Source organism: Lissotriton helveticus, chromosome 3_2 (genome assembly GCF_964261635.1).
Source record: "Lissotriton helveticus chromosome 3_2, aLisHel1.1, whole genome shotgun sequence".
In the NCBI taxonomy this organism is placed as follows: domain Eukaryota; kingdom Metazoa; phylum Chordata; class Amphibia; order Caudata; family Salamandridae; genus Lissotriton; species Lissotriton helveticus.
The window spans coordinates 205,316,419-205,604,776 of record NC_136062.1 but is presented as its reverse complement, the minus strand read 5'-3'; positions in this window follow the sequence as shown (position 1 = coordinate 205,604,776).

The window sequence follows — 288,358 nt, the reverse complement described above, 5'->3', positions numbered from 1 at the left end:
CAAGGGGTCAGGGGGGGTCTACCCTGCCCCCTTTTGGTCATTTCCCCCTTTGATTTTTGCCACCTCTTGTGTCTCAATCCTACCGAGACACAAGATGGCGGCCGCTGCGGACTGTTTCGAATGTTTACAGACACCCGAGAACCAATCAGCTTCCCGTGCGCAAGTCGCGTGGCGCGCCGGAGCGCTCCCCGGTGCGCGTACCGGGGCGCGGCCATAGATATATGAATTTTTTTTAACCTAAATTACTCAAAATCCTCTGGAGCACATATCTTGAGACATAGCAAAGGCACATCGGGCTACCAGTCCCTACAATTTTGCCAAGTTTGGTGAAAATCCATTCAGCCATTCGAGCTAAAAGTGCGACAGACCGCCCTATGGAAATGAACATGGGGAAAACACGTTTTGGGACCCCCCTTTTATCTCGGCCCCCGCTTGATGAATCCCCCCCAAACTATCAGGGAAGGACCGGAGCGCCGCGAGGCAAAGTTGCTGAAAAATTCAGGGAGATTCCGCAACCGGCGCCAAAGTTATTCCCAATAGAATGTTGTGATTTCCCTATGGAAATGAATCCTAACTATATATACCAGTAGGTAATATATATATATATATATATATATATACATATATATATCTTCTCAAGTTGCCCTGTGCTTTGAGGATGCAACTCCACAAGGATAAGTTTCACTGAACCTTTATTCTGTAGTAAACAGCATTCCAAACAGAGTCATTTCAAAGAGTCCCTGACGCGTTTCGAGGCAGCATGCCTCTTAATCATAGGGAGAAGCAGTTAATGCGCGGCTGCGCACTACAACCTTTTTAATGTTCCTCATTTGCATACCGCTCACAGGTGAGTGTTCTTATCGGCATGCTGGGTGTTGTAGTGCATGAAACCCTTCAGTCAGACAAGGATTGTCTCTCAATTAAGAAACAGCGTTCAAAACAGAGGCCCACTGGAGGATTTTAATTGAGTTTGGAAAAAGGGATATCAACGTTAGTGCTCGGAAGCCACTGAAGGCATGAATTACCCATATGTATGTATATATATATTACCTACTGGCGGTCGCCAGTAGGTATATATAGTTAGGATTTTTCCTCTATGGGATTTTTGAAAATTCTATGTCTAATAACTTTGGCGTTTGTGGACGGAATTGGCTGAAATTTTCAGGAAAATGGCACATTTTGTTTCTGAGCAGCCCCTGAAAATTTTGGGGGGGTTCGTCAAGGGGGGGCCGAGAAAAAAGGGGGGTCCCAAAACGCGTTTTTCCCATGTTAATTTCCATAGGGCGGTTGGCCTCACTTTTAGCCCGAACGGCTGAATGGATTTGCACGAAACTTGGCAAAATTGTAGGGACTGGTAGCCCGATGTGCCTTTTGTAGGTCTCAATATATGTGCTCCAGTGGATTTTGAGAAATTAACGTTTAAAAAAAGATATATATCTGTAACAGCGGACCGGGCAGCGCTCCAGGACGAGTACTTTTCGCGCAACGGAGCTTTGTGAAGCGAAGCTGATTGGTTCTCCGGCGTCTGTCAACATTCCAAACAGTCCGTAGCGGCCGCCATCTTGTCTCTCGGTAGGATCGAGAGACAAGAGGAGGCCAAAGCGAAGGGGCAAATGACCATAAGGGGGCATAGTACATTGTCGCTGACCCCCTAGGTTTGATGTGGAGGTTTTAAAAGGGCCCCGCGGGGCAAAAAAAAATAAAATAATAATAATCGAACGGCTGAATGGATTTGCACGAAACTTGGCAAAATTGTAGGGACTGGTAGCCCGATGTGCCTTTGCTAGGTCTCAATATATGTGCTCCAGTGGATTTTGAGAAATTAACGTTCAAAAAAAGATATATATCTGTAACAGCGCTCCGCTTCGCGTACTTTTCGCGTTACGGAGGTTTGCGAAGCTGATTGGTTTTTCGGCGTCTGTAAACATTCCAAACAGTCCGTAGCGGCCGCCATCTTGTCTCTCGGTAGGATCGAGAGACAAGAGGAGGCCAAAGCGAAGGGGCAAATGACCATAAGGGGGCATAGTAGATCGTCCCTGACCCCCTAGGTTTGATGTGGAGGCTTTGAAAGGGTCTCGCAGGGCAAAAAAAATATATACCGTTTTTTTTAGTTTTTTTGCGTGGAGTGCGCCCGGTTCGCGAACCGGGAAGCGTTCTGGGGAGCGTACTTTCTTGAAAATTAGTGAAAAAAGTTAGAGTAAAATAATAATTGTGAGTGATCAGATGTAGGGTAGCTCTGAGAAGAGCTTTTGGGTTTATGGTACATTTAGGTACTTATAAGTAGGTACCAATGCACAGTCTTAAATTCAGAGTGAAAACTCTGTTGCCCTCATCTGAGAAGTGAACTCCATCTCCTCTGTAGATATCTTGCATGTAGTAACGCAAGTTATTGTTGTACAGGGAGCCCATTCCATGGTCTCTCATGTAAGCTGAAACAGATTTGTTTACATGCTTCCTCGATTTCTCAATTTGTGGACAAAATTGGTTCGACCACCTCCATTTCTGTCTTTGGCATATATTTGAATATACCAAGGCAGTCTGAGGAAAAAGTGCCATCAATTGCTCAAAGGTGTCCTTTAAAAGCATTTCCAGACCTACCCCAGTCAAAGTGCCCAAATCATTACCTCCACAGTGCACAATTAACAGGTCAGGTTTTGGCAAATGCATAAAGGTTTTCACCAATGGTATCAATTGGTGACATTTTAATCCTCTGTGGCCAAACCACTTAATTTCCACATCTTGTAAATTGAGGTTAGGTAAATTCCTGTTTTCAGCGTACCTTTGAGCCCAATAGATGTAACTATGTCCAACAATCCAGACAGAAAACATGGTGAGAGAAGGTTCTGCTGCAGTCAGATGAAGTGTGGCAATGAAATGGCAGTTGAAAAAATGAGAGTGTAAAATGAAAAAAACTGAGGAGTTTCTGTGTTAATGAAGCAGTAAGAGTGATTGGTGGATTTTGATTGCTGAAAACAGAAAGTTAGTGTGCATGGATGAGTTCGTTGAAAGATGTATTTTGAGTGGCGAAGAAAAAATCATTAAATGAAAGAATGCTCTGGATATGCAGGTGCACTGAGAGTTCAGAGTTCAATTGCAACATTGTTGTGTGAGAGGTCTTGCAAGAGGTGGTTGCTATGCAGAAAAAGCAGAGAGGGGGCAGAGGGGGGAAGGGTTTTGCTTTGAAAAAAAGTGAGGGAAGAGTTTTGATTGGGTGACATGAGAGATATGTGTGAAGAATTACAGCATTTCTGTGCTTTTGATAGCTGCAGACTCTGGAGTGCATACCTTTTGCTCTGCTGAAGACAAATTGGTGTGTTTCTGAGACTGTTTTGAAACTCAAAGTATTTGCTAAGGTGAGAAAAGATTTCTTTAATTTAGATAGAAAATAGTGTGCTTTAAGGAGAAAATTATGAAGAAAGTTGTGTTTTTCAAATGTTGCTTTGTCTCAAGTGTTTCACAAATAGATTTTGTTTCTTTGAGAAATTGTAATTGGAGAAAATGTGAAGTATTAGTACTGACAGGGCTTTTATGTGCATAGGAGCTGTGGAGTGTTTTCAAATTATGACTTGTAAATCGTTTTTGAGAAAAAGCAATGGTTTTAATATTGATGAGAAGGACATAATGGTGTCTGCTTCTTTATAAGGTAATTGAGAGTCTCTGATGTTATTTTTCCCATTTCAATGTAAGAAGTTTGTCTGTGGAGCAAATTGCTTGTAAATATGCTCCCACCTGTGCATGGCAAATTTAGATTTTGAATGTTTCCGTTACATAGGCATGTTAAAGGTGACTGAAACATGCTGCAAAGGCAATCAAAAAATGCTTTTATGTGTCTTAAGGACATTTTAAGTCATTTCCCCATGTGCAGTGTTTTCAAATTATGAGTTGAAAATCGTTTTTGAGGTAAAGGAATGTTTTCAAAATTTATGTGCGCCATATGACCCCAAATTTCTTTTTCAGGGGTGCAGCAGTGAAGGACTGGACTTTTGACAGTACCAGCGGTGCCAGGGAACAACACCTATAACCTTCATGGGATACCTGTTTCGGCGCACAAACTACAGAGACACGGGACACTTCCTTCGGCGTCAAAGATTCAAGGTTTATTACTGCAGGGAACACAGAAGTCACGACAAGTACAACACGTGCAACTTGGGGAGACTGCTTCAAATTGGTTCTGTGGATCGCTCCTTTTATACAAAATTAACTCATAGGACAACATGGTACACAAAAGTTTACAACCTGGTTCCCATAATTATCCCCCAGAGGGGTCGCTTTGGTCACTTTGGTACACATAAGGTCCGGAACATAAGTGCGGAAACATTTGGCGGTTCCCAACTGTAAAAACCCATCTTCCCAACATTAGTGAATTCTAATCGGCAGTAAAACAGATCGAAATAGGGACAAGGACAGGTGCAGAGGAAGATGGAGACAGTGGGGGATTGAAAAGAGTGTGAAAGGGGAGGTATCAGGAAACACGAGATACAGGCATCAAAGGGACGTGCCTAATGAGATGCACGGCTGAGACAATAAACCGGACGGCAAGATGAGCCTCGAGCGGGGCCATCTGCCTTACAGTATCATCCCCCTCATCGTAAAAGATATTTACAAAGTACATGTGTCTTCCACAAATATCCTGAGAGTCCCAGGGTGACGAAGCGGACAGTGTCCGTTCGCTGGCTACTTGAGGGCAAGAGACAAAATGGATGCCGTATCTAAGATGGAACCCGTGGGTACAGATGAAAAACCCACATATCAAACGAACGGTTTAAGTTAGCACAGCGAAACTGCGCACACTTACTAAACTCGTCATTTGCGGTTCTTAGATACCAGACTCGACCATATTCGTGCGAGTCGAAAACATCACTTAAAATTGTCACGGAACCTCAGACGCTCCTTTTGCCCTCATGTAGGCAAGCACTAGTCGGAATCATATTCGATATTCATCAGACCCTCGAGATGTTGCTGTAGCATAGCTCTGTCCAACTGAGACCCTTTGGTAACAGGTGGCTGTCTTATACACGTTGTAGCACAGAGGCCACATAAGGCAGGACCGCACTGCACGCAAAGGCAACACGTGAACAGGAACGCTACAACGACTCCAATGATCGTCAGAATTTTCCAACCCCAAGTCGACATCAGGCCCCAAAACCATCCAAGTAGCGTCCAATCCCCTACATCCACGTGTATGGATTCGGAGATCTTATGCAACTTCGAGATGGCTTGATAGACAGTCGGAGCGTTATCAGGAATGAAAATACAGCAGCTCGAATGGATCACCTTACATACCCCACCTCGATCTGCTAAGATCACATCTAAAACCATACGGTTTTGTAACGTCATAAGTCTATCCGCCTGAAGTTCTGTGGTGATATTACCAAGGGCACTGGCAGTAATATTAGCTGTCGATTCTACCACTCGAGTCAACTGTCTTAGGTTCCTACTATTAACCATAGGTCCCCAAAATGGGAGGAAACCCTTGAAAAAGTCTCCTGCCTCTTGACCGGCAGTATCCTCTTCGCTAATTACGCCCCTCACAACTCTAGTTTTGTGATAATCTGCATCTACAGTAAACGTCGGAGGCAACAAGTTTGCGATAAAACATGAGCCCATGAAGTCAGAGGGCAACCATGCATATGCACGATCATGACAAATAAAGTATGTACCCTTGGCAGCCAAAAACACAGGGGACGAGACCATTGGCAAAATATAATTTTCAGTGCAAGCACTCTCTCCAAGTCGGGCTTTCGATCTACGGCCGCGACCTATTAAACAAAAATTACCAATGTGGGGTACGACCCATATCGGAGGCGAGCTTTTAAGCTGTTTTTCACCAGTGAACACACTATATTCGCCTCTACTTAGGACCCTATAGGCTTGTACCTCTTCTTCAGGGATAAGCGAGGAATCATAGATATCGCTATCTAAATCCTCTATTGCTATAGACAAAGATTTTTGGTACGAGGTAGGACCAGAGTAGGGGGAACGTGGTTCTCGAATGGGGTGGAAACCCAGTGCGCTTCGAAACATTGTTTGAAATGCTCGAGCAGACCCTTGGGAGCTATACGGTAACACCAGATATGGAATTCCCTTATCCGTAGTATGTGGCATCAACCCACACACCCAACAATTAGTAGTGTTAACCACTAACTGATGCTGATGAAGGAGCTGAATAAAGGAATTGTTGCGGAATTCTGCACGTCTAGCCTGCTCGTGTTCAGGTAAGATGTGAAAAGAATGAGGAGAAACAGTGGAGGTGAGTTTAAGGTCAGGGGTAAGAGTAGGTATAGTAGAAGGCAAGAAGTAAGACATTGTGTAATACACTCTACCCGCCAATAACGCAGAAACAGTCACAAACAGTACGAATATTTGGAACACAAAACATTTGGTACGACTGAGTTGCTGCAGCTTGAATCTTTGTGCTTGAGCTCTTTCCAAGTCCATCAGCTTTGAAAATGCCATTTCCTATGACCGTCCGCAACGTTTCTTGACGCACTTCGTTCTGTGTAGCAATAGTCAATTCCTAGGAGTTCCCAGGAACCGACGGTCTTTAACCTAGCGTCAAGACCTACTAACCAGGAGGAAGTACACGCGCGGCCCTACGGTCTTTATTTCACAAATATATATATGAAAACAATGTCTCTCAGCTGTGGAAACAAAAATGTAAGGAACAAAGCTCAATGAATATGTACAAAATAATTACAATAGAATGAGTGTTCAAACTGATCATGGAAAACGGGATAATGCATTTGTCAAGGGACAGAACGGGGTTTTTTATTAGTCTTTAGTGCTGGATCTCAAAAAATATCGGGTTTTCCCAGGACGTGTCTGTTCGTTAAACAAAAGATCCGTTGAAGGGACAACGCCCTGTTGATCAGCTGAATGTTCTGGTCTTGAGTCTTCTGATGACAAGTGTTCAATAATGCCTTTTTGCTGCACTGAGGATTCTCCGACAGGTTGTGCGTCGCTGAAAGGTACAAACGCCGACAATCTTTCGGTTTCAGTTGATGCAATGCCTTTCCTCACCCACGAGTCTGCTGGCAACGGAATGGGGACTTTCTTGGTATGGGTGGCATGCACCCAATTTTTCCGCCCCTCAAGACGAACTGCAGTTCTCGTGGCAAGGAGGACCTGATAGGGTCCAGTGAACCTGGGATCCAAATTGTTCTTGCGCAAAAAATTTCGCGTTACCACCCAATCTCCGGGCTGGAGCTGGTGGCCTGGACCCTCCGTCTGCGTCGGCAATGCTTCGTGAACCTGTTGGTGAATTAACCTCAGTTTAGCAGTCAAGTCATAAAGATAATCGATCAACATTGGATACTCAAGTTCACAAAAGGCACCCGGTCTAGGGACCCCCCAAACATTGGCAGGACGACCGAACACTATTTCATAGGGACTGAGCCCTACTCGGGAGTGTACAGTTGCCCTTGTTGATAGTAATGCTAAGGGTAAAGCGTCAGGCCACGAAAGACCTGTCGTAGCCTGAATTTTTGCTAGTTTTAGTTTAAGGGTGCCATTGTACCCCTCAACCAAACCAGCTGACTGAGGATGATTGGCACTATGGAATTTCTGATTAATTCCAAGGCCCTTGCACACACTCTTCATCACACTTCCCACAAACTCACTTCCGTTGTCTGACCACACAATTCTAGGCATTCCATACCGAGGGAAGTACTCCTTCAGTAGGATTTTCGCAGTGGACAAAGCAGTATTGTCTTTGAGAGGATAGGCCTCAATCCATCGGGAGAATGCGCAAACAACAACTAAAACGTATTTCAGGTTATTGCATCGTTCCATATGGATGAAGTCCAATTGGATCACCTCAAAGGGACATGAAGGGGGAGCAAAACTACCAGGAGGAGTTGGGGTTCCCTTACCAGGATTGTACAACATACATACCATACAATTCTTAACCAAGCGTTCAGCACATTTCGTAATACCATCATTCTTCCACACAGGAAACAGCAATTTACAGATACCTTTCGCGCTAATATGTGCTAACCCATGTGCCATAGTCACAACAGCCAGCACATATGCATCAGGCAACATCCATCTTTTCTGTTCCGATAAATCAGTCCAACAACCATTCGCATCCAACTTTCCCGTACTTTCTTTCCACTTCGCCTTTTCAGTCTCGGTGGCCTCATTCTGAATTGCTTTCACACTCTCGATAGTGTTTTCACACATACTTGATTCTGCAGGCCACCTAACCGAACTCGTCACATACATTCGAGTGCTAAGGTTCCGGGCAGTCTCCTTAGCAGTCTCATCCGCAAACGCATTTCCACGACCCACATCGTCCGTTACTTTCTGATGTGCGCTACATTTGATTATGGCCACCTGTTTAGGCAATGTGAGTGCATCTAAAAGATCATTTACAAGCTGTCCATGTTGAATCTTCGTACCATGTGACGTAAGGAATCCTCTCTCTCTCCACAATCGTCCAAAACTATGTGCCACACCAAACGCATACTGGCTATCTGTAAACACATTCACCCGTTTATCTTTAGACAACACACACGCTCTCGTCAAAGCAATTAACTCAGCAGCCTGAGCCGAATTTTGATTTAATCTTGCACTTTCCACAATCGTTCTCAATGTAACTACAGCATACGCAGTCGTCACATCACCGTTCGGCAACTTGAAACAAGAACCATCCACATACAAAGTACCATCGGGATTTGTCAATGGAGTATTTTTTAGGTCAATGCGACCCTTGGTTTCCTCTTCAGTTTTGAGATAGCAGTCATGTACTGCTTCACCACTTGATTCTGCGTCGATCGGCAGCAATGTTGCTGGATTCAACACATTACATCGTTTTATCCGTATATGACTGGCCAGCAATGTCAACTCATATCCAGACAATCTTGCACTTGTCAGATGTTGAGTTTTCGTTCGGTTCAATAGAGTGTCGACTGCATGCGGAACCATTACCGTGAGCATATTATCCATGACTAGACCTGCGGACTGTCGAATGGACGCCGCAGCTGCCGCTGTTGCCCTTAAGCAACTTGGCAAAGCTCTTGCTACTGGGTCTAAAGTCGAAGAAAAGTAGGCACATGGGCGTTGCTTACCACCAAAAGATTGTGTCAAAACACTCAACGCGCAACCATCCCTCTCGTGAACGTATAGTGTAAACGGCTTACTGTAGTCAGGGGTACCCAACACAGGAGCCGAACACAACGCATCACGCAATTCCGAAAAACTTTTCTGACATTCTTCAGACCAAGGTACTGGGGATGAAACATCTTTGCACGTAAGGGCTATCAATGGTTTCGCTAACAATGAAAAATTTGGAATCCATTGTCTGCAGTAGGACGTAATACCTAAGAAGGCGCGAACATCTCTCTGGGTTTTTGGCACAGTCATTCGGGAAATCGCTGCAATTCTCTCTGGGGTCAACCTTCTCCCTTCTTTTGACAATAAGTGACCTAGATAGGTAACTTCTTGACAACAATACTGTAGCTTTGAAGGCGACACCTTGTGGTGCAAGTCATGTAGATAGTGCAATAATGATACTGTAGCCGTTTTGCAAATGGCCTCCGTATCAGCTGCCACTAAAAGATCGTCAACGTATTGAATCAAAGCTGCACCTTTAGGCAATACAAAGGCATCAAGCTGACCTTTAAGTGCTTGGCTGTAGATTGACGGACTCTCACAGTAGCCCTGTGGAGCGCGTTTTAGCCTAAAACTGCGACCTCCTAATGAAAATCCGAATAGGTCTCTGCTTTCCTCTGCAATCGGGATGCTAAAGAAAGCATTTTTTAAATCGATCACTGTGAACCAGGAGGCAGATGCCGGAATCATTGTTAATAAAGCCGTAATGTCAGGGACCACAGGAAATTGCGGAACCACTATTTTGTTTACCTCTCTCAAATCTATAACAAAACGATACACAGGAGGTTTAGTTGGGTCAGTTCGTTTCAGAATTGGTAATACAGGGCTATTGCACACGTTTCCACGAGTTTCTTCAACAACACCTTTTCCAATGAGATCATGAACGATTGCTAACAGCGCTCGTTCGCCCTCAAGAGAAATACGATATTGAGGTAAACGCGGTAATCGCGCATTTGGTTTCAATTGAATCACATAGGGTGAAATGTCTAACAGGCCCACGTCATTGGGACCTGTGGCCCATAAGGACGCAGGGAGGGAACTCAATTCCGGTGGGAATTTATCAACCGATAAATACATGGGAGAGATCACTCTCCTTCCCAATGTAAGCTCCACTCCTTCGGGGGAACAATACAATGTTGCATAGAATCGTTTCAACAAATCCAGGCCCAAAAGATTTTCACCACAACCTGTAGATAGAATCAGTGGAGCCGTTAGCTCACGAGATCCAATCATAAGAGGCAAAGGGTTAGAGACTGGGTTACTAACAGGGGCGCCAGAGAATCCGACGGAAACATTCGTTAAGCCAGACAAAGGTGCGCCAGGGAGTTTTGAATGCATGATGGAACTTTTCGTCGCACCAGTGTCTAACAGAAAAGGCTCAACTACACCCGATGTAGTCACTGCAACGTAAGGCCCACTCTGATCGACCGGAACTGACACTACTCCCTCTCTTTGTCGTTGGCTGTCCTAGTAGTGGTCATTTACAACAGTCTCGTGGTTTACATAATAATCATCAACATTATACTGTGCGGATCGAACTGACCCCGCATTTCGCTGGTCAAAATAATTATTTGCATCCGATTGATTTTGATGACGATCAATCTGATTGTGGGATGAACCACGACCTCTACCACGTGGTGCCTGCTGAGGACCACCACCACGGTTTCCTCGTGCTGACACACCATTCAGACGGTCCCGTAAAGCAAGACAATCATATTTTAGGTGTCCCTCTTTCCTACAATATGCGCACTGATTATACCCAAGTGAAGATCTGGGATCAAAGTTGTCAGAGTGCGGCTGTGTTCTATCGAGCTGTGCTCGCGGCCGATACTGCTGTTGTGCATCATTTTGGTTTGATCGTGGAGGGTATGCTTGCTGCAACAAAACCTTCGTTTTGAGCTCCTTAGTTTTCTTTTCTACACGATCACTTTCTTCCTTTTCCCTATTCTCATAATACTGGGCCGTTGCTAGTATTTGTGCAGGGGTTGAAACTGCCCACGCACTTTCTGAATTCTTTAGTTTGTTGCTTAGTTCAGGCAACAAATTCGACACGAATTTGTCAACGAATAACCGCTGGCCTCCCTCAGCGCCCATGTCCTGGCCGCTGTGGTCGACAAACGCTTCCTCAAACCTTGTAAAGAAATCTGAGACACTCTCGTCTTTCTTTTGCTTACAAGCTGATAACTTATCCCAGTTCACCTTCATCGCTGGCATGAGAGTTTTCATGAGCGTAATGATTCTCTGAGGTAAATCCAAGATCAACTGTTCAGGTTTAGCCCCACCGACTTGTAATGCATCAGCTGCTAGCAGTGCAGCCCAATCACCCCCTAATTCAACTGCGTGATCGGCTTGACGAATTTTAGCCCAAACTGGTTGCGGTACAACATTGCCAAACAACATGTCGATGTCGGCAATATTCATAATAGAAGCTTCTATTAGTTGTGATAACTCCTTATAATAACCAGCCGGATTTTTACGCGGATCGGGTAAGGATTGCTTCACTTGCAAAACTTCCGATCGTTTCCATGGAAGATGTATCCACACCCTTCGAAAATGCGGTAGCACCACAGGGTTCGCATTAGGATCACCAGGCACCCACAGTGGCGGAACTTCTCTCATGGGATACTGACCAGGAACCGCTTTCCAGTTCTCAGTGGTATCATCTAATGTCACCCGAGAATGTGCTGTGGATCTGAATGCTAATAAGCGTTCCACTGCACGTCGTACATCGTCTCCTATAATCATACCGTTCGAAAAGTGACTTTGAAGTTCAATTATGTCGGACGGTACATCATCTACATCATTATTGTACCATTCTTCCCTCAAAAAGTTACACATTTCCTCAAATACGAATCTCTGCGTTGGCTCATTAAACTGAGAAAACGTATCAAAGACTACACGTGGAGTGTAATTAGCAGGATGTCTTATCCACCTATGTGCCATTGTTACTAACGTCTCTTTCTCCCTACCACTAGGGATCTGACTCCGTCTCTGAGGAGTTTCAGATGAATCAGACGAAAATAACGGACCAGAAAGAGGTGAATAAAGAGTAGCAACAGAGTTAGGAACACGCTTACGAACAGAAGGGGAAAGAAAAACAGGGGCAACAACACTGGAGGTGAAGGAAGGCATAGTAGGAACGGACAAGATAGTCGGAGTAGCAGAAACAACAGTCTGCGAAGGTACAGGTACAGGAGCAGTAGGAACGAGGACAGGTGGTGGAACAAACGTAGGGTTAACAGCGGGCTGGCCCGCAGCCGTTGGAGCAACAAGAGGAACAACAGGAGGAGCTATAGGAGGAGCTACAGGAGCAGTAGCACCCTGTACATAAGGAGGTGGTGATTTCATCAAGTATGATAACAAGGAATCCTCCTTCAAATCTTCTTCTTTCTTTTCTAGATTATTCGGTAAAACTGGGTAACATTTATCTATTTTCATGTGATGCAATCTAGTAGCGATTTCCATATCTTTTTCTTCTTTGTCTTGTCTACATTCTTTTATAGCTTGCATTATCGGAACAAACTCTTGCTTTTTATCCTTTTTAAGTTGTTTGATTTCTTTCTGCTTGGCCTCCTTACGCCATATCCGAAAGGAATCAAACATAGCTGGCCTAGCCTTCTTCAAAAATAATTTAGCCTCAAGATTATCTAAAATCGAAAGTTCAAAAGTTCCGTGTGGTGGCCATCTAAGGTCACCGTCTTTCTTTGTATAGCGGATCCAGTAATCATTATATATTATAGGACCCACCCCATGTCGACTATAAAGATCATGTATCGGAGTTCCAACTGGAGGTATCGGACATGAGTCCTCCAACCGGGAATCCATTGCGCAACTTTTGAAAATACGAAACAAATCACTATGGCTAGGCATCGTGCACACTAACCTAGTATCAAACTTCAAGGATTACCGAAGCAATGAAACTTCGTGTAAGTCAAAAACCCTCGGTTTTTGGCAATTGCAACTGTCAAATAATACTAAGAACCAATACTAAGAACCACAAATGCAATGGAACCATGCAATACAACAAAGCCTTAAGGCTATCACAAAGCTCGGAGAGCTAACCACAAAGCCTGAGGAGGCTATTACAAAGCTCAGTGAGCTATTACCACAAAGCCTTAAAGGCTAACCACAAAGCTTTCGAAAGCTAGAACAACCACTAAGGACTGGGAGCGACCCACAAATACTTAACTCAGAACTTCAATGGCGTCACCAGGAAGGCCCGTCTATCGTCTCGCTTGTACATAAGGTCTACGCCGGGCGTCGAAGACAGGTCGACAGTCAGGGCATCGGTCCGCCGCAGCCGTCAGGAGGCGGGAATCTTCGCAGGGAAAAACTTCGGGCCACTTATTTCGATAACAGGATCGATGAAGCGGGGTGCACCTTCCCTCGGAGATTTCACACGAAGTTCCTCACGATCATCAGGCTTTGGACCGGACCGGTACCGCTGAAGTCGCCCCACGTTGGGCGCCAATTGAAGGACTGGACTTTTGACAGTACCAGCGGTGCCAGGGAACAACACCTATAACCTTCATGGGATACCTGTTTCGGCGCACAAACTACAGAGACACGGGACACTTCCTTCGGCGTCAAAGATTCAAGGTTTATTACTGCAGGGAACACAGAAGTCACGACAAGTACAACACGTGCAACTTGGGGAGACTGCTTCAAATTGGTTCTGTGGATCGCTCCTTTTATACAAAATTAACTCATAGGACAACATGGTACACAAAAGTTTACAACCTGGTTCCCATAATTATCCCCCAGAGGGGTCGCTTTGGTCACTTTGGTACACATAAGGTCCGGAACATAAGTGCGGAAACATTTGGCGGTTCCCAACTGTAAAAACCCATCTTCCCAACATTAGTGAATTCTAATCGGCAGTAAAACAGATCGAAATAGGGACAAGGACAGGTGCAGAGGAAGATGGAGACAGTGGGGGATTGAAAAGAGTGTGAAAGGGGAGGTATCAGGAAACACGAGATACAGGCATCAAAGGGACGTGCCTAATGAGATGCACGGCTGAGACAATAAACCGGACGGCAAGATGAGCCTCGAGCGGGGCCATCTGCCTTACAGTATCATCCCCCTCATCGTAAAAGATATTTACAAAGTACATGTGTCTTCCACAAATATCCTGAGAGTCCCAGGGTGACGAAGCGGACAGTGTCCGTTCGCTGGCTACTTGAGGGCAAGAGACAAAATGGATGCCGTATCTAAGATGGAACCCGTGGGTACAGATGAAAAACCCACATATCAAACGAACGGTTTAAGTTAGCACAGCGAAACTGCGCACACTTACTAAACTCGTCATTTGCGGTTCTTAGATACCAGACTCGACCATATTCGTGCGAGTCGAAAACATCACTTAAAATTGTCACGGAACCTCAGCAGGATGTTCTTGAGACACCCCTGCACCGTCGGAAAAATTCGTAATTTGCGATGAGGTAATTGCTAATCGCAAATTGCACCTTCATTCCTATGGGCCTCCTGCTGCATGGAAATGAATGGGTAATTTGTAATTAGCAAATAGGTCATCGCAAACTAGGAATGGTAAAGAATCGCTATTTATTCCTTAAAGTTCGCTATTTAGGAAATGCAAAAAACTTTGATGATACATATGGCGGTTCATCTCTAACAAGATAAGAAGCATAGGGATAGATTTATGATGACTGGCGCATCACCAGGGATGTGTTAGTCATTCTGTGCCGCTGTTCCGTCACCTATGGTGTGCTGCATTTACAATGCGGCACATTATGGGGCAAAAACAGCACAGAAGCGTGACGTATTTGTGCCGTAAAGTTGGCGCATTGCTGGAGTTGTATCGCAAGTGTGATGAAGCTCCAGTAAGGCTGAGGGGTGCCCCTGTCGCAGGGTTTCTGTTCTCACACAGAACTGTGGACAGAGGATTGGAACCTCGGCGAATTAGGGTGTCCCAAAACTCACCTTAGTAATCAAAACCCCTTAGCAAGCTAGGTACAGTGTCACATTGGATATAACAAACTCTCAATGTTTAGACAATCCAGAATATGAACTTATAGTACCTCAGGATACGTGGAACTCATGAACAGTCGGTCGTTATATATTTCTTAGAAACCAGAACATGGCGTTAAGAAGAACACATATGTATTTGAAATGTTTATTTACTAATGCCGTCTTCTCAGGCGTAGTATCTTAGATTATACAAGTACACATATTATCCTTAGCAAAATTACCAGCATAGTCAGTAGTACATAAAAAGCGAATGGTGACAGTATGTTAACATGCTGTAAATGAATAAGAGTTAGCAACACTTATAAGCAGCCGCGGGCCGTGGAGGGAGTTACGGTGGGGCAGGGAGGCGGGGAGGGGGAGGGGCAGGGTGGAGAGGGCTCCACCCTGCCCCTCCCCCTCCCCGCCTCCCTGCCCCACCGTAACTCCCTCCACGGCCCGCGGCTGCTTATATCTCACCCTCCCTAATACACATAATATATTATTTGCTAAGAAGGTCTCTTTGTGTTGGTTTAGGGCGTGCCGATACTTTAGTGTCTTAGATTTGAAGGAATCACATGAGCATACACCAGCTCTCTCTTCGTGTGAACCGCATCAAGTGTTGTGTATGTGTGTTCGGCAAAGCAATATAAAACCCGCCTCATGCCCAGAATTGGGAGAAGCTGCACTTATGTTATGAGTATGAAGTCGTGGAGATCAGACCTCATAACAATTCTGTATCGTGTTGTTCTTGAAACTTCAGCACTCGCTGTACAGATATAGTTTAAGAAGTAAAGCAGATAGTAGAGCAATAACATATTATTCTCATGTAAATCACGATGAACTATTAGGTTGAAAGCTAAAGCAACAACTAAGTGTTGTGTGCAGAAGTTGCAAAAAAGGAAAAAATGGCGTTTAAACCGGTAATGAGTCCATGCTAACTTAACACGGTGTAAAGATATCCAGGACCTAGATGACACCTCCCCATGATCCGGAAACGAACTGAATAAGATAATAGAAGTGCCATCTCATGAGAGCAGATTGCAACTTTATATGTGGACGGTCCGCAAGGTAAAACATTAAAAACTAGGAAAATTTAATGCTAAAGAAAAATAAAACAGCCAAGTACTTTATCGAGTCTTAAGCCAATAGGCAAGCTAAATAATAAAAACTTGACAAATAAGTCAATGAATTGTCAATGAAATGCTAGTACTCAGCATATCAAACATGAAAAAGGTCTATGACATAACTGTGTATGCAAAATAAGCTGCAACAGCCTCCAATAGGAAGTCACCGTCTTCATCCGAAAAGAGTTCAGCCATCCAATTTAAAAGCGGAAAAGAACATAAGTGCTCTCCCAGCACCGGATCCTCTATCAACATCAGAGGACAGCTCGGTGGGTTTTCAAGAAAGCTCTGTTCCAAGAAAGACTGTGTTGCCGCCAGTAAATTCCAGGGACCAATTAGTCCATGCATCAATGCCACAGCCATAATCCTTTCGCCAGGACAAACCAACTCGTGAGTAATGATAGGAGTCATCAGCTGATTAAAGTCGACGTCAGGAGAAACCGGTCCGCAGAGACACAAATCAATGGCCCAATCGAAATCACAGGTCAGGCAGTGAAATACAGGCTGGACACAGGTGAAGTAGGAGAATCGAAAAGATAATCCATATGCCGTGCTTAATATCGCCAACGGCATTGTGCCATAATATTCTAGCATGCGATTGCGGAACAGTGTCAGCAGCTGCAGGGCGGGAGCTTGCACAGGAGGGACATCCATATTTAAAAATGTAAAAAAGCACAAGAGCGTCCGCTGGTAATGCAAGTAAAAATGGGAATCCACGAAGCAGAGTGGAAAAAATAGAATGAAAGAAAGCAGGGATGACTCCAAAGATTTTCTCAAATGAAGTCACGAGACCACTGGTAACAACTTTAAAAAAGTGCGCCAGGCCCTTTGTGGAGGACGCGTTAGAGATAGTCCGAACCATCTTGCTGAAATGGAAAGGCGAATCTGTATTTAAAAGGGTCTGCACCTCTGTACGGGTGTTGACTATGTGAAGCACGAAAGTTTCACGGGCCGAACTCAAGGCCACCTCTCTCTGAGACAAAAGAGCTCTTATTCTTGCCATGCCGTTGAAATGTGCTCCCAAGGTTGGTATTTGTGGCCAGATTGAAAACTCCCTATGTTCATGTGTGGGAGGAAATAGAACATTTCTGCAGCAAATAACCCGTTCATTTACTGTTACGATAAAATGAATACTTTTAATTAACCCAGAACAATCTTCATTATTGAGCATCAAATAACTACCATTTTCCAAGAACTTGAACGTGGGGATGATAGCAGGAACTGGTGTGCCTTGCAACACGCAAGCCATATTTGGTCGGTGTTTGTTGCATGAACCGTGTAACTGTATGTGCCTACACATTAGTGAATGATCTGGCGTCTCAGTGCATTCCTCTCCATTCAGATAAAGTTCTTGATCATCTTCGAAAATCTGTATGTGTATGGAAGCGACCAGACCTCATGAAGAAAACCACTACCTAAAGGTTAATAACGACCTATTGGTATATATTTCATACAATTTGAAAACTTATATAAAGCAAAAGGCAGCGTTATTAAACCGTGGATAAGGCATGTTGCCAAAGCAGTCAACCTTTTGGATTTATACTGGAAATGTTAAAGGAAGAATTACGGAGTAGGGCCTGTAAATCTTTAATGGACAACGAGTAAAATTACTCCAACCATCATATTCCTCTAACTCCGGGATAGTAGGGGTGTTTAATTTTTTAGAAGTAGCCAATCCAAAGCATTTGGTCTGGGAAATTGATTCATTCACAAACAACATATGATTTGGGATGAGACATGCACGGTGGAAAGCCTCAGTGCCTTGTACCTGCCAGGTTCGTGAACCCCAAACTGATGTAGATCCTGGATATTTTTACTCTGTGTTACGTTAGCATGGTCTCATTACTGGTTTAAACGCCATTTTTCCTTTTTTGTAACTTCTGCACACGACACTTAGTTGTTGCTTTAGCTTTCAGCCTACCTGCGTCAAGATCTATGCCTGCTTCAAGCAGGTGCAGGGTTTTGATGTAGCTTTGTCCTATCTGATTGTAAATGCGGCACACCGTGGGTGGCAGAGCAGCGGTGCACGTTAACTGGTGCATCCCTGGGGATGTGCTAGTTAATATAAATCTGCCCCTTTACATTTAATTATGTGCAGGGGACACAGAGTAGGTGAGGTTTATCCAAGGTTAAGAAGAGATGAGTCCTGTTCAGTGAAAAATTGGAGATAGGCTTCAGTATATTATATACTTAAGTAGTGTGTTAAGTTTTTGATGACTGTTATTAATTTACTGTTGGGTAATAGTGGTTAATAACATTTTTTATTATATTTTACCACAGATTCAACTGCAGATTATTTCAAGATTTTAGGATGCCTAGCAAAGAAAGAGTGAGAAAGGCTGCAAAACGTCAAAGACAGCAGGACCATGGAATAATGCAGCAGTCCTCTAACAAAAAGATTTGTCAAGTCACCAAGAAAGCACCGGGTAAGAGTCCAAAAACAGTCATAAGAAATATGTGTAGTAAAAAAAATATTACTACAGAAAATGTTTCAGTCCAGAAAAGGAGAAAAAATTCAAATGGTAAGGAAAGGCCAATGAGAAATGTTAGTGCTAGAGTAAGAGATAACTCTATGCATGAAAGTAGAAGGAAACAACAGTTTAGGGATATTCGTAAACGAATGTTCCGCAACAGGATAATTGGGAATTTGTTAAAAAATATTAAGAAAGGTCAACAGAAAGTGGTTTTTTATAAGAGAAAAAAAATAGTTGAGAAAGTTATTGATCAGGCATTTGAAATTAAACGTAAGTTATTTATTTTGACAATCAATAGAATTAGGAAGCTAAACAAGGTAATTTATGATTTCAAAAGAAATAGTAGATGGAAGAGAATAGTTAATCGTAGTAATTTTTGTGAAGTTTTTTCTGGAGAATGGATGCATAGTTCAAGCTCTGAGGCATTTTTTAATGAGGAGAGTTATTTCCAGGATAATGATTTGGTGCATGCAGTTGACACCAGTGGTCGAGCTTATGAAGTGAAATATGGTTGTCCAGTTGAAAAAGAAAAAGTTGTGAGAACAGAGATAGAAGAGGTGTTAGGTAATGAGGTTTTAGGGAGACGTCCTAAGGGTCCTGTGTACACCTGGAAGTGTAGTAGTATTTGCAGTGTACGACAGGATTCCATCAATTTGCTTTGTGATTTTATACGGTCATTTAATAAGAAAAGTTTGAAGCAGAAAATGAAGTTGTTGCAAGAATTAGATCCTTGCAGAGTGAGAGAAGTGATAGGTTTGCATGGTCATTCACTGGCTTGTCTTTCCAGGAGAGTATGCCAGAGTGTTTTTCATCATTTCAGGATGCTAGCAGTGCATCATAATAAAGTGAGGAAATTAGTTAGAATGTTGTATTATGCTAAGAGTCCAGCAATTATGCTTAAACAATTATGCGCTGCTCTTTTGCATGGTTCTGAAATAGATGTGAAGAATATATGTGAAGAAATTGAGTTTTGTTACTTTGGAAGTAAAGAGGAGAATGTTGAAATTGACCAAGACGAAGAGAGTAATGTGGAAGATAGTGTACAGGTTTCCAGTACAGATAATTTCCAGAGGGAAATTGCGACGTTTGAGGTGAAATCAAGTGAGAGGCCAAATTTCACTTGTGTGTGTTGTCGACGCACTTATTATAAGAATCAGACTAAGTTAGTGGATTTATATGGAAAAAGTGAAAGGGAAAATAATAGTGAATGGAAGGATTTTACAACATACTTGATGGTAGAAAATTGTTTTGATTTGGGATTGGATCAACGTGTGTGTACTTATTGTTGTAACAAATTAAATCAAAACCAGATGCCTGCTAGAGCAGTTCATAATAATCTGGAATTGGTTGAGATTCCTTCTGAATTGAAGGATTTAAATACTTATGAATCTATTTTGATTCAAAGTATCCATCCCTTTCAGGCTATTGTAAGAATGGAGCCAAAGACAGGGAAATTGCCTCCATCAGATTTACAGAGAGGATTAAAGGGAAGAGTTGTTTATTTGCCTCTAGATTTGAAGAAAAACATTAACACAATTGGAGTAGAAAAAGTGGAAGAGGAACCTCTTGTTATCTTAGTTAATGGGGTTCCGACAAAGAATAAGAAAATATGGCAAGATTTAGTAGATGTTAGGAAAGTCAAAAGGGCAACATTGTATTTGAAAAAAAATAATAAATACTATAAAAATGTATATGTTGCAGAAGAGGAAGTAAGTGAGGAAGAGGATAGCGATTTGTGTGCTGGTCAAATTGAGAAAGTAGGCCACTCACCTGACTGCTGCTACTATTGTGCACTGCGAGGATACCTGACTAACTGTGCTGCTCACCGCGCTGCCAGAAGTAAGGGATTACCAAGCTCTTCGTGTTCCGTTCTGTTGCCTCCCCGGGGACTCGCTGGTGTGAGCGAGAGCTGCTGCCTGCTGCTCTGACCGTCGCTCCCAGCTTGAGTCTCCAGGGTTGAGGCTAGGGCGAAATCAAGTACTACACCTAGCCCGGGGGACTGCGAGGACCAGCAACCCCTGCCTGGAGCAGCTGGTGCCTCTTCCCCCAGGCGACACGCCCACGGACACGCCCACCGGCGAAATCGGTACTTTACTTCGTGACACCCGCTTCGCGGGCGCCACTCACCTGACTGCTGCTACTATTGTGCACTGCGAGGATACCTGACTAACTGTGCTGCTCACCGCGCTGCCAGAAGTAAGGGATTACCAAGCTCTTCGTGTTCCGTTCTGTTGCCTCCCCGGGGACTCGCTGGTGTGAGCGAGAGCTGCTGCCTGCTGCTCTGACCGTCGCTCCCAGCTTGAGTCTCCAGGGTTGAGGCTAGGGCGAAATCAAGTACTACACCTAGCCCGGGGGACTGCGAGGATCAGCAACCCCTGCCTGGAGCAGCTGGTGCCTCTTCCCCCAGGCGACACGCCCACGGACACGCCCACTGGCTACACGCACAAAGCAACAAGTGGACTCACGCGACGCGGGACGCGCGCGGGACAAAGCGCGGAGCTAAGCCCGGGCAAAGGGCGGGCCGTCTGTGGCCGTCCGGGACAACCGAGGACGGGACGGGCCACCCTACCAACACCTGCCGACGAAAAGTAAGGTCTATTTATATTCGATTACATCATCATAGTTCCTTCTGTCTATTAATTACACGAGAAATAAAGCTTGCAAATAACATCACTCGCGTGAAAGGAAATGGGGCTTAAAAAATTACGTTCACGGACCATCTTCATGAAACGTATGGGCACAGAGGATGCTGTACGGAAAACAAAAGATACATCGGTCAAACAAGGTCGCATACTGCGGACCCCTGCCATCAGTGAATATTTCTCTGGTCTCTCAACTAAGGAAGTCACTGACAAAATTATCACAGATCCAGAAGCTACAGATATCTCCGTAGTACCTACAGGGCCCAAAACGCTTTTTGAAATAACACCCGGACCCAACTTGAAGTTTCATCTCAGTAATGTGGCCCTTGACAATAAGCAAAAATCTATCAATTCCTTCAATAAATCAGATATCCGGGATCAAGAAGAGTTTCATCTTGTATCGTCTACTCCAAAAAATAATACTGGAAATAAATGTCAATTACAAGAACTCTGGGCTAATAAATCAAAGATAACAGAAAAACTATCAGAGCCCAAAATATCTAACAGTTTTCCTCAGCTACTAAACCCATCGCAACCTATCCCACTTGAATCATCTGTTGACCCATTTAATATAAAAACTAACTATTCAGCCAACATTGTTACTCCTATGTCAAAAGCCCTCTTTACACTGCAAGAGATACTTGAGTCAGTGCTTTCCTTCTTGGGAAATATACTAGAAAACTCGGACCAAACCTTGGACGTTCAAATTGGGATCCTTAAGCATCTAGTGGAGGAAAAAAAGAGAAGAAAATCATCTGAAATGAAAAACAAACATCCGGAATACAACAACGATCCGCAAAAGAATAATAGTATAAGGAATTGTAACATTGAAAAGGAGACACAAAAACATGATCGTGGTACTCAGACATTAAATGCTACAAAACGAAAGAAAGGAAAGCCGGAAAATCAACCTGAAACATCCATAATCTCTTTAAAAAAACTATTTATGGAAAAACCTCCAAGCGATAAGGAATATCCAATTTTCAAAAAAACTATCAAATCCAATAGACTAAACAACGATCTCTCGAGTGAAAATACCCAAGTAACTAATCCCAATAGTACGTCTGAGAATAAAAAAGGCGGGAAATCCTGTAGTAAGATAGAATCTGAGCAAGCAGAAGGAAAAAAAAAGAGGAAAAAGCCATTAAGACGTTTCCATAAAAGAAAAAATCGCAAGTTGAGATTTCAAAAGTCCACATTTGTCAATGAAATACAAGAAGTACAAGAAGCTGAACCTGTCAAATCAGGATTGATTGAGAATATGGAAACTAGTAACAAAAAAAAGGAAGAGAAATTACAACTACTAGACCCGGTTGCAAAAGAATTTTATCCATACAAGCTCTCTGGAAAATCAGTACACCACGACATTTGTGAAAGAAACTATGAAGGAAAAACGATACTTCAAAATATTACAACTTGAAGAACTTTTTCCAACGGATTCGGTACCGCTCAACAGAAGTAGGGTCGTCAATCTCCTTCACTACATAAAGTCACTAGAAAGTTTAACTAGCAGTGAAATCGATCTAGTAACCTTCCCGCAAAGAGATAATACAAAAAAAGTTATAGTATCGTTTTGGTCATATGTTATCCCTGAAATCATACTCAAAGAAAAAGAGACATTGCATAAACACGGGTATGACGTTATCCCAGTAATAAACCCTAAGGAAGACAGAAACTATACAGGGTACGATGAGCAAATACGATCAATTGCTAATTCCCAAAATGAAAATCAGTTTCGACATACTGATTTGGCTGGAGAGTCGACTTCAGGAATTAATTCCACAGGGAAAGACTTTCTACAAATAAAAATAAAAGTGGAAAATGGAGGAAGGGCAGTATGGTACCATGACTCTAACGGAAGAGATTTTAGCGAAAGTATAAAGTCTTGGTCACGGGTTTCAGGGAATTGTAACAGTAAGAGATTCTCTACATGCCTTGGGCAACTTGTTTAACAACGGCCTAAAAATAACATCGTGGAATATGGCGGGGGAAGATACGATCAAACTAAAGGAGGCCATAAGTAATCATCCAGATATCTTGCTGCTACAAGAGACTTGGGCAACTGACTCTTTTTCTCTGAAAAACTATTATGTCTATGTCACCCCTGCCATACCCACAAATCGGGGCCATGCAAAAGGTGGTTTGGCCACTCTACTGTCAGAGGAATATCTGTGGGGCCAAGAAGTTATTCAAACTAAATCTTACCACCTGCAATGTATAAAGGTCTCATTAAAAATACATAATACGGCAACCGAAAAGGCAATTTTGCTCTTCAACGTATATGCCCCTCCTGGCCAGAATGAAGATCTAACGTTTGTGGAGATAATGGAAACCATTGCGCAGATAGTAGAGGACCAATTACATATTCCTTACATAATAGCAGGTGACTTGAATGGCAAAATTTCTAATCTTGAAATTAGAAAATGGGCTGAATTATATAAAGAGGAATCAGTTGAATTTTCAGCCCCGCGATTCCCTAAAGGTTCGAAATCCGATAAAAGAGGAAAACTACTATTATCAATATTGCCAACTTTAAATGGTGCAATCTTGAATGGCAACCTGGAAGGCGATATCCCGGCATCTTTCACTAGACGGGGTAATGGAAGTCCATCCACTATAGACTATATCATCTGTAGTATGAATCTACTGGAGACTGTTACCCACCTACAAGTAAAGCTAAGCCAAGAGAGTGACCATGCGCTGATGAATTTAACTACGGAATGGAACCCTCAAACTGCATTAGATGCACAATTAATTTTTCATAAAAATTCTGTCCTGATAAATGGAGATCAGAGAAGAATTTTCTGGAGTTCTAAAATTATGGACAGAATATCAACCTTGATTGAGCACACTGACCTCCTAACAACAATTTTCTCGGAGGACCCAATAGAGAATTTTGAACACGTGATTAATGAGCTTAGGAATTTTCTATGGGATAAATTACATCAGGCTCCTTCTGGAGTTAATAGGTGGAAAAATCAAAACTTCAATAAAAACAACCAAAACTCCATTACGAAGAAAAAACTGAACAAACTTATTCGTGGCTATTACATGAATGCCTCTATATCTACTGAGAAAGAAATTAACAAACTAAAAAATAAACTCAGGAGAGAGAAGCTAAGAAATAAAAAAGATATTCAAGACCGTAATTGGATTGACATTCAAGTAGCAGCAAAAGACTCTAATCAACGCAAATATTGGTCCCTCATAGCAAAATTAACAGGGACAAAAAAGAAACTACAATCAATACCTGTCCCCCCAAAGGAGTGGGAAACTTATCTCACTGATTTGTACAAAGCAAATCTGACTATATCAGATGGGAAAAGCCGGGAAAAAAGTAAAAGTAAAGCTAAAGTGGACTTACAATCTCTTACGGCTATTTCAGTGGAAAGGACAATCAAAAAAGCAAGAAAAACAGGTGCCTCTGGCCCAGATCAGATCCCTATAAAGATTTATCAAACAAATCCAAAGGAATGGGGTAAATCATTATCGGATCTATTCAATTTTATCCTCAAAATCGGACAAATACCTAAATCCTGGCAGGGGAGTACGATTATCCCAATATATAAAAAGGGGAGCAGGACAGTTGCCGGAAATTATAGGCAAATTGCGCTAATGGACGCTGCGGGTAAAATCTTTGCAGCAGAAGTTCTACAAAGACTAAAGGACTGGGCTTTTTCACTGGACAAAATTCCGATGTTTCAAGCTGGCTTTAGGCCAAAACATTCGGTTACAGATAACATTGCTGTTATTCAAACGATACTAGATAAATATGTAACAGGAAAATCACAGCCGGTATATGCAGTGTTCGTTGATTACTCGACTGCGTTTGACCGTGTCGATCGACCAACTCTATGGCATAAACTCAGGGAACTTGGAATTCCAGAACAACTACTACAAACCATCGTGAATCTCCACACCAATACCTGGTGTCAGGTGCAAATGGGGGGAGAAAAGGGCCTAACAAAAAGGATACAAACAGCCAATGGTCTAAAGCAAGGGTGCTTATTGGCACCATTATTATTTTCCTTGTATCTCAGCGACCTGCCTAAACAGTTACAGCAGGGTTTATGTTTATCACCTAAAATTGCTAAGCAAAACATACAAGTACTAATGTACGCTGACGACATAGTAATGCTTGACCTAACCCCTTTCGGGTTACAAAACTCTCTGGATATACTTCATGCATATTCAAAAGTAAACTTTTTAACCCCGAATTTAAACAAAACACAAATTGTGGTTTTTTCAAGGAAGAAACTTAGAAATAATTACAGTTGGAATTTAGGTGGAAGAAAAGTAGAAATAGTGAACGAGTATCCCTATCTTGGCAGGATACTATCAAAGAACATCTCCAATGCAAAACATATTGAAAATCTAATTAGGAAATCTGATGTTCACACTGAGGCTCTTTTAAGACTCTATCGTTCCACCGGAAGTCGGCACTTCTCTTCTCTAAATAAAATTTATAAAGTAAAAATTCCACCTGTACTATCATATGCAACAGAGTATATCCCGATAAAACAGTGGACCTACATGGACCGTAAAGAGGGGAAAATTTTAAGAAAATTAATGAAGGTCTCTGATTCTGTACCTGTTCAGGCATTACGGTTGGAGTTCTCGATTACAAGTTCTTTTGCCACAGCAGTAGCCAATGTAATCAGGTGGAGCTATAATCTACTCAAAGCTAAGGAGGGCACATTAAGACACCTATTGAAAAATGAAATCTTCTATAGTGAAACAAAAAATCAGACCTTCTCAAACAATATGAAAATTATATTCCAAATGGCAGAAATCACCTCGGATATTCTATGCAGTTGGTCAGCAGCTCAATTGAAATTGTTTCTAAGATGTTACACCCCGAAACTAAGCTACGAATTAGACTATGAACACTGCAAAAAACTGAAAACATATAAATCCTTCGTGGACTCTTTGGAATATAAGCAAATTCAACCATACATCAGGTATTCCCTGACTCATGGTGTAAGGAGGACAATCACTATGCTAAGACTGGGTATCCTACCAGTATTAACTTACACAGCAAGGTGGTCGACAGGAACATCACTCCTATGCCCCCTGTGTGAAGGGGGAGACCAAGACATTGAGCACTTGCTGTTTGTGTGTCCCAACACAAATGTAACTACTGCACGCACCAGATATCTTGCCCCGATCTATCAAACTTGTAGAATTGTCAAAGTGAGTGAACTTTTGCAGTTATGTAAATATCCGTCAAATGAATTTGTTTGTCATAATTTTTTTAAGTTTCTAAAATCTTTTTTACCATTGTATTGATTATATGCGAAATTTATTTTTTTCTTTATACTTGTAAGTTGTATATTTGTGGTCCTCTATAAGAGTACCAATACAAATAAAATCTTTTTGACTTTTGACTTTGACTTTTTGACTTTTGAGAAAGTAGAACCCTGTACTAGTGAAGAAATATATGAACATTATAGTGTTCATCCTTTGCATTCCAAGGAAGTCATGGGGAATGCTATTGAGTTGTTTCAAATGAAACAAGCGAAAGGGAGTCCCATTAGTGTTTGGGAGGAAAGTTTGGAAGCTCGGTGTTTCCCACAGCTTTTTCCAACAGGTCAGGGAGGAAGATATGATGAGCGACCTCATCAAATTCCTGCTTCTGAATACCGGACTTTGCGATTGTATGCAGGAGATCCTAGGTTTCGACAATGCATTCCTTATTTGTTTCATCTCCTGTTTGAAAGCGATCTGTCTGGACTGTCATATGCAGTGAACCACATCTTGAAAAGTGGTATACACATGCAAAACATCTCGGCAAGTGACTTTATGGATAAAGTCAATGTCCAAGACAGTATTTTGGATTCTCACCTGATTAATCTCATGGCGTGTCAGCGTGGTACTAATGAGTACTGGTACCGTCGTCATGGTGATTTAAAATGTATGCTGAGGAACTTAGGAACTCCCACATGGTTCCTCACTTTGAGCTGTGCTGAGTATGGCTGGGAAGACTTACTTGAATTTCTACGAGAGGCAAATGCTAACGTAGAAAACATCGAATTCAAGACACCCGGAGAACTGTGCTCTTTGGATCCAGTCAATGTATGTAGGTACTTCAATCATAGATTTGAAGGTATGATGTCTTTCATCATGAATAAGAAGAATCCACCTCTTGGAGAGGTGTTGGATTTCTTCTGGTGGAAGGAGTACCAAGCAAGAGGTGCTCCTCATATACATATGTTGCTGTGGATCAAGGATGCACCTAAATTTGGAACGGATGCAGACGACTCAGTGATGAGTTTCATAGAACAGTATTCTACGTGTGCTGTTCCAAACGCAAAGGAGAAAAAAAGCCTAAGAGAAAAAGTTCTACGTTTCCAAAGCCATCGATGTGGAAAGTACTGTCATCGTAAATTCCGGAACAAAGACAAGTTCTACACCAAATGTCGTTTCGGCTTTCCACGATCGGTGATTTCTAAAGGAAGAGTGAACAGTTTGATGTCTTCGCTGCGACATAATGTGATGAAGAAATCACCTAAAAACACATACAATTTGAAGAGGAACGAAGAGTCTAAGTACATCAACGACTACAACCCGGTGATTTTGTCCATGTGGAATGCTAACATGGATATACAGTTTGTGGCTGATAACTGTATGGCTGTGGCTCGGTATGTGACATCTTACATCACCAAAAAAGAGAAGACAGAATTGAAGGATATGTGGGAGGACATTTCCCATGAAAAGAGCCTCAGCAAGAAGTTGTACAGTTTCAGTCTGAAGATGTTGTCGCATCGAGAAATCGGAGCTTACGAATGTTCTGACCGGTTGTCTTCAGCAAGTCTCTATGCCAAGTCCAGGAGTATCGTTTGGGCGAGTGTTGGTCTTGCTGCAACGCGTAATCGAGTTCTGAAACCTGTGCAGGAAATTGAGTATTTGGCGGAAAAGGAGCCAAACAGTACCGACATTTTGAAGAGCAACATGTTGGATACATATTATCCAAATCGAAGCAGTCACCTCGAGAATGTTTGTCTGTATGAGGTTCTGCAAAATTACATATTCAAGAGGAACATCAAAGAAGATACTGAGAAAGGAGTGTATGCTGTAATAGGAAGTGAGGGATGTCTGGTCAAGCAAAGAAAATGCCACTTGATAAACCATCGAAAATTGAGTGGCGAATCTCCTGAAAAAAAGGAGTTTTTCTATTTAGCACTTTTGCAACTTTTTAAGCCTTGGCGTGCAGAAGAGGAACTGCTTGGAGATTTCCTTTGTTACGAAGACTCATTCAATGCTGCCAAGGAGACCATAGAATGTCCTGCTTTTCCCAAATATGTAGAAATGTTGAATGTGGAAATTGAGCAGGAAGCAACGATTGCAGCCGAGATTGCCAGAGACAGTTCTCAGGACAGTCAGAGTTCTGCTTCATTGAGTCAGGATCCACTAGGAGGACCTCTTATCGAAAATGAAGCTGCCACTGCTATGAATGAAGTGGAAAGAGCCATGGCACATGCTCAGGAGGATGCGGTTAACTTAGAAGAGTTGGAAAGACAACTCAACGTTGAGCAGAGGAAAATATATGACGAACTTACCATGCAAATTGATCATGGATTAAGTCATGACAAGAAAGAGTGCTCATGTACGTCGTTGAAGCCTGTCCGACTGTACGTGAGTGGAGAAGCGGGAACTGGAAAAAGTTTCCTTATTAAAGCAATTTCATGTTATTTGCAGGAAAGGACAGAGTCATCGCTGTCTTGTGTTGTCACCGCTCCAACTGGACTGGCAGCACATAACATTAAAGGGATTACTTTACATCGTTTACTGATGCTGCCAGTGGAGCATGACAACAAATTAGAATATCACAAGCTATCTGGAGATGCTTGTTTTGAAGTTTCAAGAGTCTTGAGGAAAATGAAACTTCTTATCATTGACGAAGTAAGCATGGTTTCCAATGTCATGCTTGCCTTTGTGCATTTGAGAATGCAAGAAGTTCTCAAAACAGAGTATGATGTGTTATTTGGTGGCAAACACATCATTGTTTTCGGAGATCTTCTGCAGCTGACACCAGTGAAAGGGCAACCTGTGTTCAAAATGCTCACGCATGAAGATACCAGGAAGTGCTTAGGGAGTATTGGCAACGTCAATATATGGTTAAACTTCAATTATGCTGAACTGCATGAAAATATGCGTCAGGCAAAGGATGAAGTTTACAAGACTATTCTACAAGATGTTAGAATTGGAAAAGTGACCGAGCATGGGAAAGAAGCTTTACATGCACGATTACTGACAAATTTATATCCAGACGAAGATGTTGTGCCTGAGAATATTTTTCAGAAAGTTACTGAGAAAAAATCTGGAATATGTTTGATGCCAACTCTTGCAGAATGTGCCAAATTCAACAACAAAATGTTGCATTTAGAAAAGCAAGAGATTGTGAAATTGGAAGCTATTGACAGAGTAGAGCATATGGGATCAACAATTATTTTGTCTGAGAATCTGAAAACAAAATTGGATTCATTGGAGAAGAGTATATCTAAAACTGCGGGTTTTGAAAAGACTCTGAATGTGTGCTTGAACTGCCGTATAATTTTAAGAAGGAATTTACATGTTGAAAGAGGTCTGGTAAATGGATCAATGGGTAATGTTGTTGATTTTGTGAAATACAGAAATAGAGATGGAATTGAATTTTTAAAAATTAAATTTGATGGCATTGAGGAAGTACAGCTAATTGCTCGTTGTTCTGCTAGATTTTTGCTTGTAAAAGACTTATATGTTCGTCGTAAGCAGTTTCCTGTTTGCTTGGCATATGCGGTGACAATCCATAAATCGCAAGGTTTAAGTGTAGACTGTGCAGTGGTGAATATTGGCAGTTCTGTGTTCAAGGAGGGTATGGCATATGTGGCATTGTCACGAGTTAGGACTTTATCGGGATTGTACTTGATTGAGTGTGATGTCACAAACATTTGTGCGGATCTAGATTGTGTTAAGGAATACAATAGGTTGAGAAGAGAGTATGCGCCACATTTGCCTCAGTATCCTTTGTTTGAGAAACGTGTGGTAGGCCGGAAACGAAGAAATGTGACCAATACTGGGGAGGTTGTAGCAAAAAGACGAAAAGTCGATGAACCTGAAATTATAAGCAGAAACAAAAAGGATTCTGTTGAAGATGTTGTTGGTTTTCAATTTGAAAACAGTTCTGGTGTCAACTGCTATGCTAATGTAGTGGTTAATGTTTTGTTTTCTCTAGAAAATGTAAAAGAAGAGATTGTGGTCAATTCTGATCAAAGATTTTGCAGTTTGTTAAATTCTGTGTTAGAGAAATGTAGCACTGATAGAACAAACATAGAAAGTGTGTCTGAAATTCGAAATCTGTTAGACAGATGTTCAGGCCAAACACAATTCTCTCAAAATAGTCAGCAAGATTGTCAGGAGTTTTTAATGTATATGCTTGATGTATTGCATGATGAAGGTGTAGATGTAGATCACCTGTTTGGGCTTTCTTATCAATGGCAGCATGACTGCGAGAACTGTAGGGTGTCAAGTACTACTAGTGTAGACTGAGAAAGATTTATATATTTAACTTTGCCAGACAGTAAATCAGTCTCTTTTAATAAGCTAGTAAAAGCAGCTGATCACAATATGGAGTGTAGGCAATGTAAATCTGAAATGATGTCCACATTATTTATATGAACATATGGCCAGTATGTCATTTTAATGTTCCAACGATGTAGGCCTGATGGAACAAAATTGACAACTTTAATTAAAAATTTTGTGGCTTCACAGTTGTCAATATCAGGAAGGACTTTTGTAACTGTAGCAATTATATATCATGATGGTCCTTCAATAACATCAGGACATTATACAGCTTATTTAAAGTGTAGAAATGGCTGGTCATTCTGCAATGATTCTGTTTTAATTTTCAAAAAAAAATTGCCATATGACCTTAAAAACTCTTACCTGGTGTTTTTAAAACCAAAATTTTAGGGAAAGAATCTCGGGATGTGCTCTGAGGAATTTCAAGAAGTTCTCATGGCTCCTACACTATTTGGCCTTGAGGATAAGTGTAGTACAGAGACATAACTTTTTACCATAACACTGGACGTCATTGAGAAATACGTGCACTTTGAATGAGTTCAGAAAAACTATTTCTTTTTATAAGCTAATTGAAGCAGCCAATCAAAACATGGAGTAGAGGGAATGTAAGTCTGCAATGCTGTCTACTGTTTTACATTGCTTTGTGATTAAAAGTGATGTAGAGAATTAAATAATTGTACTAGTCATAAAGGTAGTGTAAGTCTGCTTCATAGTAAGCAGTATCAGTGTGATAGGAAATGTAGAACATGATTGAGCAAGAAGGGGAAGATATTACTAGTCCAGGATTGTGTAAATGATCTTCAACATTTTAATTCTGAAAGTTGCGGAAATGCGAAAAGACGGGATTGGCTTACAAGAAATCCAAGAGTTATAAATGGCTTTGACAAGATTTGGCCTTGTGGAAACTTGTGGTAGAGAGCAAGAAGTCATTTATTGTATGTAACATGTTTTTGAAAATGATGGAGGTTTTCTTTCAGAAAGTGGCGGGTTGAAAGTAATAACAGCACAACAGAGTGTAAGCTGTTCATAGGACATCCTTGGCCGTCATGGAAAGTAAGTTAACTTTAAGGAGTTCTGAATTCTGATTTGTTATGTTGTATGGGTTTTTTAAACACAATCATTTTGATTGTGTTTTTTTTTCCCCGCTGTTATATGATGAATACCTTCAAGTCACTGTTTTTAGTGAAATTTGATACATTCTGAGAACAGCAAAAATAAACCATTTAACATGTATAATTAATTCTGTTCTGTTTGCATTTATGATGTACATGTAGAACTGTGTAGGAGGCATGGAGAAGGTGAGGCTTCTGTAAGTGTCAAAGTTGTTGCATACAGTGAACACATTCACACATCGGTCCACTCTTCCTTGGATGTGGTGGAGGTGGTGGGGAAGCACCAGCTGAAGCTACTAAAGAAGCCATTGCTCACTGGTAACAAAGGGTCTTTCTCTCACAATGATGAAAGTCAGAGTGAGGAAAGAAAGAGGGATTTTCATCATTTGGGAAAAACAATAGTTCTCAACCAATGAAAAGTGTTCATTTTAAATTATATGACCTAGTCTTACATCATTAGGAAACCAAAAGTGAAATGAACCAATGAAAAGTGTTATTACCAAGTCACATGACCTGCTGTGTTTATGTTACACGCTTTGCAGGGCCTTCCGGTTTGCTTCCAGAAACCTTTGCTTTGCGACTCGGTAAGCGTACCAGTTCGCTAACGTAGTACGTCATATGACGTATCACGCGACAACGCGAAACGTCATGCGGACGGGAGGCGTCACGATGTTGTTTTCTAACGCGGCAGTTGCGGTAAAGAAACGTTTACTGGCTCGCGGTCTATTTCGCGGCATCAAGGTCAGCTAACGGGAAGCTTCCCGATTCGCGAAGTGGGAACGAAGAAAAAAAAATTTTAAAAAAAAAGTTATTAATAAACATATAAAATATATTTTGGGATTTAAAGAAGAATACATTTTACAGCTATAGATATTTGCTATTAAAAAACCATTGAAATTCACTGAAAAAACCATAGGTTATAGATTATATATAGTTAGGAATTAGCATTTACAAAACCTTGAAAATTCACTGAAAAAACCATAGGTTATAGACCATATATAGTTAGGAATTAGCATTTAAAAAACCTTATTTTACTCACACAAAACCATTGAAATTCCATATATAGTTAGTTGCACTAACTATATATCGCGCACCCGCAATCCACTGCTGATGATGTCACATATTACATCATTCATGACATGGTCAGTGACATCACTGATGACATCTCAAATGACATCACTGATGACAACATCCAGTGATTATGTGTTTCTGTAAAGTTTAAATATGTTTTACATATTGAAGAATGAGTGGATGTATAAGTGTCTGAATGAAGGTTTTAGTAGGTGCGTGATTGACTGTATGAGTGAGTGATTAAATGCGTCTTACTAAATGCACGGGTTAGTGACTAAACTGTCTGAAAGTGTGCATCAGTATGTCTGTTGTTGTGCAAGCTGCTGCATGTGTTGATCAGTAGCTATATAAGTAGCTATATGGGTTATTGATTGGTTGCACAAGTATTTGTATGGGAGACTGAGTGTGTGTATGGCTGGCTGGGAGGTGTGTGACTCTGTGCAGATCAATGTGTACTTGTATCAGTGATTCTATAAGAGAGTAAGTATGTGTTAGTATATGTTTGAAAATGTAAGGTACTCTATGTTTAACTGTGTAGATTAGAAAATGGAAGTGTGATTGATTATTTACAGGACTGACTAGGTGTGTGAGTAACTCCATGGATGAGTGGCAGAGTGTGAGTGTCTGTATAGGTGTATGAGTGCATATGATAGTGTTGTAAAGATGAGTGATTGTATGTATGAATGATTGTATGGGTGAATGAGTGAATGTGTGTGTAGACGTAGGAATCAGTGAGTGCGTATGTAGTAACTAGTATTGGTGTGTCAATGGTTTCAAAAATTATACTCTGTATTTAACACTGGGTTGTAACAGAGGTTATATTAAAGTGTGAGGAGATGCATTGTATTGTCACATTAATGATATCATCATTGATGTGACCATTGATGTCAAATGAGATATCATCAGTGATGTCATTTGAGATATATATATATATATATATATATATATATATATATATATATATATATATATATATATATATATATATATATATATATATATATATAAAATACTTTGGTCCCTGGGGCTGAAGGAATGTTTGTAACGCATACAACTGAACTGTGTCTTAGTCATTCCTTCCTCAACAGATTGATGATTATATGCTGCTTGTCACCTTGATTAATATTGTTGTTGTGCAATGTTTGTCTATGGCACACCTTTCCCCAAATCCCCTTTCTCTGCCATTTATCAAACCCCTAAACCCTCTTCCCCTTGACTGCGTGACTTAATTTTTGGACCATAAATGGATCACACACTTGGTGGGGCGAATGTGGTGAAAGTAACACCAACTCACTGTGTGATTTTCTACTACCTGGACAATAACCCACATAGGCCCCATTTATTCACCCATGCATCATCAGTCAACATCATCATTCAGGCCATGTGTTATGCTGCATAAACGCCTAACCTCATCCACTTCTCCCGACTCAAGGATTTTTATCAGTTTAATTTTAATTAAATGCTAACTCTCCATTACTCAGAAGAAGTAACTATTTCTAGATTTTGTTATGATATCAGGTTTTCTTCGTTGTGTCATGGTTGTAGTCTGATATCAGTCTTTCTAAAGTTATGTTATAAATGATATAACCCACTAACTCTGCTGTGTTTTTCTTCAATCTTGTTGCCTGTGATGAATAATCCTTTGTTCAATCCTAGAGTTGGAGTTCACCTAGGTGGGAGTGGGACATCACTTGTGATTGCTTCCCTGTTAGCGTGCTATCCTGCTACTACTATCACCGCCATAACATGTTACCTTGGGAAATCCTGCAGTATGAATACTGAGAAAGGTATCAGCCTCACTTCATCTATTTAGGTAAGAGAATTATGGAGTGAAGTGAACACATTTAGTTAGTAACTAACTTCTACTGAAGATATTGTTTATCTAGGTTGTTGTGGGTAATATAGGGAATGGCAATCCACCCTGGTGGTCAATATAGTTACAGAGGGTAGTAGAACAAGGGCAAAACTAACTGATAAATAGTTTTTGAAGCAGGTTTAAAAAACAGGCTATGCTAAAAGGCAGCAGTGCAAAGTAAAACAACAAAATTACGATTTGAGGCATAAATAAAGTAAAATAATGATTTCTCTTTTAATTTTTTTAACTACTATAAAACCCACCCTTTCCACCCGCAACAGGCCCTCCCCTCTTCCCAAGCAAATCACCTCATTTCCAACCAATGTTCAAAGAAAATATACTGTCCAAAGTCCAAAACCCAGTCTCAACTCCATTTCTCACCCTCTCCAACAACAACAAAAGTCTTTCCCAACAAAACTTTTAGAAGAGGAATTCTCTATGCGGGTTATGTGGCGGTCAAGTTTCTGCTCCAGCTGGGACATCCTTTCTTCAAGCTACGCTAGATGCTGCAGGACACAGGTCTAGAATTTGTGGTCTGAGCGGAAAGAGGAGCAGCAGTGGTGGTCAATCGGGCACCTGGCAGCTGCCGGCGGCACTGGAGGCGATGTTGGTGCCTAGAGACTATGGATGACTGGTAGAACTGGGGCCGGGGGCAGCAGCAGCTGCTTCAGCCTCTTCCTCCTACAGCACCATCAACCGATGGTACTCCTGCCATGTTGGTACAGGTGATGGACAGGCAGGAGTAGCAATATCAAGCAAAAGAGAAAAAAAGGCAAATTGTAAGCCAAGCTCTAGGCAAACACTTGTTTAAAATTAAATAGTGGGTCAGTAGCAGTACATTGCTGGTCTCCTTAGGCCATTGGAATTTTATGTCATTAGGAGAGTCACAGGGCCATTTTGTACCTACACATGCCTCACATAAAAAAACACTGCCTGGCTGAAAAGAATTAAGGCAGGATAAAACCAGATTAAAAAAAAAGATAGTTTTTTTGTTTTGAAGATGTTTCTAATAAAAAAGTAAACAGACACCTTGCATTGAAAAATAGAAATAAAATACCTCTCATTAATGAGTAAGGAATTATCCACTATGGAGTACACATTTATGTGCTAAATTAATGGAGGCATACAAGCCAGCACTTTGGGTACTTTGCTACTCTCTGCAGTCTGCAGCTGTGATAGCTGTAATGGACAATTATCTTACTTTAATTCATTCCAATGACCCGGCTCTTTTCCAAATGCCTTTTCCATTCTACCCTGACTCCAAAGAGGCAGTTGAATAACAACTGTTACACTATGTCATTTATAAAATGTGAATATCCTGTTTGTTGTAAGTAGACAGTCAGAAAAAAGATGCACAGAAATACAGGGAAAGGAATGGATATTTCTATCATTTTGTATGCTGGGACAAAACTTAGGAAAGAATAAAGGAGTGAAGTACTAGGAGGAGACTAAAAGGGCATGGGGAAGAAGAGAAACACACCATGTTTTCAGTATCGTGTGCATTTAAATATTTGTAAATGCCGATTAACTGAAGCAGATGCACATTGCACAGCAATGGTGAATTGAATAATGCTGCACTTAGGTCATGGATAGTGAAATGCTATGGGTTAGAAGGGAGGTGATGAATGATGATAGGAGGGACATATGTCTGCCTCACTTAACAAATACAGTGAGCAGAGAGAGCAGACAAAAAATTAAAATGCCCCCACTTTGAACCGAAGCTTCGAAAACCAAGCAAGCGAAGAAAGTGAGCATGCCCCTCTCCAGAACAACATCCTTGTTTCTTCATCTAAGCAACTATCCATTCATACATTCATTGTTGTAATCACCCTTTGATACCCACCATTTAAGCTTTACTTTCTCTCATTCAGTCTTTAATCAAAATTTCCAACTCATCCTTCCACATATTCATCCATTCAGTCTCCACCCTTTTAACCATTCTTTCACCTATATGTCCACATTTGCCCACCCATATATCCTTTAACCCACCCATGCATCCTTTCATCAATTTTTTCTTAACCTTCCATCCTTTTCATTTCCCTTTTCCATCAGCACATCATATTTAGCATTCCTTATGAGTTTTTGTCTTCTGAGTTCCAGATAGAAGAGGCCATAAGAACTCAACCACTGGTGTAGCTGCTAAAGCAGGGGGTTCATGAATCATGACACCCTTGTAGTGAGTACAATAGTAATGGTCAATAAGCAAGCGATTTGACTAACTACTGCCTGTCCCTGCTGCCGCTGTGTCTCCCACCCAATCCACCTCTGCACCTGCCAATGGCGGAATGTGCATGTAGAATAAACATAACATATTTTTAGATGTCGGATACTCCTCCTCTTATTTTATTTATTAACAAATTACCAGCTCAATACATCACAACATTTCGATTAGCAGTCTCTTCTATCAAAAATGTAACTTTTGGCATTTTTACTTGGGTGACAGTGTTAGAAAATCCAGACAGTTAAGTCAAACATAAACTTTTTGTAATGGAGGGGCAGGGCTATGATGATTATTAACCCACTGAAGCACAATGAAGGGGTGGAATGATGGTTATCTTAATACATATGGTGTTGGTTGGCAAATGCAATGGGACCTTATATTTTCCTGGCATTTTGCACTGTCATGAAGTTGCTGGTATACTGTTTACATTTATAATTTATGGCATGATGTTGGGGGAGTCCACCATGACTATTGTTTTACCTCTTTGAACATGGGTAAGAAAAAGAAAGCCTTCTCAACAAAAGCTTACTTGGACCTGCAATGTTCACAGTAGACAGTAAAGTACCAAAAATCTGTTCTCTTAGTCCTATTAGACCAGAAGATAAAGAGGGGTGAGGGAAAACTTACTAACAAAGCAGAATAAAACTCCATACTAGTAGAGACAGGAGGACGTCAGCTACAAAAACATGAAATATAAACAAAAAGGATAATGCAGGGATAACAAGAATTTAACAAAAATTCAATAGAGGAGTTAAAAAAGGAGACAGTATAAAAAAAACAAGGTAAAATTAAAATAATTCTAATAGTTGTCAAAGGTCAAATTTAGCCTGCACTCATACTAACCTCGTGGTGCTGTTCGTTCACAGTTTAGAGCGCTGGACCGTGCATTGTCCTACTAGAAGGTCAAAAAAGGAGCGTGAACAGAGCACGTCATGTAGGTCGTCTGCTGGTGGAATTCCGTGGAATTTTGTTGAGGTTTTGGACCACTCCTCAGAATTCCGCGTAGCAGAACTCCAAGAGCTTCGTCCAGGCCTAGGAAAAATCATGATTGCTAGGGCTATGATAAGGCCTATAATGGAATATTATAACTCTCTGCTGATAAGCACTGCCAAAGACAACAGAGGAACTGTTCATATCTATTGGGTGCCTCTTCAGACCGTAGAAAAATGTAGGACTCTACAATGGCTGGGCGAGGCAACATAAGGCATATGTACAAAGAAGGCTACACATCTATGCTATCACCGGCACAGTCCCCATGGAACCAGCTGTTGAAACAATGTAGCAACTGTACCTGTTTACGAAGGTCCTAAAAATAACTTATAAATTCAAGTAGTGGTCCAATTGTGAGCCTCTTGGCACAAATTGTTTTAGCACACTACAATCAGAAATCAAATCCTGTCTATGGCAGGCAAACGCAACATGTGTATAGCTGATGTATGGTATCTGTGTGGAGTCTCTGCCTCAGATGGGGAGAGAAAAAGTTAGTTGGAGAGATTGATTGAGAAGAGAAAGAGCGAGTTGTACCTCTTTCCAGTAGCAGCTACTACCGGACGGGGGTGGTGCGTGGGGGTGGAACAAAAGGAAAAAAAGTTAAAAAATACTTACCGGTGACAGCTGGCCGTGGCATCCCCTCCGCCCTCTTCTTTCTTCCTATCGCCTCCGGCACCAGGAAGCAGCAGGAAGCACCCGGCCTTCCCTTAGCCAATCACAAATCTGCAATGCAGCATTGTGATTGGTCTGAGCACAGTGGGTCAGCACTAAGAAGGAGAATGGGAGGCTGGGCGTGTTCCTCACCAGGCTGTGCATTCCAGCCTGGTGGGAAAGATGCAAAGTGTGCATGACTCTTTGGCTGGCCAGAGAGGGCCAGCAAAGAAATCATGAATACTTAGGGAGTGCAAACCACTCCTCCCCCTGCTCTGGCCCACCCTGTCCCACTCTGAGAGACACTGACTGCAAGAGAAAAAATTGGTGGTGGTCTCCAGGGCCATTTTTGGCTCCAGCAGGGGGGCTGTGCGGCCCTCCTCCCATTTTGAAAATAGCCCTAGGGAGGTGGCGGTGCCTGGGGCAGCAGGGCGGTCATACTCCCCTGCATTTAAGTGCAGTAGCCCCGGGTAGGTGGCAGTCCCCGGGGCTGCGCCACGCATCTTATTTGAATATAGCCCCAGGGAAGTGGCAGTCCATGGCACTGCGGGGGCCGGAGCCCCCACACATCTTATTTGAATATAGACCCACGAGGTGGCGGTCCCCGGGATTGCGGGTGGCCGCATGGCCCCCACATTCCACACAATTTGCCCCGGGGTGGTGGCGGTCCCCGGGGCAGCACGGGGGCACGTGGCCCCCCAGACTTCAAACAATTAGTCAAAGGAAGCTGGCGATCCCAGGAGCTGCAAGGGCCCGGGCGCCCCCCCCCCCGCATTTTTATTCTCTATTGCCCCCTGGACCTGGCCCATCCAGAGACCTAAAGTAAATAAAGCGCAGGAGCCCGAGCTACATTTTATTTTTATTTTTTTTGGCCTGCTTCGCGGATCCACAATGAATCCCGCTGACTTTTTTTTAAATGCTTATATAGATACTCAAATTCATATAAATAAAACATTTTATGAATGCCACCCAATCTAGTGTCTTCTGGCCTCAACATTATTGAAAGAGAGAAGTTCAATTGATTTAAGAACTACAGCGAAATTCTGTGTTTACTCGCTCTCCGTTACAGTAGCAATATCCATCTCCCTGTACTTCCAAAGACTATAAGGTTTGTCCTCCATAAAGACCAGCAATTATGATCTTGGATCCCCAGCTTGAACTGGCTCTCAGTCGAAGCATGGTGTATTTCCAAAACTACTTCTTTAACACACAAGGTGTTACACCAAAATATGCTGCAATACCTTTTGTAAAAAACTGACCATCTCACGAAGACTCGCATGATTATAAGCAAAAGAAACTATCACCCACGGATTTAGGGATTTCAGAAAAGAATCCCCCATCCCACGCACTGGAATGGAGCTATTGAACTCCGTTCAAGGTTGGCTCAGAAAGGTTAAGCACTCCCTGAAGTCTCACCTGCTGCAGAAATACTTTGATACATGATATCGCTCTGTCGCCATTAAAGTACCCCTACGTTTAACTTGCTTACTTAAAAGGACTGAAAGTCCGTCAAAAGTTATTTATTTTGATTTGTAGCTCTATGAATGGACTCTATTTCTGCGCAAGGATACTGCAAGCTCATTTTGCATGTCACCAGTTGTTCTTGTAACAATATCTGTAACTCAACTAAAATATATGCACTATATTATGATCTATAAGAAAAACGCAATGAAGTGCTCTGGAGCCCTCTAGGTCCATGTGTCTGCCTTTCAAAAATAATTTCATAACGGTGAGGCGAGACAGTGGGAGAGTGAGACTAAGAGAATGAGAGAGTGAGAGTGTGTGTGAGAGAGAGAGCCCTGTCTCTGTCCTTGGTGCTGATGGACAGATTTGTCAATCCTCCTCTCCGTGTGGCTGAATTCCAGCACATGTACCCCCCTCCCAGGGCTGGCGCTAGCATGGGCAGTGTGGACAGCTGCCCAGGGCCTCGCGCTCAGCTCAATAACAGGGGGCCCGCTGTCACACTTTCACAGTCAGCTCACCTACTCCCCGATGCCCCCCTCCCCAACCCGAACCTATTGCTAATGTCTTTATGAGCGAGGTGTCTTGAACTCGCAGGTCATGGCCTGGTAGCCTTCCTAGGTGTGAAAGGTGGGGAGAGGGTAAACAAGGGGTAGAGGTCATGTTGTGAGAGCAGCAAAGTCAGCAATTATGTCAGCTCTCCGAGAGTAGGGTGGGGCGACACCTCTGTTTAAAACTTGTGGCAAAGAACTTGTCTGCCCTTTGTGTACTCCGTTTCCAGGCAACAATAGGCTCATTTGTTTCCATGATGAGCCGGACATTAACAGGTAAAGAGGGATTGATGTAGGCAGGAAGGACCATCCAGCTCAGACTGCCACCGTAGGGCAGTGTTTAGTAAAGTGTCTCCCTACCGCTTTGAGGCACAGAGGAGGTGGTCCTTTCCCCCTGGGCCTCGAAGCAGTGAATCAGGCTGTAAAGTTAGGTGTGGGGCCCTTTTCACTGGGACTTGCACCATTATATAGTGCTGTGAAGTCTAGGGCAGGTGGGCCTCACAGCTCACTATCAGGCTGAAAAGGCCAGAAATTGGGCCCCACAGGACAGTGGGGGGGCCTGTGCTCTGCCTCACAGCACTATACTGCTTGATCATTACATTTTATTTCCCAGAGTGACTAGCATGCTTGCTTTCCAGCCTAGGCCACCAGTGATAAACTTTTTTTTCAGTTCAGGAAAGCTTTATTGAATTATATAAAGGTGTCAATAAAAAGTACATCATAACACAATATAAAAGATACAAATAACATATGAAATCTGCATTCTAATGAGATGTAGAAGAAAATAGGAACATTTAGGGGATCAGGGAGGTTTAGGAACTTCTTGCTGTAATGGTTGTGGCTGAGAAAACCTTTGAGCACTAACATCAAGAAATATTGTAACAGGTGACCATAAGTCCAAACGTTTCATTGCTAGTTTTAGAGGATAGAAAAAAGCAGTATCTAATCTATGGTGATGGCTCTATGGGAAATTTTTATGAAGCCTTTCCAGTTTATAGTGATTTGCTGAAAAGCGACAGCTAGTAACAGATCTATAATTTTAACATTAAACGTCATATTTTTCCATACAGGTGAGATGCTCCCTAAGAAGACATTGGTGAAGGAAAAAGGGAGCTTAGTGCCAAAAATTAAGTTGATTTGAGCCCATGCTAACAAAATAACCAGAAAACAACAGGTAAAATAAATCGGCTTTTGGAGATAGACATGTCCAGCATACATCTGAAACAGTTGAAAAACTTTTGCTTAAAATATATGGTGATAATAAAAGTCTATTATAAACAAAAAACTGTGTTTGCTTTATATTTGCTGCCCTAGAAGATTTGCGTAATTTAATCCATAAATTCCTCCATAAGGTGATTGGCCAAGAGGTCTGAAAATCATGTTCCCATGCTTCCTCAATTGTGGATTTTGGTCTGGTAATATCTGTGCCATGTAAAAGATTGTAAATAGTGGAAGCTCTAGGTGAGTTTTTTAGTATGGCATTTAGTTGTGGGAGGGAGTCAGAGTTATTTAATATATCAGGTGTGTTTGATAATTGAGTGTAAGTAGTCATCACAGCTTCTTTTAAGAGATTGTAGTTGGTAGTAAATGAAATGGGCAAGTTAAACATTTGGCTGAGTGAAGAGAAGAATAGAAAGGCCGATTGGGAGAATAGCTGATGAACCCAGATTAGCCCTCTCTGTCTCCAAGTCTTCCAATAAAAAGTTTTATTGTGAATAAGCAAACTTTTATTATGTCAGATGGTGGAATTGAGAAAAGAGTCTACAGTGTGTTGTTGAGGAGAGGATAGTAGCTGGAGAAGGTTAGAAGTCAATTTGATTATGGGGTTTAAGAGGATCTGCGGTTTATGTGAAAAGGAGAGGTACTCTTGAAATGAGAAGGGAGATAAGAAGAGACTTTCAACTGAAGTCCATAAAGGTCGATCGTCCGTGGGTTCAAGTAGCCAAAAGGATGCCTGACATAAAAGAAATGCCTTCTGATATGTTAAAAAATCTAGGAAGTTGACTCCACCTTCATCTTTAGGATGTGTTAGTCTTTTTGAGTTCAAAAGAAAGTTGTATTATGAGGAATAAGGGTGTTAGTACAAAATATAAAACTTAAATACAAATCCTACATAAAGATCATTCAAGAAATTACTACAATAGTATTATGTGAAATGGGCATAAAATAGAACAAAGAAAGCAACATATCTCAATTATGAGAAAAAACAATAGGATACTGAAGAATTAAAGAACGCTCAGGGGATTCAAGGAGGTTTTAAGACTTCTTGCTGGCTGGGATGCAGTTGGAAAGAACGACTAGCACAGATATGTCGTAACAGGTAACCACAAATCTAGGCCATGTGTAAAGGATATACAAAGGAAGTATCCAATCTATGATTATGGCAAACATTGTACCACCAAGCTCTAAAAGAGATTTTAGAAAAGTCTCTCCAATTAGCTGTAATTTGCTGGAAGGCAACTGCTATTAACAAATCAATGATTTTAACATTAGGTGTAACAATTTCACAACAAGAAGAAAGGCTTCCCAAAAAAAATGAGTAAAAGAAATGAAAGTTTACTTCGGAAAATCAAGTTAATTTGGGACCATACTTGTTTTCAGAAATTATGTACAAGAGGACAAGCCAATAACATGTGAAACAAATCTGCATTCGGAGAGGAGCATGTAAAACAGACACATGGTACTGTAGTAAATCTTTTGCTTAAATCAGGTGGTGTGAAAACGAGCCTGTTATATAGAAAAAACAATGTCTGCGTTATATTAGCTGCTCTAGATGAATTACGAATTTTGACCCACACTGACCAAGAAGTAGCAAGGTCGCGTTCCCACAACTCTTCTGTTTTGGATTGTGGCCAAGCAGTGTCAGTATTATGAAGATACCTGTATATGATGGAGGCCTTGGATGTGATTTTCAAGAAGTTATGTAGTTGTGTTGCAGAGTTGAGAGTATTAAGAGATGTATGTGTAGTAGACAACTGGGTGTAGGTAGTCATCACCGCTTCTTTAAGTAAAAGGTACTTGTGAATGAAGGAGGTAGGTAAACTGAATAGTTGACTACGTGATGAGAAGGATATGAAATTTGACTGTGAAAATAATTGATGTATCGAAATTAACCACTTCTGACGCCAAGTCCTCCAATTGAAAAGTTTGTTTTTGATGAGTAAACGTTTGATATGCCAAATGGTGGAATTAAGATAGTCATCTACAGTATTATAAGTAGGAGAGGAGGAAGATAAACATAGTTTAGATGTTAATTTGAGTATGGGTGTGGATAATGCTTGTGGTTCACGTGAAAAAGAGAGGTGTTCAGCGAAGGTAAAAGGGGACAGAAAGAGACGTTCAATTGTAGTCCATAAAGGACAGTCTTCTGTGGGATCTCGTAACCAAAGTGAGCCCTGACGTAAAAGGAATGCCTTCTGATAAGCTGGAAAATCTGGAAAATTAACTCCGCCGTCCGATTTGGGATGCATCAACCTAAGGAAAGACACTCTGGACTTATTATTATTCCATAAAAAGGAAGAAAGAGCGGAGTTAATCCTCTTAAAAAATTTTGTGGGAATGGGAACCGGGATATTAGAAAAAGTATATATGATTATAGGAGATAGCATCATCTTTATGGTGTCAAGGCGACCCCACCAAGATAAATAAAGAGGATGCCATCTGGTGGTCAGATCCTAAATCTTTTGAATGCACTTATTCATGCAAAGCGATACTGTGTCTGAAATGGAAGAGGTTACATGTAAACCCAGACATTTAATGTGAGTAGAACTCCAAGTTAAATTGGAGGCACTGAAATCTGATTTAAAAGTGTATTTAGTTAAAGGTATAGTCTCACATTTGTCATTATTCAATTTATACCCTGAAATTTTGGAGTATTCACGTACCTCAGCTAGAAAGGCGGGGATTGAGTCATTTGGTTTGGATAGGAAGAGTAAGATATCGTCAGCGTATGCTGCAAGTTTGACGTGAGAGTGCAGTGAGTGAAAACCGTGTATGTTAGGATTCTGACGTAATTTAGAAAGAAAAGGTTCCACAGCCAGATTAAACAGGAAGGGGGATAAAGGACATCATTGGCGTACACCTCTTTCCAAGTCAAAAAATGGAGACACTAAGCCATTGGTGCAAACCGGTGCACACGAGGGTTAGAATAAAGAAGGGAAATTAAGGAGATACATTTAGGGCCGAAACCAAACCATTTGAAGGAATACAACAAATACAGCCATTCAACTCTATCAAACACCTTTTCAGCATCCAAAGCAATCGCTGCAGGAGAATGGTTTAAACGTGAGGTTTTAGATAGAATGTTAAAAAGGAGTCTTGTGTTCTCAGTTATAAATCGCCCTTTAACAAACGCAGATTGTTCCTTGCCCAACAAGTCTGGTAAATAGGAGTCCAATCGAATTGCTAATGCTTTGGCAAAAATGGTGTAATCAATATTAAACAAGGAGATGGGCCTGTAATTTTTGCAGTGCTTAGGGTCCTTTCCTTCTTTGGGTATAAGGCATATGTGTGCTTCAGAGAAGCAGCCCGAGGATCTACCTAATGTGGTGAAAGAGTCTAGAAGGGAATATAACTCAGGCAAGATAAGTTTAGAAAAATGGAGGTAAAATTCGACCGTGAAACCATCTGGTCAAAGTGCCTTGTCCTTTTTAAGGTGTTGGAGGGCTGTAATTAGTTCCTGCTGTGTTAAATCCAACTCCAGGGAAGAAAGATCAAGAGGAAAATGTTGGGGTTTATGAATGCTGGAGAAAAAATGTGATACGGATTGGGTAGTGGGTTGAGTTTCAGAGGTATATAGGGTTTTATAGAAGAGAGCAAATTGATTTAAAATATCAGCATCTTTATATTGTAAGTCAGAATTCGCATCGTAAACAGACTCAATATTCAACCTATTATGTTTAACATTTAAATAGTTAGCCAAAATACTTCCAGCTTTATTTTTACCCCCATAGAATTTCGCACTGGATTTTAACAAAAATAAAGAAGCGTCATCTGTAGATTTTTTGTTGAATTGCATTTTGGCATTAATGAGGGATGTTAGGCAGTCTTTAGAATGGGAGGTGTAATAAGAGTGCTCCAATCTCTTAATTTTCTGAAGAAGGTCCCCAGTGAACTTGCTGGCAATTTTTCGTTTTTTTGCAACAAAGCCAATTACAAAGTCTGTAGCTGAGGCATCCCACAAGGTGGAAGAGGGCATGGAGTGGGTATGATTTATCTCAAAGAGCTCATCGAAGAACCTAGGAATCTGTAAACTTCGAATCCAGAAGAAGAGTATTATTAAAAAGCCGTCTTTTAGGACCAGTAACTTTAGGTAAAATATCAATGTTTATTGAGACAGGGGCATGATCCAATAAAAGAATGGGACCAATCTCTGCATTAGTGAGAGTTTGTACAATGTTGTGAGAAACAAAAATATAATCAATCCTTGATTGGGAGTGATGAGATGGGGAGTAAAAGGTAAATTCTTTGGTGGTCGGATTACATAGACGCCATGCATCAATTAGTTTATGTTGTGAGATCGCCTGAACAAAGGACTTATGGGATTTATTAGGAATAAATGAGACTTTAGATAGCCTGTTAATGAAAGGATCGAAAATTTGATTGCAATAACCTGCTAGGATAAAATTATCATCCATAGATTGAGTGATATGTTTGGCGAATGTGGACCAAAAAGAAGGGTCACAGCATGTAGGAGAGTATGCATTCAGAAGAGAGATTGGAACACCCTTGAGAGATAATTTAAGATTTAACCATCTGCCATTCGTATCAGATTCTTGAGATTACAGAGAGTATTATAGGGACTTACGACATATTATCATCACTCCATTATGTTTGCCATCACCTGGAGAATAGAAAACATCACCTACCCAACCTCTCTTCAATTTTAATGATTCAACATCGGAGAGATGAGTTTCTTGTAGGAATGCAAAGTCGACATTTAGTTTGCCTAAATGAGACAGAATTCTTTGTCTCTTAAAGGGGGAATTCAAACCCTTAACGTTCCAAGTAATGATTTTTAATGACATGAAGCATTAGAAACACATCGATCCAGAGAAATAAATAAAAAACAAGAAGAAAGCCTATATCAAGTAAATGACAGTGATAGATGAGAAATGAGGAAGGATGAGGAATAATAGGAAAGCAAATAACATAATATAGATGAATATAAAAGCCAGAGAAGATAGGCAAGTGATAAAGACTATAAGGAAACAAAAGGAAAGCGCTACCCAATAATTTAATAGGAAGAGAAGACAAAAAGGGAGGTAGGAGAACATATGGGAACAAACATATGAGAAGCGAATAAAGGGAAAACATACCTACAAAAAAGGGGAAGTCAAGGAAGCACAATCAGGAGAACAGGAGGAGGGGAGGAACCACTTGGAGCAGGCGTGGCATCCAGGGTCCGCCAGACGTGTGATCGGGAAGACACCACAAAACAAGGGTACATAATCTACGGAGAAAAAAAATTATAAGGGTAAAAGAGATTACTGGAGGAGGCAGTGACACTATTGACGACCAATGACAATAAATATATTCACAATAAGAATCTATAACTTAGTAAGTGTAATAGATACAACAACTATTTGAAAACGAAGAACTTCAGAACATGAAGTAATAATCACATGAAGAAGAACCAAGGTTTGAGAGATCTATACAAGAAAAATAATATGATCTCAAGTATGGAATGAAGAAGAAGGACCAGAAGAATCCATATTGGTTGTTTTGCAAGAGTTTATGAAGCTTTGGAGACGCACAGGATCTTCGTATGTCATTGTCCTATTGTTGTACGTAACTTTGAAGAGGCATGGGTGGAAGAGGCCATAACGGGCCCCTATTGACAGCAGATCAGCTCTCATATCTAAAAAGGCTTTGCGCCGATTTGCAGTGGCCTTGGCGTAGTACTACACAAAGAACAAAGATGAGCCTGACCAGGTGATTTGTGGAGAAGCTTTAACAGTGGATAACACCTTCAGGAGATCCCTATATTCTAGAAAGTACAAAATGACACCTCTTGGTCTCAGCGAAGTTGAAGATGGAGAAGGAACCCAGCCTAATCGATGTGCACGTTGGATATTGAGCATCGTGCCATCCGGTCGATGTAGTAATTTGGGGAGAAAAGATTTGAAAAAAGTGAGAGGGTCATTCCCCTCAATGCCCTCCCCCAGGCTGTAGATGCAAAGATTATTGTGCCTGTTGCGATTCTCAAGATCCTCCACTTGTCTTTGGAGAGAGGAGATCTGTGAATGCAAATGAGAAACTGTGGCACATAGTTCCTTGAGGGATGAAATGCTTTGTTCCACTGATGAGACCCTCGTCTCCAGTTGAGACCAATTATCTGTCAGTATTTGCAATTTGGCGTTGGTTTCCTTCATAAAGGGACGCAGGCCCCTAATTTCCTCCAACTGGAGCTCCAAAGAAACTGGCGACATTGATTTAGGTGGAGATGGAGGGTCTTTTTTTAGCCTTTTGGTGTTCCTTTTCACTGAGGCTGTAGAAGAGGAATCCATCATGGTCTGCAGGTTCTGAGGGGAGGATGCCTGAGAATCCTCAAACTTGGAGAACTCAGAGAAGATGATTTGTTTAGTATTGGATGAATGTACCATTGTTATTCACAGCATTTCCCTCCGACAAAGCACAAAAAGAAACAGTTCCGTGAGGCAAAAGCAATTGAAGAGATTGAGTGCCCGTGAAAGAGAAAAACAAACCAGCAACAGATGAAAAGAGTCTCCTTGTGCAAACACAGTATATAAATGAATTGTCAAGTTTTGCAAATATTGGAGTATGTTGAAGTTACTGACGGAGAGAAAATGCAGAAAAAATTTAAACTGCGCAGTGCAAGGATTTGAGCAACAAAAGCAAAATGTTCATACTGCAAATGAAGAAGAAATAGGTGAAAGAGCGAGAAAATCGTCAATGTGCAGCATTTGATAAGGTAGTTCCAGCGCAGAGGACACAGACCTCTTATTCCTGGTAAAATTGAGGCATTAACAAACAGGCCTTAAAGTATTCAAACTGAGGGACCAGCAGTGTGAGGAAACATCATGGTGGCTTTGGATGAGACTCAAAATGGCTGCCTCACATGAAGGAATGAAAATGCCTCAGCAAACAATTAAATAGGCAGAGTTATTTCAAATGGGGCCAACTCCAGCTTGAAAGTAATAAAAACACAGTCTTGGGCATGTTGCTGGGAACGGGCATGGGAAGCTGCATGAAAGGAGCATATAGGCAGTTGTTGTCAGAAGGGACGCGCGTCGCACCTTAAAACAAAATGGCGGTCGCGGTAGAATCGGAGCAGCGACCGGACTTACTTCCGTATGAAATCCCCTGCAACAGCGGCCCTAGAGTCAGTGAAGACCTCAAAATGTGCCCATGGTCTTCAGACAGCAGAATCCGTCTCCAACGAGTCAAGAGGCAGACGGAAATCGCGGAGCTTGCAAACCGCAAAGGAGCCCTTCACCTCAGTGCCGCCATACTCCCGGGGCACCAAGCCACGCCCCCAGGACGTGTTAGTCTTTTCAGAGACATTCTGGGCTTTTTGTTGAAGGAGGAAAGAATTGTATTGATTTTATTAAAGAATTTAACAGGGATCGGAAGTGGTATATTAGATATAGTATATAAAACTATGGGTGTCAACATAATTTTAATGGTGTCCAAGCATCCTCCCCACCAAGATAGGTAAAGAGGATGCCATTTAGTGGTCAGGTCTACTAGCTTTTGAATACATTTAGTCATACATAATGCTACGGTGTCAGAAATGTTAGAAGTAATATACAATCCTAGATTTAGATTTAGACTCCATGTAAATTGAGAAGCACTGAAATCTACTTTGAAAGTATATTTAGTTAAGGGCAAAATTTCGCACTTATTATTATTTCACTTATAACCAGAAATAAGGGAGTACTCTTAGACTTCAGCTAAGAAGGCAGGAATTTAGTCATCGTCAGCTGCTAGTTTGATATGAGAATAAGCCATCTTAAAACCATGTATAAGTGGGTTCTGGTGGAGTTTGGAGAGGAAAGGTTCCAAAGCCAAATTGCACAAAAAGGGAGATAAGGGGCATCTTTGACGAACTCCTCTACCCAAATCAAAAAAAGAGGGAATCAGACCATTGGCGCACACTGCAGCCCTGGGATTAGAGTAGAGGAGAGAGACCAAAGAAGTGAATTTAGGACCGAAACCAAACCATTTAAGAGTATAAAACAGATAGGTCCACTCAACTCTGTCAAACGCTTTCTCCTCATCTAATGCAATTTCAGCCAGGGGGTACTTAAAGCGAGAATACTTGGACAGGATGTTGCAAAGGAGTCATGTATTATCTGTAATAAGACAGCCTTTAACAAAGCCCGACTTTTCCCTTCCCGATAAATTTGGTAGGAAGGAGTCCAGTCTGATAGCTAATGCTTTTGAAAAAATGTTGTAATCAATGTTGACCAGTGAAATTGGTCTATAGTTCTTACAAAACTTGGAGTCTTTGCCATCCTTGGGAATAAGGCAAAAATGTGCTTCTGAAAAGGATCCAGAAGATTTATTTGAAGAGATGAAAAAAATTGTTAAAAGTGCAGCTTAGGTAAGAGAAATTTGGAAAAGTGTAAATAAAATTAAACTGTGAAGCCGTCCGGACCCGGTGCCTTGTCTTTTTCCAAATGTTGTAACGCAGACATTAATTCTTGTTGTGTAATATCTAATTCTAAAGAGGATAAGTCCAGAGAAGAGAGATGAGGTTTTGGTATATTGGGGAAAAAAAATTGATAGAGAATGTTCAGTGGGTTGTGTTTCGGACGAGTATAGAGATTTGTAAAAGAGGGAAAATTCACTCAGAGTCTTTACATTTTAAGTTCAAATTTTTATCATATATTGATTCTATATTTAGCTTGTTCTGTCTAACCTTTAAGTAATTACCCAGTATTTTGCCAGCTTTATTTTTACCTCTGTAAAACTTAGCACTAGACTTTAACAGGTATAGTGAGGCATCATCAGTCGACTTTCTGTTGAATTGCATCTGAGCATTTATAAGAGCTGTGAGGCAGTCTTTTGAGTGTGAAGTATGATAGGAATGCTCTAGTTTCTTGATGTCTTGGAGAAGATGTTTGGTCTGTAAACGGGCAGATCTGCGTTGTTTAGCAACAAAACTAATGATGAAATCTCTTGTCGAGGCTTTATAAGCATCCCATATGGTAGAAAATAAGATATATTTAGTATGATTTAATTCGAAATATTCATTAGAAAAATTAGTGAAAGAAGTGGTAAATTCTGGGTTCAAAAGGAGAGCATTATTGAAACGCCATCGTTTAGGAATGGAAGTATGAGGTAAAATGTCGATACCAACTGAAACAGGAGCATGGTCTGAAATTAAATTAGGACCAATTTCTGCATGTGTGAGCGTTTGCGATATGGTGTGGGAAACAAAAATGTAATCAATTCTGGATTGGGTATGGTGGGTAGGGGAGTAAAAGGTATATTCCCTGGTATCTGGATTCAGAGTCGCCAAGAATCTAAAAGTTTGTATTGACTAATGGCATGAACAAAGGATTTATACGGTTTATTGGGGATAAAGGGAAATCTAGAATTCCTATCTATGAATGGGTCAAAAACCTGGTTACAGTCACCCGCTAATATGAAATTGTCTTGCGTAGATTGGGCAATCAGGTTGGCTAACGTGGACCAAAAAGAGGGTTCACCACACGTGGGGGCATAAACATTAAGAAGAGAAACTGGAACATCTTTTAATAACAATTTGACAATTAACCATCTACCATCACTGTCAGATTCTTGTGACACAAGTGAAAGCGGAAGTGATTTGCGACAAAGTATTGTTACACCATTACGTTTCCCATCCCCTGGAGATGAGAAAACATTCCCTACCCACCCTCTTTTAAATTTTTGTGATTCAGTCTCTGTTAGATGAATTTCTTGTAAAAACACCAAGTCAGCATTTAGTTTAGCTAAATGAGTAAGGACTCTTTGTCTTTTGAAAGGTAAGTTTAGCCCCCTAACGTTCAATGAAATGAGCTTCAATGCCACGAGTGATCAGAAACAAACTACAACAAAACTGTGAGGCAAAAGTCTGATTCTTTATAACAACATTGTGAAATATTAAGAACGAATGTGGAGAAATGGAGTAAAAATGTAAAGGTGAATAGGAGAAAGATAGAAAATGTGAGAAATAGTGGCCATGAATAAAAGATAAAAATAGTAAGAGAACAAAGAAAAGTAATGATGATAAAATGAAGAGAAAATAGGAAAGAGAAAATGCTGAATAATGGAGTAAAAAATGATAGAATGTTAAGGCAAGAAAAAAGGTGGATGAGACTATAGAAGACACTAGAAGGAAAAATAGAGATCATATGCGAGACAAGACAAAAAACAAAAGACAAAACAAAAAAATTACTTACATTAAGGGAAGAAAAAAGTGGAGCGAGGTGGGACCACATGGAGTGGACGAGACAATCAATGAGGACCAAGTCGGACCTTGGAGGGGACACGCCATAATATAAATCTGGCAATAGAAGCAAGAAAAAAGAAAGAGGGTAAGTTGATAAGATTAACTTTGGCATATATACTAAGCGTAAACAAAAACCTATGATGCTACATGGTAAAAAAATAGATACTACTAGAATGTAAGATCATATAATGGTGTATATATAGCAAAATCAACATGAAAACTGACAACCTAATTAGTAAGCTCAAATAAATCAAGTTCTGTGTGAAGAAGAAGGTCCTGAAGAGTCCATGAAACCTGTGCTCTGCGCATTAATGAAACGTTGTAGATGCACTGGATCATCATATGAAACAGTATTGTTATTATAGGTAACTTTGAACAAACATGGGTGGAAAAGGCCATATCTGGCATATAAGGATCGGAGAGTTGGTCTCATATCGAGAAAGGCTTCACGTCTTGACGCAGTGGCTCTGGAGTAATCCTGTGCAAAAAATATTGTAGCACCAGACCAGGTGATCTTTTGGCAGGCTCAAGCGGCAACAAGGACTTTTAACTAGTCTGTATACTCCAAGAAGTGTAAGATAACTCCTCTTGGTTTCTGTGTGACGTCAAAATATGGGTGGCGCGGCCCAGTCTATGAGCACGTTGTATGTTCAGTCTGGTGTCTTCTGGCATATGAAGAATCTTAGGAAGGAAAGATTGAAAAAAGGCAATAGGATCTGTCCCTTCGACCCCCTCTGCTAGATTGTAGATGGGTAAATTATTTCTCCTGTTTTGATTTTCAAGGTCCTCGACCTGTTTTTGAAGACTTGACACTTGATATTTTAAGGAGGAAACGCAATTGGTGTTATCCTGAAAAGAAGAAACACTCTGTTCCACGGTTGGGAGTCTAGCATCAAGTTGCGACCAATGATCGGACAGAGATTGTAATTTTGCATTTGTTTCCTCCATGAAAGGCCTAAGGGCTCTGATTTCCTGCAATAAGAGATCCATTGATACTGGAGAAGTTGGTTTTGGTGCCGATGTTTTTTTTTCTTTTTAACCTTTACATATTAGATTTTCCTTTAGGTACTGGCGGAGGTTCCATATCTGTGCCGCACTGGTCTAACTCAATCAGACCCAAACTGTCCAAATTAGAAAGTCCTGAGAAGACTTTAGAGTTATTGATAAAGATGTGTTTAGGTTTTGAAGTAGCAGAGCCAGTGCCTTTTGTTCTTCCCATGTAATATAAATTTGGTTAGTCCCCACTCCAGAGCTACAGCTGAGTAGCTTGAGGAAGCACTGTGAGGAAGTTCAAAGTATTTCCAAGGAGCAGCGACCTGCAAAAGAAGAACGGTTTCTGCACAACCTGTCAAATTAATGTAGTGAAGCCAGTACAACACTTATTTATGCTTTAGAAATGTCACCTCATAACTTAAAGTGAAAGAAGAAATGGCGGCTATAACGACATCACCCCAACCTCTAACAAGAGATGAGGAGAAACTGGGCTACTTCGCCACCACCATATTCTTACATAAAGAGAAGTAACATAGATGAAAAATTGAAAGACCAATGCACACAGGAATACCTGTTTGTACATAGGCAAAGAGCGATTGCATTACGCATTGGAATTGGGGGAGAAAAACAGCAAAATAATATTAAGCTAATATTAAGCTGTCGTGTAATTAATCAATGCGCCAACAACAACAGTAGAGAACTGCTAAAGAGAGATATAATGTTTTAAATAAGCGTTAAAGTGAGAGTGCATCAGTAGCATCTCATTGCATCTTCATAATTGCAGCTTGTTGAAGCGTTTATATTTCCCAAAATGGCGGTTGGGAATGTAAGTCCTCATAGCCTGTAGCAAGCAGAGAAAGAACTGAGAGAGTTTTTATGGTGAATTGGAAGGCATTCAAAAGCAAGCCTTGTAGTCAGGTGGTCTGAATAAATTGTATGCTGAATCTGGGGTCAGTACCGCCGAAGACCGCAACCCTGAAGAGCCTGTGCAGCGAGCGTCATTAAAACTAAATGGCGGCTGTCACCTCAAAGACGAGTGCGGCTGCGTTACCTGCAGTAAATTGCACAATGCCGTCGCGGGAAGTCATGAAATGCCTCCCGTTCGTGTCAGAGTTAATTCATAGTTCAGGTTGGCCAAAAAACTCCTCGCTGGAGACGATGCGTGCGCATTACCCCCGCACCGGACCGGAGCCTCACTAAAGCACCGCCATCTCCGTCGGCCGCAAAGCCACGCCCCTCCCCAGTGATAAACTTAGAGGGCTGTAAATGCAACTAAGTGTGTAAAAATTGATTACCACCCAATTTTTCCAGCAGGGGGCTCTGTGGTCCCTCTTATCATGAATGTAGCAGATTGACTGCTTTGTGACACACTAGGAGTCCTGCACTTATCTCTGAGGGGCTGTGAATGTCTTGTCCACTTAATTACTAGTAGGGGATTTCATAGATACTGTTTTGAGCCCATGATTATGCTGCACCTGGGTCTTGTTTAACAGGGCAGGGAAGGTGGGGTGTGGTGGAAGGCAGAAGGAAAGTACTGTAGCTAGACAATGCTTTAACACATAATCATTAAGCACACCTCCAATCGGCCCCACTCTAATCCACACCACCTCATCCCACACCACTCCACCCCCACTTAATCCAATCCACCCTAGACCAATCCAAACCACCAGACTGCACCACAGTCCAATCCTCCCACCCCATATCCCAGTTTGCCCCACTCTAATATGCCCCAAACCAATCCAAAACAATCTGCCCCCAAACAATCTGCCCCACACCAATCCAATCTGCCCCAAAACAATCTGCCCCACACCAATCCAGTCTGCCCCAAAACAATCTGCCCACGCCAATCCAATCTGCCCCAAAACAATCTGCCACACACTAATCCAATCTGCCCCAAAACAATATGCTCCACTCCAAAACAATCTGCCCCACTCGAAAACAATCTGCCCCACACCAAAACAATCCACCCCACTGCCCACACCAAAACAATCTTCCCACTCCAAAACAATCTGCCCTACACCAATCCAATCTGCCACACAGCAAAACAATCTGCCCCACTCCAAAGCAATCTGCCCCACTCCAAAACAATCTTGGCCACACCCCAATCCCCGCCACACCCCAATCCCCACCACACCCCAATCCCCGCCACACCCCATTCCACGCCATACCCCAATCCATGCCACACCCCAATCCACGCCACACCCAATCCACGCCACACCCAATCTATGCCACACTACAATCCACCACTCCATCCCAATTCACCCTGCTCCAATCCACCGCAATCCACTCCAATCCACCCCAAACCAATTTAATCCACCCCAAACCAGCCCAATCCAAATGACCCACTACAATCCAATCGTCCTCACCTCCACAACCCAATCCAATCCATCCCACTCCCTCCCCAATCCACCCCACTCTATTCAAAGCCACCCCACTCCAATCCCCCAAAAATCTGCCCACAACAATCTGCCCCCTCCACTCTAAAACAATCTCACCCACTCAATATAAAACAATTTGCTCCACCTCAATCCAAAACAATCTGCCCCACTCCAATCCAAAACAATCTGCCCCACTCCAATCTGCCCCGCTCCAACCCAAAATAATTTGCCCCTCTCAATCCAAAACAATTTGCCCCACTCCAATCCAAAACACAAAACAATTTCACCCACTCAATCCAAAACAATTTGCCCCACCCCAATCCAAAACATTTTGCCCTATTCCAAACCAAAATAATCTGCCCCACTTCAATCCAAAACAGTTTGCCTGCTTCCACCTACAACAATCTGCCCCATTCCAATCCACTCCGCCTTACCTCCATCCAATCCACCCCACTCCAATCAAATCCATCCCACTTCAATCCAATCCACCCAAATTGAATCAACCCCACTCTAGTCCAAACCTCTGTATTCCAATCCAACCCATCACAATTCAATCCAACCCACTTACCCCAATCAAACTCACCTCACCCAATCCAGTTCACCCCACCCAAATCCAATTCACCCCATTTCAATCCACCCCACTACAATTCTATCTACTTCAATCCACCCCACCCCAATCCAATTCACCCAAATTCAATTCACCCCAATCCATTCCCCATCTCACTACATTCCACCCCACTCTAGTCTACCCAACTCCTGTTCACTCCAATCCACCCCACCCCAATCCAGTCCTCCCTCCCCATTTTAATCCACCCACTCAGTCCACCCCACCCCCCTGCAGTTCAATACGCTCCACTTTACTCCAATCCACTCAACTCTACCCCAATCCAATCCTCCACAGTTCCGACCACCCCACTTAGCCCAATCCCTCCAGTCCACCAAACTCCAATCCACCCCACCCCAAACCAATCTAATACACCCTACTCCAATCCAACTCACCCCATTTCAATCCAATCCACTCCAATCCACCCCACCCACCCAGTCCACCTCACTCCACTCACTCCAACTCTCTCTATCCCAATTCAACCCAATCCACCCCAGTTCACCCACTACCTCAGTCCACCCTACTCCACTCTACGACTCTGCACTTAATAACACTGCACTCTACAACACTCTCTGCCACTGAACCACTGAACTCTGCTCCCCTCTACTCAACTGTATGACACTCTACACCCCCTATTCCACTCTACTCAAGGGCACTCCATGCCACTAAGTTTTAACCATGCTGAACAGCAGCCACACTGGTGTACAACACGGCAACTCAACATCGTCAAAGACAATATTTTTTATAGGCGAGACCTGTTGGCTTTGCCAATGCTTGTTAATGGTGATGTTATTCTGAGCTTTTGCCTATAATATTTAGCATGAAAAGATGCACACAATACATTGGATATTAAAGCAGTGGTGAAACGCACAATACCCATGTGATGGTGTGACAAAGCTATTTTTAGCTGTCATTTGAATTATCACATACATTTAAAGGTGTTTCATTCCACTTTTTCTAAGGAGTTACGATTGTACTATTCAATGACGCTCATATAATAAATCTTGGAAGGTTGATTGTGCCATGACTAGATTCAAACTGTTGGTCTACAGTTATACAGCCAGGGTGCAACTCACAATACTATTCTGCTATCAACTGTAAACAAACTGAGGCCTTTGCTTGCCTCCACTCCAGTCTTTGTTTGTCAACAGATTTACTATCCAATCCTAGGCCCCAATTATTAGTGTCACACACACAGTCAACACACAATGATAAAGGCCCGCCATGTATTTAGCCTTGTTTGTTGCATGTACTGAGCACAAATCCACTTTACAGAGGGATCAGAAAGAAGATGGACATTGTGCAAGGGGTTCCTAGTGTTATGTTATGTTATGTTATGTTAATAAAAATGTATATAGTGCACGTGCACCGAAAGGTTTCTTGGCGGTTAGCTTTGGACCATATCAAAGCAGCAACAGATTACAAATGAGCCGGCTCAAACAGCCGTGTCCTGAGCATTTTTCTGAACCCCAGGAGATTGTTACATGACCGTATCCCTAACGGTAGGGAATTCCAGTTATTGGAACCCAGATAGGAAAACTTGCACCCTCCCTGGCATTTGAACTTAAAGGTGGGGATGGTTAGCAGCTGGAAGTGTGCCGAGCGTAGGTTGCGGGACGGAACATATCTTGATATGAGGCAATTAATAAATGTAGGACTCCTGCAGTGAAGGGCCTTAAAAATTAGGCACCCTGTCTTCAAAGCAGCCCGTTTGTGCGACAGGGAGCCAGTAAAGTTTTACTGCTAGAGGTCTAGCAGATTGCTATTTTGGTTGTTTGTAAATGAGTCTCGCAGCTTGGTTTTGCACCATCTGGAGACGTTTAAGTAGAGATAGTGGCAAACCGAGGTAGAATGTGTTTGAGAAGTCAAGATGGGAGAGTACCAAGGGGATCACCACCTGTATTAGGGCAGAATGGGTGAGCAGGTGGGCGATCATCCTAACTTTGCGTAGCTGGAAAAAGCAAGTAGATACCACTGCCCCACCTGGCCTCTCAGCGTTTATATTAACTCCTAGGCTTTTTACAGACAGGGACGGGATGGGGGGAGGTCCTAGGTCGGTTGGTCAACAGTGTGGGCCCCAGAAAATCTGGGCCTTCGAGACCAGTACTAATTCGGTCTTGCCCGGGTTAAGTTTAAGATGGTTAAGATCCATCAAACGCTGAATATGAAGCATAGTGGCTTGACATTCCTGGATTGAGTCAGGGTCATCATCAATGGTGAAGACCAGCTGAAGGTCGTTCGCGTAATTAAAAAAGGTTACCTTCCTATTTCGTAAGGAGTGAATCAGAGGCAGAAGGTACAGGTTGAACAGGTGGGGAGACAACAATGAACCTTGTGGGACCCCACACATGGTGGCAATTTTTGGAGCAGCAAAAGGGGCAAGAAACTGCTTGGGTGCGGCCATCGAAGAAGGATTTGATCCACTTGAGAGCTGAGCCCTGTATGCCGGCCTGTCTGACACAGTCCAACAAGATTTCATGGTCAACCATGTCAAATGCGGCCGACAAATCTAGAAGCACCAGGGCCTGGGGCATGCCCTTGTCCGCAATTAGCTCGTAAGGCATCCAGCAATGCGAGTATGACCGACTCAGTTGAGTGAGCAGGTCGGAACCCAGTCTGGGGAGAGTTGAAGTGTTCAGAATGTTCAATAAAATTAGACAGACAGCTGGCTAGTGGCCTCGCATGTAAAGGTGCAGCCATAGTATGGCAATGTAACTCACTAACTCATTCCTTAATCCCCATCTTCAGCCTTTAGTTTTGGTACATTGGCAAGATGGCAGCCATTTATAGCTTTCCCTTTCAAAGATTTATCCTCGAGAAACGTCATTTGTAGTGTTGCGAAAAGCATACATTACTGTTACCCAGTTCAAGGATACTGTTAAGTGAGCAATTAAATAGGTACACTTATGAAATTCTACATGAAAGACGAGAAGTCTGAACTTTCATGCCAACCTTATATCAGCTAGACTGCTCGAGGTTGCACTTTGCTCACAACAGAAATGGTGTTACCCCACCAAGCAGCCTTATAGATTCATATTCAATTCTGTGTAACCCACAGCAGCAATTTGGAAGCATTTCTAATTCATTTTAATGGGATTTTAGCTTTTCAAGTGTGTTTTACTTGGATGTGTCCAATTATGATATTGTATGGTATTGTTGCATTTGTTTAGCACTTACTACCCGTACATGAGGCGCTGAAGCACTTACCAACATAGATAGCAAACTATAACATGTAGTTGGAAGTATGTGGTTGGAAGGGTGTTGTGTTGTTTTGAGCACATGTGTAATGTTTTTTATGTCATGTGTGATGGCCAACGAGGTACAGCTTATGTTATGGAAAGCAGCACCAGGGATTGCGATGGGTGAGAGTATGTGAGAGGGAGATTCACAAACTGTAATTATAATAACGAAGTCCCAGCTTAGCCACAGTGATAGTGGAATGGTGTGTGCCTATACCCCAAAAAGGGTGCTAATCAAAGAAGGCACAGAAATCCACATGGTGACATGTGCCTTGTAGCAAATGCTTTCAATGAGTAAAAAGATGCCAAAATCGCTATAATGGTAATTGGTGACATAAGCTGTAGCCACGCACTATTTTATTTATTTAGAGGCAGAGATATGGCCTAATACTAGACAAAATACACCTGATTAAGGAGGAAGGAAGCCGAAGAGAAATCAAGGATGACAACCTCAGCAGAAACAACACAAACTGTAAAACATCCAAATTCCACCTACTTCTATGGAGCCGATGGAAGCCAACATTTTTAGCAGGACTTCAGACAAGCCTCTCTCAAGCTGCAGAAGGCTGTCAAAAGCAGACAATCACCAGTCAGACGGGTCTTATTCGAATTTTGGTTTAGACCTCAGCCTCACTGATACCCTGGACATGGAAAGGTGAGTGACAAAGCGCTTGATAGGTTTTTGGCCTGTGAGCACAAGAGCCAATTGTGCTGCCAAGTGTTGCCTTGCAGGCATCATCCCTCCATGCAAGCCCAATATTTTACTTGGAGTCCCAGGGTCACTTGTTCATACTAGCTAACATGAGGAAACATCCTCATGACCTTTAGGAATTTCCTCCCAGACATGTTCAACTTCATTATTAGTAGTGAATGACCTAACAGGGTAAAAAAGACACAGTTGAAGAAATAAGACTTACCCTGCTTCAATTATTTTGTCTAGGAAAGCATCATGGCACAGATTCATTTTTCTCAATTTTTTCAATCTTGGTACTGCTCTTCTCTGATCCAACAAGAGTATGCAGTTCCTTTTAAAGACGGTGAAATAAGGGTTTTAGGAATCCCGTTTATCAGAGGGGGAATATGCTGCAAAAGGAGCAAGTGCCCTCACACACCTGTATGCGGGTCATGCTTCATCATCGGGCAAGCTCCTTCTCGGGCCAGCACTGCAATGCCCAACGGGCACCCACATGGGGGAACTTTACCGGAGATCTTTTCATAGAACTGTTGGACCCTTATATATAGTAAGGAGCTTATATGCTGGACCGAACGACTCCTGGTCTCCCCATTTGATATAACAGCTCTTCTCTAACCCGAGAGCCTTGTGAAAAACACTCTTTGTGTGTTTCTACAAGTTAACTGTACTTCTGATCTCCAACGTCCTGAGTAATATCCTTATCAGCTCAGAAGATCGTCACCACCTAATCATTGAAGGAGTAGGTAAGTATATCATTCATTTTGTTGCCTTGTATTATTTCCCTGTTAGTTATGGATGAGCTTTCTGATAACCTGTCATATGTATATGTTTGTATTAGGAGGATGGGCGAAACAGGGCACATTCTACCAATAACTTCCAGATGTCTACAGGACATAATACGAAGATGGCAATTTCTTTTATTTTCACATTACTGCCCTACCCCATATTTTTCTCAAATTTGACGACCACTTTAATTTGTGTATATATAGATGAATAGGACAATCTTTTTGGGGCGATTGATGGATTTTCATCAGAGTAATGCCATTCTGCCACTACCACTTTCAACTGGCCTGACACCAAATGAAAAGCCTTGGTATGAAAAACCCCTAAAATCTGCAGGATACCTTTACTTTAAACGCACAGAAACTAAACTTAACGTAATCAATACCTGAGAGACACCCAATGAGAATAACCTAGAACTTTGAAGTTACTCTATTTATGTTTCACTGGAATTGACTTTTTATGTACCTATCAATTTACTTATCTCCTCATTGTCAGAGTGTAATGTTTCCTTTTACCTGCTTTTTATAAGTAATGTATATATTCCTCACATGGCTTACGTCCCCTGTGAGGAGTATATAATCATTCTGAATCCTAAATCTGAAAGCTTTTTTTCTACAGAACTCTGCTGTCCTTTTTTGTTCTAGTCTGATTTATGAAACTCTCAAAAAGAATAAAAAAAGAATTTGTATCTGAATTCAACTTCATCTCGCTATACCCCGTTGCATAATTTTACCTGGGATGCCATTCAATTTATTTTCGGCAATGCTCTCTAATTATTACTATGCACTAATTTGGTAACACACAAGTTACCTAGGAGTTAGACTTGCCATCTTTGTGAGACATGTGTCTAGCTTTCCCATCCAATGTGACTATGTAATCTACTTAATACAGTTTCAAAATAGATAAACATATTTCATTTGGATATTTATCTTTTAACTCATGTTACTGATATCAACACTATGGGGCATATTAGCAAGAACCTTGTTAAAATTATCGCCGTTTTAGCGGCAGGAAACTGCCACTAAAACGGCTATAATAGGCTTGCTAAAATGTGTTATAAAATTCCAATAGAAGCCCAGGTTAGATGTGCAGGACATCTAACCTGGGCTTCTATTGGAAGTCAATAACGCATATTAGCAAGCCCATTATCACTGTTTTAGCGGCAGTTTCCTGCTGCTAAAACGGCAATAATTTTAATGAGGTTCTTGCTAATATGCACCATGTCTCTTAGCAATGACAAAGATCAATAGTCTTGTGATGTTGGTTTTCTATGATGATACTTCTTGTGATGTCACATGAAAATTAGAGGGGCCTCACATCTTCCCTTTCGCACAGGGCCCCACAAGTCCTAGAACAGGCCCTGCCCCCTCCTCAACCACCCCACCTCTACCCGTCACCACCAACCTCCCCCGGTCTACAGTACTGTTACCAGCCTGAGAGTCGACATCCGAACAGAAGCGAGATGGAAAAAGGCGCCCGCTCCTAGAACACCACAGTCGCTTTTATGAGGGAATAGCCCTTCAACCTCTCCAACAAACATCTTATCACAGGCATGTTCAGGAAAGCCTTTCTCGTGCGGTGGTTACTCTGTTCTCCTGCTGACCCCCACCCCACCCCCCGACCATTAAAAACCCAGGCTCTGCCCCCATCTCCTGTCCAAGACCTAACAACTTGTCCCTCATATGGCCAAGCTTTCTACTCACTTGTGCGCCTTGATTTGCAGAACTAAATTCTCTATGTATTTGTTATATATACTGTAGGTACCTTGAATAGCAGAAAGGTCAGAATGGCCAACCCATGCAGCAATGTTCTTGTTTTTTAATGTAAAAATATCTTCAAATACATGAAGGCAGAGATAAAATGGAAGCCCGCGCTCCTAACCATGGTCGTTCACTTAGATATATGATGATGCGTCCACTCTCAGCTCTGGCGCCCTGGCTCCTGAGGTACCCCTAGATTGTACTGTGTTGTATGCCGCTTGTGGGCTTCTCAGCACGCAAGCTTCTTAGAACATAGAATGTTCTATTGGTGTTCTGGGTCAGTTGGGGCTGGACTGTTCCTGTGTGCAGTCGGTGGTTGTTTAAGCTGTTCCATCCTTCTTGGAAATAAAGATTATCCTGGAACATACACTTGCTGTGGACCTTTCATCATTCCAACATATTGGCGACGAGGGTGGGATCGACCTACAGGAATTCAAAAAATTCATGGAGGAACAGCGTTCACTTAGCGCTCCAGTCAAAGTAAGATATTAATTAATTATTACATGTGCCCTGATAGCACCAGCGGCTGTTAAAGTACATGTGCCTTGATAGCACCAGCGGCTGTTAAAAACTTTGCTAAATCGTTAAATTGCGGAATCTTTGTTATTTAAAAAGCAATTTTCGAGTATAAACCCTCCTGCGTAGTGTGTTCTGCGTCTGTTTAAAAATGTGTGCACCTGATGGCACCCGCGGCTGACTAATAATATAGAAACCTCGACTTAAGCTAAAAAAAATAATGAAATATTAATGTGGGAGACCTTGGAAAAACTACATCGCTAAACTTGAAATTAACGGAAGCTTACTGTTTGAGCTCGAGTGTCTTGCATATCTTGATGCGCAATAGGAACAATTGAGGCTCGTCGTTCTCTCATCGCAATCGTCTGGCACATTCTTCCCTTTGTGATCGTCACAGCCGCAGTGTATTGTGGGAGTGACGCGATCACGTTTTTCGGCCATCTTAAGTTGGGAAGGTTTGAAAAGCCGACGAACAGCACGTTTAAAAGAAGATTTCTGTCTGAGAAACGTTTAAAAACTGGAATTTTCTCCATTTCGACAATAGTTTAATAAAAAGAGGAAAAGTAGTTTTTTTTTCCTTTTATATACTTTAAGTAATACAAAAAAGTTTTGTAAAAAGTAAAGTTAGTTTATCAAAAATTAACCTTTACTACTTACTGAAAGAAATTAATATTTTTTGTCAACAGTCATGGCAAACATTATGGTTCCACCACATTTTCTACCAGTAGCAGGTGATCCAAAAATGGATTGGGATTTGTGGTATCCCATGTTCCAGGCTTATGTCAGTGTTTTAGAGGAAGATAGGTGTTCATCAAAAATGAAATTAGATTTATTACGGTTGTCCTTAGGTGGACAAGGCATCAAGGAGTTGACGGATTTGCCACCCTTGGAAGATTCTGACAATGAAACTGATGTTTTTGAGATTGCTGTCAAGCAACTTACCATTAGATTTGGAAAAAAAGTCAACACTGTAATGGAACGTTTTAAATTTTATTCAAGAGCACAAAAAGAGAACGAGTCCATTGAGAATTATATATCTGCGTTACGTGCTTTAGCTGGATCTTGTGCTTTCGACACCATCAACTAGGAACAGGTTCTTAGAGACCAAATCATGATGAAGACAAAGAGCAAGAAGATACAAGAAAGACTGTGGTTAGGAACTGAAACTTCGCTTAAAGCTGTGGTTAACATAGCTAAGGGTATCGAACAATCAGAGAAATTCGTGACTGAAATAAGGAGTCAAAGTCAGGGTTGTTCTGTCAAGATCCAAGAGTCAATACCTGAAGTTTCTATTGTCAGAAGTCAAGCTTTTCAAAAGAAATCTATGGTTCCCACTTTCAAAAAAGAAAGTCTAATGAAAGAAAATAGATTTAATAATAGACGTACATTTATCATATGTTATAGATGTGGAAGTTTTGACCATGTGGGGAATTTTATAAATTGTCCTGCTTTAAATAAGATTTGCGTGAAATGTAAGAAAATTGGTCACTTTGGGAAAATGTGTCGTTCACCTCAGAAAGTTAATTGTATTTCTTTAGACGAAGAAGAGTTGGATGCGGAATTCAGTGAGTTCAACTGTATATCATGTATATCTTCTGATGATTGCAAAAGCTTTCCATCTGCTTTGTTTTACATTGATGGAAGGGAAGTTTCCATGTTAGTGGATTCCTGTGCATGGTATTCGATAATTGGGAAAGATATTTTTGAGGAATTGTGGCCCAACAGAGAATTTACGTGTCCTGATATTAAACCTGGTAGTTATTCGGGACATAAAATCGAATTAATTGGTTTCTTTTGGGCAAAGGTAGAATTTAAGGATAGATTCACTCAAGTTAAAATATATATTGCTAACAAAGGGGAGTCGATTTTAGGTTGGCCTCACCAGAAAGAGATGGGCTTCAAATTAGATCCTAATGCTTCACCTCCTGTATATATTGACCCGAGTATATCATGGCCTGTTTGCATTGTAACCTCTAGTGACAATGAATTTGTTGATAACATTAAGAAAGAATTTCCCAGTGTATTCGAAGATAAATTAGGCGAGTATGCTCAATTTAAACACAAAATCATTCTTAAAGAAAATGCAGTACCTGTAAGACATAGGGTCAGAAATGTGCCTTTGGCATATCGTAACAAATTGAAAGGTATTCTCGATGATTTAGTTAAATCTAATATCATCGAACCCATCGAGTCTTCCCCGTGGGTTTCTCCTATTGTTCTTTCGTTGAAGGCCAATGGCGAGCTCCGCTTATGTGTGGACCTTCGTAGCCTCAATAAGGAGATTTGGACTGACATGCATCCTTTACCGAAGATTAATGAGCTGATTTCCACCCTCTCTGGTGCGAGTGTATTCTCCACATTAGATCTTGCTAGTGCATATCACCAGGTAGTTTTACATGAAGAATCTAGGAATCTAACAGCTTTTGTAACTCCTGAGGGTATGTTCCGCTATTTACGTATGCCGTTCGGTCTTGCGAGTGCCGCATCTGTCTTTCAACGCTTAATGAAAGAAGTGTTGGAGGGCTGTAAGGGTGCCATTGCATTCCAAGACGATATTCTGGTCTTTGGCAGTGATGTTGTGCAACATGATAAGAATCTTAAAGCCGTTTTGGGTGGGATAAAATCAAAAGGTTTGACGTTAAAGTTTTCCAAGTGCAAATTCAGACAGGAGAAGGTAGAATATTTGGGGCATGAGATTTCCAAAGAAGGTATAAAACCTAAATTTGATCATATTGCCAGTATTTCAAGAGCTCCTGCTCCAATCAATAAAGATCAATTGTTTTCTTTTCTAGGTTTAACCGAATATTTTAGCAAATTTGTAAGAAATTATGCTTCTAAAGTGTCTTCTCTGCGAGTTTTACTCAAAAAGAATACAAAGTTTTCATGGGGTAATGAACAGCAACTGCAATTTGATGTCTTAAAAAAGGAAATTTGTTCTGCACCTTTCTTAAAACCATTTGTTGTGGGTAAAGAATGTATTGTTTCAGTTAATGCATGCAATACTGGTTTGGGGGCAGTTCTTATGCAGAAAGGCATTGGTGAAGAGAGTATTATTTCATATGCTTCAAGAACATTGAAAGGAGCTGAGTATAACTATTCAACTATTGAAAAGGAGTTATTAGCTTGTACTTGGGCAGCTCAGCATTTCCGACAATTTTTGTGGGGCACTAAATTTGTGCTCAGAACCGACCACAGGCCATTGGTGTGCATGTTTGCTGCGGGTGGTGGAAGAATTTTGACAGCTCGTTTGGCCAGGTTGGCGGCCAAATTGCAAGAGTATCGCTGCACTGTGGAATATATTCCTGGTAGACTCAATGTGCATGCTGACTGCATGTCCAGGTTAGCCTTACCTCATCAGGATGATGAACATTCAGATGAATGTGATGTAGCCTACACCATGAAAGACATAGATGTTGATGATTTAAAAGTTATCAATGAAGATGTTTGGGTGGAGGCTATGTCAGAGGATAATATTTTGGGTTTAGTTAAAACCTATATGAAGTGTGGGTGGCCTGAAGAAAGGAAGTTGTCAGGCGAATTGGGTTCATTTTTTAAGGTTAAAGATGAACTTATGTGTACCGACAACATTATCACCAGGGGTGACAAAAGTATTCCCCCTGTTTCAGTCAGGGAAAAGTTGATCAGGATTGCTCACGAGGGCCATATGGGCATGTCTACCACCAAGAGGCGGATAAGGGAGTACTATTGGTGGCCCACTATGGATGCCTTGGTGGATAGATGGGTCAGGAATTGTCAACCTTGTTCTAATAGTGACAAAAGTGTTAAACCCTTGTCCTCCTCGATCACTCCCATTGAGTATTCGGAGGGGCCTTGGAGAAGATTAGGGATTGACTGCACCTGGTGAGGAGACTCCACCTGTGAGGAGCTGCCCTCCTTCGGAAGGGACCACAGCTCCACTGCTGCCATGATCCCTCTACTCTACCCCATGCCCTGTCTATGTGCCTGGCTCTGGGTTCAAGGATGCTGCTCTGGTCTCTTCAGTGCTGACGTGGGGCACGATTATCAACATTAGACAGTCTTGGTATTTGGCAGCCTCGACTTTCAGAGCACCTGCGTCTGGCTTCTGAGAAAAACGGTGGACCTAGCACTTACTCTTTTATAAATTAAGCACTACATCTGTATATTGAGGATATGTGTCTAGCGCAAATGTATACCCTAAGCTAGTCGAACACTGTCAAGGATCAACAATACAGTCATTGAGTTATTGGTAGTGGGTAGCTGGGTTCTGAGATGGGAAGTGAGCTGTTGGTGTGCTGTGGTATAGTGCTCTTTAAAGTGGGGTGTAGTCAGCTCTACCCTACATTGTTGTTGGGTAGAGTGGTCCTGATGGATACTGGGCTGTTGTTTGAGGTCTTGGGTACATTGATGAAGAAGGCGTGCTGCCTTGTTTTTCCTTTTGTGTACTTCTTTATTTCTCTTCTGATGATATCCCTGACTGCGGGTGCCATCAGAGCCACAGAATGTGGTGAGCTTGTCAATCAGCAGGGCAGAGGTGAAGGTTGCATTGCCATTGTAGATGCAGTCGGTTTGAAAATAAATTATTTTGCTCACTGGCAGGGGGAGTCACTCACCATCAGGATGTTGGCAATCTGGCCATATTTATGCACACCCTTGAGGCTTGTTGTGGGAAGTAGGTTACCCGTAAGCGGCGCCAGTTTAAAGTCTAGAAGGCGGTGGAGCATTACATTGCTACTATCCAGATGTGAGAGCGCTAGGGCTCGAGCAGCAGCTCTAAAGCCGTTTCCTGGGAGGAGTGGTTTCACTTTCTTGAGCAGAGAGGTTACCAAGCTGTCTTAACCTTTGTTGAATGCTTTTCTTGAGAGTCGATATCCAGGGTGAACCTCAGTGACTTGACAGTGGGAGAAAGTTGGTGTTCAAATCTAATTCTTAGAAGCATGCTGACCCCCAGCCTAAGCGCTGCAGTGAAGAAAAAAAGTAATAAACATCGGAACACCACCGTACCTTGCCACTGAAACCGGGGTTTCACTCAACAGAGACAACACATTCATGCATCATTAGCATGGCTAGCTATAGTGTGTAAACAGTGGCACTAAATGGTGAGACGTGAGTTTAGATGCTGGGCTGCAGACATTTCCAATGGTGATTGGGTCAACGAGTGTTGCGGGGAGGGGAGTGGCTAAAAACAACGAAATGTTCTGTAACTATTTTGTTGACCTTTAACCTTCAGGTAAATACATGCAAAATAAACCACATGCACTTTAAAAGAAAAACAAATGCAAATAAAAATAATGTGTGGGAATTGTACTCTCCTACCTTATGTAGGTTCAATTGGTTAACTCGATCATTGAAGATGACTGTGTGTCTAACTGGACGGCCGCAGAACTAAATCCTGGTTGTCTCAGTGGTGGAGTGACATGTATTTATAGAGTTATGAGATCCCAGGCTGCAACTCAACGAGCTGTGAATATGCAAGTTGTTATTTTAAAATGTTATTACACACAATATAAGATGGGATGTTAAAAATGTGCAAAGATATGTAATATTTAAGAAACAAGTTCCTTATAAAAAGATATATTTTAATGACATGCAGACTGTACCCAGTGTACATTTTTTTTTCAAAGTTTCACATGCTAACACCCATAGGTTACCCCTAAAAAAATACATATTTGTCACCGCAAACTTCAAATAACTCAAACCAATTAAAGCAACGTACTGGCTCCTAATTAGCCATTAGATTTGCTGATTAACTAACTGCACGCATTTACATTTCTTTGAGGTGCAGGCACCCTGTGGAGAAAGCTTGTTTCTTCTTTCTTGCCTCTCCTTTGCTTTGTACAGGAGACGCCTTCCCTTCTCTTTCAGCCGAAGGCACCAATAGGTTGGTATTAACTGTCCAAGGACGTTTTTTTTTTTTTTTTTTAGCACTGAACTGTTTCTGTTAAAAAAAATGTTTTAAAAAAAGCTTGGGGACATCTTTTGCATTAGATCCCGCCCATTTCAGCCGCTGTTGCCAGGCTATTGGTGCCCTGAGCTCAGCTATGAAGATGTGATGTACCTAATGGAGAGATGTTATCCTCTCCCCAAGGCCTCGGAGTACGTTGGAAGCGCCTGAGACAATATCACCTCCAATAACCGTTCTCCAGGGTCCAGGCTGGCCTGCATACTGTGAGAATTGACAAATTGCGTTGTTCCGCCTGACTGACCCGCGCGGTTCGAGGTCAGCCGCAGAGAGCGAGCCAGATGGGTCACAAGAAACAGACCTCTCAGATCACCGCCATAGCTAGGCCTAGTGCCCCGCGAGGGAGCCCAGGGTGACAGACATGTTTCAATTCACTTCCAATTTCCATAAAAGCCATTATTGCTGACAAAAAGACTCGCCCGCGGCTTTTGAAAAGAAAGGGGCTGAGAGGAAGTGAGGCGGCGGGTAGAGAAACCACTGCCATTTGAGACAGGGACCACTGTAGGAAGCGGCAAACCTTCCCAAATCAGCGTGCGTCGCATACATTGCATGTATTACCATATATTTGCATAATGTTGCATATCATTGTGTGGATTTCCAAACGAGGTATGTTGTAGCAAAGATCAGTATTCAATGAATTCGGTGTTCAGTTTTCGACACAGTTAGGAAGAAGGGCCGAGACGATCCTGCCAGGAGTCATTGCTCTGTGTGTGTGTGTGGGGGGGGGGGGAGGCTGGAGGGAAGGTGGTGTAACAAAGAATGATTAACCTTAGGGAACTCATGTGGTTGAGATAGTTTAACTAACGTATGCACCACATGCAGTGCGCCCTTCCGAACAAGGGGGTATATGTAGGTAATTTCCATTTTGCGATTCCCAAATAGCGATTTTTAAGGAATCGCTATTTGAGAATAGCAAAATGGAATGTAGGTAACAATTCGCATTTTTTTGCGACTCTCTAACATTTCTTAACCCCATCGACGCTGATGACGAGCTCAGCTCGTCATGAGGTATACCTCTCGTACGCTCATGACGAGCTGAGCTCGCCATGAACCGCGTTTTTTTTAAAACTTCAGCGCACAGCGGGAAAATGCGCAGTACCGATGTGGTTAATTGCGATTTGCAAATTGCGAATCGTAATTAAGGAATGAGTATCCCATTCATTCCTATGGGCTAAGAGGCCCATAGGAATGAATGGGGATACATTCTCAAATTGCGATTTTCTATGAGAAAATCGCAATTTGAGAATCGCAATTCTAAGGGTGCCAGGGTGTTCAAAGGACATCTGTTGCACCCCTGGAATGTGCCTCTAAGTACATGTGGCGCACATACATGCCCTAAGGGCATGTCTGTGCACCACATGGCACTTTGAATAAAAAAAAAAAAATGCATTTAGAAAGGGAATCTCAAAATACCATCTACTTGGAGTAGGTGGTATTTTGCGATTCCTTAAGCCAAAATCGCATTTTAAAATTCACTCCTACATAGCATTTAAGGAATTGCAAAATTGCGATTCCTTAAATGCTTGAGCAAAATAAGGAATCACAATTTTTGAGATTCCTTATTTTGCTAATGTGCACCTACATACCAAAGCACCGTTTGCGATTCGCAAACGCAGAAATTCGCTGAATTTCAGCGTTTGCGAATCGCAAATGCCTACCTACATATGCCCCAAGGTCATTTTTACATGCATGCAGGAATATTTTTTCAGTGTGTTTCGTCTTTTTGCTCGGATTTAAAGTCCTCATCTATAAAAAGTGCATGTTTTCCGATTCCTAAATAGCAAATAATACTAATTCACTATTCAGAAATCGTAAAATGTTTTGTTACAGAGGGGCACAAGCATCAAGGTAGGCATTTGCAATTCCTTAGATGCGATTATTAGGGAATCGCAATTAAGGAATCTCAAAAGCCTATGCATGTAGGAATCACTAAATAAATTGCGATTCCCAAACATTCCTTAATTGCGACTCGCAAATTGCGAGTCAAAATTAAGGAATAGCTTCACATTCATTCCTATGGGCCTACAGGCCCATAGGAATCAATGGAAATTGCATGCGCAGTTAGCGAGTACCCAATAGAGCACGAAATGCTTGGGTGCGCGCATGCTCAGTTTTCTCAAGCATTAAGAAGAGGAGGAGGGCAGCCCGGGGACTCAGCAGTACAGAGGTAAGTGGTTTTAAGTTTATTTTTAATTAATGTTACCCTACTTCTTAAAAGGGTGGTGGGGGCAGGGGCTGGCCAACTCCGCTCCGCTGCGGAGTGTGCTGAGATTTGCCTTCTCCTCGGAATGCGGAGATGGCAAATCTCCGCACACTCCGCGGGCGGAGAATAGGTCTCCGCCCGTGATTATTCCTAATACCGAGTCGCAGCAGTATGTATGAATGTTTTCTGACCGAATACGGGTCACACAACATTCACAGTTTACCATCAAATTCAATCTGATGGTAACCTGTTCGCAAATGGGAAGCAGCCACGGTCCATGCAGGTAACAGCAGTGGGGCTTTGGGGCCGTGTGGGGGGGTTTTCAATGGATGATGCCGGTAGGAAATAAAATTATTAATTAATTACCCCCCGGCATTGTTCCTCAAAATACCCCCTCAAGCGGCCCCAACGCTGTTACCTGCACGGACCACTGCTGATGGGAAGGGGTCACAAAGGGGCCCCTTCTTCTCTGTGACTGGTGGTGAAAATGTTTTTTAAGAGCAGTCAGTGGTCCCACGGACCACTGCCTGCTCTTAAAAATTTAAAGAAAACGTCATTTTTCTTTTTAAACGCACCCCATTTTCTTTTAAGTAAAACGGGAAGCATTAAAAAAATGATTGCTTTATTTAAAAGCAATCACAGACATGGTGGTCTGCTGACCCCAGTAGGGTACCATCCCTGTGATTTTTGCGATTCCTAATGGGTTGCAAATTGCAACCTACCTCATTAATAGTAATGAGGTAGGGCGATTTGCGACCCCTTGGGAATCTCTAAATTAAACTCATGGAGGTTCATACATTAGAAATAGCAATTACCTCACTACTATTCGCAGAAAATCGCAATTAGGTAATCGCTATTCCTAATGTTGATACATGTGGCCTCAGATCTCTTGTCCGAAGAATGCATTTGGTAAAGAGGGCCACTACTTGCTTACCAAATTTTACTGAGTGCATCACCAAAGGATTGAATGAAATGTCAGAAATGGATAAATGCTAAAACAGTTTCAGTCCATGTTTTGCATTTCCAGTTTGCAACATGAATCAAATATTTTTGGAAACAGGTATATATTTTTTAATACAAGATATACATACTCTATTTTTCCCTTAGCATATGATTTTCTCATTGCACTGCTCATTTTCAATGGTTTCACAAACTCAGTTTATCATAATGCAATGGGATTAGGTCACTCTTTAACTTCCTGTGATTCGGAAGCATTCTCAAGAGAGGAACTGGGAATGAGACACCATGAGATGACTTTCACATCCGATTGCAAGTAAGACTATGCAAATTTTCACTACACAGGCGCGCTAAATTCTTTTTTTGTAGCATAAGGCACACGCTGACAAGTCCTTTTCTGTTTTCACAGAGAGACGCAATGCGATCCGTTTCTGGGCGAACTTTAAAGGAAGTGTTGAAAATGTGATTTCTGGTTGGCTAAGACTGGCGCCAAAGCCAGGCAGAAACCACCACTCTAGTCAGGGGAAAAGAGTTACACACTGATGCTAACCCCTGCTCACCCCCTTGGTAACTTGGCACGAGTAGTCAGGCTTATCCCAAAGGCAATGTGTAAAGTTTTTGCGCAACACACACACACAGCAGCAACACACTAGGCACACCACAAAAGAAACTCCACAAATGGTTATATAAAAAATAGCCTTTGTATTGTCATAAACACATTAGAATCATAATCACACATGTACACTGTGCTAACTGTCACTAGACAATATTCACAGGGGATTATATTCCCGCCAGGACCAATCAGGCCACTGTCAGAACCTTTAGAAATTACAAGTAGCAATTGTAAAAAACAACCAGTGACTACTGGTAAAATAATGACCTCAACATTATTTACGTCAGGCATAGAACACATTCGGCCCAAACCGCCTAAGCATAAACACATTACGCAATAGGCCTCATAATCATAAACCCATTATGAAATCACCTCATGAGCAGAAATCACATTAGGCATAAATCCGGGCGTATAAATAACATTATGGGATAAGCATCTCCAGCATAAACCCAGTATACCCCAATCACACCCTAACATGACCCCAAGCCAACCAGCCTTTTCCTAGGGCTCCAATGCCCTATGTCCAGCAAAGTCAAGGCAGCTGCCAATGCAGCACAATCCACATCGCGCAAATGGGCTTGGGTGTGGGATGCACCTCACCCCTTCCTTAGCAGAAGACAAAAATGCCCCCATCGTAGCAGCTGCCAGCGCTCTCGCAGGGCAGCTGGGAATGGCACTGGCACCTCTGTGTCTGGTGAGCCCCACTCTGAGGCTCTGTAAATAACTTTGCCTCACATTGCAGCTGCCTGCTAAGATGGCACAGCTGAGGGAAGCAAACAAGCCCTGGCACAACGGGGCCCCCAGGGAGTACCGATGCGGCTCCAGGCACCAACAATGTGCCTCGGTGGAGCCCGGATTGCGCCCAACGTAACAGCTGCCCACTGTCAGGCGGAGCAGCTGTGGCAGCAACAGGCACCGGCAATGTGTCCCGAACTGCACCAGCAATGCCTGTGTGAGCCCCAAGGGGCTCATTAACCAAAAACTCTGCCTCCCTATAGGCCCCACTCACTGGGACCTTGCAGGTTCGTCTCTGCTCCTCTTAGGAAAGGGACACCGGCTCTGCACTCAGCTAGGCTGCACCTGGCTGCCAGGGACTCCTCCGACTTCTCCCTTCGGCCAGGGACGCCCTGGAAGCGGGGGAGGCTCCCGTCCTCCCTCCTGCCCACAGCCCAGCTTCTCCTGGCTTCCTGCGGGCTCCTGCTTGCGTCACGCAGCCCCGCCGACCGTCAGGCGGAAGTGCCTGTTTTCCAGGTCGCGCCGGGCTGTAGCGGTGATTTCTGTGATTCGGGGTAGGCACCAGTTTTAAATAAATACAAAAGCGGGGTAGGCATCCGCTATGCGTTTATATAAAATAAAAGGCAAAGATGCTGTTAGACCTGGCACCATTGGTGTGGGTCTCACTTCCATTTTTGCTGTTGCCTCATGTACTTTTGCTGGTGTTGGATGCTTTGGGCACTGTGCCACTGCTATCCAGTGCCACAGTGCAAGAGCTCCCTAATATAAATTGATGAATTAATCAGTGTTTCCATGTTTGGCTATTTGGTTTACTTGTCAGACCCTAGTACAGTGCACTGAGTATGTCCAGGGCGTGTAAATCCAAATGCTGTTGGTGGGCCTGCAGCACTGGTTGTGCCACCCACAGAAGCTGCCTTGTAACATATGTCTAAGGTCTGACACTGCAGAGCCTGCATGCAGTCTGATACTGTCATGCTGACTGGGCAAGTGCACCCACTTGCCAGTCAGTCCCTAAACCTTCTCTTTCATTCATATCAGTCACCCCTATGGTAGGTCCAAGGGCAGGGGGCATTGTAAGTATAAGGTAGGACAAGCCCTGATATGTGTGTCATGTCCTAATAGTGAATTACAGCCATTTTCGTTTTTCACTATTGCAAGGCTTCCTGTTCTCCATAGGCCAGAATGATCTGTTAGAAATATTACATTTTGGGGATATCACAAGCCACGAAGAGCTCTCAGGTGGGATACTTTACCTAGAGACCGGGGGGGTTGGGCATTACCAAACTTTAAACTATATTATTGGGCAACAGTATTGAGATACAGCACATATCTTTTAAAAGAAGATATAGACGTCCATAATATCCCCACCCCACAAGAACTTATTTTGGGTGATGGCTGTGCAGGCTGCTTATGGCGACATTCAAATGATGACTATTTTAAAAAGGTGATATTCAAGACCATTTCTAACACTATTAAAATATGGCGGAATGCTAAAAAACTAGTCGGTTTAGGTCGGTTCTCTTTCTAAACTCCTACAATACACAACTCAGATCTCCCCGAAATATTTCAAGATTTAGTATCGAACAGATGGGCTGAATTGGGGATAAAACAACTGGGGTGCTTTTTTTCTGTGAATGGTATAAAGCCGTTTGAAGAACTAAAAACCGAATTCAAACTACCTAATAGAGATTTCTTCAAATACCTCCAAGTGCGGGATTTTATTTTAAAGAAAGGTGGTGGCCGTATTAAATTTCAACCATGGCAAACTATGGACAAACTAGTATCTATAAAAACCCCTAAAATCGGGGAGATATATGAAGGGTTTAATTTACTTATGTCAGACGATATAGAGAAACATACGATGGCATGGCAGAGTAGACTTGGCATTTCTCCACGAACCTCTTTGGAAGCTTTGGAGATGTCTATATCAACCTTAATGTCTATGAAACTCCAAGCGCAATTTTATAAAACATTTTTTTCACTCTATTATACCCCAGACAAACTAGCAAAATGGTGGAATGGAACCAGGACATATTGTCCGAGGTGTTCCCTGCCATCCGCAGATTCAACTCACATGTTTGCTACTTGCCCTATATTAGGGAATACTATATCGATAATTTCTGACTTTCTTTCCAATCTCGCACACTGCCGTATAAACATTTCAACCGAAGAAATTCTATTAGGTACGTCTAACATCCCACGACCACACTCAATGCATGGGCTTATATTTGTTGCCATGGCTGTTTTCAGACTGTGCATCGCGTCAGCCTGGATAGATCCATTAGCACCATCATTTGTAGAATGGAGAACCAGGCTTCTCGCAACCTGCAACCTAGAAGTAGCAATTTACAGAAAGAAAGGGAGGATAAAGAGGCATAAAGGCATGATGATATGGGCACCTTTGCTCGATTGGATGCATGAGGAATGAACTGCTTGATTTGTTTAGGTCTTATATTAAATTGTCTCTCTTTCTATATATTATTTTATTTTATTTTTTTTATTTTTTTTCTGAACAAATGTGTTTACCTCTCTCCATATCTGTTACAATCAATAAAATGTAAGATTTAGTTAACTGTTCTGCCGGGGTGGGGGTGGGGGGGTGGGGGGGAATGATGTTTATTAAAATTAAATGCAAATAAAAATTGTTTATTACATTTTATAATCCTAACTGTCTCAGAGAACTCAGTAGAAATTCGAGTTTAGTATGCCTGAACTCAGAATAATAAAATATATCTTTTAGTGAAGTTGGTTTTAATATTCTGTGTTTGCAAAGACCACTTTTAGAAAGTAGGTATTTGCTTGTCTAACCATTCAAACCTGCCTCTGCTAGGTTGTGTATTCCTATGTCTGGTTTTGTGAGTGACAGGGCTGGGGAATTCCAGGAGACAAGCTGAGTCACCGGGTGGAGAATAGAGAGATCTGCATCTAGATGGAAGGGAGGAGTTGCACCTGAACCTTGAATAGGGCTGTGCCTGCCTTCCACAATGCTGGCTCCACCCCCTGGGGAGCGGCTGATGTCTCTGCCCTGCACACTGAAAGAAGAGAAGGAGTCCTGTAAACAAAGTGCTCTAGGACTGTACTTGCCTTCCACAATGCTGGCTCCACCTCCTGTGGGGCGTCTGATGTGTGCCCTGCACTGTGAAAGAAGTCTGGTAAACAGAGTGCTTCAGAACTGGTGTGGACTGGGCAAAGGCCCCTCTCCCCTCAGAGAACAAAGGATTTTGGGGTATAAATATGGGGACCCTGATCCCATGAAATTAGATCACTTTTGGACTACAAGAAGAAACCTTTACTGAGGAGAGGAACCTGAAGAAACCGAGGAGAGACTATTCCCATGCTGAGGTGCTGCTTGGGGGATTGGCCTGCAATGGTTGCCTTACTGCCAATGGAAGGAGAAAGAAACTTTGTGTACTTTGCTTTCAACTTGTGAAGGATCTCCAAGGGCTTGGAAAAGAGCTTGCCTCCTGCTGAAGTCTCAGGGACAACAGACTTCGCCCCCCAGCTCCCCAGAGTTCTTTGGAAGTGCCTGCTGCTGTTGTGGGCCTTCTGAGGGACTGTGTGTCGCAAGGAGCTGGAGGCGCCACTCAATGAGAAGAAGCGTGTTGCCGTCGCTGGGCCTGGCATCGCATCTCCAAAGGAGGGTGTCACCTCTGGAACTGTCGCACTGCACCACATCGGAGATAAGCGTGCCGCAACAAAGAGGAAGCATGTCGCCATCGTTGCTGCTGCCGTCACAATTCAGAAGGAGGGTGTTGCTGCTGGAAGAGTCGCATTGTACTGCATCGACCAAGAGCACCTCACATCCCCAAGAAGCGCGCCGCCGTCTGAGCTGCTGCAGTCGCATCTTGAATGTCGCAGCTGTAGTTGTCGTATCAAGCGGAAGCTTCATGCATCGTGAGAGAAGAGCATCGCGGCTGGAGCTGCAGTCCACGCATCGAACCGAGGACTTCGTGCATCCCCGAGAAGCGTGCCGCATTTGGAGATCTTCATGTATTTATTTCTTTGTATCTGAACTTTGCCGCATTCCCCATCGCTGCAACATTGCTTGTCATGGAAGCGCAACGCAACCTAAGGTACATTGACGCAGAGTGGCGCATCTAAGAATTGAACTGAAATAAACTTAAATCTACCATCATAAAGTAATCATAGTGTGTATTTTTGTCATTTATAGTCTTGTGGAAACTCTATATAAAGTCTACTTATTTTTTATATAAAACCTGTGTCGTGACCATTTTTAGTGTTGTCACTGGGTTACTGTATGTGGTCACAACTGCTTAACTTACAACGCCTCTGAAGTAAAGCTCTTCTGCTCGTGCCAAGCTACCTAGGGGGTGAGCAGTGGTTATTTTAGGAGTGTAATCCCCCTTATCCTGACTAGAGGAGAGAGTCCCTATTTGTCACAAGTACCTACCTGTGCTAACTAGAGACCCCCAAATCTAACATTGGTAGTCAGCGGTGAGGATCCTGGATTTGCATTTGTGACTCGTGTTAAGCGTGGGCGTAAAATCTGTTTCGTTCGCGGAATTTGCAGATTTTTGGCAATTTCGCGGTCCACGAATCCTGCAAATTTGCCCAAAAATCCATAAATTCGCAAGCTTGCGGATTTTTTTGCTTGTTCGCCCTTGAAAAATACAATATCGCGCGCGCGGCGGTGACTTACCATGATTCTGAGTCCGCTGAGTTGTTTTTCTCTCGGTTTGCGTGTGCTGCGATATTTTGGATCTTGCTGCGTGATCGCGCGAGAGTTTTTCGACCGCAATTACGTCATCGCGGTCCGCCATCTTGCACAGCGAGTGTTTGACAACGTGTGCACGTCATAAAGGCCTGCGATCAAGCATTGCGGGAGTAAACAATGCCGAACACGTAGATGCGGCGCGCAGCTGACTTCCGGCGGGAGATTTGAACAGCTCGCTTTTCCGAACTTGCAAAAATTGCAATTCTGCTCAAGAAATCCACCGCAGGCAGCATAAACCTTCTGAAAATCATGATTTTGATCAGAATAACTCCTCAGATTGACATTTGACTGCACTTTTTTGTGCAAGGAGTCCGTTTTTTGGGAGGAGGGGGTGGGAGGAAGGAAGTGCCCCAGAGTCTCTAACTTCATGTTCCTGTCCAACAGGCTCCTCCCAGTGCTTTGTCCATGTCCTGGTCACTTTTCATTTGGATCTGGAGCTGGAAGGATTACTTTTTGTGGCTGCTGCTGGATATTTGTGTTTGAGGACTTTTTGTTTGGATCACTTTTGGATTACTTTTGGATTTCAGATTTTACAAGTAAGCTGGTGTTGTTTTCTTGGGGCATTGCAGTTGCGGCAACTACAATTGTTAAACTTTTTCACAACTTTAAAAAAAATATATTGTGGGTAACCACAGTATGTAGTAGGCCCAGGGTTAGTCATGGGTGCATGATACAACTGTTTCTGTGAGTTTTGTTGAATTTAAATATCATTTATGTCATGGAATTGAATAGCTCACTGTTATATGTGGATTTTTTTTTATTAATTTTGGGGTGCGTGTAAAGCCACACTAGCCAGTAGGCCTGGGGTAGTCAGTGGTAAATGGACCAAGTCTTTCTGTGGGGTGTCTTGAATTTAAACATCATTGAGGGCTTGGATGGCATTGGATTGTGGTGATTTTTGTTTGTTTTTCGACTTTTTGGGGTGTTGTTGGGGCCTGGCCATGTGGGTGGGGGCCATTTTGAGGCCTGGTCCAGGCAGGGCCTGGCATTGTGGCTGGGGATCAAGGGGCCATTTTGAAACCAGGCATTGTGCTCAGTCCTGCACCCAGTTTGCCTTGCTTTCATCCATTAGGCCCAGGGGTACTCAGTGGTGCATGGACCATGTCTTTCTGTAGGGTGTCTTGAATTTAAACATCATTGAGGGCATGGATGGCATTGGATTGTGGTGATTTTTGTTTGTTTTTTTACTTTTTGGGGTGTTGTTGGGGCCTGGCCATGTGGGTGGGGGCCATTTTGAGGCCTGGTCCAGGCAGGGCCTGGCCATGTGGCTGGGGATCATTTTGAAGCCAGGCAGTGTGCTCAGGCCTGCACCCAGTTTGCCTTGCTTTCATCCATTAGGCCCAGGGGTACTCAGTGGTGCATGGACCAAGTCTTTCTGTGGGGTGACTTGAATTTAAACATCATTGAGGGCATGGATGGCATTGGAATGTGGTGATTTTTGTGTGTTTTTCGAATTTTTGGGGTGGTGTTGGGGCCTGGCCATGTGGGTGGGGGCCATTTTGAGGCCTGGTCCAGGCAGAGCCTGGCCATGTAGCTGGGGGTAAAGGGCCCATTTTGAAGCCAGGCAGTGTGCTCAGGCCTGCACCCAGTTTGCCTTGCTTTCTTCCATTAGGCCCAGGGGTAGTGAGTGGTGCATGGACCAAGTCTTTCTGTGGGGTGTCTTGAATTTAAACATCATTGAGGGCATGGATGGCATTGCATTGTGGTGATTTTTGTGTGTTATTCGACTTTTCGGGGTGGTGTTGGGGCCTGACCATGTGGGTGGGGGCCATTTTGAGGCCTGGTCCACGCAGGGCCTGGCCATGTAGCTGGGGGTCAAGGGCCCATTTTGAAGCCAGGCAGTGTGCTCAGGCCTGCACCCAGTTTGCCTTGCTTTCTTCCATTAGGCCCAGGGGTAGTGAGTGGTGCGTGGACGAAGACTTTCTGTGGGGTGTCTTGAATTTAAACATCATTGAGGGCATGGATGGCATTGGATTGTGGTGATTTTTGTGTGTTTTTCGACTTTTTGGGGTGGTGTTGGGGTCTGGCCATGTGGGTGGGGGCAATTTTTGAGGCCTGGTCCAGGCAGGGCCTGGCCATGTAGCTGGGGGTCAAGGGCCGATTTTGAAGCCAGGCAGTGTGCTCAGTCCTGCACCCAGTTTGCCTTGCTTTCTTCCATTAGGCCAAGGGGTAGTGAGTGGTGCATGGATCAAGTCTTTCTGTGGGGTGTCTTGAATTTAAACATCAATGAGGGCATGGATGGCATTGGATTGTGGTGATTTTTGTGTGTTTTTTTACTTTTTGGGATGGTGTTGGGGCTTGGCCATGTGGGTGGGGGCCATTTTGAGGCCTGGTCCAGGCAGGGCCTGGCCATGAAGCTGGGGGTCAAGGGCCCATTTTGAAGCCAGACAGTGTGCTCAGGCCTGCACCCAGTTTGCCTTGCTTTCTTCCATTAGGCCCAACGGTAGTGAGTGGTGCATGGACCAAGTCGTTCTGTGGGGTGTCTTGAATTTAAACATCATTGAGGGCATAGATGGCATTGGATTGTGGTAATTTTTGTGTGTTTTTCGACTTTTTGGGGTGTTTAACTGATGTTACTCTGGCTTCAATTGCTTTTAGGTGCACAAGAGAACCACCAGTGCCAGGAAGAAGTCCTGCAGCGGTGTGTGCAGCACAATGCAGCGGTGTCCGCCGGGGACCAAGCTGGAAGCAGCACCTCCGCTTCATTGGGCTCAGTGCCACCACGCCAAGTTAGGTCCAAGACCATGAGTGCTGCTGAGGCAGCCACTTTAGTTTCTCAATCACCATCGACCAGTGATGTTGGCTCATCACAAGAAAGTACGATCCAATCAACGCCGGGTGTAACTCAGCTGACGAGTGTTCAACAACCACAGCCGCAACGACAACCACAGGTGCAACTAGTACAAGCGCAAGTACATGGGCAAGGAGAGGCGCAAGGAGAGGCGCAAGGAGAGGCGCAAGGAGAGGCGCAAGTAGAGGTACAAGTAGAGGGGCAAGGAGAGGCGCATGGAGAGGTGCATGGAGAGGTGCAACTAGAGGTTCATGGAGCGGCACAACTGCCTACAACGCTTGTTCCTCCAGAAGTAGGGGCACATCAGGAAATTGATATTCAAGCGGAGGTATCATCCGAGGAAGCCACTCCTCCTGATGATGATCCATTGTATTCCAGATCCCCAGCAAGAAAAAGGTCAAGGAGGGCTACTACTACTACAAGTTCTTCTTCAAGGCCCCTTCATTCTGATGACCTTGATCTTGATTGGAACCCACCAATGCAGTCTGAGAGTGAGGCATGCTATGAGCCGACAAAGGTAGCTAAGCCTAAAAGGAAGGTTCCCGCAAGGCTTCCACTTATAGGTGATGACGACGAACAAGAAGTGGTGTCTTCTGCTGCTGATGAACAGTCTGACGACGACCCAGCCATCACAGTCATCACTCCAGCCCCAGCGGCCATGCAGCAGACAGACATTTTCACCCTTTCCCAAATGGCTGCTGAGCGGGATGTGAGCGGCGTGGCACTGGTACCACCACCAATGCAGTTAACTACAACACCAACACGACCTACAGCTTCCATATTTTTAGTCAGAAGGGCCAGCAGGGACCTCCATCCAGCTCGACCTCCATTACCTCAAGTAGTGGTGCTGTAAGTGAACAACAGAAACTAATTCAGCCACGCCCATCCTCCACTTCATCAGGCATTGAAAGTCAAAGTAGCACCTCCACCAGCAGCAGACATCTCCAGTCCCCAGTTTGTGACTTCTTTTTTACTGTTAGCCAAAAGGTGGAAAACATGGTCGTTTTTTCGATTTGTAAAATATTAGTTAGTCGGGGTAAGCTTGGTACCATCTATGGTACCGGAGGCCAGAGAGGTCATCTCAAAAAACACCACACTATCAAGTGGGAGGCGCACCTAAGGAACATCCCGGATGCCAAAAGTAGAACTGATCCAAATGTATCCATTCACATTGCATCTGATTCTGACGAGGGGCTGATTGTGCAGGGGGAAGTCAAGCACCGACCAACGTTTTTTCTGGTACACCCAGTACCCCTGGCAGCAGCACTGCAGTGGTAGCGCCCACACCCTCTACCCCTGCAACAGGTTAAAGGCACACTAAGAGTCTGGGAGAGACATCAATGCGAAAAAGTACATCAATGAGCCTAACTGGTTTGAAGAAGTCTGCATCATCATCATTACGTAAAACGGTCCAGACCACCATTAGCAGAATGTTTTGGTCGGATGCGCCATTTGAACGCAACCACCAAGTGGCACGTCTGTATAACGCAAAGCTGGCTAAAATGCTAGCGCCGGACCTTCTCCCTTTTTCTTTCGTGGAAGGGGTAGGTTTTCTAGAATTTGTGGCAACAGTCTGCCCTAAATGGATGGTTCCTAGCTGGTCCTATTTTGCCAGGTTTGCTGTTCCAGCACTACATCAAGATGTGCTGGAGGTGATTGGCGCAGTTATTCTGAAGAGTACTGTTCACACTATCCACCTGACAACAGACATGTGGACCAGTTGCCAAGCCCTTGATTACATGTGCATCACTGCACACTGGGTCTCTTTTGCAGGGGTTAAAGACCAGTTAAAAGCAGGTGTTTACACAGACACAGTTATTCAAGCTACTCGGAAACATGCAACAGTAGCCATGTTTGCCATGGAGAAAACTCATACTGCACCTAACCTTTTGGACGAGTTTGATAGGAAGGTCTATGAATGGCTGCATCCAAGAAATCGCATAGTTGGTTATGTTTCCATGGAAAATGGCAGTAATATAGTTAAGGTCATGCAGGATTGTGAGTACTTCAGAGTGCCGTGTTTGGCGCACAGTATTAACATCGTGGTGCAAGATTTCTTGAAAAAAGAAAACACAGTCAGCACCTGCCGAAGAATCTGCACACATTTCAGCCATTCTTTTAAGGCCCGGAAGCAGCTGAGGAGCATTCAATATGAACGTAGACTGCCAGTCAAAGGACTCATCCAGGAGGTGGCAACACGTTGGAACTCAACCTTTTACATGCTTGAGCGTCTGTCTGAGCAGTGGGCGGTGATAAATGATTATGTCTATAAACTGGGTTCTACTATGAAAGACATGAGGCTAGAGTTGGAGGAATGGAAGCTAGTTGCAAGCCTGACAGACATGCTTCGTCCTTTTGAGGTCTTCACGTGTGAAGTCAGCAGGGAGGACTGTTCTTTGGGCAAAGCTATCCCATTGTTGGTCATGCTAGAGCACCAACTGAAGGCGGTGTCTTCAATGTTCCGAGATGATGCTGAAAAGCAAGACGCATATCAGTTGGCGGAGAGGTTATTAAGCCGCCTAGTTGACAATGAAAGGCTTAAAAACATACATACAGAACAACATTACATTTGTGCCACTATTTTGGATCCACGGTACAAAAAGGCAGTGGCCAGCAAAGCATTAATTCCTTTTGATGAAGCAGATGTTTCAAAGTACAAACATTGGCTAGCTGTGTCAGCCACTCGGTTCGAAAAAGAGCGGCAGAAAATTCAAGGAGCTGGCAGAAGTACAACTGAATCAGCAGGCTATCCGGCGTCAAGTTCTACTTCTGAATCTGTGGCGGAACGGAGTGAGTTTCCCTCACTGCCGTTAACGACACCAGCAACCGTAGCATCATCCTCACCTGCACCAGGCCCAGCCATAATATTGTCGGAAGCGGATTGACTAACTCATCAAGAGTGCTGCAAAGGCCACAGATGGTACGCAAAGTGGAGCAACCCTCGAGAACCTTGAGTCGATGGTGCAGGCCTATCTGGATGACCCAACAGAGATCTTTGTTAATCAGAACCCATTGCTGTATTGGTATAGGAAAAGGCCTCTATGGCCACTGATCACCAACCTGGCTCTAAATTATTTGTCTTGACCACTCACAAGCGTGTCTTCTGAACTTATTTTCAGTGCTGCAGGTGCCATTGTAACTTCAAAAAGGACCCGCCTCTCCCCAAAAATGTGGAGAGGTTAACACTGATCAAGATGAATCAGCACTTCATACCACCAGATTACAAAATACGTGAATGCACGCAGGAAGAAGAGGACACCGACTTAGGTGACGGAAGTTCTTCTCTGTTAGCTGACCTACTCCCGTCTCAATTCATAGAGTTTGAGGACGAGTTCTACTTCCATGACACCGAGGCCTGAAAATGAGTTCTTTTTTTTCGTCCTTATTCACTTTTATTCTTGTGTGTCTTTCTTTGTTTTGCAACTTGTACCACAACAAAACTCTAATCACCTAATCACAACAAGTCTATCAGTCTTCATCTTATTTTCCTTATTGATTTGAAGGTGCCGCAGTCTGAATTCCTGAGGTTCACAAGTTCACAACTCAATCATGCTCCTCTATCCTCCTCCTCCAGACTCCCCCTATCCATTTCCCTCAAAGCAGATGGATGGATTACGAAGAATAAAGAAACTTGGTCTTCGTAGACGAGTCAAGTGGGACTGAAATTACTGACTGACTACATGCTTGCTGATTGCTGACAGAGTTACTTCTGAAATTGACAGGAGAGGCTGCCCTGTGAGCCCTCACTTTCCGAAGAAGATGCAGACAAAAAGTAGAATAGGTAATGAACAATGAGAAGATGGCATGCAGTGGAGAGCAATGGCTGTCTGGCTCTGATGAAACCAATTGCTGTTTTTTTTTGTGCATGAAATGAATCATATGTCTTGTCTAAGTTATTATTTAATCTTTTACACAGTAATTGTAACTCATGTCTACTACTCTGTTTTTTTTACCTTGTTTAATTCAAATTGTACTTCAACTTCAGGGGCCACTATGTTGCATTTTCCAATATGCAAAATGTCCTTGGAGTGGACTCACTTGCCAATATACCATGATGATTGATTAAATAATATATCTTTTTTCTTTACAGTCACTCACTGGGATGGATGGATCATCAGCGTCGGTTTACGAAAGAACTATGGCCAATTCGTGCGTGGCAAACAGGCAAACCAGTCTACAACAACTTCTACAGCAGAACGACATGTCTGTCTATTCATGGTATGTAGTGGTCGAGGGCGAGGCAGTGTACTGTTGTTGTTATGCCAGGCAGAGTCCACTCCACTCCAGACAGCAGTTCATGTAAAATTGTGGCTATGTGGCTTGCTGCATACAATTAGATATGCTTTGTCTGTCTGCCTAGGTATGCTACATCAGGTTGCTTCACTCAGTGGTGCCTGCCTTGACCGTCTGCATGGCCCTGCCCTGCCTCAAGCTTGGGCCAAACATCCGTTATGTTTGCGACATTTGCTGTTTTTCGCGAATCTCGCGAAATTACCAAAAATTTGCAAATTCTTGAGTGGAACGGATTTTTGGCCCATGCTTGCGGCAGGGCCACGCAGACGGTCAAGGCAGGCACCACTGATTGAAGCATCCTGATGTAGCATACCTAGGCTCTTTGACACAGACAGACAAAGCATATCTAGGGTTTAGGGTTCAGTGCGATTTACTCGGGTTTTTGGGTTTAAGGTGGTAGGGTTCCCGCTGAGTCTAGGGCTCAGGGCCCGATGCAGGCTTGTTCATAATGATGTTGGCAAGGTTTTAGGGGGGTATGGCGTTCTTTGGTCCAGAATTGGCAGAATTTTGGCCTTTTTTGGTGTTTTGTGGGCGCGCGTGTTTGGGTGAAAAGTGAAAACTAGTCGTAGACCTTCTTCTTCTTCTTCTTCTTCTTCCTCTTCTTCTTCTTCTTCTTCAAAGAGCGCAGTGGTTCGATTTTGTTCTGCCTTGCTGAGATTCTTGGGAATGGCTGGAACAAGTGTCCAGGTAAGTTTCAAGAGGATCGAAGTAGTGGAAATGCTGAAAACAGCAATTTTTTGTGAACAGCGCAATTTGCCATGTTTTGGATATACCAGTATTGCATGTTTTTGGTGGGCTGTTTGGGGGTGTTTTAGATTTGTGGGGGTAGGTTGGGGGGTCTTGGAGCACTGCTGGGAAGGTCTAATTTTGATTGCAAGTGGTTTTAAGAAAGTCCATGGTGGAAAAGGGGGCTTTGGGCCTAGTTGCAGACAGCGTTTTGGCACAATTTAAACTGAGGCCTAGCAGTATTGCATGTTTTTGGGGGGCTGTTTGGGGGGTTCTAGGTTTTTGGGGGTGGGTTTGGGGGTCTGGGAGCACTGCTGGGAAGGTCTAATTGTGATTGCAATTGGTTTGAAGAAACTCCATGGTGGAAAAGGGGAGTTAGGGCCTAGCTGCAGAGCGCGTTTGGAGTCATTTTGAGGTAGGCCTCAAATTTTCTGTGTGACATTTTCCATTTTTGCTTTTGTCCTGTTTGGGGGTGTTCTACTTTTTTGTGGGTGGATTGAGGGGTCTGGGGGCAATGCTGGGAAGGTTTAATATCGAATGCAAGTATTTTGGAGAATATCCATGGTGAAAAAGTTTTTCCTTTTTAGCTCACTTGCGTGTTTTTGGGGGGCTGTTTGGGGGGGTTCTAGGTTTTTGGGGGTGGGTTTGGGGGTCTAGGAGCACTGCTTGGAAGGTCTAATTTTGATTGCAAGTATTTTGAAAAAAATCCATCTTGGAAAAGGGGATTTAGGGCCTAGCTGCAGAGCGCGATTGGAGTGATTTTGAGGTAGGCCTCAAATTTTCTGTGTGACATTTTCCATTTTTGCTTTTGGCCTGTTTGGTGGTGTTCTACGTTTTTGTGGGTGGGTGTAGGTGTCTGGGGGCAATGCTGGGAAGGTCTAATATCGGATGCAAGTGCTTTGGAGAAAATCCATGGTGAAAAAGTTTTTCTTTTTAGCTCACTTGCGTGTTTTTGGGTGGCTGTTTGGGGGGTTCTAGGTTTTTCGGGGTGGATTTGGGGGTCTGGGAGCACTTCTGGGAAGGTCTAATTTTGATTGCAAGTGGTTTGAAGAAAATCCAATGTGGAAAAGGGGAGTTAGGGCCTAGCTGCAGAGCACGTTTGGAGTGATTTTGAGGTAGGCCTCAAATTTTCTTAGTGTGACATTTTCCATTTTTGCTTTTGGCCTGTTTGGGGGTGTTCTACTTTTTTGCGGGTGGGTTGAGGGGTCTGGGGGCAATGCTGGGAAGGTCTAATATCGGATGCAAGTGGTTTGAAGAAAATCCATGGTGGAAAAGGGGAGTTAGGGCCTAGCTGCAGAATGCGTTTGGAGTGATTTTGAGGTAGGCCTCAAATTTTCTGTGTGACATTTTCTATTTTTGCTTTAGGCCTGTTTGTGGGTGTTCTACTTTTTTGCGGGTGAGTTGAGGGGACTGGGGGCAATGCTGGGAAGGCCTAATATTGGATGCAAGTGGGTTGGAGAAAATCCATGGTGAAAAAGTTTTTCTTTTTAGCTCACTTGCGTGTTTTTGGGGGGCTGTTTGGGGGGGTTCTAGGTTTTTGGGGGTGGGTTTGGGGGTCTAGGAGCACTGCTGGGAAGGTCTAATTTTGATTGCAAGTATTTTGAAAAAAATCCATCTTGGAAAAGGGGAGTTAGGGCCTAGCTGCAGAGCGCGATTGGAGTGATTTTGAGGTAGGCCTCAAATTTTCTGTGTGACAAGTTCCATTTTTGCTTTTGGCCTGTTTGGTGGTGTGCTACATTTTTGTGGGTGGGTTGAGGTGTCTGGGGGCAATGCTGGGAAGGTCTAATATCGGATGCCAGTGCTTTGGAGAAAATCCACGGTGAAAAGGTTTTTCCTTTTTAGCTCACTTGCGTGTTTTTGGGTGGCTATTTGGGGGGTTCTAGGTTTTTGGGGGTGGGGTTGGGGGTCTGGGAGCACTGCTGGGAAGGTCTAATTTTGATTGCAAGTGGTTTGAAGAAAATCCAATGTGGAAAAGGGGAGTTAGGGCCTAGCTGCAGAGCACGTTTGGAGTGATTTTGAGGTAGGCCTCAAATTTTCTTAGTGTGACATTTTCCATTTTTGCTTTTGGCCTGTTTGGGGGTGTTCTACTTTTTTGCGGGTGGGTTGAGGGGTCTGGGGGCAATGCTGGGAAGGTCTAATATCGGATGCAAGTGGTTTGAAGAAAATCCATGGTGGAAAAGGGGAGTTAGGGCCTAGCTGCAGAGCGCGTTTGGAGTGATTTTGAGGTAGGCCTCAAATTTTCTGTGTGACATTTTCCATTTTTGCTTTAGGCCTGTTTGTGGGTGTTCTACTTTTTTGCGCATGAGTTGAGGGGACTGGGGGCAATGCTGGGAAGGCCTAATATTGGATGCAAGTGGGTTGGAGAAAATCCATGGTGAAAAAGTTTTTCTTTTTAGCTCACTTGCGTGTTTTTGGGGGGCTGTTTGGGGGGTTCTAGGTTTTTGGGGGTGGGTTTGGGGGTCTAGGAGCACTGCTGGGAAGGTCTAATTTTGATTGCAAGTATTTTGAAAAAAATCCATCTTGGAAAAGGGGAGTTAGGGCCTAGCTGCAGAGCGCGATTGGAGTGATTTTGAGGTAGGCCTCAAATGTTCTGTGTGACATTTTCCATTTTTGCTTTTGGCCTGTTTGGTGGTGTTCTACATTTTTGTGGGTGGGTTGAGGTGTCTTGGGGCCATGCTGGGAAGGTCTAATATCGGATGCAAGTGCTTTGGAGAAAATCCACGGTGAAAAGGTTTTTCCTTTTTAGCTCACTTGCGTGTTTTTGGGTGGCTGTTTGGGGGGTTCTAGGTTTTTGGGGGTGGGTTTGGGGGTCTGGGAGCACTGCTGGGAAGGTCTAATTTTGATTGCAAGTGGTTTGAAGAAAATCCAATGTGGAAAAGGGGAGTTAGGGCCTAGCTGCAGAGCACGTTTGGAGTGATTTTGAGGTAGGCCTCAAATTTTCTAAGTGTGACATTTTCCATTTTTGCTTTTGGCCTGTTCTGGGGTGTTCTACTTTTTTGCGGGTGGGTTGAGGGGTCTGGGGGCAATGCTGGGAAGGTCTAATATCGGATGCAAGTGGTTTGAAGAAAATCCATGGTGGAAAAGGGGAGTTAAGGCCTAGCTGCAGAGCGCGTTTGGAGTGATTTTGAGGTAGGCCTCAAATTTTCTGTGTGACATTTTCCATTTTTGCTTTAGGCCTGTTTGTGGGTGTTCTACTTTTTTGCGGGTGAATTGAGGGGACTGGGGGCAATGCTGGGAAGGCCTAATATTGGATGCAAGTGGGTTGGAGAAAATCCATGGTGAAAAAGTTTTTCATTTTAGCTCACTTGCGTGTTTTTGGGGGGCTGTTTGGATGGTTCTAGGTTTTTTGGGGGTGAGTTTGGGGGTCTGGGAGCACTGATGGGAAGGTATAATTTGGATTGCAAGTAGTTTGCAGAAAATCCATGGTGGAAAAGGGGAATTATGGCCTAGTTGCAGACAGCCTTTTTGCACTATTTAAACTGAGGCCTAGCAGTATTGCATGTTTTTGGGGGGCTGTTTGGGGGTTCTACATTTTTGGGGCTGGGTCGAGGGGTCTGGGAGCACTGCTGGGAAGGTCTAATTTTGATTGCAAGTGGTTTGAAGAAAATCCACGGTGGAAAAGGGGGGTTAGAGCCTAGCTGCAGAGCGCGTTTGGAGCGATTTTCAGGTAGGCCTCTAGATTTTCCAAGTGTGGCATTTCCCATTTTTGCTTTTGGCCTGTTTGGGGGTGTTCTACTTTTTGGGGGGTGAGTTGAGGGGTCTGGGGGCACTGCTGGGAAGTTCTAATTTTGTTCTAAAATCGCAGTTTACACTTTACACCTAGCTTGAGGGGAAAGATCCGCAAATTTCGCCCACACTTATTTATCCTTGAAAAGGAGACTCAGAGTACGCACTTTCGAAATGATGCTTGTATGTATTCTAATACTGTCTACTCTGAAACTGAAAGTGTTATTTTTGCACTACACAGCGTACCTTATACTTTTTTTCTCCGTGGTTTTTTAATATCACTTCCTGCTTTTCCATCAACAATTACAGGCCGTATTTTACCCTGTGCAATGGGGAAAAAAATGAACTCAGGCTTACCATTAGTGAGCCGCAATTCAGCATCCGCCAGGCAGGCAGTGGACAAAGTGTCTTCTGGTCCCCAACATTGATCGACAGAGCGTCAGATAAAATGGAGGAGTACCGCGAAGAAGAGGAATGGCTGGATGCATGCAACTTCCCAAATTCAACACGACAACTACAACAACATACAGTTACAGTATCCATCTTAATTTCTACTCATCTTTTAAGTAATGTTATTGCTGTGAACTTCATTGTATACTTTTTTCTTTGCGATTTTTTAAACTAATTTAATGTACTATGTGGTTCTTCTCTCTGAGGGCAGATAGGAAAGTGAAATTGCGTAATTACTGCAGCCCTGTACTGTCACATTGTTTCTTCATAGTTAGTACATTGTGGAAAGTACTACTTACTTTTCAGTAACCTATCCATTTAGCAAACAACTTCATGCATGCAGTAGTGCATGCACTTCCTTTATATCCCTTAAAAGATTTATGGATAGCTTCGTATCCAAAGATTTGTTTATCTTCATTTGTTGTTTGTCCATGCTGTGTTGTTTTTCCTCTCTCCACAAAACTTTCCCCACAAACCCCATTCCCATCCAAGTTTCAAACCCTAACCCTCTTTCCCCGGGCTGTGTGGATTTCATTGAGGTGTGAGTAAATTACAACAATAATTCCATACACTTGCTGGGGAGGATAAGGTACAAGCAACCTCTTCAAATCAATTTTAACACCTTGGCTGCTAAGGCTTTTCCCCTCCTGTGCTGATTTATTGAAAACCCCATTGTTCATTACAAGGTCAGCTCGTCATTAGCACAGGATCAGTGCACTGCATGACGAGCTGACCTTGTTATGAGCATGGAACAGGTTAAGGCAGCTAGATGAATCCTAGGATATTGTAATTCTGGTTAAAAAAACAACAATGAGTATTTTAAAATAAATTCTGAATTTCAGGCCCACCATCGATTGGATCCATCGTCAACATCATCTTCCGACATGTCAAGAAGACTTGTTGTTACGCTGCTGTGTCACTGTTCTTGTTATAGCCATAATCATCCATGCAATTCGTTTTTCCCCATACTCATCTTCAGCATTGCTTAGGCTACTGTTCCTTCTAATACTCCTCTCAGGCCACTCAATGTCTAATTTTTTTACTTTGTTTTTCCTATGCTGATACTGCTAGTGTGGTACCACTCCTACTAACACCACAACAACGGAATTTCAGTCCGGGATGGCGTAATCGCAATTAGCCATGCAGCCAGCGCTGTGCCTAGCTCTATTCTCAAACATGAATCACAGGTAAGATAAGCATTTTGGGGAGGTAGAATAATGGGCTAGTACTCGGAGGAGAGACTGACAGTAGTACTAGTAAAGTACTAGTAGGCCAATTGAATTCACTAACTCTGTTAGTAGCACTTTTGAACATTTTTGGACGTTTTAGATAATTCATGCTGGTAAGTTTGAGGAAACCAAACGTGCCGTAACCCCCGCCCACCACCGCACAAAATAAGAGCAACGCGTACACTATGTTGAAGTATGTAAAATGAATAATTATATATTTCCCATAACAAAAATAAACTAGTCCCAGCCCTTCCTAACCCAAACAATTGTCCATTTCAAATAGTCCACTAGTCCCAAATAATCCCCAACTCCCGATTCCCACCCCCCAACAGTCTTTAAAAAAGGGGCAAGGGACACAGTCACTTCCGGCGGTGTCTGGACAGGCAGTCCTTGCAGAGGTCCCGAAGCTGTTTTTCAAGGTTGTCCACCTTCCGCTCCAGGTAGTCCACTCTTAGGCTTAGGCGGCGCATGCGTGCCTTCCAGGCTCTGGGGGGGCCACCTGCTGGTGTTCTTGCAGCTGAGCGCCGACGGGGGGCTGTCCAAGCACGGCGCCGTGCTGGAGACCTGCTGGCTGGTGGACACGGGGGCAGTGCTGGAGAAGGTTGTTGACGTCCCCTCCTCCTGTTCCCGAGCCCACAGCCGGCAACATTCCAGCCGAATGGCCTCCAGCTTCCGGGCCCTGGCCCCTTCTGGTGAGCTTTTTGGGAGCATCTATATGAAGAAAGAAAGAAAAATAATGTAACCAATACTCTTTAACAATAACACAAAATAATTCAAAAGAAAGTTGTCTCACAGTAACACTAGCAATTTGCAAGCACAGTATAACATTTTGGCATGTATCTTTCCGCCGTCTTTGTAGGCCTGTAACAGTGGGAGTTTCAGGAATTCTACTACCAGGCAGCACTATAGACTCAATACATAGTCAGAGATTCAGAGAGTACACCAGTATTCTTCTTTTTTTCTCTAGTTTTGCAAAAGAAATTACTTGGTCGTGAACTTGTGGTAGCCGGCATAATGCCAGCTCAGTCAGCTTGCACCCAAGAAAAAGAGACACAAGCCATGATGACGCAGACTTGCATGCATTACTTTAAGCAGTACATGCAGGTGGGGATAGGGAAGCTCTTACTTTTGTATAGGGGTGGCACTGGCCATACTCAGTTACATAAAGGGCTACTGCTCAATGTAATTTATATTTCCCACAGCCCCCCTGGGTCTTCAGTGCTACAAAAGGAAAATGAAGATTATTCATTTCTGATCATGTATCCAGCCGATCACATGATCTCTTTGCTTATATGATGGATGACTTTAGGTGCTTTGTTGTGATTGAGTGAACAGCAGCGATAGTCCACCCATGATTAACACAGCAGAAAGAAAATTATGAACATAGGGAGTGAGTGTGGTAACCATAATTGCCGGAGGAAGGGACTTGACTTGATATAATTGTCAACTATACAATACATACACAATATATGCTGTGCTTGCAAAGTAAACTACTGTACTGTTACTTTAGGCAAGGGAGAGTTTCTGAACAATCACAACTTGTAGTATTTGGATTTCCTCTGCTTTGCTACTTTGGCACGGACATGCTGTTCGAACAAAGTAACACTCTTCATGCACTGAGCGTCTGCTCTACATACACGTCTGCTATGTATGAGGTAGAAGATACCATCCAGGCTTCCAAAGTAAACGTCTATCATTCTTCTTAATGTCTCGACTGTAACAACTTTACTTTTTCTCAGCAACCAAATAACACCCTTTTCATTTTATTTGGTAAACCACCGTCTTGACTTGCATTTGAGTTTCACCAAAATGATATATTGCAATGCACACCACTCATGAATTTTCTGATTGACCCACACAGGCAGTCATTTTCCCTTTCTCCTCCAACTATCCTTGCTTCAAGCAGCCATGCATCTGATTCCTTCCTATCAGCCACCTCTGCCTGCATTCAAAAACACGCATCATTCTTTAATCATAAATGTTACGACTCGCTCGTCCTTCCATTGACCCTAAGTTCTTTCCCTTTTCGTTCATCACATCCCTCAAGTTCATCTGATATGACTTGGCTTCATGATAAAAGTTTCCCAGCTGATTTGAAGTCAAATAGAGGGGGCCATTGCTTACTCGTGAACTACCACCGCTAATGCTATTGCTAAGTCAAGGGTGACTGTCTTCTCCGTGATTGGCTAAAAAAATTTAGTTCTAAATCAGTAAGGAGTATAATAATAACTTACCACCGTCCGCCGCTGCTGAGCCATCCCCCTCAGCTCCTCCTGGTGGCGCCGCCGCATCCGCCGCTTGAGTGGACCCCTCCGCGCTGCTGGCCCCGGCACTGGTGGTGGCAAGTGCTGCATCCGATGTTGTGATGCCTAGAAAAAAACATGTCATATTTTTAGATGCCATACACCACTCCCTACTTCGTCTCGTAATGGAAGAGAACATATTAAACAATTTTTAATTATTGGGACTGAAAAGAAGTCACGGTTTTGGGGAGGGTGTTAACTTATATGCTTAGCCATAACATGCAACTCTTTTTGGCACAACTGATGAATTCTTGCTCTTTAACGTGCAACATTTTTATAATTACAGACAGAACCAACTACTCCTCATCACCACCAGGAGGACTTGAAGGTCCAACAAGGTGAGGGCTCCCGAGTCCCGCACAGTTACTTCTTACTGAGGTATGTGGAAAGTCGAACTGCACCTATCATCAACAATGTCCTATTTCTCTTGTCCATACTTCTGTATGTGCAGAATAGTCCCTGAAACACTAGCGGTATGGTATGTGCTAACATCAAATCAAAAAGCCAACTACTAGCTTATTCTTGGTGGACATTGACATTTTGTTGTTGGAAATTGTCAAAGCACTAACATTAAGAAGACTGGAATAGACAGCAAGGGCAACCCAGAGGACTGCACTGAGTGCCTCTAGAGCTATTGCTGGATCAGAGTTTTGTTTAACACTGTTTGCCGACTGGGCAAGCTTAGCTACCTACACAGACCGACTCATAAATAATAGTAAATAGTAGTAGCACAGAGAGTGATGGTAGAGAGGCAGGATAAGAAAGTAGAAACAGTCTACAAGAAGATCAAAGACTATTTTATAAAAAATAGAATTAGTAAACAGTTTGGAATGAATAGGAGCTGTAAAAGTTATGGAAGTATAATTATATTAAAAACAGAACAACTTACTGGGGCCAGCAGAAGAGCCTGCAGAGGACCGTTCCTGCCCACTCTGTTCCGCCGGAGTCTGGGATGTTGCTGCCTTGCCCCTGGGAGGTGCTGATGATCATGAAATAAACACAAACATGGATGATTGTTTTTTGGAAATATTTGATTTCTTTGACCACAATCTAAAATTATCTCAGGGAAACAAATTAGCAGCAATTGCACTACATTTATTGACCTATCTGATCTGGTCAACTAGGAGGATACTAGTACAGTATTGCTGGATTTGCAGACCGTCTACTTGGAAAGTTATGTAAATCACTAACTAAACCAACAACAAAAAGGTTCTACTACGACTGCCTGCACTCAGCAGCATGCGACGTGACAGACACAGTCCGTCATCATGATTGCAGAGCACTAAAAAATGTCCTACTACTAATAACAAGTCATAATATACTCAATCTACCAATCCATCACTATGTCTTCTTCTTAGTGGCAGCAGGAGTACAAAGGAAGGACTAGACTTGAGTCTCTAGTCTCTCTATCATTACGCAGTTCTGTAAAGTACTACACTCATACATATTCAGGCCAAATGAGCCCAAAGTTGCAAACAAGTAAGCATAGTAGCAACGCCACTGAGGAGGTGAGCACCTGTAGCCCAGAAGCTATTTAAACACTATTTTACCTGCAATGTAATCGAATAGACAGCATTCTTGCTCTTCGGGAAAAACATATATTAGCAATATAACACAGAGCAGAAGAATACAAAGTAGTTATTAAATAGCTACTCACCAAGGCCAGGGATCTTCACGCCTAGCAGGTGGAGCTGGTCCTGCTCCCGGTCGAGGACGTCGGCCCACCGGTGCGTCCCTTGGTCATAGGTGGGCCGGACCACCGACTCCCTCCGCATGGCCCGGCACACCTTATCCCACCACTGACGATGCTCCCGGAGGCCATACCCTTGACCGGGCCTGCCCCCTTCTGCCATGGTCTTAGGGAGGTGGCGCAGAACAAAAAATATAAGAGCGCCCACCTCCACCGCGGTAAAAACCTCCCTGGCCACTACATCCTCCCCCCTCAATGGGAGCCGGGTACGGGGTGCGGTACCCTTCCCTTTGCCATGGTCCTGGGAGAAAGAAGAAAAGAATAGGGGGAAAAAATAAATAAAATAAAAGAGAGAGCTAAATAAAAAAGTAGTTAATAAAGTAACACAAAGTTGAAAAAAACACAAAATATAGATCTAGACAAATATAGAGATAGATAATGAATGAATGAATGAATGAATGAAGGGAGTCTTTTACCGCGCAACTTAGCCCAAGGGCATCAAGGCACCAACCGGTCGTCCAGACTGTAAACCGCTAATGTGTACTATTACAGATAAGCCTCAGAGAAAAGCCAGGTCTTTAAAGCTTTACGAAATAGGGCAAGGGAAGATTGCCCTGCAAGTTCACGAGGGAGCGAGTTCCATAACCTGGGTGCAAACCAGGAGAAAGCTCTACCTCCCCATGATGCTCTTACAAATCTGGGAACCACAAGATTTTTATTGGAGGAGCGAAGAGCTCGACTGGGGGAGTAAGGTTGAACAAGCGATCTAATCCCCTCTTGGCCCGTCCCATGAACAGCCCCATGGGCAAGACAAAGAATCTTGAAGGAGATCCTGGACTGGATGGGAAGCCAGTGTAAATTACTTTTAGCTAAAGAGGCAGAGGTAAGGGGAGGTCAAGAACCATCTTTGCGGCCGCGTTCTGGACCATTTGCAAACAATGGATAAAGCTCTTATTTATATCCACATAGAGGGCGTTGCAATAGTCCAGTTTTAAGGAAACTAATGCCACAGTGGCTTGTTTCCGAGCATCATGGGAAAGATAATGAGCAATCTTTCTAAGAACCCTGATGATGCCGCAGCAAGTAGAGACCGTCCTGCTGACCTGACGATCAAATGAAAGCGTGGTTTTTATTAGCACCCCTAGGTTCCTAGCGAACTGGTGGGGGGGGGCAATCCAAAAGCGAGGGTGGCCACCAGCCATTTGACCAGATATCCTGGTTATCCCCAAAGATCAAAGAAAAACCAAAGGTGATGATGGACGGAGCGTTGACAATACAAACACTCACCCCCAGTCAACTGATCTGGGTTTAATCCATCACCGTTCTTTAGCTCACTCCGCCACCCCAGTTCAGACATGGCCATATGCAAATCAGTCTGACCCTGTGCCTCATCGGAACAGTCCAGCCCGAACTGCCAAGCCATGTCTTCCCTGGACCGGAATCAAGCTTCCCAGGACCGGTTTCTGGCATTACAGCCGTCTTCAGCCGGGCTTGCTTGACTCCAGTGTATCCCCAAAGATCAACACCTCCATTTTCTCCCCATTTAACTTCAGGAAATTCCGTATCATCCATTGAGACACCGACTCCATACAGTCCCTGAAGTTAAGGGCAGAATCCGTCATGGGCTGCGTAAGGGAGACCATTATTTGAGTGTCGTCAGCATACGACAACACCTCAAGCCCGAAGGATCTGACTACTCTGGCAAGTTGGGCCACATAGATGTTAAACAATGTGGGGCTTAACGAGGAGCCCTGGGGGACCCCACAATACACAGGCTTAGGGGGAGAAAGAAATTGGCCCAGCTTCACCCTTTGTTCCCTTTGGTTAAAAAAGGAAGCCAAGAGGCTCAGAGCAGGGCCTCCGACCCCTATCTCCGTAAGACGGGTAACCAAAAAAGAGGGAGACAGGGTATCGAAGGCCGCCGTAAGGTCAAGTAAGACTAAAAGGGTAGTGTAGCCCTTATCGACCTGGGAGCGGATGTTATCAACAACTACAGTAAGGGCGGATTCGGTGCTGTGGAATCTCCTAAAGCCATGTTGTGAAACATCTAAGAGGCCGGAATCATCAAGAAAATTGCTGAGGTGTCGATTAAGATGTGATTCTAACATTTTTGCAGGGGCAGAAAGAAGTGAGATGGGTCGAAATTTTTTCAAAACCCCTGGGTCCAAAGTGGGCTTCTTAAGAAGTGGCTTAACAACCGCCATCTTCCATGAGAGAGGAAAAAAATCCCTCCGAGATTGCAGCATTCATAATCTCCAATGGGGGGGAATAACTACTTCCGGACATGCGTTTAAGACCTTAAGCGGGCAAGGGTCCAAGGGGGGGCCCGATTTGGTGTTATCAAGGAGCTGATTAATCCGTTCGTGGGTAAGGAGGGGGAAGTAGAGGTGACTTGTAGAAGGTCCATCAGACAAACACCCCACTGGAGGGAGAGCGGGAGTAGTTGAAGATCCCATCTCCAGATTCAGAGATTCGAGGGTGTCGTAGATCTCCACAATTTTTAAGTGGAAAAAAGACAAAAAAAATTCACACAGCTCCTGGGTTTCCACTATGGGATCCACTATGGGATCAGCTGACTGGGGGGAGGAGAGGGAGTCTATGATCTTAAAAAGATTTCTAGGAGATCTAAGGGTTGCAGTCATATCAGCAAAATTAGCCCTTTTTTCCTCCATGATGACTAGCTTATACTCTTTTAGGAGAAGTTTATGTTGTTCCTTCTCCAAAGGATCCAACCGGGCCCACCTGAGCCTCTCCTATTTACGGCACCCTTTGTCTCAACAGCCTAAGTCTGTCCGAGAACCAGGGGGCTGAAGGACTCTTTCTCGCAGAATAGTGCTGTTTAGAGGGGGCCAAGATGTCCAACGCCCCAGAGATGGTACTAGCAAATTCAAGAGCAGCAGAGTTAACGTCCTGTATTTTGGCGGGCCTCAGTTTATTCATAAAAGGAAGAAGAGCTACGTTGTTAATAGTCTTAAGGTTCCTTCTGAATTACCATTTCCTAGCATCCAGAGCGGGAGGGACTGCCTGCTGATATGACAGTTCTAACGGGACGGCCAGATGGTCGGACCAGGCAAGTGGGATCGGAGGTCCCGTCTTCAGCCTATGATCATTGGTGAGGACTCCATCGAGAGTGTGGCCAGCTAGGTGGGTGGGGTCTGCCACCAGCTGTGCCAAGCCACAGGAGTCCAGAGTTTCCACCAGAGTGAGGGTATCTCTAGAGTCCATATTTTCTAGATGGAAGTTAAAGTTTCCCAAGAGAGTGAAATTGGGCCTCTCAATAAAAGGCTCTAGCAACTTAATTACATCCTGACTAAAGGCGGATTTAGGGCCCGGAGGCCTATATAGCAGTAGACCAGAGAAAGAAACAGAGGGAGTGGAATTAATGGAAAAGTACATAGACCTGAGCAAAAAAGAGCAAAAAAAAGTTCAAAGAAACAAAGGATTGCAAAGATTGAAAGAGGATAGAAAAACCATGCCCAGAACCATAGCAATGAATGAAAAACAAGATGGCCGTGCCCATTGAGGACCGCGTGGGTAAGTTCGCGTGATATTTCCCCCACGAGCACGCAAACTCGTAATAGCGTGCCACACACAACACGAGTTTGCCTATAGTGCCCGGAAATGGAAATACGCAACGCGCACAAGCTGGCCGCACCCATGTACGACCACATGGGTAACTTCGCGGTCGGTGCGCTGCAAGCGGCCTGCGAATACGCAAAAAACCCCGCGAACACGCAGAAAAAAATCCGCAAATTCACACGAATTTGCGGATTATGCGGATCGCGAATTAAATTTCGCGCGAATTCGCGGACCGTGAATTCGCAAATTTCGCCCATACAGTGACTGGTGAACACTACTTAGGGAGTGCAGACCATAACAATACCACATACTTTTCGGTAGATTCCTTTTTGAATTTTTGTTCTATATTTGAAAGATGCCTGATTCAGTTGTCATGGGAGATACAGAATCCATAGCCTCCATTGAGTGTGAATGGGAAGAAGAATGGCTGGAAAGCTAAAAAGTAAAGCAGCTGAAGTAGTTTTGCAAGGTATTCAAGGTTTACACTGTTGGGTGCACCAAGAAAGAAGAATTCTACAAGGCACTGAGGGCCTGGGTAGAAGCAAGGAAAACCCCTGAAATTGAGGAGGGGGATGACCATGCAGTAGTACAACAGGAATAGCCATTGGGCTCAAGAGGAAGAAAAGTACCTTCCCCTGCAGGTATCATTGGTTCTAACAAAAGTTTGTCTCCAGAGGAGTTGGAGGACAGAGAGAGATCAAGAAGGCATGAAATGGAGACGACCAAGTTCAAAGTGAATTTGCAGCTGGAAATAGAAAATAGAAGGTTAGATCTTGAGGAAAATAAAATGCAGTTTGAGCATGAAAAAGTTTTGAGGGAGTTGGAGTTTAAAACCAAAAGTTTAGAAGTCACTCCCTCTGGTGTCAGCATACCATACAGTCAGTACATACAGAAAGTAGAGTGTATATTCCCAAGGATGTGGTGAAAGAGTTTCACAAAAATAATGATATTGGTCAGTGGTACAGAGCCTATGAGGTAGCCATGTCTTCCCACCGGGTCCCTGAGAGAGATTGGGGAGCAGGGTTTTGGGGACGGTTCCTTAGTGAGCGGCGGGATACATTGTTAGACTTGCCTTCTGAAGTCCACAATTCATACAGCCACATGAAAGAAGCATTGATGTCTAGATATGGTTTGACACCTGAGCTCTATAGGCAGAGGTTCAGGAAATGCAAAAAGTTAGAAAACAGTACTTGGGTTGAATATGTCACTTTCTTTTGCAGAGCATTGGATGGTTGGGTAAAGGGCAGCAAGGTTAATGATTTTCAAGGTCTCTTTAATTTGATTGCATGGGAGCACTTGTCTGATAATTGTTTTCCAGAGCTGCCCCATAATCTGATAGATAGCAAGCTGACTAACCCCAGGAAGCTTGCTGAGGAGACGGATCGCTGGGTGAGCACCCGGGTCCATAAGGGTCATGTGGGAGACTCAGCCTGAGGGGGGGAAGGTCCCTAGCAGAAGACTGGGGGGACAAGGGTAAACAGAAGGAGTTCTGCAAAGGGCCCCAAAGTAGTCCCCAAGGGAACCCCATGAAAGGTTCCCAGCCTCCCCCTGAGAGAAAGCAAGGAGCCCCCACAGGTAGTCCTGTTCCCCAAGGGGCCCCTGAAGTGTTACAAGTATGGTGACCTGGGTCATAAGGCGAATGATACCAGGTGCCGCCTGTTTGTTAAACCAGCATCCACTGGTGCTCCGCCCCGGCAGATGGCTAGTGTAGCCTTGGGGGAGAAGATTGATGTCCAAGGTGGGTGGGATCCCGCACAGATGACCTTAGTCTCTTTAGGAGACAGTGCGATGGTCTCAGAAGCTCAGCTGCCCAGGAACACTAAGAAATATGGGCAGCAAGTGACCGTCAATGGCCAAAAGGTGGAGGCTCTTAGAGATACTGGAGCCAGTGTGACAGCTGTCAGGTGTCACCTGGTGTCTCAAGAGCAGATTGTCCCTCATGCATTTTGCTGAGTTGTTAATGCCGACAATACAGAGAGTCATTGTCCAATGGCTCAGGTTCTCTTTGAGTGGGGGGGTCTCTGGTACTCTTCAGGTAGCTGTGAGGCCCACCATGCCTGTTGACTGTTTATTGGGAAATGATTTGGAGAGCTCTCCTTGGGAAAAGATGGAGAAAACAACTCACTTGATGATGGTTGGACTGCCTGACTGGGCGTGCGTGACCACCCATTCAATGTCAGCCAGTAGGGGTTCTCAAAAGGACCTGGAGCCTGAGAGGGAGGCCCAGGAACCCGCCTTAGAGAGAAGTGGTGAGGGGCATGGGAAACCGACCCCCAAAGTTCCCACGGTCCAGGAGGAGGTAGGCCCTGAGGGGGATACCCTAGAGCTAACCGGGGAGCAAGTAGCTGAACTGGAGGACCTGCCTGAGCTGACCCATTGGCAGCAAGAAATAGGCCCCTCCAGGGAGGAATTGTGTAAGGAGCAGAGAGAGTGCCCTTTTCTTGTGGGCTTCGGTAACAGGCTGCAAGCCAGGCAGCAGGTGATCAGTCAGGGTCACACTTGATTTACTGGGAGAATGGTCTCCTGTATAGTGAACCTAAGGTTGCTGAACCTGGGTCAGCCAGTGTGCTGGTGGTACCCCAGAGGTTCAGAGCCGTCCTACTGGGGCTGGCTCATGATGTGCCATTAGCAGGACATTTGGGCAGGACAAGACCTTTGAGAGGCTTGTCACCCACTTTCATTGGCCCCAAATGCGCAAGAGTACTGATACTCATTGTAGGACTTGTCAGACTTGCCAGGCAAGTGGAAATAGTGGGAGGAATCACATGGCTCCTCTCCAGCCATTCCCTGTGGTCAGTACCTCCTTTGAGCGGGTGGGGATTGACATTGTGGGGCCACTGGACACCAGGACAGCCATGGGCAACAGGTTCATCCTGGTTTTGGTGGACCATGCCACCCGGTACCCGGAAGCCATACCTCTGAGGACAGTGACGGCCCCCATGGTGGGACGAGCACTGATGGGAATTTTCTCCCGAGTGGGATTCCCTCGTGAGGTAGTGTCTGACTGGGGCACCAACTTCATTTCCAAGTATATGAAGTCCCTGTTGCAGGAGTGTGGTGTAACCTACAAGTTCATCACTCCTTACCACCCCCAAGGAAATGGGTTGGTTGAAAGGTTCAACCGTACCCTGAAGGGCATGATAATGGGTCTTGAGGAACCCATGAGGGGTAAGTGGGACGTCCTCTTACCATGCCTGTTGTTTGCATACCAGGAGGTGCCACAGAAATCGCTAGGGTTCAGCCCCTTTGAGCTTCTCTATGGACACCCGGTCAGAGGACCTCTGAGTCTGGTTAAAGAAGGCTGGGAGCAATCTCCCAGGAAACCTCCCCAGGATGTATATAGCTAGATGCTGGCCTTCAGGAACCAGACTAGGCGTTTCAGGCAACTCGCTGAGGCGAATCTGGAAGCCAGCCAGGAGGAGATGAAGCGCTGGTATGACCAGAATGCCACTCTGGTAGAGCTTCAACCTGGTATGAAAGTGTGGGTCATGGCCCTAGTGGAGCCCTGCGCGCTCGAAGATAAGTGGACCGGACCATTTGAGGTTGTGGAGCGCAAGAGTCCAGTTACCTACTTGGTGGACTTGCGGTCTCCTAGGAACCCATTGAGGGTCCTACATGTCAACCGCCTTAAGCCTCACTTAGAGAGGTCTGAAGTGGGTATGCTCTTGGCAACAGATGCTGGGATGGAGGAGGAGACTTAGCCTATTCCTGACCTCCTGTCAGCCTCAGAGGAAGATGGGTCAGTGGATGGTGTTAACCTCTCTTCCACCCTGACCCATGAGCAACAGAATGACTGCCGCCAGTTGCTGGGACAGTTTTCTGATCTGTTCTCCCTGGTTCCTGGTGTCACAGATTGGTGCGTCCATGATGTGGACACATGAGATAGCTTATCTGTGAAGCACAAGTCTTACAGGGTAACTGACAGGTTAAGGGCTTGCATTAAAGAGGAGGTCTCAAAGATGCTTGCGGTAGGGGTGATTGAGTAATCTAGCAGGCCTTGGGCCAGCCCAGTGGTCTTGGTCTCGAAGGCTGCAGCGCCAGGGTTCACACCCGAACTCCGGTTCTGTGTGGACTACAGAGGGCTTAATTCAGTCACCAAGACTGACGCGCATCCCATCCCCAGAGCTGATGAGCTCATAGATCGGCTAGGGGCTGCACGGTACCTCAGCACGTTTGACTTAACGTCACGGTACTGGCAGATCGCCGTGACTGATTAGCAAAGGAGAGGTCAGCATTCTCCACACCAGATGTGCATTTCCAGTTCCGGGTTATGCCCTTTGGGATGAAGAATGCCCCAGCCACCTCTCAGTGGTTGGTCTACCAGGTGTTGGTTGGACTGGATGAGTACAGTGCCGCCTACCTGGATGACATCGCAGTGTTCAGTGCCAGTTGGGAGGAACATCTGCACCACCTCTGGGAAGTGTTGATGGCGCTGCAGAAAGCAGGCCTCACGATCAAGGTGAATAAGTGCCAGATCAAAGACGGTTCCGTGGTGCACTTGGGACACCGAGTTGGGGGCGGCCAGGTGGCGCCCCTACAACCCAAGATTGAAACCATCCTGGCTTGGGAGCCACCCAAAACCCAGACAGAGGTGAGAGCATTCTTAGGTCTCACAGGGTATTACAGGAGGTTTGTCAAGGGGCATGGCAACATTGTTACACCCATGACAGAGCTGACTTTCAGGAAGCAGCCCAAGAAGGTGATCTGGACTGACACCTGTCAGAATGCTTTTGAAGCCCTGAAAGCTGCCATGTGCATGGCGCCCATGCTCCTGGCACCCAACTTTTCAAGAGAGTTCATCGTCCAAACAGACACATCAGAGCATGGTGTGGGGGCTGTTCTGTCACAGATGAATGAGGAGGACCTAGATCAACCTGTAGCCTTTATCAGTAGAAGGTTACTTCCACAGGAACAGAGATGGAGTGCTATTGAGCATGATGCACTTGCTGTGGTCTTGGCACTGAATAAGCTGAGACCATACCTGTTTGGGACCCACTTCCGGGTTCAGACAGACCACAGGCCCCTCAGATGGTTGATGCAAATGAGGGGTGAGAATCCTAAGCTGTTGAGGTGGTCTATTTCCCTACAGGGTATGGACTTTACGGTGGAACACCGCCCTGGTACAGAACATGCCAACGCTGATGGTCTGTCCAGATTTTTCTGCCTTAGTGAAGAGAACTCCCAGGAGTTAGGGTAGTTCTCCCCACTTTTCAGCTGGAGGGGACACGTGTAAGACCTGGCACCATTGGCGTGGGTCTCCCTTCCATTTTTGCTGTTGCCTCATGTATTTTTGCTGGTGTTGGATGCTTTGGGCACTGTGACACTGCTATCCAGTGCCACAGTGCAAGTGCTCCCTATTGTAAATTGATGTATTTGATGTTTCCATGTTAGCCTATTTGGTTTACTTGTCAGACCCTAGTACAGTGCACTGAGTGTGCCCAGGGTGTGTAAATCCAAATGCTGCTGGTGGGCCTGCAGCACTGGTTGTGCCACCCACAGAAGCTGCCTTGTAACATATGTCTAAGGTCTGCCATTGCAAAACCTGCGTGCAGTCTGGTACTGTCATGCTGACTGGGCAAGTGCACCCACTTGCCAGTCCCTAATCCTTCCCTTTTATTCATAATATTCACCCCTATGGTAGTCCCAAGGGCAGGGTGCATTGTAAGTATAAGGTAGAACAAGCCCTGATATGTGTGGTATGTCCTAATAGTGAATTACAGCCATTTTAGTTTTTCACTATTGCAAGGCTTCCTGTTCTCCATAGGCCAGAAAGGGCTGATAGAATTATTACATTTTATAATCCTTACTGTCTCCGAGAACAGGGTAGAAATTCGAGTTTAGTATGCCTGAACTCAGAATAATAAAATGCATCTTTTAGTGAAGTTGGGTTAATATTCTGTGTTTGCAAATACCACTTTTAGGAAGTAGGTATTTGCTTGTCTAACCATTCAAACCTGCCTCTGCTAGGTTGTGTATTCCTATGTCTGGTTTTGTGAGTGACAAGGCTTGGGAATTCTAGGAGACAGGCTGAGTCACCCGATGGTGAATAGAGAGATCTGCATCTAGATGGGAGGGAGGAGTTGCACCTGAACCTTGAATAGGGCTGTGCCTGCCTTCCACAATGCTGGCTCCACCCCCTGGGGAGCGGCTGATGTCTCTGCCCAGCACACTGAAAGAAGAGGAGTCCTGTAAACAAAGTGCTCCAGGACTGTACTTTCCTTCCACAATGCTGGCTCCACCTCCTGTGGGGCATCTGATGTGCATGCCCTGCACTGTGAAAGGAAAGGAGAAGTCTGGTAAACAGAGTGCAACAGCACTGGTTTGGACTGGGCAAAGGCCCCTCTCGCCCCTCAGAGAACAAAGGATTTTGGGGTATAAATATTGGGACCCTGATCCCATGAAATTAGATCACTATTGGACTACAAGAAGAAACCTTTACTGAGGGAAGGAACCTGAAGACACTGAGGAGAGACTATTCCCAAGCTGACGTGCTGCATGGGGATTGGCCGGCAGTGGTTGCCTTACTGCCAAAGGGAGGAGAAAGGAACTTTGTGTACTTTGCTTTCAACTTGTGAAGGATCTCCAAGGGCTTGGAAAATAGCTTGCCTCCTGCTGAAGTCTCAGGGACAACAGACTTCGCCCCCAGCTCCACAGAGTTCTTTGGAAGTGCCTGCTGCTGTTTTGGGCCTTCTGAAGGACTGCGTGTCGCAAGGAGCTGGAAGCGCGACTCAACGAGAAGAAGCGTGTCGCCGTCGCTGGACCTGCCGTCACAACTCCGAAGGAGGGTGTCACGGCTAGAACTGTTGCACTGTACTGCATCGGAGAGAAGCGTGCCACAACGAAGAGGAAGCGTGTCGCTGCTGCTGCCATCGCAACTCCGAAGGAGGGTGTCGCCGCTGTAGTTGTCGCACTGCACCGCATCAGGAGAAGAATCTCGCAACGAGGTCGGAGCGTGTCGCCGTCGCTGTGCCTGCCGTCGCAACTCCGAAGGAGGGTGTCACCGCTGGAACAGTCGCATTGCACTGCATCGACCAAGAGCACCTTGCATCCCCGAGAAGCGTGCTGCCGTTGGAGCTGCTGCCGTTGCATCTTTGATTCCGCCGCTGTAGTTGTCGCATGGAGCGGAAGCTTCACACATCGTGGGAGAAGAGCGTCGCCTTTGCTTTCAACTTGTGAAGGATCTCCAAGGGCTTGGAAAATAGCTTGCCTCCTGCTGAAATCTCAGGGACAACAGACTTCGCCCCCAGCTCCACAGAGTTCTTTGGAAGTGCCTGCTGCTGTTTTGGGCCTTCTGAGGGACTGCGTGTCGCAAGGAGCTGGAAGCGCGACTCAACGAGAAGAAGCGTGTCGCCGTCGCTGGACCTGCCGTCACAACTCCGAAGGAGGGTGTCACGGCTGGAACTGTTGCACTGTACTGCATCGGAGAGAAGCGTGCCACAACGAAGAGGAAGCGTGTCGCTGCTGCTGCCATCGCAACTCCGAAGGAGGGTGTCGCCGCTGTAGTTGTCGCACTGCACCGCATCAGGAGAAGAATCTCGCAACGAGGTCGGAGCGTGTCGCCGTCGCTGTGCCTGCCGTCGCAACTCCGAAGGAGGGTGTCACCGCTGAAACAGTCGCATTGCACTGCATCGACCAAGAGCACCTTGCATCCCCGAGAAGCGTGCTGCCGTTGGAGCTGCTGCCGTTGCATCTTTGATTCCGCCGCTGTAGTTGTCGCATCGAGCGGAAGCTTCACGCATCGTGGGAGAAGAGCGTCGCCGCTGGAGCTGTTGTTGTCGCATTGTAAGGGTGTCGTTGCTGCAGTCCACGCATCGAACCGAGGACTTCTCGCATCCCCTAGAATCGAGCCGCATCTGGAAGATCTTCACGTCTTTATTTCTTTGTATCCAAACTTTGCCGCATTCCCCACCACTGCAACATTGCTTGTCGTGCAAGTGCAACGCAACCTAAGGTGGATTGACGCAGAGTGTTGCATCTAAGAACTGAATTAAACTAGGTTTAAATCTAATCAGTGTGTATTTTTGTGGTTTATAGTCTTGTAGTAACTCTATATAAAGTCTACTTATTTTTTATATAAAACCTTTGTGGTGTCCATTTGTAGTGTTGTCACTGGGTTACTGTATGTGGTCACAACTGCTTAACTTACTACGCCTCTAAAGTAAAGCTCTTCTGCTCATGCCAAGCTACAAAGGGGTTGAGCAGGGGTTATTTTAGGAGTGTAATCCTCCTTATCTTGACTAGAGGAGAGGGTCCCTATTTGTCACAAGTACCTACCTGTGCCAACTAGAGACCCCCAAATCTAATAGATGCGGGGTGGGCACCTGCTCGGTCCACACTAATGCGGGGTGGGCACCCGCTCCATTGGGCAATGATGTGGGGGAATCCCCACGTCGGGATTTCCTATGAATGAGAGGAAGCTCCTGCCCTTTCCTCTATGGCAAATAAAAATAAAAGGCTTCACGGGGCGCTAGAAAGTAGGCAGGCTCCAGAGTCCTTGGTGCTGGGGAGACCACAGCACAGCGCAGCCAGGCAGGTCAGCATGCAGGCACCCCAGGAGACGGCAGCTGGGTCCCGCAGCGGTTCCTCTTGGCTGATAGTCCCCTTCAAGTAAGCACAAGCACAGAACAGTTTCATGGGGTCAGAGCCCCGACATTTATACCACATTTACCTTTCTCTGGAGTACAGGGCATGGGGGAACCAGATGCAACTGGTTATGGGGGAAATTGGAGCACTTTGTTTTCCAGGCTCCTCTTCCCCTCTGTCAGGTGGGGGCTCGTCATCATCAGACACACCACAGGGGAGCGGAGCCAGCATTTAATAGGGCAGGCACCATCCTATTCAGGGACCAGGGACTTCTCCCACCACTCAAAATGCAAATGTCCCAATCAGCCTAGCGCTGACTCACCCTGCCCCTCCTGGAGCCACACACACCTCACCAGCCCCTGTCACTCAAAACTCAGACATGCAATTCACATCAAGCAGGCAGACACAGAGCATACAGAAATGCCAACTTCTAAAAGTGGTACAAAAGGGGGTGGTGATGGACGGAGCATCTGAATCAATCAAACCCTCACACCCAGTCAACAGATCTGGGTTAAATCCATCACCGTTCTTTAGCCCACTCTGCCACCCCAGTTCAGACATGGCCATATGCAAATCAGTCTGACCCTGTGCCTTATGGGAACAGTGCAGCCCGAACTGCCAAGCCATGCCTTCCCTGGACCGGAATCAAGCTTCCTAGGACCGGTTTCTGGCATTCCAGCCGTCTTCAGCCAGGCTTGCTTGAATCCAGAGGCAAAGTGAGCAAGGGACTCAACGTCTGAGCATACCTTGCCAACTTATGGCGAACAAAGCGGTACAAAAGGGGGTGGTGATGGGCGGAGCATCTGAATCAATCACACCCAGTCAACAGATCTGGGTTTAATCCATCTCTGTACTGGGGTGTTTGTATGACATTGTTCTGCATTCTGTCCATCACCTGTTGTTTTTGCGTTGTTTTTGCAACTTCTAAAAGTGGCATTTCTAAAATAGTTATAATAAATCTGTGCACACCCTTGAGTAGCATTTATTATCACTATTCCAAACACACCAAACTTGACCACGATGCACCTCTCATGTTAGGAATTACCACTGAAACACTTATCAGGGAATCCCCAATGCATTCCCACGGGAGAGCAGCCCCACAGTAGTGAGAAAGTAAAATGGCTGGTTGTCACTACCAAGGCAGTGTTACCCACTTAAGGTACATGTCCTATCTTTTACACACAATGCACCCTGCCCATAGGGCTCGCTAGGGCTTGCCTTAGGGTTGACTGACATGTAGTAAAAGGAAGGTCACAAACATGGCACACAATTTAGGTGCCACATCACAGCAGCTGTAACACTGCGCGCAGAGGCCCTGCAATGGCAGAGACCTGAGATAGGTTTGAAAGGCTACTTGGTGGGTGGCGCAATCAACGCTACAAGCCCACCAGTAGCATTTAATTTACCAGCCCTGGGTATCTGGGATCTACTTTACAAGGGACTGACAGGTAAATTAAATAGGCCAAAAAGGTGTAGACCAATCTTACCATATTTAACACAGAGAGCACACTCACTTTACACTGGACAGCAGTGCTAAAATTCCAAGAGTCCTAAAACCACTAACACCATGTCAGAAAAAAAGGCTAGGAGAAAGGCAAAATGATTAGGGATGACCCTGCAAAAAGGGCCAAGTCCAACAGAAAGCAACTCTTTTACCGATTTCTGAAATTGGCAGCGGTGCGGCACTGTTCAAGCTATATGTTGAACAGACTGAGAGCTGAAAGGAATCATTAAAGAAAACATCGCCGACATGGTGAAAGTAAGTGTTTCATTTAGCTCACAAAGCTACAATATATCTATTTAGATACTCTATTGATGTAGCACTCATTTCTTTTTATAGATTGTCAAACCAAAGTACAACTAGGTATCCATTTAACCCAAGCATTCTTATACGCTTCGTAAAGGCACCACCCGTCTGGCGCAAGTAAGTGTCTTTTCTTGTTCTTCTAGTTACAGAATATTTAGATTTACGAAACCATGTTTATGACTGATGGTGAATCTGTTCTCATATTAGATCGTACTATCCACATTTTAACCTGCCTCTTCTCGCCTGCAACGTGCACATTTAATTCTCTATTCAATTAGGTACTTTTGAGAAAATCACCACTTAACTTGAGTAATTGGGAAGTTTAGAGTCCCTCCTCATGTATAATTCAAACCCCCTTCTTGTTCCTTAGATAAACCAGTCCACGCCCTGAAGAGAATCCCACAAATCACCATGGGAATCGAAATGAGTTGGCTTTACACAACGCCGGTACTTTCGCTTTTAATTAAGTTTTCCCCAGTAGAAATGTTATTTGAATTGTCATACTCCTGGGCCTAATGTTTTTCTTTTCTCCGTGGATAGCAGCTCCTTGAATTTGTTACACAATGTAGATGCTAAAGGTTGTCCTAGTAGCTGCTCCGTTTCTGAACTAAGACTGGTGTTGTAATGTTTAGATAAATGCATCACGCTCCATGTATTGTTTGTTACATCATATTGTTTCATCACAAAGTTTGGATATCTTTGTTTTATTTGTTGCCATAATATCTATAATTTGTTCTTGATTGAAACGTATCCGCACTTACCTGACCCATGATTAAATGTGGAGTAAAGTGCACAGAACGAAGTAGCAAATAAATGGTTATAGTCCATATCAATTGAATTAATGACCTTTAGTCAGTTAAATTGATTTAGCAGCATTTAAATGTGATGGCTAGGACAAACCCCCCTTTCTCTTACTTTCTAAAAGAAGCATTTCTAAAATAGTAGTAAAAAATCCACCAACACCAGTAAGAGTGATTTTTCACAACTATTTCCTAACATGGCAGCGCTAGTCCTTTCAGATCAGAAATTACCACTGAAAATCGTATCAGGTAATTCCCAATGCAAACCTAGAGAGGAACAGGCCTCACAGCCGTGAGAAATAAAATAGGCTGTTTGTCACTACCAAGACATGCTACACAGCTAAGGCGCATGTCCTACCTTTGACCTACACAGCACCCTGCCCAAAGGGCTAGCTAGGGCCTACCTTAAGGGTGACATATATAGTAAAAGGAGAGTTTCAACATGGCAATCAATTTTAATACCACACAGTAAACTGCACAGGCAGGTCTTGCAGTGGCAGAGGTATGAGACCGGTTTGAAAAGCTACTTCTGTGGGTGCCACAAGCAGCACTGCAGGTCCACTGGTAGCATTTAATTTACAGGTCCTGGGTATATGGGATACCACTGTACAAGGGACTTAAATGTAATTTAAATATGCCTAATAAGTGTAAGCCAATTATACCAAGTTTAAAGGAAAGAGAATATGCACGTTAGCACTGCTTAGCAGTGTTAAAGTGCCCAGAGCCAGAAGACCAACAAAAATAGAACAGAAAAAATACAGGAGGAAGTTCTGGGATAACCCTGCAAAAAGGGCCAGGTCTAGCGCAACCCCCTTCCAGCCTTAAGCAAAGAGTAGAGTAATCAATACATTGGTAAGCTTCCAGGGGTCATGGGCAAGGTTCTCCTCCACTCTACCCCTCCTTCTGGTGTTCCGCACCCTCTTCCTAGGGCAAAGGTATCAGCCACCCCACACAATTCCCCCACCCGTTCAGGGGTTCTACCCAGCAACTGGTCTCCCAACCCAGGAACCATACCCCTGGGTTGAACCAGGGCTAGTGAGGGAGTCCTCCCGCTCACTGCACCCACTTACAGAGTTCTGCACCCTCCCATCTGGAGCGGTACCCACAGAAGTCAACATGGTAAGGATACTGCTAGCTATCTTGTATGCTTCAGAGGAAGTCCCCAATCACAAACTTATTTCATTGAACACAGATTATTCTATCCTGATAGCAAACATAGAGCTGACCCTCCAAGATCTATTGCTGGTCATATGCAATGTTATGTTATTTGTATTTGTAATGCGCAGTATCACCCACAAGTTTCTCCTGGCACTGGGCTAGTGTGTGTGCCTTGCCCTGCGTATAGTTGGTTGGTAAATTGAAACGCCTGGTCTTCAGCTTCTTGTGGAATTGAAGTAGACAGGAGGAGGCTCTGATGTGTAGTTGGAGGCCGTTCCTTTCTTTAGGAGCAATGTAATAGAGCAACAGACACACTGATTCTGTGTCTGTGTGGGATATGTGTGAGTAGGAGTCCTGCAAAGTGAAGGTGTTTGAGTTGTTGGCGTACCGAGATGTAACTGTTAAGGTAGTCCCTAAATTGAATAATGCCTTGAATCTTAAATGTGAGGTGTTTGAAATGAGCATGTTTGTTAAGCTCCCTGGGGTATAGTGTGAAGTGGGTTCTGTGTGGGAGGCAGAAAATTAGACTGGCTACCAAGTTCTAGATGGTTTGTAGTCTTCATGTGAGCTGCTTAGTGATCCTCGTGTAGAGGATGTTCCCGTAGTCTGACTTGATGGTGACTAAGGTGTGAGTGACAGTTTCACTAGTGTTGCTTGGGAGCCATTTAAAGACCTTCCACAACATCTCCATAGTGTGGAAACTGGATGTAGTGATGGCATTGACGTGTGCGGTCATGTCCAATTTGCTGTTTATTCCGAGGATCCTGCCATGAGTGCTGGTTGAGGGTCAGTGTTCAGCCGGCCAACATTCGGAGTCCCTTGGTGAGGTTTTCTTGCCGAAGATCACTACTTTTGCCTTGTCGGCATTGAGCTTGTGACAGTTGGATTTCATCCAGTTAGTGACTTCGGTCATGGAGGTGGTAAACTTGTTTCTTGTGCTGGGGGTCTTGTTTGAGAGGCTGAGTATGAGTTGCATATTGGGAGCATAGGAAAGGATGTTTATGTGTGGATGAATGACGCTGGTCAGCCAAATCATATGTACTGTTAAGAGGGTAGAACTAAGCAATGAACCATGAGGCACTCCACAGATGAGTTTACAGGATTCAGAGGTGAAAAGTGCCAGGCTGACAGCTTTTGTACTATCTGTTTAGAAGGAGCAGATCCAGTGGAGAGTGGGTCCTTGCATGCCAGTCGTGTGCAGGTACCTGATGAGGATAGGGTGTGAGATTGTGTTAATGCTGCATAGAGGTCCAGGAGAAGCAGAGCTGCCATGTCTCCTCTGTCAAGAATCATACGGATGTCGCTGTGGTGTTTCTGCACTGTGGTTGGGCCTCAATCTGGACTACATGGTGTTGAGAAGTCTGTGGTTGTTGAGGTGGTCAGTGAGGCATCAGTTGATTACTTTCTCTGAGACTTTTGCTGGGTATAGGAGGAGGGAGATGGGTTTGTAGCTGGAAAGTGTGGCTCGGTCATGGCATGGTTTCTTGAGCAGGGATGTGATTGTTGTTTGTTTCCAGAGAATGTGGCTGACTTGATGAAGGCATTGAGGATGAGTGTTAGAACTTCCTTGATCAGTAAGAGTGCTTTAATGAAGGCGTGGTGGGGCAAGAGTCAGATTGGGCCAGAGTGGATGGTCTTCATGGTAGCAGCAATTTCGACTGTGGTGAAAGCATGCCACGAGGTCAGGGATTGGTCTTCGGCAATAAGGGAAAGTGGAGTTGTGATGGTGATGGGTTCTGGTTGAGGGTCAATGTTGCTATGTATAGGTGATTTTGTTGCAAACAATTCTGAAAGATTGTTGCAAAGTTCTTGTGGGGATACAGGACATCTTAAAAAAAATTGGCAGAAGGAATGAAACCAAGTCTTAGTATGGAACCACAAGAAATCTTCAAGAACTCATCAATCCGGTCATCTCCTAACCATATCCTTTAATAGTCTGAATCTTATTCTTGGGAGTATAGCAAAATACACATGATGTTGCTGGAGGAGGCAGGAGGTGCAGTTAAATCTTTGATGATGACAAAGATTTCCTAGCTGCTGATAATGCTGGTGTCGATGTGCTCTGCAAGTTTTATGCACTTGTTGTTCTGTATCTGTTGCTAGTAGAGTCTTATGGCTGATTTCAAGATGTCTTTATCTGTGGTGTCTTGATTTGTTTTTCATTTGCACTCCAGTTACTTGCAGTGGCATTTCGTTAGTTTGAGTTCCACTGTGTACCAAGTAGTCTGTCATGTAGGGCCAGGGTGTCAGCACATGCGGTGATCCAGCTGTTGAGGTTCTAGATGCCTTCACTTTCTTCTGTAATGCTTTCTAGCTAAAGTGGGCAGTTCCAGTATTGGGACATCTGTGGTGGTGGAGTATGGGTATGCAGACAATGACAAGGGCATGCTTTGTCCATGTCATAGAAGTTGGCTTATCAAATTTGATGATGCTGATTGAGGTGAAAATTGGGTCTAATAAGTGTCCAGCAGTGTAGCTGGGTACGGTAACCTGCTGAGTGAGGCCAAGGTTTCTGAGATTTTCTAGAAGGGCTGTAGAATTTGAGTTGATGTGGTCTTCTAGGTGAAAGCTAAGGTCTCTGAGGAAGATGAAGCTGTTGACGATGATGATGAGGGGTTAGATGAAACCTGTGACGTCGCTGACAAACTTGGTGTGGGGCCCTCGTGTTTTGTATATGAGGGTTCCATCTAGGGAGAAATTGGCTATGTGAATACCTTGAACATAAGGTGCTCTATGTAGCTGACAGGTTGGACGTGAAGGTGGCTCAGCTGACGGTATCTTTGAATATGATGGAATCTCCACCTCCAGGATTGTGCTGATGGTCTTGTTACTGGTGGGTACAACTGTGCAGAGATTGGGTTTAGATGTGCTTCATGAGGAAAAGCAGGTCGGGAGCGTGGTCTTACAGTAGATCCCATACCACTGTGACATGTTTGGTGAGTGAGTGGATGTTGAGGAGCATGCATGTGATTGAGGCATGTTGTGTGGGTGGTGTTTGATCTGTGTGAACATGAGAGGGTGGCTGGTTGCATGTTAGTGTGAGTGAGTAGGGTGCTGGATGATGTTTGTGCGTGAGTGGTGTGTGCAGGGTGTGGGGGAGTGCATGAGAACTTGTAGGAGGTGTGGTGCAGTGTGGCAGCAGTTTGATGAGCAGCAGCGAATGTTGAGAGCACAGTGGAGCGTGTCAGGGTAGAGGTGGGTGGGGAAAACCAGGGATCCTGGTGCAGGACATGGACCAGGCGCAGATGGACACAAACGGAATATGTGATTTGACTACGCCACTTCTAGGACGCAAATGCGTCAAAACCGTACTCCTCCCCCAAGGCAGGCATAAGGGTGACACAGTGCTATATCCATAGCCCTCCCCCTGCATTGTTGGAGTTGCGTCGCACTTCTGACACAACTCCAGCAATGTGTAATTTTTGCGCTGACAGATACATCAGTAAAACTGACGTATCTGTCACTCCTTACTGCATAATTCGTTATACAGTAAATATGACGCATCCATCATGTCGCAAGGAGGGTGCACTGAGAAGTGATGCATCGCTATTTTCACACAGCGATGCGTCACTTCTCATAAATAAGGCCCTCTGTTTCCAGAGCTAGTACTGTTCTGCAGTGTTTTCCATGATTCTTGGGCTGGTGCTATTCAGTGCTTACTGATTCTGTTAACTTTGTCTTTTCTAGTTTCCCTTTTTTCTGTCCTTCTTTTCCTTTCTGCAGTTACTTGTGGCCTGATTTAGACCTTGGCGGATGGGTTACTCTGTCACAATGGATATTCCGTCCACCAAAATATAAATCCCGTTCAATTCTATGGAATTTATATTTCAGCAGATGGGATATCTGTCACCATTGTGACGGACTAATCTGTCCTCCAAGATCAAAATCTGGCTCTTAGTTTCCAGTAGGCTGCCTTCTGCTTTTGTTCTTGGTTTCATATCATGATTTTCTTACTTGATTTTTTTACAACGGTTGCCATTGGTTTCACTTATTTCTTATTAACCAATATCTCTTTGTTTGTCATGCAGCGTATCTTAGTTACACACCTATTATGTTACTTCCTCAGTGATAACAAGGATTTGTGGGCACAGCAGAAAAGTTATATGGTGTTGCTCATCAATTGTGTGTAGTGGCTCACTGGTTAGAGGCGGCAGACCTGAGAGCAGAAGTCAGCCCGGGACCAGGGTTCAATTCCCGACGCGGCAGGGTCGTGGACCTTGGTCAGCGGACTCGATAATTCTCGCTTCGGTGCTTACTCTAATCAGGGGTTCCACTCGGCAACTCTGGGCATTAGCTTGCCTAATCTCCACAACGGCCCCACCAATTCCGGGGATGCCTGGCTCCACCTTGGGGACTCCCAGCAAGGGACCATCCCACAGGGAAAGCCAGGACGGTTTCCCCAGAGTTATACAGCGCCGGGACGCCCCGTTGCTGGGGCAGCTGTGCGCTTTACAAGTATATTACATTTACATTTATGTTTTATAACATCAATGTAGGAATCAGCTCCATAGACCCTGTATTTGCATGTATGTACTACGTTTAAATATTTTGCAGTCAGAATCTGTAACATAATTTATAGGTGAGCAATTTACTGAGAATCAGCCTTAGCAGGTGGTGTTCGGAGTGCTTTATTGTGCATCTCCACTATTACTAATGTTATGTGTATGTATTGCACATCCTGGGTGTTAGTTATTCGGAAGGCTGAATTGCCTGCTGAGTGTGTATTCTTTTTGAGCGTAGACTTTATTTAGTACCTTGAGCAGAGCTTCACCATTGGATCTTATTTCTGCCACCAATCCATGCCAGACCCTTGTCTGGTAAACTGAGAAAAAGGAAGAGAGATAATCATGAGTTAGAGAGTAGCAGATGCAGGTGAGAGAAGGATAGAAAGATGCAAAGTAGAGAGAACGTAATGAGGGACAGAGACGGGCAACATAAGAATAGGTATAGCAAGACAGGTAATATTGAAAGAGTTGCGAGATTGAGAGAAAGGCAGAGGGATGAAAGATAGAAAGAGGTTGCGTACAGACCAAAGATTGTGGGGGAGACAAAGGGAGGGTTCTAAAACAAGAGACTTATGAGGTAGAGAGATGAGTAGAGAAGTAAAGGCAGTCATAGAGAGTGGCAGCAATAGTGGTGAGATCATCAAGGAGAGAGAGAGACACGTAGGGAGAGGTGGGTGAGAGGTGTATTGAGAGTATTGAGAGAGAGGTGAACTAGACATCAGTGAGGTAGCGGGAGGTCAACAATTTAGTCTTGCCGGAATGGCTTTCACTACACCACTGGAAATGCTCTAGGCAAAATGATTCCTGCAGTTTTGTCTGCAATCTCTAAATATGGTAAGCAGTCTGCTGCCACAAAGGCAAGATAAATGGCCTCAGATGGCCTGGCGGACTGGCCACCATTCTCTAAATTAGACTCTTTGTCTATTTATCCATTCTATAATGAGCTCATTCAATTGGAGCTTTCCTTCATTATTCATTGCTTGTGGAGATATGGGGAGATGACCGGGCTCCGTTTGGATGTGCAGCAATTAGCACTTCATAATTTCTTGTTATGGTACTCACAGAGGGAAAACTGTTGTAATATTCTTCCTTGCAATCTTCCTTCCCTGTTTCCCCCTCCCTTCTCCTCGCTTTGGAACATTCCCTATTCCCAACTGTCAACCCGAACATTCTTCTTGGGTGTACTGACAGCTGACTCCGGCTGACTGGACCTGTGATGGTGCATGATAAGTAGTGTTAAAGTTACTCTACTTACTACACCTCGTTTGATTTATCATGTCAACACTGGTGATGAGTGTCAGCCGCTTTGTGTGAATAGCATTACGATCAACCCCCGGCCCCCCAACTAGTACTCCAGTGAGAAGTACCAGTGCTGGTGGTAGAAGCCACAATAAGTTTCACCTAACTAAGGAAGACTCCACGACCTTCAAAGTATTCTGCTAGTCATTTTGCCCAGCCTCTCCCTAAGGTAAAATGTTTATGAGATTGATAAAGCAGGCTGGGCTGATTCCTATTTTTGAACCAGGCTCCAATCACACGTAACTTCTATCTTCCTACTAACTCAAAGCACAGTTTCATTAACAGCTTTGGGCAAAATACGTACTCCACACTGCTGATCAGCGCTCTGATTTATACCTACTGCACTGAATAAACATCATTATTCACCTTGCGTTCAGTACTATACAGTGAACAGTTACCTCGCTGTTCTCTGCAGTGCTCCCAGCACTTTCTAACACTCCGAGGTGCTGAGCAAACGTTGCACTCTGCACTTGGTCTTCAAGCGTGATTGCACAACGCTCTCTTTTCCTAACTATAACAATTACCATTCACTACTTACTGCATTGGAGGAGATGCTACTTACTATGCTGGTCTCTTTGCCCCTCCTCCGTAGGGGATCTCCGAGCACCGCATTCTACTGTCTCCTTACTGCTCCCACACTGAGGAGATTTTGAGCGCTGAACTCTGCTGCCTCCTTGCAGCTTCCATGTTGATGATCTTGCTGCACACTGCTGCTCTCATAGCCGCTTCCGCATGAGGAAACTTTGAGAACCTCACTCTGATCTCCCTGTCGCTCCCGCACTGTGGCGTTTCAACCTCCGCTCTCCATTGCTGTTTCCTTGAGCACACTTCCTCCCATTATTGTAAAGGAGATGGAGCACATCATAGTATTCATCAAATCTTGTAAGCATTATTTGTGAGTTAAACACACCTATACAAATATTAAAAAGAGGACTGTTCAGCCTACAATGCGTATGACTTCTTAAAGATTTAAGACAATAAGGCAGTGACTAGTGTTCTGTCATGGATTCAATCTGCCTGTATTGCATTCCTGTAGAAAAGATATTCTCTTTTAAAGGTTTTAATTTTTTTATCAGCCAATATCATATGTTGTAGAACTCTTTGTGTCATGCCTTTTAGGATAGTCCTGTCATGTATACCATAATTTACATACATTGTCCCATCCACACAACAGTAGAGATTCTAAACAGGTGACCTTTTACCCAGTATCTTGCTCCGCTTTCTTCGACACCATGCTCTCGGTAGTGTATCATAATCCCTGTTTCTGACATACATAAACATGTCCTCAGGCATGGTATAGCATGGTATAATTATTCTGTATGAGGGTCACTACTTTTTTTCACCCTTGGTCAACAGCCAGCTGTGCATGATCACATTTGTTGGGAAAAACAATCATGATTGCCTTCAAAACATTTATGGTTGTTTTCAAAACATATCAATTCTAGAAGAGGTCCTGGAGTGACCACTTTAGAATGAAAGACCCTCACTAGCCCCTACAAATTAGAAGAGAATTCCTTCCAAGCTGACACGGGGTCCTGCATGCTGAATCTTCGACATGCAGTGGTCTGACATCCCTTCCGGGGTGTCATCCTCGTGGCAGAGACGGGGTCCTTCATTCTCAACCATCAGGTGCGGGGATGGTTCTTTCCCAGGGGTGTCTTGGCTAAAAAAATACATATACGCATATACACGCTACACGTATAGATCTATGCTAGGTGCATTTAGGTACATTACTTAGGGTGCCTATTTTAGGAATATGAAAGTGCTACTGTTTTTATATGAACTGCTTATGTTACCCTTATTAGCACTATGATAGAAATGTGACTACTATTTACTATATTTATACTAGCAATCTCTTTCGTATGTTTCTGTCTCCTGATTGTCGCAACAAGACTGACACTGGACCAATACAAACTTATTGAAACGTCTTAATCGCCATCCTGTGTATTTTCAGAGAGAAAGCAAGCATGAGTGTCTGAGCGAAAAATACTGTACTGTTTTCCACAATCCCTGAGGAATCAGGGTTGTCATGTTCAGTGGCTGTCAGAAGCTACCTACACCACTAATGTAAATGTAAATGTAGGGGACACTATTATAGCGCATCTATCACTCCATGGAGTATCTTGGCGCTCAAACCAGATGGAAACGGTTTAAGGAGAGATTGACCAATGGAGGCGCTTACACTTTACACCAGTGCTATGCAGGCTGCATCTGTAAGAGAAAACACCCAGGTCTTTAGCGCTTTCCTAAACTGAGTTTCATGACACAGTGACCTAAGGTGAGGTGGGAGCTTGTTCCATGCTCTAGATCCCAGGACAAAAAGAGATTTTCCTCCTTTGGTGGCCAATCTAAATCTGGGGATGGTTAACAGATTCTGATTAGCAGACCTCAAACAGCGAGTAGGATAGTATCGTTTAAAGCCATTACACAAATATTTAGGCCCTTGCTGATGAAAGGCTCTAGATGTGATCAGCAAGATTTTGAATAGGATCCTTTTGCCAACTGACAACCAATGTAACGCTTTTAACGCAGCTGACGCAGATGATTTTCAAGGCCAACGTAGCACCAGCCGGGCAGCGGCATGTTGGATCATCTGTAGCCTATGGAGTACGGACTTATTAACTCCAGCATATAGGCCGTTACAGTAATCCAGCCTTGAGCTTATTAAGGCTACTGCGACTGATTTCCTGGCTGACAGAGGAAGAAGATCGAAGAACTTCCTCAGAGATTTAATTGTGTGAAAACACATACCGGCTACGGCCACCGCTTGCTGTTTAAAGCACAATTGGTCGTCAAATTTAATGCCCAGATTCCGAGCAGATGAAATAGTCTCAGGGGGGGATTCAGCGTCGTCCGGCCACCAATTTTTTGGAGAAAACAAATTTCGGTTTCCAAACAGCAAGATCTCCGTCTTGCCGGAATTGCATTTAAGATGATTATCAGTCATCCATTTAAATGTAGCTGTTAGGCAATTCTTCAGGTTTTCCTCCGCCCCCAGCAGTTCTCCATCCAGTACCAGAATTAGCTGAGTGTCATCTGCATATGATATTGTACTGATGTTAAATGATGCAATTAGCTCAAGCAGGGGTACCATATATAGGTTAAACAGGACCGGGCTTAACCTCGACCCCTGAGGAACCCCGGAGCTGATGACCTTAGCTTCTGACTGGAATTTGCCCAAGACTGTGATTTGTCGTCTGTTGTTCAAAAAGTTCCTCAGCCAACCCAAAACTGTCCCTCCTATTCCTGCGGCCACCAAACGGTCCACTAAGATGTTGTGTGAGACCGTGTCGAAGGCTGCCGACAGGTCTAATAATATTAAGACAGCCTTCTTACCCTGGTCTACAGCCATTCGTAGGGTCTCTGCCGTGAACAGAAGGGCAGACTCGGTAGAGTGTTTTGACCGGAACCCAGACTGGTTGGGATGTAGGATGTTATTCTCCTCCAGATAGTTCGTAAGTTGGCTATTAACGAACTTTTCAACCAGTTTGAATACCACGGGGAGCAGGGATATAGGTCGCATGTTGGAAAGGATCGTTGGGTCCGCGAGGGTCTTTTTATGGAGGGGCTTAACTGCTGCGAGCTTCCACTCAGTGGGGATTACTGCTGTGGCTAACGATGAATTTATGAGGTCATTAATAATAGGATTAACAACCTCCACCAACGCCTGCAGAACCAGGGGTGGGCATGGATCAAAAGGTGATCCAGATTCTGCATGGAGAAGAAGACGGCAGAGGAAAAGTCTTCACAATGTCGGCAATCTTATTGTCGAAGTACTCGGCAATTGAGTTACAGAGGTCCTGTGAAGGGGGAATCTCTTGTGACAAGGCTGGTGGGTTGGTAAAGTCCTTTACTATTTTAAAAATGTCCTTTTGTCTAGAGCCCACTGTGGATATGGCCTGTAAGTAGTGGGCTTTCTTAGCTAGTTTAATTCCAGCGTGATAGTGCCTTCTGGCTGTTTTATAGATATTACGGGCAGCCCCCTCGTAATTCCTACGCCATCTCCGTTCGAGTGCTCTTACTTCTCCCAGCTCCGACTTCAGGGCTGACGAGAACCACGGGGCGTTCCCTTTGCTCTTGATGGCGGATGGATTTTTCATACCGGCTGGTCCTAATAGATCACCAGCCGCACCTATCCAGTCACAAAATTTCTGATTATCTATTATGGTGTCGCCTGTTAATTCAGGCGTACTTTCTTTTAATATTTCTATCACGTCAAGTCTGCTGGGAAATTTCTTCCAGTTCGGTTTAGGTGTGTTATTACGTGTTTCATTATTCATCATAATAGCAGCAGAAACCTTATTATTTGACACAATATCAAAAGGAATAAGGGAGTGGTCGGACCAGGTTTGAGGGCGCGGCTGCCTAACTACTAACCTAGCAGAGTTAGAGCAAATACAATCCAGCAGGTGGCCGGCTACATGAGTCGGCTCTCGATTTCGGAGGGTAAGACCAAGAATGTCAATGGTATCCATAAAGCTACCTACTCCTGGTTCCTTGAGGGAGTCTAAGTGCAAATTTAGATCTCCTAGCACCATAAAATGTAAATATCTAAGCACTAGATCACCAAATGCATCCCCCACGGTTTCAAGGAACTCAGTGGGAGAGCCAGGGGGGCGGTAAATGAGGGCGCCAGAAAAGGTAAGGGAATCATGGATGCTTAGACAGAAAGCTAGTGCTTCAGCCCCTTTAATGGATGCCAATGCGTGGATGGAGCATTTGAGTGAGTTGTGGTAAATTATGGCCAACCATCCTCCTCGTTTTCGCTCCTATCCAAACGCTGTATCCGATAGTCGTGAGGGAGAGCTATGGCTAAATCCGGATTAGACCACGGTCTCAGCCATGTCTCAGTGACCAGGAGCCAGCCCTATGGAATACAGTGTAGAGCTAGCTGGTCTAACGGCTGACATCTCTTGTGGGGGTGTCCGAAAGCGGTTGGGACACCAAGCCCTCAGTTTAGGTCATCCAAAACGCGCATGTCCTGGGGGGTTACTAGGAACTACACGACATGGACCGTCAACATTGGTTTGGTTCTTATATTAACAGTAAAATCTGTGTAGTTCAGTCCTAGCCCTACTCACACTTTTCAGAGACGTCTGAAGTGGGAAGGAAAATCCGCCTCAGCTGAGCAGATATACTCTGTATAATGCCTGAAGATTTAGCAAGCTTGTAAGGATAAAAGTTCTCACATTGTGCAAAACTCTTGGTTACTAGAACTTTGGTAAATCTCCTGAGAATGACTGAGTCCACAAGTGGTGGTTTAGGCTCGGGGGAAGAAACAATTTGGAAACGCTTTAAACTTCACAGAGAATTGCAGACATGCAGTAACTATAAAGCTGTTGTAACATGGCGTACCCGCAACAGGTGGCTGTGTTACTTTCGTGATTGAGGCACATGATATGTTTGGATCAGAAATATTCTATTCTTGGATTCAGTTCCCACCTGCAGCTCCCCAGACCAAATTGTTCCACACATACATTGTAGTTGAACCAATGGAAGAATACATTCCTTACGAAGACATTGAAGTCCCGTTAACTTAGCAGCAACATAAAAAACTGGTTTAAAGGTGCCCTCCCTCACACAACATCTGTCGGTCCACTCAGTATAGAAGGAGCGACCTGGCCGGTCTTAGCGACTTACACTCCAAATTCAGAGATAGATGCACTACCAGTGGATGAAGTCCGTACAATATATAAAGACATAGGGGCAGATTTATGAAGGCCTTGCGCCGCCGGTGCGTCACTTTTTCCCATGTTAAAAATGACGCACCGGCGGCGCAAGGCCTTCATAAATCTGCCCCATAGTACGGTTATTCTGGCACATTGTCCAGTTCATTATGCAAATATGAACAGTCCAACCTGGGGAAGTGCTCCAGTCGGTCCACATCAGACCACACCTACCATTAACCAGCAGACACTGAAATGAGTACTTGGGACAATTCCATCCAAACAAGAGCATATTCCGTTCTGGATATCACAAAAAGTTGCACAGCTGGAAGTAGTATTTCCTCATACTTGTCTGCAGGAAAAACATAGAATGCTAACCATTTACTTGTCAATGGGGATGGTTCCCTCGATTAAAGATTGTACCACTTGGGAAACAATCTTTGCTACTGTTTTTTATTAGAAGACACGGTACCCCTTCCACAGCAGTCGTTCCAGAAGTATTGAAACAGATACAGAATGAGTTCGGGCAGGACCTACCCTGGACTTGGGAATGAAACTGATGGATAATTTTGCCCAAGTACATAAAGGAGGAGGCAGCAGCAGTGGCCATACACAGCCACCGAAGGGAAATAGCACCTAGAAATAAGGAGCGAGAATTACCAAAATTTTTTGAAGAAACGTATGCAGCATTAGGTAAAGATAATTTGGGAACCAAAGCCGGGAAGCCATAAATGGTGGGTAGTACCAATAAGGACAACTCAAAGCAAGCACCCGCGCCTTCTAAAAAAATCGGAAAATAAAAATTCCCAAAATAACCATTCAGAAAATAATTCGCGATCAAGGGGTCGGTCTCCCCAATGGGAGTACTCTGAAAAGAGGTATAACCTTAGAAATCATGATAAAATTAGGAAACTGAAACACGTTCATTTTGTTCCTTTCAGGGTTCATCAGAAGCTCTGAGAGGGATGGGCGATCAGAACAAAAGCAAGAAAATCAACGAAGGACAAAAAGGGAAACATATTGAAATTCAGATTATATTATCAAAGAGGAAGAGCAACCTAAAACGAAACCTCAATTCAAAAAGAAGAAAGTAGCTGGCTTAAAAATTAGACCTGCCCATGTTACTGAGGACTCAGCTTCTGAAAAGGGAACGGGCTCTGACAATGCTGGACAGCGTGGCAGAAATAACAATAGCTCGCCAGAACTTGAACGATTATCTGGTTGTATTGCATACCTGTAGAAAAGATATGCTCTTTTAATGGTTTTAATTTTTTTATCAGCCAATATCATATGTTGTAGAACTCTTTGTGTCATGCCTTTTAGGATAGTCCTGTCATGTATACCATAATTTGCATACATTGTTCCATCCACACAACAGTAGAGATTCTAAACAGGTGACCTTTTACCCAGTAGCTTGCTCCGCTTTCTTCGACACCAGGCTCTCGGTAGTGTATCATAATCCCTGTTTCTGACATACATAAACATGTCCTCAGGCATGGTATAATTATTCTGTATGAGGGTCACCACTTCTTTTCACCCTTGGTCAACAGCCAGCTGTGCATGATCACATTTGTTGGGAAAAACGATCATGATTGCCTTCAAAACATTTATGGTTGTTTTCAAAACATATCAATTCTAGAAGAGGCCCTGGAGTGACCACTTTAGAATGAAAGACCCTCACTAGCCCCTACAAATTAGAAGAGAATTCCTTCCAAGCTGACACGGGGACCTGCATGCTGAATCTTCGACATGCAGTGGTCTGACATCCCTTCCGGGGTGTCATCCTCGTGGGAGAGACGGGGTCCTTCATTCTCAACCATCAGGTGAGGGGGCTGGTTCTTTCCTAGGGGTGTTTTGGCTTAAAAAATACATATACGCATATACACGCTGCACGTATATATCTATGCTAGGTGCATTTAGGTAAATTACTTAGGGTGCGCATTTTAGGAATATGAAAGTGCTACTGTTTTTATATGAACTGCTTATGTTACCCTTATTAGCACTATGATAGAAATGTGTCTACTATTTACTATATTTATACTAGCAATCTCTTTCGTATGTTTCTGTCTCCTGATTGTCGCAACAAGACTGACACTGGACCAATACAAACTTATTGAAACGTCCTAATCGCCATCCTGTGTATTTTCAGAGAGAAAGCAAGCATGAGTGTCTGAGCGAAAAATACTGTACTGTTTTCCACAATCCCTGAGGAATCAGGGTTGTCATGTTCAGTGGCTGTCAGAAGCTACCTACACCACTATGGAATACAGTGTAGAGCTAGCTGGTCTAACGGCTGACATCTCTTGTGGGGGTGTCCGAAAGCGGTTGGGACACCAAGCCCTCAGTTTAGGTCATCCAAAACGCGCATGTCCTGGGGGGTTACTAGGAACTACACGACATGGCACCGTCAACATTGGTTTGGTTCTTATATTAACAGTAAAATCTGAGTAGTTCAGTCCTAGCCCTACTCACACTTTTCAGAGACGTCTGAAGTGGGAAGGAAAATCCGCCTCAGCTGAGCAGATATACTCTGTATAATGCCTGAAGGTTTAGCAAGCTTGTAAGGATAAAAGTTCTCACATTGTGCAAAACTCTTGGTTACTAGAACTTTGGTAAATCTCCTGAGAATGACTGAGTCCACAAGTGGTGGTTTAGGCTCGGGGGAAGAAGAATTTGGAAACGCTTTAAACATCACAGAGAATTGCAGACATGCAGTAACTATAAAGGTGTTGGAACATGGCGTACCCGCAACAGGTGGCGGTGTTACTTTCGTGATTGAGGCACATGATATGTTTGGATCAGAAATATTCTATTCTTGGATTCAGTTCCCATCTGCAGCTCCCCAGACCAAATTGTTCCACACATACATTGTAGTTGAACCAACGGAAGAATACATTCCTTACGAAGACATTGAAGTCCTGTTAACTTAGCAGCAACATAAAAAACTGGTTTAAAGGTGCCCTCCCTCACACAACATCTGTCGGTCCACTCAGTATAGAAGGAGCGTCCTGGCCGGTCTTAGCGACTTATACTCCAAATTCAGAGATAGATGCACTACCAGTGGATGAAGTCCGTACAATATATAAAGACATAGTACGGTTATTCTGGCACATTGTCCAGTTCATTATTCAAACATGAACAGTCCAACCTGCGGGAAGTGCTCCAGTCGGTCCACATCAGACCACACCTACCATTAACCAGCAGACACTGAAATGAGTACTAGGGACAATTCCATCCAAACAAGAGCATATTCCGTTCTGGATATCACAAAAAATTGCACAGCTGGAAGTAGTATTTCCTCATACTTGTCTGCAGGAAAAACATAGAATGCTAACCATTTACTTGTCAATGGGGATGGTTCCCTCGATTAAAGATTGTACCACTTGGGAAACAATCTTTGCTACTGTTTTTTTATCAGAAGACACGGTACCCCTTCCACAGCAGTCATTCCAGAAGTATTGAAACAGATACAGAATGAGTTCGGGCAGGACCTACCCTGGACGTGGGAATGAAACTGATGGATAATTTTGCCCAAGTACATAAAGGGGGAGGCAGCAGCAGTGGCCATACACAGCCACCTAAGGGAAATAGCACCTAGAAATAAGGAGCGAGAATTACCAAAAATTATTGAAGAAACGTATGCAGCATTAGGTAAAGATAATTTGGGAACCAAAGCCGGGAAGCCATAAATGGTGGGTAGTCCCAATAAGGACAACTCAAAGCAAGCACCCGCTCCTTCTAAAAAAATGGGAAAATAAAAATTCCCAAAATAACCATTCAGAAAAGAATTCGCGATCAAGGGGTCGGTCTCCCCAATGGGAGTACTCTGAAAAGAGGTATAACCTTAGAAATCATGATAAAATTAGGAAACTGAAACACGTTCCTTTTGTTCCTTTCAGGGTTCATCAGAAGCTCTGAGAGGGATGGGCGATCAGAACAAAAGCAAGAAAATCAACGAAAGACAAAAAGGGAAACATATTGAAATTCAGATTATATTATCAAAGAGGAAGAGCAACCTAAAACGAAACCTCAATTCAAAAAGAAGAAAGTAGCTGGCTTAAAAATTAGACCTGCCCATGTTACCGAGGACTCATCTTCTGAACAGGGAACGGGCTCTGACAATGCTGGACAGCGTGGCAGAAATAACAATAGCTCGCCAGAACTTGAAGGATTATCTGGTGACAGCAGTATTAAATCAACATATCACGGTGGAAACACCTGATACAAGAGTAAATGTCCCACATAGACTATGCTAAATGACACTTCAAATAGAGGGGGACATCTCAAGAAAGGTAAAGGTTTCTTTTGGGAGAACTTAGCTTATGGATCTGACATACTGCTAGCAGAAAGAGATTGTCCGCCCTAGGTTGTGATGGATTACCCAATAGGGGAAAGCACATTTTGCCCGCTTTCTCTGATCTCATTTCAGAATCTTTAAAAGTGAATACGTGCAGGAGTGGACGCTAGAACTAGCTCCAGTATTATACTGCAACCATGTAGGGTGGGACATGGAGTCTACTCACCATGAAATCCTTTTAAAATCTACTCCGAATCCACAGAAACAGTACCCTATAAAAAAACGAGTCAAAAAGACAGGTCAAAGAAATCTTAGGCCAACTTGAATATCAAGGTGAAATTAAGACTTGCACCTCCACGATGAATAATCTTTTGTTTCCAGTAATGAAACCTGACAACACATATCATCTAGTTTTAGATTACCGACATTTAAACACATGCACATGAACATTTGCAGTTCAAAATGCAAAACAGTGCTGCATTAATGAATAACATTGTGCAGAAGAAATACAAAACATTAGATATCTCAAATGGATTCTTCTGCCAAAATTTAGCTCCAGAAACAAATATTTGACAGCTTTCTCTGCCTTAGGCACTCAGCGAAATCTTTGTCATTTGCGTCCGGGGTATGAAAACAGCCTGGCACTATTCTCGGCAAGAGTGTCAACATTATTACAAACATGCGACAAGGAGGCAGTGTCCGATGTAGATAACATATATCTGATGGACTATGAATTACTTGAACATTTGAGCAGGGTGAACAACATAATTGTGGGATTGGACAATTTGGGCTACAAATTTAATTTCAAGAAATCAAAAATTGCCCATCACAATGTCCTATTTTTGGGATATGAGCTCTCAAGTGAAGGCAAGAGCCTGGCGGCCAACGTTTTAGAAAAGTGTGCACTGCTCCAACCTCCAAAGACTTACATAGGCTTGCAATCCATTTTATGAGCTCTGAAGGTTGGTAGAACAGAACATACATTCTAGATTATGCAGAAAGAATAAAACCTTTCTACGACTTAATCATACCTGATTTCACACCATACCGGTGGACACAGCAACACACAGATATTCTCCGTTCATTTCAGGCTGACATGATAGCATCAAAACATTTGCACACATGTGTGAATACCACCAACTTGGTTATCCGGGTGGTCCTGGGTTTATCAGGATATACATATCTCACTTTCAATGAAGGTGAGACAGTCCCGATTGATTATATACAAATGCTGAAGTGCGATTTGCGACCACAGAAAAGATATTGACCGTGGTACAGACTGCTGTGGTGAGAGAAAGAGCACTAGAACAGGGGAAATGTGTTATTGTTGTAACCACGGTACCAACTTTAGAAAATGTTACCAAAGCAAGCATTCCAAATGCAAAAGCACTGTATCTGTGATGGATAAAATGGGCCAATTCTTTCACTGCAACAGATGTAGATTAGAAATACAATTCTACACTGAAAACACAAGCGTTCTGAGGAAAATTGAATTTTGCCTTGTCGTGTGTGCCTACGTGTTCCCCATTATATGTTATATGTGCATGATTAATATGCATATGTTCCCTATGACCGAATAAAGACGCACTTATAGTTGTGTCCAACGTTTAGTATGTCAGTTATCCAGTCCTCCTGAAAGCAACGAGTATTAGGCCTATGTTGCCAACGTTTTACATTGTGCACGTTAATTCATCGAATTGTCCCCGTTTCTAGGCCTCATGAGGGCCCGGACACCAGATTCAAGCTCCAGTCTCCTGAACCTGCTCCGAGGAGCGATGCAGCCCCTCCCGCATCCCTGACCCTTCACTTACTTCCTGACAAGCAGCGCGGTGCCCGGCCTGGCTCTGCCTGCCTGTCTGCCAAGAATATGTTATGCATACAGTTATCAGTATAGCTCTCCGTCTTTGCATTCCTAAGCTAACGAACCGCATAAACATCTTCAGCTATAGTCTAGTCTTTCTGTCTCCATGCAAGTGAATTACTGTATTAATATCCATAGAAGATTCCTAGCACACGCAATACATGAAGAATATATGCATGCACCAGTCTTAGTGTCAAGTAGCCTCTGCCCTGATGACATTTAGATTCTATCAACATGTACTCCAAACACGAGATATCAGATATGCTATAGGTACATGTCGTCTTGACCTCCCAGACTTTAGTCTCCTCTTCTAGTGCAAGAGTCAGAGCCCCCAGCTCTCCCCAGATACACGTCATGGCCCGTTTGCGCGCACCACTAGGTTAAAGGTTCCAGCTGCCCAGGTAGCCCCCTCCATGTATCCACCCATTCATGACACTTCTGTGACGTTCTCATCACATGTCTTCGTGCACGCCCTGTGCACGCCTTCTTTTTACGCCCATGTGTTCTTATCTTCCGTTTGGTCACTTGTTACGCCTACTGTATTCAATGTAATTATAATGTTTTACTATATATACCATGTACTGTTGATGAGACGTTGCAGCTGCCGTCCATTTCATGCCAGGCTATTCCGATCCTGTCCCTTCCCTTGTGCCTGATTAAAGCCTGTTCAACTCAGATACCCCGGATCCTGCCTCTTATTTATTGAGCTATCTGTTTTATTTAATATATAGAAAAATAGTACCGGTAATTATTTATTTATTTACCACATAATGGCGCCCGAATAGGGACGAGCCCTTTCCCCACGCGCCGGCGATGTAACGCAGGCCCCCTGACCCTTCTACAGCCGTGACGGAACCCTATGCGCATCTGCAGATATTTCTGCTTCAAGTCTCCCTCAGGCCCACGGAGGAGACGGAGACTGCGGTCCGGCATCCAGACGAGGCGGTGAGGAATGCGGTTCGTCCCGACCAGAGCCCAAGCCGAGAGAGCAAGGTCCGAGGTATCCGGAGGCCCACCTGTAACCGAAGCCCGAAGTTCAAAGCGCATGCGTAGTAACCAGACGTCGTAGCAGTCCAGTCCAGTCCGAGGCCTTCAGTTTCTGCTTCCCGGTGAGTACCGTTGCGGGGGAAGTATCTAGACAGGTTCATTAATTTGTCCCTGGTCCGATGGGTTTGGGTACACAGATCCAGTCCGAAGTGTTCATCTAGGTGGATACGGTATGACGTGTCTCTTTATGAGACCGGTATGTTCTGTACTGTTTTAACAGTGCATCCAGTATTTCTATTAAGTCTGTTCTCGAGAAATTCAAGTATTATGTTTTCAGTGTATCAGGTCGTATTCTGTTCGAACTGTTATTCATGTATTTTTATGTCGTGGTATGAGTGATTTGTTTGCCATTTCATTACTGTGTTTATCGTGTATTGTGTTTAAATTCAAGTACAAGTTCAAGATGCCGCTGTTTACTAAGTTACGTCAGATCAAAACCAGAAAAGGGTTACTCGAAGAATCAGTTCCTGTCCCTCCTAGGGATAGTCCTGGTCACTTTATGTACCACAAGCATGGCTTAGATGCCATATTATATCTAGACTTATGGGTGGATTATACAAAGAATCTAGAAGAGAAATATAGATGGCCTGTATCAGGTACATGGGATGCCGAGTGCATCATGCGAGTAGAAGAAGCATTATGGAAAAAGAAAGCCCGACAATCCCAGAAAGATGCCATAGAATTATGGCGTAAAGAATCGCATAGGAGATCAGAAAAAGAATTCAGAAAAGCAGAATTAAGTAGAGAATCCTCAGAAAAAGCCCAAGAAAGGGAACTTCTAGAAGAAGGTGAACGAGTTAGAGCAGAACAGTCAGACAGACAGAGAAATGCCCTTATTAAAGGTATGTATCCTCTTCTTGCCGAGGGCTTGCCGAAGGCAACCCCGGAAGCACCCTGTAATTTACTGCCACCCTTGGTCCCGACTAAGCTACGTCATAAACCGACTGCAGCTGAAATTTTTCTCTCGTCCTATTTGGACGATACAGTCCCAGAATATGCAAATCCTATTCCGCCTGCTCAACCTCAGCCCCCTGTTCATAATGTAATTCCTGTTCCTCCAGTCACTGGTCCCGGGAACCCTGTCCATGTGCCAGTACCCCCGGACCAGTCCATACCACGTGTCTTGCCAGCCACTTTACCAGCCCATTCAGTATTAATTGACGATTCTAGTTCAGGAGGAGCGGGAGGAGGTGCTCCTACCACCCCGCCTCAAGTAAAGCGACTGACGCTGAGAGACGCAGCGTTACAGCGCACTCCAAAGGTGACTACATACGCAGACCTCAAGCGACACCTTACTGATTGCATATATGATTCAGTTCCAGGCGAAGATCACATGATAATATATTCCATACGTTTACGACGAGTTGCCAACTATTTGGCCACCTTGCCCGATATGAAGGAACATTTAGACAGAATATATTGTTTTATCCGTACAGGGGAGAATTCAGAAAGTATTCACGAAGCTATGGCACATAGAAAAGTCGAGAATCAAAGTATGATTTTACAGTTCTTGATTAACTGTTTAATAAGAGAACAAGATCAACCTGATAAAGACAAAGATGAGATGAAGGCCTTGACAAGATGGAGTGACAATATAGCCGAGGGAAAACACAAGACACAGAACAGTATAGAAAGTATGTACAGGAAAATTCGTAAAGAAATTCTAAGTATACACGAGAAAGAGAAAGCAATAAGAGCAACCGAGAAAGAGAATGATTCTTCAGATGAAGATGTAGACAGCGAGAATCCCGAAAGAATAGCGTATGTAGGTAGAACTAGACTTTCCGACAGACATTCACATCTAGATTACAAGAAAGCTTTTCCTCCTCCCGTACCAGAACAGTGCTCCCTGGAGCAAGTATTCCAGGCTACAGATAAAATTCTGAAATTACGAATAGGTTATAGTGAGCTTAGTACCATGCATGAACAAGAACTAGCCCGATCAGCAGTCCGATGGACTAGTGATTCTACCACGTTTTCAGATGAAATAGTGGCCCAAATGTTTCTGAAGCTGCCCCCAGCCGAGCAGCGTCTGGTGGGTATGTACATGATCCAGCACCTCATCATACTGTATGAGGATCAGCATTCTGATCCAGGTCCTTTGTATGATGTACTGAACGAGTTACTCCTAAACAGATGGAAAGGTCTAGGTACCGATTTAATTAGTGTCATTCTAGAACAGCGCCACAAATACAGAACGTTCCTGAATCCGCATTTTGTTCCTGTTCCACCCCCAGTAAGAAAATCATTCTACATAGACAGACAGAATCCGTTACGAGAAGTACACCCAGTTAAGGGAGGGGGGGGTGATCTAGAACGAGTATTTGTTTACACCCCTATCACGAAAATAGAACTCTTGGAAATGAAAAAGTTAATACCCTGTCACGATAAAGATCCAGCAGGGTTCCATCGTGAATTAAAAGACATGCTCCGTATGGGAGAATACACGTATCCTGATATTATTAAAATGTTAAAGGTCCTGTTGCCTGCGGGCATATATGAAAAACTCAAAGAAAAAGAATGGGAGGTGGGAGAGAAGAAGATAGATTGGACTGCATTAGAGACTGAAGATAACACACGAGTTCCAGGTACCGGTCTTGGGGAAAAAGCTAAAGCATTGCCCGAGTTGTTAATACAAGTCTTGCCAAGATTACTAGCCACGAAAAAGGAAGACTGGGATGCTATCTCAGCCTGTAAACAGAAACAGGATGAAGACACTAGTGATTTTTATTCTAGATTTGAGAAATGTTTCATTATTAATAGCGGTCTGAAAACAAGTAGTGAGTCATATCCACATCTTTTTGTTACCAAACTAGTTGAGAATTCTTTACCACAAGTGAAAAATCGAGTATTAAAGGTCGAGAGTACCTGGCAAGCTAATACTCCGTCACAAATGCTCCAGATGCTCCAGTACCACCAGAACAGAATTAGGGAAGAGCAGGAACACGAAAGGAGACGTATGAAAGACACGAAAATGAAAGTACTAGTTGCACAGTCTGTTCCACAAGAGAGTCAGAAGAGGGGTACGAATCAGACTAGTCATTCTGCAGCTCCTGTTAAAGGGACATGCAATTATTGTAAACAGCCAGGTCATTATATAAACGAATGTGCAGTTCTGAAACATAACATAGCTACTGGTAAGACGAAAGAGAGACCACGTCCGCCTAGACCAGAACATGGTCCGCAGAACACGCAAGCATCGCAGAACGCACAACAGACAGTTACAGTACCGCAGCCTATAGCTGCCACACAACACGTTACACAGCAGATGTACCAGTATGCACAGTCAGAGTATCCAGAATATCAGCAGTATTCATGAAACAGCCTAGAGAGGGAGGTTGGCTTGCCTCTCATCGAGATTCCTGTAGATCAAGAGGGTCCCTATGTACACAGTCAAGTATTAGGGAAAGACAGAAAGTTTCTGATTGATACAGGGGCAAGTAGGACTACCATCAGTCATGACGAGGTTCCAGGGGCTCCGCTCTCAGGCTCTAGAAATGTTTCCCTTGGATTTTCAGGAAAGCCTATTGTTAATGAAATATCGAAACCAGTTTCCCTAGAAGTTGGTCCATTGTCCCGAACTACAGACTTGTTACTTACGAAATCCTGTCCAGAAAATTTATTGGGTATCAAGACACTGAAAGAATTAGGAGCAGTTATCTGCTGCTCCCCAGAAGGAGTGAGATTGTTCCTACGTGATTTTAAAGGTCATTATGTATTATATGATTTTGATCCTAGATTATTGAATGTACCTCAGCATTTATGGGCGCAAGGTCCAACTGATGTAGGTTGTATGCACATTACACCCTATCGTGTCACTCTGAAACAAGGTGTTGTATTACCACGAATCCGACAGTATAAATTGCCACCCGAGGCTGTAGCAGCCTTATCCAAAATTATTGACGAGCTCATTGCTCAAGGAGTGGTTGTAGAAACTGACTCCAATGTATGTAATTCTCCTATCATTCCGATTCTTAAACGTACTGATCCTAATGCACCCCCAGTTTATCGATTAGTGATTGACCTTCGAGAACTCAATAAATGTATCATTCCTCAGTACCCAGTGGTCCCAGATATCTCTTCCCTATTGACAGCCATTGATTCCGAAGCTACGTTCTTTACTGTTATTGATCTCAAGAACGCATTCTTTAGTGTTCCCATTCATCCAGACAGCCAGTTTCTTTTCGGTTTCTGTTTAAATGGAAGAAGCTATAAATTCACACGAGCTCCTCAAGGTTTCACAGAAAGTCCTAGTATTTACAGTCAAGCACTTAAGAGACAACTAGACAATATCCACATGCCAACTGACACTGTCCTGATCCAGTATGTCGATGATCTATTGATCACAGCCCGTTCTGAACGTGACTGCGAACGTGCGTCACTGACAGTCCTGTATTTCCTGGCCGAGATGGGGCACAAGGTGTCCCCTTAGAAACTGCAATTTTGTGTCCAACAAGTGGTATACCTTGGACACTTGTTGTCCAAGAGGGGTAGACAGTTGACACCAGACCGTATCCAGTTAATAGCACATCTTCCGCAGCCCAAGACTCAGAAGGAGGTGCGAGCTTTTATCGGCCTCACTTCTTACTGCAGACAATGGATCCCTCAGTACGCATACCTAGCCAAGCCACTGATACAGTTAACGACACAGGAGGCAGCTACATCGACTGTCCTCCCTTGGACCCAAGAACATACACTTGTTTTCAATGAGTTAAAGAAAGCCTTATGCCAAGCACCTGTTCTAGCAACACCGAACTACAGTAAGCCTTTTACACTTTTTGTTACTAAACACGAAGGTACTGCATTATCTGTTCTCACACAAGATCAAGCAGGACAGTACAAGCCATGTGCTTATTTTTCTAGCACATTAGATCCGGTGGCCCAGGCTTTGCCTGCGTGCCTCAAGTCAGTTGCAGCCACAGCTCTAGCTATCAGACAAAGTGATTCCATAGTGTTAGGACATTCCCTGACAGTACAAGTTCCACACTCCGTGGAAGTTCTTTTAAACCGAACACAGACTCAGCACTTGACAATTGCACGTTTAACAGGTTATGAACTGACACTGTTCCAGCCACACATAGAAATCAGACGCTGCAACATTTTAAATCCCGCTACACTGTTACCCTCGACTGTTCCAGATCCTGCCACGCATGATTGTGTGGAAGTTGTTAACACCATGACAAAGCCAAGACAAGACTTGACAGACATTGCATTACCTGATCCCGACCTGACACTCTATGTGGATGGTTCATGTATGAGAACAAGTACAGGAGAACTAGTAGCCGCGTATGCAGTGACTACTGAAACCGAAGTTATAGAAACACATCGTATTGGCACCCTGTCTGCTCAAGCAGCAGAGCTCGTCGCTCTGACCCAAGCCTGCATACGAGCCAAGAACCTGAAAGTAAACATATACACAGATTCACGTTATGCATTCGGAGTCGTACACGACTTCGGAGTACTCTGGCAAGAGAGAGGTTTCATGACTTCTCATGGAACCAAGATTCAGCATGGCCCCCTCATTCAAGCTCTGTTAGATGCAATCCATTTACCGACAGCTATCGCTATCATGAAGTGCAAGGCACATACGAAAGTCACTGACATCATTTCCCAGGGTAACGACCTGGCAGATCGAACAGCCAAGCTTACAGCTCAGACCCCGGACATTCCAGTTAACACGACACAGACAGACGTTCCAGTTCAGATTATTTGTATGACAGTTAAGGACCCTACACAGGACGTACTGGATATACAGTCACATGCTACCCCCGACGAAATCAAGAAATGGTCTGAACAAGGAGGGGTCCAGACAGATCAGGGATGGTTGACGAAGGGAAAAGCCACATGGTTTCTCCCCGACTCCATGGTTCAAGTCATTATTAACACCGCACATAGTCCAGCACATTTAGGAGAAAAAGCCATGTTAGACAGTATTCAGAACCTCTGGTTCAACAAGCATTTACGAGCAGCAGCCAAGCAGAAAGTACGTACCTGCATGATCTGTTGTCAGTTCAATCCAGGTAAAGGAGTCCCGGTGGAACAAGGTGGGTTCCATCCTCCTGACCACCCTTTTGAAGTCCTCCAGATGGATTATATTCAGATGGAGCGATGTCGAGGTTTCAAGTATGTCCTCGTAGTTGTATGCGCTTTGTCCAGATGGACAGAAGCATATCCAGTTCCAGATTACACTGCCGCGACCACTGCCAGGCAGTTGGTTCGTGAGTATTTCCCCCGCTATGGATTGCCCAGGGTCGTGTATTCAGACAACGGCCAGCCATTCTCATCTGAACTTATGAAACAAGTATCCCTTCTGTTAGGGTACCAGTGGAAGTTCCACTGTGTACGACATCCCGAAGCAGCAGGTCTCGTCGAGAGACATAATCAGACTTTAAAAATCCGCATTGCCAAGGTTTGCGCAGAAAAAGGCGTAGATTGGATGGTAGCACTGCCAGTCGCCCTTTTTTACATGAGAATGGTCGCTCACTCCCGTTCAGGTCTGTCACCTTTTGAGGTAGTTTTCGGTCGTCCCCCAAACATGTGGGGTACACCTAGGCCACGTAAAATACCTGATGTTGACAGTAATATGCTGACAGATTACCTGGCTTCCTTGATGTCTGCACTACTCTCTTGTCGTTCACAGGTTGCCGCCGCTTTTCCAGACAACACCCAGGTGAAACCGCACGAGGTCGTTCCTGGGGATCTTGTTTTGATCCGAAATTTTGATCGTTCAAGTCTGCTGGAGCCCCGTTGGAAGGAGCCAAAACTCGTCTTGATGACCACAAGGACCGCAATCAAGATTGAGGGCAGGAAAGGCTGGGTGCATTCCAGTCACGTGAAGCGATTTCATGGACTCCATCCAAGGACCTTTTTCAAAGACTGCCCTGTTCTCAAGGACTGCCCAGACACTGACTCTAAATTTCCCCTGTTAGAGAAAACTCCGCAGCAGGAGTATAAAGAAAAATTAAGGTCTAGTAAGTCAGCCAGTTTAATTGTCTAAGTCCCTCTCGGGTGAAGCGGTTAGACAGGTTCCTGACATGTATGAGATAGACCCACATAGTGAGAGAGTTAGTCAAAACTCTAAGAAAATACGTTATCACAAAGCCCTCCGAAGCCGATGCATTGTTACTCTGTCAATTTTATTATTTCTGAGTTTTATGATTACAGGCATAAGTTATGTTTTATACATATGTTTTCCTCCTCTTGATTCACATGTACATTTTTCCTCTAATGATACAGTAGAGCACACTTTTAGTGAACTGCCTCCTCACGAATTATCCTCTCGATTTGCCATGCGCAACAATTCTTTCATCCGTATGTTACACTATTCACACCAGACCAGCAATGCCACTAATTGCTGGGTGTGTGGTCGACTCCCCCCTTTCCAGACACCAAAGGGAGTTCTGCCACTTTTTCCCTATCCGTTTTCACACAATGGTTCGTGTGGAGCATGGTCCACGTTAACGTCATCCTCAAACGATATGTCCCTTTTGAATAGAACATGTTTCCCAGACAAGGAGGGTCTTTCCCATAGAACAGGGTTAGATCTAGAAAATGAAGTATATGATCTAGGTAATTATTCCTCGAATTTCATGGTTCTGAATGTTCAGTCCGAGACTACTCCAGATTTGTCTGCTATTTCAGTTTTACCAGTGAAAGGCGAATTATGTGTCAGAAAGAATGGTTCAGTACATCTAGGACACAGTGATTGCACTACTGTGGTCGAGTATAGTGACAATGGGAAATCTAATTTTAAAGCCTCACGTCATTCGTATTTTGTATGTGGTCAGACCGCATATGTACGTCTGCCCCTTGATTGGGATGGAACATGTTATATTGCCTTCCTACTGCCACCAGTTTTTCTAGCCCCATCCGATTATCACAGAAACACCCATCTAGTACACATTAGACATAGAAGGGAGATTGAGTCCCCAATTGTCGATCAAACTGAAACTGCCTTAGAACAGTATCAAGACTTCAATAAAGGTTTCTTTTTCTTCATAGGTCCTGTCCAGAATAGTAAGCTAATACGTAGGTTAACCAGAACCCTTGAAGCAGTAGTGAATGAGACTACTTCCGCTCTAGGTAACTTAACCGAAGAACAATCTGCTATGAGATTTGTCGTACTTCAAAATCGCCTCGTCCTTGACGTCATACTGGCCGATAGGGGCGGAGCTTGTAGAGTCATCGGATCTAGTTGCTGCATTTTCATTCCTAATAACGCACCGTCTGTTTATTCAGCTATAACCAGACTTCATAAAATTGCCCATCAGTTGCACCAGAATCCAGGCACCTGGACATGGTCCGGTTGGCTCTGGAGTATTATATCTGCCTGGGGATGGAAAGTATTGTCATTGCTGGGTATAGCAGTAATGATCATATTCAGTTGCTGTCTCTGTTTACAATGTGGCCCTGCGATTTGCGGTTTGTGCGCTACCTCTTGTATTCCTAGTCCAAAGTCCCGTTCCAAGAAGATTCGAGACGAGCAAATGATGCTATATGAAATGATAGATGGTATCATGAATATTGATGTTTCCTGAGGGAAACGTAGGGCACAAGGAGGGAATGAGGAAAATTGAATTTTGCCTTGTCGTGTGTGCCTACGTGTTCCCCATTATATGTTATATGTGCATGATTAATATGCATATGTTCCCTATGACCGAATAAAGACGCACTTATAGTTGTGTCCAACGTTTAGTATGTCAGTTATCCAGTCCTCCTGAAAGCAACGAGTATTAGGCCTATGTTGCCAACGTTTTACATTGTGCACGTTAATTCATCGAATTGTCCCCGTTTCTAGGCCTCATGAGGGCCCGGACACCAGATTCAAGCTCCAGTCTCCTGAACCTGCTCCGAGGAGCGATGCAGCCCCTCCCGCATCCCTGACCCTTCACCTACTTCCTGACAAGCAGCGCGGTGCCCGGCCTGGCTCTGCCTGCCTGTCTGCCAAGAATATGTTATGCATACAGTTATCAGTATAGCTCTCCGTCTTCGCATTCCTAAGCTAACGAACCACATAAACATCTTCAGCTATAGTCTAGTCTTTCTGTCTCCATGCAAGTGAATTACTGTATTAATATCCATAGAAGATTCCTAGCACACGCAATACATGAAGAATATATGCATGCACCAGTCTTAGTGTCAAGTAGCCTCTGCCCTGATGACATTTAGATTCTATCAACATGTACTCCAAACACGAGATATCAGATATGCTATAGGTACATGTCGTCTTGACCTCCCAGACTTTAGTCTCCTCTTCTAGTGCAAGAGTCAGAGCCCCCAGCTCTCCCCAGATACACGTCATGGCCCGTTTGCGCGCACCACTAGGTTAAAGGTTCCAGCTGCCCAGGTAGCCCCCTCCATGTATCCACCCATTCATGACACTTCTGTGACGTTCTCTTCACATGTCTTCGTGCACGCCCTGTGCACGCCTTCTTTTTACGCCCATGTGTTCTTATCTTCCGTTTGGTCACTTGTTACGCCTACTGTATTCAATGTAATTATAATGTTTTACTATATATACCATGTACTGTTGATGAGACGTTGCAGCTGCCGTCCATTTCATGCCAGGCTATTCCGATCCTGTCCCTTCCCTTGTGCCTGATTAAAGCCTGTTCAACTCAGATACCCCGGATCCTGCCTCTTATTTATTGAGCTATCTGTTTTATTTAATATATAGAAAAATAGTACCGGTAATTATTTATTTATTTACCACAGTTCCTGCAGTATGAACAAAAATACCCTCTCCCGAATGAAATCTTGCCTCTAGAAAAATATGCGTACATCATTTACACTGATGTTTCTGTTCAGCTTGCCATTGGAAGTAAACAACAGTATAGTGCAGCACGTGCTATAGAGAAAGGACGTATGTAGGAGGGTAAGTTCCATTCCAGCACACAGTACATCTGATAGAGCTGGAAGCCATGATACTAGCACTACAATATACGGATCAGGAATTCCCTATACTGATAGTATGCAATTTGTTTAACTGTGTGCATGAATATCTTCATTACTATGGCCAGAATGGATTATCAGCCTGATTCATCATTCTCCCGTTTTGCGAGCCCCTAATAGCGATTCATAAGGAATCGCTATTAAGGACTTGCAAAACGGGATTCATGTAGAAATTGCATAAAGAAATGCGATTCCTACACATTCCTTATTTGCGATTAGCAAATTGCTAATCGCAAATAAGGAATAACTCCCCATTCATTCCTATGGGCCTAAAGGCTCATAGGAATGAATGGGGAGTTATTCCTTATTTGCGAATAGCAATTTGCTAATCGCAAATAAGATAGCGATTTCAAGGGTGCCAGGGGTGCCCAAAGGACACCCTGTAGCACCCCTGAAATGTAATCTACATTGGTGTTGCACACACACATGTCCAAAGGACATGTGTGTGTGTGTGTAACATGCAACTTAGAAAAATGCATTTAAATGCATTTTTCTAAGTTTTCGCTATTTACCACGAGGTTTGACCTCGCGGTGTATAGCCGCCCAAAATAGCGATTTCGGTATTTTAAAATGGTTCATGAATTGCATTTAAGGAATCTCAAATAGAGATTCCTTAAATGCAATTACTCGCAAATATGCGAATTCTTTAATAGCGAATTTTGCATTTGGGATGTTTAATCCCAAATGCAAAAATTGCACTCGCAAAGGGCCAGATTCTCAGAATCTGTCCCTTTGCAATCGCAATTAAGCTTGATGAATCAGGCTGTTAGACATTCCAAGGGTTGCACAATTAAGCATAAATTGTTACAGGAACACGGGCAAAGCTGAAGGAATGCCTGCCATAGGATCAAGTTATTCATGCCTTGAGTCATCAACGTGTTGGCGTATACAGGCGTACACATTGTAGCAAATTCACTGGCTGATGAAGCCACCAAGGCGACAGTATGAACTGCTGCCATTGCTACAATCACTCGTTCTAGCATGAGAATGGATGGAGACATACTGATAGCTGTCAATGCCTCAAAGAATGGCTCTACTGGCCCGAAAGGCTCTCCTCTAAGATTTTCCTATAAATTAGATGTGCAGCACATACCATAAGCTCGAATTCCAGGAGTGGGGGATAGAGTTATACCAAACATGGATCGCAGATTAAGTTTAATTCTAGCTGCACATGAGGGTCTAGGCTCTGTACACGCAGGAGTCACTGCTACAGTTTTGTTACTGAAGCAACGCGTCTGGTGGCCAAGTTTGTCTAAGCAAACAAAGGCTTATGTCTTAATGTGCAATATCTGTCAGCAGATGAAAGGTGCCACCACAAACACTTTTATTCATTTCAGACAGACCTCTCACATGTGTCTACTTGGATCATTGTGGCCCCTTAAATTCAGACAGGGCTTACAAGTACATCTTGATGGCTGTGGATTCATGCTCTAGATTTCTATGGGTTTATTTCAGCGCTCAGCTGACACTCAAACTGTTATAAAGGATTTGCAAGTCTTCATCAGGACATACGCAACTGGCACAAGACATTCCGACCGTGGCCCTGTGTTTAGCTCTCGGGCTTACAAGAAAGCCATGGAAAGTATGGGTGTGACCTTGCGGTACTCCTCCACTTACAATCCTGATGGAATTTCAGGGGCGGAGAGGAAAAACCGGGACCTCAAGTAATCCTTAACTGCAAGGGTATTAGGTGCGGGCAGTTGTTTGGTCAATCACCTATATGGGGTCCAGAGGGCACTAAACAATATGCCAAGAAAATCCTTGGGAGGACGTACCCGCTATGAGATCCTGTTTGGGACAAGAATCTGGGTACCTGACCTCGATTGTGCCAGCGCAGTGGCGGGTATAAAACCATTTGAATTCAATGATCATTTGGCTGTGTTAGAGGAACTCAATGAATTCCGGGTATTACAAAGCAATATTCAAGTGAAACGCACCGCCACTGGGGAAGTTAAACCGGTTCCAGCAAGTCCTGCCTGGGTCCTGAAGATTGGGGACCTGGTCAGAGAAAAGATTGTGGACAAGAAGGAGTTTGGGCCATACTACAGAATATTTGTACCTGTCCTGGTGGTTCAAGGAACAAGAATAGTACTTCTTCCTCCTCTTGCCGGCAAAGAAGAAAAAAGATTTGTCTCCATTGATCTGATCGGACCACACTATGTGGCCAATTCTCAACAGTAGGGCGTGCGGAATCCTGGGTAAGCCTGGGCGGAGTTCATGGGGTTGCGCTACGAGGAACGCCGCGAAGTGCCTAAAAAACTCCGCCGTGCTCTGCGGTGCTCCGCAAGCGTCTGTGTTCCATTGAGAAATGCAGTTCGCGGTAATTGCACAGTGCGGATGCTTCTCCGCACTGTGCAATCATCGTGAATGGCACCTTGCACATCGCAAGCGTTCCCTTCTTTCCCTTTTTTGCCACTCGAGTAGATTTTTACTCGAGCAGCACCTTTCTCAACGCGAACAAGCAGTTTCTCATCGCAAGTGGTCATGAGAAACCTGACCACCCCGCGTTGAGAAATCTCGCCGGGATGTTTATTTTCCACGTTCTCGCTCGCCAACTTGATGTTGACGATCGCGAACGAGGAAAAATCTCACCGGGACATTGTTTTTCCGTGGTCGCCAACTTGATGTTGAAAATGGCAAGCGAGGAAAAAAACTCTGCGTAACACGGAATGCGGGAAACTCCGTAAACTCCACGAGCGGAATGTAGTACACCGTCCAGGATTACTCCTGGGTAGCCGCAGATCTCCTCTTGCTACTATACAGGAAGTTGAGATGGAAAGACAAATAACGTTTCAAGACTCCTCTGTGCAGGGTGCCGGAGTAGTACGAATTACAACTGTTAAATTAGAACAAAATCCAAATGAAACAGAAAAGCAAATTGCAATTCGGCTAAATAATGAAATTTACATCAATGTGCCTTCACAACTAGCAACTGCCAGTTCTACAAACACTGCTGAGCTCCCAAAATAGATTGAACTGTGTCTGCCTACTTCATCAACTTCGATTACTTTTCTTCAGCTCCAAGTAAACCTGAGCAAACGTCACCCATTTACAAAAAGAAAGTTTGGCACAGGGGAAAGGACACCAAGGAGACAAGGACTGAGTTAGAAGCAGAAGGCTTTTTATTTCTTTTATACGTTTTCTCCGGAGACAGACCATAGATCAAAACAGTAGGAACATGTGAAGTCTTGACTGCAGTCTTCACTCTCTTATTTCAGAGTGTATGGGGTACTTAAAAAGTTCTTGTGGATGTCCTTCACCAATGAGGAATAAGTGTTCCGGTAACGTTCAACAGTTTGTGGTTCAATCAAACACCCAAAAAAAGAAAAGAGAAAGAAAAAGAACTGGTAAGGGAATCGTCGGTTTCTAACACGTAAAACCCGGGAGGAGGGAGTGGAGGGAAGTCAATACCCGACTGCCACCAGTGACGCGCTAACTTTCTAGTACTAAGACTTGTGTGAAATGCAGCGCCGCTTGTAGCGGTTTAGCAGGTGTCCCGCCCTTTTCTCCTGCCTTCCCTCTCAGCCATGCGGCGCTCAGTTGGTCTACTACCTTGGTTGGCCACGACCCTCCAGGGCCGTGGCGGCTCTCAGCGTATTGCCGGAGCGGGTCTGGCTCCCTCTTTCCTGGGGCTTCCTTCGGTGGTCCTTCCCTCTGTTCAACTGCCGCTCCTGGTTCCACCGTCGACTCCGCAGGCCTCCTCATTCCTCCCAATCTGGGTGTAACAAAGAAGGTCTGTATTTCGGATTCCGGTTTCTCCCACGTAGCTGGATCCTTCCACGCCAAAGACGCCAATTCCTTGGTCTCTTCCTCTTTGTAGGAGGGACCATCAGCTGACCTAGTCACGTGATCGTCCCAGGCGACTGGGGAAAGCGAGGTCTTAAAGGGACAGCTTGCCGCAGACTTAGAAGTCTGAAAAGGAATGAGGGGACACGGTAACAGGTAAGGCGGCATCTGGTCGGCAGCTAGCAGTTCGTTACACCCCCCACCCCAGCCTGTTCATGATCGGGGAACAGGGAGAGCTGGGACAGAAAGTCTGCATTACTATTGGCCGACCCTTTTTGATGATGTACCTCAAAGGAGAAGGGCTGCAGAGCTAAAAACCAACGAAGGACCCTCTGGTTGTTACCCTTGTTCCGGCTCATCCAGAGGAGTGGGGCATGATCCGTATATAGGAAGAAGTGGGTACCTTCAAGGTAGTACCGTAATTTGTCCACCGCCCATTTAATAGCAAGGCACACCTTCTCTATGGTGGGGTAACCCCGTTCTCTGGGGAATAGTGTACGGCTTAGAAAGAGGATAGGGTGTTCTACTCCCTCAGATGACACTTGTGAGAGAACTGCCCCCAACCCATTTTCAGAAGCATCAGTTTGGAGCAAAAGGGGTTTATAGAAGTTTGGAGACTTGAGAATGGGACCTGGTGTAAGGGCTGTTTTTAGTTTGTGGAAGGCTTGCAGGGCTTGGGGGGGTGGCTGTGGAAGGTCTTTGGGTTCAACGCTCTTTCTGAGGAGATCTATAAGAGGAGAGGATAGCTCAGAATACTGGGGAATGAAAGAGCGATAGTACCTGAGGAGCCAGAGGAAAGCCCTTACTTCCTTCTTAGTGGTTGGGAAAGGGGCCTGGGATATCGCTTTCACTTTTTCTGCCTGGGGCTCGATATAGCCACTCCCTAAAACATACCCCAGATACTTAACTTTCTGAAACCCCGCCCTTAATTGTTTTGCATTGACGTGTAATACTGCGTCTCGGAGAGCCTGGAAGATGAGCTGACAATGCTGTAGGTGGGACTCCCATGTGGGACTCTAGATGACGATATCATCAAGATACGCAAAAGAATAGGCATGGTGTGCTGATAGGTCCTTATTCATGAGTCTCTGAAATGTGGCAGGTGCCAGTGTAACCCAAAGGGTAAGATAGTAAACTGATCCTCGGATTTTAGGGGCACCTGCCAGTACCCCTTTGTGAGATCCAGGGTTCTGATGTATTGAGCATCACCAAGCCTTTTCGATCAGCTCGTCCACAGATGGGAGGGGATAGGAGTCGCATTTGGAAACAGCGTTAACAGCTCAGAAGTCAATGCAAAACCGGACAGAACTGTCCGGCTTCAGTACTAATACAATCGGCGAGGGCCACTCGGTCTGGGACGGTTGTATGACTCCTAAGCCAAGCATGGTACTGACTTCTTTTTCAATGGCCTCTCTTCTAGCGTCATGGATGCGGTACGGCTTTTGTTTAATGATCTTACCGGGTTGAGTCTGTATAGAATGTTCGACCATAGTGGTACGGCCCAGAAGGTCAGAAAACAAAGAGGCGTATGGTAAGAGGGTCTCTTGCAGTGTTCTTTTTTGCTCTTTGGTGAGATCTTGGTTGTCTATGAGTTGGGATAGGGTGCTTTCTTCCTCGGTTTTGGGCTTCGCAATCTGGCCATCTTTGGGGAGGGGCCCTAACCACTTCTTTAAGAGGTTTATACGGTACAACTGGGTTCTTTTTGGTTTAACCTGCTAGGATGTGAGTCTGACCTTCTGTACGATTTGGAAGGGGCGCTGCCAACCTGATCATATCTGTGGTATACTGGAGGGGTTGAGGACCAATACCCAGTCACCCTCTTTTAATTGTCGAAATTTTTTACTTTGTTGTACAATGTCTGTTCTTTGGTTTGAGCCTTCTCTAGATTTGCGTCAGCGAATTCTCTAAAAAAAATTTAAGCTGGAATGTAGGTCATGGGTGTTTCTTCCTCCTTTTCCTGTTCCCAATACTCCTTGATTATTTCCAGTAGACAATGTGGTTTTCTACCATATAGGAGTTGAAAAGGAGAACAGACTGAGTCTGGCTTCTTACCACATATAATGCTACGGAGGAGTTTATCCCAGTATTTTCCAGCCTGCCTCTGCTAGCTTGTGTATTAACTGTCTGGTTTGTGAGTGACAGTGGCTGGGGGAGACTCCAGGAGACTGCAGGAGACAGGGTGAGTAAGCCCAGGACTGAATAGGCACATCTACACATAGATGGGTGGGAGGAGTCTCACCTGGGGCTGAATAGGGCTGTGCTCGCCTTCCACAATGCTGGCTCCACCTCCTGTGATGCGTCTGATGACCTTGGCCCACACTGACAAAGGAAGAAGGTGCACACTGGCAGAATGCACCCAAAACTGGTTTGAACTAGGTTCAGACCCCTCTGCCTTCAGAAGACAAAGGATTTGCTGGTATAAATATTGTGGCCCAGACCCCAGATATTTAGATTACTTCTGAACTAAGGAACATGTCAGGAAGAAGGACTGAGAAAGCTGAAAAAGGAGTACTGCCCCTATGCTGCATGTTGAGGGGTTGGCCTGCAGTGGTTGATTCTGTCTGGAGCAGGGAAAGGACTGGACTGTGCTTTCATCACCCTGCTGTTGGAATTTTCTCCTGTTGGAAGTCTCAGGCATAGAAATGACTTCAGAGAACTCGCTGGAATCAAGGAACCTGCAAAGAAGGAGAGCTGGAAGAGCTGCCAGGAGGAGTACTGTCCCTTTGCTGTGTTGTTGCTTTGTTGGGTTGGCCTGCAGCTGCTGCTTTTGCCTTGGGCAGTGGAATGACCGGACTGGACTGACCTTTCTCTGCTTGTGCTGAGTATCTCCAATGGACTGAAACTGAGCTGACCTCCTGTTAAGAAGTCTCAGGGACTGGAAAGGCTTCACCAACCTCTGGATACCATTCCTGGAACCGCTGTTTCAGTTGCTACAGAGAAGAGGGAACCAAGACCGACTCCGTCAGCCGACTCCGTCAGCCGACTTCGTCAACCAACTCTGCCGCTTGCCTTGGGCCTGAGGGCACCACAGGCTGCACCGACTCGCCCTGCACCGCACGCCTTGATCTCACCGATGCTGTCTGCACGATCGTCACTGAGCCGTTGCCTGCACCACATCGAGAGGCACCGCAACCAGTGCCGTCTTGCTTCACTTCGCTGGCCTGGTCTCACGGACTCAGTCGCCGCTGGCTCGACACCCGTGAGCACCTCGTCACATACAGCTGTCCGGCTTGGCCAGCACCAATTCCAGCCAACAGGCTGTCGCTGCATTGCAACTTGCCAGCACCGCATCGAGCACCATCTCGCCCTGCACCGCCCGCCTTGGTCTCACCGAAGCCGTCTCGATGATCACCACCGAGCCGCTGCTCGCATCGCATCAAGGGACACAACCTTCCAGCACTGCAACGAGCACCGACTCGCCCTGCACCGCAAGCCTCTGTCTCACCAACGCAGTCTGAACGATCACCACCGAGCCGCTGCTCGCACCCCATCGAGGGACACCGCACCGTGCCACTTTGCATTCCAACAACGACGGATGCCAAGACTGACTCGCACCTCCGTGTGAGTCGCACTAAGAAAGGTACTGTTAACGAGTCTGTCCCACTGTCCCGGACAGACGCAGTCAGCTAGAACTGTGAGACTCTGTTATTTTCAGCTTCGCGGTAGACTCGGACCGAGCTACAGACTCGTAGGAACTGTGTTTTCAACGTCTTTTTTTCCATTTAAAGACATCTGGAGCCCGATGTAGGTAAAAGTCATTTACCAATTTTAAAATACCGATTTTCACCTAATCGGTATTCTGAAATCGGAAAATGAGATGTAGAGAAAAAAAATCTGTAAAATACCGATTCGGTAAAAATCGGTAGCGTGTTTCGATACTTACCGAATCTGTAATTACCGAATCGATAGATACCGAATCGGTAATGACAATACAAGCCTATGGGCCAAAAGGGCCATAGGAATGCATTGGAAAAACCGATTCGCTATTTACCGATTCGGCAAATACCGATTCGGTAAATACCAAATCGGTAAATACGGAATGGGCAAGCAAGTAAAAGTGAAACCAATTCAAACAGCCAATGAAGTGGAACCACCCTCCCCCACCCTACCAGGGAGTGGCTACCCAGGCAGGTGCAACTCATCAGAACTTTCTGGAGAGGCAGCCAGAGCTGAGCAGTGAGAGGGAGCAGCAGAGAGAGTGGTAGCTGATTTTGCAGACAGTGGAAATGGCAAGCAGCTCAGAGAGCTAGAAGGCTGAGAGGAAGCGCAAAGTGAAGTTTAGCAGCATGGAGCTGCAAGTACTGGTGGAGGAGGTGGCGAGGGTCCACAGGCAGCTCTATGGGAGGCTGTCCCTCACAGTCCCAGAGTCTACCAAGAGGAAACTGTGGAGTGCCATAAGTGAGAGGGTCAATGCAGTTGGTGTGACCCCCAGGAGCCTGGAGGACCTCAAGAAGAGGTTTTATGACATCCGGAGCCTCACCAAGAGAAAATTGTCAGAGCTCCACAAGCAGGCAGGTCTGACGGGTGGATGCAGGAACCCCGCGCCCCCCCTGACTGACCTGGAGGAAGTGGTGGCCACGACCATCGAGACGGAGAGTGTGGTGGGAGTAGGGGACATGGACAGCTCAGCCAGAGCTACAGCATAAGGTAAGAAGCATGCAAAGCATGACACACCCAACCAGACACCTCCCCTATAGCCTCAATGTACAGTCAAACCCCAGTCCAGTACTGCTAGCACCATACATGAGCAATGCATAATGGGAAATGTAGTCAGCTAATGTAGGAACATTTGTCAGTGCACATTAATTTGCAAGGCACTTGAAAAAAGAATCAGAGTAATGAAAGTGACATATGCAATGCTTTTATTGTAGTGACTGTAAGACATTTGCACTCAGTTCACAAATGCTTCTTTATACCTAGGGGCAACATCAGGCAGTGGAGGCAGTGGAGCATCAGCTGCACAAGCGACAGCTCCAGCGACGGCGCAGAGTGTGGTGGCAGGGCCAAGCACCATGGATGCCTCGCAGGAGGAGGAGGACAGCAGTGCCATGGTCAATGAGGACGACCCTGTACATGCCCTCGTTTTTCCCCACTCCCCCCAACTATCACAATCCCCCCCATTGGTGTTCTGAGCTGAGAACTCCCCCTCACGGTCCCAGCCAGCACCTGCCACATCACCAGCCAGGATGAGTATTGTGGCCCCATTGACAATCATGGAGGGAGCTGCGGGTCAGGCACCAGCACCCACACCAGCGACACCTGTAGCACAGCAGCCCACCTAGCAGGCCAGCACCAATCGCCGCCCACGCACTCCCAGCAGTGCATGTCCATCAGGAGAGGGCACAGTGTTCCAAGGCCTTGAGGGGAGCATGGTGCGAATCCAGCGCCTGCAGGCAAAATCCATCCTGGCATGCCACCGCCAATTGCGTGCACACAACCTGCAAATGGTAGAAATGGCAAAGGGCTTTGGTGAGTTGGTGGCAAGCAACAAGGAGGTGGCACAAACAAACAGAGACATTGCCACAGGAATGGGACGCATGACAACCGCCATCACACAGCTTTGTGCCAAGATGGAACATACTGAGCACACAAGGCGCAGGGATGCCCGTGTCCAAAACAGGGCAATTAACCGGCTTGCCGCCGCAACGTCCCAGCTATGTCACCGAGGGGTAAATTTGGAAGAGAGCCTGACACAAAACACTGCGGAGGTGACCAGGGGCATGGCCAGGATCACCAGTGCCATGGAGGCCCTCATCATATCTAATACAGTGGTCAATCCTGCCCTGGACGTGGCCGAGGCTGGGGACAGCAGCAGCAGCCCGGCTAGCGCTGTGTCAGAGCCGCGCAGGAGCAGCAGGCGCTCCGCAGAGGCAGCAGGCCATGCTGAAGGGGGTGATCAGCATCCCAGTGGCACTGTGAAGCGCTTCAGAAAATGACTCTGCCAGTGTGGGTGAGGCAACCCGGGGCATTTCCAGTCCCCACATACAATTTCATAATTTCACTTGTTGCACATCAGTGCTTGAACGTTCTTCCAACATAAAAAAAAAAAATCACATCCATAACCTGTGTGTTCATCTGTACTCACTCAGAAATAGTTGTCTGTTATTTCCTCCCGTCTGTATCTGCCATCACTTGGTGTTGACACTCCAGCAGGTTGGGTTTGTGGCACAGCAATGTCGTCGTCATGGTCCTCGTAGTCTGACAACTCTACCTCAGTGCCTTTCTTGACCGCAAGGTTGTGCAACATTGCACAGACAGCAATCATCTTGCAGCAGGTGATGGGGGTATACTGCCTTGCACCTCCACTCTTGTGCAAGCATCTGAACCTGCTTTTCCAGATGCCAAAGGTCCGTTCTACCACATTCCTTGTGCTTTTGTGGGCCCGGTTATACCTCCTTTGGCTGGGTGTTGAGGGGTTGAGGTAGGGGGTGAGTATGAATGAGCGGAGGGCATATGCACTGTCGCCTAGAAGAAAAAGGGGTAACGTTACTCACATGCATACATGTACTTCACACTGCTATTTTTGTTATGGTGGTCTGACAATGTGTCTCACCTAGGAGGTATCCTTCACCAAATTCCCCTGCCGTCAGCCGTGCATGGATGCCGCTGCTTTGGAAGATGTAGGAGTAGTGGGTACTCCCTGGGAATTTTGCAACCAGGTCTGTGATGACGCACTTAGCATTACAAATCACCTGCACATTTATGGTGTGCGTTGACTTCCGATTACGGTATATGTATTCTGTGTCAGCAGGGGGGCAAATCGGAATGTGAGTGCCATCAATGCAGCCAATGATGTGGGGGAATCTTGCCATCTGGTAAAAGTCTGCTTTAGTTTGTACCAGTTCCGCATGGGTTGCAGGGAAGGAAATGTATTGGTCCATCCTCTGTATCATGGCGTCAAGGAATTTGTGGAAAAACCTTGACAGGCTGCTCTGGGTCACCCCTCCTGCCACAGCAACTACACTTTGATAGCTGCCAGAAGCAAGCAGGTGTAGGCTGCATAGCACCTGCACTTGTGTTGGGATTGCGTGTGCCCTTGGGGTGGGGTGGTCCAACAGTGGTTGGAGGTCCCTGATAAGGTCCAAAATGGTGTCTGAGTCCAGCCTGTATCTCTGTAGGATCTCTGCTTCTGTGAGCATGCACAGGGTCACCCTCTGCCTGTAAACCTGCTCCTCTCTCTGCCATTCCCTCTCTCCTTCCTCCTGTAGCCGTAGCCGTCTTGCAATGACATAAAATGCCGCCATAGTCAAGAAGAATTGCATTTTGGGTCCGTTTTTATAGGTTGCACCTGGTTACCACCTGATTCCAATCCATGGTAAATACAGACTCTTAAATACCGATTTTTAGGCAAATTCGGTATTTCTGAGCTTACCTAAATCTTACTCTTCTTTTTTCACACTTCTTATTTACAGAATCGGCATTTTACCGATTCGGTAACTTTACCGATTCGGTAGAATTACCGATTCGGTATATTTACCGATTCTGTATGTTCGCGAATCGGTAAAATTACTGAATCTGTGTTTTTTCCGAATCGATATTTTATCGATTCGGTATAATTACCGATTCGGTATATTTACCGATTCTGTATGTTAGCGAATCTGTAAAATTACCGAATCTGTGTTTTTTCCGAATCGGTATTTTACCGATTCGGTATAATTACCGATTCGGTAATTTACCGATTATGACGGATTTCGGACTCCTACATCCCGATGGTTCGATTCCGCTCGGTAACGGCCGAAAATCGGTATTTTCGGCCGTTACCGACCGACCTACATCTGGCCCCTGGTGAAGCAACTATTTTTAAAGTACTGTATAATGGATTTTTATCGTATTTGGTATTCGATTGGGAAGCAAGTAAGGCTTTGTCCAGCCCAGATGGTGGCAGCAAAAATGTAGTGTCGAGCACTGAGAGGGAGGTTCACACACACACACACAGATTTGGGGCACTGCTTTTAAGAAGGGGGTTGACATACACCAGGGGGTTCAGGATTGTGAGGTTACTCCACTGTTGTGCCATGTCCCTGAGGTGGGTTGGAGAACTGGCACAGGGGAGCATATTCCTGGTAGTGGGATGGACACTCTACTGACTCTAGATGAGAGGTGCAGGGAGAGGGGTTCCCCCATGATAGAAGTCCTGGTAAGTGAGTATGAAGACCATCCAGAAGAGCATGGGTTGTGTGATAGCAACAGTCAGACACTGTCTCACCAGTCCTTTGAGAATGATGTGGGGACTTTTCTGAGGCACTGGATGGTTGGGTGAAGGGTAGTTTGTTTAACACCTGTGTGATTCAATTTTTGGAGAGCATATTTTAAGTCCCTGTTTTCCATAGCTATGCCAACACCCAGGGGGGGATTGTGAGTTCTCTGACCCCAGGGAGGTTGCACTGGAGGCAGACCTTTAGGTAGATTCCAGAGGGTCTGGAAAAGCATCTGGGGTGACCTGGAAGGAAGTGGCTTGGGTATTTCCCAACCAAGGGTGGTGGGAAAGGTTCATGGTAGCCCAGATAGGTCCCATTGCTGTGGGAAGAGTATAGGGTCTCATGTCCTAACGTTGTGGAGAAGGAGTGGGAAGGGGCTGCAGCTCAAGGTACCCAAAACCCGGTCCCAGAGCCTCGTTGGTTCTATGAGGGGACACCAGGTAAGAAGCCTAAGCTCTACTGGCAGGCCACCCATTAAGGGGGATCCCCTAGATCCAGGGGAACTGGGGGGGACTGCTGTAATGAGCATCATACCAGTTCTGGTATCTGGCAACACCGCTCCAGTTGGGAGGGTGCAGAAGTCCAGACAGAGGGGTGAGAGGGGTATGCGTTCCCCTGTGGGAGAACCAATGGGTCAGGGGCCAGCCAGAAGGGCTGAGCCTCCTAGCAGAGACCATGGTGACACCACTTCTGTCCTGGGGCATCTTTGTGCACTGTCAGATGGACAGAGGTCAGGAGATCTGCGCCAGACAGACTATCACACAACACATGAGTCATGTGTTACCCTCAGGGGGGCATGCGGTCTCCCAAGGAAGTCCTGGTGCACCGGGCAGGTGCTCAGCTGCAGGGTTTAGTCCCTGAGTTGGGAAGCCAGGTTCAGGTCCTGCCTGACCTGGAGGGAAGGACGACTGTAGGCAGCATCCTGACTGGGTTGTCTTCTAGTTGTACCGCTCCAGGTGGGAGGGTGCAGAACTCTGGAAGGGGGTACAGAGGGAGGGGGCCCTCGCCACCGACCCCGGTTCAACCTAAGGGTTTAGACCCTAGGTTGGTAGACCAGTTGCTGGAGAGAGGTCCTGAACTGGTGGGCGAATTGGTCAGGACACTTGCCACAGGTGCCCTGACAATTCTTGCAGGACCAGTGGTCCGGGGTTGCCAGCTCTAAGGTCAGAGTATGCAAGTACTGATCCTGGTGAGGCTACATCTGTCCTGGGGTGTCTTCATGCTCTGTTCAGTGGACAGGAGGCTGGAGACCTGCACCAGGTGGACTCTGGCACAACTCATGAGGAGTGTGTTACCCCTGGGGGGTTGGTGTATTCCCACATAAGTCATGGGTTGCCAGGCACAGGTCCATCCTAAGGATACAGACCCTGGGATGGAGGAGCAAGTTCAAGGTGTCCCCCCTGACCTGGAGGGAGGGGTGACTGTTAACAGTCCCCCTACCAGTTTGTCTTCTGGGAGTGCGGCTCAAGGTAGGAGGATACAGAGCACCCCAGCCCGGGTGTGGGAGAGCCCACCCAAGCCCTTGTTTCAGCCTCAGGGTACAGATCCTGGGCTGGAGCACCAGTTGCAGGATAGCACCCCTGAACTGTTGGGCAAATTGCGCAGAAAACCTGCCACTGGTGGCCTGACAATTCTGGAAGGGGGTACCGCTCCAGGTGGGAGGGTACAGAGCCCTGGAAAGGAGGACAAGATGTGAGAGAGCCCACCCCAGTCTCCTTCCAGCTGCAGGGTACAGACCCTGGGCTGGGGTGTCAGTGCCAGTATGTCATCCCTGACCTGACAAGAGGGAGAGCGGACAAAGAGTGCCAGGCACATGGGGCTACCTCCCCCCACTCCCTGAAACCACAGAGGTTAGAGAGCCCTGAGAGTCTTAGGGCCAGGGTCCCCCCACTGACAACTGTCGTAGCCACCGTGGCTTGCTGTCCTGGTGGACAGGGTTGTCCCTGGGAGGGGTACAGGAGTCACACCCCAGGGGTGGACTGGGCCATGCCACTTGGACACATCTGTGAGCAAAATAAGTTTAGGCGCTGCACAGATGGTGTTCTCAGGTGAGGAGAAGGGTTCCCCATGGGTCAACTTGGTGGGCCCGAGAGTATGGATAGAGGAATCCATCTAGGTTCAGGAAGATATGGAACAGGAATGAAACCCTGCTGTTGCGGGCCAAGTTCCATGTTCTATCGCCCCAAGCAGGGAAGTCCATCGAGGTATGGATTGGTCTCCCTTGGCTTTAGGCTGTGTTGGAAATGGCCCTTTTTGCATGGTTATCCCTCAACTTTTTGCTTTTTCCTTCAATTTTTTCCTGACTTGTGTGTTGGTTTTAGGACTCTGGGCACTTTAACACTGCTAATCCTGCATATGCTCTCTGTGTAAACTGTGTTATGGATTGGTGTTTTCATGATTGGCTTATTTGATTTATGTGTCAGTCCATAGTAAAGTGCACTGTGAGTGCCAGGGCCTATAAATCAATTTCTGTTGGTGGGCTGCAGCACTGGATTGTGCCACTCACGCAAACAGCCCGTAAAGTGTAACTCTGGTTTGCTATTGCAGAGCCTGTGTGCAGCCTGGGGCTGCCATGTTGACTTGTCAAGTGCACACACTTGCAAGCCCCTAAACCTTCCCTTTTCTACATGTGAGTCACCCCTAAGGTAGGCCCAAGGTACCCTCATGGGCAGGGTGCATTGTGTGTGAAAGGCAGGACATGCCCTGATGTGTGAGGCATGTCCTGATAGTGAATTACAGCATACTTCGTTTTTCACTATTCTAAGGCTACATGTTCTCCATAGGCCAGAATGGGCAGTTTTATCATTACATCCAATGATCCTAACTGACCCAGGGAACGTGGTAGAATTTCGAGTTTAGTATGCCTGAACTCAGAATGATAAAAAAATGCACTTTTTAGTGAAGTTGGTTTTACCATTCTGTGTTTGAAAATACCACTTTTAGAAAGTAGGTATTTTCAGATCTAACCATCCAGCCTGCCTCTGCTGGGTTGTGTATTAACTGTCTGGTTTGTGAGTGACAGGGGCTGGGGAGACTCCAGGAGACTCCAGGAGACAGGGCGAGTTAGCCCAGGGCTGAGTAAACACATCTACACATAGATGGGTGAGAGGAGTCTCAACTGGGGCTGAATAGGGCTGGGCTCGCCGTCCACAATGCTGGTTCCACCTCCTGTGGTGCATCTGATGACCCTCGCCCACACTGACAAAGGAAGAAGGTGCACACTGGCAGAATGCACCCAAAACTGTTAGGAACTAGGTACAGGCCCCTTTGCCTTCAGAGGACAAAGGATTTGCTGGTATACATTTTGGGGCACAGACCCCAGACATTTAGATTACTTCTTAACTAAGGAACCTGCCAGGAAGAAGGACTGGGAAAGCTGAAGGAGAAGTACTGCCCCTATGCTGCGTGTTGAGGGGTTGGCCTGCAGTGTTTGCTTCTGTCTTGAGCAGGGAAAGGACTGGACTGTTCTTTCATCACCCTGCTGTTAGAATTTTCTCCAAGGACTTAAAGTAGAGCTTGCCTCCTGTTGGAAGTCTTAGGGATAGAAAAGACTTCATAAAACTCGAGGGAATCAAGGAACCTGCCAAGAAGGAGAGCTGGAAGAGCTGCCAGGAGGAGTAAGGCCCCTTTGCTGAGTTGTTGCTTTGTTGGGTTGGCCTGCAGCTGCTGCTTCTGCCTTGAGCAGTGGAAGGACTGGACTGAACTTTCTCTACTTGTGCTGAGTATCTCCAAGGGCCTGAACCTGAGCTGGCCTCCTGTTAAGAAGTCTCAGGGACTGCAAAGACTTAACCAACCTGTGGTAAATAAATAAATAATACCCTATTTTTGACTAGACTTATAGCATAACAGATAGCTCAATAAAATAAGAGTCAATATTCGAGGTAGTAGGAGTTTCTGCAGGTTTATTACAGCATAAGGACAGGATCAGGACAACCTGCATAGGAACAGAATGACAGGGCCCAGCAGGACAACTGGGGCCCAACAGGGGAAAAGAGGCCCAGCAGCTGCTGGGGCTAGGTCTGGGATGAGCGCGCTAACATTCAATAACAAAACACAGGCATATATACATAGCGCGAACACATAGCATTACATTGCAGTGGGCGTAGCAGTGGGTGGAGCAGAAAGGCATGACGCGTAGCAGTCGCGAAAGATAACAGTAAAAAGAGGTGTAACTGGGCGTATACATAGACATGTGGTGCAAACGTAACAGAATATGTCATGAATGGGCGGAAACATAGGAGGGGGCTACCTAAGGAGCCGGGACCTCTAATCTAATGGTGCGCGAAAACTGGCAATGACGTATTACTAGGAGAAGCTGGGGGCTACGAACTCTGTGCTAGGAGCAGAGACTAGAGTCTGGAGGGTCGGAGCGACATGTACCTAAACCCTATCTGGTATCTAATGTTTAGGGAACATGTTGATATAAACTAGGAGTCATGAGGGAAAGAGCTAACTTGATTCTAAGACTGGACCATGCATTATTTTACATGTAGTGCGTGATGAAGAATATTAAATGACCATTAATACAGTATTTCTCTAACGTGGAGACGAGAAGGCTAGACAATGACGGAAACTATTGATGCAGTTCAGTAGCTTAGGAATGCAGAAGGAGGACTGAACTGATAGCTGGAACTATAACATACTTTTGGCAGACTCAGAGGCAGAGCCAAGCTGCACCGGGCACTGCGAGGCAGGAAGTAAGTGAAAGGTCGAGGATACAGGTGGGGGCTGTATTGCTCCTCAGCGAGGCTTTCAGGAGACAGGAGCTGAATCTGTGGTCCGGGCCCTTTTGAGGCCTGGAAACGGGGACTTTATAATGGAATAACGTGCACACTGAGAAACGTGGCAACATTACTTTACATAGGCCTGATATTCGTAGTATTCACGAGGACTGGAAACTAACATACTAGAGGTGGACACAACTGGAATTGCGTCATTAATCGGACATGGGGAATAACATATGCATATTGGTCATGCACACATAACATATGATGGATGAAGCGTAGGGACACAGAACATGGCAAAATTTACTTTTCCACATTCCCTCCTTGTCACTACGTTTCCATCAGGAAACATCAATTTTCATGATACCATCTATCATTTCATACAGTACCATTTGCTCGTCTCGAATTGTCTTGGAACGGGATTTGGAACGGGGCTTGGGACTAGGAATACAAGAGGTAGCACACATGCTGCAAATCGCAGGGCCACATTGTATACAGAGGCAGCAGCTAAATATGATCGCTACTGCTATACTTAGAAAGGACAGGACTTTCCATCCCCATGCGGAAATTATATTCCAGAACCAACCGGACCATGTCCAGGTGCCTGGATCTTGGTGTAACAGATGGGCAATTTTATGGAGTCTGGTTATAGCTGAATAAACAGACGGCGCGTTATTTGGAATGAAAATGCAGCAACTAGATCCGATGACTCTACAGGCCCCGCCCCTATCGGCCAGTATGACGTCAAGGACGAGACGATTTTGCAAAACGACAAATCTCATAGCAGATTGTTCTTCGGTTAGGTTACCTAGAGCAGAGGCAGTCTCATTAACTACAGCTTCAAGGGTTCTTGTTAACCTACGGATCAGTTTACTATTCTGGACAGGTCCTACGAAGAAGAAGAAACCTTTATTGAAATCTGTATACTGTTCTAGAGTAGTTTCAGTATAATCGACAATTGGGGACTCCCTTCTATGTCTAATGTGTACTAGATGTGTGTTTCTGTGATAATCAGATGGGGCTAGGAAAACAGGTGGCAGTAGGAAGGCAATGTAACAGGTTCCCTCCCAATCGAGGGGCAGACGGACATATGCAGTTTGACCACAAATAAAATAAGAATGACGTGAAGCTTTGAAAATAGATTTCCCACTGTCACTATACTTGATAACAGTAGTACATTCACTATGACCTATGTGTACAGAACCATAACTACGGACACATAATTCGCCTTTGACTGGTAGTACTGAAATAGCAGGTAAGTCTGGAGTAGTATCAGACTGAACATTCAGGACCATGAAATTCGACGAATAATTACCTAAATTATATACTTCATTTTCTAGATCTAAACCTGTTCTGTGGGGGAAACCTTGCTTGTCTGGAAAACATGTACTGTTAAGAAAAGACATATCTGTTGAGGATGACGTTAACGTGGACCATGCTCCACACGAACCATTGTGTGAGAATGGATAAGGAAAAAGTGGCAGAACTCCCTTCGGTGTCTGGAAAGGGGGGAGCCGACCACACACCCAACAATTAGTGGCATTGCTGGTCTGGTGTGAATAATGTAACATACGGATAAATGTGTTGTTGCGCATAGCGAGGCGGTATGAATATTCGTGAGGAGGCAGATCACTAAACGTGTGCTCTACTGTAGCATTAGTAGACATATTTACATGAGGAACTGGTAAATACAGGAAAAATGCGTAGCTGGTGCAGGAAATCATTATGCTGAGAAACAATATGAAACTTAGAAAAACGATACATTGAAGTGAACTTCGACTGACTCTCTCACTATGGGGGTCTATTTTATACATGTCAGAAACAGTCTAACCGTTTCACCTAGGGGAGGACTTATACAATCAAACTGACTGACTTATTTTACTAGACCTTAATTTGAGCTTATACTCCTGTTGCGGAGTTTTCTCTAACAAGGGAGGGGTTGTAATAATGTCTTGTGCGGGACAGTCCTTTAAAACAATGTTCTGGCAATCTTTCGAATCCTGGGAATCCTTGGAAATGTTCTTGGAGACTGGTTTCAATCCTTTGAAAAGTTTTACATGAGAAAGGTGGACCCACCCCTTCCTGCCTTCCAACTTGACGGCAGTACGGGTGGTCAAGAGGACCTGACGTGGCTCTTTCCAACGTGGTTCCAGCGGACTTGATCTGTCAAAATTTCTGATCATCACCAAGGAGCCTGGAACGATCTCGTGCGGTGCCACCTCGGTGTTGTCTGGAAAGGCGGCAGCAACCTGTGAACGACATGAGTTGAGGGCAGACATCAAGGAAGCTAGGTAATCTGTCAGCATATTACATGAAACATCGGTAATACTTCGGTGTCTAGGAGTACCCCACATGTTAGGGGGGCGGCCGAATACGACCTCATACGGGGACAGACCTGATCTGGAATGTGCGACCATGCGCATATAAAATAAAGCGACTGGCAGAGCTATTAACCAGTCCACACCTTTGTCCTTACAGACTTTTGCAATGCGGATTTTCAGAGTCTGATTATGTCTCTCTACGAGACCGGCTGCTTCAGGATGGCGTACACAATGGAACTTCCACTGGTACCCTAACAAAAGGGAAACGTGCTTCATTAACTCTGAGGAGAATGGCTGACCGTTATCAGAATATACGACTCTAGGGAGTCCGTATCTAGGGAAAAATTCACGAACCAACTGCTTGGCAGTGGTCGCGGCTGTGTAATCTGGGACTGGATATGCTTCTGTCCACCTGGACAAAGCGCATACAACTACAAGGACATACTTGAAACCTCGACATCGCTCCATTTGAATATAATCCATCTGGAGGACCTCAAAAGGGTGGTCAGGGGGCTGGAAACCACCTTGTTCCACCGGGACACTTTTACCTGGATTAAACTGACAACATATCATACAGGTACGGACTTTCTGCTTGGCTGCAGCTCGTAAATGCTTGTTGAACCAAATGTTCTGGATACTGTCTAACATAGCTTTTTCTCCTAAATGTGCTGGACTATGTGCGGTATTGATAATGACTTGAACCATAGAATCGGGGAGAAACCATGTGGCTCTACCCTTCGTTAACCATCCTTGATCTGTCTGGACCCCTCCTTGTTCAGACCATTTCTTGATTTCATCGGGAGTAGCATGTAACTGTATATCTATGACATCTTGTGTAGGGTCCTTAACTGTCATGCATGTAATCGGATCTGGAGTACGTGTCTGATTAACTGGAATGTCTGGAGTCTGTGCTGTAAGCTTGGCTGTGCGGTCTGCTAGATCATTACCTTGGGAAATAATGTCAGTAACTTTCGTATGTGCTTTGCATTTCATGATAGCAATAGATGTCGGTAAATGTATGGCATCTAACAGGGCTTGAATAAGGAGACCATGCTGAATCTTGGTTCCATGAGAAGTCATGAAACCTCTCTCCTGCCAGAGCACTCCGAAGTCGTGTACAACTCCGAATGCGTAACGTGAATCTGTGTAAACATTAACCTTCAGGTTCTTGGCATGTATACAGGCTTGTGTCAGAGCGACTAGCTCTGCTGCTTGAGCGGACAAGGTATCAATACGGTGTGTTTCAATAACTTCAGTGTCAGTAGTCACTGCATACGCGGCGACTAGTTCTCCTGTACTAGTTCTCATACATGAACCATCCACATAAAGTGTCAGGTCAGGATCTGGTAACGGAATGTCTGTCAGGTCTTGTCTTGGCTTTGTCGTAATGTTAACTACTTCCACACAATCATGTGGGTCTGGATTTGAATTAACTGATGGTAACAGTGTAGCAGGATTCAGAACGTTGCAGCGTCTAATTTCTATGTGTGGCTGGAACAGTGTCAATTCATAACCTGTTAAACGTGCAATTGTCAAGTGCTGTGTTTGTGTTCGGTTTAAAAGAACTTCTACTGAATGTGGGACTTGTACTGTCAGGGAATGTCCTAAAACTATAGAATCACTTTGTCTGATAGCTAGAGCTGTGGCTGCAACTGACTTGAGGCACGCAGGCAACGCCTGGGCTACTGGATCTAATGTGCTCGAAAAATAAGCACAGGGCTTGTATTGACCTGCTTGATCTTGTGTGAGAACAGACAATGCTGTACCTTCGCGTTCAGTAACAAAAAGTGTAAAAGGCTTACTGTAGTTCGGTGTAGCTAGAACTGGAGCTTGACATAGGGCTTTCTTTAACTCGTTAAAACTAAGTGTATGTTCAGATGTCCAATGGAGGACAGTCGATACGGCTGCCTCCTGTGTCGTTAACTGTATCAGTGGCTTGGCTAGAAATGCATACTGGGGAATCCATTGTCTACAATAAGAAGTAAGGCCGATAAAGGCACGTACCTCCTTCTGGGTTCTGGGCTGGGGAAGACTCGCTATTAACTGGATACGGTCTGGTGTCAACTGCCTACCCCTCTTGGACAGCAAGTGTCCTAAGTATACCACTTGCTGGACACAGAATTGAAGCTTCGAAGGTGACACTTTGTGCCCCATCTCGGCTAGAAAATACAGAACTGTAAGTGATGCTCGCTCACAGGCACATTCAGAACGGGCAGTGATCAGTAGATCATCGACATACTGGAGCAGTGCAGTGTCAGTTGGCATGTGAATGTTGTCTAGCTGTCTCTTGAGTGCTTGACTGTAAATACTAGGACTTTCTGTGAAACCTTGAGGAGCGCGTGTGAACATATAGCTCCTTCCATTTAAACAAAATCCGAAAAGAAACTGGCTGTCTGGATGAATTGGAACACTAAAAAATGCATTCTTAAGGTCTATGACAGTGAAGAACATGGCTTCGGAATCAATGGCTGTTAACAGGGAAGAAATATCTGGGACAACTGGGTACTGAGGAATAATACATTTATTAAGCTCTCGTAAATCAATCACTAATCGATATACTGGGGGTGCATTTGGATCAGTACGTTTCATGACTGGAATGATCGGAGAATTACATACATTGGAGTCAGTTTCTACAACTACTCCTTGAGCCATGAGCTCGTCAATAATTTTGGATAAGGCTGCTACAGCCTCAGGTGGCAATCTGTACTGTCTGATTCGGGGTAACACTACACCTGGCTTGAGAGTCACACGATGGGGTGTGATTTGCATGTAACCTACATCAGTTGGACCTTGCGCCCATAAGTGCTGCGGAACATTAGACAATCTCGAATCAAAATCTCGTAATACATAGTGACCCTTAAAGTCACGTAGGAACAGACGTATTCCCTCTAGGGAACAGCAAATAACTGCACCTAACTCTTTCAGTGTCTTAATGCCTAACAGATTTTCTGGACATGACTTAGTAAGTAACAGATCAGTAGTACGGGACAATGGACCTACCTCTAGAGTGACTGGCTTAGATATCTCGTTAACTATTGGTTTTCCTGAAAATCCAAGGGAAACATTTCTTGAGCCTGAGAGCGGAGCCCCTGGAACTTCGGCATGACTAATTGTGGTCCTACTTGCCCCTGTATCGATCAAAAACTTTCTGTCTTTCCCTAATACTTGACTGTGAACATAGGGACCTTCTTGATCTACAGGTATCTCGATGAGAGGCAAGCCTACCTCCCTCTCTAGGCTGTTTCATGAATATGACTGGTACTCTGGATACTCGGACTGTGCATACTGGTACATCTGTGACGTAACATGCTGTGTTGCAGCTATAGGCTGCGGAGCGGAAACTGTCTGTTGTGTATTCTGTGACTGAGGAATCTGTGAAACTTGTTCTTGTCTTGGCGGACGTGGTCTTTCTTTAGTCTTACCAGTAGCTATGTTGTGTTTCAGAACTGCACACTCGTTTATAAAATGACCTGGCTGTTTACAATAATTGCAGTTCCCTCTAACGGGAGCTGCAGGATGACTGGCTTGATTGGCTTGATTTGGACCCCTCTTCTGACTGTCTTGAGGAACAGATTGTGCAACTAGCACTTTCATTTTCGTGTCTTTCATACGTTTTCTCTCGTGTTCTTGCTCTTCTCTGATTCTATTCTGGTGGTACTGGAGCATCTGGAGCATCTGGGACGGAGTATTTGCTTGCCAGGTGCTTTCAACTTTCAAAACTCGATTTTTAATTTGCGGACTTGAATTCTCGACTAATTTGGTGACGAAAAGATGAGGGTATGACTCACTACTTGTCTTGAGACCACTGTTAATACTGAAACATTTTTCAAATCTAGAATAAAAATCACTAATATCTTCATCTTGTTTCTGTTTACAGGCTGAGATTGCATCCCAGTCTTCTTTTCTCGTTGTCAATAATCTGGGTAAAACTTGAATCAATAATTCTGGTAATTCTTTACATTTATCTCCAAGACCGGTACCTGGTACTCGTGCCTTGTCTTCAGCTTCTAGAGCTGCCCAATCGATCTTTTTCTCTCCCACCTCCCATTCTTTTTCCTTTAACTTTTCATACACCCCTGCGGGTAACAGGACCTTTAACATTTTAATGATGTCTGGGTAAGTGTATTCTCCCATACGGAGCATGTCTTTTAATTCTCTATGGAACCCTGCTGGATCTTTGTCATGACAGGGAATTAATTTCTTCATTTCAAGAAGTTCCATCTTTGAAATCGGAGTGTATACGAACACTCGTTGCATTACGCCACCCGCCCCTTGGACTGGGTGGACTTCTCGTAACGGATTCTGTCTGTCTATGTAAAACGATTTACTTTCTGGGGGTGAGACATGAACAAAATGCGGGTTCAGGAACGTTCTATATTTGTGGCGCTGTTCTAGAATGACACTAATTAAATCGGTACCTAGACCTCTCCATCTATACTGGAGTAACTCGTTCAGGATATCATGCAACGGACCTGGATCAGAATGTTGACCCTCATACAGAGTGATGAGGTGCTGGATCATATACATACCCACCAGTCGTTGCTCGGCTGGGGGCAATTTCAGAAACATTTGTGCCACTATTTCGTCTGGAAAAGTGGTAGAATCAGTAATCCATCGGACTGCTGATCGGGCTAGTTCTTGTTCATGCATAGTACTTAATTCACTGTAACCGACTCGTGATTTCAGAATGTGATCGGTAGCTTGAAATACTTGTTCTAGAGAACCTTGTTCTGGTGCTAGATGAAAAATAGACTTGGGTTCTAGACGTAAATGGCGATCTGGAAATCTGGATTTTCCTACATACGCTATTCTGGCGGGATTCTCGTTCTCTTCCTCTTCAGGATCAGAGATACTTTCTTTCTCGCTTACTTGTGCTGCTTTACGCTGGTCGTGTAACCTTATTATTTCTTTACGAATTTTCTTGTACATACTCTCCATGGCACTGACGGTCTTGTGCTTACCCTCGGCTATATTATCACTCCACCTTGTCAGGATTCTCATTTCGGCGGGATCTTTAGACGGGTAATCTTGTTCTCTTATTAGACAATTGATCAGGAACTTTAATATCATGAGCTGAATCTCGGCTTTCCTTTGAGACATAATCTCGCCAATACTTTCTGGATCCTCCCCTGTACGGATGAAACGATATATTCTGTCTAGATCTTCTTTCATATTCGGTAAGGTGACTAGATACTCGGTCACTCTCCTTACACGTAAGGAATATAAAACCATAGTATATTCGCCTGGAACTGGATCATAGACACATTCGTTAAGGGCTTGCCTGATTTCTGTAACAGACTTATTACTTTTAGGAGTACGCTGTGATGCTTGAGCATGTAATTCGAGTGCCGATAAACGCTTGTGTGGCGGCGGGGTTTGAGGAGTAGCTCCTCCTGCGGCCCCTAAACTGGAGTCGTCTACTGAGGCTCTACGTCCTGGCAGAGTGGGAAATGGAACTGTAGGCTGGACCGGGGGTACCGTAACAGGTACTCCGGTGTCTGGAGGAGCGGGAAGTGCCTGATTTACAGGGACTAGCGGAGCGCGAACAGGATTTGCATATTCTGGGACTGTGTCGTCCAGATAGGACGAAATAAAAATATCAGCTGCGGTCGGTTTGTGACGTAGCTTGGTCGGAATTAATGGTGGCGGGAAATTACTGGGTGCCTCTGGGGTCGCTTTTGGCAAACCTTCGGCAAGGAGAGGATACATACCCTTAATAAGGGCATGCCTCTGTCTGTCTGACTGTTCGGCTTTGACTTGTTCACCTATCTCGATTAATTCTCTTTCTTGGGCTCGTTCTTGGGATTCTCTACTTAATTCTGACTTTCTGACTTCCTTTTCCGTTCTTCTATGCGCTTCTTTACGCCATAACTCGATGGCATCTTTCTGTGACTGTCTGGCTTTCTTTTTCCATAATGCTTCTTCTACTCGCATGATACATTCGGCATCCCATGTACCCGATACGGGCCATCTATACTTTTCTTCTAACTGTTTGGTATACTCTACCCATAAATCTAGATACAATATGGCGCTTATGCCATGTTTCTGATACATAAAGTGACCTGGACTGTCCCTAGGCGGGACAGGAACTGCTTCCTCTAACAGACCCTTTCTAGTTTTTAACTGACGTAACTTGGAAAATATAGGCATGACTGAACTGTAATCTGGACACAATACAATACACAATAAAAAACACGAAATCACATCGCACTCATACCACAACAGTAAATTACATGAAGAACATTATAAATAACAGTTCGAACAGAATATTACCTGGAATACTGAGAACAGAAATAGAACAGATTTTCTCGAGAACGGAACAGACTAGAGTTACTGGATGCACTGCTGTAACAGTACGGAACATACCGGTCCCATAAAGGGACACATCAAGACCCGTATCCACCTAGGTGAACACTTCGTTTGTGAGTCTGGGCACCACCAACCCACGGACCAGGAGTCAATTTAAATTGGTCCTGTCTAGATACTACCCCAGCAATGGTACTCACCGGGCAGCACGGAACGGAAGGCCTCGGACTGGACTGGACGACGGACGACGAACTTCGGACTTCAGTTACGGGTGGGCCTCCGGATACCTCGGACCTTGGACTCTCGGCTTGGGCTCTGGTCGGGACTCGCCGCGTTCCTCCACCGTCTCGTTCGGATGCTGGACCGCCTCCTCCGTCTCCTCCGTGGGCCTGAGGGATACTTGAGCAGAAATATCTGCCACTGCGCAGAAGAGTTCCGTCACGACTGCAGAGGGTCAGGGGGTTGGCGTGGCTTCACCGACGCGTGGGGAAAGGGCAAGTCCCTATTCGGGCGCCATTATGTGGTAAATAAATAAATAATACCCTATTTTTGACTAGACTTATAGCATAACAGATAGCTCAATAAAATAAGAGTCAAGATTCGAGGTAGTAGGAGTTTCTGCAGGTTTATTACAGCATAAGGACAGGATCAGGACAACCTGCATAGGAACAGAATGACAGGGCCCAGCAGGACAACTGGGGCCCAACAGGGGAAAAGAGGCCCAGCAGCTGCTGGGGCTAGGTCTGGGATGAGCGCGCTAACATTCAATAACAAAACACAGGCATATATACATAGCGCGAACACATAGCATTACATTGCAGTGGGCGTAGCAGTGGGTGGAGCAGAAAGGCATGACGCGTAGCAGTCGCGAAAGATAACAGTAAAAAGAGGTGTAACTGGGCGTATACATAGACATGTGGTGCAAACGTAACAGAATATGTCATGAATGGGCGGAAACATAGGAGGGGGCTACCTAAGGAGCCGGGACCTCTAATCTAATGGTGCGCGAAAACTGGCAATGACGTATTACTAGGAGAAGCTGGGGGCTACGAACTCTGTGCTAGGAGCAGAGACTAGAGTCTGGAGGGTCGGAGCGACATGTACCTAAACCCTATCTGGTATCTAATGTTTAGGGAACATGTTGATATAAACTAGGAGTCATGAGGGAAAGAGCTAACTTGATTCTAAGACTGGACCATGCATTATTTTACATGTAGTGCGTGATGAAGAATATTAAATGACCATTAATACAGTATTTCTCTAACGTGGAGACGAGAAGGCTAGACAATGACGGAAACTATTGATGCAGTTCAGTAGCTTAGGAATGCAGAAGGAGGACTGAACTGATAGCTGGAACTATAACATACTTTTGGCAGACTCAGAGGCAGAGCCAAGCTGCACCGGGCACTGCGAGGCAGGAAGTAAGTGAAAGGTCGAGGATACAGGTGGGGGCTGTATTGCTCCTCAGCGAGGCTTTCAGGAGACAGGAGCTGAATCTGTGGTCCGGGCCCTTTTGAGGCCTGGAAACGGGGACTTTATAATGGAATAACGTGCACACTGAGAAACGTGGCAACATTACTTTACATAGGCCTGATATTCGTAGTATTCACGAGGACTGGAAACTAACATACTAGAGGTGGACACAACTGGAATTGCGTCATTAATCGGACATGGGGAATAACATATGCATATTGGTCATGCACACATAACATATGATGGATGAAGCGTAGGGACACAGAACATGGCAAAATTTACTTTTCCACAAACCTCTGGGTACCGCTCCTGGAACCGCTGTTTCAGTTGCCACAGAAAAGAGGAAACCACGACCGACTCCATCAGCCGACTCCGTCAACCGACTCAGCCACTGTCCTTGTGTCCTGAAGGGACCGCAGGCTGCACCGACTCTCCCTGCACCGCACGCCTTGGTCTCACCGACGCTGTCTGCACAATCGTCATCGAGCCGTTGGCTTCACCGCATGGGGAGGTACCGCAACCAGCACTGTCTCGCTTCACTTCGCTGGCCTGGTCTCACCGACTCGGTCGCTGCTGGCTCGACACCTGTGACCGCCTCATACAACTGCCGGGCTCGGCCACCACTGATTGCCGCCAAACAGGCTCTGTCGCTGCATTACATCTTGCCAACACCGCATCGAGCACCGTCTTGCCCTGCACCGCCTGCCTTGGTCTCACCGGCGCCGTCTGGACGATCGTCACCAAGCCGCTGCTCACACCGCATCGAGGGACACCGCACCGTGCACAACTTCCACTTTGCACCGTAACCGCCATGGACACCACGACCGGCTCTGTCACCTGCACCGCAACCTGCCAGCACTGCATCGAGCACCGACTCGCCCTGTACTGCCGTCTGGACGATCCTCACCGAGCCGCTGCTCACACCGCATCAAGGGACAGCACACCGTGCACTGCTTCCACCTTTCCTCGCAACCAAGACGGATGCCAAGACCGACCCGCACCTCTGTGTGAGTCGCACTAAGAAAGGTACTGTTAATGAGTCTGTCCCGCGGTTGCTGGCCCGGACAGACGCGGTCAGCTAGATCTGTGAGACTTTGTTGTTTTCAGCATTGCGGTAGACTCGGACCGAGCAACCGACTCGTACGAACTGTGTTTTCAACGTATTTTTGCCATTTAAAGACATCTGGTGAAGCAGCTATTTTTAAAGTACTGTATTGTGGATTTGTATTGTATTTGTTCCTGTTTTAAGTATATAAAAATATTGGATATTTTTCTAAGCTGGCGTGGCGTCCTTTTGTAGTGCTTTCATTGTATTACTGTTGGTTTTGTGCAAATGCTTTACACACTGCCTCTAAGATAAGCCTGACTGCTCGTGCCAAGCTACCAAGGGGGTGAGCAGGGGTCATTTTAGGAGTGAAACTCCCTTATCCTGAATAGAGTGGTGGTTTCTTCCTGGCTTTGGTGCAAACCTTAGCCAACCAGAAATCTCATTTCTAACAAGTGGTGAATGTTTTTGTGCAGGAAGGGACACCTTCCTGCACAAACACAATACCAAATGGTGTTTTCCTCGTTCTATGTGTGCTTCGGATTGTTTTACACATGTAAAGAGGGGAATGACAAGGAGAAATGCAAAGATTTCTACTCTTTATACCTGCACTGGGGAGGCATGAGCATTTGGCACAGCCCCAGGTGTACGTGATCTAGTATGTCTGGGGCAAAGTAAAGATCCATGGGTGTAGCATGGGAAATCCCACCGCAATGCCCATGGAACACATCCTTGACACACAGTTATTCAATGCAGCACTTTGCGCTGCCTTGCCTTACTCCATGTCTATGAGGCCATGCAAAACCATACTGGGTGCATTTGCATTGCCCATGGTTAGAATTGAGAGGCTTGGCCTGCCAGAACGTGAATAAGATAGTTACACTACTACAGCGCTGGCCTCTTGTAAAAGGAGCTCCTGAGCTTGTGTGTATGCGCATTGTGTGGCTTATTTTCAAACCACTAGTGCCGCCGGCGCGTCAGTTTTCATGAAGCTCTGGCAGTGCAGAGTGCACACCCTTATCTAAGAGGCCAACAAATGCCACTTTGCGTGGCTTTTCATTTCCTCGTCAATATGGTGTAAAGCAACATAGCACAAGTCGCTGCCTTGCCTCACATTGCATCGGTAAGGCATCCCATAGGCGCTGCAGGGGTGTTCCCACCAAAACCTATGGGTTTTGTTACATTCCCAGATTTACAAATCAGTGCACCTTGGAATCCATCACAACTGTGTGCCTCCCCAGGGCAGCCATAATGAGGTGCAATATGTTTATTTCTCCTCCTGATTTTCTCTTCTGCATTTTGTAGCATACTGGGTAGCAATAATCAACTTTTGATTGGAAATAATCTACCTCTGGCCTGGACTGATCACAAGGCCATTGTGTTTAAAATAATCACAACTATTGAAATCTCCTCTGGGACCAAAACATCCAGTATGCCAAATTTTCGGGCATTAACAAAAATTGATGGCACAGTATTCAGCAACGTTTTAGGCAGCTCTAGGCCCCGGTTAGATAACAAAATTGAGCTAGCAGATAATAATTACGAAGCCTGGTTGGAGGCGGCAATCACGCAAAGAGATCCTCAAAAAATTAAAATTATTTTATGCAAACGTTATTTTTTCATCTATAACAGGTTTTTGCTACACCTGGTCGTATTACACAAACGGTATGTCACAGTACCAGACACTTGTTGGTCCTGTTCCTCTCCCTTAGCTGATTTAAAACACGTACTTTTTACTTGCCTTCACTTACATAACTTCTTGACATCTGTTTGGGGTCAAATTAATTCTATCTTCAATTCCAATTTCCCTTTGACTATCACACATCTATTTCTGGGTAGCTTATTCCCTATTCGGAAGGATCATACTTCCAGCACCAAGAATATAGACGTATTGTTGGCAGTTGCCTTTCAACAGATCACTAAAAATTGGAAGGACTTCACAAATTTATCTTTGCAAGCTTGGTGTTATGCAGTGTGTTATGATCACAAACTGGATACAGCATGTGTTCATCTCATTCATCTAGCTATGAAGCGCTCTATTGTATAGTCACTGTTAGACCTGCCATCTTTGGCGTGGTTTCCCCTGTCTTTTAGCCTCAGCCTCCTGTATTTTTGAAGTTGTGCTGGATTTCGTTTTTGCTGGTAGAGATGCGTTGGGCAGTTTGCCACTGCTGATCAGTGTCAAAGTGCAAGTGCTCCCTGTGTAAATTATGGTGGTAATTTGTTATCCATGATTGGCATATTTGTGTCACCAAGAAGTACCCAGTAAAGTGCACTGAGTGGGCCAGGGCTGGTCATAACAAATGCTACTTGTGGGCCTTCAGCACTGATTGTGCCACCCACATGAGTAGCCCTAAAATGATGTCTCAGGCCAGCCACCGCAGTGCCTGTGTACAGTCTGTGAACTGCCATGTCCTCCTGATCAGTGTTCCCACTGACCAGGCCTAACCCTTCACTTTCTGTGAACATTGGTCACCCCTATGGAAGGCCCAAGGTACCCCCTTGGGCAGGGTGCAGTGTATGTGGAAGGTAGAGCATGTACTAGTGCAGGTGGCATGCACTGGTAGTGAATGATAGCCATTTTAGTTTTTCACTACTGTAAGGCTACCTTGCCCATAGGCTATCATGGGGAATGCTAGCTACAGTGGCTACCAGCATATCTGCCCATAGAAGCAAGGTAGGACATAAAAGTGTGGTATCCCTGAACTCAGAATTTAATAACACATCTTAAAGGAAAGGTTGATTTTAAATCCTGTGTTTGAGAACAGCACTTTTAGAAAGTTGCTGTTCTCTTGTCTGACCTTTCTGTGTGCCTTGGCCTGTTTGTGAATTGACTGTCTGATTTGTGAGTGACAGGGGCTGGGTGGCTCCCAGAGGCTGAGTGGGCTATCCCTGGGCTGAATAGCTCCATCTGCAACTAGAGTGGTGGGAGGGGGTAGCACCTGGGCCTGAATAGGGCTGTGCCTGCCTTCCACAATGCTGGCTCCACCTTCTGCTGGGCGGCTGACGACCCTGCCCCTCTCTCCGAATAGAAAGGAGAGACCAGGAAAACAAAGTGCTCAAGGAACACCCAGAACTGGTTCAGACCGGGCTCAGAGCCCTCCTGCACGAAAGGAACAAAGACCTTTAGGGGTATAAGTACAGGACCAGTGAATACAGAAAATTAGATCATCCTGGAATCAAGAAGGAACCTCTGCCAAGGAGAAAGCTGGAAGACTGAAGAAGGAAGACTGTCCTGCTGTTGCTTTGCTGGACTGACCTTCAGTTGCTTTGCTGCCAAGGAGAGGGGAAGGACTTTGTTGTTGCTTTGTCCCCTTGCTTGAAGAGATCTCCAAGGGCCTGTTGTGAGCTGGCCTCCTGTTAAGAAGTCCCAGGAACAAAAGGCCTTCACCCCCCAGCTTTCCCTGAACTCCGCTGAGAGAGTTCTGTCCTTCCTGAGTGCTGAATCCGACTGAGGGGCATCTGGAAGTTGAAGCCTGCTGTTTGGAAAGCTGGAGAACAAGAAACTAAGATTATCTGCAAATTTTAACGCATGGCTCGCTTGCGGATCGCATCCCCGTCAGTGCGGGGAAATTCCTGCTGCCGCGAAGATCGAGATCGTCACAGCGCCTGTTGCCGCTGCAAGAACCGATGCACCCTTCGCTTGTGGAACGCATCGCTCCGGTGCGGGAAAAGTACCATCGCTGCGAGTACCGTCGCAGAGCCTGTCATGGCTGGGTGAGATCGCTGCACCGCTTGCTTGCGGACCGCATCACGTCGCTGCGAGTATCGTCGCAGAGCCATCGCATCGAGGGGCAGCGAGAGGAGAAGATCAACGCTGCGCCGCGCATCGCGCCGCACCTGAGATCGTCGCCATCCCAAAGATCGTCGCATCGTGCCTTTGCGAGAAGCTCCCTACAGAACCTACGCATCGGAATCCATATAAGGTAGTGCTTCCCTCCCCATACAGACCGGATTCCTCGCAACATGCCCGCTGCATCCAGCGGGGCTGTCGCATTGCCTCCCCACGGTCTCAGGAGTGATGCATCGCTTGTATTCCACGGCACCAGCTTCTGTTTTGGAACTTTGTCGCATCTAAAGGTACTGTTGGCTAAACGTGACACACTTGTGAACTATTCTAACGCAACTGTGGATTATTTTGATGCAACCACTAAGAACTCTTTAAAAACCATGTCTTGAACTGTGTATGTAGGATTTTTGTTGTTTTGGTCTTGTTTAGTTTAGATTAAATACTTCTATTTTTTTAAACTGTTGTGGTGTCCATTTGTGGTGTTTTCACTGTGTTACTGTGAGTGTTGGTCCAAATACTTAGCACATTGCCTTTGATACGGGGGTGAGCAGGGGTTATCTAAAGAGTGTATACTTCTTGCCCTGATTAGAAGCAAGCATCCCTATTTGGACTGTGGTACCTACCCCTGCCAAATGCCCAGTTCTAACATTATTGGTCAGTGGTGGGATTTTGAACTTGTATTTGTACTAGACCCACAGTGATTGGTGTACATCACTAGTGAGTGCAGACCACTACGCCTACTACATTTTGGTTTTTGATTCTTTTTTTGAGTAACCCTTCAAAGCATCATGTCTCTGAATGGGAAGACACCAAGGGCCCGATGTAGGTCGGTCGGTAACGGCCGAAAATCGATATTTTCGGCCGTTACCGATCGGTAAATAGGTGATTGGCATGTAGGGGGCTTTATTTTACCGAATCGGTAAAATTACCGATTCGGTAATTTTACCGATTCGGTAAAATAAAAAATCGGTAAATTTACCGAATCTGAGCCACCCATATGTAGGTGGGACTCTTCAGAGTCCCAGGAGCCTTACCAAATCGGTATTTTACCATCAAATAAATTTGATGGTAAAATACCGATTCCGGTGTGCATGCACATGTGTGCATGCACACCTATGCCATGTGACAGGCAGACCTGCCCTTAGGGCATGTATGCCTGCCACATGGCACCCGAGCCTGTTTTGGGGGTGCCAGAGGGTGTCAAAGTGACACCCCCTGCACCCTTGTGGAAATCGGTATTTACCGATTCGGTAAATATCGAATTGGTAATGCCCATTTATTCCTATGGGCTTCATAGCCCATAGGAATGAATGGGCATTACCGATTCGGTATTTACCGAATCGTTAAATATCATTCGATTCGGTATTCCAGCACATCTGCAATACCTACATGTCGACCCCATAGATTTACCGATTTTTAATTGCCGAATCGGTAAAATTCGGTAATTTAAAATCGGTAAATCTATTTCACCTACATCTGGCCCCAAGTGTGGAGGAAGAGTTTTGCATTGAGAATTTGTATTCCTACAAAGTTGAGCAGCTCAGACAATTCTGCAAAAAGTTTGATTGCCCCAACAAGAATGGGTACCGGAAGGAGGAGCTGCAGAGAATCTTGAAGGCCCACTGGGAGGCACAAGAAGCAAATGATGCAAGTGGAAGGAATGGTTTTTGACCCCAAGATCTACCTGTGAGCAGACCAGGCTCAAGGCCTGGCAGCAACCATTCCAGTAGGGGTTTCACTCCAGAAGAGTTAGAGGAGAATCAAAGAGTGAGGAATTATGAAAATGAAAATGGTGAAAGCGGCAGAGGAGAGCTAGAATCCTGGATCAGATCGGGTCCCTCAATTGCCCGGTAACTTCGCTGTCTATCTCCCCTTGCACTTGGTCCGACCACTTCCTCATCTCTTTTTCCCTATTCCTCAGCCCAGCCCCTAAGTCCTCCCTCACTAAAAACATCTGTGCGCGTTCCTGGAACCATGTGGATGTGGCCTCCCTGTCTGCCACACTTTCCGCATCCAGCCCGGATCTTCACGGGTTGCCGTCTCTCGGACAAGCCGACTCCATCAACTCATGGCTTCTATCAGGCTGCGACTTAGTCGCTCCCTTAAGGCGGGTGTCATCCAGGCGCCCCAACGACGCAAATCGTTGGTTCAACGAGGAACTGAAGGCTCAAAAACTCAACGTCCGCCGTGCGGAACGCTCCTGGAGGCGAGACTACTGCCCGATCCTCAGAAACCAGTACATCACCCTCTTGGCCTTGTACAAAAATCTATCTTGGCGACTAAGAACGCCTACTTTTCCTCTAAAATTCTGACCGCCGAAAATCAGCCCAGAGAAATCTTCGCTATTGTGCACAACCTCGCATACTCCGATAGGGCCCCCCCTTAACCCCTCCCCCTCCCAGCACCTATGTGATTCCCTCAATTCTTTTTTTCTAGATAAAATCTCCACTATTAAAGCTAACATCCCCCCCTCCTTTGTTGACCCCCAGTGTCCCCCAGTCGCAGCATGCCTTGATTCCATCCCCCTTCTTACAGAAGAATCTTTCCTTTCTCTTCTGCCTTTGGTTAGTCCGGTTCCCCTCTAGACCCTTGGCCTGCACACATCCTGAAACAGATCTATTCTGCCTGTGTATTGCCCCCCCTCACCCTTCTTAACAGCTCACTATCACAGGGCATCGTCATCCCACCTCTTAAATCGGCCATCATCCTGCCCATTCTCAAAAAACCTGGAGCTGACCCCTCAGTACTTATCAACTATCGCCCCATCTCACTCTTGCCCTTTTTGGCGAAGGTACTGGAGCGCCATGTGACCAGAACGCTCAGTACCTTCGTGGAGGAGATTAGGGTATTAGCCCCCCGTCAGGCTGGGTTCCGCCCCGCACACTCCATGGAGTCCGTAGTGTTATCGGTCCTTGACAACCTCAGAGAGGGTATGGACACTAACCATCCCCGGGCCCTGGTCCACCTCGATCTCTCCGCCGCTTTTGACACGGTTGATCATGCCATCTTACTTTCCCGTGTCGGAGCGGCGGGAATCGGAGGATCGGCCTTGGTCTTGCTGTCCTCCTTCCTGAGAGACCGCACCCAAGCAGTGCGCTTGGGTCACTTTTCGGCGGACTTCCGTGCGGTTCAATGCGGGGTTCCCCAGGGCTCCTCCCTTTCCCCTCTGTTATTTAATTTGTATATTGCCCCCTCATCTTTGCCCTCCAACAGCTGGAGGTCTCCGTTTACAACTACGCGAATGACCTCCAGCTTATATTTTCCTTATCCTCTTCCCCCGAGTCCATGTCCAATTTCCAGTCTGTCATGATTTTCATCTGGGACTGGATGAACTACAACCACCTGAAGTTAAACCCCGACAAAACGGAGTTGGTGTTGACAGGTGGTTGCTCCAGTCACTGGTCGTCTCTCTTCTGGCCCCCCTCCTTAGGTCCCCCTCCGACTCCGTCTTCCTCTGTAAAAACTCTCGGGTTCAAACTGGATGACCAACTCTCCCTTCATTCCCAAGTCAGTTCTGTTGTGTCCTCGTCCTTTCTCTCTCTCCGTACTATCCGCAAAGTCTCTCGGTTTTTCTCTCTCTCTGCCCTCAAACTCATAGTCCTGGCGATGGTTATCTCCCGCCTGGATTACGGCAATGCCCTCTATTGCGGCATGCCCGCTTACAGCGTGCGACGTCTCCAGCTGATCCAGAACCAGGCGGCCCGCCTGGTATCAAACTTGCCCAAATCACACCACGTCACTCCCCTCCTCATGTCCCAACACTGGCTCCCCATTCGAGAACGTGCCCAATTTAAGCTGGGCTGCATCATCTTCAACGCCCGGTCCGGCTCAGCCACTGCTTTTATAACTTCTGAAATCCAACATTATGTTCCTGCCAGGGAGCTACGCTCATCCGCCCAACAACTGCTCGTAGTTCCTCGTTTCAAACGCAAAAAATGGGGAGGCTCCAAATTCTCTACACTCGGCCCTGCATTCTGGAACTCCCTCCCGGTTCACCTGAGATCCTGCCCCCAGTACACACTTTTCCGTAAGGCACTAAAAACCTTTCTCTTCAAACAAGCCTTCTCCCCATAAGCTCCTTTTTCTTGTGTTTCCGGTTCCTGCCCCTCAGGGTTTCAGTACTTTACAGCGCCATGAAACCGCTTGGTGTACGCGCGCGTAAGAAATATTTTAAACTCAAACTCTAGAATGCTCGTGCCCTAGAAGAAAGGAAATTGCTTTTGGCTCATGAATTGAGCTTGAGAGAACTGGAGATCAAGGCTAAGCAGGTGGACTCCAGTTCAAATGGTGGCAGCACACAGCCAGAGCAGGGGGGTAAAGTGTATATTCCCAAGGATTTGGTACAGAATTACAAAAGGAGTGAAGATATCTATGCCTGGTTTACCTCGTATGAGATTGCATTGAGAATGAATGGGGTGCCTGAACAGCATTGATGGGCAGACCTGTGGAAACATTTTGAGGCTTCTGGGAGGAGTACTCTAGAGCCCTTAGAATTAGCAGGTACCATGACCTATCCCAATATGAAGGATGCCCTATGTCTCAGTTATGGACTTACTCCAGAGCAGTACAGGCTGCAGTTTGGAAACTCTTAGAAGAAAGAGTCTGAGACTTGGATGGAGTGTGTGAATTTGTACTCATGTGTACTGGAAGGTTGGATGAAGGGCAGCAAAGTAGCTAATTATAAGGGGTTGTTGCATTTAATTAGTTGGGAGCACTTGAGTAGTCTTTGTGTTCCAGAGCTGCGCCAGCATCTTTTAGACAGCAAGCTGACAGACCCCATTGAGCTTGCTAAGGAGGCGGACCACTGAACCAGTACCAGGGTCCACAGAGTAATTGTGGGTATCTCAGCCAAAGGTGGGCAGGGTCCCCACCAGAAGCGTGGGGGGACAAGGGTAACCAAAAGGAGTTCTCTCAAGGGCCCCAAAACAGTTCCCAGGGAAAGGAGTCCCAACCCCCCAAACCTAAGCCAACCTGGCCCCCTAAGGTCAGGCGGGACAACAGGGACAACCGGGGTCCCCCTACCTGCTATCACTGCTGCGAGGTGGGCCACTTTTCCTCTAGGTGTCCCAAGAAAAATAAGCACCCACTGGTGCTCCCACCCTGGGTTTAGCGAGTGTAGCTTTGGGAGGGAATTTGATTTCCAATGGGGAGGAGGGACTAGCAGTAATGACCCATGTCTCTTTAGGAGACCGAGAGATGGTCCCGGACACCCCTCTGCTTCAGAACACTAAGAAATATGGGCAGTGGGTGACCATCAATGGGAATAGGGTGGAGGCCTAGAGCGACACAGGAGCCTGCGTGACATCCATGAGGTGTCAGTGGGTGTCTGAAGAGCAGGTCATTCCCAATGTACACCGCCCAGTATTTGCAGCTGACAGCTCAGTGCGCCTCTGCAAAGTGGCGCGGGTTCCCTTTGAGTGGAGGGGGGTCTCGGGTCTCTTGGAGGTTATTGTAAGTCAAGCCCTGCCTGTAGACTGTCTGCTAGGTAATGACCTGGAGAGTTCCCCATGGAAAGAGGTGGAACACCAGGCTCATTTGGAGATGTTGGGTGTGCCTGCTTGGATCTGTGTGACCACGTGGGCTATGGCAGCCAGTAGGGGTGATTCAGCAGACCTGGAGCCTGAAACAGTTTCCCAGGAGGCTGCCAGGAAGAGAAAGGGCAGGGGCGTGGGAAACCAGCCCCAGCCGTTCCCACGGTCCACGAAGGAGCATAACCTGAGGGGGAGGACCTGGAACCTACAGGGGAACAGGAGGCCAAACTGGGGGACCTACCTGAGCTGACCCATTGGCAGCAAGAAGGTGGCCCCTCCAGGGAGGACTTCTGCAAGGTGCAGAAGGAGTGCCTTTCTCTCATTGGTGTGCGGCAACAGGCTGCAGACCAGGCAGCAGGCGGAGAGTCCAAGGATCATCTCATTTACTGGGAAGATGAGTTGTTATATAGTGAGCCTAAGTTCGCTGAGCCCGGTGCAGCCCGTGTGCTGGTACCCGAGCGCCTCAGAAACTTCCTAATGGGTCTGGCTCATGACGTGCCTCTTGCAGGACATCTGGGGCAAGACAAGGCCCTACAAAGGCTTGTCACCCACTTCTACTGGCCCCAGATGAGGAAGCATGTCGGCAAATTTTGTAGGTCTTGCCAAACATGTCAGGCCAGTGGCAAGAGCGGAGGGAAGTGCAAGGCACCCATCTAACCCTTTCCTGTGGTGAGCACCCCTTTCGAGCGGGTTGGCATCAACATGGTGGGGCTCTGGACCCCAAGACAGCCTTAGGCAACAGGTTCATCCTGGTCTCGGTGGACCATGCCTCCCGGTACCTGGAAGCTATCCCTCTCAGGACAAGCACCGCCCCCGTGGTGGGCCGTGCATTGATGGGGATCTTTTCCCGTGTGGGGTTCCCCAGAGAGGTGTTCTCCGACCAGGGTACCAATTTCATCTCTAGGTACATGAAGTCTCTGTGGGAAGAGTGTTAGGTAACTTATAAGTTCACCACTCCTTACCACCATCAAGGAAATGGGTTGGTTAAAAGGTTCAACTGCACCCGGATAGGTATGATTATGGGCCTAGCGGAGCCCATGAGACGGAAGTGGAACATCTTTCTACCATGCCTGTTGTTTGCCTACAGGGAGGTGACTCGGAAGTCCTTAGGGTTCAGTCCCTTTGAACTTCTGGCCACCCTGTTAGAGGACCTCTCAAACTGGTGAAGGAGGGGTGGGAGAAATCCTGTGGGAAACCCCCAGGATGTGTTCAGCTATGTTCTGGCCTTCCGCAACCAGACACAGCGCTTCAGGAAACTCGCTCAGGAGAACCTTTAAGCTATCCAGGAAGAAATGAAAAGATGGTACGACCAGAATACCACTCTGGCCGAATTTCAACCTGGGCAGAAAGTGTGGATGAAGGCGGCAGTGGAGCCTTGTGTGCCCCAAGACTAGTGGACTGGGCCATATGAGGTGGTAGAGCGCAAGAGCAAAGTAGTCTACCTGGTTAACTTGAAGACTCCCAGGCAGCCCCTGAGAGTCTTGCATGTGAACTGCCTCAAACCCCACTTTGAGAGGTCTGAAGTGACAATGTTCCTGGTGACAGATGCCGGAAAGGAAGAGGAAAGTGACCCTCTTTCCTGACCTCCTGGCAGCCAAGGAGCAGGACGGGTCAGTGTATGGTGTGGTCCTCTCGCCCAACCTGACCCCAGAGCAGCAGGGGGACTGTCGCCAAGTGTTGGGTCAGTTTGCCTCCCTGTTCTACCTGACCCCAGGTGTCACCAATTGGTGCATCCATGATGTGGACACTGGAGATAGTCTGCCTGTGAAACTGAAATTTTACAGGGTAGCTGACAAGGTCAGGGCCAGCATCAAGAAAGAGGTTTCCAAGATGTTGGAGCTAGGGGTGATTGAGCCATCCAGCAGCCCCTGGGCTAGCCCAGTGGTCTTAGTGCCAAAAGCTGCTGCGCCCCGTGCCACTCCAGAACTCCGGTTTTGTGTGGACTACCGTGGGTTCAATGCGGTCACGAAGACTGACGCACACCCCACCCCCAGAGCTGATGAGCTCGTGGATCGGTTGGAAGCTGCCCAGTACCTCAGTACATTTGATTTAACTTATGGGTACTGGCAGATTGCCTTAACTGAGGGGGCCATAGAGAGGTTTGCATTCTCAACACCAGAGGGGCACTTCCAGTTCCGAGTCATGCCCTTTAGGTTGAAGAATGCCCCAGCCACATTCCAGAGACTGGTTAACCAGGTACTGACTGTGTTGGTGGAATTCAGCGACGCATACCTGGATGACATTGCTGTGTTCAGCTCCACATGAGAAGAACACCTGTAACACCTCTGTGAAGTGTTGAAGGCAGGCCTCACTATCAAGGCCAGCAAGTGCCAGATAGGGCAGTGGTATGTGGTGTATTTGGGACACCAGGTGGGTAGCGACCAGGTGGCGTCCCTACAGGAGAAGATTTATAACATTCTGGTTTGGGAGCCACCCAAGACCCAGACAGCGGTGAGAGCCTTTTTAGGTCTCACCGGGTATTACAGACAATTTGTCAAGGGGTATGGCACCATTGTTGCCCCCTTGACAGAGCTGACTTCGAAGAAGCAGCCCAAGAGAGTGAATTGGACCGAAGCCTGTCAAACTGCTTTTGATGCCCTGAAAACTGCCATGTTTACAGCACCGGTGCTCAAGGCACCTGATTTCTCCAGTGAGTTTATAGTGCAGACAGTTGCTTCAGAGCATGGTGTGGGAGCAGTACCCTCACAGATCAACGATGAGGGCTGGGACCAACCTGTAGCTTTCATTAGTAGGAGGCTACTACCCAGGGAACAGAGGTGGAGTGCAATTGAAGGGGAAGCTTTTGCTGTGGTCTGGGCTCTGAAGAAGCTGAGCCTATACTTGTTTGGAACTCACTTCTGGGTTCAGACAGACCACAGGCCTTTCAGATGATTAATGCAGATGAGGGATGAGAACCCAAAACTGTTGAGGTGGTCCATCTCCCTAAAGGGAATGGACTTTACGGTGGAACACAGCCCTGGTACAGAACACGCCAACACTGATAGTATGTCCAGATTCTTCCGCTTTAGTGAAGAAAACTCGAAAGAGGGTGGGCAGTTCTCCCCACTTTCAGCTGGAGGGGACACGTGTTAGACCTGGCATCTTTGGCGTGGTCCCCCTGTCTTTTTGCCTCTACCTCCTGTATTTTTGACGCTGTGCTGGATTTCGTTTTTGCTGGTATAGGTGCTTTGGGCACTTTGTCACTGCTGATCAGTGTCAAAGTGCAAGTGCTCCCTGTGTAAATTATGATGGTAATTGGTTATACATGATTGGCATATTTGTGTCACCAAGAAGTCCCTAGCAAAGTGCACTGAGTGTGCCAGGGCTGGTGATAACAAATGCTACTAGTGGGCCTGCAGCACTGATTGTGCCACCCACATGTGTAGCCATAAAATGGTGTCCTAGGCCTGCCACCGCAGTGCCTGTGTGCAGTCTGTGAATTGCCATGTCCTCCTGATCAGTGTTCCCACTGACCAGGCCTAACCCTTCCCTTTCTGTGCACATTGGTCACCACTATGGAAGGCCCGAGATACCCCCTTGGGCAGGGTGCAGTGTATGTGGAAGGTAGAGCATGTACTAGTGCAGGTGACATGCTCTGGTAGTGAATGACAGCCATTTTCATTTTTCACTATTGTAAGGCTACCTTGTCCATAGGCTTTCATGGGGAATGCTGGCTACAGTGGCTACCAACATATCTTCCCATAGGAGCAAGATAGGACATAAAAGTCTGGTATCCCTGAACTCAGAATTTAATAACACATCTTTTAGGAAAGGCTGTTTTTAAATCTTGTGTTTGAGAACAGCACTTTTAGAAAGTTGCTGTTCTCTTGTCTGACCTTTCTGTGTGCCTTGACCTGTTTGTGAATTGACTGTCTAGTTTGTGAGTGACAGGGGCTGGGTGGCTCCCAGAGGATGAGTGGGCCATCCCTGGGCTGAATTGCTCCATCTGTATCTAGAGTGGTGGGAGGGGGTAGCACCTGGGCCTGAATAGGGCTATGCCTGCCTTCCACAATGCTGGCTCCACCTCCTGCTGGGTGGCGTACGAGCCTGCCCCTCTCTCTGAAAGGAAAGGAGAGACCAGGAAAACAAAGTGCTCTAGGAACACCCAGAACTGGTTCAGACCGGGCTCAGAGCCCTCCTGCACAAAGGGAAAAAAGACTTTTTGGGGTATAAGCACAGGACCCCTGACTACAGAAAATTAGATCATCCTGGAATCAGGGAGGAACCTCTGCCAAAGAGAAAGCTGGAAGACTGAAGAAGGAAGACTATCCTGCTGTTGCTTTGCTGGACTGACCTGCAGTTGCTTTGCTGCCAAGGAGAGTGGAAGGACTTTGTTGTTGCTCTGTCCCCTTGCTTGAAGAGATCTCCAAGGGCCTGTTGTGAGCTGGCCTCCTGTTACGAAGTCACAGGAACATAACGACTTCACCCCCCAGCTTTCCCTGAACTTTGCTGAGAGAGTTCTGCCATTCTTGAGTGCTGAATCTGACTGAGGGGCATCTGGAAGTTGTGGCCTGCTGTTTGGAAAGCTGGAGAACAAGAAACTAAGACTATCTGCAAATGTTCACGCATTGTTCGCTTGCGGAGCGCATCCCCATCAGTGCGAGGAAATTCCCGCCACCACGAAGATCGAGATCGTCGCAGCGCCTGTTGCCGCTGCAAGAACCGATGCACCCTTCGCTTGCGGAACGCATCGCTACGGTGCAGAAAAAGTACCATTGCTGCGAGTATCGTCGCAGAGCCTGTCATCGCTGGGTGAAATTGCTGCACTGCTTGCTTGCGGACCGCATCATGTTGCTGCGAGTATCGTCGCAGAGCCATCGCATCGAGGGGCCATGAGTGGATAAGAACGACGGTGCACCGCGCATCGCCGCCGCACCTGAGATCGACGCTGCACCGCGCATCGCCGCCGCACCTGAGATCGTCACCATCCCGAAGATCGTCGCATCGTGCCTTTGCGAGACGCTCCCTACGGAACCTACGCTCCGGAATCCATACAAGATATTGGCCCCCTTCCATACAGACCGAATTCTTTGCAACACGCCCGCTGCGTCCAGCGGGGCTGTCGCATCGCCTTCCCAGGGTCTCAGGAGTGACGCATCGCTTGTTTTTCACCGCACCAGCTTCTGATTTGGAACTTTGTCGCATCTAAAGGTACTGTTGGCTAAACGTGAAACAACTGTGAACTATTCTAACGCAACTGTGGATTATTTTGACGCAACTACTAAGAACTCTTTAAAAACCATATCTTGAACTGTGTATTTTGTCATTTTGGTCTTGTTTAGTTTAGATTAAATACTTCTATTTTTCTAAACTGTTGCGGAGTCCATTTGTGGTGTTTTCACTGTGTTACTGTGAGTGTTGGTACATATACTTAGCACATTGCCTTTGATAAGCCTGTCTGCTCATGCCAAGTTACCAAGGGGGTGAGCAGGGGTTATCTAAAGAGTGTATCCTTCTTACCCTGACTAGAAGCACGGGTCCCTATTTGGACAGTGGTACCTACCCCTGCCAACTAGAGACCCCCATTTCTAACAGTCACCTGTTACATTGTTCATGGATTACAGTGCTAAATGCACTTTTTCTTTAACTCCTGCTCAACAAGAGGTTGCTCGGCCTCCATGATATTCCATATCTTAGATATTAATATTTCATAATACAATGTTATATTTTGGTTAAAGCTACATTGCTACATGGTTGATACTTGCAATGTACTGTTTTATTAATATATCAATATTTTTAGTGCCTTTTCATTCCAATTTTGATATGTTTACATGATATTTATAACTTTTATGTTTCCCTCTTTTGTTCTTTTACACCCCCCATATTATACTGTACTGAATCACTTGTTTTCCTAATAATCTTACTTTTGAACTGTAATAATTCTAATTAACCATCGGCCTGCTTCCTTTGCTCCCTGGTATTTGAAGGAGCTTAGGGAATACAGAAAGAAATGCAGAAACCAGGTACAGATTTGGAAAAAATCCTATAGCTCGGAAGATGAATAAAATACAAGACAATGATAAAAAAACAATAAACTCTTGATTCTGAGAATTAAAACTAGTGTTTCACTGATAAAATCAGAGCAGCTGGAAATTCATCTAGAGACCTGTTTAAAACAGTTAAATCACTCTCTACTTGGGGTAACTCGAAGGCAGTATCCCCTAGTTAAAAGTTCTGTTATGAAATTACAGATTTCTTTTTACCAAAGTAAACGCTATCTACGAAGGCTTTAAAACAACTCCTAATATTTCTGACTAAAATATAGGTACTGCCTTGGTGAAAGACCCCGTAGTTCTGGTCGACAGTTCTCTTCCTTTGGCACTGCAATATTTCTCCCCTCTTTCAGAGAAGAAGGTCTCTAACTTGATCACCTCCACTAAGTCAGGTGCGCCTGGAGACCCCTGCCTAAACAGGTTTCACACCCAGTTGCAATAGCCATTGCCACTCATCTCACACCATTGTTTAATATGGCGCTTGAGTTGGGCATTTTTCCAGAAGTCTGGAAGAAAGCGTCCATCTTGCCTTTATTAAAAATAATCTCTCTTGACCCCACTGATGTAAAAACTATAGGCCCGTCTCCCATTACCAGCCAAAATTTTGAAAAATACTATGAACCAAGAAGTCTCCCTCTTTCTCAAAGGCTCTAACTCTCTTGATCTTTCTCAACACCGATTTAGGTAATTTTACTGTACAGACTCTGCCCTACTAACTGCATCAGAAGCCAATAAAACTATAGTGGATATAGGTGACAACGTGTCCTTGATCCTTTTGAATCTTACTTTCAGCCACGTTTGACACAGCGGATGTAGTGTTGTGGGTTACTCAGCTCTAGCTGCTTGTACTATGTAGGCAAGCTCGAGCTGTACTGTTCTAAGTGGGTTGGTTCTATTTAGAATATTGAGGGGATTTGTCAGTTGCTTGTCTTTTGCTTGCCTTACCTGATGCTGGACAGTTGCTCCTTTTTGGGTGGTGTTTATGTCCTAATAAAGGATCTTACACTTCTTATTTGAGAGTCTGGATCACTGCTTTACAAACATGGCGACGAGTTACAACACCACCCGATGGACCTCGCAGTTCCGGATACCTGTTTACTTCTGCCTTCTTAACTTCGGTGTTCGGATTTCTGCCCTGCACATCCTTCATCTGCTGATTCCTGCAGTGGTTCTCTCCATTTCCTGGCACTCCGCAATCGTGTGTTGTGCATTTTCACACGATTCGGGTGATTGGCAAACCAGCAAAGCCATTCTTCTCTTTTTCTTTGTGATGTCAGCATTGCCTGCTTTCCTTTCCGTTGTGCGGCTGATGTCAGATGTCCAACGAACCAACGCGCATGTCGTAACGCACTTACGACCAACGTCCTGATTCTCTATTGTTGTAGCTGCTCTAGCCTTTTGTACACGTCACGTGTCATGTTACATGACTCCATCTTGTTTTTTTTTTCCTTCAGCATTCATCATTCAAATGGAACTTCATCAAGTGAGGTTCATCTGTGGTTAAATTGCAAAGTAAGCTTTGACATTTGCTTTTACCTATTTTACTTACGTTTCGAAGTAGCTTACTCTAGGAGTATAAATTATTCATTTTATGGTAACTTTGTTGCTGGCTTGGTTTTTTTTCTACAACTTTGGAAGGGTGCAATTTTGCTGCATTTTCAATTGGTAATTGTTCACATTAAATATGTGTGCACAAATTTACTCCCTTAATCCTCCACAATCGTTTTGGCCGGGTGGAGGAGTCCCATGTATCAAATGGGTTGAATGGAAAGCCTTTTTTATTAATTATATAGAGACTTTGGATGACCAAAGAGAACTGTCTCCTGAGCAAAATAAGAGGATTTTCCTACATTGTATTGGTCCAGAAGGTTTGAAAGCTTTCAGTCAAAAGTCCAAAGCTATTGGTGGTGAAGATGACGCTAATGTTTTTGATTGTGCTATTGGCGATTTTGAGCGACATTTGTCGCCTAAAGTGTGTATCAGCATTACCAGATACAAGTTATTCCATAGGAAACAAGAACCCAATGAAAGTGTTGACAACTATGTTGCTGCTACAAGAACCTTGTCACTTGATTGTCAATTTGGTTCTCTTCAAGAAGATCTTATTATGGATCAAGTAGTCATGCACGCCAATGACTCTTCTATTCAAGGAAGACTATGGGTTAATGGAGACTCTAACCTACAACATATTCTAGCTTTAGTTAGAAAGGCTGAAATGTCCATTAGAAGTGCATCAGGGCACATCTGGACCCAAATATTCTGATGTTGTTAGTAAAGTTAACCCTAGTGATCGTTGTGTGCAAAATCTGAGTAAGATCATAAAGCAGATTGTACTAAAGGAAAAGATAATGCTCGTATAAAAGAGAATTGCTACAGGTGTGGCAGTCCCTCGCATCTTGCCAATAATACATTTTTTCCTGTCCGTAAGCAGAAATGTTCCTCTTGTGGTTTAGTTGACCATTTTATGAAGGTTTGCAATAGGAAACCCAAATGTAAGGTCAAGTGTGTTGAAGATGGTGAATGCAGTGATGAGGAGAGTAATTTGGTTGTTAATGAAAGATTTGTTCTCGATATCAAGAATAAAGAGACTGTGAATGTCTTTAGTGTTTCCAACAATAAGAAACCCATTTGCGATATGACTATTGGTGGTATTAGAATTCAAATCTATGCTGATTCTGGATCTCCTTATTCAATTGTTAACGAAAATGTTTGGAATACTTTATTTTCTCCACATTTAGGTACTGACCTGGGAGATCCTGACATTTCTCCTGAGGGGTATTCTGGCGAGATAATCGATTTATTAGGTTTCAGAAATTTGGTTTTTAGAGAGTCGTGAAACTCTTGGTAAATTGTATGTTTAAAAAAAAGTTCCTTCTGTGTGGTACGACTAAGGTGAACTGGGTATTATTTTAGACCTCAACAGTTTTGAACTTGTAATGGTTCTTGCTGATAGTGAAGTTGTTGCCAAAGACATGCTTAAAAGGTTTCTCAACATTTGCAATGAGAAAATTGGCAAATTGAATGACTTTGTTCACAAAATTGTTCTCAAAAGTGATGCATGCCCTAAAGTTTTTAAAGCAAGAAATATCCCCATTACTGTCAGGAGTGATGTCCAGAAATAATTATATCATTTGTTTTCTGAGGGCATTATTAAAAAAATGTAATCATCAGAGTGGGTTCCACCTGTTGTTATTGCCAGACGTGCAAATGGCAATATCCGTTTATGCATTGACCTTAGACATCTTAATAATAACATTCTGGTTGACCAGTTTCCTTTGCCTCGCATCTCCGAGAAGCTTTTGTCTGTCAAGGGTGCTAAGTTTTCTTTCTCTATTGATTTATCAGCGGCTTATCACCAAATTGTGTTACATGATGATTGCAAAATATTGACAGCTTTTATCACTCCTGTAAGGTGTTACCAGTACAAAAGAATGCCTTTTGGACTTGCGTCTGCCACTGCAGTTTTTCAGCGAATAATGCTCTCTTTATTTGGTCATCTCGATAATGCACCGGGTTTTCAAGATGATATTTTTTTGTACGATAAAGACAGAACTGAACACAATGCCATACTTTTCAAGGTTTTGGAAATTTTGGAATCCAGAGGTCTTACTGTTACATTTTCTAAATGCAAGTTTGCTGAATCTTCTGTGTCTTATCTTGATCATATTCTTTATTTTGATGGGAATTAAACCCAAGCCTGAGCTAGTTGATGCCATCCTATCTGCACCGGCTCCTAAAAGTAAGGATGATGTTCATTCTTTTTAGGTCTCACTGAATTCTGTACTGAGTACATTAAAAACATTTCTTGTAGATTTTTTCAAATCAGACAACTTCTATAAAATAAATCCAAGTTCTTTTGGTGTTCTGATTGTGATAAAGAATTCAAAGATGTCAAATCTGCCATTGCTGATGCTACTACTCTGTCAAGTTTTGATCCCAATCTTTTGAGCATTCTCACCAGAGATGCCAGCTCTAAAGGTTTGGGTGCAGTTGTGTCCCGGAAACAAGTTGAGGGTGGTGAAGCCATCATTGCTTATGCTTCAAGACCCCTTACGTCAGCTGATGAAAAGGTTTCAGTTATTGAGAGGGAAACGTTGGCAGTTGTCTGGGCCCTAGAACATTTCAGAGCCTTTGTATGGGGTAAAGAGTGTCACATCAGGAGTGATCATAAACTTTAGTTAATCTTCTCACTAATGATGGTATGATTAAGGCGTCTGCACACATTGCCAGAATGTCTATGCGTCTTCAAGATTTTGTTTATACATTTTTGTACGTTCCTGGCAAGGACAATGTTTCAGCTGATTTTTTATCTAGGATGCCTTTGAAAATTAAAGAGATTTCTACCAATTCTTGGGATTCCTACAGTAATTGCTTTAGTTCATGATGAAGGTATTCCCTGTTTCAGTAAACAAGTCTGTTTGGATTCTTATGCTGAAGATTCCATTGTACAAAACGTTTTAACTTCCATCACAAATGGGTGGCCTTGTAAAAGTCTTTTGAGTCCTGATTTGAGGTGTTTCTGGGAAGTTCGCAATGAGCTTTCTTCTGTTCATGGTATTCTTTGGACGGGTTTATCAAGCCGTTCCTCCTGCCAAGCTGAGAGGTTCCATTGTTAAATTATGCCATGAGGCACACTATGGAATTGTTAAGACAAAAAACAAACTGTTAAGAATAGTTTTTGATGGCCTGGTCTTGATATTTTTGTTGAGCGTATTGTTAGAAACGGTGTAATTTGTGCCAATGCTGATAAGTCCCTCAAAACGTCGCGGCCTAATATGTCCACTCCTTGCATACCGAATGGTCCCTGAGAAACCATTGCTGCTTACATCATGGGTCCCATTGGACAGGAATCCGATTACATTATTTCTGCTATTGATGTTTTTTCTAGGTGGCCGTCTATTAAGTTTGTGGATAAGATTGACACTGATACTGTTTTGTCTTTCTTGGATTTTATTTTTACTGAAGAGGGTTTACCCATCCAGGTAATTACTGACAATGGTGTTCAGTTTCTTTCTCACAAAGCTATTTTTTTTTGTTGAAAGATTAGGCATTAAACATCACACTACTTCCCTTGGCAACCTTAGTGGCAATGGATGATTGAGCGCTTTAAAAGAGTCCTCAAGGGTGCCATACAGTCTGTTGCTACTGAGTATAGTAAATGGGAATGGCAAGTTATTAAAACTGTTTGGACTTATCGCACCACTTTTAATGACATGACTGGATTTACCCCTTTTGAAATTATGAGGGGCAGATTAGCTAGAACCAAAATTAATCCCTCATGGTTGGCTCCAAGTACTTCTTCCAATCTAGATTTGGATGTTGTAAGACAAAACATTCAGGAAACTCATTACAAGTATAGGTTTTCCTTTGATTGCAAAAGAGGTTCGAAAAATGTTACCAATATTTCAATAGGTACTTTGGTTAAGGTTAAAATACCTTGTAAAGTTAAAAAGGGAGTTAGTTAGTTTTTTGGTCCCTTTGAAGTCACAAAAGTGTTGAAAAATGCTGTTATGTTAAACAATGGTAACATTTGTAACCTTATACGTATAGCTGTTTTTAAAAGTGACTAAGATGTTTATCTTGACTCTTCCTCGCCTGTAAAGGACAATTTTTTGGATGATATGGACTCTTCCTGTGGAGACTTAGCAAGTCCTCTAGAGGTTTTCTTTTCTTGTCCTCCTGCTGAGGAGTCTACATCATTCAACGTTAGTCCTATTGAGGTCAATAGAGATGTTCCTGCTTCTTTAGGTAAGAGAGTCATAAATAAACTTTCATGAATGTCTGATTATGTTTCTTAAATTGTTTTTTTTTCTCTTTTTGTCTTGTTTTTTTAATGCATTTTGGGGGAAAGGTGTGTAGTGTTGTGGGTTACTCAGCTCGAGTTACCTTGTACTATGTGGGCAAGCTTGAGCTGTACCGTTCTACGCGTGTTGGTTCCATTTATAAGATGTCAGTTGATTGTCTGTTGCTTGCCTTACATGATGCTGGACAGCTGCTCCTTTTCGGGTGGTGTTTATTACCTAATAAAGGATCTTACACTTCTTCTTTGAGAGTCTGGATCCCTACTTTACTTTACAGAGGACCATTCCTCCACAGTAAATAGATTAGAAAATATAGGCATTGGAGAACCAGCCCTCAGACTGTTAAAATCCTTTCTGTCCAACCGAAAGCAGTCAGTGGGTTGGGCGGCTCTACCTCTAACTCTTTTTCGCTTCTATGTGGGGTCCCACAAGGGTCCTCTTTGAGTCTGGCTCTATTTATTGCATACATCTCTCCTTTTATAACACTGGTGCATTCTCTCTGGTTCTCTGTAATAGCAGATACCAACAACAGCCAAATTGTGGTGTCTGTGTCTATTGACCCCCACAAGGCAGCCAGGAATTTTAGATCATGAATGCTGCTGAACGTCACCTAGATGCAGTACAATTTCTTTTTATTAATTCTGATAAAAAGGTGGTTGTACTGTTTGATAGAGACCACTCACTCTAAAATGCTTCCTCGTGGCCACCCAGTCTTGTGATCTTTATGTTTCCTGTTCAGAAGGCAAAAAATGTGGGGGTTATATTTGACTCAAATATTACTTTCTTCGATCACTTTAAGCAAATAACTTCATCATGTTTTCTTATGCTGAGGATTCTAAAGAAAATCGTTCCTTTTATTCCTTGCCTTTTATGCCTTTTATTATGGGGAGAGAATGTAGCCTTATGGCTAGAGCCGTCGCCATCGAAGCTGGGGAACTGGGTTTGAGTCGCGGCAGCGACACTCAATATCCTGTGATTCTGGGCAAATCACTTAATCTCCCTGTGCCTAACAAAAATGAATGTGTCCATCTCTAATGAAACTGGTGCTCATGTAAAGTGCTCCGATACCCAATTTCTCGTGTCTAGTTTGCGCTATATAAAACCCCAAAAAAATAACAATAACAAAAACAATTCCTGTGGAACTTAGTAAAACTATTAGGCTAGCTCTTGGTATATCAAAGATCGATTACTGTAATGCCCTCTTTGTAGGTGGCCGTCGCGCCTTCTGAACAAACACAAATGATCCAGAGTTCTTAAGAATCTACCCAAATTCTCTTCTCTCTTCTAAAGCCATAAGAGACTTTCACTGACTGCTGTGAGAACAAGAATCAGATTCAAAGCACTGAGGGGCATATTTACAGCAGAATTGAGAAGCAAACATTGCTAACGTCACGCTTTTCCATTCTGAAAATGCAGGGATGTGCTTTAGTCACAAGAATGTGGCTCACCCCTGCATTTTCCCTAGTTCTGAGGATGTGCCTGCATTGAGGGGAAGATTGTGTATCTGCAGGATGGTCACCTTTACTGCACATTAACAATCTATAAATGCTGTTTTGTAACTTCTATGTGTGCTGCTTAATTTTTTTAAATGATTGTTTATGTGCAGGCAAGGGGGACCTTCCTGCACATAAACAATCATAGGCAATTTGGTTTTCTATGTGTGCTGCACAAGGCAGCACACATGAAAACAGCAAAAACGAGGAGAAATAAAGCATTTCTTCTCGTTTCCCTTGTTAAAGACCAGGTTTTCCCTGGTCTTAATTTTGACACTGCCTCCTATGTACGCTGCCCTTGTAAGTAGGGGTCAGCATCAAAATCAATGGGTTTGGTGGTAGAACAACCACTGCAACACCCATTGTCCTCCCCTTTCACGCTATGCACAGCGTGAAAGGGTGCCTTACTTAGAGGGCAGCATTAAGCCAAGTTAAGTGGCTTAACACTGGCTAGTAAATAAGGCGTGGCCTTATCACCTTCACTACGCCACAGAAGGTGACGTTGTGGTAGCGATAGGGACTTATAAATATGCCCCTTTGCTGTGCCCATAAGGTTCTACAGCGAGAAGGTCTCTGTTTTATACAATTCATTTTTCAATGGTACACACCCTTCGGTCGAGCACTGCCAGGTTGGCCTGCGTCCCAAGAATAAAACGATCTTAATGGGGTTAAAGCTGCAAGCCTACCCGCGAGTATTTCAGGATCTAAAGGAGAGCGCAGGTCTGTGTGAGGAAACGGTACCGGCCTTCTGAGGACAAAGGAACACACCAACAGAGCGCTCCTAAAAGGAACAGAACACGCTTATGCAGAAGCAGGGTGATGTATCCCGACGTATCACTGTAGTGCACCATGCCTGTACATGAAAACAAAACATAAAAACAGAATCTAATTTGAGATACAGTGTTGCCCAGTCCGGCGAGCTAATTTTCTACCTGCTCCTCTCTCCCACCCCTAATTCCGTTGTCCACGATGCCCAGGGTCAGGCTGGGACAGAACTTAGACCAACACCCCAAAATAAAAGTGGTCCATATTAGTGAATTCAATAGCTAAATAGTGACCCATGTTTGCAAATGAAGGCAGTTTTGAATTTGAAACATACACTGTACAAGTATTTTGCAAGGTATGGAAGACTGCATGGATTTGAAGTTGCTGCAGGCAATGCTTATTTTGGGAAATCAAAAGTAAAAACTGGTCCAGCTCTCCATAAAGTAGGTCCACAAACAGCCAAAAAACCAGTTCACACACTGTCTATCAAACAAGCTCATTGGGCACTTTCTGGTTTCCATACAGGCCAGTCCAACTGTAGTTTATTTATTTATTTTCATTTTATTTAGTGTGTTTTTATAAAGCACGGATATTACCCAAAGGTGTCATAGCGCTGTACAATAGAACCAGTTATGTTACAAGAGAAAAGTGTTACACAACAGAACATTACAAAGATAAACAGGAGACTTAAAAGGAAGGGTGCACAAACACAAATCCAACACAGCACGCAAGAGTGAGGAGTGTACAAAAAATACACATTTACAATGATGAGCGATCTTCCTAGAGGGGCCTGAGAATGAAAGTATTAGTTCTGAAAGTGTCTTTGGAAGTGAAAAGATTTGAGGTCAGCTTTGAAGATCCGGGTAGAGGAGGTGGCACGGAGCAATGGGGGAAGCGAGTTCCAGATTCTCACAGCATTGCCTGAGAAGGATTGCGCCATCAATCTTTCCCTTTTGAAGGAAGGGATCTCAAGCAGAAGCTTTTCCGCATTGTGAGAAGGTCGAGAACCTCCGCACAATTTTAATTTATTCGCCAGGTAACGAGGGGAGGACGTGTAGTGTTACGTAGTGTTCCTTCTTCCCTCCCAACCCTCACCCTCCCGTTCTCTGTGTTGCCTCTTCCTCCCCACTTTCCTTTTGTCTATGGTGCCACAGCCCTCCCTTAACACCTTCGCCGCGGGGCTAATTCCCCCGCGGCGCTGGGGGATGGGGGCCGCAGTGCTTGTGACGAGCTCGGCTCGTCACGCTGCACGGTGGCACTGTGCTCATGACAAACTGAGCTCGTCATGACCACGCCCGTTTAATGGAACGCCCAGCACAGGAGGGGAATTATCCCCGCGTGGGCGTTCCACGGCGGTTATGACGAGCTCAGCTCGTCATGAGCACAGCGCCACTGTATCTCATGACGAGCTGAGCTCGTCATGAGCACTGAAAGAGTTAACTTTACCATGCTCCACAGCAGCCACACTGCTCTACAGCATGGCTAAAAGACATAAACGAGAGCTACTGGCTTTTCTAATGCTTGTTGTGTAGTTGTAATTAAACTGTATGCTCTTAGTTTCCTTTGTTCTGACTAATGTGCATGCTCCTGTTTTGCTGTGCTCTCATTAAAGTGTATATTCTTGTGTTGGTTTGTTCTCACAGGCAGGGCATTCTTTTCAATTGTCAGTACCCTGCATGGTAAAGTTTTTCTTTGCTCACACTAAGGTGTAAACATATGTTTAAGCTTGCTCACACTAAGTTGTATTCATGCCTTTTACTTTGTTCCCCTGTACATTTTTAAAATCCTGCTGCTTTCCAATAGACCGCACAGCTTGTAATGTGGCAGTAAATGTGCTCCCAAACATTGTTTCTTTATTTACATAAAGGTTGTAAAACTTTTTCCTGCTCGGCTGGTAAAAATCCAATCTGATGAACGCACCACCAGCCCTGTGTTTTAGTGTAGTTTCAGCAGGGCGGTGCAGGAGATATTCATCAACTGTCCCTCCTAATGAAGGGTTTATTTCACGGGGAGCAGTAATGCCGGCCACGTCTACTAGTACACAACACGACATGTTTTACTATTTCGGAGGTTAGACACTTTTACCAAAGGGCTTTATTGCGCTCTTTTAAAGCCTTGGGTAAGGAAACCCGCAAGGAACTCATTCACTGCAGCGGGAAAGGCGTTGAAATAATATGTCTCCCTTCTGTATCTACAGACCTAGCATACTGGACTCCTGTCTGGACACGCCCAGAGGAGAAGCTTCATAGCTGGCCATGGCTGACTTGAGAGTGCTCTGGTTTCTCCAGGTCTCCTATATACAAATCGGTCTCACTGCCCTTTTGTTCATTCTGTCTCGTATTCTCTATTCTTTATTTTTCCTCAGACTTGGAGAATGAGAGAAAAAGAGGGCAGTGGAAGAAATGAGGAAGAGGGAGCGGGCATCAGAGAAAGACAAAGAAAGGGTGAGTCAAAGAAACCGAGAGGGAAAAGGAGGTAATGAGAGGGCACAAGTGAAAGAGAGGAAGGAAGAGTGTTTGACACAGATAGGAAGAGACAGAGAGACCTATATATATATATATATATATATCTTAAGCTACTTAGTGTGACTTAACCCCACTTTCTAAATATGCCCCTTTCCGACACAGTTCTCTGTGGAAAAGGGCGCGCAATGGGTGTTGCTGTGGGCGTTCCACCGCACCACCCATTGCTTTTTAACGCTGCCCCAGATTTACAAGGCTGAGGCAGAGCCAAAACTAACACCATGGGATACCAGGTGTTAATATGGCAATACAAGGAGAAATATTAATTTCTCCTTGTTTTTTGCTCCTTCCATGTGTGCTGTATTCTGCAACATACATAGAAAGAGCAAATCGCCATTAATGATTGCTTGATTGATTATTTGTGTGAAGGATGGTATCCCTTCCTGAACATAAACAAGCATCCCTGCAAACCTGCAGTAGGGTGCCTGCATTGGCGCTAGGCAGTTTTTTTGCACCAGCGCTAGAGGGAGTACAGGCATACACCATATTCTTGTGAATACGGCGCATCCCTACATTTTCAAAATGTGGGAGTGCGGCGCTGTCAAATTTAGCAAAGCTCCGCACTCCAACATGTTTTTGTAAATATGCCCCAGGGTCCTTATAGAACATTGTAAGACATGCATATGTCCCATCTCCTCATCTGGAAGGAGCACAAGGCCACAACTGTTGCTACCTGAGTCAACCAACATCTGTAAGCTTGAGTCCGTTTTGTCTCCAAGGCTTTTGACTGTTAAAGTGGGGTGGGGACAAGGGGCAAAATCTGGCACCCACAAAAAGGGTTTCCATAGGTCATGGTACCCTAGCAGTTTGCTGTGCAATTCAGTCATGTATTGGTTTTGTGGGGGTTCAGGTGACATTACAAAACACAATCCCAAAACGGCAATATAGGAACATATTGTACAAGTTACCCGCTATTTATTTTGTATACTGTTTATTTCACTGTTATTAGTATGAAAACTATGTACTAAATCTACAAAAGGACTGGTGTCAAAATGTGATGACAAATAGTATGCCGACCTTTTGCAACCAGCCTTTAATTCTACAATACGACATATGCATTAGTAGGTCACTACACAAAGTGCCTTTCAAGGGGTTGCAAAATGAATATTAATAAGGCAGGCCACTATTACTTTTAAGAGGCACAGACACAATAAATTGGGGTAGAAGAGGTGTATTAGGTATCAGGGGAGCAACCCCTGGACACATCCTTAACAGCAGCAACCGTCCCACCAAGTGAGGTCCAGCTTCCAGAGCATAGAAAGGCTGGCAACCATCACCAGGATACCAGGATACAGGGCACAGTGGCTAAGACACCACACATCTCCTCTTCCCACAAAAATAACATAACAGGAGAACTGCAATAGTATAACTTTGAAAAATAACAAACTAAAACAAAACAAGAATAATACATAGGTGAGAAACATGGAGGTGTTATTATACCATGCCCAGTTTCAACACACCTGGATGAGACCACACATATCATGTGATTAATTACATACAAAGTAATTTTGCCATTTGGGTCTCCTCCTGACCCGCAATTCCACGTCCTCCACAGTGGACTTTCCATTGAACATCCCTTCCACCTGACCACCATCGACTTCTTCAACCACATGTCATGTTCAAGTGCACTCTTCTGACGTTCTTCTTTATACCATAGGTCAACCACACATTGTTACCTGCTACCCTGGCCATGTACCACATCTTGGCACTAACCAGCTTGACAAACCCACCCTTTGGGTACTTAAACTGTTGGTCCTTACCCAATCACCAACTGCAAACACTCGTTTTTCCCTCTTTAATTTGTCGTTGTGCCTCCTTACATACTCGTCCTGGTGTTTCTAAACTTTACACTCCAAACTCTCTCATTACAGATGGCATGTGAGACCCTTGAGCATCCATGCTGGAGAAACTCTTGTCCCCGGCTGGCGTTCCTTCAAAACCATAATAGGGGTCTCCTTAGTTGCAGAGTGGGGCATAGTATGGTAGCTCAACAACATTTCCTTTACTGCCTCCTTACAATTCCCACCACTACTATCACATTCTTTCAATACTCGGTTGAACCTTTCAATGAGAGCATTCTCCCTGGGGTGGTAGACTGCTGCGGTATGGTGTGATATTCCCATTTTGGACAAGTATGTTTTAAAATCCTCCGCTATGAATTGAGGCCCATTGTCAGTAACTAAAGTATCATGACACCCCTCCCTGCAGAAAATTTGGCCACAAAACTCAATGATGTTGGTCGCTTCTATTTCCTCAGAGAACGCCACCTCCGGCCACTTAGAAAAATAATCAATCAACGTAAGGGAACATTTGTTCATTATCCCCTTGGCAGAGAAGGGCCCACAAATGTCCATGGCCACGCTTTCCAATGGCCTACTGGAAAACTTGGTGGGAGCCATAGGAGACTCCTCAGCTCGATGGGATTTATACAACTCCATACACCCTCTTCCACTTCCTTGTCCATTTCTGACCAACAAAAGGTTTCCCTAGCTCTTCTCTTCATACCCGACATCCCAATATGTCCCTCATACAGTAACTTTAAAAGTCTGGACCGCAACCCTTCTGGCACGACTAACCTGCCGTCTCTGTACACCATACCATCCTCAACCGAAAGCTCTGTCCATACAGTCCAGAATTCGCCAAATTTCTTTTTTTAAATTACATTAGTTTTGGACGGACTGGATAATTCATCCATCACTCCTTCATGGTGGCATCTTCCCTTACCACTGACTTCCACTCATCCACTTTGATGGCACCATTACATGATTCAGATATACTGGCCACCACACATTATCGGTTTCATCCTCTTCATCTACACATTGCAACACCAAACAAGACAAACAGTCTGCGTTTATGTTACGAATTCCAGACACATGACTCAATGTGAATTTGTACCCCTGTAGCCTGTGTACAACCACTTGGCAATCCTGGATGTTGCCCTCCCAGCCTCCTTGGTAGTGAACAGATCTATAAAAGGCCTATGGTCCGATTTGACTTCAAAATGGGTTCCTCATATGTAAGTCTTAAAATAGTTAATGTCCGACCATAAACGCTTTCTTCATTAATACTCTCAGGACATGTACCTTGTCGACAAAGTGTTGAACAAATTTCGAGTAAAACCCTGCCAACCCAAGGAATGATCGCAATTGCTCCTTGTCACGAGGTTGTGGCGCATCAGCAATGGCGTCCAACAGTTTCTTTTTAGATTTTACACCCTCCCTTGACAAGGTGTTCCCATAATATTCAATTTGTTTCACACAAAATTTGCACTTGTTGACCACCATAGTCAGACCAGCGTCTTGCAATTTGTTCAATGTTTTGTACAAGATCACCTTGTGTTCTTCCCGGTTCGAACCCTACACAAGAACATTATCTTGGAACACCAAGACGTTAGGCATATTCCCCAAGATCTTGCACATCACTCTTTGGCAAACATCAGAGGCAGAAGCTAACCCAAAGGGCATTTGTATGAATTGAATTGCACCCTCCATTGTTATAAAAGAAGTGAGGTGCCTTGATGCTGGGTGCAATCGTACCTGCAGGTATGCACGCGAGAGATCAATTAAGGAAAAATAGGCTGCTCTGGTGGCAGATGACATAATCTCATTGATATACAGCAGATAATAGCGGTTAACCAAGATATTACGATTAACATTTCTCAAGTCGATGCACATGCGGACTCTAACAGTTCAATGACTCTTGGCTCACATAACCTCTGCAGCTCCTTTCTCAATTGCTCTCTTTGTGCACATACAGAAAACTGTTGGACTTCAATACAACATGATGCTCAATTTGGCATCCAAGATCACTTCTAAACAATTTGGGATATCTAGTACTCCATTTGGCTATCTCAGCATCCTCTGTTACAAGTAGCCGTTGGGGGTGGTCGGGATCTAACATGATGCCTAACACGTTTTGCTCACACCACCCCAAAAAGGCTCTTCCCTTTTCCACCACATACACCTTGCTAGTTATTTCTTTGTCTTTATGTGACAATATACAGTAAAAAAAAAAAACAACAAAGAACGCTTGACCCTGCAATAACACACAGGTTCTATGTCTGGGGAATTCAGCTTACACTTGCCAGCCTTCTCCCAAGCATCTTTATCTATGATGGTATACGGAGAGAAAGAATGTGCCCAGACTGAAACCTTAGTACCATTAATTCCTAGAGTACATCTTGGGGGATTGTACCCTTCCCAAATCTCATTGGCAGTGTCATCGCATACAATCAACATTTCAACTGTGTATCTTTCGTCAGGTGAATCCTCTTCACTACCCTCCCTTATTGTGTGTACTGAACATTTCCAATTATCAGATGAATCAGCTTTGCAAATACATGCAAAGTGACCTATTTGTTTAACTTATAGCACTTCTCCTTGGTTGCCGCCATCTTGTCAGAATCAGCAGTATGTTTCTTGCTACCACATCTATAACAAAATGTGATTGTGTTTAGGAGTAAAATCCTTAACATTTTTATCTCCCTTCTTAACTACCGTTATTTTCAACAAAACAAACTTCAGCAGAATCACCTTATCCTTAACTTGGCCGGAGTTTAATTCTTTGACATACATAGAAGTGTTGTCTATAAGTCTAGCGACTTCTATTGTTTTCTGTAATGATGTATCTTTTAAATCCAGCAGTCTTTTTTGTATTTTAACATTGCTTGTCCTATTAATGAATTGGTCTCTTATTATCTCTTCACGTAATTCCTTAAACCTACATGTTGACGCAAATGTTCTAAGTACAGAAATGTACTGCTCTACTGACTCACTAGGTTGTTGTGATGTAGAAAAAAATGTGTGCCTTTCGACTAACCCTGGGCTTAAAACTCCACTCTGCTCGCTGAGTTTGTAGCGTTTTAGCAACTCCATGTTCCGCATAGAACACGGAGTTGCCGAAAAACTCCTCACTCCACAATGGAGCAGAGTTTTTTTTGTTTGTGCACCCGAAATGCATTTTTGCGTATGCGGGTGCGGCTTACCATGTGCCTGCAATCGCTTACGGGATTTCCCGAGCTGTTCACGAGTGCCATCAGATTTGGTAGGTGATTGCATGGTCCAGCGAGAGCTTGTGATTGCGAACGCGTCATTCGGATGCGCCATCGAACTTCCGGCAGAAGTTTCGTGAAGAACGCGATCCTGAACACTCAGTACCTACCGTGACTGCAATCTGGTGAAGGCTCTCTCCTGAGCAGTATCAAAACTTTCCAAAAAACTCCTAAAATTGACATTTGTGCAGGAAGTCCTTTTACTTTTTTTTTAAGAGGAAGGAAGTGCCCCAGAGTCTCCAACTTCCTGTTCCTGTCCAGAAGGCTCCTCCCAGTTCTTTGTCAATCTCCTGGTCACTTTTCATTTGGATTTAGAGTTGGAAGGATCACCCTTTGTGTCTGCTGCATCAGATATCATTGGATTTGGGGACTTTTGAATTTGAGATTTCTCAAGTAAGTTGGAAAACTGGTGTTGTTTGTTTGATTGGGGCCATGCACCTAGATTTATTTGTACTTTTCATCGTTTTTTATCAAATTGATTGTGAGGAGTGGCCTGTAGTTTCAGTAGGGGCCTAGTTGTTTCTTTGTGAGTAATTCTTCTTCTTCTATAAAGGAAACAGGTTGCACAATTCAATACATTTTTTCCAACTTTTGAAATCAAATTGCAATATTTATTTAATTAACTATTTAGCCCACTAGTCTGCCAATAGGCCTTTCAGTCAGTAGGCATAGAGCTACTCTTGGGTGCAAGAAACAACTGTTTCTGTGGTGTCTGTTGAATCTAAACATCATTTAGGGCATGGTTGGCATTGGATTGGAATACAAAATGTGTCTTTTTGGGGTATTTAACTTTTTTTCTTGTGCCTTTGTTAGATGTGTGTGGTTGTAATAAATCGCAAACCTTTTTTTAGCCCTGTGGTTTTTTGTTTTTAGGATTTTTGCATTAAAGATGTGTTGTTAGCATGCCTCCTTTGTCTGACCAGTGTATGAGTGGGTTTGTTTGTAATACTGGGCCATCATTTGCCTTGGCTGAGCGAGCTACTGTCTTTCTTCCTGTGATGCCCAAAAAATAGCCCCCAAAAAAGATATTGCTAAGGAATAATATTAACTTTATTGTTTGTGTGTGTCACTGTCTGCATGGTTCAAATCAGAACAAATCCAACACCCATGTCTACTCTTTTATTGCCGGATTGGAGTTGCAACTGAGTGCAGTCAGTGAAGAAGTAAGTTCACTCCTCCTGACTCCCCCAAAATTAATTTCCCTCAAACCAGACATTGGATGGAGAATACATACAACAAATGTGAAATGTGTGCCTGCCTTGAGTCCAAACCTGACTATATATCTATTCTTTTTGAGCCTAGAGGGACTGCCCCGGAAGAGCAGGTAAATGAAGGGATACATTGCACGCCGAGCAATTGGTGTTTGTTGTGCATGATGTCTATTAGTATTCTACACACAAAAAAGTGACTCAATTCAATCTGTCCCTACATGTTATTCAATAACAGAATTGTACTACTGTAGGCCGATCCATTGCATTGTGAGTCTGGACCATTCTGGACTCACTCGGGACACTTTTGGTACAGATTTGGACACCAAGAACATACCATACTCATAGTAAGAGTCAGTAGGATCGGAGATGATTGATGGAATAGCTCAGGGCGTGAAGTGGCCTAAAAGGTAAGCAACAACACAAAACCTACATGTCTGTGTAGTGGTGGAGGCCAGTGTGGTGGCTAAGTGGAGGTTGGGTGGGGGGCTGCTCCAGTTGTTGGAGGTAACTGCTGGAAACAGACATGATTTAGCCATGCCGTCTCTGAAAGTCTACTTGTTGCACTCCTCCTAAATTATTCAGTTTAACTTTTCTCCTTGATTTTTCAATATCCTTTTTGTTTTTCCATCTGCAGGCGGCCTTTACCCTGCGCTATACTGGGAAAAACAACTCACACTTACCTTACCAAACCAGGCACCCAAGATTGACGGACGGACAGTCCAAGGAAGGACCAACAGGAATGCGGAGATGCAACTCCCAAATTGACAATAATATAGTATCATTTCATTTTATTCATTTTTTTCTCTTCAATCATCTTGACTGTGTGTGTGGTTTATGTTTGCTTATATTTGACTCCTATAGATCTTTTTAATTTTATTTGCTATCTTTCAAAGGGAGCCCGGTACAATAGAACATAAAATGTATGTAACTTGGTCCTCTCCGGGGGCAGACAGACAAGGCATTTGCATAATTAATAATATACTGCCCTGTACTCGTCTAGTACTACTCATTAAGTCATCATCATGCATGCATTTTCTGTTTCTCCCTAAACAGATTTCTGATAGTCGGCTGCCAAGATGAATTTGTGTTGTCCATGTGTAGTGTTGGTCTTTGTCAAACCTTTTCCTCAAATCCCCCTTCCCAACCATTCATCAAACCCTAACCCTCTTCCTTCAGGCTATTTTATTTATATTGAAGTGTGACTCAATTAGATATACACCAATTATTGATCACACACTTGCTGGGGCGGATGTGGTGAAAGCAACACTAACTCAAGGCAGGGCGAGGATCTTCTTCTGCTCTAAGTATAAATGCTATAGCCCACACTGGCAATATATATAGATTAATAATATACAATAGGATGACAATGGTATAGAACAATGCTGCACATACATAAATTCAGGAAAGTATTAATTTATGTAGTATGGAGACAGGTGTGCTCAATGAAGACAAAAACACTATATCATCCAACTAGTGTCAAGAACAAGGGGAAAACCTCAAATTCAAAAATCGTTGTGGTTATATACAGAATAAAAGATTGGAATCATCAGCTTCTCTGTGCCTACCTTTTGCGCATCGCACTTAATTCTACTCGAATGGACTATGGAAATTAATTAATTATCACACCAACGCCCTTCCGAGTCCATAGGGATTGTAGTTGCAGACTGCATAGAATAGGACGAGAGACTGACAGTACTAGTAGGACAAGTGAGGGTACTGTATCTATCTGTAAGTGTATTACACTATCTGCAGATTTCAATCAAAAACTGGCTGTGGTCCTGAAGCAAAGGAAACAGTGTGAAGTAAAATAGTAACCCCACCCCCACAAAAGATGTACATCATATGTAAACTATAAATAAAGTATTCCCCCCAACAAATACAACACCTGACCCACCCCTCTCCCTAACCCCAACCGATATCCAGCAGTAAGTCCAATTGTCCCATAAATTAAAAAATCTAAATGTCCATTAAAAAAGCAAGTTTTCCCCAATGCCCAATTCTCGCCCACCCACCCAAAAAAAAGATTTAAAAAAAGGAGCAAGGGTCAAGACGGAGGTCTAGCGGTGAGCTCGCTGGATCTTCCGTGCTAGGGTGTTAAACCGCTCCTCAATCCTGGCCTTTAGGCGCGCCATCCTTAGGTGCACGCAGCACTGAAATGTCTTGCATTAACAACAGGGCTGGGTAGCAGTGTTTGAAGTGCGGTGGGTGCCGTACCACCGGAGGCACTGGGGGGCCTGGCTGGGGGCCGGGGTAGTGGAGGTGGCTACAGCTGCTGATTCCTCCTCCGCCACAACAACCAGCCACCGATATTCATGCTGGATGGCATCCAGCTTCCATTGCCGGGCCCTGGCTGCAAACTTCTGCCTGTTGGGTTGTTGTGGTTGGGAAGGAGTAGCTATATCAAGAAAGAACCAATACCCTTAGCAAACAGTAACTCAACATTATACACATAAAATTATGGGTGTACATTAGCACTAGCAAGTACAGTACATAACATCTGTGTTATCCTCACACTTACCCTGGCCCCTAACATTTGTGTGAGTTTCAGGCATTACTAGGACTATGGAGTAGACCAGTCATCTTCTTCTCTCTCTTGTTTAGCAAAATTAACCTTGTAGCATGCCGGCTCATTTGCTCCCTAGACAGACATACTTGTGTCGTAGTAGCAGACTCATGTTACTTTACTACTGTCTGCAGGTGGGGCAGCTGTACTATACAATTATCTATTTTTCTATTATGGCCATACTCTGTTAAATCAATGGCAACTGTTCAATTTCACTTTCACCCTGACTACTGCAGCAGGGCAGATGATATCTGATTACTAATATGAATGATGATATACAGGACGTATTGAGGTACTCCTATTGTTTGCTTCTGTAACCATGCGGCCGATAGGCAACCCATGGCTGACACGGTCAAAATGACATAGATAGGGAGTAGGAGTGGGTCTCAGAGTCGGAGGGAGGCGATTGATAATGGGTGAGAACATACATACACAATATATATGTCGTACTTGCAAACTACTGTGAGTCAAGAGAATATTCTGAATTACAAACATGAATCAAAAACTTTGAAAATAAACTGTCCTTGTTTCTTCTAAGCGTTTTCAGGCACAAACCCAGTGATTTTGTGATCACAGGATTTGCAAACACAAAATAACTTTGTACATATAACACAATTTTTTTTCGAATAGCAAAATGTGTATTGAAAACAGTAACTGAAATTCTGAACTGCATTGTTGTCTTTATTAAGAAGAACAGAAGAGATTTAATTATGCAGTAACACATAAAGGGTTACAGTTAATAAAGGCATTGTTTAAAAAAATTCTAGCTACAGAAATTGATTGTTGAAGTTATTGACAGCAAAACACAGCTACCAATTTATGATTTCATTAAAAAATGTATAAAGCACACTAATACCCCAAGAAAGGGCTGTCCTCCTGCTGACTGGAAAGAACTACTTTAAGAAATACTAATCTAAGAGGCGGTAAACATATGACTTTTTAACAGTTTATGGAATTTAGCTGGGCACCTTTTGGACCAAACATACATAGGAGGGGCATTCAAAGCCTTTGGTGCCACCACCACCAGGAAACACCCGCCTCACCTGGAGTGTCTAGACCGCTGCACAGAAACAAAAGTGAGCTTAAATGTGAGGTCCTGAATGGTATAGATGACAAAAAGAGAGATATCATGTAGGGGTAAGAAGGTAATTTATAAACTGCCTTATGACAGACGCAGAGAGCTTTGAAAAGGCGCTGTTTGTGTACAATCAACAAATGTAGTTGGGCTTGGTAGAAATAAATATGTGCACTCGTATTTAGACTCAGCACTAACCGTGAGGCTGCGTCCTGAACTAGCTGAAATCTCTTAATCAGGTAACAGGGAAGACCAACAAATAAATATTGACAATAATTTAATCTGGATGTAATTAGAACATAGACCAACATTTTCTTATTAGAATTTGGCAAGACAGGCAGAACTTTCCGAATTAACTTCATCAAGGAAAAGTACGTACAAGTAAGTGTGTTAATATGTGGCTCATAGACAGCTGCTTATAGAAAATAATACCTAGATTGCGTACTGTTTGAGAAGGTGAGGGGGGGGGCTTAGGATATCTGGCCACTAATCTGTGGTCCACAATGAGCAATTCGCAAAGACTAACAAGACAATTGGCCAAGCCCGCAAATAGGATGTTCATCCTTCAGGACTACACTGCTTTTTAAACAGTGCTGTGGTTTTGGTCTCTCACTCTTTATATCTAGCGATACATATTTTTTAGATGGCAACAGTACCAGTGTAGTTATGGTTAGGTCAGAGTATCCATAGGAAAGGCATTTCGTCTTTTTGTAATACCTTTCCTGCTGTTCAATGAACCTGCACAAAAGAAAAGTACATCAATGTTGGGTCTTACATTGTAAGTTTTGTGCAGATCTATGAAATGGGGGCTAAGAGAAAGGAGGGGTTCCAAAAACACAATCGCCAATGTAAGGATTGTGCTTTTGTCAGTTTTCATGGAAATCCATTCAGTAGTTTTCAAGAATTTAGCATTAAAAAAGATGGTCGGATTGTGCATGAAGAGATTACATTTTAGATATGTATGGACCATAAATGTGTGCATCTTCCACGGACTTGCAAATCCAGCTCGGCTCCAGATTCACAAATCCTCCATGTTCTGACTGGCTGGCTGTCACAGAAATATTCTGTTTGAGCCTACATTACCCAACATGGTGCAGTTAAACACTATAATGATAGAAATCAAAGGAAAAAGTGGATAATCGGGCAAGATCCATAATTCATACATGTAAATATTTTGAGTAATCATGGGTTTATGAATCCCATACTGAATTTGCAGATCCTGGCACCTCCCCGTATCCTGTGAATCCTTTTGGGCTTCAAGATTTAGACAGACATACTTGTGTCGTAGTAGCAGACTCATGTTACTTTACTACTGTCTGCAGGTGGGGCAGCTGTACTATACAATTATCTATTTTTCTATTATGGCCATACTCTGTTAAATCAATGGCAACTGTTCAATTTCACTTTCACCCTGACTACTGCAGCAGGGCAGATGATATCTGATTACTAATATGAATGATGATATACAGGACGTATTGAGGTACTCCTATTGTTTGCTTCTGTAACCATGCGGCCGATAGGCAACCCATGGCTGACACGGTCAAAATGACATAGATAGGGAGTAGGAGTGGGTCTCAGAGTCGGAGGGAGGCGATTGATAATGGGTGAGAACATACATACACAATATATATGTCGTACTTGCAAACTACTGTGAGTCAAGAGAATATTCTGAATTACAAACATGAATCAAAAACTTTGAAAATAAACTGTCCTTGTTTCTTCTAAGCGTTTTCAGGCACAAACCCAGTGATTTTGTGATCACAGGATTTGCAAACACAAAATAACTTTGTACATATAACACAATTTTTTTTCGAATAGCAAAATGTGTATTGAAAACAGTAACTGAAATTCTGAACTGCATTGTTGTCTTTAGTAAGAAGAACAGAAGAGATTTAATTATGCAGTAACACATAAAGGGTTACAGTTTAAAAAGGCATTGTTTAAAAAAATTCTAGCTACAGAAATTGATTGTTGAAGTTATTGACAGCAAAACACAGCTACCAATTTAAGATTTCATTAAAAAATGTATAAAGCACACTAATACCCCAAGAAAGGGCTGTCCTCCTGCTGACTGGAAAGAACTACTTTAAGAAATACTAATCTAAGAGGCGGTAAACATATGACTTTTTAACAGTTTATGGAATTTAGCTGGGCACCTTTTGGACCAAACATAAATAAGAGGGGCATTCAAAGCCTTTGGTGTCACTACCACCAGGAAACACCCGCCTCACCTGGAGTGTCTAGACCGCTGCACAGAAACAAAAGTGAGCTTAAATGTGAGGTCCTGAATGGTATAGATGACAAAAAGAGAGATATCATGTAGGGGTAAGAAGGTAATTTATAAACTGCCTTATGACAGACGCAGAGAGCTTTGAAAAGGCGCTGTTTGTGTACAATCAACAAATGTAGTTGGGCTTGGTAGAAATAAATATGTGCACTCGTATTTAGACTCAGCACTAACCGTGAGGCTGCGTCCTGAACTAGCTGAAATCTCTTAATCAGGTAACAGGGAAGACCAACAAATAAATATTGACAATAATTTAATCTGGATGTAATTAGAACATAGACCAACATTTTCTTATTAGAATTTGGCAAGACAGGCAGAACTTTCCGAATTAACTTCATCAAGGAAAAGTACGTACAAGTAAGTGTGTTAATATGTGGCTCATAGACAGCTGCTTATAGAAAATAATACCTAGATTGCGTACTGTTTGAGAAGGTGAGGGGGGGGCTTAGGATATCTGGCCACTAATCTGTGGTCCACAATGAGCAATTCGCAAAGACTAACAAGACAATTGGCCAAGCCCGCAAATAGGATGTTCATCCTTCAGGACTACACTGCTTTTTAAACAGTGCTGTGGTTTTGGTCTCTAACTCTTTATATCTAGCGATACATATTTTTTAGATGGCAACAGTACCAGTGTAGTTATGGTTAGGTCAGAGTATCCATAGGAAAGGCATTTCGTCTTTTTGTAATACCTTTCCTGCTGTTCAATGAACCTGCACAAAAGAAAAGTACATCAATATTGGGTCTTACATTGTAAGTTTTGTGCAGATCTATGAAATGGGGGCTAAGAGAAAGGAGGGGTTCCAAAAGCACAATCGCCAATGTAAGGATTGTGCTTTTGTCAGTTTTCATGTAAATCCATTTAGTAGTTTTCAAGAATTTAGCATTAAAAAAGATGGTCGGATTGTGCATGAAGACATTACATTTTAGATATGTATGGACCATAAATGTGTGCATCTTCCACGGACTTGCAAATCCAGCTCGGCTCCAGATTCACAAATCCTCCATGTTCTGACTGGCTGGCTGTCACAGAAATATTCTGTTTGAGCCTATATTACCCAACATGGTGCAGTTAAACACTATAATGATAGAAATCAAAGGAAAAAGTGGATAATCGGGCAAGACCCATAATTCATACATGTAAATATTTTGAGTAATCATGGGTTTATGAATCCCATACTGAATTTGCAGATCCTGGCACCTCCCCGTATCCTGTGAATCCTTTTGGGCTTCAAGATTTAGACAGACATACTTGTGTCGTAGTAGCAGACTCATGTTACTTTACTACTGTCTGCAGGTGGGGCAGCTGTACTATATAATTATCTATTTTTCTATTATGGCCATACTCTGTTAAATCAATGGCAACTGTTCAATTTCACTTTCACCCTGACTACTGCAGCAGGGCAGATGATATCTGATTACTAATATGAATGATGATATACAGGACGTATTGAGGTACTCCTATTGTTTGCTTCTGTAACCATGCGGCCGATAGGCAACCCATGGCTGACACGGTCAAAATGACATAGATAGGGAGTAGGAGTGGGTCTCAGAGTCGGAGGGAGGCGATTGATAATGGGTGAGAACATACATACACAATATATATGTCGTACTTGCAAACTACTGTGAGTCAAGAGAATATTCTGAATTACAAACATGAATCAAAAACTTTGAAAATAAACTGTCCTTGTTTCTTCTAAGCGTTTTCAGGCACAAACCCAGTGATTTTGTGATCACAGGATTTGCAAACACAAAATAACTTTGTACATATAACACAATTTTTTTTTCGAATAGCAAAATGTGTATTGAAAACAGTAACTGAAATTCTGAACTGCATTGTTGTCTTTAGTAAGAAGAACAGAAGAGATTTAATTATGCAGTAACATATGAAGGGTTACAGTTAAAAAAGGCATTGTTTAAAAAAATTCTAGCTACAGAAATTGATTGTTGAAGTTATTGACAGCAAAACACAGCTACCAATTTAAGATTTCATTAAAAAATGTATAAAGCACACTAATACCCCAAGAAAGGGCTGTCCTCCTGCTGACTGGAAAGAACTACTTTAAGAAATACTAATCTAAGAGGCGGTAAACATATGACTTTTTAACAGTTTATGGAATTTAGCTGGGCACCTTTTGGACCAAACATAAATAAGAGGGGCATTAAAAGCCTTTGGTGTCACCACCACCAGGAAACACCCGCCTCACCTGGAGTGTCTAGACCGCTGCACAGAAACAAAAGTGAGCTTAAATGTGAGGTCCTGAATGGTATAGATGACAAAAAGAGAGATATCATGTAGGGGTAAGAAGGTAATTTATAAACTGCCTTATGACAGACGCAGAGAGCTTTGAAAAGGCGCTGTTTGTGTACAATCAACAAATGTAGTTGGGCTTGGTAGAAATAAATATGTGCACTCGTATTTAGACTCAGCACTAACCGTGAGGCTGCGTCCTGAACTAGCTGAAATCTCTTAATCAGGTAACAGGGAAGACCAACAAATAAATATTGACAATAATTTAGTCTGGATGTAATTAGAACATAGACCAACATTTTCTTATTAGAATTTGGCAAGACAGGTAGAACTTTCCGAATTAACTTCATCAAGGAAAAGTACGTACAAGTAAGTGTGTTAATATGTGGCTCATAGACAGCTGTTTATAGAAAATAATACCTAGATTGCGTACTGTTTGAGAAGGTGAGGGGGGGGGGCTTAGGATATCTGGCCACTAATCTGTGGTCCACAATGAGCAATTCACAAAGACTAACGAGACAATTGGCCAAGCCCGCAAATAGGATGTTCATCCTTCAGGACTACACTGCTTTTTAAACAGTGCTGTGGTTTTGGTCTCCCACTCTTTATATCTAGCGATACATATTTTTTAGATGGCAACAGTACCAGTGTAGTTATGGTTAGGTCAGAGTATCCATAGGAAAGGCATTTCGTCTTTTTGTAATACCTTTCCTGCTGTTCAATGAACCTGCACAAAAGAAAAGTACATCAATATTGGGTCTTACATTGTAAGTTTTGTGCAGATCTATGAAATAGGGGCTAAGAGAAAGGAGGGGTTCCAAAAGCACAATCGCCAATGTAAGGATTGTGCTTTTGTCAGTTTTCATGTAAATCCATTCAGTAGTTTTCAAGAATTTAGCATTAAAAAAGATGGTCGGATTGTGCATGAAGAGATTACATTTTAGATATGTATGGACCATAAATGTGTGCATCTTCCACGGACTTGCAAATCCAGCTCGGCTCCAGATTCACAAATCCTCCATGTTCTGACTGGCTGGCTGTCACAGAAATATTCTGTTTGAGCCTACATTACTCAACATGGTGCAGTTAAACACTATAATGATAGAAATCAAAGGAAAAAGTGGATAATCGGGCAAGACCCATAATTCATACATGTAAATATTTTGAGTAATCATGGGTTTATGAATCCCATACTGAATTTGCAGATCCTGGCACCTCCCCGTATCCTGTGAATCCTTTTGGGCTTCAAGATTTAGAAATCCTACAAACAATTTAAAAAAAGAAATTATATAGAGCACTACTATTTTACCCAACAACCTGATGTGGGCCGCATATAGGGTGGGAGAAGGTCTTTGCCGTAGTCCAGGCCCAGCAGCCAATCCCCCGCCATGCATGGCCTAAGACTGTGGGTAGCAGAGATTTGACACCTGCAGAGATTTGAACAAGGCCCTGTAGCAAATTCCTGCTGTGCAGAGCTAAAGGGCATGCGCTGCGGCAGTTGGCAGAGAGTTGGGCGCAGGGGTGGGGAAGAGGCCAAGCCCTGCAGCCACCCCCTCTGCTCATGACCTAAGGCCATGAGTTGCTGGTATTTTTTGCCATAGAGCGTTGACTGAGTAGGGTGGCCAGAGGACAGGTAGTATAGCCAACCCTTTACTGTAGATCACAGACAGCAGTGTGCAGTGGAGTTGACCCTGTAAACAAAGTGTTGGGCCACCAATTCAAAGTAGAGTGCCGAGTCCGTCCAAAGGCCAGACCCAGCGACTAACCATACTAACTATAAATGAAGGTCTGAAGGTCCGACCCACCCTGTGGCCAATGCCACTGCACAACAACAATGTACAGTGGGGTATTTATCCGAGGAGTGTTGGATGTCGTGCCTAGGCCAGGACGTGCAGTCAACCCCCTTGCACAAGGATGAAGACTTGGTGAAGACACAGCTGACTGATGTGGGTGCTCACCACCCACAATGGGTTGGGTCAGTCTTGGGCCAACCTCGCTACACAGTGTCAAAGGTCGTGCACAGCAGCAGATATTGGTAGACTGTTGGGCATAGAGCCTGTGTGAAGAGCATGCCCTCTGGCCTACCCTCACTGCATACAGCCGAAGGCCATGTGATGCATGTGCTGGCTACCCACCCAGGGTTAGGTAGTTGTAGGGCCTGGCTGGAGGCCAGACCCTGATGCCAACTTCTTGCTGCACAGCGATAAAGGGTGTACACAGCTGAGCTTGGCTGTCCTCAGAGGATTTGGTGCATAGATCTTTTGTATGAAATAAATGATCAAAACATAAAATGTTTACAGAAAATACAAAGATTAAAGTGAAGGTATGGTTAGCATTGATTATAAAGTATGTTTAAAAAATATCAGAAATTCACATACGAATCACAGTTATAATTCACTTATGGTTACAAATTGAATAAAAAGCCAACAGTACAGTCCATAACCTGCACAACAGCCATGCAAACCACAACTCGCACACCAGACACAATGTGTATAACCATGCAATATTATACCACTAAATGACAAACCCTACAACAAAAAAACATAGTCAAACAACAGTGTATAATTAAACCGATTAATGGCACTAAATTCATAGTCATGAATGTGGTTGTGCATGTAATTTCACGGTAAGAAAATTGACATTTGTAAATGCATTTGTTTCATTACGGCTTTGAGCACTGCATTTGGTTGTCCTCTCCTTGGCAGTGCTATCGAAGCATGGAACCCCAACAGGCAAGCTAAGCTACCCGGCAGGGGTACACAAGGCCCCCTCTCCTCTGGAACGGCCCCTCACCGGTCCTTGTCTTACACATCTCTGATGTGACCATTCTTGGGGGCAGGTAGTCAAAGAACTTGCATAAAGACGGCTATGTGCTTCTAAAGAGAGTTGTGTGTACTTGGTGCAGTTAGAACAAGGAACTACGTCTAGCTAGAGATGTTTCGAAAGAACTGCATGTGCACAGAACACAGACATGCAGATTTACATGCCCTCTGCGACACCAGTACGTCACTTTTTCGTGACATACTGGTGGCGCAGGGGGCTCCTCCATATTTGAAAGGAGGGAAAAAGCCACCCTGCGTGACTTTTCCATTTCTTGTAAACACGGCCCCTTCACACGCAGCACTGTGCGTGGAAGGGGCGTTCCATGGGTGTCGCTCTGAGTGTTCCCACGCAACACCCATGGAACAAGACACATCTCCAGATTTACGAGAAATCGTAAATCTGGAGATGCGTGTGAATGCTACCCCACCCTAGGGGTGGTGTAGCGTGGTGCAACGAGGAGAAATGTTCGTTTTTCCTCTTTCAATGTGTGCTGCGTTCTATAGCACGCATTGAAAGAGGAAAAAGCCTCTTGTGATTGTTTTTGTGCATGAAGGTGCCCCTTCCTGCACAAAAACAATCTCCCCACGACGCAGGCTTCCTTGCACCATGATTCCAGGGTGCCTGCGCCGGCGCATGGCTGCAGTTTGTGCGCCAGCTCAGGGGAAGCACAGAGATGCAACATATTCTTGTAAATATGTTGCATCTCTGTGCATTCCAAACAAAGGCAGCACGGCGCAGCAAAATTACTTGCTGCACCGTGCTGCGTTACTTTGTTGTAGATCTGCCCCAGAATGTCTAGTGCTAAATTGTGGGGATGAGATATTGAATAGAACTGAATGTCTAGTGTCACAGGGAAGAAAAAGAAGAGGGTGCTGCTGGTTCGATATGAGCCGGTTTGGAAAGACTTTTTGTGGGTCTGGCTGTGATGCAGCAGGAGTGCTGTGGGTGAGATCCGAAATACATTTTTCTTTTTTTAGAGTTTTATATAGCGGGACTAGACCCGGAACATCGGGTATCAGAACGCTTTACATGAGCACCAGTTTCGTTACAGACAGACACATTCATTTTTGTTAGGTACAGAAAGATTGAGGGGTAGATTTACAAGTCTCTTGCGCCACTTTTAACGTTGAAAAAGTGACGCAAGGGGCTTGTAAATCTGCCCCAAAGTGATTTGCCCAGAATCACAGGATGTTGAGAGTCGTTGCCGAGACTAGAACCCGGATCGCCAGCTTGGAGGTCAACAGCTCTAACCACAAGGCTATTGGTGCAGCTACGATAAAGATGGAAGCGCTTTTAGTGGTTCTCAGTACGTGAATATCAGACACTGCAAACACAGAGGCCTGCAGTGTTCCTCATCACTTAAGCCCTCATTCCAAGTTCCTTTCAATTCTCGTTTCGACCAATAGAGAAAGTTACTAGCTGAATTGGGAATCTGGACTGCGTGGTAGGAGTCGAAATGCAAAACCTGGCAGCACATGTTTTCAGAAAATGGTCCCTGAGCCTTTTCTGTTCTGGCACTGTCTCTCTTTACTCTGGTTCCTCATGTATCAAACGCGTGTGCATTGTCCTCTCTGCGGTGCAAATATTGTCCTGTCTCATGCTTAGTTACCCTCTTAATTCTTCATACTTCTTTCCCACTCTACCGTTTAAGAACCACGCGAATGTTCACATATTGTGTTCCACTCTTTCCTCATCCTCCTGTCTCCCCATCATTCTTGTCTCATCCTCTCTCTATCCACCCCCTGCAATCATCCCTCCAGGCACATCTTATAAGGCCCTTTCTCTTTTCTGTGGCTCTCTTTTTCTGAGCCTCTCTCACCGACTCTTTCTCACTCCTTGTCAGTATCCATCACATTTCACCCCTTAGCTGCCTGCCCCTCCTAACTGCAGCGCTGGCAGCTTGGATTGCTTCAGGGTACAACAGTGCTGGCTTTCCTTTGATATTCTGCCTCTTTTATCGTTTCCTGCTTTTTACTTTAATGCGTTTCTATTCTGTTGCTGCGTTTTAATTTCTCTCTCTCTATGGAGATGAGCCTTTTTAATGAACACCTTTTTGCAGTGTAGGAACGGCTCCCCGTCCCTCACTCTGGTGTCTTGATTTCCTTGTAGCCGATGCAGTAAATCCAATTTAAGGGTTTCCCAGCTCTTCTCGTCCATGGGCAATGAAATGCCTTCAGAGCAACAAGAGTACTATAAAAAGCATATCTTGGGCCAGGAATAATTTATCATAAACAGAGGTGATATAGAAACACAGGGAGTTTCCTTACAGCTTTTATTTCTTTTATTAAATCATTTTATTAGGTCTATTTAGCACATGACAGACAGTGTCTGCAAACACTCCGTTAAAGGCTTTATCCTTAGTGCTTATGATTTCCACAAGTGATGGCTGGTGACCTTTAAAAGTGAGGATGCATAATTTTTGACTCGAGTTTCAGTGAGCGAGCCTAGCATCTTCCTCGAAGTTTTGAGGTGTTCACTTACCCTTGCCTGCACTCACTCTTATTCTCTCACTCATTCTCACTCTCATTCACTTACACTCATTCCCACATGTACTCACTTTTATTTACTCTGAGTCACTCGCTCTTGTTCGAGCTCAGTGATACAGTCTCACTCATTCTCAGCCTGACTCCCTCACTCATTCTCACTTACTCTCACTCAGTTCCAATCATTTTCACTTATTCTGGTTCACTTAATCACACCCTGACTCACTCAGATGTACTCATGTCACTCATTCTTACTCACTGTTCGCTCTGTGACTCACTCATTCTCACTTTAGACACACTCATTCTCACTCTGACCTCATTTATTCTCATTCAGGCTCAATGATTCACACTGAGTCTCCCTCCGACTCACTCTTTCTTCCTGATTTATTTAGTCCCACTCATTCTGATTCACTCAGTTTCATTCTGACTCATACTCACTCGCCCACACTCATTCTCACTCATTAACACTCATTCTTACTCATTGTCGCTCACACAGTCTCACTTTGTCTCAGTCAGATTCACTCAGTCTCACACATTCTATGTCACTCTTACTCAATCTTACTCATTCTCACTAAGTCTCATTCCATCTCATTGGTGTGTAGTATTACTCACTAAATTTCATTCTAACTCACCTGGTCTTACTCATTCTCACTTAGTCTTACTCATTCTCACTCACTGTGACTCCATCAGTCTCACTGATTCTCACTCTGACTCCCATTATCTTATTTTGAGTCACTAAGACTCATTCAGACTGGCTCAGTCCTAATCTGACTCACTCAGTCTCACACACAATAACACTCATTTACATTTACTCATTCATTCTCAATCGTACTCAATCTTCCTACCAGTCATTATGACTCACTCTGACTCACTTTCACAGATTTTTTATTTTTTGCACTCACACATACACAGATAAGCTCACACATACATGCTCTCTTACAGGTACAGACTCTCACCCATATACACAGAATTTAAAACCTTTTTGACTTACCTTGCTCTCTCCGCAGGTCCTGTTTGGACTCCTGCTCCGTTCTGCTTCTTAGGCATCTGGCCCCTTCCACACCTGCATCCCCCCTGTCCTGAGGAAGACCCCCCTCTAAGGTCACACTAGTACCTAGAACATGATCGGGGTCGAAACGTCGACAACTTTTGACAACATCTGCCAGCATGAACCTCAGTCTTGATATGTTCACGATGGTTGTATAAACATGGCATCCAAGAAATTGCTTAACATTTAATGTTTTGATCGTGGCTCCATGTACTAGCCAACGCAGTTGTATATATGTCTACGATTGGGTCTATTTGACCATCACTCTCCCTGAATTCCCCAAACCCTTGCACTTAATTCTGCACTTATCCCAAACTTTCCCACCCCACCCCTCCCACCCTGGGGCACTTATTTTTGTCGTACTTCGAACAATTAATGTATTTTGGATTGTTTAATGGAATAAACCCTTTTGATTCACTGTGACTAACAATAATGTATCCATATATTTTGTTTCTTTGTATTTTCCTTATTTTCTTTCTTTCCTTTAAGGAACTTGTACTGTGACCCCTTCTCTATGTACTACCGTTCTGCTTCCAGCACTGGAGCACAAATCTGAAACCTCAAAACTGCACAGTCACAGACTTGAGGTTTTTAGTCTTTGCTCTTTCACTCTCACTCTTTCCCAACTCTGTGACAAGTTGAGAAAGGGAGGAGTACATGGCTAATTGTGTAGCCACAGGCACTGCATGGCTTAATAGAGATGGGCAAGCCAGCAAAATAGCAGGGAGAGCCGAGCCAAGGGTCTGGCTCGGATCTTGGAGGCTGTGCACGAGCTGAGCCCTGGAAATGTTTGCTACGGCGGGCTCTAAGGCTATATAACACTGAACTGAGAAGTACTCATTACAAGTGATAGTATTTAAACATGAACTATTGCTGAAATAAGAGACAAGACAATTGTCATGCAAACTCCGTACGTGGCCCAGATAATTATAGAGCTACATTATAGTTCTTTTAAATCAATAGGTGTTTGTACTAACTGCTATTCTGAACTCACATATTTGTAAGTGTTTTGGTATGTGATAATAAAGAAAAAATGTTTTTGGTGATCTAGAATATTTTCATAAGATCACACAAGTTAACCAGAAAATCTGTGACCTATCAGGGTTTTCTCGTTTCACTTTGTGCATATCAGCCAGTAAATGGGCATCTACTTGCCGTTCCTTATGTTAAGGCTTTGTGTTTACCTCTGTGCAGTTTTTATTTAGCACAAACTTGGATCGCTTTATATGAGCACCAGTTACATTAGGTCACATTCATTGATTATAGGCATGGGGAGATTTATCTCTTTGTCTGAAATCACAGGATGTTGAGCCGATATAAAGACTCTAACTTGATTTCCCGGTTCCAAACCTGGCAATTATGGCCTTAAGGCCACATCCCGGGTAGTGAGATGGAGGCAAGTAAAAGCCACATGAAATCGCAGCTCGTTATGGACTACAGATTCAAACAGAACTTCAAGCTGAGCCAGAGCCAGGATTCAAGCTCGAGCCTGGCTCGAGCTATCAGTGGCTCGCCCACCTCTATGGCATAAGCCTGCAGTGCTCAGTGCCTTTCTTTAGCAGTGATGCTTTAGCACATCACAGGTAGGGAAGCACTGAGGCGTGGCTAGACCCTAAAATCAGGGCTGGGGTTACACCAGCACCTACATAATCTCCCTGATGGCTCGTGAGGTGGCTTCATGGTCCTTTTCATCCATCAACCAGTGTTATTAGCTGCCTTAGACTTTTGCTGGGCAGCATTTGTATACCAAAAGTGAATAATAGATTATTATTTACTGTTGGTATAATTAAAATGGGCCAGAAAGCAAGGAGGTGCAGCCCTGGAACCCTAAATGGAAAGCCGCCAGTAATATCCACTAAAGCCCCAAAGCTCCATCTTTGGGTGAGAAGACATAATCAACCACAGCTGATGCTATAGTGTATTAAAGGCTGCTTTATTGTGACAGGTCTGGACTTCTCACCTGGCTCCTTGTTTTACTATACCACATTAAGGGTCTCATGCCGAGTGCTACTCCACTGCCACTTCGGCACGAACTGGAGTTTGCACCTACCTACCCGGTAAGAATTATGGAAGAAGACTTTAAGATGAATTTTCAGTTATGCTACAGGTAACACCAAAAGAACTGAGCATAGAAATTAAGACTGTGTAATGAAGTGGCAAAAGTAAAAAGACGTTTGTAGGATACCAGGACTATTTGCAGAACAAATATATAATTAACTGATTCCAATAACTTCTGTTGCAGAGAAAGACATACGGGGAGTTTTTTAAATGTGTCTCGGCCACAGGGTCAGTGAGTGAATGACTGACGAGATCAAGGGTTAAGTGCAAAGATGAGTGAAATGAACACTTGGCAGTGAAAGAAGGAGGGATCATCAGGTCCCAAGACTGAAGCAGCCTTCCTTTCTTCTAAAGGTCAGTAAATTGAGCACCATTAAAATGGGTAGGAGTAACACTTCTTATTTCCAGCAGATAAACACTGGAAGATTGGTATGAAGAGCATTATTACAAGTAAGTGGCCTTTGATCCATTAGTGGTGCTAGCTAGATGTTGGGTGGAAGCGAGCATGGACAAAATTGGCATTAAGGCCCTCATTACAAGATGGAAATAGCAGGGCACGATACCTAGGATAGAACTTACAAGCAAGCTGTGTATACTTTGAAGGGCTGACAACCTGGATAAAAGGAAAATAATTTAGGGGCTGAATTATATGTTGGCGATGTGTATACTCTGTTGCAATGGTGATGGAGCATACACATTGCCAACACAATGGTACGCCTGCCTGATTTACTTGTGTGTTCGCCATAGGTGTGGCTAATGTGGTGACTACTTGATCAGCGCCATAGCCAAACCACTCCAATAGCCCTTCGTTTGTCGGGCCATTAGAGAAATGGCTACATGTCCACCTGCCCAATTTGGATGGGCAGACATGTAGCCGTTTTTTACTGTCCGTCACGGCCAGGCATTCCCTGGCAATGAGGGGCAGTTAAATGTAAATTAAAAAAAAGAATGCTCCCCTCACCATGGGAGTCATTTCCCATGGTGGGGGGAGCATTTCTTTTTTCTTTTGAAAAAGAAAATACTGTTTTAGGATTTTTCTTTTCAAAGAAAACTGCTTGGTTCAGTGTTGCATCATTGTAGCACAATATGCAGTGAAAGGAACCAGCGTGGCGGCAATTCTTTACAAGTGACCCCCAGCTTACTGGTCATTTACAAGTTCAGCAGGCAGTCCCTCCACCAGGGGGAGTTGTAATCTACTCCGTCCACCTGGCAGACCAATGGGCCTTCTGCTGAAATATAAATCAGCCCTTAGTTATTTAGGGAGGTAATAAAGTATGCCTTCAAGCTGTGCTTTACTGGTGCTTCTCAGGGCTCCTCCAGAAGACTGCGAATAGATCCTGCTTCTAAGACTTTACTTAGATCTTGGACAGATGTTGTGTAGGTTACATCAGGCCCAAACTCTTACAACGAGGTCATTACTTTATGCAGACCTCACTTCAGTACCTAATATTTTTTTTATTATGAAGTGCTCACCCTCACCTAGGTAATAGCTTCCACGAAGCACTGATGATGCTTCCCTGTCATCTTCCCCTAGTCTGTCCACCCTACGGAAGTCATAAGCACACGTGGAAGTTGCCTCGATGTGCTCTGATTGGTCTTGCAAGGGGATGCACCCAGATGTTAAATTAGATGAGAAGCAAGAACTATAGCGATCGCTGCACAGGAGAAAGAACATCTTGAACCAGCAGCGTCTCTTCCACTATGGTGGAAGAGCGTTGCCCCCCTCTTTCTGTGCTTGAGCCAGCAAGCCAAATCTGGGCAGGGCAGAGCCATGAGGAGAGCAGGAGGAGGAGTAGTGCACACTGTAAGAGCGCATGACGGTTTGGCCCGCTGTCTAAGGCTGGCCAAACGATCATGCGCACTTTGATCTTTCTCGATCCGAGCTGTGTTGTACAACCAGGTGGAGTAGAGGCACAGGTTCCTTGGACCCGAGTGAGCAATAAACAAGCTCACTCAGGTCAATCACAACGCTGCTCTCTCATGCTGTATTACAAGTATGAGAACAGCGCTGTGAAGGAGAGAAAAGACAGTGAGGAGAGAAAACACAGTAAGAGAAAAGAGGCCGTAATTAACTGGAGAAGAGACACCCAGGACCTACTTCGGCAGGGGTACACTTACATCTTCTGCGTCACAGCTCTTCGGAATAAGCAACCCGTTGCACTACATATGGCACTTACAGCACCTGCAGGAGTGCCCACCATGTATGCTGTGGATTATGGAGAAGTCAAAGGATGATCTTTGTTATTTTCTGGAACCCAGATTTTGATTAGTCAAGTTTAAAGTGTCCTGGTTCAGAACAGTTGGGGCTGCTCTTCTTAACGGGTGGTGGGGCGTGTGCTGGAGGGGTTAAATAACAAAATAACCACAAAAAAACCATTCACCTGTTGCGTCTGTATCGGGGTTCTTGTGCTCCGGTCTGACTCCGATTCCCCCGGGCCTGGTGCACACTGCCAGGGTTCTAGACGCCAATCATGCGCTGTTCCCATACTGGTAACACAGCATGAGAGTGTAGCGTTGTGATTGACCTGAGTGAGCTTGTTTAACGCTCACTCGGGTCCTAGGAGCCTGTGCCTCTACTCCACCTGAAAGAAAAACATAGCAAAACTTGATGTGGATGAAAAGCTATGGCCGGGTGAGCTCCAGAGGCCACGCATTGCACACACACATGTGACAAAATATACTAGGCTTTAAAATCAAAAGTATATGAATATCAGCTAAAACACAAACAGACCAATTACCAACAATTTGAGAATGTTGTTTACAACTTATGGTTAAAATGTGTATGTGCTGGGGGGCATGGCTAATGCGCCGACGAGCACGGACAGAATCCCCGTGAGCTCCGAGGTGCCGAGACCCGCGGATGCCCTGAATTCCGGACTACGATGTTGCTGAACTGACTTCTTGTCACCACTACTGGCGGAAGGTGTGAGGCTCATGTTTTGACTTTTGGCGGCTGATTTACTGCCGTTTTTCACCATCTTTTCATGAGCGATATTTCTCGACGTCGGAAGACGCGGGTGGTCGCCATTTTGTGCCGCCGCTCCCGTGTCCTGCAATGCTCTTGAGGTGAGCTGTACTGCTTTGGCAATTTTATTGCAATTTCCCCAGAGAGGAAAGCGCTGCTGTTTTTTCCATCATGTCTCTCTGCCAAGGTTGCTTTTTTCTCTTCACTTCATCCTGAGATTCGTCTTTCAAGAGCTCTCACCTCACACTTCTTTCTGCTACGGCCGCCATTTTAGGTGTGCTTCACCTATCATGCCTTCCTGCCTTACCGGTGCCCTTACTTCATAATGCAGCTTTATGTGGATGTTGTTACCATATTCTGCTTATAGAAAGTGTTGGCCCATGAAGACGACTATATTACAGGTTCTGCTCTTTATGCTGTGACGCATTAACCAGTTCCTCATGCTGTAACGCTTCAACCAATTAATTTACGCCAGTGCTCTCATTCATATTCAGGTGCTTTGCCTTCTGTTCTATCACTATCTGCCTGTGCTGGGTTCTCGTGCCCCTATGACTGCCTTTGCTTCTTGGTGACTGTATGGAACACCCCAACAATATACGTTGTGTCCACCTCAGAGTCTTTTACTTTTTTGGTCTTTTTTTTTTTTTTGTAACACAACATCAGTATAATGGCAAATGTCCCACCTACACCAAAAGTATCCCAGACTGGAACTAAACCGAAGAGATCTAAAAATTATCCTCCTTCTCCCATCCAATCTTCTTCTAACCCGGTCTTGGACTCCATTTTGGAAGAGGTTCGTGGTCTACAACCATTTATGTCTGCCACCAATGAAAAGCTTAGGCGGATAGAGGAGCGCTGGGTCGTTATGGAAGGTAAAGTGTTGAACTTAGAACAGCGTATCAGTGATATCCAGGATATTTCTATCAAAATCCCTCAGTTGGAACAAGAGATCCACAAACTGAAATTGCACACCGAGGACCTTGAAAATCGCAATCGGAGGAACAATCTACGCGTTTATGGTGTTCCGGAGAACGTGGAGGGTCCAGACATGGTGTCTTTCATTCGTAAACTCCTACAGGAACTTTTGGATCTTCAGCCTTATTCTCATCCCCTAAACATACAAAGAGCACATCGTTTAGGTCGTCTGAATTCCAACTCTTCCAAGCCTCGTGGCATTATCATGCTTTTCCTTGAATTTACTGAACTAATGTCTGTTTTGAAGGCAGCGAGGCTTAAACGTCGTCTCCAATGGTCTGGTCATAACATTTTTATCTCACAGGATCTTTCATCTGCCACGAATGCCAGACGCAAGGAATTCTTAAATCTTCGTCCTCTGATGAGACAATTGAACATTCAATATGGCATCCTGCATCCTTGCTTCTGCAAAATAACACATAATGGCCGTACCCGCTCCTTCGACGATCCACAAAAGCTTCATTCCTTTCTACAGAGTGTCTCACCCTCCAACATGGACACTGTTTCTTAATTTCTTCCTTCTTATGGCCTTCATCTGTATGTTTCTTGTCTTCTCACTTCATTCTGTTGAATTTTTCTTCTAGTTATTGCTATCTTTCCTGTCGTTCAGACTTTGTATTCTATATGTCTTTCTTATATATGTCCTTACATTAGTAGCACGCGGGGATCTGTCCCCTCTCTGGTGTATCCTTGCCCCTGTTGTCTTGGTTGCTTTTTTCTCTTCGGATCAGGCCCTTTTGCCTTGATCTGTGTATTCTTTTCATTTTCTTCTTTATCTGTTTTGCTGTCTTTTCTCCTCTCTTCTATTTTCTTTCTCTATGGCTTGTTTACCTAGTTATTTGTATCTCCTGTTTCTATAGTCATGAACGGACTTTCTTTCTTTTTTTGTTCTGGGTGTTATTTTTCTTATTTCAAGTTGTATTGTCTTTCAGTGTTATGAGTTTCTTGGGAGTGTTATTCTCATGCTCAATGATGGTTTTCTGCTTCCCTTTTTCTAGTTACCTCCTTGCAGTGTGTCTACTCCATTTGTCGCCCATCCTCCACTCCTACCATAGTGTGTAACTTTGTGTCGTGGAATGTACGAGGTCTTGGTCATCCTGTCAAGCGACAAAAGGTATTGTCTCACCTGTCTAAACTTAATTCGCAGGTTGTTTTTCTCCAGGAAACGCATTGTTCTGATGCTGAATCTCTTCAATTGAAGCGGCAGTGGGTGGGGCAAGTTGTATTCTCTCCTGCTGTTAGTAAAAAAGGGGGGGTTGCTATTTTATTTCACAAAGCGTTAAATGTTCAAATTGTTTCCTCCCAAACTGATGATGAAGGACGTTGGGCATTGGTGAAGGTTGTGATCCACAATAAAACATTGGTTTTACTAAATATTTATGGCCCGACTCGACTGGATCCCAAATTTTGGAAAGATATTAAAGTCCTCATATCGTCCATTAATTGTCCTGACCTTGTAATTGCAGGTGATTTTAACCAATGGCTAGACCCTTTTTCAGATAGATTGCCCTCCAGTAAGTTTCAACCTGATAAATCCCATAAGAGTTTTCAATCTGCCATTGCCTCTCGTCCTTTATTTGACTCTTGGAAAATGTGTCATCCTGATTTACTGGAATATACTTTTTTTTCTAATGTACACCATACCTGCTCCAGAATTGATTACATTATGGTTAGTAAATCTCTACTTCCCTCTCTTCAGAAATCTGTGATTGGTTCCATATTTATATCCGACCACGCTCCTGTTTATACTTCCCTTGACCTCTCCCTTATTTCCTCTAAATTTAGTCGCTGGAAGTTTAATTCGTTTCTTTTATCGGACACTGTCTTTATGAAAGAAATTGAAAGGTTTTTTACTGACTTTTTTTAGATAAACGACCCTTTGGATACATCTGTCCCTAATAATTGGGATGCTTTTAAAGCTACATTCCGGGCCTTTACTATATCCTATGTATCTAAGAAAAAGAGGCTCAACAGGAGGAAATATGAGGACCAACTTCTGAAAATTAAAGGGCTGGAGCACTCTTACTTTAGTTCCAAATCCCAGTCTGCACTCCAGGAATTAATCCATGCTAAAACTGACCTGAATAAAATTATCACTAACGAAGCCTGTAATACCCTTATTAAAATAAAGTCCAAATTCCATGGTGGTCAAAATAAAGCGGGGAAAATGTTGGCAAATTATTTAAAAATTAAGTCAGAACGTAAAAGTATAGGCCCTATCTATAATGATTCCATCAATAAATTGGTTTCATCAGATGAGGACATCGCTGATGTGTTTCATCCATATTACCAATCTCTATATACTGATGATACAAACCCTTCTGAGACTAACTTATCCTCCTTTTTTGACAACCTTCCCTCACCCCCTTCCCTTCCTGATGAATTTGACCTACTTGAGAGGGAGATTACTATCCAGGAAGTCACTCGGCCATCGCTTCACTTAAACGATCTAAAGCACCTGGTCCTGATGGACTTCCTGTAGAATTTTACTCTGCCTTTCATGCCTTTTTTGCCCCAAAGCTTTTGCAATTGTTTTATTCCTTTATTGCTGATGCTAAGGCTTCTGGCTCTTTTCTCGAGGCCCTCATCATCATAATACCTAAACCTGATAAAGACCATTCACAATGCAAAAACTTTCGCCCTATTTCATTAATTAATTATGACTGCAAAATATTTGCTAAAATTCTAGCTTCACGCCTTGATTCCGTTATTCCCTATTTAATCAAAACTGACCAGGTTGGGTTTGTGAAGGGTAGACTTGCTGCTGATAATGCCCGTATGTTTTCCAATATTATTGCTCATAGTAAAACTCTTAAAATCCCAATGGCAGCTCTGTCCCTAGATGCGGAAAAAGCGTTTGACCGCATTAATTGGCAATTTATGTTCCACACCCTTAAATGGTTTGTCTTTGGTCCCTCTTTCATTTCCCTGGTTAAACTTCTATATTCATCCCACCGGGCCAGTATTTTTTGTTAATAATCAATTTTCTAAGTTCTTCTCTCTATCTAGGGGTACCCGACAAGGCTGCCCTCTCTCCCCTTTATTATTTATTTTATGTCTGGAACCCTTTTTAGAACGTATTCGCTCCAATCCCAATATTGTTGGCTTTAAATCACCTTCTACGGAGATTAAATTGTCTGCATATGCGGATGATGTATTGGTGTATATGGCTGACCCTACCTCATCCCTCCCACACTTTTTGGATGAAGTGCGTTTGTATTCCTCTATATCGGGCTATAAGCTTAATTTATCCAAAACGGAAGTCTTACCTCTGAATGCAACCTGCTATCTGTACATGTTTAGTGACACTGAATTTGCTTGGTGTCCCTCCAAAATTAAATACATTGGTATATGGTTCTCATCATCTTTAGTTGATACACTTAAATTTACCTTTGATTCCCTGTTAAAGAAACTCAAATCTCTCCTTCAAATTTGGTCCCCCTTATTCCTTTCCTGGTGGGGTAGGCTGGACCCGATTAAAATGATGATTACCCCCTATGTTCTTTGTACTGTCTCTATGCCCCCCTTCAGAATCCCTATTTCATATTTTTCCCGCATTAACTCGATATGTACAAAATTTTTGTGGAATGACAGGCTTCCTCGTATTGCTTTACATAAACTAACCCGCCCTAAAAACGAGGGTGGCGTTCGCTTCCCCAATTTTAAACCCTATCATTCTGCTTTCTTGATTAAACAGTCCTTTTCCTTAGCCTATGATTTTGCGGATAATCCTGTGCCTAAATGGGTTCTCTTGGAGCGTTCCCTTTTAAAAGGTTTTTCATTCCTGCATATTGTTTTTATGACAAACTGCTCTTTTCTAACTAAATTCCCTATTTTTAAATACTCACAAGCACTGCTTTATAATGCATTCTCCTCTAACCTCTCTCCTCTCCAACACTTTTTATCCTCCCTTGTGTGGTATAACAAATTTCTTAAATATAAAGGTAAATCGTTTTACTTTAAATATTGGAAAGAGAAGGATATTTTGTTTGTCCATCAATTCTTTGATGGTAATGCTATTATTCCCTTTCATGTACTGCAAAATACGTATCGCCTTCCTTCTTCCTCTCTCACTGAATACTCTATTATAACATCTGCCATTCAATCATACTTAGCCTCTCGTTCGCTTCCTGATGCATTTCCCATTTCAACACCCACCACTCAACTGTATCCGTTATTTTCAACTCAACTGCCTAAGGCTGCTCTTGATTATACCATTTTGTTATCTAATGTTACGGAGCGCCTTAAATCTAAAGTAGAGATTGCTTGGGAACAGGATCTTACCATCTCCCTTCCTGTCTCGTTGTGGGATCGTATTTGGTCCAAGTTAGTTAAAGTATCAATTTCTGCTCGTATTACCCAGTCTTTGTTCTTCATTTACAATAGAGTTGTTATTACTCCTGTTAGTATTAATAAGTTCTCCCCTACTTCCTCTCCGTTATGTTGGTCATGCTCTAAAGAGGTTGGTTCACTTAAACATCAGTTATATGATTGCCTCCCAGTTCTGTCATTTTGGAATGATGTTTGGAATATTTGCATGCCATTGTTTCGCTGTTCTGCCGCTTTATCACTATTGAATGTTTTTCTAGGTTCCCTTTCTGATTATGTTGATATTGTATCCTCTTCTACTAGACTGTTGGACCTGTTTATTGCTCTTGCATTTAAAGTTATTTTGTTGTGTTGGAAGGATAACTCCAAATTATCTGTACATACATGGTGGAATTTCATTTGTGATGAACATAGGATTTCTATTGCTTCCTCCTCTTCTATTCCCCTAAAAATCAAATCTGATCTTCTCTGGCTCCCCTTTACTACATATCTTTCTTCCAACTCTTCTATATGAGTGATCCACCCTTAATCCCACATTTGTTTCTACTCCTACGACTTCTCACTTTTCTTTTTCTTCCCTCTTTTCTCCTCTCTTCTGCCCCTTTCTTTCTTCTTCTCCCCTTCTGTCTTTTCTCTCTTCTCTATCTCCTTTTCCTTTCCTACCTCTTTATTATACATATGTTTTAGACTCCTAGTTCATCTGTGTTCCATACCATTCTGTATGACATATGTATAATTTTCTCTTTAAAAATTACCAATAAAAATTTCTTAAACAAAAATAAATGTGTCTGTGCTTCTCAAAAGAATATCGTTTTTTAAAATATTTTACAGTTTGGTTTTCCTTTCCCACATGAGGCACAGGAAGACCATTTTTTGGTGCACCTGAATGAACCCAGCTTAGAAACAAATGACTTTTAGGAACGATCAGAAGGCGGGGGCAAGATGGAGGCCGGACCTTCAGCCGGACAAGCTGCCTAAAAACACTCTCTCCTGAGTAACTCACCATTATGCTTGAATCTTTGATTATGGACCCCCGAAAATCCTGAAAATCCTAACAGTCACATATAGCTGCACTTTATATCTATTAAACACTATCCGGATGCGCTGGCGCTTTCCTGTCTTCCAAGGCCAACTTACCCGCTGTCAACTCACCCACTGGTTCCTCTCGTGGCAAGCCGGCCCCTCAGCATCCTGCTCTGGCTGCAGTGCTATCTCGCCTCAGCTACCCATCATCTTGTCGGAAGGGATGCCGCCAAAGGGGAAGACCGCCAGGCCTGCTGTCAACGGTTCTGGTCGTACCTCGCTTGCTCGGGTGGGCGGCCCCATGAAAGCTGCTACCGAGGTGGATCAAGCATCACCAGCACCAGCTCTGGTATCAGCAGCAGGAGGCCGCAACGGGAAGGTGAGTGCGAGCGATCGGCAGCCCCCGGTGGAGTCTGTATCCCCGGCTGCGTTGAGGCCAAAAAGGACTGTTCCAACAATGTTCAGTAAGCCATTAGACAAGATCAAGCAGCCACAACAGATCGCCAAAAGTGAGAAAAAGCAACTTGCTACAGCATCTGCCACATCTCCAAAGCCCTTATTCTCCTTGGCATCGGTCACGGGCAAAACTGATTCTGACCCCCTCCCTCCTTCTCCTTCCCTTATACTAACCTCAGTATTTGACAAGGGGGTCCCTTCAAATAGCACTGAGGCTCCACTTTCAGGAGGGTTGAACATTATTCCTGCATCGACAGCTCCCATGGAAAACACGGTCCATCTTCCACATCCCAATGGAACTCTGGGACCTGTAGTCCTAGCTCAGACCATAGGGACTACTGCAGGGATTACCGCAGAGATTACAGTAACTCCCATTGATTCCGGGCCCACATTATTGCCAAATGAGACAACTTCGGGTGCAACCTGTCCTAAAACCCCACAGAAATCAGGCTCAAATTCTAATGAGGATATGGCAGGGGGCGATAGATATTATTCTCTATCAGATCACACAGGCTCCTACGAGGAAGATTTTGCTGAGGAAAAAGACTGGACTGATGATGATAGTGAGACGGGGGATTGGCGCACAAGTGAGGCATTGAGCTCACATTCTGGGCCCTGCACAGTCCGAAAGGCAGCTAGAGACCAAGGGGGCATAGCATCTTGCCCTCATGTAGGGTCACTGAACTGGGACTACTCATTTTCCCTACAATCTGGGCCGGAGGGCAACGCTACCAACGTAGGAAATGAGTGTGGGGCTAATCTCCCTCATCCACCTTCAGGCGAGATGACCCTGGCGTTGATTTACCAGACTATCATGGCCCACCGCGAAGAGACTCGGCAAGAAAGCGTTCGCACTTAGGGTACATGCTGTACGGTACAGAATGCTATCCGCAGAGTGGCTAAGACTTACTCAGACATCACCTCTAGAATTGGGGAGGCGGAAGACAGGATTTCTACTCTTGAAGACGATATGCCCACCCAAAAAGGCATTACAGACTCAATTAAGGCTCAAAAGGAAGACATTGTATGGAAGCTCACGGACCCTGAAAACAGAGCTCAGCGTAACAACCTAAGAGTCCTAGGTGTTCCGGAAGGGATTGAGGGGTCAGACATCAGGCAGTTAGTTGCCGAACTGTTCACCGAAGCATTCCCTGAGGTCAAACAATGGGTTTGGGAGCTTGAAATCCAGCGGGCCCATCGCTTCCCATTCAAGCTAAAGAAACGACCAGGCCATACTGACGACAAGCCCCGTCCTATCCTTATATGCTTAAATAATTTTTGGGCCAGAGAAAGGATTTATGACTTGGCCAGGCCGGACAGGAAGCGGTCTGGCAAGGGTTATCAGTTTTTTGTTAGGCCTGACCTGTGCCCGGCTACTGATGAGCGGAGGTGGCAGCTTCGCCAGCAAATAGCGCCCTTCCAGTCGAAGGGGGCCCAAGCTTTTTTACTTTTTCCGTCCAAATTAAAAATCATTTCTCAGGGCCAGAGCAGATTCTTTACTTCTGAAATTCAGGCCAAAGAATTTTTGAATTCACTTTAGGCAGTGCAACTCTTGTTAAGTCCAGGCATTTTTCTTTCTCAGGGTTTCTAGGGGGTAGGGGTAGGGAGTGCGGTCTAGGAGTTTAGAGGATTATGAAGTTTTTTTTCCTGTTTTTTTTCTTCCCTCTTCCCTCCTTAAGATTGAACCCCTTTGTACTATATTAGTGAGGATATCGGGGGAATTTGAGTTTCAGGGACAGATCCTCCATCACAAGGACCCTGGTCCTGGTGCCCTATGTAGGGGGTGGTGGGGTGGGTGGTTCTCAGAGGGGTGGGTTATGGGTGGGTACGGGTTGGGACGGTGGTATTGGGTGGTGGTGTAGGGGGGGTGGGCGCTGGGGGAGAAAAACTAAAATAAAGCTTGAATGTACAATGTAATCACGACTCATTGGTTAAATTGGCTACTATTAGGATGCTCCCAGTTTTTGATGGGGGGTTTGATGTTGTTTTGTTTGCATTAGCTAGCCCAGGTTTCTTCATCTTTCTTTTTCATATAAATGGCGCAGGGTAAAATTCGCATAGGCTCCTGGGATATCAGTGGGCTGAACAATGGCAAGAAAAGGGCATTGTTCTCTAGGGTTGCTCAGGCCTTTCGTTTAGAGGTATTGTGTTTGCAGGAAACCCATGTTCCCTGGAGCAATCGCAACTGCTTGAAAATTCCAGGTTTTGATTTAATTGGATGCTCTCGTCAGACCTCCATGATTAGAGGGGTCGCAATTTTATTAAGACGTGGCTCAGGCTCATGTAGGAAAACCACCCAACACAGTAGTGGGAGATGAGTAATCACCGAGTTGCTAATTAACGGCAGATCCCTAACCATCTGTACTGTGTATGCTTCAAATTTGGACGATCCGGCAGCTCTACATCATCTGAACGTAGAGCTGGCCCTTTGGCCTCCCCCTATCTGCTTTTGTGGGGACCTCAATATTAACTTGTCTGCTAATTTTAATCTAGTTGGGGGTCAAAATTATGTTGGTAAAAAACCTAGAGTCTTTAGGGCACTTCAAGCACAGGTCCAAGAGCATTGCCTGACGGACCTGTGGTTCTACCACAACAAACATCCTGATGGATACACATATTTTTCTGCTCCCCATAACAAAATGGTTCGCCTAGATTACTGTTTCATGTCTGATCAATTGGTTGATGGTACCTCCATATCAGCCCCCCTCCCGAATTTTGTCGGACCATAATCCGCTGATTATCGACTGTCCTTATGCTCATATTACAAAGGTGCCGAGGGCTTGGACATTCAAGAGAAAGTTGTTATTAGCACAATCATATACAGATCATATGAGTAATTGGATTTTAGAATTCCTGAGCATCAATAGAGAGACCGCCCCCTGTACTATCATCTGGGATAAGCTAATGGCAGCAGTTTGGGGTGAAACGAAGAACTTCTCGTCCTTCTGGCAGTGGTCTGTCCGAGATCAAATCAATTGGCGGATTGAGGAACTAGGGGCTGCAGAGATTCAACTGGTGTGTGCAATTAAGGAGGGCCGTGATACATCCCAAATTCAGCTACATGTTGCTAAGGTTAGGGCCTCTTTGTTGGAGTTCTTTAGTCAGGACCTTGCTGCAATGTATTTGCAGTTCCGCTCTACGATGTTTGAGTTTGGGGAGAAATCAGGCAGGATCTTGGCCAAGCGACTCCAGCAGAGAGGGCTGGCTAACTGTATTACTAAGATCCATGACGCCCAAGGCCTTATTCAGGATACATCGGAGGGGGTCATGGAGGTTTTTCATCAGTTTTATAGTTCTCTGTATACAGAGGAAGCCAGGGATCCAGATTTTGAATTTGAAGTCAGGGCCTTTTTACAAGGGTCTTAATACCCCCCATGTCACTGCGCAGCAGAATGAAGCTCTCTCTGCCCACATAGAATGGGATGAGGTTGAACTGGTGATTAATTCATTGGCTATTGGTAAAGCTGCTGGCCCTGACCTTATCCCTTTGGAATATTATAGTCGGTTTCGATCAGAGATTAGGCATGAATTTTTAACAATCCTACGTGGGGCCCAACTCGGTTGTATACCGGACTCATGGCGCCAAACCACAATTATCCTCTTTAAAACAAAGGTAAACCGGAGTTGGACCCCTTGTCGTTCCGTCCGATTTCCTTAATTAACACAGACAGCAAAATTCACTCTAAAATTTTAGCTACCAGATTGGCCTCAGTGATTTCTCCATTAGTCTCACTGTGACAGCATGGCTTCATCCCAGGGCGAGACACGGCCGACCATGTCCGCCGTGTAATCGCACTCTTGAACTAGGCCCAAGTTACAAAATCTCCCCTCGGAGCGATCCTGTTGGACGCCGAAAAGGCGTTCAATAGGGTTGCCTGGGGGTTTCTATGGGCAGTCCTTCAGTGGAAGGGGTTTAGCTTGGAGTTCTGCCAAGCAGTCCAATCACTCTACATTGCTCCAGAGGCAACCCTTTCGGTATCAGGCCTATTATCAAGACCTTTCAGCATTAGTAGGGGCAGAAGGCAGGGTTGCCCCTGCTCGCCCCTGCTGTTTGCTCTATATATTGACCCCTTTTAAAGCAAAATTGAGAGCTCCAGGAATATACTTCCAGTCAGGGTCAATATATCAGAGTATAAGGTGTTGGCATATGCTGACAACATCATAGTCCTGACTAGCAATGTAGCATCAGCTTTCCCAGCTATTGAGTGTTTAGCAAAACAATATGGCCAGTTTTCTGGCTATAAACTCAACGTTACCAAGACGCAGGTTATTCAATCAGCAGCCATGGGTACCTCTGCAGCGCCAGTTGTGCAAAGAGCGTCATACCGTAGGGTTAAAATTACTGCTGTTGTTGATAACATTGCAGACCTGAACATCGTGCCCATTATTGACTCAGTAAACTCTACTTTGGTAAGACTAGAAAATTTCCATCTGTCTCTGTGCGGCATGGCCAATGTTCTTAAAATGTTGGTCTTGCCAAAGCTCTTTTACCTACTTAGAACTATCCCATTAGAATTTTCCCAATATAGTCTCGCCCGGGCTGAAAGGTGCTGCAATAGGTTTCTCTGGGGATATCATCAACCACGAAGAGCGGCCAAGTGGATGCACCTTCCGCATGGTCGGGGGGCTGGTAGGTGCCGAATCTGGTGCTTTATTACTGGTCAGCTCTTCTTCAGCACTTTGCTTTACCATTGTTTGGGGACAGGGCATTGTTGCTACCATTTTGCAGACCATCTATTTTCGAGATAGGATTAGGGGAGGATGCTAAGGGGATATTATTGCAGGTACTTGAACCTAGTTATTATAACAATACCAAGTTCAAGGTTACCTTGGCAATGTTCTCAGTTTGGCGCAAGATCCGTTGTAAATGGTCGATTCCCAATATCAACTATTATACACCTTTTACTGCTGCCAGACTTTTACCTTCCATTTTCCAAGATCAGATTACATTTAGGTGGATGGCGCAGGGAATAAAGGGGTATATTACCAACAACTAGCGATAGTTTTTGTCTCTAACTTGTTTAGAGACAAAAATTATCGCCGCAAACCGGCGATTTTTATCGCAGATAAACCTTGCTATTAGCAAGGTTTATCGCAAATGCGATACAAAACGGCCGCAATGCATGAATATCGCTGAAAAGTCAGCGATATTCATGCATTATCGAGCAAATGCTCTTAGCCATGTTATCCACCTCCCATTGGATAACATGGCTAAGAACTGCTCAGGGCAGGTGTTAGCTTTTGGAGATATTCGCGCTTAGGGCGAATATCTCCAAAAGTTGGTAATAGGAGATAGCGATGTTAGCGACTGTTTCCAGTCGCTAACATCTTGGCACGCCCACTTTGCATGTCATTAGTGATAAATATCACTGACATGCAAAGTGGGGCCCATGATGGTCGCTATCTCCTATTAGCTGTCGCTAACTGGTGTTAGCGACAGCTTGGTAATAGGGAGATAATTTTATCTCCGCTTTCTTGGCTTTTAAAGCCAAAAAAGCGGAGATAAAACCCCTTGATAATATACCCCAAAGTCTTTAGGTGATATAGGGTCTGATGGAACAATGGCTTCTTTAACATTTTTAAAGGACACGTTTTCTATTAATATGCATGAGTTTTTTAAATACCTGCAGATCCAAAGCTATGTAGAAAAACTGAAGGCTCAAGCTACAACTTTGTTTAATAGGAATATTTTAATGGAATTGATTTTGAAGCGGTCAAAAATAGGGGTAATCTATCAGCATTTGCTTTCGGGTCTTCCTGACGATCTCTCTTCCCAAAATGCTAAGTGGGAGACAAAGCTTTCTCTCAGGCCCTAGAATTATCAAGCAGTGTGCTAATTTCAGGTAGCTTACGGTCTCAACGCTACATGGCATTATTTGATCTTTACTACACCCCGGCCAAAATCTCTAAATGGGGAGGTAGAGGAGGCCACTGCTGTCCAAGATGTGGCCTGGCGGCCGCAACGATTTACATATGTTTTTTTCCTGCCCCAAACTTGCTTTATTTCTTCAGGATGTAGAATTGTTTATTAACTCTAGGCTTAACATCTCAGCTGCTCTGACACCAGAGCTAGTCATTTTTGGCTGTGACTGTGTTGGTCTTTGCGAGAGAACTAGACATGCATCTGCCCTTCTGTTTATTGCTATGTCACTAGTGCGGCTTTGTATAACATCAGAATGGATTAGTCATGATGACCCTACCTTTGTAAACTGGAGAGCGAGGATTTTGGCTCACTATAATTTAGAATCTGCCGTTTTTCACAGGTGGGGAAGAAGGCGGCAGGAGCTGGGCCAGAAGATCTGGGCTCCATTGGTGCAGTGGCTTAGAGATTAGTTAATCGAGGGCCCGGTTCTACTGAATCTTATGCATACCTAATTTCTGTTTCTGTTATGCTTTGTTTCTGCTCATGCTTTCTTCTTTCTCCCCCTTTCCTTTGTTGTTTTAAATTTCATGTTCTGTAAACCCTGTAAAGTTATATTGTGTTTCCATGATCTACTTTGCTTGCTTATATGTTGATGTTTATTTCAAGCTTGAATAAAAAAAAAGAAATAAGAACGATCAGAAGGCACTGGGTGAATGGTGCTTTGTGGTTTGACAGCAAAAGTATACTCATGTAAGACCATCAGTAAAGTTGTCAAGATTTTCTTCTTGTTTTTCTTCAGAGATATAATTCTAACTGAAGCAACGCTGACAATCTGATGTAAATAAAGGAGCACCAGGCAGATGGTCGGTGCCGTGAGCCTGTCAGTACACTTTTAGTTTGTGTGAGAAGACAGGAGGCTCAGAGAGCAGTGTGCCTTATGCTTGTAGCGAACTAGTGACATCACTAGCTGCCAATAATACATTATTACAAGGAACTACTAATTATTGTTCTTAGTTAATACACAGGAGTTAGGAAGTCAGAACTTTGAAATAGGAAAATAAGGGCCTGATTTATATATTGGAGAAGATGGTATTTTATTTTATTTATTTATTTAAAGGGTTTTATATAGCGCTGGCTGGACCCAAGAGTATCAGAGCGCTTTACATCATATTGGACACAGAAGAGTTTAAAACAGAATAATGATACACTTATCCATTAGCAAGAAACTTTGGGAAAAATTTGGGGGAGGGTACGATAAAGGTAGAAAAGAAATAGCAGATTAAGGTAAGGGGAAATGGATGGGAGAAGCAATTATAAGAGTAAGAGCGGAAAGAGGGGAGCAGGAGAGAGATGAATCACAGAGACAAGCTTGTAGAGAAACAAGGGAAGAGAAAGGGAGTAGATAATGATCATGAGGGAGAGAGACACATTACAAGAACAATGAAATAGTAGATTAAGTGCCCCAGTATTTGTTTAGAAGGAGCAACTTGAGTTTTTTTTTGTAACAGTCGAAGGAGGGATTACAACCTAAATCTTTGGGAAGGGCATTCCAGATGGACGGCGCATTACCAGAGAAAGAGCGAGATTTTGTTGATTTCTTTTTGAATAAAGGAGGGACCAGTACAAGTGCATTAGTGCTCTTCAAAGTTCTGGAGCAGCCTGCTTTGTGGAGTTTGTCAGAGAGGTAGGAAGGGGTATTTGGTGGAGGGCTTTGTGAGTGATGCAAGCAGTCTTGTAGGTAGATCTGCCTTAGATCGGAAGCCATTTCAGGTTTTTGAGAACGGGGGGAAATGTGATCAAAGCGTTTGCAATCAGAGATTAGCCTAGCGGCCTGGTTAAGGATCGATTTAAGAGGGGCTAGGTGGATTTTAGGAGTTCCAACGAGCATGGCCTTACCGTAATCAATTCAAGATTGTACTCCGTTGGATCGTAAAGAAGTTTCCTGCAGACCAATATAGGGGCCGATTAGGATTGCGGTCAATCCGCATGCCCCAGGCCGGCGGAAACCACCGCCGGCTCGGAGGATGCGGATTCACCACTGCGGTGCCTTCAAAGACCCCCCGCCAGATTAGGATGGTTGGGGGGTCAACGGAGGACGGGAAGATCGTCCGCCGCTTTTCCGCCGCGGTCGCCTCCGACCGTAGCAGAAAAGCTCTAATATGGTGCCGGTGTCTATCAGACACCGATAGCCATATTAGGATGCGTGTTCAGACATGCTTTTCCGCAGCGGTTTTTCCACCGTGGAAAAGCATGTGGTCCTTTGCATCTGGGGGGAGTGAAGGGGGGGTGGGGGTGCACATGGGGGGTACCTATGGTCCCCCCTGCAGTTGCATGCACAAAGCGGCAGGCACCGAGCGGTGCCTGCCGATTTGTGCATGTGACTGCAAAAATGCATTTTTAACCTTGCGGCGGGTGCTGCTTCAAGCAGCACCCGCCGCAAGGTTAAAGATACGGGATGTGACCGCCAGGGTGGCGGTCACATCCTAATTGCACCGGAGGGACCGCCGCTGGACCAACGCAGGTCCGTCTGCCATCATAATAGGCCCCATAGTGTTTGTCACGCCAATTTTAATTGGAGGTGGACCTTAATTTTTGCCACGGTGTAGAATACTCTGTCTTTGCCATGGAGAAATTTCGCTGATGACCCTAAGCCATCAGAGAAACTGCTACGTGTCCGCCCACCAAATATAGATATTTGGAGAAGTAGTAATCTTTTATCGTTCTTTACAGCTATGTAAAACCTGGTAGTAAGGAACAATAAAACCATTCTAACGCTCCTCCCAGGGTGTGTAGAGCATTACTTTTTTTCTTTTCAAAAAGAAAATCCTGTTATGGAATTTTCTTTTTGATAAGAAAAAAAGACTACTGTTTGCTGCAGGGCTGCATCCTTCTGACATGGCCTACAGTAAACAGTAAAAAGCAATGACAGGAAATGCAGTGACAGCGGTTCCTGCCAATGCCTTTATAAATGACCACCTGCTTGGTGCTCATTTATAAATAGAGCTTGCGGTTTTATGGTATTAATTTTTTTTAACAATTTCATCTGTATATATCCATGTTTAATTTTTGGACATCTTATTGGTATGTATCCATATTTATGTTGTGTTTTGTGAATAAGTGGGATACAAATTGGTAGATTTCCACATTTATTTAAATGATAAACATGCACTCATACTTTGATGGCGGTTGCGTTTCAGCAAATTTAGCATTCAAATATAGTAAAACACTACGCCCACACATAGATATTAGCAATGTAGTACAAATATATTTGAACATATGCCTGTAAAGACATCTTAACCAGTCTTTTAACTCCCCATGCTGTCTATCTATTGTCTTGGAATTCACAACATACAGCATGGAAAGTCACTCATTAGAAGCACAATTTGCAGTATTTATTCTCTTTTAAAATTAAATGCAGACAGGTAACACTTTGTCCTCCGATTGTATTTATTTGCAAAATATCAGTGAAAACAGAAAACTGGGCACCTTATTCATAAATTAGGTGGGCGGCCTCTCCATTATGGAGACAAAGTGATTTATTCTGTCCCCTTGGCGGACCCATGGGCGGTCCTCCTATATCTAATTTAGGCACTAAGTAACCACTCTTTATAAGTAGAATATACTGTTCCCTTCTTTTGCACACTTAGCAATTCAATTGGATTTTTAAAAAATGGTCTTGAAAACACTCAAAGCATCTTTCTCTTTTTTCTGCAATATCATCTATACAAATATAGCCTGTTGATTAAGAGAGTATGGTGATGTGTGTACTAACACATTCTAGAAGTTACTTTCTCTTTGATTTTCTCAAAAATGTTGGCATTGTCATCTGGTTAAATACCTTCAAGTATTAATTGCATGAAATGACTCCTTCTTATCTAGTGCCTCGAAGAAGGTTTCAGAAACAATAGATTTTGTACTGGAAGATTAAAAACATTTGAGTATATTGGGATGTGCGTTTAGCCTTAGTGGTATGTGGTTCATAAGACTGCAACTCTGAGTTTCCGTTTATCTTGTTAGAGGATGCCAACCCCAATATATACAGATAATGCGGGATGCCATATGTAATGGGTGCAGTATTATGCTTCCATTCCAAGGACTACACCACAGAATACTGAGTCACATTATCATTCTTCCCCCTTTCTCCTTCTTCTGAAAGAGATAGTATAGTTACAGGTATGAAGAAAAAAATCGTTATCTGTAGTGCAAAATTAAACTAAATGAAGAACAGTTAGTCATTTTTTGTAAAAACATATTCCAATATTTTAATGTAAATCGGATTTAAAAATGGCTGAGACTGAATGAGTAGTCAAATACAGTGAGATCCTTTCTTTCCTATAATGAGCTATGCGCAAAAATATATTTTTTGGCCATAAATCTCTCAGTTTATTGTTCAATTTAGAAAATAAGAGTGAAAGTAAAGACTGGTTTTCTTTGTTTAAACTGCAGCTGCAATGATGCTCTGTGACCTGCCTTTCACCTGGCTGCTGGCAGTATGTATTTTGATTTCACAACTCAAATGTAGTAGAATATTACAAGCTAAGTCACTTTCATACTGTAGGTGGCTCGAGACATCCCCATTTTTAATATTGAAATTGCAGGCTTTCATGTATTTTATAGTACTATTGCACATTTTATCTCGTTTCCTAACTGAAAATCTTAGAATATTGCAGGATTTGCCCAAACAAATGTCAGATTTTTCCTGGCAAAACTTATGGGGAAAACATTTGAAATTATTGCATCAGTTGTATTCTTAGTTGGAATAGTCACATCTGGGATTAGTAGTGTACAAAGAGGCAAAATCTACATACCTGGCTGTCTGTTATTAGACCATTGACCAAGAAATGGTTAAGAGGACTTCATGAATTAGGTGCAGTAATATGTACTTGCTTTATTGTTTAATTTTATATATTCACCGGTGTGATGTTTTAACTTGTATTAGTGTTTACTTTCAAGTGTTTAAACCGTTGAGCTGCTGTAACATGCTCCCCTTTGCAAGTTATTAATCTGAAACATCGAGTGTTTACTACTACAGTGTGCCAGAGCTGTTGCCAACTCTGTGCATGAGCTATTCCTGATAAATTATAGCTCCTGTCGGGTGCAACAGAAGTTGCTCATCGGCATCCCTGGTAGAGCTGCGCGCCTGCCGCCTCTTGGGGCTTTATCTACAATAAATCATCCTTACTCGTTTGTGATCGCCTGGCTACCCTGTTTCAATTTGGCGACACATTTGGGCATCAGCCTGCCCAAGCTGCTATTTATGGCAGAAGTGTGCATCAGATTTCTTTTACCTGAGATTCACCGCGCACGGCGGAGCTGGTTCCTCTGCCCGCTCATGATTCAACATTGTTCTTCCAATTGGGTACTTCCATGTTCCCCGGTTTGGGCTGCCACTGTGGATTTTGGTTGGCTGCATTGAACCAATTGGAATTGTCATCCTTCCTTTGCAGTCTGGACTACATAACATTCTACAGTTTTGGGCTAAGAGTGGGTGTTACCTCTCCTTGGATATATCTATATTGGGCTATCAATATTATAACTTGGATTTGTTCCATTTTCAGCTTAGCTCTGTTCAGTGTTAGCCTCAGGAGTTCATTTCAGAGAGTCAAGTAAAGTTTATACATTTTACTGTGGTGTTCTGGTGACTTGACCTATTTCAGAAATGTTCAAACCATGTATACTTAAAATGTATCAGCTTGGCAATGCTCCACCATCCTTAACATAAAATTCAGGAGAACAGAGCATGAAATTGACTAAATGGTTTGCACTGTATTTGAACAATATGGTAGCAATTGATTGGAATGCATTTTCTGCAATAAGTAAAAAAGGTTTGCTGATCAATTTAATTGCTAAACAATAATCTCTTGTAACTCCACCTGTAGAAGATGATGACCAATTTATACATGGCAGCTTAAGAGAAATCAAAAAGGCATTTCATTGAGGAGAAACATGTTACTACAGAATGGTTCAATTTTAACTCTCTCCATCAACTCCCCATCAAACCCATAGAATGCCATGTGGCCGTTTTATGTGTCAGGGCTTCAAATTTCAACTTTGGATCTATTTCAGACCAATCTATTAGTGACTAAATTATCATGCATTCTTTTTAACAAAAAATACAGAACACACTTTCTTAGACACAAGAACCAGATGTTGGCAGAAGTGGTGTATATGGCAAAAAGCATAGAATCATCTAACAAATCTTTCAAATTACTTAATGAAGATAAGGAGTGTTCTAATGATGTTGGTTCAGTCAGTAAAAATAAAGACAAAAGCAAGAGTTTCAAACCGTCAGTCAGTCAGTCAATCTTTCTTTATTCGGGTACCACAGTACCTATAAAAGCACAATATAAAAATACATACATGCATATTAAAATTTTAACCAGTCAAATAGTATAAATACATGCATTATACAGGTCATAAGTGACTTAGTACAAAATTTAAAAACGTCACAGTACAAAACTATTTACATTACTCTCAGTCTTCAGCCATGGATCTGCGTGCCCTTACTGCAGTTTTTAGGAAATTGCAAGTGCGAAAAATAAGGTCCTCATCATCTAAAGTTAACATGGAATCAAATGCTGCCTCTAAACTAATTGGTCTTCTCTTGTTAAAATACGAGCATAAAAACTGTTTAAAATATTTGATGTAAAATTTGCAGGAGAATATAAAATGCTTTACAGATTGCTCACTCCTCCCATTACACGGGCACGGGATTGAGTTTAAATTAGAACAATAACTAAGTGGGAAGGAGAGTACAAAACAAATTGTGCTAGCCCTTAAACTGAACAATAAACTTGTCTCCCAGCGAGTCATTGGTAGTAACAAATAGATGTGGAGTGGGTGCCTATTATGTTCAATGGCCATATAGTTAGGCACAGTAGTTTTGCTGACCTCTGCTGCCTCACGCTCGGGCTTATATAAGGAGTACAGAGCATTCTGCATATCCTTTTTTGCGACTAAAGCAGCAAGTGAGGGGTCCCAAAAAATGCTTTCCATATTTATACTGCTCAGACTGCTCAACACTCCACCCAACCACGGGATATCTACGCCCCTAGCACAACCTAAGCAATCCTTAATGATTGACTGGGTCAGGGTGGCTGCTTCGTTCTTCCATACAGCAATCCACATAAGTGCTGGGCGAGCCCTGATAAAATCAGAAATAAAATTAATATTGAGCTCTTTATGAGATATGTAATGGGAGGTTGAAATAGGGACATTCAGTATTTTTCTGCAAAATCTATTCTCCTCATGCTGTATACCAGAGCAGCTGGCCGTCCCCCATGTCTCAGCGCCATAGGTCGCTACCGGGGTACACTGATGTTTATAAATACTTTGGACAGCTAATACTGCGCCCATCGTCTTAGGCCAAGGGATGCTTAAAATCGAGTTATTGGCCTTTAAAAACTTGCTCCTGGCGCGAGCTAAGTGCTCACTCCAGGAGCTGTTCGCAGCAAAGGCCAAACCCAAATATACAAAGGATTTTACCGCCGTCATCTTATGGCCGTCTATTGCAATCGGGCGTATAGCCCGTTTGCCTGGGCCACTGCTCAATAAAAAAGATTTTTTTTAATTGACTTGTAAGTCTAGATTTTTCATAAAAATATTAAAATCTTCGACAAGGAGGCGTAATGAATTTGATGTGCGCCCTATTAAAACTGTGTCGTCGGGGTAGAGCAACGCAGGAATGGGTACTTTATTAATATATGGGACGTCTTGGGTGCCCAATTTCAGGGAGGCATTCAGGTCATTGATATATATAATTAAAAGCAGGGGGGCCAGAACACAACCTTGTCTGACCCCCCTGCCAATGTCAATAAACCCTGAGACCTCTCCTCCCACCCCCATTCTTACTTGGGCCTTAAGATCTCTGTGCAGATAAGCCAGGAAATTGACCAGAGTTTCGTCCAGACCCTTGAGGAGAAGGGTTGACCACAGTTTAGACCTATTAACTAGGTCAAAAGCTGTGGACAAGTCCATGAAGGCCATATAGACCGGGGATTTCCTAGCAATAGCATATTTCCTAATAATTAAATTCAAGTTAAGGCATTGCTCCCCTGGTCCCACCTTACTCCTGAAACCCAGCTGACAAGGGTCCAAGATGTTAGTTTCCTCTGCCCAATCTAAAATTTTGTTATAAAGAACTCTACCTAAAATTTTGAGGGTGTTGTCTATTAGGGAGATAGGTCGATAGTTAAACGGTAGTGATCTATCGCCTTTTTTAAAGATCGGAACTATTACACTTCTCGCCCAAGTTTCTGGGATCTTCGCCAGGGTCAGATTATTAAAAATATTCAGAAGTAAGGGGGCCCAGAGTTTCGTCCAGACCCTTGAGTAGAAGGGTTGACCACAGTTTAGACCTATTAACTAGGTCGAAAGCTGTGGACAAGTCCATGAAGGCCATATAGACCGGGGATTTCTTAGCAATAGCATATTTGCTAATAATTAAATTCAAGTTAAGGCATTGCTCCCCTGGTCCCACCTTACTCCTGAAACCCAGCTGACAAGGGTCCAAGATGTTAGTTTCCTCTGCCCAATCTAAAATTTTGTTATAAAGAACTCTACCTAAAATTTTGAGGGTGTTGTCTATTAAGGAGATAGGTCGATAGTTAAACGGTAGTGATCTATCGCCTTTTTTAAAGATCGGAACTATTACACTTCTCGCCCAAGTTTCTGGGATCTTCGCCAGGGTCAGATTATTAAAAATATTCAGAAGTAAGGGGGCCCAAAACGCCGGATTCCATTTGATTAAGTCTATTGGCAGCCCATCCGGACTGGGGGCTTTATTGCCTAAACTTTGGTCAATTGCTTCAGTAACTTCTGAGATGCCGATGTCTATGGGTGTCGGATGGCCAAAAATAGGGGTTGGGTCAGATGGAGGTGGGGCACAGTAAATAGTTGCAAAATGGGCCACCTAGGCCTCACTAGTCGTATTGCAACTGATAGGTGTCAGTGACTGCCCCATGGAGCGCACTTCCCTCACTGCCGTCCAGAAGATGTTAGCATTATTTAAATTGGCGACGTCGGACAGCTTGTCCCAGCGCTCCTTTAGGACTTCATTTCTCCTAATTTTGGTCACTACCTTATAATTGTTTCTGGCCTGCCTAACTGTTATAGGGCATCTCAGGACAATAGTTAGGGCCCTGCGAAGATTCCTATTTGCTTTCGAGCAATCTCGATTAAACCAACTAGGGACAGGTGCTACCTTTTTGGGAGGTTTGGATATGAGGCTTTTTTTTTTTTTAAATCTCTATTTGTTTTATTAGAGAAAGCAGAAAGAAGAAGCGACAATCCCGCACAACTTCCCACACAGGGGGCATAAGTAGAGGCAAAAAGCGAGGGTGACAAGCTCCAAAGAGCGGTAACCATGTATCTCAGAAGGCAGGTCAATGAGGCAATAGGCCAGCGAAGCGCAAGACAACGCTGGTCACAGTCCAAGACCTCGATAGGTGGGATGCTCTGAGAGGCCGGAACAGTAGAACCCATATACATTGTCTATTGTACAGGTCTCTTGTATGCCTCATTTATCATCGGGGGTGCCGCAAGAAACGAACCAACAAAGAACTTACCCCCCCACCCTTCCCACCCCCCCAGGTGGCGGTGACATCATAGAGTCATTCAATCAACATAACTCCACATTCAAACCTGAAATAAATGGAGAGCCCGCACTGTAGACGGGCACACTGCAGAAGGCAACCCGTTGGAGAGGAAGCGGACCAAGGGTCCCCAGCGGAATATAAAGCTCTTGAAATTGCCCAAGAACATGTACGCTACTCGTTCCATGCTCAGAAGCTGCCACAACTTCGCATGCCACCGGGACAGTGCTGGGGCTTCCGGTTTTTTCCAGGCCGCTGCCAAAGTAAGTTTGGCAGCTCCGACACATAGCCATAAGATGTTTTTGTCTGCTCGGGTCTGGTGTTCGAGAGCCGGGTCTCGAGGACCCAGTAGTACATGAGCCATCGAGTCAGCTATTGGGTATCCAAGAATCTCTTTGATGTGGGATAGGATCTCCTCCCAGTATGGGCGGATGATCTGGCAGTCCCACCAGATATGGCGGAAATCTCCCAGCAAACCACAGCCCCTCCAGCATCTGTCCGATGTAGACGGGAAGATGTGATGCAACTTGGCCGGGTGCAGGTACCAGTCCATGAGAGTTTTGAGATGGGCCTCCCGCAGAGCCACCGAATGGTTATGTGCCGTGATGTCCCGCCACAGGGACGACCACTCAATGTCAGAGATATCTCGTCCGAGGATTTCCTCCCAGTGACCCATATACCTGGGGCGAGGTGATATGGCGGAAGTAAGCAGTAGGTTGTAAAGAAAGGAGATAACGCCCCTCATGGCAGTGGTCCGCAAGATGAAGGCCTCAAAGGGAGAGGGGGGTCTTGTGGCCGCCTCGTTAACCAGTGGTGTCGTGGCCCAATGAAGTAGTTGGAGGTGGTGGAATATCTCTGTTGCAGGGACTCCGTAGTCCAGCATACAGTTGGCAAAGGTAAGCGGGAAATAGCCATGAAACAGGTGCGTGAGAGCCCTACATTCTCCCTCCCTCCAGATCTCGAAAGGCCCTTAATGCAACGCCGGCGGGAAGGCCGGGTTAAAGTGTATTGGCGTAAAGGGGGTGGGAACGTAGTCCAGCGTTCATCTCTAGACACTGAGTCCCAAACCTTCAGGGTGGTGCCAGTGGTGGTACTGATGTACGCGTTTTTGAGCCTATCCTTCTTAGGCTTCCACGCTAGATCCCAGATTGACCTCCCCGCTACACTCCTGTCCATATGCAGCCAATGTTTTTCCGAGAATTGCTGGGACCACTCCACCAAAACTCGTAACTGCGCGGCTTTGTAGTAGAGGTGCATATCGGGAAGGCCCACTCCACCTTCCTTCCGCGGCCTACGCAGAGTGGCAAAGGAGAACCTCGCCCGACCCCCTTGCCAACTAAAGCGGAGCATCTGGGTCTTGAGGCGCCGGAAGAAATCCATATCCATCGGTATAGGGAGTGCCTGGAAAAGATATAGAAACTTGGGCAGGAGGACCATCTTTAGCGCGTGAATTCTGCCCAGCCACGAGATATAAATTGGTTTCCAGCGGTCCAAGTCCGCACGGGTCTTCGCCAGCAACTGGGGGAAATTTGCAGAGTATAGTTTCCCTATCGAGGGTGTCAGCCGGACCCCCAGGTAGAGGATGGAGTGGGAGGCCCATGGGAGTGGCGTAAGTGGCCGCACTCTGTCCACCTCCGCCGAGGAGAGTGTTAGATTGAGACCATACGATTTATCGTAATTTACCTTGAAACCGGCCACTTCCTCAAAGCGCAGTAGCACCCCTTGGATGTGTGTGAGAGAGTGAGCCGGATCCACAACAGAACTTCATCGGCAAAAAGGGTAATTTTATGTTGTTCCCCAGAAAAGGGGAGACCTTGTATCCCCTCATGCTCTCGCACCGCCAGTGCTATTGGTTCAATACTTAAAGCAAAGAGCAGGGGGGAGAGAGGGCAGCCTTGTCTGGTGCCCCGGGAGTGCGAAAAAAACTCTGATAAGTGGCCATTTATCGCTACTCTAGAGCGGGGGCTATTGTAATTCGCTCTGCACGGCCACCAGCTGCTGCGTGTGCCCCATTGCCTTGCCTAAACTGCCTCGCTGCTTGCCTCGCTGCCGCTGACCACGCCCCCTCCTCCGAGCGGCGTGGTCCGTGCTCGCCTGCCGATTGCCTTAACTGTTGTTGTTTTGTGGTCTTGTTTTTCTCTCCATTTGTGCCTGTTTCCTTGTAAATTTGTGCCCGTGTTAGCATTTTCCTTCCTGTTTGCCCGCCTACCTCGCCGCCCTCCGCTCTCCCTCCCCGCTTCCCGCCACCGCCGCTTACCCCGCCCCTTTTTCTCTTCTGCACCCTCCCCGCTCCCGCCTCCCAGCTGCTCCGCCCACCCGCGCACTTGGCCTTATATGGCGACCGTGCGACGCAGGTGAGTGTGACCCACTTGTGGGACACCCCCGCGCCGCACGGCCACCAGCTGCTGCGTGTGCCCCATTGCCTTGCCTAAACTGCCTCGCTGCTTGCCTCGCTGCCGCTGACCACGCCCCCTCCTCCGAGCGGCGTGGTCCGTGATCGCCTGCCGATTGCCTTAACTGTTGTTGTTTTGTGGTCTTGTTTTTCTCTCCATTTGTGCCTGTTTCCTTGTAAATTTGTGCCCGTGTTAGCATTTTCCTTCCTGTTTGCCCGCCTACCTCGCCGCCCTCCGCTCTCCCTCCCCGCTTCCCGCCACCGCCGCTTACCCCGCCCCTTTTTCTCTTCTGTACCCTCCCCGCTCCCGCCTCCCAGCTGCTCCGCCCACCCGCGCACTTCGCCTTATATGGCGACCGTGCGAACGTGCAGCGTTGACGCGCAGCGGGCGCGCCGATTGTGCGCCGAAGGCGCGCCAAAGGTAAGCCCGTCTGCGCCCGTCCGCGCCTGGACCGCGCCCAGTGCCAGGACCCCTGGCCCTCGAGGACCCCGACCGACCCGCCTGACGTACACCGCCGCCACCCTCATCGCACTCAACTCCGGCCGAGTCCCAGGATGCTACAGAGCCTCCCCACGACGCGTCCACGGACCCTTCAGCTGCAACACCTGCAAGTTCTCCTGCATCCGGACCTGCCCGACACCAGCACCTGCCACGCTGAACACCAGCAGCAACCACCTCAAGTGCATCCTGCTCAACACCCGCTCCGTCCACAGACACGCCATCGAACTCTGGAACCTCCTCGACACCACAGCCCCTGACGTTGCCTTCATCACGGAGACCTGGATGAACGCCTCCTCAGCGCCCGACATCGCCATCGCCATCCCAGAAGGATACAAGATCACCCGGAAGGACCGCAACGCCAACCAGGTGGGAGGAGGCATCGCCATCATCCACAAGAACACCATCCCATCACGACCAGCACCGACAACTCCCCACCCTCCGCCGAACACCTGCACTTCCAGATCCACACCGACCCGAAGACCACCCTCAGAGGCACCCATATCTACCGACCTCCGGGACCACGCACTCAATTCAGCAAGGACATCGCCGACTTCGTCAGCCCACACGCCCTCCCCTCCGCCGACTACATCCTCCTGGGGGACTTCAACTTCCACCTGGAGAACAACAACGACTGCAACACCAGCACCCTGCTCGACAACCTCGCCATCCTTGGACTCAAGCAGCTGGTGTCCACCCCCACCCACCTCGCCGGACACACTCTCGACGCCATCTTCTCATCCAGCAAAGACATCGCCTTCAGCCACGCCACAGAACTCCACTGGACAGATCACAGATGCATCCACTTCACCTTCAGAAGAACAACGACCCACCACCACCAGCAACAGGTTGCCCGAAGAAGCTGGAACAAGATCACAGCCGACCAGCTCGCCGCCTCCCTGAGCCAGCACCCTCCGGCCAGCTCAGCGAACCCCAGCCAGGCCGCCGACAACCTCACGAAGTGGATCAGCAACTGCGCGGACGAACTCGCCCCACTGAGGACCCCGCCCAGCAGACCCGGCAGCAAGAGAGCCCCATGGTTCACCGACAAACTCAAGAGCTCCAAGAAGAACTGCCGAGCCCTCGAGAAAGCCTGGAGAAGGGAACCCACGCCGGACAACAGGACCACCCTCAAGCTCGCCACCCGGAAACACCACCAACTGATCCGCATCACCAAGAAAACGGCCTTCAAAAACCGACTGGACAACAACGCACACAACTGCAAGGAACTCTTCAACATCGTGAAAGAGCTCTCCAACCCCAACGCCGGAAACAACGACATCACCCCCTCGCAAGACCTCTGCAACTCCCTCGCCTCCTACTTCCACAACAAGATCGCGGACATACACTACAGCTTCAGCACTCAACCGACGCACGCCACGACCGCAGCATCGCCACCCACCACCACCCTCCGCGCCTGGACCCCGGTCAACACCGAAGACACCGTCCCCACGATGAACTCCGTCCACTCCAGATCTCAGACCGACCCCTGCCCTCACCATGTCTTCAACAAAGCCGACGCGGTCATCGCTCCCCACCTGCAGGACATCATCAACACCTCATTCGACACCGCCACCTTCCCCGAGAGCTGGAAGCACACCGAACTCAGCGCTCTACTGAAGAAACCTACAGCAGACCCCACCGAACTCAAGAATTACCGCCCCATCTCTCTACTCCCGTTCCCAGCCAAAGTCATCGAGAAGACCGTCAACAAACAGCTGGCCGCCTTCCTCGAGACGAATGGATCCCTCGACCCATCGCAGTCTGGATTCCGTGCCAACCACAGCACCGAGACCGCCCTCATCGCCGCCACTGACGACATCCGAGCCCTGATGGACAACGGGGAAACAGCGGCCTTCATCCTCCTAGACCTCTCCGCGGCTTTCGACACGGTCTGCCACCGCACCCTAGTGCAGCGCCTCAGCAACGTCGGAATCCAGGAGAAGGCGCTGGAATGGATCGTCTCCTTTCTCGTCGGAAGAACACAAAGAGTCCGCCTACCACCGTACAAGTCAGAGGCCACCAAAGTCATCTGCGGCGTCCCTCAAGGATCCTCACTGAGCCCGACTCTCTTCAACGTCTACATGAGCCCCCTCGCGGCCATCGCACGCCAACACAACCTCAACATAATCTCCTACGCCGACGACACCCAGCTGATCCTCTCCCTGACCAACGACCCTGCCGCCGCCAGAGCCAACCTGCACGAAGGGATAGCCGAGTGGATGACGACGAGCCGCCTGAAGCTGAACACAGATAAGACGGAGGTCCTCATCCTGGGCTCCTCGCCCTCCGCCTGGGACGACTCCTGGTGGCCCCCCGCCCTGGGCACCGCACCCAAACCGACGGACCACGCACGCAACCTGGGTTTCATCTTGGACTCCTCCCTCTCCATGACCAGGCAAGTCAACGCCGTCTCCTCGTCGTGTTTCAACATCCTGCGCATGCTTCGGAAGATCTTCTGGTAGATCCCCACAGAGACCAGGAAGACCGTCACCCAGGCCCTCGTCACCAGCCGACTGGACTACGGCAACGCACTCTACGCCGGAACCACCGCCAAGAACCAGAAGAGACTCCAGCGCATCCAGAACGCCACAGCCAGACTCATCCTCGACATCCCACGACACAGCCACATCTCCGGACACCTAAAAGACCTGCACTGGCTCCCGTCAACAAGAGAATCACCTTCCGCCTCCTTACCCACGCACACAAAGCTCTCCACAACCAAGGCCCGAGCTACCTCAACAACCGAATCAACTTCTACGCCTCCAAACGCCACCTCCGATCCGCCAGCCACGCCCTCGCCGCCGTCCCACGCATCCGCAGAGCCACAAAAGGAGGAAGGTCCTTCTCCTACCTGGCCGCCAAGACCTGGAACTCCCTCCCGGCCGACCTGCGCCTGACCCAAGACCACCTCTCCTTCAGGAAGAAGCTCAAGACCTGGCTGTTCGAGCAGTAGCGGCACCCCCCCCCCCAAGCGCCTCGAGACCCTACGGGTGGGTAGTGCGCTCTATAAATGACTTTGATTGATTGATTGATCATTGAAATTAACTTAGCCGAGAATCCGAAGGCGGCCAAGGTGTTGAACATGAAGCCCCAGTCCACCCGATCAAAGGCTTTTTCTGCATCGAGGCCCAATAGGACCGCCGGTATACGAAATCTATTAGCCTTCTCGATCAGGTGGATAATCCTCCTCGTATTATCGTGGGTCTGGCGCCCCTTAATGAATCAAGATTGGTCTGGGTGGATGCTCGCTGGTAGCAAGTCTCGGAGCCTACTTGCAATGATGGAGGAGTACAATTTGGCATCTATATTAAGGAGGGCTATCGGGCCATACGAGGAGCATTTGGTCGGGTCTTTCCCCGGTTTGGGGATAATCGAAACCATGGCCTCTACCATGGAGCCGAATGTTTCCCCGGCCTCTGCCATGGTGTTAAAAAGAGTGACTAAAAAGTCGCTTACTTCCGTCGCGAATGTCTTATAGAAAAGAGCGGTATAGCCATCTGGCCCAGGAGCCTTATGGAGTTTCAGGGCTTTGATGCCATCTAGCACTTCCGCTCTGGTAATAGGGGCAGCCAGTAATTCGTTCCATTCCTTAGACACTTGAGGTAAAGGCAGATCAACCAACCCCAAATCACCTAGCAATCGCTGTGTCTCAGAGAAGAATAAGACAGTAGTAGACCTCTGAAGGTGAGAGCTATCCATGTCCCTGTTCCACACCAGATTGAAGTCCCCCTTCAGGATCAGGACTCCTTCAACAAAGTCTTCCACTCTCCGCAGCAGGCCCTGGAGAAACCCATTTTGTCCTGCATTCGGGGCATACAGCACCACAAAGGTGCACAGTCTACCACACACCATACCCTTAACCATCAACCAACTGCCTTTCTTATCGCTGAGCACCCCCAAAGGCTGAAAATGAAGGGATGAACGGAAGAGGAGGGCCACCCCCCTGTGTTTTGTGGAAGCAGAAGATCTGTAAATGATGGGGAAATTCTTATGTTTGAGGCGGAGCTCATCCCTGCGTGCCAGGTGAGTCTCCTGGAGACCCACCACATCAAGCTGGTGATCATTCAGATACTTCCAAACTTTCTGGCGCTTCTGTGGGGAGTTCAAGCCCCTCACATTCCACGTGCCAATACTAAGAGGCATTACAAGACAGTGACTCCACCCTCGCTATATGCATACTGTCAAAGGATCCCTCCGCTGCTTCCACCCGGGGCCGCCCCAGGACAGTCCGCGTCAAGACCCTCCAGCAAGGGACCCCAAGGGGCCACACAGCACATAGAGCCATCGGGTCCAGGTCGGAACAGGCAGGACACATAAACACAGCATTCAACAGACTAATAATTGCAACAAACCTCATAGCCCAGTCACCCCCCCCCACTCCCAGCCCTCCCACTACCCCCAACAACCCCCCAGGAAACCCTTCTACCCCAAAAAGAGTGAGTTCCGCTCTAGAACCAATAGAACAGTGAGCGGCAACAAAGAGAAAAAGAAACCCCCCAGTGGATCCCCCCTCCTCCCACCAACCCCAGGATGCGGGAGCCTCAACAGGAGTACCTTCTTGACTCGTACCTGAAAAGCCCTAAAAAGGGAACAAACAGAAAAAGTCAGAAAAATAAATAGTTCCACAGTGAGGACTGATGTTAGATCCCTCAGGGAGCGGGGACTGATGTCACAGTTAGTGCCCCATACGCTCACCGGACCGGGGCGTCTTCCCAGAAAGTACATAGTAACCCTCGGTACCTGAGTGAAGGGGGGCAGGGGGGAGTCCCTCCGATGCCAAGCAGTCCTCCCTCCGGGGTCAAGCAGCAGACGAGCTATCCTGCGACGGAGCCGTAGTCACGCTCACCACAGAGGCCACTGCCCCACTTCTCTCCTGCATGCTAGCCGCAGGGTCCAGCCTATTCTGAGCTGTGGGCCGCCCCACCCTTTGCCAGGAGGAAGAGGAGCGCCGCCTGTGCCGCGCCGGCGAACGCCCGGCACTCGGAGAAGGAGCCTCGTCGTCCAGGACAAGAAGGTCTCTGGCAGCCTGCAGGGACCGAAGCTGGACCAATCTATTCTGCCATCTGAAGATGAGGCGGAAGGGATGGCCCCAGGAATACGCCACATTGCAATCGCGCAGGAAGGTCATCACCGGTTGAAAGTCCCGCCTCTTCTGCAGTGTGGAGGCCGCCAGATCCTGGAAGAGTTGGGGGTGATGATCCCGAAACTGCAAGGCGGTGATACCTCTCGCCTTCCGAAGGATGCGCTCCTTAAGCTGAAAGTCGTGTACACACACATCAAGATGTCAGGGGGTGGAGCACTCGCTCCTCTTGGCAGCCCCACTCTATGGACCCTGTCCATCCGGATCTCGCTAACTTCGTCTTCTCCCAGAATTTGCAAGAAGAGGGCTTCCACATAGCCCCACAGGTCTCCCGCCTCACCGTCCCAAGGCACAACAGGAATTCGGATATTGTTTCGGCGGGACCGGTTCTCCAAGTCCTCCGCATGGGCCTAGAGGTCCAAGTTCTGCTCTGTGAGCCTAAGCACGTCCTGCTGGAGCTGGTGCACATCTCCCGCCAGCCCTAGGTCACGCTCCTCCAGCGTTGCCACCCGCTCGCCAATGCCATCCACATCACGCCTCACCTCTCTGAGATCCGAAGCCAGTTGGAAGCGGAGTTCCGAGATGTCCTATTTGATGGCAGAGAAGAGCTCCAACATAAAGGCCTTAGTGGCGGGGGCTTCGCTATCGTCCTGCTTGGGGGAAGCACTGGTACCCGGTGACGCCACCAACTGCGACCCCTTCGGGACCCGCTCTTTGCCTGGTTTGTCCTTACGGGGCCTGTTAGCCATCGCGCCAAGATCTGCGCCACGCTCCAACTCAGGCGCCAGGTATGGCGCACCACTCTCGGACAGTCCACACCACGCAGGGCCGACCACCCCCTATTCCTCTCCTGTAGTAACCTCGTAGTCAGGGGGTCAGGTCAGCGCAGCTGTACTACCCTTCAGATCCACTCTCCAGAATTCCAGAAGGACCCCGAAGGTTCGTCGTAGCACCTGTCCCCTGAAGCGCGCCACACCACACTCCGTCCGGTCACTTCCAGTGCTCAGGGCTCACCATCAGATTGGTCCATGCCTGTCCAGGCGCGGCCCCCCCCCGCAGATTCCTCCACCGGGCACCAGCTCCAGGGCCCCACCAGGAGCCAAACCAGCGCAGCACCCCAAGCCAGGCGGGCACTTCGTAATCAGTCCAGAAGGCAACAGGGGTCCAACCGCCGCGCGTGGCCACGCACTTCGCCAGGGGCAGGCCGAGCACGCCGGAGGCCGTCTCTGCTGCTCCACAGGACATGACCGGGGCGCCGAGCCCATCGGTGAAAGCCCCCCAGGCGTTTCCCCAGTCAGCTCCCCGGGGCAGGGCCACCCCAAAAGGCAGGCAGCAGTGGGGGCTAACTTCTCTCGAGCTTCCGTTCAGAGGAGCGGGGCCACTCCCAAAGTGCAGGCAGCAGTGGGCGCTTATGGCTAATGGCTCTCAAGTCTCAGTCCAGAGGAGCTCCCCGACCACCACACACCAGTGCAAACCACACACCCCTGGGGGACAGGGCTCAAAGACTCACCCCGGCTTGCAGGTCACCAGTTCGCAGTGTTTTGCAGGGCCCCACGTCGCGTCCGCCACCACACGACCAGGCAGCACAGTCCAGGGGAGGGGCCCGGGCAGCAGGAATCAGGACTGCGGAGGGTCTCCACGAGGCAGCCGGCCGTCAACAGGCGCCCGACCCCCAGGCAGGCCTCAAGGTCACAGGGACTCGGGGAGATCCGGGCCAGCTAGCAAAGGCCCCAAAGCAGCTCCAGACCCCAGCTCGAAGTCAAAGCCCCAGCGAGCGATCCAGCGCCCCAGGGCGGGTCAGCACAGCCGGCGGGGCAGCGGCGGATATAGCCAGCAAGGAGCGTCCGCTCTTAGCCACACCTCCCTTCGCTCTGGATAGGCCTCAAAGCCCCGGTCTCCCGTAGCTCGCCGCTCTGCTCTCGTTCAGCCACCGGATCGGCGGACACTCCTCCCGTAGGCGGCCTCCCCACAGCCGCTGCGCTTCCGGCGTCCGCTCCTCACCAGGCTCAGCCGGGGTCCGTACTGGCTCAGCAGCGGGCGCAGGCGCAGGCCCCACCGTCCTCAGCGCTCGCCCAGGCTTGATTCGGCTGCCGGCCCGCGGGAAGGCCGCGTCACCAATCTCCGCTACCCGGGCACCGGGTGCAAAACCAAGGCCACCGGCAGGGCGGAAACGGTGCCCCGGGAGGGTGCTACTCAAGGCTGAGATTAGCGTGGCGCCGGAGGGACACTAACACACGTCCTACTCCGTCGCCAGCTTGGCCACGCCCCCCCGGATATGAGGCTTTTAACAGTCAGACATATCTTACCAAAGTCCTCGATTATCTGTTCAGGTCTTGAGACGAGAGAAAGGCAGGACTCGATCAGAGGCATGTTGTTTTAGCCAGTGCCTTAAAGACTTCTGCATTGTCTGCCCCTTTCCAACATAATCTTAAATTATCTGTTGAGACTGATAAATTTGCCGCTACACAGTCGCTATAAGCGATAGTCCATCTGGTTGCTTTTAATATTACTTTAATCGGGTTATGATCCCCAAAATCAGACGGTGTCACCGCAGCAAAAGTCACCAGTTTTTCAATTAGGGGGCATACAAAGGCATAGTCTAATGTAGAGCCACTCCCCCTTCCTCTATATGTCGGGTGGTTAATCCTATGAGAATTTACAACTACGTCCATAACATTAGATAGGTTATGCGAGTTAATGAGTCTTTTAAGTTCTCGGCCTCTGGTATAGGAGGGTTGTGTACAGGGAGATGTTGACATATCAGTACCTTGGCTTTGAAATTTAGCATTAAAATCGCCACCTAATAAGATGCCTAAAATATCTCCTTTTGCAGACTGGTTATCCAAATCAGACATAAAATCAAATAACTTTAAGAAGCTTTTGTCAGGGACTGACTGAAAATCATTATTATAAAAATTTAATAAATAAAATTGAATACCCCTTTTAAACAGTGCTGCTTGAAAATCTAGGCTATACGTTGGGATTATTTCAAATGTGCCACCGGATGTCGCCTTGAATCCTATAAAAAATCCCCCTGATGGCCTTCCCTTCCTTGTTTTTTGTGAAAGGACACTATAGCAATGAAAACCCTCAATGTATTAATTTTCGGTAGCCCAAGTTTCTTGAAACATCAAAATATCATGTTCCCTGACCAAATTTAGCCATTCAATATCATCAAGTTTTCAATGGAGACCTGCCACATTCCAACTGAGTATGCTCAACTTGTCCCATCATTCTTTGATACTGGAACTTTCTTCCCTTGAGATGGTGAGGTCAGTACTACTCTGGGTGGTGAAATACTGACAGTCTCAAAATCTAGGGGTGTTGATGGTCAGTCTTGTTGATCCAAGCTTTGAAAAGCACAAAAATTATTGGACAGGGGTATAGGTGTTCCAGTGCCACTATTGGGTGGGGTACGGGGTTTGTAAAAATAGCCCAAAGGAAGGGCACTAATATCAGTACGAGGATTAAAGGTTGCATCTTTAATAGACAAAAGATGGCGGACCTGCTGGGGCCTTCTAAAATTTAAGACCACACAGTCCCCCTGGATATGTTTATGAGAGGGACCTATCCACCCAACTCGTCTGGCCATAATTATATCATTACTTCTGTTAGGATGAAAACATTTTTGCTTGCAAAGCCAGTCCACTGACTTTCTTTGCAAGTCTGGCCAAGACTCCCTCTGTCCCCTTTTTAATGGGGGACTCCACTTAGGACCAGTACATATGGTGCAGAGTCCGGTGGGAGATGCAAAACATCCTGCTTATGGCTAACACTTGACTCTCTGGTTATTTGGGTTACATTTTTACCACCGTTATTTGGCTCTAGGGGGGGTGCATGGGGTATGCAGTTAGCTGCGTTTTCTTTACGTAAGCCCCCTCTCTCCCCACAATTGTCACCCTGAGTTAGTGGAGATGGTATCATAACATCGGATTCTCTATTGGGGTTACGGGCCTTATCACAGTTTAATATGCCAGACAGCGTGGGTTCCAGAGCAATTATACCCTCTCCCACCCTTTTTATAACTGCTGCGACATCATTAATTGTATGCATTTCTTTCCACAGGCCATCCAGTTTCACAGCAAACACCCCCATTAAGTCATCCAACCTAGATTCGAAACCCTCCATCAGGGTGTCCAGGGTTTCAATGCCCAAATCTTTTGTCTGGGAGTCACTGACAGGGAGAAAATCAGTTTGGGTGGAGATAGAGTTAGTTAGTCTGACATTGAGTAGTTCCGTGTCAGCCCCACCTTTATTGTTCCTCGTAGTATCCATAGCGAGGTCTAGTGATTTTCTTCTATATTCCCCTTGGTTAGGGTTTTTACTGCCCGATACTGAAGCAGTCAATACCTGCCGTTTGATTGTCTTGCCTCGGGTGTTACTGGCTGGGACTTGTAAGTCCTGAGTAAGCATGGGCGGATCTAGCGGATCTCGCGTACGCGAACTTGCGGATTTACGGATTCGCAATCCGCGAAGATCCGCGAACTCTAGCGGATTTGCGGATTTTCCTGTTTTTTGTGTTGGCGCGCGTTCGCGCCGATTTTGGGACAAGTTCGCAATTGCGAACTTACTTTTCGGCTCGCAACGGCCGCGACTATGTTGTTTCAACATCTGGTTTATCATCACAGGTTCACAGCACCCTCTGTTTCACCACTGCCACCCTCTGGGACACCCATGCCACCCTCTGGTACATCCTCACTGCCACCCATTAGGTTTATTTATCACTGTAGATTATGGTGGTTGAAAAAAGCAAGCACACCTGCCCTTCTTCAACTGCCATCAATTAATTTGTGTTTCATTAATGTGTCAGTAATTTTGAAAGTTCCAGTCTGGCTGGCACCTGCTTCCTTCCTTATCTGTAATTGGACAAGAATCCAGAGCACACTTAGTGTATCAAATCTAATTTCAATCTTCAAATGGTCAAAATGGTTGAAGCGATGGGATAGATCAAACACGCATAAGTATTTCAAAACGGTTTTATTGTTCAACAGTGTTCTTTCCTCAGAATCACTGTGCTTATCACTCTAGCCTACACGTGTTTCATCACAGCATGTGGCTGTGAATCTGATCTGAATGATCAAGGCGCGTTATCGGGAGACCGGTGATAATTCCGTCCCGGTCCTAATCGGGATGTTTATGTTTGTAGGAGAACGGTACCGAAAGTAATCGGTTGCCGTTTCGTCAAAATGGGGATCGTGTGTAACAGTTCACACAGCGTCGGTGCTATTCGGGCTGTTTGCCCGTGGGTTGAGCCGAGTGCAGCTCCTGTTTCCGAATGCGGGAACAGGAGCTGCACTCGGCTCAACCCACGGGCAAACAGCCCGAATAGCACCGACGCTGTGTGAACTGTTACACACGATCCCCATTTTGACGAAACGGCAACCGATTACTTTCGGTACCGTTCTCCTACAAACATAAACATCCCGATTAGGACCGGGACGGAATTATCACCGGTCTCCCGATAACGCGCCTTGATCATTCAGATCAGATTCACAGCCACATGCTGTGATGAAACACGTGTAGGCTAGAGTGATAAGCACAGTGATTCTGAGGAAAGAACACTGTTGAACAATAAAACCGTTTTGAAATACTTATGCGTGTTTGATCTATCCCATCGCTTCAACCATTTTGACCATTTGAAGATTGAAATTAGATTTGATACACTAAGTGTGCTCTGGATTCTTGTCCAATTACATTAGAGAGAGGTCCCAGAACCTCTTCTCTTACAGAGGTTAAGGTTTTCCTCTGCCAAGAAGCACCTAACTCTATACCACGACACTTTAATACTTACCGTGACTAGTTGTGCGCCATATTTCTGAACACTTAAAAACCTGTTCTCTGACTCTATAAAAATCCTTCCTTATCTGTAATTTGCTTTTTGTTGCAGTGAAATTTTTTTTTCACAGGACCTTTATGGTCTACTTGTAGCTATTCTATGAGCCTGCTGTTTGGGTCATAGCAGGGTCATAGAATAGTTGCAAACTTTGGAGGGGCCCATCAGGAAGCACTACCTTGAATGTTACTAATGTTAAGTTTGAACTTTTGCACCTGCTCATTGCTTTCAGTTTAGCTAAAATCGTTTTTTTCTGCAATTTCGCGCGTTTTTTGGGGCGCGAATCCGTGCGAGATCGATTTCGGAAGCCGCGAATACGTGCGAATACAAAATTGTTTTTTTGCGACGTGTATGTTCGCGTGATCTTGCGTGTGTTCGCGAGGCGCTTCTAGCTATACGTTTGCCAAGTTACCCTATCGGTCGTACACGGGCGCGGCCATCTTGTTGGCGTGACGTAATTCCGTTTCCGCCCGCTATGTGTAATCTCGCAAAGTGTGCTGCTCGCTAGTACAATTTCGCGCGTACTCGCAAGGAAAATCTCGCGCGAACTTACCCACGCGGTCGTGAACGGGCGCGGCCATCTTGTTTCTCATTCATTGCTATGGTTCTGGGCATGCTTTCTCTATCCTCTCTCAATCTCTGCCATCCTTTGCTTGTTTGAAGTTTTTTTGATCTAATTTTACTTATTATCTATCCCTCTATTTTTCTAGCTCTATATTTTTGTGTTTTCTGCAGCTTTTAGTTACTTTTAAACTACTTTTTTAAACTCTTTTCTTTTCTTCTTCACTATTCTATTTCTTGTTTATCATTTAACTCTATTTCTGCCCAGACCATGGTAAAGGGAGCCGGGAAGCACCCTGAGAAGGGGAAGGGTCCCGCACCCCGTGCCCGGCTCCCGTGCGGGCGTTTAAGGGGGGAGCAAGTGGTCCCGAGGGAGATCTTCAGTGCGGAGGAAGTGGCGGCACTGATCTTCCATGTCCAGCGCCGCCTCCCCAAGACGATCCTGGGAGGCGGCAAGATCGCGACAGGCTATGGCATCTGGGAGCGTCGCAAGCGGTGGGAGAAGGTGTGCCGGGCCATGTACAAGATCTCTGGGGTCCGGCGCACATATAACCAGGCCACCCACCGCTGGACCGATGTCATGGACCGGGAGCGGGACTTGCTGGACGCGCTCGGCGTAGAGGTCCCCGGGCTTGGTGAGTAGTAGTAGTAGTACATTTACTACTCTGTTTTATCCTGCTCTGTTATTTGCAAATCTTTGTTCTTTACCAAGAGCAATAATGCTGCCGATTACATTGAGGTAAATTATATTTCAAAATCTTCTATGCATTTCAGGTGCACTGCTCTCCTTCTCAGTAGCCTTGCTTGCTACTATGCTTCTTTGTTTTGTATGTTGTGTTCAGAAGCATTTCATTGGCCTGAGAAATTATGTATGAGTGTAGTGTAAAGAAAAGAACTGCGTAATGCTAGACAGTAAGGGTCATATTTTCAATTACCGGCGCATCCCTGCAAAGTAGCAGGGATGCGGCAGTAATTGTGTGCCATGCCACCACCACCCATTGGCCCAAAACGTCACAGAAGCCTTACGCATCTGTGCCGTAAAGGCAGCGCATTGCTGGAGTTGCGTGCCAACGATGGCGCAGCTCCAGCAATGCTCTGGGGTACCCTATCTCCCCAATGCTGCATCAAGCCGTACGTCGGCTTCAAGCGCGCAGGGTTTGAGTCATGCATCATTGTCCTAAAAGTGACTGATTGACATCTTGTAGATTTCCCTCAGCCACTTTTAGGATTCGTTCCTGCGCAGGTACGCCCTCCCTTGCGCCGGAACGCCCCCTGGGCTTTACAACGTGATGCATCGCCCATATGCCCATATGTGTTTTTTTTTAATATATACGCCGCACCAACACCATGGCGAGTCTTTTGTTCTGCCGCTGCGTCAGAAAAGGCACGCAACAATGGAGGAAAATGAGCCGCAACTTCCGCAAGGGACTTCTATCAGCCCCAACAGACTGAAGTCCAGTCCTTCCTTTAGACACATGGCTATAAGAAGAAATAGTGGCGGTGGTGGCGGGTGGATTGATAGTTTGAGTATTCACTGATCTGCAAGCAGGATGGACTTTGTCTGTCACGTGTTGCGCACTGCTGCCTGCAGTGCCAGGCCTAGGCAAACCTCTTTAGTAGTCTGTTTATTGAGTTACATAGGAACTTTCTAAGTCAACGTTCCGCAAATCAGGCAATACGAATAACGTAGTATACCACATGAGATAGATCCCGTGGAATAGTTGTCTATCTATTTGCTATTTTTCCAAAATATGTTGTTATTGTTCTTTTGAAATGTTTGATTTGGTTGAAAAATCTCATCCATGTTTTCTGGTTTTTCTTTCTTTCATGTTGTACATCAGCTCCCCCCAAGGGCAAGAGGACACAGGAGGAGGGTGCTGAGGATGCAGGCCAGGATCGGGCAGGCGAGGGCTCCTTTGCTGGCCCCAGTAAGTTTACATTTTAATAAACAGTACCTATTTTTTCCTAGCGTTCCTCATTCGATTTTTTCTAAATCGTCTTTGATCTTCTTGTAGACTGGATATAAATTCTTATCCTGCCTCGAATATGACTCCCTGTGGTATTACTAGACTATTCTTATTAGTCTGTCTGTGTAGCTAACTAAGATTGGACATTTGGCAATTCCATTGGACTCCCATTATATTCAGCAATACCTCTATGCACTGTCTCCTTACTGACTAGATAGTGTGGCAGAGTCATTCAGCTCCCGAAGTCACCGATTATAGATCCCCAATGATCTCTAGATTATCGTACGCAGGACAAGAGAGTAGTACGGAGTCACAGCACAGTCAAGAAGTGTCAGAGGCACTCATGCTTGCAAAAATTCCAAAACCTTTAGCTCATCCACTCTAGTCTAGAGGAACAAAAACCACAGAGTCTATTTAAGTTTAAAAGCTTTATTAAAAGTAAACACATTTATTAAAATCTACTTTGTCATAAAACTATTTAACTGAAAACGGAAAAGTGGTTAGTGCTGACGATTAATTGGACACATTTCTTGTGGTCGAGCCGAGCTCTCACCTGGTTTGAACTTGATCCTGGTCGTGTTCTTAGGACTCAGGAGTCAAGCTTCTGTCTGTTAGGAGAAAAAGTGGTGCGTGTTAAAAATCAAAAGCAAGCATTCATCAGTTGTGCATAAAAGTGCAGCAAGACAACAGCCTTCCCTGGAAAATGGGACATTTTTACTATGGAGTAGACAGTCACAAATTATTACATTGTATTCTGTTTTTTTAACATTTCTCCTAGACCAAATATTATATAGTAGTGAGTGGTGTATTCTAACATTCTTAAATGTACTTTGTAGGTGTAACATCTGGTGACGGGGCCAGCGCGGAGGTGGCTGTGTTGGACCAGTACTCGGAGGCCTCTGGGGAGGAGGCGGTACAAGAGCCGGCGGACGTTCCTGTGGGGGATCAAACGGTGGTGGCGGAAACAGGTAAGCTATATATTCCTTACTTATTGAGATTGAAGACTGCATAGTGTGCTTTCTGCACGGGTGTATTACAATTACAAATCAACCAGGTAGTAGCCTCCTCGAAATGTACTTCGACTTAGCTGTGAAGTTTTTGGTGAGAAGAATCCCAATAAGTTCTTAGACGAACGTGATGGATGGGATGAACGAAAAGCGAAAGAAGGGTGTAAGTAAGTGGGACGCGAACTTGTATGATGGCTGGCAAAGAAGAACGATATGTGTTTGCTTGGCCCCCGAGGTGGCTGGGAAGGAAAGAATATGGTATGGTGCATGGCTGGGTCAATGATGAAGCAAGGATGGGTGGAAGGACAGCAGCCTGGGTGGGTGAAACAGAAACTGTATGTGTGCGTATACTTTGACTGAATGGATGCCTGGAGCATGGTATTCTCTGACTCTTAGATAGCACATGTGTATCTAGAGAGAGTAGATGGTCGCCAGGTGAAGTAAGTGTTACCTTGAAGAGCATGTACCACCGCACCCGCACGTCCGTTCCAGTGCAGGGAAGGCAAGGAAAAGAAATTGTAAATGTGTCCAATACTACCATGAATAGTAGCAGTACTTTGTATTGCGTTTGCATTCACAGCATATATCTGGTTATTACGGTGGACACTCCGTACCTCTCTTAATAACTTTAGTTTACTTGTAGTACGTCATTCATGTGTGGGTGTATCACTGTTCACTCAATATTAATCAAAGCACCTAAAGTCATCTCATCTGTCATTAAATACGTCCCATGTGAAGTGATAGATAATCAAATTAGTTAGCTTCTTCATTTTCCTTTTCTAGTACTCATTTGCACTGTAGGGTGAAAGGTAAATTAATTAAGCAGTAGCCCTTGTAACAGAGTATTCTCAGTGCCACCCGTAATAGAAAAGTAATAGCTTCACCACCTGCATGTACTGGACCGGTACAGTAACGCAAGTCTGTCTCACTCATCATGGTGTGCAACTTTTTTTCTCGGGTGCAAGTTCACTGTGCTGTCCATGTCATTCTGCCGGCTTGCATAAGATAACGTACCCATTTCCCTAAACAAGAGAGAAGAAGAAGAATAAGACTGGTGTACTGTCATAGTCGACTGTAATGGAAGTCCATAGTGGTCGTAGAATTAGTTCATTAAACTACCACTACTGTTAGAGCAAGGATGCAGAAGTGGGAGGTTACATAGATACTGTCCTCAATAGTTATGTACTGTGCTTTCAATTTGCTACTTGTACTCTGTGACCCAACTTTCGGCTCAATCACTTTGTGTTATTAATAAGGAGCATTGGTTACAGACTATGTCTTTCTTTCTTCATATAGTTGCTCCTTCCAAATCAACAACAAGGAGGGAGCAGGCTAGATTGGCCCGGCAACGGAGGCTGGAGGCCACAGTCGCCGAATATCGGCGGCTGGTGGCCCTGGAGGAGGAGGAGGAAACGCAGTTGAGCGGGGCAACAACGACATCCTCGACTGTGACCACTGCATCCTCCTCCGTGACTAAGCCAGCGGGACCGAGCCGGGCTAAGAAAGACGACCGCCACCGCCAAGCAACCGAAATACCAGCTGCCCCCCACAGGAGCTGCAAGGACCGCCAACGCCGCCTACGAGTCCGCATGTCCAACCTGGAGCAGGAGGTCCTGAGGTATAAGAACTTGGTTAAGGGCCTCCGCTCCGAGCTTGCCACCCTCCGCAAGGAGTATGATGCCCATGCCGCATCATGCACCAGCACCAGCACCCTCCAGTAGTGGAGTGTCCCTTGCCCTTTTTTTATAGACTTTTGGGGGGTGGGATTTGGGAGTTGGGATCGTTTTGGGACGTTTCAGAGACAATCGTTGGGGTTAGGGTGTGTGAGGGAGATTATTTTGTTAGGGCTAAATAAATATATTTTTCAACTTTATCTGACCATACCTGTTTTTTACTGCTTTTCAGTCTGGTGGGTGGGGGGCGGGGGTGTAACAGTAACTTTGTTTTCCTGAACAGTCGTAGGACTTTAGTAGTACAACCGTCAATCTCTTGTCTACTCCGAAATAATACTCCATTATACTACCTCCCACCAAACGCTTATCTTACCTGTAATTTGTGTTAGAAATTAGGGCTAGGCCCAGGGCTGGCTCCAGGTGAAATGGGGATTAACGTTGTCAATCCTGGGCGGGTGACATTTCCTCATTGCGGTGGTACTAGTGGTGTGACACAGTGGCAGTTGCATGCCTATGGAAAAAAAGAAAACGAAACCTTGTTTGTCCTCCTTACTGTAGCATTACAACGGTTACGGTACGATCGAGAAAATAGCAGGTGACAGTACACTAGAACAGTGCCATAATGTAGCCTAACAAATGGTAAAGTATTTGCTTGCAAGTATAACTAGTACTTGCGTTGAATTTATTTGACATTGGCTACTACTACTAGAAGATATAGTACTGAAGCTGAGTAAGTCTAGAAGATATCCTCGTATTCCTTCACCAGCCTGTTGCTGCTATGACCTTATCCTCCCCAGCAAGTGTGTGGAATTATTGATGTCATTTTAGTCAGACATCAAGCAAAACAACACAGCCCGGGGGAAGAGGGTTAGGGTTTGTAAAATGGATGGGAATGGGGGTTTCTTTTTGGGTAGGTTTTGTTGAGAGAAGAAAAAAAAAGCAGAGCATGGACAAACAATAATTGAAGATACAGACAATCTTTGGTTACAAACTAAAGGTAAGCACATGCAGTCACACTCATAGAATAAAAGACAACAATGGATACTGTATCTGTATTGCGTATGTTGTTGGAGTTGTCCTGTTGAATTTGGTAAGTAATAAGCATGCAGCAAACAATTCCTCTTATTGGCGGCACTCCTCCATTCCAGCTGACGCTTCGTCCATCAATGTGGTGACCACTGACAGAAGACACCCTGTCCACTGCCTGCCTGGCGGATGTTGACTGAAACCCGGCCTGTAATTATTGAACGGAAAACAGGAAGTGCTATTACAATACCACTGATAAATAAATAAAAGGTATGTACGCTGTGTGGTGCAAAAAGTCACACTTTGATTTCCCTAATAGACAGTACAATATTTTTGAAATTGCATGCTCTGTCTGAGTCACCTTTTTAAGGATCAATAAGTATGGCCAAAATATTATAGCGGATCTTTCCCCTCAAGGTAGGTGTACTACTGTGTTTTAGAACAAAATTTGACCTTGAAAAAAAGGCTGTTCCTTATGGATTTTGTCCAAAACACTTCTATCCGGTATTAGACCTTCCCAGGAATGCCCCAGGCAAGACCCGCCAACCCACCCGCAAAAAAACACCCGACAACACCCCCAAACAGCGAAAAAGCTAAATCTCATACTTACAATATCTCTCGGCCTTCTGTCCAAATGCGGCGCTGTTCAGCTAGGTCATCATCATCAATCATCATAACTCCTGTTTTCCACCACGGATTTCCTGAAAAGCAAATGCAATCAAGATTAGACTGTCGCAGCAGTGCTTCGACAGAGACCCCGGCCGCAACCCACCCACGAACAGCAGGAAGCCCCCCAAAACGCTACATTGAGCAAGATGTCAGAAGAAATAGCAAAAAAAAGGCTGTTCCTTATGGATTTTGTCCAAAACACTTCTATCCGGTATTAGACCTTCCCAGGAATGCCCCAGGCAAGACCCGCCGGCGCCAACCCACCCGCAAAAAACCACCCGACAACACCCCCAAACAGCGAAAAAGCTAAATCTCATACTTACAATATCTCTCGGCCTTCGGTCCAAATGCGGCGCTGTTCAGCTAGGTCATCATCATCAATCATCATAACTCCTGTTTTCCACCACGGATTTCCTGAAAAGCAAATGCAATCAAGATTAGACTGTCGCAGCAGTGCTTCGACAGAGACCCCGGCCGCAACCCACCCACGAACAGCAGGAAGCCCCCCAAAACGCTACATTGAGCAAGATGTCAGAAGAAATAGCAAAAAAAAGGCTGTTCCTTATGGATTTTGTCCAAAACACTTCTATCCGGTATTAGACCTTCCCAGGAATGCCCCAGGCAAGACCCGCCGGCGCCAACCCACCCGCAAAAAACCACCCGACAACACCCCCAAACAGCGAAAAAGCTAAATCTCATACTTACAATATCTCTCGGCCTTCGGTCCAAATGCGGCGCTGTTCAGCTAGGTCATCATCATCAATCATCATAACTCCTGTTTTCCACCACGGATTTCCTGAAAAGCAAATGCAATCAAGATTAGACTGTCGCAGCAGTGCTTCGACAGACACCAAAAATTACCCACAAACCCCCGGAACCCCGCCAAAGAGCACCTCAAAGGCAAGCAAGTCAGCAAAAACGGCATGAAATTTCCACCTCATATTTGGTCCAAAACACTTTTGTCCATTATTAGAGCTTCACAGCAATGGGCCCAAATCCGTCAACTCACCCGCAAAGAAGTACAACACCCCCACAAGTGCTGAGTCTTTCTTCATTGGGCGTAATCCAGCACTCTGCTTGGAGGGAAATCGCAGTCTGGAGGAGGAGGACAGAGGAGCATGTTCTTCGGAACTTGTGAACCTGAGGAATGTAGACTGCGGCACCTTCAAAGCAATAAGCAAACAAGTGAAGACAGTTCTGATGATGGTCTTGTTTTTGGGATTAGGTGATTAAAGTTTGAATTTAATTAACTGTGCAAAACAAAGAAAGAGAGACACAAAGCACACAGGAATAAAAGTGAATAAGGACGAAAAAGAAAGTTCTTGATTGATTGTCTCATTTTCAGGGCTCGGTGTCAGGGAATAAGAACAAGATTTCGTCATCATACTCTGCAAATTCAGGCTGGATGAGGTCAGTGCCACCGAACAGAGAAAAAATCCCCTCATCTACGTTGCCGTCCTCCTCGTCTTCATGCGGCGTGCTTTCTCGTACTTTGTAATCTGGTGGTATGAGGTGCTGATTCATCTTGATCATTGTCAGCCGCTCCACATTTTTGGGCGAGAGGGGGCTCCGTTTGGGAGTTACAATGCCACCAGCAGCACTGAAAACACATTCAGAAGACACACTTGCGAGTGGGCAAGACAAATAGTTTATAGCCAGGTTGTAGAGCTGTGGCCACAATTGTTTTTTGCCATGCCAATACTGCAATGGCTCCTCATTAAGAAAGACCACTGTTGAGTCATTCATATAGTCCTGCACCATCGACTCAAGGTCATCAACGGTTCCTCCACTTTGCTTACTTTTTGCTGTGGCTGTGACATTTTTTCGAGAACCATACCCAAGCAAACTTAGCCAATCCTCTACAACAGCCACTGTTTTTGTTGTGTGTGGTGCAGATGATCCAGTTGCCGGTGTCTTTAACGGCTGAGAGGTCACTTGTGCCCCAGCCACAGGTGCAGAAGTGGATTCTTGTGACTGGGGATGGCCTGCTGATGCTGATGCTGATGTACTGGCATCTCCTTTAATAACCTGCCGTTCTTTTTCAAACCTCTTGGCTGACAAGGCTAACCAATGTTTGTACTTTTGAACATCTGCATCATCAAAAGGAAAGAATGCTTCGCCTGCCAGCGCCTTTTTGTAGCGTGGATCCAGAATAGTAGCACAAATGTAATGCTGATCTGACTTGATCTTTTGAAGACGTTCATCACCACGTAAGCGCTCTAATAATTTCTCTGACAAAATGAAATGGTTTTTTTTTTCTTCATCTTCTTTTTCAAACTCAGAAGACACCGCCATCAGTTGGTGCTCCAGCATGCACAACAATGGGATAGCTTTTCCCAAATTACAGTCCTCCTGGCTGACTGCACGCGTGAAGAACTCAAAAGGACGAAGCATGTCTGTCAGGCTTTTAACTATGTCCCATTGCGCCGCACTCATCCGCAGGTCCTCCTTCTGAGATGTACCCTCTGTGAAGAAATAGTGATCGAGTACCGTATACTGCTCATACAGACGCTCAAGCATGTAGAAGGTTGAGTTCCAACGTGTTGCCACCTCCTGGATGAGTGCTTTCACTGGCATTCTACGTTGAAGTAGCAGTCTCCGCAGATGCTTCCGGGCCTTAAAAGAATGGCTGAAATGGTTGCACATTTTGCGGCAGGTGGCCATTACCGCGAACGCTGCACTGTCTCTATCACTCAAGAATTTTTGAACTACCAGGTTGATACAGTGCGCCAAACATGGCACTCTGAAATAGCCACCCTCCGACATGGCCTTAACTACATTGGAGCCATTATCCGTGGAAACATAACCAATCTTGCGTTTTAGGGGGGATAGCATTGTCAAGACCTTTTTGTTAAACTCTTGCAAAAGGTTTTCTGCTGTGTGACTTTTCTCCAAGCCAAACATGGCTAGTGTTGCATGTTTCCGAGCAGCTTTGAAAACTTTGTCCGGGTCAATACCTGCGTTTAGCTTTGCTTTAACACCTGAAAAAGAGACCCAGTGTGCAGTGATGCACATGTAATCATGGCCTGGGCCACTGGTCCACATGTCTGTTGTCAGATGTATTGTGTGAACAGCACTCTTCTGCAAAGCTGCCCCAATCGCCTGCAGCACATCTTCATGTAGTGCTGGAACCGCAACTCTGGCAAAATAGAACCGGCTCGGAACTTTCCATTTAGGGCAGAGCGTTGCCACTAATTCAAGAAAACCTACCGCTTCTACAAAAGAAAAAGGTAGAAGGTCCACAGCTAGCATTTTAGCCAGCTTAGTGTTATACAGACGCGTCAGTGGGTGGTTGCGTTCATATGGCACGTCTGAAGTAAGCATTGTTCTAATGTTGCCCTGGACCAAGCATTTACGGGCTGATAATGACTTCGTTGACCCAATTTTGCTCGCTGGTGAACTTTTGTGCGTTGGTGTCTCACTCGCTCCAACACTCTTAGTGTGCCTCACATTGGGTGTGCTGCTGACAGGGGTACTGGGTGTAAGGGACGTGTTTGACACGTCTTCTTCCTGCTCGTCATCATCAGATGAAACATCAACGTTTCCTTGATTTTGGCCTTTCTTGATCGCATCTAGGTGCGCAAACCATTTGACAGCGTGCTTTCTCTCAAGATGACCACTCTGGCCGCCGGTACCATAGTTGGTACCTGACTTACCACGACTAACTGCAAGCTTACAAAGGGTACAAATGGCAAACTTTGGATTTTTGGGACAAACAGTAAAGAAGTCCCAAACTGGGGACTTGAAGTGTCTGTGGGACCTGGAGGAGGCGGCGATACTGGTGGTGGTGGTCATGAAGCTAATGCCAGATGAAGTGGAGGATCTGGATTGCCCAACATTTGTACGTTTTGCACTTTCACCGCCACTAATTAAGGTCGAGGTTGACGGAGGTCTCTTCTTGCCAGAAAGAAATATGGAAGCGGGACGAGTTGGTGTACTACTTAACTCCAATGATTGTGGTGTTTCCACTGCCTCCTCATCGACAACATCATCATCATCATCATCATCATCACGCGCAGCAGCTCTTCGGGCTAGGGTCAAAATGTCTGTTTGCTGCATGCCCGCTGGGGCTGCAGTGACCTTTATGATGACTGGGTCGTCGTTGGCAGAGTCTTCATCAGCAGCAGTATCCGCCACTTCTTGTTGAGCCTCATCACACTCCATAACTCTGAGACTTTGGACGAGCTTCCTTTTACGCTTAACTACCTTTGTTGGATCATGGTGTGCCTCACTCTCAGACGGCTGTGGTGCTGGTTCCCAAGTTTGATCCGTATCATCAGAAGGAGGTGTGCTTGAAGAGGATGTAGACACCACCCTTGATCTCTTCCTTGCTAGGGGTGTGGAAGACAATGAAGGATCATCAGGAGGAGTGGCTTCCTCAAATGATACCTCGCCTTGATTGTCGATTTCCTGATGTGCCCCTACTTCGGGAGGAACAACTATTGTGGGCACTTGTGACCCTCCATGCACCTCTGCTTGCGCATCTCCTTGCGCTGCCTCTCCTTCCACATGTACTTGGGCTTGTACTTGCACATGTGATTGTTGTTGCGGCTGTGGTTGTTCAACACTCGTCAGATGAGCTACAACAACCTGTGTTGATTGAGGGACATTGCTGCTGCTTTCTTGCGATGAGCCAACATCACTGGTCGATGGTGATTGAAGAACTATACTGGCTGCCTCTGCAGCACTCAAGGGCTTGGACTTAAGTTGGCGTGGTGGTGGTGGTGGCACTGAGCCCAATGGAGCGGGGGTGCTGCTGCCAGCTTGGTCCCCAGCAGATCCCGCTGCTGCTGCTGCAGGCATACTTTTTTTTTTTACTCCCAAAAAAAGGGGCGGGCGGCACACCAATCTCCTTGGTAACTTGCTTCTTCTGCTCCTTACTGGCACCTTTCTTGCTAGAGGAGCTACGGGTTACTTTTTTTGGGGCCATCCTCTTCAGAGCAGGTCAGCAGGCAGCAGTTGCACGAGTTGCAGAGGGTTCTGTGTCCAGACGTGACGTCGCGTGACGTTATGCTGCACACACCGCTGCAGGACTTCTTCCTGGCACTGGTGGTTCTCTTGAGTCTTCTTGTGCACCTAAAAGCAATGGAAGACAGAGGAACATCAGTTCAGTTATACACCCCAAAAAATCGACAAAACACAGAAAAATGAGCACAATCCCATGCCATCCTTGATGTTTACATTGAAGACACCCCACAGAAAGACTACGGACATGCAAGTATGCAACACTCACTACCCCTGGGCATAATGGATGAAAAGTAGGCAAAATAAGTGCAGGCCTCAGACACTGCCTCTCCTCAAAATGGCCCCCTTACACCCCAAGCACATGTTGCCTGTACCAGCCAGCACTCAAGATGGCCACCACCACCACCCACATGGCCAGTCCACATCAACAGTACACCCCCAAAAAACAGAAAAACAGCCAGAAATCACCACAATCCAATGCCATCCATGATGTTTACATCAAAGAGAGTGAGACCACACCACAGGCACACTCAGTCCATGCACCACCACCACCCCTGGGCAAGCAAAAGGCCACACCAGCAGCCCCCCAAAAACGACAAAAAACAATAAAATAAGCACAATCCCAGCCCATCCATGGCCTCAATTATGTTTAAATTCAAGAAGACACCCCACAGAAAGACTAGGCCCATGCAACACTCACCACCCCTGGGCAAAGGGCCACACCAGCAGGCCCAAAAAAACGACAAAAAACAATAAAATCTGCACAATCCCAGCCCATCCATGGCCTCAATAGAGTTTAAATTCAAGAAGACACCCCTCAGAAACACTAGGCCCATGCAACACTCACTACCCCTGGGCATAAGGGATGAAAAGTAGGCAAAATAAGTGCAGGCCTCAGACACTGCCTCTCCTCAAAATGGCCCCCTTACACCCCAAGCACATGTTGCCTGTACCAGCCAGCACTCAAGATGGCCACCACCACCACCCACATGGCCAGTCCACATCAACAGTACACCCCCAAAAAACAGAAAAACAGCCAGAAATCACCACAATCCAATGCCATCCATGATGTTTACATCAAAGAGAGTGAGACCACACCACAGGCACACTCAGTCCATGCACCACCACCACCCCTGGGCAAGCAAAAGGCCACACCAGCAGCCCCCCCAAAACGACAAAAAACAATAAAATAAGCACAATCCCAGCCCATCCATGGCCTCAATTATGTTTAAATTCAAGAAGACACCCCACAGAAAGACTAGGCCCATGCAACACTCACCACCCCTGGGCAAAGGGCCACACCAGCAGGCCCAAAAAAACGACAAAAAACAATAAAATCTGCACAATCCCAGCCCATCCATGGCCTCAATGGTATTTAAATTCAAGAAGACACCCCTCAGAAACACTAGGCCCATGCAACACTCACTACCCCTGGGCATAAGGGATGAAAAGTAGGCAAAATAAGTGCAGGCCTCAGACACTGCCTCTCCTCAAAATGGCCCCCTTACACCCCAAGCACATGTTGCCTGTACCAGCCAGCACTCAAGATGGCCACCACCACCACCCACATGGCCAGTCCACATCAACAGTACACCCCCAAAAAACAGAAAAACAGCCAGAAATCACCACAATCCAATGCCATCCATGATGTTTACATCAAAGAGAGTGAGACCACACCACAGGCACACTCAGTCCATGCACCACCACCACCCCTGGGCAAGCAAAAGGCCACACCAGCAGCCCCCCAAAAACGACAAAAAACAATAAAATAAGCACAATCCCAGCCCATCCATGGCCTCAATTATGTTTAAATTCAAGAAGACACCCCACAGAAAGACTAGGCCCATGCAACACTCACCACCCCTGGGCAAAGGGCCACACCAGCAGGCCCAAAAAAACGACAAAAAACAATAAAATCTGCACAATCCCAGCCCATCCATGGCCTCAATGGTGTTTAAATTCAAGGAGACACCCCTCAGAAACACTAGGCCCATGCAACACTCACTACCCCTGGGCATAAGGGATGAAAAGTAGGCAAAATAAGTGCAGGCCTCAGACACTGCCTCTCCTCAAAATGGCCCCCTTACACCCCAAGCACATGTTGCCTGTACCAGCCAGCACTCAAGATGGCCACCACCACCACCCACATGGCCAGTCCACATCAACAGTACACCCCCAAAAAACAGAAAAACAGCCAGAAATCACCACAATCCAATGCCATCCATGATGTTTACATCAAAGAGAGTGAGACCACACCACAGGCACACTCAGTCCATGCACCACCACCACCCCTGGGCAAGCAAAAGGCCACACCAGCAGCCCCCCAAAAACGACAAAAAACAATAAAATAAGCACAATCCCAGCCCATCCATGGCCTCAATTATGTTTAAATTCAAGAAGACACCCCACAGAAAGACTAGGCCCATGCAACACTCACCACCCCTGGGCAAAGGGCCACACCAGCAGGCCCAAAAAAATGACAAAAAACAATAAAATCTGCACAATCCCAGCCCATCCATGGCCTCAATGGTGTTTAAATTCAACAAAACAGTTGTATCATGCACCCATAACCAACCCTGGTCCTACTGGATACTGTGGCTACCCACAATATAATTTATTTAATTTTCTGAAAAAGTTCAAAAATTGTACTTGCAGCAACTGTAATGCCCCAAACAAACTTACTTGTGAAAGTTGATTTCTAATCCAAAAGTGATCCAAAGACAGTCAAAAAGGCCTCAAATCCAAATATCCAGCAGCACCCACAAAAAGTAATCCTTCCAGCTCCAGATCCAAATGAAAGTGACCAGGAGATGGACAAAGCACTGGGAGGAGCCTGCTGGACAGGAACAGGAAGTTGGAGACTGTGGGGCACTTCCTTACTCCCCCCCCCCAAAATGGACTCCTTGCAAAAAAAAAGGCCATGCAAATGTCAACCTGAGGAGTGATTCTGATAAAAATCATAATTTTCTGAAGGTTTATCCTGTTTGCTGGTGATTTTCTTGTGCGAAATTGCAAAATCTCTATTTCGCAAGTGCGAGATTGTTCCTTTCCGCCGCAACTACGTGTTCGCAATTGCGAACTCTCGCGAGGTGTGCTGTGCAAGGTGGCAAGCCGCGAGTACGTATTCGCGGGCGACAAACTCCCGCGGGAACACGCAGCAAGATCTAAAATGGCGCGTCACTCGCAAAGAAAAACAACTCGGCAAACGCTAAAATGACGGAAAGTGAACGCCGTGCACCACGCTGCGCGCCGCAACCAAGCAAAAAATCCGCCGTGAGTGGATTCACGGATTTTCGACAAATTCGCGAGCGTTCGCGGATTGCGAATTTGCCGAAAATCCGAAAAATCCGCGAGCGGAGCGGATTTTACGCCCATGCTTAGTCCTGAGCAGACTGTGCCAAAGTCAAGGGGGTATTTAAAACGGGTATGTCCGGGCTTAATGGAACTGGTTTTGCTCCAGGTTGAGAAGCAGGGAGTAACTCATTTGTTCCCCCAGTATGCAGGCGAGAGTGGGACGCTGAAAGATCTAATGATAGCCGTCTCTCCGTGGCTTGGATTTGATGGATGAGTACAGACTCAGCCCTTACAACAAAGTCATCCAAGGTGCCTGCAGCCCCCTTTCGTTTGCTCAGTAGAGACATAGTCGCCGGCTACGAAGATTAGGCTAAATGTTACCTTGCTACAGAGTATTGTTGCTCCTCACTCGAGCTGCCAAGGGGGGTGGCCCAGCCCGGCCTCTTCTGGCCCCTGACGGCCACAGACGGCCCGCCCTTCGTCCCCGCGGGACGAGGGACCAAGCAGAGCTTTATGCGCCTACTGGGGAGGTTGATGAGGGAGGCAGCGTCCTCGCCTGGGTCTGGGCTGCAGGGCTGCTGAGAATCGTAGTTCAGGACCAGGTCACAGCGTCTCGGTTGAGAAAAGCCCGGCCGGTGCAGGAGTCAGGGATAGGTAAGCCTCGTTGCGCCTCGGCGGAGCTAAGCCCGGCCAACGCGAGTACCCCCAGAAAAACAACACCAAGTCCTCGGCCCCAAGCAGAGCTTTATGCGCCTCCTGGCGCAGGTTGATGAAGGAGGCGGCGTCCTCGCCTGGGTCTGGGCTGCAGGGCTACTGGGAATCGTAGTTCAGGACCAGGTCGCAGCGTCTCGGCGGAGCAAAGCCCGGCCGGCGCAGAAGTCAGGGAGAGGTAAGCCTCGTTGCGCCTCGGCGGAGCTAAGCCCGGCCAACGCGAGTACCCCCAGAAAAACAACACCAAGTCCTCGGCCCCAAGCAGAGCTTTATGCGCCTCCTGGCGCAGGTTGATGAGGGAGGCGGCGACCTCGCCTGGGTCTGGGCTGCAGGGCTGCTGGGAATCATAGTTCAGGACCAGGTCGCAGCGTCTCGGCGGAGCAAAGCCTTGCCGGCGCAGGAGTCAGGGAGACGTAAGCCTCGTTGCGCATCGGCGGAGCTAAGCCTGGCCAACGCGAGTACCCCCAGAAAAACAACACCAAGTCCTCGACCCCAAGCAGAGCTTTATGCGCCTCCTGGCGCAGGTTGATGAGGGAGGCAGCGTCCTCACCTGGGTCTGGGCTGCATGGCTGCTGGGAATCGTAGTTGAGGACCAGGTCGCAGCGTCTCGGCGGAGCAAAGCCCAGCCGGCGCAGGAGTCAGGGAGAGGTAAGCCTCGTTGCGCCTCGGCGGAGCTAAGTCCGGCCAACGCGAGTACCCCCAGAAAAACAAACCACTTAGAGAAAATATTTCTGAGTAAGTTGAAAAGTTTGGTTGGAAAAAGATTGACTGCTTCGTATGTGGAAAAACATTACCACTTTTTAGGATTTCACAAGTCCCAACTTTCCACCAATATGATAATGGATGCCTTCAAAGATAAGTGTGACCCTGGTGGGAACAAAGATAACTTTGTTCTAGTAATTGGAAAGTCAATGCAAAGAGATGTGTCATTAGTAGATGAATATAGGATTATTTTAAATTCTTGTAAGTACATTAACTCTGTTGACAGGGAAAAGTTGATGGTGATCAATGTACTTTTACCTAGGTTTGAAGTTTTTATTGATAAGCAATCAATCAATCAATCAATCAATCAATCAGGGGAATTGTAAGCGCACTACTCACCCGTGAGAGTCTCAAGGCGCTGGAGGGGGGACAGGGGGTAGCATCTCCGTTCAGTCGAAGAGCCAGGTCTTGAGTGTCTTTTTTAAGATGTTCAGGGAGGGGGCGCTTCGGATGGCGATCAGGAGCTCGTTCCAGGTCTTGGCCACGATGTAGGAGAAGCCTCGTCCACCTGTTCTGCTCTGTGGATGCGAGGGGTTTCGGCAAGAGCAAGGTCAGCGGATTGGAGGTCTCTTTTGGGTATATGGAAGGAGATTCTTTCGTTGAGGTATTGGGGTCCAGTGTTGTGGAGGCTCTTGTAGGAGTGGGTGAGTATCTTGAAAGTGACTCTCTTCTCGACGGGGAGCCAGTTGAGGTTATGCAAGTGATGGGTGATGTGTTGGTGTCAAGGGACGCCAAGTACAAGTCTAGCTGCGGTGTACTGTATGGTCTGGAGCTTGCAGAGAAAAGATTTGTAGATCCCGGCATAGAGGGTGTTGCCGTAGTCGAGTCTGCTGGTTATGAGTGCGTGGGTGACGGTCTTTCTTGATTCAGGGGGGATCAATTTGAAGGTCTTTTGGGGGAAACGAGGGTGTTGGAACAGCTGGAGGCAACGGCGTTGACCTGTCGGGTCATGGAGAGGGAGGAGTTGAGAATAATGCAGAAGTTCTGGGTGTGGGGGTGGGAGGACTGTCGAGGGTGGTGGGCCACCAGGTGTTGTTCCATGCAGAAGGGGAGGTTCCGAGGACGAGGACCTCCATCTTCTCCGAAATGAGCTTCAGGCAGCTGCTGCTCATCCAGGATGCGACGTCCTTCATTCCTTCCTGAAGGTTGAGTCTGGTGGTGGTGGGGTCCTTGGTGAGGGAGAGGATCAATCAATCAATCAATCAGTGCATTTATATAGCGCACTACTCACCCGGAGGGTCTCAAGGCGCTGGGGGAGGGGGGGTCCGCTACTGCTCGAACAGCCAGGTCTTGAGCTGTTTCCTGAAGGCGAGGTGGTCCTGGGTCAGGCGGAGGTGGGTCGGGAGGGAGTTCCAAGTCTTGGCGGCCAGGTAGGAGAAGGACCTTCCTCCAGTGGTGGCTCTTCGGATTCGGGGGACGGCGGCGAGGGCGTGGCTGGATGAACGAAGCTGGCGTGTGGGAGCGTAGAAGTTGAGGCGGCTGTTGAGGTATGCTGGTCCTTGGTTGTGCAGGGCTTTGTGTGCGTGGGTGAGGAGACGGAAGGTGATTCTTTTGTTGACCGGGAGCCAGTGTAGATCTCTCAGGCGTCCGGAGATGTGGCTGCGACGGGGGATGTCCAGGATGAGTCGTGCTGAGGCGTTCTGGATCCGCTGGAGTCTCTTCTGGAGTTTGGTGGTGGATCCGGCATAGAGGGAGTTGCCTTAGTCCAGACGGCTGGTGACGAGGGCCTGGGTGACCGTCTTCCTGGTCTTGGTGGGGATCCACCGGAAGATCTTACGTAGCATGTGCAGGATGTTGAAGCACGATGAGGAGACGGCGTTGACTTGTCTGGACATGGAGAGGGAGGAGTCCAGGATGAAGCCCAGGTTGCGTGCATGGTCTGTTGGTTTGGGTGCGCTGCCCAGGGCGGGGGGCCACCAGGAGTCGTCCCAGGCGGAGGGTGAGGATCCCCGGATGAGGACTTCCGTCTTGTCCGAGTTCAGTTTCAGGCGGCTGTTCATCATCCACTTGGCTACTTCTGTCATCCCTTCGTGCAGGTTGGCTCTGGCGGTTGCGGGGTCGTTGGTGAGGGAGAGGATCAGCTGGGTGTCGTCGGCGTAGGAGATGATGTTGAGGTTGTGTTGGCGTGCGATGGCCGCAAGGGGGCTCATGTAGACGAGGATGATCTGGGTGTGGTCGAGTAAGGTACTATGCTGAGTCCGTGCTGTCTGATGATGGTGGTGAGGAGACCATGTAGATACTGAAGAGCGTGGGGCTGAGCGATGATGCTTGGGGTACTCCGCAGTTGATTTCCGTGGGTTGAGAGAGGCAGTGAGGTAGCCTGATTCTTTGGGTTCTTCCAGTGATAAATGAGCGAGTCAAGGGCTGTCCCTTGTATGCTGGTGAGTTGAGTCTGGCGGTGAGTGTGTGGTGGGAGACTGTGTCGAAAGCTGCCAAGAGGTCGAGTAGGATCAAGACTGTGGTGTGTCCTTGGTCGAGCAGGGTGTGGATGTCATCTGTGGCGGTGAGTAGAGCGGTCTCGGTGCTGTGGCTGCTGCGGAATCCAGATTGGGGGTAGAGGGTTACGTTTCCTTCAATTAATTTTGTCAGTTGTGCATTGACAGTCTTCTTGGTGACTTTGGCAGTGAGTGGGAGGAGGGAGATGGGCCGGTAGTTCTTGTGGTCTGTGGGATCGGCTAAGGGCTTCTTCAGCAGGAGTCTGACTTTTGCAAATTTTCAGTCTTCAGAAAAGATGCTGGTCTTGAAGGTGGTCTTGATGGTGCACCGTAGTTCTGGAGCGATAGTGGAGACGGCTCTTTATGAGATGTGTGGTGGGCAGGGGTCCATGGGGGGCCCTGCTTGTATCCCTTTCATGGTTGAAGCAGTGTCGTTGGTGGTGACTGGGGACCAGGAGGAGATGGTAGGTTGGCTGGCATTGTCGGAGAGGGTGGTGGTTTTGGAGTCGAGTGTCAGGTTGCTGAAGTTGTTGTTGAGGCTCTTGATTTTCAGATGGAAGTAGGATCCAGGATTATTGCATAGGTCCTGGGAAGAGGTGATGTCCTTGATTCGCAGGTGGGCTTGGTGAATTCCTGGATAACGCTGAAGAGTTCCTTGGCGTTACTGGAGTTGGCAAGGATCTTGTAATGCATGAAGGTCCTTTTGAGGGATCTGTTGCATTGGTGGTATTCAATCAGGGCATTGTTGTAGGTGGTGCGATCTTCTGGTGTTTTGCTCTTTCTCCAGTTCTTCTCTAAGGCATCAGCAGGTGCGTCTTGACTCTTGGAGGTCAGCGGTGAACCAGGTGGCCTTCCTGGGGCTCTGTCTGTCGGGATTACATAGAGGTGCAAGCTTGTCTGTGCAGTTGGAGATCCATCTGTGGAGTTCTTTGTCTGCAAGGTTGGAGTTGGCCGAGGTGGTGGGTGCGTCATGGTTGAGGGTGGAGTTAAGATGTTCCTCAGTGATTTTGCTCCAGTTCCTTCGTGGAGGGTGTGGCGCAGGTTCGGTCGGCCAGGTGTTGTCAATGTGGAAGTGCACGTACTGGTGGTCCGTCCATGGAGGTTGCATGGTGTGGCTGAAGTGGATGTTGATGCCTCCCGCAAAGATGGGGTCGAGGGTGTCTCCTACCTTGTGGGTAGGCGTGGTGACAAGATGCTATAGTCTGATGTAGGCGAGGTTGTCCAGGAGGGTTGTGGAGTTGGGGTCATTTAGGTTGTCGAGGTGGAGGTTCAGGCCTCTGACGAGTATGTAGTCCAAGGAGGCAACGGCGTGGGGTGCGATGAGGCCGGCATGGCGGTTGTTAACAGAGCGCGGGGTCCAGGGAGTCTGTAGACAAGCGTGCCACAAAGTTTGGTTTTAGGGCTGGTCTGGGCCTGGTGGAGGTGTTCAGTGGTGGAGAAGTATTAGCTCATGGTGGAGAGTCGGAGGGAGCACATGTGCACAATGTCGGGGTATAGCAAGTGTTGGTCCAAGTTTCTGTAAAGAAGGTGACATATGGTGAGAGGGTGTCAAGGAGGTCCCACTTCTCTACGGCATGTCTGTGCAGGGAGCATACATTGAGGAGGATCCAGTTTAGGGCTCCGGAGATGTTGGCATTTGTCATGGGCGGTGTCTGCGGGGACATAATCGGAGGTGAAGGTCTGGCGGCAGTGACAGAAAGAGAACTGGCCGTGGGTGGTGCTTAGCGTGGACCACTGGCAGTTGTTGCTCCTTCTGGGGTTGATTATAAGGAGGGCCGCTGAGTCGTAGCGGTGGCTGGTAAGTGGGCCAGGGCCTCTGGTACTGGTTGCAGTCGGGTCACGGACAGTTACAGACAGGCACGCCTGCAACACACAACCATTAAATAGGGGAGGAGGGAGGGACGTCCAGCTGAGAGGCTGGAGCAGGAACCGGCAAGGGGGAGGGGCTGAAGGGGGCATGTGGAGGAAATGGGCAGGGCAGACAAAACAAAAACAGGCAATAATAACTGACAGGCACAATAAGCATAATAAGCAGGCACAATTACTGAAAAACAGGCACAAACTAAGAGGGGGCACAATCAACTGAAAGACGGGCACAGATCGAAGATCGTGCACAATCAAAGACCAGAACAGCAGGACCTGGGTAGCCTCAAACACCTCCTCCTGGAGGTCCTGGAGGTCAGCGGTGGTGGCACAGATGGTGTAGCTGCTGGGGAGAGAGCAGGTCTCAGACCAGAAGTGTCTACCATGATGCTCATAGGTTCTGGATCACCATTTTATTTAATTTCAGAATCTTTTAACAGGAAGAATTGGAAAAATAGGTCTTTGGAGAGAGTTGATATGTCAGGGTTTTGCTATGGGAAGAAACCTACTTCAATTGAGAAATTCTTTGTAGCCACTGACGCTGTTGGGTCACGTTCAATTTCAGAGAACATTTATGTGGCACATGATGGGCAATACATCCTAGAATGGAGACTTCAAGGAAACCTAGGAATTATCCCTAATCCAGATCAGACATTCCTATATATTGTAAAGAATTAGGGATAGTGTTATGATTCTCTCATAAGATTGAACTAAAAGGTAATGTTGTACCCATTATAAGCAACTTGAGAGATGTGCCCTTAAGTGTAAGAGGAGAATTAAGCATTTTTCTTAAAAGAACTTCAGGCACAAGGGACATGTGAACTCGTTCATTCAAGGGAATGGGTTGCTCCTGTAGTTGTGGTTAAAAAAAAAATCAGGCTCTTTAAGATTGTGTTCTGATTTGAGTAGTGGTACATTTGGGGAGAATGCCTCCTTGAGAAAGCAGCCAGAGTGTATTGCGGACAAGAATAGATATTAGCTGTCTGTGCTTTTACTGCAGTTTTGGTCACAGAAGATAATACATGACCTGTACGGAAGCAGTGAGGGCAGATTTCAGAGAAATAAGAAGGCATTGAAGGTCATTAGCTGGCCTTTCTCTGTCCGGAGGAGCAATCTGTGCTGTGCTTGGCATCTTGACCTGACTTGGGAATGGCCTCTGCAATGAAGATATGATTTAAGAAGCATTGGAAATATCTTTGCATGTGGGATAGGCTAGCTATGGGCAGAGAAAGGGTTTCATCCAAGAGCAAAGCCTGCAGAGGCTGCAGGTACGTACACATGTTCAGCCTGTCCTGAAGTTGCCTTTTTATCACTCCTGTTTGCTGCACCATTTTCCAGTCTTGTGACTAGACTGGCCTGAGATCCCCTGCCTACCCACACACAGTCAGCTGTTTCCAGGGTGTGGCTGGCAATAGCCCTTTTCATTTGTATACCACAGTGTTTTATTACCATTTGCATGCTAACTTGTGTTAACTTTGGGCCTGATTATGAATTTGTCGGTGCAACGCTGGGTTTGCCGCTTCCACACCACCAAAGACTGTGGTCAGGCCACCCCCAGATTATGAGTGTAATTCATGTCTGACGGGCTTTTGTTTTGATGTTCCCACAGGGGTGCCCTGAAAATGGGCACTGCAAAGAAAAGGCAAAAACTGTTCCTGCACGCCATTTACTGTAAAGCCGGAAACACCATGAAAACTATAGCGGAGAGGAAACCTGTAATATGCTTGGCAGGACTGTAGCAGTCCCGGCAAGCACATTACTGCCTCAAGACCACCACAACACCAAACGGTGGTTCCATGGCAGCTGCAGCAGGGCAATGAAGGTCTGATGGCCCTTATTGTAATAGGGTGACTGCCACTGCCGTGCCTCCACAAGTCTGGCAGTCTGTGGACTACCAGACACGTAATTAAGCCCTCTGCCCTCCTAGTATCTTTTTTTACCAACTGTTCACCCTCCGACACTTTTGCCACTACTAGCACATCCTTTTCCACTCTGTGCCACTGATTACATTTCCTAAAGCGTTGCATTTCTCTGCTGTGTCTCCCTTTCCTCTGTTGTCCTGTGTGCCCTTGCTTTTCAGATGCCCTCTTGCTTTACATATTCCATTTCCTGTCTTTTGTCTGTTCCATAGTTCTCATGTGCTCACTTTGCTTTTCTTGCTAGGCTTGTTCCTCTTGCCTTCTCTATGCTACCTATGATATCTTACTTTAATAACCCTTGGGCATCTCACTTGCTGTAACTCAAAACTCCTTGCACTGCCATTCCTCTACAACCTCACTCAACACCTCTAGGAGTTTTACTGGAACTTGACCCAGTGCTTTAAGTTGTCTGCGAGTAAGGCCACTTTTTTGAGGAGGTGGGAATGGTGGGTTGGTGTGTCAGTGACTCTGAAGCGACAGAGAGGGACATTCACTGTTTGAAATTAGTTATCACTAACTGTTTTCATGTTAGGTGCATGTCACGTGAGGACATCGTTGGATATCATTCCAAACTGGTGCTAGTGACACTTACATTGTCCTTTGTCACTGCTGTGACCCAAAAGTTCCACGTATGCAGTTAAGCTACAAGCTTTCCTGACTTCTCTGTTTTTCACAATGACCGGAAGCAACCAGTGTAGGGGGCTGTGATTCCAGAGAGTCAACAGAATTTATCCCCCAATACTGCCACTGTCCAGTGCCTTTGTGAGCTAGCAGGTCCAGTGGTGCATGGAAGACCCATATACACCAAACCATACACAGAACTGCTCAACCCTGAAGGTGTACACTGAGACTTTACCCCCAGACTTTGCTCCCAGTAAACCCGCTGGACTAACCACAACAATCACTGCTAGCCTCAGAACCACACGTATCTATCATTGTTCCCTCTGCATTGTACCTGCATGCCAGACTTACCAGTAATGGAGGGACACAAGTATTAGGTCACACCAAACATCATGAACCAACGTTCCAGTCTTGGCAGGCTGTGACCATCTAATCTCTCACTAGTACTTCATACATCATTATTTCAGGTATGGAGTGTTTGGTGCTACAATTCAACAGTACACAGCTTGTTATCAGTATGTGTTTGGTTTGTGAGCACACTTTTATTCAATATACAGTACAATGATTTATGGACACAATATTGTTTTCAAACATGGTTTGAGGTGCCATTCATGTATTTGTTTTGTATAGCCCTAACCCTGTATCTCTGCTCCACAATGTGGGTATTTTTAATAGTCATGTATCCCACGTTCTAAAAGTCTAATGTTGTTTTCATAATCCCTTGCCATGATAGGTATTCAGGTTCTTTCCATTTTTTTGTTTCTTTTTTTTTGTTACATGATGCCGTGGATTCAGTGATAAGAAAGTGATAGCTGATGTAGAGGGAGCTCTTTTAAAGCATGATTCCAGGTCCATGAAATACCCACTTGTTAATGGTTTTAAAGGCAGACTCCTGAGCTGGTGTCTTGCTTTCTTTTGTGAGAAAACCAGAGTTTCACTGATTACCTAAAAATGAAGAGTCTGTGGTGGTACTTTGTTTTGGTGTGACTGTTGATACAGTGTAAAAGCTGATCGTTCTTTAGAAGACACATAAACCAATCTTGGCAATGAAAACACAAATGTGCACATCACACATGTCTGGAAAAACAACACTTAAACTGAGAAAAGTTGAAATACCAGCACCGTAAAAGTGTGCTTGGATAGGTAGAAAGAGTAGCATTAGTAAAATTATGAATTTAACATGTTTATTAATTAATTACATATAATCTTAAAAAAGTTGTCATGAAAAACTAATGATGAAACTTAGCATTTCTATTGACTTCATTGTAGAGCGTCATAGTGAATTAGAAAGTGGTGCAATTCATGTATGACTGAAACGTTCAGTATCAGTGCTTAACCTTATAGATATAGATCTTATTACCATGAAAATGATTTTATTTGAATGACTTTTAAAAATAGTTTACATGTAGGTACTTTTTGAAATGTGTTTGGTAGAAGGCCAAAATAAAAGTTGAACATTTTTAAGTAATAGTTACTGACAGTAGTACAAATATGCTCATATATGATATGTTCGATTTATTTCATTATGCTTGAACTTAATTAGAGGTTTAATTTACAAAATAAGAAATGCTAACTTAAAAATGCATTGTGTTGCAAAGGCATCTTGTGCCTTGGTCACCCCCGTATGTTGGCTGACTTATACTGGTGGTAACTGACTCTGACTGTCTCTGGGATCTGCCTAACCAGGCACACGGCCAGTGCTATGGTGAAAACACAGTAAAAAATACACACACACACACACACATTAGAGCACACTGTGGGTTAAGGTACCTTGGCATGACCTACCTTTAAGCCCCTAGTACATTATCAAGCAGTTGGATTAAACCTACCTTTAAATCCCTGGTATATAATAGGGCATGGTAATCTGTAGGCCAGCAGCCATTTTTGCAAGTGCATGTGTCCACTGCTGAGAGCCTGTCATCAGTTTGAAAGCAGCCCCTTGTTACAGGACTTCTTTTAAATGTAAATTGTGTCCAAACACAATTATGGTGTTCTGGGCACTTAAATATTGATAAACTACAATATTTTGGCATATTAAGTGCCCCATGGTCTTCCCTAGGTGTCCCAGGTTGTGGGAAGATTAGGTACTTATAAAAAGGACCTTTGTAAAAGAGGTTTTATAAGCCCCGAGGATAGAGAAATTGCCCATTTCACTTCCCTCATTGTAGTAAAGGGCTTCCCAAAATCAACATTTGTGCTAGGAGCACTGTAGAGTTAAGAACTACATTATTTTTGCATATTCAGAACCCCTTAAGTCTCCCCTTGTTTCCCCAGTGGTGGGGGTCCTATAGCTATGAGCAGGGTCCTTACAAAAGTTCTATAGGCTCGGGTGTTGGAGAAATTAGACATTTAATTTTCCCCATTGTAGATCCCCATTCCCATAGGTTAACATTGCAATTGTTTACAAATGCATAACTACCTCTAGGAAATCACGAAAATGCCATTCAAGGACTTAGGAGAATGGTATTGATAAATCAAACAATATGTTATTGTTGAATTTATCTTAACGAATAAAGAAAATAAGTTATAAGACTTTGTTGTCGTAAGCCAAAATTCAGCCTTCCAGTGGTCTGCTCTGATTGGTCAGAAGGTAACAGGGTTAGCCAGGCTGCTTTGATGAAGTGATAAGTGGCTCACCCTAGAGAGACTAATATGTTGGAAAGAGCCCTGCTGTAGAGGAATGACGGAGCAGAGGGGACTGGGTCGTAAACATGGGGCTTCAAAGAAAAGACAGGGCAGGCAGGCATAGCCAGCACCATCTTCCCCCATCTCCTATGACCCAGCCAGATGTCAGGCTTAAGGAAAGAATTTGCAGATGTCACAGAGAAGGCAGCTATGGAAATGAGCCATACTGGAGGTTGGTTTAACTAGCTCTTGCTCCTCTGCTGAGACTTCAGCCATATTGAATTTTGTAGAAATTGTGCTTTCTGGTAGACCATTATGCCACACTTTGGAGGAAATGGTCATACTCAGGGGTGATGCCCTGCACCTCATTGGACAGAAGTGATCCCATGCTTGAACCCAGAGAACACTGAATACGTATCTGAGAGGGGCAGAGCCTCTCAGATCTGCTGCTTGAAACTAAAAGAAGAAGCAGGGTCCATGCTGGAAATTTGATTTGCACCAACCAGGTTGTGCACTCTGACTGACTGCGCCTGCTGCACAATCTGGAACTACAGCCCTATGGACCTAACTTGCTTCGAGAGGAATAAAGAGTGGACTCCCTGCAAGCTACAAGTTAACAGAGCTCACTTGGACCCTAACCTTCAAGAATCCCCAGCCTAGAGTGCTTCCAGTGGATTCGTAAGGGTTGTGGTCAAATGGATTGTGGAAACCAAAGTCCCAAATACATTTTCAAGGTCCATTTTGGAGCTTCCAGACCCCTGAAGTGTGTTTTGGACACTTTGGGACCCCAGGTGAACTTCAGAAAGAAGTTCCAGGAGTTTGGTTTAACTTTGGAAAAAGCTCCATAAGTGGACCGACTCCACCTGGAAAGTCAAGCTGGCGACTCTCAACAGCAATTCGTACTGCCCTGCTGGTTCATCACGCTGAAAAACTCCAGAGGTCTGAGTTCCAGAGTTTGACCGGGAGCTCCCTGGAAAGCAAACCGGCGAACCCTGACCAAACCCAGCCTGGTGGAGATCATTGAGGGACCCTGGCGGAAAAAGCTCTAGGAATGTTTCTAACTCTGAAGGTAAAAGACTTGACCGGATCCAACCGCAAGACTCAAGCCGCTCACCTTCAAACATGAGCCAGCCTGGATCCCTAGTGTGTCCAGCTGAAAAGCCCTGGAGGTCTGACTTTCAGAGTTTGACCGGAAGCTTATCGAAAGTCAAGCCGACGAAACCTCACCAAACCCAGATAGGTGTAGTGCATTGTGGATCCCGGCAGAAAAAGCTCCAGGAAAATTTCTAAGTCAGATGGTAACATTTTTTACCAAGGCCTACTGTGAGGGGTAGCTGCGCAGGGCTCCATTGTGGTTGCCCTACAACTTTGAATTTGTCCTGGTCTAGCACGACCAGATGTCCCAATAGGCTCTATATATTTTTGTGTGCTATATAGTGCCAAAGCTTTGGAAATTCATATCTCCTGTTCCTACATTGGATTTTTTTCCTTTTGGTGTCATTTTAAAGATAAAACTATTTCCTAATATTATAAATTATGATCAGTTGTCCATGAGACAACATGCCGTGAAAGTCTCCTCCATTTGTACAACCATCCTCAAATGGTTGAGGAAAATTACCTGGATGCTTCCTCTTGAAACCCAGAAAACCGTAGTCCAGGCGTTAATAACATCCCGCCTAGACTATGGCAATGTTCTCTTTCTGGGTGCGGGCAAAGAGGTAATTCGGAAATTACAAACGGTCCAGAACATGGCAGTCCGTCTCCTTTGTAAACTACCTTATAAAGCTTCCACTTCCCTGCACCGTCGTAGTCTCCACTGGCTAAACATTGACAATCGATGTAAATTCAAGGCTCTTTGTCTTGTACACAAAATTAACACTGGCAAAGCCCCCCAGTATTTGAAATCTCTTATTCATCCGTACCTTCCTTCACGCACTCTGCGTTCATCTAGCCAACACAAACTTTTAATTCCCAGGACAAAAAGATGCCAGAATGGGAGGTCGATCTTTTTCTTTTCTGGCCCCATCCCTGTGGAATTCTCTTCCTTTATCCATTCGAATGGAATCCAACTATTTAAAATTCAGAAGGGATGTCAAAACATGGCTTTTTGATCTTTAATTCTGCTACTGTACACTCTCTTCATTGGTTTAGCGCCGGGAAACCTCCGGGTAGCTGTGCGCTCTATAAAATTAAATATAAATAAATAAAATAAATAAATAAATTGGTGTTTGATTTTAGTTATGTGTCGTGTCATAATTATTTACTGGCTTGGCATTTTTAAATGCTTTACATACCTGTCTCTGAAGTTGAGCCTGACTGCTCGCAGCCAAGCTACCAAGGACTGAGCATTGGAATCATTTTCTGAGGCCTATTCTGAGCCCTTGGCTGTGTTAGTGGGCTTATTGCCATTGGTGAATATATATTTACCAGTACTAATAATCTACTTTCCAACATTTGGTGTTCAGGGGAGTGGATGAGGACTTATGTTTAAAAAGTACACCTTTCACTAAAGTGAATTAAGACTGTACACATTCTCTAAATTGTTTTAGAACAAAACTTTTGAGTTTTATTTTTGGAATTTGAACTAAACAGTTTTAAATCCATTGTTTTGATTTTTCCAGAATTATTCTAAGTCTGTTTTGTTAGTTGTTGTGATTCCAAACTAGGGACACCATGGAGCTGGACCTGGTTAAGCTAACTAAACTCACAATGGCAGAGCTTAGGACGCAGTGTAGGCTCATGGGGGCTGCCTGCATCCAACAAGACTAAGAAGGCAGGGTTGTTCAAGTCCCTGTAGGCCTGAGTTAGGGCTCTTGAAGAGATTGAAGCATGGAAGAGGTTGGTCCTCCTCAATTTCAGCTAGGAGGAAGGTGAGTATGATGCGTCCTCCCTTGCTTCTATGGGTAGCTATGTAATTCATTATGGTGCGAGGAGGAGAGGGTCCCTTACTCTGGAACCACCACTGTCATTGCAGAAAGACAGCTTGAGGCCCAACTACCTTGATAGCTTTGGAAGAGAGGAAATTGGAATTATCTGAGAAGTGAGAGAAGGAGGAGGTGACATAAAGAAATAATGGCAGTGAAAATGATGAAGAGATTGAGATTTCTAGGGGTGGTGGATTTGACCATAAGCTTCTCAAGGATATAGTACCCAGGTACACAGAGGGGGATGACATTGAAAACTGGACAAGTGCATTTGAAAGGGCCCTAGAGATGTGGGGGGGGTCTGCCCCACCCAGAGGGGTTCACTGTGGGAACTGATTCCAGTAGCTGGAAGGGATAGGCTCCTGACCCTGCAGGGGGAGGAGACGAAGTCCAACACTCACAAGAGGCAATGTTTAGTTGAGAAATTTGGTTTGACCCCAGAGCAGTACAGGATGAACTTCAGAGAGACCCAGAAAGTGAGTAAAAAGTCATGGGTATACTTTTTAGGCTCCTCACAGAAGGCAGTAGATGACTGGATTGTTGGTATCCAAGTAAACACATATGAGGGAACATATAATTTGTTTTTGAGAACACATTTTGACTCATTGTGATGAAGAGAAGTTACACCAGCACTTAGTGGAATCAAAGCTGTCTTGTCCTAGGGACCTAGGCAAGGCAGCTGATGAATGGGTGAAAACCTGGGTTTCCAATCAGCACCAGGAGGGTGACGAGAAGAAAGGAGGACAGGTCCCTCCCCAGGGGAAAACCCCAGGAAAAGAAGGTCAACAGCAGAATGAGTCCTCCAAAGACCTACAAAAAGTTGAACAAGGAGGTGGGAGCTCCGAGACACCCCAAATTCAAAGGGAGAGGGTATCAGGGAAAGAATGATAGGTTCTTTGATCCCTCAAAGGTGGGTAAGTGCTTTGGCAGTAATCCCCCAGGGACAAGAAGGGAGATGCTGTCTGCACAAAGAAGCCCTCCACTAGTGGGCGATCGCCAGGGATTGCAAGTGTAAGTGTGAGGGTGGAGAGTGCCCCAGAGAGGGGTAGGCAGGTGGTAGAGGCAACCTTAGCATCGCTGGGTGGGATGAATATTGCAACCCTCGCTGCTTTACCTCCAAACTTGGATAAGTACAGGCAGAGGCCACAAGTCAATAGGGCTGAAGATAAGGCTATAAGGGACACAGGGGCTAGTGTGACAGTGGTCCTAGACATCCTGGTGCCTCAAGCGAGATTGCTACCTTGTGAGTTTCACCAGGTGACCTATGCAGACAGCAGTACCAAACTCCAACTATGGCTATGGTGGATTTGGAATGAGGATGTGTGATAGGCCTTATGAAAGTATCTGTGTCTCCTCTACTCCCTCTCCATTGTATACTTAACAATGATTTCAAAGCATCTGAGTGGTCAGAGGTGGAGATAGGGCTTCATATGAAAATCGTTAAGCTCCCTGAGTGGGTTTGTGCTGTGACTAGGTCACAGACTATCCAGAAGGGAAAGTCTGGGTGCCTGGCCCCTGGAACAAGGGGCCAAGCATCCCAAGACAAGGGCACTGGGTCTGTTGTGTCTGCCCAGGGAACTCCAGAAGAGCAGAAGGATCTGACCGACTGAGGAAGGGACTCCATCACTGCCAGAGTGGTCACATTTAGCAGAATGGACAGGAACAGGTGGACCCTCCAGAGAGAAGTTCTGTCAAGGACAGAGAGACTGTCCCACTCTTGAGAGCTTGAGGCTGATTGCCTCAAAGCAAGGGGAGGGGGATAACAGTGGATTTCATGGAATCTACTGCGAAGATGGACTGCTTTATATTGAGGCCAGAAACCTCAAGGAAGGGGCCACCAGGACATTGGGTCATGATATGCCCTTGGCAGGACATTTGGAACGGACTAAAATGTGGAACTGGTTGGTGAATCATTTCTACTGGCCCCATATGTATGAAAAGCTTAAGGAGTTTTTCAGTTCCTGTGTCACCTGGCAGGCCAGTGGAAAGGCAGGGCACACGCCAAAGGCTCCCTTGATGTCACTGCCAGTGGTGGAGACTCCCTTTGAGAGGGTGGGGATGGACATTGATGGCCCCCTTGACCCACCTACTGCATCAGGGGATAGGTACATCATGGTGGAGTTGGACCATGCCACAAGGTACCCTGGGGCAATACCTCTCAGAACAATAGGTGCTCCTGCATTGACTATGTAACTGCTTGGTTGTTCACCAGAGTGGGTTTTCCAAAAGAGGTTGTTTCAGGTAGGAGTACAAACTTCCTGTCCAGCTATCGGAGAGTGATGTGGCATGAATGTGGTGTTAACTACAAGTTCACCACCCCATTTAATCCCAAAAGCCAATAGTCTGGTGAAGAGGTTAAACAAGACCCTGAAGGGCATGATCAACTTAGGATGGGATAAGAAGTTCTCCTCCCATGTCTACAGGGAGGATCTACAAAAATGTTTAGTTGTTGTTTGGACATCCTATGAAAGGGCATTGTACCTGATCAGAGAATCTTTGGAGAAGCCTCACAAAGAAGCAAAGGACAATGTGCATGACTATGTGCTAGGCCTGAGATCAAGAAATGGCAGAGTACATGTACAAGGCAGGCAGGAAAGCTGAGGCCAGCCAGGAGCTCATAAACCACTGGTATCATCAGAAGGTTACTATGCCCAAGTATACTCCAGGACAGTTGGTGTGGGTGTTGACTCCTTTGGTTCCCAGGGCCCTCCATGACAAGTGGACTGAGCCCTATCCAATCATTGAAATGACTGGTGAGGTTACCTACCTGGTCAACCTGGGCACCCCCAGGAACCTCCATAGGGTCCTGCATGTGAATTGGTGGAAACCCCACCATGGCCATGTGACTGCTCACAGATGAGGGAGTGGAGGAGGAAACTGAGCCTGTGCCAGACGTCCTCTCTAACAATGTGCAAGATGGGTCAGTGGAGGTGGTGGTATTCTCTCCCACATTGACAGACCATCAGCACAGAGACTGCAAGCAGGCGCTAGAACTGTTTGCTGCCCTGTTCTCTTTGACCCCAGGCATCACGAGTGGTGTGTGCATCATATTGACAATGGTGGCAGCCCATCCTCCAAAAATAAACTGCACAGGTTGTATGACCAAGTCAGAGCCAGCATCAAGGCTGATGCAGCTAAGATACTGGAGTTGGGGACAATTGAGCCTTCTGACAGTCCATGGGCCAGCCCAGTGGTGCTGGTGCCCAAACCTAATCCCCAGGACGGGACCAAAAGAGTTACGATTCTGTGTGGGCTACAGAGGACTTAGTTCAGTCACAAAGGAGGATGCTCACTTTATACCTATAGCCGATGAGCTAATTGACAGGTCTGGGCTACTAAGTACCTGAGTACATTTGATTTGACTTCAGGTTACTGGCAGATTGCCCTCACAGATGCAGCAAAGGACAGGTTAGCATTCTCCATACCACAGGGACATAATCAATTCAAGGTAATACCCTTTGGCTTAAAGAATGCACCTGCCACTTTCCAAAGGTCAGAAAACAGGGTCTTGTCTTGGTTGGAACAGTTCAGTGCAGAATATCTGGATGATATAGCTGTATACAGTTCTACCGGGGGGAA